Here is a 253039-nt window from a genome sequence, read left to right as displayed (position 1 = left end):
AACATAACAGGCGAATTAGCCCCCATACATGTTCACTCGGAAGGGAGGGTCACCACAGAAGTCATCCTTAGTCCCTACATGCCACGTCCATCGTCTCTACTTAATATTAAGAAACAAAATAAAATGAAGAATAAAGGATAATAAAATAGAAGGAAGAAATAATATTAATGACCCTACTGCTACTGTCCAGCCGTGTCATCACCCCTGGTGAGAAGAAAGCCGCTCTCCCGATGATGACACAACCAGCCCTATCCGTGGGGCCCTAAAGAAGACACCAACAACCTTACCAGATGAGTTTCTAATTTAGTAGAAAATACATGTTCAAACAACATCGTGTGCTTAAGTTACCGAATATAAATTATATTGAGTTATATATATATATATTTAAATTTGCAATCAAAATTTGGGATTTAAGGATCCCAACCACATTAAGAAATATTGCAATTAAAAACTCTGTATATAGGGTTTGTAATGTAACTTTGATATACATACCGTAAAAATGTCAAGCTAAAGAAAACACTACAGGAGTAATAAAGGGTTTAATATGTAAAACTGGAAATTTGACAACAAAACGATAGACGAATTACCTTGCAACACTACCTACATTTTTCCACAATCGCATATTTACCTATTCTTACTTACCACAGCACCTTCTCCCCAAATACCGGCATCTGGAGGCATAACAATTCAACATCGCTGGACACTGTTTACTTGTCAATGATCCTTCTATTTACACTCAGGAGTCTCACCAATTTGCACATCAGGCTTCCCTTCTCGAGTACTGATAACTTCAGTCATATGGTATCCTTGACTAATGAGACTGTTCCTGATACAGCCAACATAATATTCTTCCTAGAAATAAGGAAATTTTATTTTCAATATGCTTTTCATCGCACTGATGCAGATAAGTCTTATGGTGACGATAGGATAAGAAAGTGTTACAGCCCCAGCATTTACGAGGGTCGAGTCATAAGTCATGGCAACTATTTTTTTTCTCGTGAACAGGAGACAACATGGAAAATCTAAGATATGCATTTGGAAATACAGGGCATGTACTTATGCATAGTGCCTGAAGACAAATTCTGACTGCAGGAGATTCTCGTAGGAAAGTGACAGAACACAGGCCATTGGTAAACATTATTTTATTATGGTATAGATAGCAAATACACAAGACTATGTACAAAGGACAGGTCTACACTGGTTACAGACCTTCAAAATAATCACCCAAGGTTTATACTGTGCGTTGCCAGCGGTGGAACATGCGCTGAATTCCGCTATCATGCAACACCTCTCTCCGAAATGCTGTTATTATGTCCTCTTTGTTAGCAAAACATTGTCCACAGAATGGCTTCTAGACTTTTGGGATTAGATCACAGTCAAATGGGCTCAGATCAGGTGAATAAGGCAGGTATGGAAGAACCTCCCATTCCCACCATTGTAAGCGATGCTGAATGATGGTTGCTGTGTGGGTTGTCGCATTATCACGTACGATTATGGCATTGTCCAAAAGGCCTGGATGTTTGATTCACACTGCACAGCGCAGTTAGTACAATAAAAAGAAATTGTAATAAACTGCATTGACAGTGTGCTATTTTAATATACGATCGTTGCTCCTGTTTGTTGACTTCCATTTTGTGATGTTCTACCTCACACACTGAACTTAGGGGCATGCTTAGACCCACACTGCTGTTTACACACACCATCTAGTGGCATCATACGCAAGTACATACCTTACATTTCCAAATGCATATCTTAGATTGTCCGTGTTGTCTCCTGTTCGCAAGAAAAAAATTAGTTGCCATGACTTATGACTCGACCTACGTACCTCTAATAGTGTTAAAATTGGAAAACACAGAAAATCATCTTCAGTGCCGCCGACAGTGGGGTTTGAAGCCACTATCTCCCAAATATAAGCTGACAGGTACACAACTCAAACCACACAGCCACTTGCCCGGTCAAGAATTTTTTCTGGGCATTGAGATCAAATAACACTATGAAGGTTTTCATTAACATTTTGTGTCTTTGCAGCAGTATATTTTGCTAAAAGTTTCCCTGAGGCTAGCCTCTTGACATAGGTACAAATTTTGTTTCAGAGGCGGGTGAACGGCTGACTTTTATATTTCAGGAACCCCTTCTTTGGCCACCACTCTATTATATAAACACCATGATTACAGCTCTGGCGGAATATTTTTAATGTTGTGGCGTGATTGCTCGGTAGACAGCATGTCCCTTTATGCAGACTGGTAAACAGAGTCCTTTAAACTGATAACTAGTTTAAATATCATGGAATAATTTTATAACTTGAAAGAAGACATATTAACCTTTCAATAAGACGTACTTTTTTCTTTCCAAAATTACCAAAATATTTATTTTTATCTGCAGACTGTTGCCTTAATATGGAGAGATCCTTCACCTTGTGTTGTGTCATAACATCATGACTGCCCCAGAATAAAATAAGATACTGGCACCTGCAAATAACGAGGTTGTCGTCTAAATCATACTTAAAGATATCATTCATAAAAGCTGAACCCAAAAAACAACACTTGGAATGACCATAAAAAACATTCCTTACAGAACTTTTCATATTATTTAAGTTGACAATCTGTGCCTATTTTTAAATAGCTTATAAACCATATCAGTGGTATTCCTCTCACTCTAATGATCTGAAATTTTAGTAGCAATATATCATTATTATTATTATTATTATTATTATTATTATTATCATTCTAGACCTTCCCTGGCTATTTAAACTGCACACCTTCTCTATGGCCATCTGTGCCACCAGACTTGAACTTTTAAACTTCCAATAACTTTCTTCTGCGATGGTGAGATGGCTCTGCCATCTATTTAATACTGAGATTTGGTGGACTAAAACAAAATAATGGCCAGAGAAATTCTAGTTTTGGGATTTTATAAACATTTTTTGAGGATAGTTTTTTAACTGTACCGAAGTTGTTAACACTTTAACTGGTTCCTCCTCTATTGTAATCTACCTATCACATGCTTGTAAATAAATACGTTCTCTAGACAATCAAACCCACGGGTGTGTATGGAAATTCAGCCATTAACATATTATAGTTTAATTACAATGGGAATTTTCCACTATCCAACTATATAGGGAGGACACTTTAGGGTTGTCTTGTCCAAATTACTCCAGTGTTTGAGAGTGCAAATTGACGGAGGCAATGGGGGGGCTAGGGAGGCAGGGGCGCGGTCTGCTTGAAGAAGAGCCAGCAATATATGGTACTGGCAAAATTTACCTAAACATATGATCGTGCCTGCAGGTAGTTTGAGGGAAAGTTTTCAGCCATTCCTTAATGTAATATTTTATTTTGGTGGCTTAAATGTAGGACCTTCTGTGAAGTCTTCGGACTCTAGTTCTATTTCCTACTGGAATATGTAATGTAAGCAAATGCAAGTGACCCTCACTCATTTCCCATTCAAATTTTGTATTGGGTGACTAAAGGTTTCAGCCTCTACATTTTGAAAATCTTGTTTCAGCTTTAAATGTTCTTCCATTAATCTCCCTTTTTAGTATGGGATTAGCATCTGTGTCTTTGGACCTTTAGCCCACATAGGTTCTTGTTCTTCCAGAAATTTCTCTAAGAGTGCTGGTGTCTTGCCTACTTGCCTTTTGTTGATTGCCTGTTATGTGCAACCATTTTTTCTTAAGGCCTTGTAGCATGGGTAATGATGCTCCTGTTTATTTTTTAGGCTGAATGTGTCTTAATTTTGGTTCCCTTTCACAACAGTAATTAAACTTATTATGGCCTACTGTGGGGAAACTGTATATGAACACTTTTTATTTTTTTGCTAGTTGCTTTATGTCACACCGACACAGATAGGTCTTATGGCGACGATGGGATAGGAAGGGCCTAGGAGTTGGAAGGAAGAAGCCATGGCCTTAATTAAGGTACAGCTCCAACATTTGCCTGGTGTGAAAATGGGAAACCACAGAAAACCATCTTCAGGGCTGCTGACAGTGGGATTCGAACCCACTATCTCCCGGATGCAAGCTCACAGCCGCGTGTCCCTGACCACATGGCCAACTCGCCCGGTATATGAACACTTTAAAGTGGGGTCACCCCATTGTACTTTAGTGTGTCAAACTCTACTGATTGCCTGTTTTAGGCTAGACTCTCGTAATCTGGAGATGAGACTCCTATAAATTGAATCTATTCAGAGCAAACTTTCCAGGATGTACTTTGCAATCTTTGCTTGTCAGGAAAACTTACTGGGATAAAAACTGGAATGCCTAAAACCAAGGCTACATTCAAACTACAGGGTTATACACAGAAAGCTGATTACAACTGTGGTGCAATTCAAGATCTTGAGCATCTATTTCACTTTTTAAACCAGGGATGGAAATTTATTTTGCTTGAGAGTCTTGAGACAAATAGCTAAAATCTTGAGAATCTCATGAAGCATCAGAAGAGAAAGTGAATAGTGCTGCAATCTCTTGAGTGCATTTAAAAATTACAATGAAATGTTAGTGATAGAACTTCTTGCTCATAGCGCAGCATTTAGGTTATGTTAAAAGACTGCATTTTTTGGTTGACCTACCATGGAACATGCGGAAAAGTTTCTTTGACCTAATATTTAAGTTCATATGTACACAACTGCTTATTTACAGAAAGGTATGACATGGAACAAAACTTATTGTTGGGAGATCAGAAGAATGCACATGCCCGGTGAGGCACAGGGCAAAGTAGTTTTCACCAGCAGAGCCAGTGACGCAATGGTTACCATAGCAACTCCGCTACTACCCAGGCGACTTTATATTATCTTCTACTGGCAGCTCTTCCCTCTTGTCAGTTGTAATCCAGCAAATTGCAAAGTGTGAGTCAAAGTTTTCACGTAGCAGATAAGAGCAGATAAGAGTCAATGTGTCTGGGTAGAACAGGAAGTTTGTGCTTGCAGGCCACATTCCTCATTCTTGCATTCTTCGCATCTCTGCACAGTACCTTAAATGGTCTTCAAATACAAACACAATAAAAAGAGAATCAAAAAGGTTATTTCATTCCCAACCCTTGTAGAGTATTAGGTGAGCCAAAAGTAGTTTTTTAACCACAGAATAGTGAAGTATTAATTTTAAGGATGCAATATTTATTATGACATATGTCTAGTGCATACGTAATGGGAATTGCTAACAAGGGACATCTTTGACCTCCAACACTCGAAACCGCACGCAACCATGCTTAGAATAGCAAGCAATCATAAACAAAACAGTGGTGTGCAGCATTTCCATGCAAAATGTTGCATTCTACCTCAAGTAACATTTTAATAGAGAGAAACGAAGTAACAATATACCAATACCATAGGAGGGAAATTTTATGTATTTTAACGGCATCAGTGTATCATTGCATTTTCAATCAGCAGTACCAAAAACTCTCTGCTTAAAGTACCTATAATAGTGCAAAATACACATATACAGCAGTACCACACACCTGAAAGTGCTTATATTAGTCCTCAAAGTGCAGATGCGAGATTTCGGTGAAGTGGTTAAAACAAAGTGGGAGAGAACAATGTGCTCACCTCACTAAAGCCACGTTATCACATTCCAAATCACTTTTGCATTCACGCAGTCTAATATCAAAAGCCACACTAATTACATTTTCAAATGATGCTGGTATGACAATGTCATCACCTGGCTTTTGCCAAGCATATTGCAACATAGTAATTCATAGGTCCAGCAAATTGACTGTAAATCACAGAGAGAAGTTTCATGATGAAATAATGATCATGTACCTACACTTGTGGTTGTGGCACCTTGTAGTCTTACAAAATCAGTAACCTTTCTGATATAGAGTTTATATTGCCAAAAGAAGTAAACATCAAGAGGATGGCAATATTTTGTTGTTTTCGGTGGCAATATCTTCAGCGTAACAGCTTTGTTTGAAAAACTTGCATCTAGAAGGGTACGATCTCTATGACCTGCCTAGGAATCACACAACAATAGGCTCTTTTCATTTGTTACATGTCTGCCAAGGACTGAAGTTAGAAAACTTTTGATGTGTTCTTTAGTCATTTTTCCACTTTTGCTTGCCTCCACATGAATGTTTCGTGGACAGGTTGTTGCAAGTTTCTTTAAAATATATGGACCAAAAGTGCCTTGTGTCTCTTGAAAACAGATGTTTAACTTGTTTGCTAGTCTGCCTGCCAATGATAAAGTCACATCAATTGTGTAGCTGTAGGTAGAGCTATGTACAGACTGCAACACACTACCTGTAGTTTTCTCACCTCTGCAGGACAGTGTTCATGCTGAAGACATTTCATACTGGAATTGATTCTGGTCACTGTTCCAAACATTACCTTTCTCCACACCCTCCTATTTTATAAACATGTTCACTTCTTCCACAAATTGTTGTGCCTTCTGATGTATAATATTATCGTCTTCTATGTCCTTACGTGAGACAAATGTAGTATTATGCCTGGATGAAATGCAATATTCAGCCATGGAAGCTTTGAAATTGACCAAGCCAACCATTTTAGCCTTTTCTAGTGCCCACATCTGCAGATGCCAATAGTGAACTGTAGATCCATACCTCCTTGCACCATCAAATTGAGATATTACATACCCTTTTATAGTTTGTATTTGTGACAGTCTGTTTCCTTTCAAACGAGCACCTGCTCCCCGTTTCCTAAACACATAATTTGGAATTAATGTGCATTTGATTTACATTTGATGCACTTATAGTGCTTCATTGGTTTGCTATAGGAATTGAGGCCATAATTGTAATAGTCCTCATAAATGTTCTCTACTATAATTTATTAGCTTCATAAAACATCTCATAAAACCAATTTCAACAAGAGCAAATACAATTTTTAAAATATGTAGAAATCATGGGGCCAGGGAAAATGCCCTCTAACCCCCAAAACTGTACCATATGTACGTATCATAACCTTAAGTATTTTTTAGAATAGTGGCATTCCTGTTCATTTTAATGGCATTCTTGTTTAATTTTTATATAGTGCATTCCATAACTAATGCAACCAATTTTTTTCTGATGCAACTGTACACCGCAGCGTGTACCTGCTGGGCTAGGTGGAGGTGGTGTTAGCTTCAAACGCTCTTTGTCTTATTCGGTAGCAAGCTGCCGGAGAGTCAGGATGTGCGCTTCCGTCAAGCCCGTTTTGAGTTCATGTAATACGGCACAATGAATCGTTCTGTAGAGCAATGGTACGCTATCAAATTTTGCGTTAAACTTGGGAAGTCTGCCACCGAAACGTTTCCATTACTTCAGCAGGCCTTTGGGACTGATTGCTTGTCCAAATCACAAGTTCTCCAATGGCACAAGTCGTTCATGGAGGGCCGAGAGGAAATCACCGACAAACCTCGCAGTATATGTAATAGATAAGAAAAATGTTCCACCGATCAATACATTTATTGTGGATGAATTATTACACTAGTACCGGTTTTGACCTATCTTGGCCATCATCAGCTAGCACACAAATTTACAGTCATGGGATAAATTACAAAGAAGTTACTTAAGAGCATCCGGATGTCTGATAAAAAATGGAAGTAAAATATATTGCAGTATGTCGCGTTAAAATAGCTCTGATTAAAAGTAGTGATGGTAGGATAAACTAAAACCTATTGATTGAGCATGGACATGAGTACATAAACACATTAAAATATATATGCCACATCATAAGACACTAAAAATATATAGCACATTAAACACATTAAAACATGGTATAATTTAAAAACGTCTATTAAAATTTGAGTTCATGTTGCGTTGCATTCATTCTTAAATCCTCTTGTAGTTCTTGTGTTGATTAAGTTGAATATCGAGAATGTTCTATGGTTGATATACTTTGTATTGGTATGTTATAAGAACTCTTGTCAGTAAAATTTGAAAATTAAGTATATGTAGCAAGATAGGTTTTAATATCAGAGTAGTTGGTGGTGACACTTCTCTCGTCTATGCACGTTATATGGTCGTTATTGTTGTTGCTGTGGAGGTTGTGTACCGATATGTTTGGATATTTGTTGTGCTCTGCTGCGAGTACGTCTCTTGGGACCAGTTTGAAACACACCTTTCTCATGTTCAAATCTTCTTCAAAATGTAATAGATAAGATGTAATAGATAAGAATGTAATAGATACAAGAGGATTGAAGAATGAATGCAACGCAACATGAACTCAAATTTTAATAGACGTTTTTAAAATATACCATGTTTTAATGTGTTTAATGTGCTATATATTTTTAGTGTCTTATGATGTGGCATATATATTTTAATGTGTTTATGTACTCATGTCCATGCTCAATCAATAGGTTTTAGTTTATCCTACCATCACTACTTCTAATCAGAGCTATTTTAACGCAACATACTGCAATATATTTTACTTCCATTTTTTATCAGACATCCGGATGCTCTTAAGTAACTTCTTTGTAATTTATCCCATGACTGTAAATTTGTGTGCTAGCTGATGATGGCCAAGATAGGTCGAAACCAGTACTAGTGTAATAATTCATCCACAATAAATGTATTGATCAGTGGAACATTTTTCTTATCTATTACATTGAATCCAATCAATACGGAATGTGAAACTTATAAATAATAAAACCTCGCAGTAGGCGGCCATCAACCTCACTAGTCGGCAAAAATGTGATGCGTGTGCGCGATTGTTTGAATTCTGACAGACGGCTGAGCCTTCAATTGATAGCACAAACTCTAAACATGGCAAAAACAACCGTTTTCCGCATTGTGACCGAAGATTTGAACATGAGAAAGGTGTGTTCCAAACTGGTCCCAAAAGTGTTGACCGACGACATGCGAGTGCTTCGGTGCCGAGAAATGTTGGAAATGTGTGAAAATGATCCTAATTTTCTTAACTCGGTTATCACTGGTGATGAGTCATGGATTTTTGAGTACGACCCTGAGACAAAAAGGCAGAGTTTAGACTGGCACACCCCATTGTCGCCCCGTCCCAAGAAGGCACGCATGAGCAAGTCCAGGATCAAAACCATGCTCATTGTCTTCTTTGACGTCAGAGGCATTGTCCACCACGAATTCGTACCTACCGGGACTACAGTGAACTCAGCTTTCTACTTGGAAGTGCTCAAAAGACTGAAAAGGAGGGTCTCGCGCTGCCAAACCAACATCAAGGACACGTGGAAAGTTCATCACGACAATGCGCCAAGTCACAGCACCTTCATTGTCAACAACTTCCTGGCCAGGACCAACACCCCATTGGTTCTCCAGCCTCCCTACTGTCCTGACCTGGCTCGGATAAAGGAGTCATGAAAGGAAAACATTGGGACACGATTGAAAGAATTCAGGCGAATGTTACATTGGCTCTAAAGGACATTCCGGAAAAGGCCTTCCAGGCATGGAAACACCACCTCCAGAAGTGCATCGACACAAGAGGGTGCTATTTTGAAGATTTTTTATTATTTGTACGAATATATTCAATAAATGATTTTTTATGAATTTGGGCGCATTATTTATGGAACGCACCATGTATTTTAGTAGGATTTATTCTGTACAGTTGCTATTAAGCAGGTTCTTTAACAGCTGAAGATGACCTATTTACAGGTCAAAACTGGTACTGTCCTTTTATGTAAATAATATTGATACCATGTAAAATAAAGTATAAATTAGGTGGAGAACTCATCCTTCATACTTGTGTGAATGTTCTCTACTACGCGGTCATAAATATTTTTTATTACACTAGACGTCGTGTTTTTGGGTGGAGAGTGTTTGTACTCACTTTGACTTGACTGTTCCTGTTGCTCCTGGAGATTAATGTCGTGTACTGCTTGAAGAGCCACTTTCAGGTTCAGGTTCCTCCTGTCCTTCAAAATACGTATATCTATCCAGCGTAACATTGTGCATTTCTGTGTCATCGCCATTATAGTTCCGAATTATTATGTTATATAATATATCCGCAAACTCCATATCCTTGGCCCGGATGTCATTTCCATATTCAGCACGTTACAACTTGGTCCCTAATATTTGGACCACATGCGCAGGATTAACTCTCTTCATGATATCACTGAACTGTACACAGTTTACAAAGTAACTCATTTCCGAACACTCCAAGAGACAAATACGTACTGCAGGTATAACACTCACGCAACTGGAGCACAGGGTAGTGTAGCTATACTATGCACCGTCAAGTGGCGCTAGCAGGTAAGTGCGGAGTTTTGCATGGAAATGAAGCACACCACTGTTTTCTTTATGACTGCTTGTTATTCTAAGCATGATTTTGTGCAGTTCCGAGTGTTCGTGGTCAAAGGTATCCCTCGTAAGTATGCACTCCTGGCACAGAAGTCACCGAATCTAATCTGTGCTCTGTACTCACACAACAGATTCCCACTATCCTCTGTTTATTGAAAATAATATTTTATTACAGATTTTTACACATATCTATACAGGGGGTAAGTTTAACAATGAGTCATAAAATTGTGTTAGCATGAAGAATCAGGCCATGTGATCTTGCTGTCACTGAATTCTGAGATATTATGTAGGTGTTTACTGGAGTTGAGTTTTTGTTGTATTTCATAAACTAACAGTTTTTAAACACTTTCTCTTCGAAATATGAAAAAATTACTTAATCCACATACAAAACCTAAATACTTCTAGTGTTGGCACTTCTTTAAACTAGCATGACTTTGACAGTGGGCTTTAACACACTATTAAATTTCAGTACGGATGGGAAATACAAGTGCATTTAATGAGAATTGCAAGTACTTCTCAATCCTTGACCTATATAGTGATTAAAACAGATATTCCACACCCCAGAAAAAGTGTGTCCCACTGTTGCGAATGAATCCTTTACTTTCAAAACCAGACATCACAAAAGGAATATTCAATACTAGGCCTAAAAGATTGTGAAATATAACAAGTTCTAAATATGCTGGCACTGGGTTTGAGTAAGAGCTCTAGAATTTAAGATCACTATCCTAATAAAATGCACAGATCATAATTCAAAATGTTAAATACCATAAATTTCATATCTGAAAAGGAAATGAATACACATGGTTTTGAAACTAAACAACTCAAGTAGGCCTAGCTGTACCTGCACTAGCAGCCTGCTGAGGCAAGGTACAAAAACCATTTAGCAATGCCTGAGTCTCTTCATATATCTCATGGCTCTTCAAATGGCCAATCATGCCACTGCATTCACACCAAGATTTTTTTCTTATGGACTGCATGTGAAGTTGCAAACCTTCTTTTATTTTGTTTGTGCATTACTAACTGAAATTAGAAAGCCATGACCTAAACTGTTGTCCCACTGGGCAAGATGTCAACGGCCTGTAGTTCTCAGTGTGCCGCATAACCGTGCCGTAAGAAGGGTTCTTACGTTCCCGAGAGTTCCACAAGGCATTCTTTTGTGACAAAAGCAATGACAAGTTCTCGCGATTCTCTAGACATACGCTCTCAATTCCCACCCCTAGTGTAAACCCAACCGGAAGACTTCATTACAGAAATCATGGATGCTTCATAGTGAAGCGCTTTCAGCAGGTGACAATGGGATCATCAGTGTGAGCGTTCTCATGTTTTCTTAGGTCAGATGATCTTCGGAAACTCCTTCCACAAATAGAACATAAAAACGCCCTAAATTCAGCGTGCGTGAGGACGTGCCTCCTAAGGTCTGACGATCTCTTAAAAGCAAGTCCACAAGTGGAACAAGCGAAAGCCCTAATTTGGGAATGTATATATTGGTGTCGAATTAGGTTTGATAAATGTTTAAAACTTCTATCACATATCAAGCAAGAAAAGGACCTAGCTTCGGAGTGTGTGTTCTCGTGTCTTCTAAGGTCAGACGGTTTTCCAAAGCATTTTCCACAAGACGAACACGACAATGAGCCTGTTCTACTGTGCATATTCTCATGTCTCCTTAGATCTGCTAATCTCCTACAGGTGTACCCACAAAATGTACAAGATAAAGTACTACTATGGAAGTGTACATTATCGTGTAGTGTCCGCTTTGTAGCTGTTCTAAACGTCTCTCCACAGATAGAACAGGAGTATGGACTACTTTGACTGTGCGTGTACCGATGCTTCCTAAGATTCCCCGACCTCCTAAAACGAATTCCACAAACCGAGCATTGAAACGGTTTCGTTGCAGAGTGAATTAAAAGATGGTTCCTTAAAGTATCCTTTAGGGAAAATGTACCATTGCATATTTCACAACGAAACGGCTTTTCTCCTCTATGAGTTTCTAAATGGCGCTTCAATGTACCTTTTTGACTGAATGTCTTACCGCAACTAACACACACATGAGTAGTCCCTTCCGCTGATATTGCAGCTTTCTCCACACTGAAATACAGTAAATACTAACATTACTATTTCTCAGAAACTACAGGACAGAACCAAGTAGTTTACAAAAAATAAAAAAGGAGTCAATATGATAATGACACTATCTGAGTGCAACTTAATTATTCTATTGGCATCCTCTTTCAACACTCTTAGGAAACTAAAGGCTTGAACTTAAATACTATTAAAAAAGTTAAGTTGGTATTTAGAAATATGGCTGAAATTACTATACAGTTTCAAGCTCCATTAGCAGGGTTCCCCAATATGCATATGGCAACTGTTGTTGTTTGAGTCGTCAGTCCATAGACTGGTTTGATGCAGCTCTCCATCCTATCCTGTGCTAACCTTTTCATTTCTACGTAACTATTGCATCCTACATCTGCTCTAATCTGCTTGTCATATTCATACCTTGGTCTACCCCTACTGTTCTTACCACCTACACTTCCTTCAAAAACCAACTGAACAAGTCCTGGGTGTCTTAAGATGTGTCCTATCTTTCTATCTCTTCTTCTCGTCAAATTTAGCCAAATCGATCTCTCCCCAATTCGATTCAGTATCTCTTCATTCGTGATTCGATCTATCCATCTCACCTTCAGCATTCTTCTGTAACACCACATTTCAAAAGCTTCTATTCTCTTTCTTTCTCAGCTAGTTATCATCCATGTTTCACTTCCATACAATGCCACGCTCCACACGAAGGTCTTCAAAAACATCTTTCTAATTCCAATATCAATATTTGGAGTGAGCAAATTTCTTTTCTTAAGAACTTCCTTGCTTGTGCTAGTCTGCATTTTATGTCCTCCTTACTTCTGCCATCGTTAGTTATTTTACTACCCAAGTAACAATATTCATCTACTTCCTTTAAGACTTCATTTCCTAATCTAATATTTCCTGAATCACCTGCCTTCGTTCGACTGCACTCCATTACTTTTGTTTTGGACTTATTTATGTTCATCTTGTACTCCTTTCGCAAGACTTCATCCATACCATTCAGCAACTTCTTGAGATCTTCTGCAGTCTCAGATAAGCACTGTAATGGCAGGAGGGATAATGAAACCCTTTCCTGATTTCATATCAACCCATTTACAAAAGTAGATAAAAGTTCAGTGAGATCTGTCTGGATATAATCATTCAAGCAATGATTTTAACCGATTCTAGATTGTACATTAGATGTTAGGCCCCTTTAAATAACAAGTATCATCAACTCATTGTACATTACTTTTAAGAAGAAAGTGGGCTGTTGGATGCACCTTTATCACCATCAACTTACTTAGACTGGTATTCAAGAGCTACATTTTGATAGCAGAATGAATTGATGTATCCATCAGGATATTTAGGATAAATGCTATTATCTAAGCCTGTAGATTGCCATCAAATTTACAAACCCAGTACACGTCATAATAGATAATGAATCCTGTGTACCTTCAAAGTTGATCTGGCAGTATAAAAATGCAAGTTTTGTAAGAGTGCACCATGATTATATCTCTGAACACAAGCAAGAATTTCAAAACACTCATGGCTATGCCAACATAAAATAATAAACTGTAAACAACTCATTCTCCTTCCTAATTCTCCCTTGCAAGTGAACGCTGAATATTTCATCACTGGATTTACTACCTCAAGTAGATCAGCAAGAGGAAAAGTAACATTTTTCTCACTGATTCTGCTATGAATTATTAGATGTCATAGCTTAGAAATCTGCCTGTTATAATTGCTTAATCCACTGAATTGCTTTCACCTGCAGCTCATACATTCATATCATAAGGTAACCAGGATATAGTATATCAGTTTATTGATAAATAAATATTGCATTATTTGTCTTTGGCATTGTGATGCTTCATTGCACTGCTAAAGTACACAACATATGCCATACAACTGCAATCATACTCTTTGTAATAAAGAAGCCACAATTTTTAAAATGATCTCTCTGCTGTATATATTAAATCTGGAAGTTGGAATCATCATGATAAATTCCCTTTTTTGAGCTGACACCAGATGGAGTAAATATGGTTCTCCACTGTTCCTCATCCAACACAGTGTTCCAGTCCAGATTCCATTTTCCTATGTTGTTCTTCACAGAGTCTATTCATTTTAATCTTGATCTTCCTCGTCCTCTCTTCCTTGTCACCTGCTTTTCCAGTGCTTGTTTTGGCAGTGTTTCTTCTTTCACATTTTTGACATGTCAAAACCACCTCAATCCATGCTGCTCCAGTCTGTCATTTAGTGCTTGCACATTTAGCCCGTTTCTTATGTCTTCATTTCTCAATCTGTCCGTATGTGTCTTCTGTACCTTGCTCTACAGGAATCCATTCCAGCTGCTTGTACACTACTCCCATTTCTCTGAGTTGATGATGATGCTTGTTGTTTAAAGGGGCCTAACATCTAGATCATCGGCCCATTTCTCTGAATTACTGTCCAGGTTTTTTGCTGCATATGTTACTAAGTGTAAGTAATATCCCTTTATATTACATCTGTAGCCTTCATTGGTACATCTTTATATTAATCTAATGTACCTGGTTGTAAAAGGCACTCCACAGTTTTATCTTTCTACTAATTTCCATATTATTTGAAGTGTTCTACTATTTACAGTTCCTTGTCTCCAATTTTGATAGCTCCTTTTCCTTCTTTTCTTCCTCTAGTCATCACCACTGTCTTACCCCTCTCCACACTGATCCTCAATCTCCATTGTTTAATCCTTCTATTCATTATATTCAGCTGTTGTTGTACCTCTTCCTCATCTTCTCCCCAGATAACATCATCATAACATTATTCTTTTCCCTCTACAATGTTCCATTACAGCCTATACAATGTCATTCATCCCCATTATGAACAGTAAAGGTGACAAAATACCTTAGCTCATGGTCAATGCATGACCATTCTGTTCTACCCACTGTTGAATTCACACAGCTGTAACAGTTATCAGATTTCCATTGCTTTTATCATTGTTATTAGTTTCTTGCCAATTCCCCTGTGTGTCAGGCATTCCCAAACTTTTTAACTGGGGTTGCTTTTGTATGCCTTTTTAAAGTCTATAAAAGTCAGTACTATTTCCTTCCCATATTCCCAGCTCCCTTCCATGATCTGTCTCAGAATGAAAATGGCTTCTAATGTTGACCTCCCACATTTTTATCTAAACTGTTTGTCTTTTCCACCTTTCCTCTAAGTCTTCAATCCAATATCATGACAACATGGGAGATAATTCACATATGCTTATCTGCTTTCATAATTATTAGAATTATAACCCCCCTTTTCTCAACCCTCAGGCACTTTTTCTATCTCCATACACATGTTGGTCCCGGCATTCCTGCAGCATTGATCATTTCTATGACTACTTTATCTGTTCCCATCTTCATCTTTTTAAATGCACATTCCACCTCTGTTGGAATGGCCAACTGAATGCTGTATCACACATGTTGTAATAATAAACAGCAATGATTACTCTGGTAGTGGACTGTAGTTTGGTTATGCACGTGATTAGACCATAGGGCCAAGTCATTCACCAATATTACATGTAATAAAACTTTTATGTCAATTATTCATGATTAACGAAATGCACAAAAGCTATTTACACCTTAAAGAATAAAATGAAATATCTGGATGGCTGTCGATTGATTAAGTTTGAGACCATGCGGCTGTGAATGCATGTCTAGATGACATGTCGCCTGATCAAAACTGCCCTGTAGTTGCCAGAAACCAGATGCATTCTGGTCACTCAAACGAGACGCAGACAAAATTTACTAAGAGAACAAAACATTCTCCCCTCTGTTGACTGCACTCAATCAAGACAAAATACAGTTTCAATGAAAATAACACTAACATAAAAACATGAAAATGTCATCAGAATACAAATACATCAAAAATGTTGCACTTAAATGAAATTCAATCACTAATTACTTAATATACATAAAGTGAAACAAAACTGTACACTGGTGAGCAGGTTGATGCATTCACTTTTATTCACACCTGCACAATGAAAGTTTTTGAATTGTTCATCTTGTTAAATGACTGAACAAAATACAAAAGGAACTTTGTATACCAATCAGCTCACTGACACTGTAAGGAATCATACTGCCATTTTTAAAAAACACTACTTGATGGGAAGGGGACACAATTTCACTATTGGTCTCTTGAAATTTCCATAAACAGTTTTTATGGTGACTGCTCGCACAAGTCCATCGGAACCTGGGTGAAGTTCCTCAGCCACATCTAGTCTCCACTGAAGCAGGGGTAAATTGTCCTCCTTGATAATTATCACTGCTCCAAGTTGTATACTGGGTTGCTGGGAGGCCCACTTTGGCTTGTTTTGTAGTTGGGTTAAGTATTTCTTATGCCATCTGGTCCAAAAGTGTTGCACCATGTGCTGCAACTGTTTCCATGCTGAAAGTTTATTGCTAGGTACAAGAGTCAGGTAGGATTCAGGAATGGAATTTAAACTATTTCTGGTAAGAAAATTACCTGGAGTTAAGGACTGAGGGTCAGCAGGATCTGAAGATAGGACTGTAAGTGGACAAGAATGTAAACAGGCTTCAATTTGTGTGAGCACAGTACAAAGCTCTTCAAATATTAACAATGAGTTTCCAACAACTCGCTCCAAATGATATTTGACTGACTTGATGCCAGCTTCCCATAATCCTCCAAAATGGGGTGAACAAGGTGGAATCTAGTGCCAGTTGATATCCTTGTTTGCCAGATTGCTTACAACATCCTCTTGATTCTGTTATGATGCCATGAATTGGTGAAGATCTTTTAATTCTCTATCAGCTCCAATAAATGTATTAGCATTGTCACTGTAGATATCTGTGGGATTTCCTCATCTAGCTACGAAATTAAAAGAAATAAGTTTCATAATGATAGATCCGTATTGAACTGTGATTACAATAGAGTAAAATAATATATTATTGGTCCACCTTTTCAATACAAAATGAAAATTACATAGGGACTAGTTTCGACCTAGTAATAGGTCATCATCAGCCTGAAGTAAATTAAAGCGTAAATATCGAAGAAAACATAAACAATGTAAACACAAGTACAGTCTTTTTAAAGGTACATACCATGTGGGAAGTTGAGTAGAGATATATTAAAAATAATAACTCTTCCAATTGAGGAAGCCTCCTCGCGCAACAATTGCCTTGTTCCAAAAAATGAAGAGCCTTTCCAACATCCATGTATTTTGACGTCTTTCAATACCTTATAAAATACGACGTAATCTTCTTCGAATATACAACAGCTAAGAAGAAGCCAGCATTCAACCTACTATTCTTCTTTATTACATCATTTAGTGCACAGTGGTCTTTTATAATATACGGCGCACCGAACTTTACATAACATCCGCTCAGTGCTTCGTCAATTGGAAGAGTTATTATTTTTAATATATCTCTACTCAACTTCCCACATGGTATGTACCTTTAAAAAGACTGTACTTGTGTTTACATTGTTTATGTTTTCTTCGATATTTACGCTTTAATTTACTTCAGGCTGATGATGACCTATTACTAGGTCGAAACTAGTCCCTATGTAATTTTCATTTTGTATTGAAAAGGTGGAACAATAATATACTATTTTACTCTATTGTAGCTACGAAATGGCGAAGTGCGGCTAAAAAGGCATCTGTGGTAAGACTGTCGACTACTTCCAAATATACAGCCTTCGTTGTGAAGCAAACAAATAGTGTGATGTATGCCTTGATACGGACATTGCTTCTCTTGTTACTTGGGCGAAGTAGAATTGGACCACCATAATCAATGCCACAAACACTGAATGGACGTGCTGGTTGAACTCTATGCTCAGGATAGTTAGCCATGAGTTGATGACTAGTTACGCCTTTCAATTTGAAACATGTTATGCATTTGTGTAGTTGCTGCCTGGCTATGTTTCTGCAATTCAGAATCCTATAATGTTGATCAAGGGTTGCTAACAACAATTCTGGTCCCACATGAGCCTGTTGTAAGTGTTTGTGTTTGACAATTACAGTTGTCAGGTGATGTTTAGATGGTAATAAAATTTGGTGTTTTGTTGAGAATGGGAGTGACATGTTCTTCAATCTACCACCATCTCTAAGTACATGACATTAATGATGACTGAATTTCTTGAACTGACAAGGGTCCCATTCACTTATTGTTCGGCTGTTTGGAGTTGGAAGGGATCTGTTGCAATATGCCAAAACTCTGTAGTTTTGTCAGTGAAGAAAACCTTTTGATGATGTCATTGCCTTTAGTGACAAGTAATGTTGCTACTGTTCGCTGTTCCAATGTGGTGTAACAAATTTCATCGATGACTAGGGGCTGTGGCAGGTTGAGCTGAGGCGCTGACAACCATGATGGACCTGACCACCATAGTGTGGACTGTTGTAACTCTTGAACTTCAACTCCTCGAGAAATTAAATATGCAGGGTTTTGATGAGATGAAACATGATGCCAATCTTTCACATCAGTTAACTACTGAATTTCTGCCACTCAGTTGGTTACAAATGTTTTCCAACATGACAAAGGAGAAGCCAACCATGATAAAACAATGGTAGAATCTGTCCACAAATGAGCTTCATTCATTTCAAGATTTAACCCTTACAGGACAAGCTCACGATATATCGTCAGTGAAAATCCTTGCAAGAAAGACACAGCCGATATATCGTCAATGGCAACACTGGCTAAAAGGACCAGCTAACGATATTTTGTCAATGGAATAAAAGGATATTATGACGCTATATTAAGTGTCTTGAAGATCTTTTGGGACTGTTAGAATAAAGTTTGATTGAGTATGTGAGTCAAAGCACGAAATAAATACCAACAAGTACAGTGGAGCATATCTAATGCAGAGCACACCCTTGCACTCGCAGGCCCGCGCTACCCTTATCGCCGAGCTGTGCAGTCTGCTGTTGCCATTTCAACATAGACCACATGTTGCAGCAAGTAACATAGTGCACTCTTTTCAATTTTATTGTTTGTTTGCTTCCTTATTTACGGTATCTCCTTTCCAGAAATCTGATAAGTCTAACAAGCCATCGTCAGAGTTCTTGTCGAGTTCTGCCTACAATTCGCAACTTGTCATACGTTTACGAGGAACAGTCATTATTTACAAAGGTGATGGCTGTATCACTCGAAATGGAAAACAACACTCAAAATAATTATCCACTTGGAAAGAAGATACCATAAATAAGCAAACAAACAAACAAACAAATAATAAAACTGAGAAGAGTGCAAGAGGTTACTTGCCACCTAATGTCATTAGATTATTATTATTATTATTATTATTATTATTATTATTATTATTATTATTATTGATTTAAGCCCACTAAAGAGCGCTGATGACTAGTTCTTCCTCGATGCTCTTCTTCGTTCCCAATATCTATTGAGCCCTGCTGATAATTTCTCCTTTCTCTCCTGTGAAACGGGCTTCCGATTTCTAGGAACTCTAGGTGGTGGGGTCCAAGACTGTACCATAGCACAAAATTTGGAACGATCTTCTATATCAATGTCTGAAATCCCAGCCGAATCCAAGTCCCTCTGTACTTCATTAAGCCACGAGCTACCAGTCTTGTAGCTTTTAACCAAAGAAAAGATCTTCTTGGTAAGCCTGTTGCTGTCCATTATTATTATTATTATTATTATTATTATTATTATTATTATTATTATTATTATTATTAATCTTTAACCTTTATAGGACCTGCTGAAGAACTGTGTGTACCAAGTGCCAAGAAAGATGCCATGGTGTGTGCATTTTGAAACATATTTGTAAATAAGTTGTTGTAAGTGTAGAAAACAACTGGAAACATTTTAAAACATTATTGGGTCCATTTCAGTGTGTTATATTGTAGGTGTGTGTTGGTGTTAGAGGTCCTGGCTTTGTATCTACCAAGTGTAGGCAAGCAATGTGTGCTTCCTGCTGTGATGTTTGTTAAGACTTCAGATCAAGTTGACAATAACAATATTTTGTTAATTAATTTCAATACAAACTCAAATAAAATTTGTGATAATACGGAGAAAAAAGTATGGATTGTAAATAATACATTTGCCTTAGGTAGATTTTGCTTAGTTTAGAAGCTACATATACTTCATTTCTATATTTAAAAAATATTTTTTAGCATATATATAAAATATTGTTTACTTTGAAATATTAATTTTGTTCAAATTGCCTTCATTTACATCTCATAAGATTCTCAAGATTTTGAAAAAAGAATTGTGAAGAAAACTTTATTACAGACCAAGTTACAGTTCCCTGAATGGAGATATGAAAAATATGCCTCGAACACCTTGGTCTTTTTTGCCATACCACATGCTAAGCAGCTGGTTTTCTTAGGTACACCCTCCTTGAATATACCCAGTCCTAAAAGGGTTCTCATTGCCATAAGACCTATTTGTGTCGGTGCGACGTAAAACAACTAGCAAACAAAAAAGGGGAGGTTCAAATTGGAATGGATTTTAGAAGTAATCAAACCACCCATGCAGCTACAAACAATTAAAGACAAGGAGTGTAACCCATTTGACTGGAGCCACTCTGGATTTTGAGCACAACTTGACACTACTTTTTCCTTGCTGATTGACAGATCGAAGGTAGATGCAAGCTCTGCATGCTGTTTGAGAGGCATCTGAGAAACCATGCCCTTGAATGTTACAACACACAACTGCTCCTGAAAACAAGTCAATCCACCTGAATGTTTTCAATGTGTGTCAAATGGTTCTGAAACACCTTCCATTTTGCAGATAAGTCTTCAGGTAATGTTTGATCCCAATCAAGTTTGTGTAACCACAATTTCTGGAGAAACATTTTGTAGGTTATTACTAATGGTCTGATGAGTCCTAATGGATCAAAAATTGAAGCTACTGTTGATGTAGTGGTGTGTTTAGTAATGTTACTATTCCCTGGAGTGTGTTTGATTCTGTTTGCTACTAAGAATTTGTCTGACGTAGGACGCCATGACAATCCTAAAGCTTGTATAGTGTCCTCATTATCGAACAGGAAAGGTAAGTTAATTTCTCTGTCTTCAGGTGGAACAGCAGCAAGTATAGCTTGATGATTTGAGCACCATTTCCTGATGGGAAAACCACCTTTGTTGAGTAAGGCTATGAGTTCACTTTGCAATTGTAATGCTTCGGCGATGTTGGACACACCACGCAGGTCATCGTCAACATAAAAATCCCTTTGTAAAACCGTTGATGCCAATGGAAATGAAGTTGCGTCATCTTCTGCCAATTGTTTGAGGCACTGTGTTGTCAAATATAAAGCTGAAGCTGTGCCATATGTGACAGTCAATAGTTTGTAAGTCTTGATAACTGTTTCTGGTGATTCCCTCCAAAGAATTCTTTGCAACCGCTTGTCATTTTCATGAACCCAAACTCCTCTGTCCATTTTTGTGATATCTCCAGTAAATGCAATGTTGTGTGTCCTCAACCACAACACAATGGAATAAAGGTCTTGTTGTATAGTAGGCCCTACTAACAATGTATCATTAAGTTACACTCCAACAGTGGTTCTGGCTGATGCGTCAAAAATGATGTATTTGTGCTTTGTTTAAACACTGCATGGTGTGGCAAGTAATAATGTCCAGAATCATCTGTTACAAGTATGCCTACATTCTTCATGTGAGATAACTGTTCGTACTTGGAAATGAAGTTCGCATTCTGTTCATGCAATACTGGATTTTTCTTGAATTTTCCTTCCAGTCGCTGAAATCTTTATTGCCATATCATGAGAATTGCCCAAGGGTGAGAGAGTTTCTTTACAAGGTAACCTAACAATGAATCTTCCTTCAGGAGTGCATGTGGTGTTATCCTTAAAGTGATGTAAACACAGTTGTTCTTCCTGAGTTTTAGGTTTGGTGTGCAAGTCTTCTATTTCCCAAAATTTACCAAGTTGCATGTGAAGTTGATCTTCCTTTTTGACAAGAGAAGTGACTGTGTTGCATACGGGATGGCTGTTTGACTGAGGGCATTTGCGAGAAATTATCCAACCCAGATGAGAGTCCTGCAATACCGGGTAATCACCTGCATGTTTTTCTCATCTGCCTTTAAAATGTTAAAGTAACAGCTCTGCACCAATGATTAAATCTACCTTGCCTGGACTGTAGAACTTAGGATCTGTTAGTGTGATGTCACTAGGTAGGTTCCAAACCAAACCAAACCAAACCAAACCCCACGGCACTACAGCCCTTGAAGGGCCTTGGCCTACCAAGCAACCGCTGCTCAGCCCGAAGGCCTGCAGATTATGAGGTGTCGTGTGGTCAGCACGACGAATCCTCTAGGCCGTTATTCTTGGCTTTCTAGACCGGGGCCGCTACCTCACCATCAGATAGCTCCTCAATTCTAATCATGTAGGCTGAGTGAACCTCGAACCAGACTTCAGGTCCAGGTAAAAATCCCTGACCTGTCCAGGAATCAAACCTGGGACCTCCGGGTAAGAGGCAGGCATGCTACCCCTATACCACGGGGCCGGCCTAGGTAGGTTCCACGATTTGCAATCTAACTCCATGGAAGGCATTTGTCCTGCGATGGCAGGAACCACTAAATAATTTATGTTAGTGTTAAAAACTGATGCTGTGCACTGGAGGTGAATATCCACACTGGGTTTCAGAGTTTATGAAGAATTGTTAATGCGTACAATAGAAGTAGTGTCTTCTTTACATTTTAAATTTAGTCTGTTGACAGTGTCTGTAGTGATGAGATGAGTTTGACTCCCGCTGTCCAAGAGTCCTCAAACCTTACGAAATTTACCACTGTGATCCTTGATTTTGACAATAACTGTGGATAAAAACACATATGGTTTTTTCGATTACATGGATGTTCATTCTTGGCAGCTGTGTGAATGCTAGCAAATACCACCTTGTTGTTAGAAGCTGTTTTGTTTGTTATACTAGACGTGTGATTTTCAAGATGTAGTAATGTGTTGTGGGCCTTGTTGCATTTGCGACAGTGACTGGATGTACACTCTGACTTTTTTGTGATGATTTAAGACAATTTAAACAGAGTTTGTTGTTACAAGCATATTGAATGCGATTTGACACTGTTAACTTGAGAAATGCTTCACATGCAAAAAATCCTGGTGCATGACCTTGTTTACAATAAGAGCACTGATTATTAATGCATGCAATATGTGTATAGGACAACAGTTTTTTCTTGTGCGAGCTTTCTATACTACCACGCACCTTGACTTGGCTGACAGACGTTTGCATGCTTTCAAGGACTTGGCAGTGATGTTCACTATAAGATGTTAATTGTTTGAGGGAGGAATTTTTCTTAGTGTCTGCTTCTACTACCCAGTCCCTCCTGGTTTCATAATCAAGATGATCAACAATATGTTGTGACAATATTACTTCTTCAAGAGTATCTAATTTCAGTGCTTTAAGTGCTTTTAAGGCCCGGTTTCACAGTTTGAGTTTAAGCCGAAGCTTTAGTAAGCCACGCATGCCGCTTAAGCAAGGCTTACTCTTTGGTTTAAACACTACGAGTTTCACAGTAGGGGGACCATGTGCTGCTTTATTAAGCAGAACATCTCCGAAGTTGGTAATGCTTGCGCATGCGCAATGATTCAATTCTCATCTTTGTTTACATCCGTAGCCTATGATTGATTGACTTGTAGGTTATACATCGTTTATCAGCCAAGATAATTTAGAAAAATGAACGGAAAATGTGATTCCAATAATAGTAACAAAAATAAAGTTTAAAAAAGGTCACTCGCCCGTCCTGCTGACACGTATTACCACTACAGTCTAAAATGGCCATAACTTCTGAACCATTCATGCAAATAATGTCCTGACAAGGTTATTGTAATCCTTATAAAATACTGGAGGAGGTCAAACAATTTATTTCGATGAGGAATTCGAGGATAATATTGAAATATTTATTTAATTTTAAGGAGTTATATTTTTTTACCGCTGAGTATAGCATAAAATCGCTTCTAGAGGGCAAACGGTTGGAAATAGGTATATACCATCGCGGACTTTTTTGTAAAGGTTTATATGCTCTACAATTCACACACTTACACTCGGGGTCTATCGTTGATGGTTCACGCAGCGTAAGCCAAGAAAGCAAGTGACCGACCGACATTTTTGTCTCTTGAGCCTCGAAATATATTCAGAAATATAAGTTATTTAATGTTAATGTTATTGGTTTTACGTCCCACTAACTATGAATTTGAGCACCTTCACCACAGGACTGAGACAGGATCGAACCTGCCAAGTTGGGCTATAAGAGGGCCAGCGCTCTACCATTTGAACTGAACCCTTAGCTTAAACCTCAGTTTCATACAGCTTAAGGCAGTCACGGATAAGCTCAGCTTACCACTTGCACTCCCGACTGTGAAACTCGTCCAGAGTTTAAGCTCCCGCTTAAGCCCGATCCAAGGCTTAAGCGTATACTGTGAAACCGGGCCTAAGTAGCTTGAGAATGTGCCAATAAATTGCCCGAGATCTTCAGCGGTTTCATTCTCCACTGTTCCAATGATTAAGATTTCTCTAACATGCTTTTTCAGTATTACTCCTTTATTCGTCACAAATCTTGTATTCACTGTTTCATTCCTACAGTTTCTTATAATTACAAATAATCCCAACTCTTCTCCTTTTCTTCGGCTACTACTTTTTTTTTTTTTGCAAGCACTTCGCTTCCATGTATTAGGCTTTACTCTCTTCAGTCTATGTTTTCCATTCCTTTCAAGAATATTTTTTTTAATTTTTTGCTCTATTATTCTACCACGTTATCTCTTTCTCTCTTACCTTTCCTGGTGTTCTGCCACTGGTTTTCTCTGCACACCTTACAAATGCACACTTAAAATTATTTCATTCCTGTTCAACATACTAACATCCGTCCTTGATATCTGTTTTTTGTCATTCTTTCATGAACTCTTCCTGAGCATCCTTTTTCTTCAATGTCCAGACCCTAATCTTTCTCTTTTTTCTTGTAATTTTGCGACCTTCCTACGTTCATTTTTGCTACCATTGTTTTAGGGTCACCACCAAATGCTCTCTCAGGCATAACTGTAAAATCCAAATGATCTTTCCGAAGTCCTTTTTCCACTTATATGTAATCAATCAGTGTTTTCATTCCTCTGTCTACCCATTAACACCTGGTAATCCTCTGGCTATTCTTCTCCCTCAACCATGAGTTTCCTATTATTAGTTGGTTCGTCTAGCAGAAATCCATTAACATATCCCCTTTCATATTGTTGTTGCCATATCAATATGGCCCCAGAATCTCTTATCTTCTCAGTCTCTCTCTTCCCACTTGTGTTTTCATAACTCCCATTATAATGACTTCCTTGTCTTCTATGTATTGTATGTCTGTATTCTCTTCCTTATTCCAGTTTGTATGCCTTTGCTGGCAAGATGTAGTGTTTACAGCGCGCTATGTCTTCTGGTATGGGCTAGAATAAAATTGTTACTTTCACTGACCTGTCTCAGGCTCTTCCTTGGCTTTGACAATATGAAAGTGGCTGAGGTATGAGTGATGCTAATAATGCCATTCCTTATGCAGCCAGTCCCTGCTATGAATGGTGTGAAAATGTCGCTCATAGGGTCGGTTGGTGCAGGCAGACTGATGTGCAATAGTAACTTCCGGCTCGGTGAGGAAAGCAACGGGAAACTACCTCACTCATTTCCCTAGTACGCCTCTTCGGTGACACCGAGGCTATCTATGACAGCTAATGGTGAACCTGTTGAGGATCCAACCAGCCTTCGGGCTGAATACCCAACATACATATATACATGCATACATACATACATACATACATACATACATACATACATACACATTCCATTTTGTGAAGCATATACTTGGAACAGATCTTGTGTTCCTGTCTGAAAATGTATCCTTCCTATGATAATTCTCCCACTGGCCTTCTTTTCGTCCTCCACATATTCCAGTGCATCATTTCTTATGATCATTACTACTCCATTTAGTACATCTTGTCCTCCACTGTAAAACAGCCTGCACCCTTCCTTCAGTTTTCTTTCCCCTCCTCCTCTCCATTTTAATTCAGTAAGACAAAGGATGGCTATGTCCTCCTCTTTCATGAACTCTATCAGCTTTTCTGTCTTGTCTGTCATGGTTATGATTTTCACAGTCCCAATTTGAATACACTGTGATACAGGTCACCCACATCTCGCAGCTCCCTCATTAGCTGAAGAAAGAAGCATCGCCTTCACTAGATGCACTAGCATATTCCGAGGCTGCACCATATTTGCACTCAAAGGCATTTTATAGCTGCTGCCAGTGGGTGATAAGGCTACTCCTAACATGGAGTACAGAGGCCCTCTACAACTGCCACTAACCTAGGGATAGATGCTGCTTCAAGGGTTTCAGTGTCATTTCCTACAATGAGGGAACTATCACCCCACCTAAGAGAACTTATTGGACTAAAGCCACTGGTCCTTTGAAGGGGTTAAGTTATTTTTCACCCCCTGACACTCGGCAGATGCCTGTACGGTTTACTCTATTACTACAGCGGACTGAACCAGCCGGACTATAGGAAGTTGGAACATTCTTGTAGAATGAAGAGACACAACTCTCCCTGTCAATCAGATAGATTGCAACCAGCCTCAGTTGTCGAACACAAAAAACAACTGAAAGCTCTTAGTGTGTATCATGCAGTGGGTTATCATTATCACTCATTTTGAAGTTATTGCAATATAGGTGTAATAAGCTAATCGATTTTTATTTTAGTGGTAAGTTTTAACAATGGAGTGCACCTCTAGTAAGTATACAACTGACAGCAAGTGATTGCCTGCTTTATTTTAAGAAGCTCTGTACTTTTGCTCCTCATAATCACATCAATTTCAGAAAGAAAAAAAAACAGCATTCTTGTAAGTTTTTCTTCCATTTCTGGCACTGATACTCACAAGTGATTCTAGACCAGAATGCTCAATGGTGTTCAAAAGTTTTAACTTACATTTTCTTACATAATAGGAATCAGCTGAGGGATGTTCCAACATTAAACACTTTTATTAAATGAAGACCGGTTTTGACTCACTTGGAATCAAGTGAATGGTGGAACATCTCTCGACTGATTCCAATTATATACTGTAAGTCGAGTGTCAACAAGGAAATGAAAGTTATAAATTATGATTATATTTTCCTTTTTTTTTTTTTTTTTGCTAGGGGCTTTACGTCGCACCGACACAGATAGGTCTTATGGCGACGATATTTTCCTTTTTGGGTAGTTTATAAATGTATTCAAAAATTAGTTTTGGCAGACTGCTATTCTAACATAACTGTTATACATTTCCATAATGTACATGCAAGACTGCCACTATTGTTATTTTTTGATGGGAGCAGAATTTTTCATCAGCTTGTAGCCAAAGACCAGAGTAAAATGTAGCTTTCACCAGTGTCATAAATCTTTTATGGCTGTGAGAGTATAGAACCCGCTGAAGTACGAATGGTGCTCAGTATTGACATTCAGAGCACAAATAGTGTGTCCAGATGTTATATAAGGTGCTATTCATAATGCCGGTCCTGCTGCAATAGCAATTTCTCTACCAGTGAGGAAAGCAATGGCAAACAACCCCACTCTCATCATGCCTAGTAAGCTTCATTATGTTACCATCAGTTTTTATGGTTTCTCTACAAATGCATAATCTTTGGTAGTGCTATTTGAGGATCGAACCAGCATCTGGGTTGTTGGCTTACCAAATAGACAGAAAAACAAAGAATACATTTTATTTACAGAGATTCACTTACTCATGTACTGTGTCCTCCAGAGGGTCAAATCCATCATCCTGTGTTTCTTTCTTCACATCCTGTGAGAAAAAATTATTTATTATATTGACTTAACTTATGAACTGTCTACCAGAGCACTGCATACTCCAGCATGCGTTTCTTACTTCACATCCTGTGGGGGAAATGATTACATGTCATTAGGGCTCGGAAGTTGAGGAAAAATCTTTATTTTCACGAGTGTCCAAAGTTGAGGCCCAACATTATATATATATATATATATTCATTCTGGATCATTATAGGCCAGAAAACACACACCCCATGCACTACAACCTTGAATAGCCTTGGCTTACCAAGCAACCGCTGATTACAAAGACTTAATAACAATAAAAAATCTTCCACCTTTTTGATACTTATATTTGCATTTTAGCAAATCAATCATATAGAGTAAATGTTTCGTTCCTTTTTAGAACATCTTCAGCTGTTTTACATTGCTTAGGTGATTCACTAAGTATTTATATTTTTAAGAACATCCTAAACAGGTACCTTGTTTTTTCTTTAAATACTACATAAATTTAAAATAAATTAAAAACGTGGATGGTTGAATGGGGCAGTGAAATGAGAGGGAAATGAATCTACTTATAGTTAGCCTATTATTAAAAAATATTTCTATTCCTTTGAAAAGATGTAAAAAATGTTTCCAGCACCTTTATCACTAAAATATTCCGCTTGTCTTGTAAGATTAAAAAAATTTGAAAAAATATAACTTTCCTTTGTCTCTGTTCTGAATATTGCCAGGTATTCACTTCATTTACTCCCTCCAAGGTGGCTGCTATTTGTTTTAAATTTACAAAATGTCTCTTGAATTCGGTTAGTTCAGGAACCTTGAAACTGATTGGTGTTTTGATATTAATAAAGGAGCCTCCCCATAATCTGAAATGAAATAAAATGGGGTATTTGCTTTTTAAAAAACATGTCTACACAAGGAAACTTAATATATAAAAGAATGGTTTCATACCTTGTTGTTGTTGTTGTTGTTGTTGTTGTTGTTGTTGTTGTTGTTGTTGTTGTTGTTGTTGTTGTTGTTGTTGTTGTTGTTGTTGTTGTTGTTGTTGTTGTTGTTGTTGTTGTTGTTGTTGTTGTTAAAAGCCACTCCTACTGTGACCTTGGAGGAGCTATGGCTGAAGCAGCCTTCCGTCTTTTGTAGTAATGGTGTGTTTGTGTATGTTTGCATATATAAAAAAGGTGGAACTTTTTTTATTGTTATTAAGTCTTTGTAAATAGGATTTGATACAGGAAAGGAAGCTGATTTCTTGCAACTACTGATTAGCCGGAAGGCCTGCAGACTACGAGGTGATGTGTGGTCAGCATGACAAATCCTCTTGGGCCAATATTCTTGGCTTCCTAGACCGGGGGCCACTATCTCCCCATCAAATAGTTCTTCAGTTCTAATCATGTAGGCTGAGTGGACCTCGAACCAGCCCTCAGGTCCAAGTAAAAATCGCTGACCTGGCTGGGAATCGAACCCGGGGTCTCTAGGTAAGAGGTAGGCACACCACCCCTACACCACGGAGCCAGCTACACCAGAAAATTGTCTTTTTTTGTCTTTTTGGCATTTTCTGGCTTACTGGTCTTTTTTAAACCTTTTTTAGACCTTAATGGCACTTTTACAAATTCAAATTCTTGAACATTTTTTTCTCTAGTACCTAAATACATATATTTGAACCGTATCTAAAAATAGAGAAAATGAAATCAAAAGACAAAACTAGAGCTTGAAAAACACCAGGGATATTAAATTATGTGCAAGATAAGTGAAATATTGAAACGAGAAAATTTCGATCAGTGTTTTTGAAGAGGAAGATCTTACTTACTTACTTACTTACTTACTTACTTACTTACTTACTTACTTACTTACTTACTTACTTACTTACTTACTTCAGATATGAACCCCTAACACCCACTGATGTAGAGAGAAATTGTCTGAATACTGACGATCCTTTACACTTAAGAACCTGGAGATGATTATTGTGATATACTGCAAAGCCAACTACGGTAAGGTTTCTGAATTTCAATTTCTGTAACCATAGTGTCTGCATAAAAATCAGTCCTCAGTGATAAGAATCGAGGGCTTTGGAAAAGAAGTAGCAATCCAGAAAGGAGTGGGCAAGGTTGCAGTTTGTACCCCCTGCTTTTCAATGTTTACATAGAACAGGCAGTAAAGGAAATCAAAGACGAATTTGGAAAGGGAATCACAATCCAATGAAAGGAAATCAAAACCTTGAGATTTGCCGATGATATTGTTATTTTATCTGAGTGCAGAAGATCTCGAGAAGCTGCTGAATGGTATGGATGAAGTCTTGGGTAAGGAGTACAAGATGAAATTAATTAAGTCCAAAACAAAAGTAATGGAGTGCAGTTGAACAAAGGCAGGTGATGCAGGAAATAGTAAATTAGGAAATGAAGTCTTAAAGGAAGTAGATGAATATTGTTACTTGGGTAGTAAAATAACTAACGATGGCAGAAGTAAGGAGGACATAAAATGCAGATTCACACAAGCAAGGAAGAGCTTTCTTAAGAAAAATTTCCTCACTTCAAACATTGATATAGAAATTAGAAAGATGTTTTTGAAGACTTTCGTGTGGAGCATGGCATTGTATGGAAGTGAAACATGGACGATAACAAGCTCAAAGAGAAAGAGAATAGAAGCTTTTGAAATGTGGTGTTACAGAAGAATGCTGAAGGTGAGATGGATAGATCGAAACACAAATGAAGAGATACTGAATCAAATTGGCGAAAGGAGATCGATTTGGCTAAATTTGACGAGAAGAAGAGATAGAAAGATAGGACATACCTTAAGACACCCAGGACTTGTTCAGTTGGTTTTTGAAGGAAGTGTAGGTGGTAAGAATGGTAGGGGTAGACCAAGGTTTGAATATGACAAACAGATTAGAGCAGATGTTGGATGCAGTAGTTAAGTAGAAGTGAAAAGGTTAGCACAGGATAGGGTGGCATGGAAGCTGCATCAAACCAGTCTATGGAGTGATGACTCAAACAACACACAACCCTAGTGTAGTTAAGCCAAATATGATTCCATTTATACCAATTTCAATTTCTTTCTCCAGGATGTCCATTGCAGGTTCGCTGAGGTGGAAAAAATTTTTCATTCTAAATTCTGCAATTACTTTTTTAATGAACACAGAATTTTTTTCTTTAAATTATGTTGTTCTAAAATATATGATGTCTGAAATGAGAAATATTTAACTCATATTTTTGAACTGCAAGTTGCATACTACCAGAATTTTGCATTTGAAATATATATATATATATATATATGTATATTTCTTCATTAAATATGTAATTAATACTAAAATACTAAAATTAATACTAAAATTTGGATTGCATTTTTACATTTTTCCACTTTTTAGGTCCTTTTCTGTATATTTTTAGGTCTTTCTTAGGCAATTTATAGGTCGTCATCTTCCGAGCCCTACTTATTATATTGACTTATTCATGTAGTGTATCTACCAGAAAGGTTACATGCTTCATCCTGTGATTTTTTTTTAATTTTCTATTTGCTACCTGTTTTACATCTGACTGACTCCGATAGGGATCATGGCAACAATGCGATTGGACAGAGCTAAGACTGGGAAGGAAATGACCATGGCCTTAATTAAAGTTCTGTTTCCAAGATTTGCCTAGTATGAAAATGCGAAACGACTGAAAAGCTCTTCAGGGATACTGAGAGGGCGAGTTTCAACCCACTATCCCTTGAATATAAACTAACAAGTTACAAGAATCAAACTGCAAAAACAACTCACTCAGTCATGCTGTGTCTCTTTATTTGCATCCTGTGGAAAGAATATTATTTCACCTGTTCATGTAATGATTGTGCCTACCACAGAGTTGCATGTTTCTCCTCCTTAACATCTTGTGAGAAAAACATTATAGCCAAAACTGGTTAGGATGTTTTTGTGCGGACCAAAAAAGATGCAACATGCCAAAATATGAAAAACAACTACGCTGTTAAATTTAAGGTTAGGTTTGAACATAAAAATAATGATGACAAAACAAAGAAGCAACTGTTTATAATTATAATTAATGAAATAAACAAAGAAATAATACTACTCCAAGATAGAAAAGATCTCAGACACCATCCGGAAGAGGAGAGCCATGTTCTTTGGACACATCTACAGAATGGACCCGGGAATACTGACCAACCAGATAGTAAGGTTTTTTGAGACCAGGGAAACTGTGTTATGCTATCATCAGGAAGTGAAGAAGGGCCTGACAGAAACAGGAATACAAGGATCGGAAACAAGCAACAGGGAAATTTACAAGTCGAAAATAAAGAACACAAAGAGTTTACAAGAAAAAGTTAGTTTGCGGACCCCAACACCATGAATGGAAGAGAGAAGAAGGCTGCAGAGTGAAAGAATGAAGGATTACTGGGCGCAGATCAAAGCCCAGAAGAAGCTGAAATTGAATTAACGTTGTCCACAGTTGGCCAAAACGAAAGAAAAAAGGAAAGAGAAAAGAAAGAAAGAAAGAAGAAAGGAAAGAATGAAAGAAAGAAATAAGAAAGGAAAGAGAGAAATAATACATTTTAAGAACACCAACATAGTAAAACTTCAAGGAAAAACATTGTTAGAGACATGAACTAAGTTTGTTGCTTACAATTGTGTTTACCTATCATAGGAATGTCTAACAACTGAGTGATTTGCACACGTTTCATGTGTGGATTAGCATCCACTTTCTCAATAGGCTTTAATTTTTCATCATTTGTAAACTGTCTAGCCCATAACTGAATGTCCTGCAAACCACTATGTGTAAGTACAGTATACCTAATTTATGTACGTTGTTACTAAATTCATTTACGAACATAAAATTAGGTACTAACACGTTGGGTGTATACATACGTACAGTAGGCCTAATTTACGTACGTTGTTACACAATGCAATTATGAACGTGAAATTAAGCACCAACATGTCACACCAGCTACTGTTCCATGATACAAACAAATACACGGCCACATTAAAGACCGATTTTAGACTGATGCTCCCTGCAGCTGTAGACCGACATGCTAACATTGTGAAATTAAGTTCTCTACCAAATCCTAACCCAGATCAGTCGTTGCTGGCGCATCGTGTGCACAACATGGCCAGGGACGCTAATTTAAATGTTTTATGGTAGGAGTTACAAACACATTCAAGTGTTACGTAAATGTGCTATCCACGTTTCTTAACCATGTATTTAATAGGACATGAACTCAGACTTTGGAATAAGGATGTAAAAACCAGGAAACACGCTAGAGAGGGACGTCTTAACAAGTTTTGACTGTATTTGTTACATTCACTTCCTAACACGCTGCACAAATTCATAATGAAACTCGTAAAATTCTGAGGATGGTAACTTACATATAAAAACTGCTGGAGACTGAGGTCACCACCACAAAATCCTAAGGTACTATGGCATGTATCCACATGGGGTTAAAGATGTTTATCCTTACTTCAACACTGCTGTAAAAGGAGATGCAACCAGGCTAAGATTGTGAGGAATAACAAAATGTATCCTCTTCGTTTTATCATCTGTTTGCATCAACTTCAACATTGCTGCAAATACTGCGGTCACTGGTCGAAGACTCTGAGGACATGTATCCTCATTGTACTATCATCTGTTTGTGCTGTAAACCAGAAACTGAGCAAACTGGGTGATGTTCCTTATGGTCTTCATAAACTTCCACAACATAATCTGTAAGTTAACTGGACATTTTATTTTCAGTACTGTAAATTATAAATATTTCTAGACTGTTGTTGGAGAAACACATCTCACTTCCTGCTTTTACTGTGGTTATATCTAATGGATGGCAGTATCCTATGTGTTGTTTCTACAGGCAAAGGCATGTAGTTCCTAATTATGTTTTTGGAAAACACATACTTCCACTCATTTCAATTCAATAAATTTTAAACTTCATGACCACATCTCGCCATCTGCATATAATTACAATTCCAGAAACTATGTCCCAAAAATTCTGCTATTCTGATGACACTGTCATAGTTGTACAAACAAAAAAACAATTTTCAATATAAGGAACAAACCTTGATGCAGGTAACTGATTTCCATGCCAGTAACAAGTAAGCAAACCAAGAACTATTATATGTTAGGGCAAAAGATCAAAACTTAACACATATCCTAAATATCTCAGAGTAACTCTTGATCATGCTCTGCCATTCAAAAAGTCCTTAACCACTTCATATCATATGATGGATGAGCTATGGTCGCATTCAAAACCTCCGTCGGCAGCCCTTAAGATTGGTAAGACATAAGTAAAAATACGCTATCACACACAAGAATATTTAAATTGAATGCAAGCTGACAGCTACTTGCCCCAAAGTGCGCATCGACTTGCTCGGTGGCACCAGCAGCAGAAGTGAATTTGTAAATAATTATCACCTGGAACTTGTCAACAATGGACATGACTGAGAAAATTATAATGACCCTGAAAAAATTCCTTATTCATCCACCTAAATATGAAGAGAAAATGATAATGATGATGCCTGTTGTTTAAAGGGGCCTAACATCTAGGTCATCGGCCCCTAATGTTATGAAATGAGACAAAATGTAATGACAAACTGAAAGTCCAAAATCCTCCATTGACCAGAATTTAAAACGTGAGGACAAAGAATGAATGGATGGATATGAATTTAATACAATCAGTGGATCTGACCTGCAGTGTCTCACATTCACAGAAACTGGCGTAAAACAATAGCATTACTGACCAAGGGACTAGTTCTACAGCATAATACTGAATCGATGATGCTTGAAGTCTAAAGGTGTCCAAAATCCAACTCATCAGCCCCTCATAATGGTACTTATCGCTAGGAAAGTAGAACCATGGTATTTGTCATGCACAGTATTAATCAAAAGTAGCATAAACTTGCGGTATTCCAGACGTTATGGTACTTCTCACAAGTAATGATATTCACACATATAACACAGACCTATGGTGTTTTGCACATTGCGGCACCATTTATAGGCAACGCAAACCTATGGTGTTCATCACATAAGTGTACTAACCACAGAGACTCACACTATCTCTTTGTGTTCCTCATATAGTGAGTACTAATCACAGGCAAGCTGGCAACACACTCTGTTTCTACCAATCACAAACCTATTTTGTACCTAACATAGTGGTATTACGCGCAAGTAAAAGCGGCCCATGGTGTTCCCTGCATGGTGGTACTATTTACAAGTAGTATCATGGTTCTAATTTGATCATCACTTGATTGCCCCTTTTAGTCGCCTCTTATGACAGGCAGGGGATACCACGGGTGTATTCTTCATCTGAATTCCCCACCCAAAGGGGGTTGTGTGTTAGGTCCACGAAAGGTATTTTATTCCCTGAAGTCTGCCAGCAAGCTGGCTAGGACCCCCCTATCCGCCACCTGGAATGCGCCATGTGGGAGTTCCACCTCTCTCCCTGCCAATGAAGAGAAAAATAGTAATAATGACATAACTAGCTAAGAGCATACAAGGTCAAAAAGGTCATTACAATAAAGTCAGGACTACATTTATGAGTGGCAGATCTGACTAGGTAATGTGGAAGGACCCAACGAGGATAAGAGGAGGATGACAGAAACAGAGCAATGGATAGAGAAGTATGGGCAGAAGTTATCAAGGAGGATGAGGCTCTCCAAAGAGCTGGAGCACCACTGAGTAGTAACACAAAATATGGAGTTCCAGAAACCAATAACCAGTAAGAAAATCGCGTACAATATGAAGTTATAATCATTTATTACTGTGCAGCTTATGCTGTAACCAACCGCTTGTTGGGGTGTAGCGGTCAGGAAACACACAGTGATATTTTACCTCCTTCTGGCAAACTATCTAATACCTGAAGAGATAGTAAAAGATAAACAATAGCTACATTTACTTCCTCTTGTTGCAAACGTTTAAGACAATCACACAGTGGCAGAACTGAACATTCTCAAACAACAAGGATACCTAAAGCAAAATGGTTTTAAAACATGTTTCTATTAAGAATCATTACTTTTTGAAAGTGTATAATCACTGACAATACTGACATGTTCCAGGAATACACCAACTAGCGCAAAAGACACAGGAAACCTACCAGGTGAGTTACAGCATCAATTTTGTTCTATGCATGCTGATATCAGAAACTCCTCTGGCCTCGGCTCTGGAGAAAGGATGGGCTGACATATTTGCAACAATTTATTTTCATTCTTCTGACATCATTCCAACAGCAAATTGCCACAGAACAGAAATGTCAAAAAGGTAATAATAATAATAATAATAATAATAATAATAATAATAATAATAATAATAATAATAATAATAATAATAATAATTTATGGCCTAAGCTACATTATGTGGATGTACAGATTATTTTGATGAATATAATTTTTTTATTATTACTGCAAAAAATTAATCACCTCAATTTTATTTTCCTCTTTGACTAAGCTTACACCGGCCCCTTCCAGATACTTAACAGCAAAGACATGCTCCGGTTCAAACTTTACCTCAGCTAATTTATCAGGAGCTGGAAGCAGTAGATTTGAAACCTGAAAGAAAAAACAAAAAGTGAATCAAAAGGCGGTTAAAAATATACAACCTTGTACGGCAACTTGGGAAAGCCATCAACTCCATAAAGTAAAGAAACTGAAAATATTAATCTGACAATATTACTTGTAGTAAAAATGTATGTATAAAATACAGTCAAAATTATACATCTATAAAAATTAGACAATTTTTCAATAACTGGGGAAAAAATCAAGCATGTATAAACTGTGCAGCTACTAAGGCAATATACGAGAGCCTGTGTCATGCTGTTTATATCTTCTGCTACTAACCAGATACTGTCGTAACTCCATAACCTTGTCTATCAGATCCTAAACATCACAGATCGGTGGTGATGACATATGCCCACCTTATCTGAGCTTACTAACTTCTAATTTCTTTCAGCATTTATATTATAAATATTACAAATCTGTTACCCTTGGTGCTAGAATTTGTTTAGCTGGTTACATACCTGTACTGGTATTTAATTTTCTGGAAATGCATTGTTATACTGTTGTCTGTCCTTAATGCTAAAACAGTTTATTTTGCATAACTCAAACTGGAATAAAATGCTTTCATCACATTTCCAACATGCAGTACGACTCAGCTCACTTGATATGCACGAGACCATTTTGCATCTTCCAAACCATGCTAATAATATTCAGAAGGCCATGGATTCTCTAAATTCTAAGCACTGCCTGGGAATGGCTAGTTACTTAAATTCTTCTATCAAAACAAGTTATTCTTGGAGTAAATATTATGTCTGAACATTTCTGACATTCTCTACATACCAGCACAACAGCAAATCGTGATGTCAGAGAACATTTCTGACATGTGAGCTTAAAGGGTTAATAAATTATCATAAAAAGTACTGACAAGCTTATATTTCTTAGCTTTCTTTTTTTTTAATGTATGTATTAATCAGCCTGAAATTACATGTGACCACAAGGATCCGGAATTCCAGAACAAATTAACAATTTAATAGCCAAAAACAGTCATGAATAAAGGAAATAAAATACAAATATCAGAGCAGAAATTTGTAATTTGTGGTGCAATGATGTGTTGGCATGAGGTTGAATATGAACTATGCCTCAATGCAGATGAATCCCTTCAGTGTTGTGTGGGTAACAACATGGATGACATGATTCCCACTCTGTCATAGAAAAAACATAGTTGTGCCTCTGGCTATAATCATACGTCCCATGACTTCAAGATTCTGGCAGTGGTATCTGTGGAGATAGCATGACATACACCATAATTCTCCCCTTTGTCAATCTGCACTGGCTGTAACAACTTAATTTTTTTTATTTCTAATCGAAGTCAATTATATCTATTCTATGAGTGCTGCAAATACTGGAAGAAATACCATAAACATCTTCATGCTGGCCAAGTTGGAAAATGCTGTGATGCCTGACATTAATTACAGTTTCATTGTACAAGAAGTGACCTAAGATAGGAGAGAGGGTTTTAAATATCCTTACAAATTTTTATTATTATAATATTTTACCGTTACATTATGGCCCAAAATATACCAAAGTCATACATTTGAATTAATCTGAGTTTCATACAGCAGTAATCAGTACAAATTCAATACTTTAACAAAGTAACACAAGAAATCATCATCATCAACATCATCATATTCTAGATAGGAAACAGCTAAGTCAAGACATCTTTCCATACCTGTACTGCTGATTGGAAAACATTCCTTCTATTACATCTCCTGAAATGGAAAGCATTACATGTCTGATTTTTTTACTTCAGCTACTTGATCTCACAAAGCAGTGGATCTCCATACACTTGTTTTAATATACCCCATAAATACGCATCTGATGGTCAGGTCACGGGAATTTGCCAGAAATGGATCATATGATCAAAAGGAGATGATGTGGCTTTGTAAATATTCATGCAATACATGCGCTCTACACCCAGCTGTGTATACCCTTGCTCCTTCCTACTCGAACCACTGCTCCGTGAAACACAAATTTATTGCCTTACGCCATGCTCTGAGATCACGCACACAGGGTTCCACAATCAGCTAATGGCATGTATACCGGTTCAGAGTAAGATTCCCTTCCTCATCTTCGATGAAGTATGGCTCAATAACAACATCGCTCACTAGTTCAAACCATACAATAATTTTTACATGGTGTACAGAATTTTGAACAAGCTCAATGGGCCATTCAAAACCAAGGAAACATGATGTTTGTTGGTTTGTTTCCATTTTATTTCTTTTTCCTTTTTCTGCTAGTGGCTTTACATTGCACCGACACAGATAGGTCTTACGGCAATGATGAGATAGGAAAGGCCTAGGAGTTGGAAGGAAGCGGCTGTGGCCTTAATTAAGGTACAGCCCCAGCATTTGCCTGGTGTGAAAATGGGAAACCATAGAACACCATCTTCAGGGCTGCCGACAGTGGGATTCGAACCCACTATCTCTCGGATGCAAGCTCAAAGCCGCGCGCCCCTGACCGCACGGCCAACTCGCCCGGGGAAAAAATGTCAATATATGTATTTTCGTACACATTTGCAAGAGAGCAAGTATAGTATTGCACTGCTTGAAACTTAGTCCAGCTCTCTTAGCCTATGGATTAAAAAAACCCATGCGAATTAATAGGAACAATGGAATTTTTTTTTCATTACTTTCCCAATGGTTAGCAGCAGTGTGCCACACATGACTTATTCTTAGTCCCACATTCTCTACATGTTATTTGCACTCTTGTTTAATTTGCTTGGTGATTGTTGTGTATAAAAGCGGTATTTATTTCGAAGTGTGTCACTTTGGAGGATTTTGGAGGCGGTATTAATACGTATTTCTTCAATGGATAAGACTCCCAGAAAGCATAGTGCGATTATAGCATTATCTAAAATAATTCTATGACACAAAGAGAATTAGCTACTAAACTTGGTGTTGGTGTAGGTACTATAAATAGAATCATTCAGTGGTACAAACAAACTGGATCAATTTCACCGAAGAAAATGGGGAACTGTGGCAGGAAAACAAAACTATGCCAATAGATGACCATTTTCTTCTAAGAAGAAGTAAATTAAATCTGAGACTAACTGCTGTGGACTTGGCACATGAACTGGGGGAGAGGGAGTGAATCTGCATGTTTCTAATGTTTGCCGTAAACGTCTGGAAGGAAAGCCTGCAAACCTGTACAGAAACATCTTCTAAGAGGAGAAATGCGCAAGAACCGTCTTCTGTGGGCACGTGGTCATCAGGACTGGACAATGGAACACTAGAAGATGGTTCTTTTCTCTGATGAAAGTCTTTTTCAAGCACAGGGGCACAGGGTTCAATATCTGCGCCGAGCGAATAATGAGGCAACAACTTCACATATAATAAAATTCTTCCGGGCTGTTATGCCGTGGTCCACTCCTCTCGCTTCTGCCAGACGTTTCGACTACTGCTGCGGTAGTCATCTTCTGTGGCGTCGTGTAGATACACTCTCCTGTATCCCGCTGGCGACTGCAGTCACAGAAGATGACTACCGCAGCAGTAGTCGAAACGTCTGGGAGAAGCGAGAGGAGTGGACCACGGCATAACAGCCCGGAAGAATTTTATTATATTGACACTGGCCGTGAAAGCCTTCATACTTTAATAACTTCACATAATTTGCAACAGACCATAAAACACACTGTGCAGATGTTTCAGGGGGTGTTCTACACATGAAGGATTTGGACCCAGAGTACCATTTGAAGAGCCTCCGTGGCTCAGGCGGCAGCACGTCGGCCTCTCACCGCTGGATACCATGGTTCAAATCCCGGTCACTCCATGTGAGATTTGTGCTGGACAAAGCGGAAGTGGGACAGGTTTTTCTCAGGGTACTCCAGTTTTCCCTGTCATACTTCATTCCAGCAACACTCTCCATTCTCATTTCATAGCATCTATCAGTCATTAATAAATCACTTTGGGAGTGGCATGCCCATCATACTAATAGCCTATATTTGCTTCATTCATTACATCACTGACCTGGTCAATGACTGGAAAACAGGTTGTAGGTTTTCATTTTCAGTACCATTTGAAGGGAGGATGAAATCTGACCAGTACATCCAAATACTCCAAAGATGATTTGTTGCCGAACTGCAGAAGAGGTTTCCAGGTGGTGGTGGAAATTTTCAGCAAGACCTGGCTCCTTGCCATACTTCAAAGAAGATTTTTTTAAATTTCAGTGAGAACAACATTTGTGTTTCAGAGTGGCCATGACCCTGACATAAATTCCATAGAAAACTTGTGGGCTATTGGCAAAAGGAGACTCGCAAAACTTGACTGTTCCAACAAAGTATGCATGATAAAGTCTCTAATTAAAGTGTGGTTTCATGATGATGAACTGTAAAATGTGTGCTCAAAGCTTGTGAAATCAATGCCAAAAGACATGAAAGAACTTATAAAATACAAAGGAGGACATATTATCCATTAGAAGATATTTAAGGTTTAGTATTTACAAAAAAGCATAGGGCGTAAGAGTAGATAGCAATATACCCATACTCCTCACAAATAGAGGTATAGATGTGAGTAAAGTTATGTAACTAGCCAAACATTTTTGACTACAAAGGGTAAAATTTTAATAATTACAAAGTTATTAGAAATGATACTTACAGGTGGAGGATTTGCGGTTTCTTCAAGCCAAACTGGTTCCTCTTTGATGTCTATTTCCAAGTCCATTTCACACTGTACATGAAGTATTTAGAAAGGCTTGTACATCACTTCAAATGACCCTGCACTGAAACATGAGCCGGAAGGATGCATTTTATTGTTGTTATTATTGTTCTGGTTAAGAGCCCATACTCTAAACAACATAATTAATGACAATTCTCCAGATCTTCTTAATGTTTAGCATATACTTGATTGGAGTTTATACTTATTAATCACTGGATTAGGCATTTTTTTCCATTACCCACAGAGCATTGGTGTGGGCAACAATGGTCATGGGAGGGCACTGTCTCAAGAAGACCAGAGTACAGCTGCAGATGGGCCACTACGGAGAGGGAAGACCGCCATATTCACCGCATGGCTACAGTGGTTCATAATGCATCTACAGCAGCCATTCGAGCAACAGTTGGCACCTGGGTGACACAGTAAATTGTAACAAATCGATTGCTTGAGGGACATCTCTGAGCCAGATGTCCTGTAGCATTCATGCCACTAGCTCTGAATCACTGCCATCTGCAACTTCAGTGGTGTCAAGCTAGAGCTCACTGGAGGGTGGAGTGGAGATCTGGTGGGTTCTCAGATGAGAGCCGTTTCTGTTTTGGTGCTAGTGATGGCTGTAGGTTGGTAAGGAGGAGGCCAGATGAGCAAATGGGACCAAGTTGCCTGTGGTATAGACACACTGGACCTACACCAACAGCTATAGTCTGATGAGTAATTTCCTTTGACTCTTGTTCTTATCCCAAGAACCATGACAGCGGATTTCTATCTCAGGCTGGCGACTGAAATGGTAGTGATGCCATTCATTCGTAATATTCAAGGAAGTGTTTTCCAACAGGATAACACTCACCCTCATATCACTGTTTTCATCCAACATGCTCTACAGAGAGTCAACCAGTTGCCTTTGCCTATGAGACCACCACACCTTTCGCTCATCGGATGACAAACATGGCGGCATCCAATACCAGCATTAACCGTTGCTGATTTGACTGACCAAGTGCAACAGACATGGAACTCCATCCGATAAAATAAAATATGGCACCTATACGACACAATACATCTTCTTCTTCTTCTGTGAATCTGTCTTGAGACAGGTATCAACTAGACAGCCTCTATGATTCTCTGTCCTGAGCATCTTGCTTCAGTTGTTCATAGCCTCTCCCTTGTTTGACATCTGTTAACATTATTACAAGTGATGAAAATCATTTTTGTCCATATTGAAAGTTTCATAAAGTATATAGGAAAATATTTAATATTTATTTCTACCTATTCAATACAATACAAGATGTTGGCATTAAAGTTAAAACATTTTTCAAATGTGAAACATGTTTCGCCTCTTACTGTGAGGCATCTTCAGTCACTAATCAAAATCTTATTATTTTTTGTTTGGAAATGTAGTCTGACAAAAATTATTCTTATTCTTATTATTATTATTATTATTATTATTATTATTATTATTATTATTATTATTATTATTTGTTGTTGTTGTAAACGACAAATGTTCGAGACACCAACTTTATTGGCAATATGTTACGAGTTGTGGACATAGTATGAAATAAAAGAGACCATTTTTTCTAATGAAGAAAATCTTAGAAAAATAAAACAATTAACGGAATAAAACTGGTTATCCCGATATGTCAGATTCGCATCATACCAAACAAAAGAATATCACCATCACATTACAACAGGAACATCACTTCGAAACTAAATCGGATTAGCGAATAGAGTTTCTAACAAATTTATTGTATAACTATTGTGGTGCTCTTTTTCTGAGAATAGACTCTTTATCACTTATCGGTAAACTTAACTTACCTGGACCGTGGAAGATAGGTTAGAGAACCAGCATAGCACAGCTCCGACAAAGGCTTCATTAGCACGTACTGGAATAATGGAGACTAAAAATAAAATGTAAAAAAAATATATATATATTTTGGTGCCTGTTTGCAAGCAACCACTAACCAGTAGGTTACCAAAAATATCCCGTTACAGGCCGATTGCTTTAAGTTGCACGTGCGCGACACAAGAAAATTAATTTATTTCCTGCCACTTTCACTTTCTGCTGAACACACACTTCAAAAGGAATACATCCCGTAATTAATGCGTGGCAAATGAAAATGTCGGTGAATTTCACTTCCACACTTATAGTCGCGGTGTTATACGAATTGTGATACAGAGATATTTTAGAATGAACACTTGGAATATGTCGCTTTCAAGTCAGCTGGATCCCAATTCTTCCTAACTTTTGTCGAACATTTTTGGACTTAGCTAAGTACCTGCGTCGTCACTGATGTATACGAAATAGCAACTACATAAATTTAAAGGCTGATTATTATAATGGATCCGCCTTTGAGGTGGTTAAACCAAATACAGTGTTAAACTACAGGACTGTAAAGAAAGGAAAAAAATTCTATGACATTTCATTGACAAATGGACACAAGATTGTTACAGCCACGCCAGCGTGATCATCCCGTTCCATTTTCATACTTGTGAGTGGATCGCTAACCTATCTTTATGAATACGTACATCAATGTTGATACATTTCTAAATATTTTTGAATGGGATTTGATAGAATAATGATTTTCTTTCCAAGAACGAAATATGTAATTCTATTTTAATTAAGTTGTTTCATTTGCAGATACTACTTTAAAATGTATTAATTCAAAATTAAACAGACAGGAGAATCTAACAGTTATAAATAAACGTTTAAAAAAATGCTCCTCTTATACAGGAAAGAAAGAACGCCCTTTGCCCATTCAATGGTCGTGGACCCCATGAGGAATTACATGTTAAGGAGAGAAGATATTGTGTCTTTGCTCAACTAGCAGAAATGTATTACTCCTAGTGAGTGCACCATGAATGAAAATAGATCAAATGGCAGCCACGATTAGTGTGTATAACTGTGCAGTTATGATTTCATAAGACAAGTAGAAAATGTTGTTGAACTGTACAATAAGCTTTAGCCGCATGTGACTTCGATACATAAAATTTTAAATGATGCAGCTTCTATGTAGTAAATAAGATGTAACAATAAGGTACAGTCAAACTTTCAGAACACATTCTTCACATGTAGAAGAAAATATGTTGTACGGACATGGGTCCGAAAATGCTTTATTTCCATGTTAGAAATTGTTTTCCACAACTTTCATAGTACACTGATTATGGGAAACACACAGAAACAGAATAATAAAATAATGTTGTATGTTTCTACGTTCCACTAACTACTGTCACTGTTTTGAAGACGCCGAAGTGCCGGGATTTAGTCTCACAGGAGTTCTTTTACGTGCCAGTAAATCTACAGACACGAAGCTGACGTATTTGAGCACCTTCATATACCACCAGACTGAGCCAGGATCGAACCTGCCAAGTTGGAGTCAGAAGTCCGTTATTATTGATACGGGCACAAAGACTGTCTACACCTTGTGCCAGAACTGACCGTGGCAGTGGGTTGATGCATGTGGTTTGCTGGTAAATTAAATTAGAGATACCTGTCTAGTTGTGTCCCTCATCGACATGGATATTTGTACATGTATGTTCTTCAGTTGCAGGATAACTGATCAACATATAATATGATAAGAAACCCCTTTGATGGCAGACATCAACTCTCTGTGATACAGTGGTTGTTCTACACTGCTGTGCAAAACTTAAAACTAAAGTAACTTTCACATGTTGTGTCACTGTCAAGTAACGTAGCTCAATGAAACTTGAACCACACAATTATGAAGAACTGCTACAGTATTGTACAGTAGGCAACTGAAAGGAATATGCTATGAGATTGACAGAAGTGACTCTTTTATACAGAGAAAATAAATTACACGTAAGTCACTGCGACTTAAGCTGGACCCTTGGATATTATAAAAGAAGGAACGTGGTTCTTACAAGGGTATGTGATCACTACGGACAACGATGCATGCTCTGCAATATGTTCATATGCTGGCCACAAGACTGATAAGGAGTTCTTGTAGTAGGGCTTTCCATTCCTCGACCATAGCCATTGACAACTGCTGGATGGTCGTTGGTGCATGTGGACGTGCTGGAATACGTCTGCTTAACATGTTCCACATGTGCTTGATGGGATTTAAGTCGGAGAACAGGCAGGCTAGTCCATTCGCCGAATATCTCCTTGATCCAAGAGCTCCTCCACCTGCGCTGTTCGATGCGGTCGTGCATCTTCATCCATAAAAATTAAATCAGGACTGAATGCACCCCTGTTAAGATGCACACTTGGCAAAGGAGTACACTGTCACAATAATGTTGACCGGTGAATATACCCCGTTCAAAGATTTGGAGGTCGGTACCATAACAATTTGACCATCAAAATTATCATGTTCGTTAAAGTTCCTTGGTGCATTACATCATCCCACCTCTCTTCAGATGAGGGTATATCCAGAATCACTACTCAGACTGAATCTGCTGTCATCTGAGAAGAGCATTCGAACCTATTGCTTGTTGGTTCAGACCTGATGCTCTTGGCACCATCGCAAATGGTGCCGCTGATGTGCGGGTGTCAACAGAATACAATGTAATGGTCATCGGGCAAACAGACCACCCCCATGCAGTTACCGTGTCACTGTAGAACAAAAGATTGAGTGCCTTGCAGTCCTGTTAAATGTAGTTGCAATTGCCCATTGCACAGTGTAGCAATCATCTGCTGCTATAGTTGAATGTGGTCTGCCCGTCCTCTCCTTCGGGCAACAGTGCCTGTGGTTTGGAATGCTCTGCATGCATGTGAAACAATGCTGTGGGCAATACCAAACTCCTGGGCTACACTCGTCGCACTTCGTCCTTCCAGTTTCCCGATGAATCTTCCTCAGATGAAGTCATCCAGATGTTGTCTCCAGGCAATGTTGTAATGAATAACACCACAACACTGCTCCGTAATAGCTCACTGATTGACTCACACTGCCTTGTCCTGTTCCTTCAACTGCCTCGTTTTGTGGGGCCAGACCCATTTGGTGCTACAGTCGCGATGACCTTACACCAGGTTTTTATGGACGTGTGGGAGCCATTTGGTATTGTATCTCCATGGGGAGGACAGATTTTTGAAAACAGAGAATTCACTCCTCCTTTAGCTGGTTAGCAATTCCTATTTGCTAACATGGCGGGACCATGCAGTTGGTCTGCCACTGCTAAGCAGAGTCTTGGAGAGGAGTGCCAATCAAACTGATGAGCCCGAATGGCACGTCTGGGCAAAACTCTGCTAATGCACACGGCCTAACCACCCAAAATCTGGTTCTATTCCTGTGATCGTAAGATCTGCGGCCATGAAAGCCATTTTAGTATTGTATCTCCATGGGGGGAACAGATTTTTGAAAATAGAGAATTCACTTCTCTTTTAGCAGGTTAGCAATCCCTAATGGCTAACATGGCGGGACCATGCGGTTGGTCTGCCACTGCTAAGCAGAGTCTTGGAGGAGCGTGCTAATCCAAGTGATAAGCCCAAATGGCACGTCTGGGTGAAACTCTGCAAACCACACGGCCTAACCACCCAAAAGCTGGTTCTGTTCCTGTGATCGTAAGATCTGTTGCTGTGAAAGCCATTTTAGTATTGTATCTCCATGGGGGAGAACAGATTGTTGAAAACGGAGAAATCACTTCTTGTTTAGCAGGTTAGCAAACCCTATTTGCTAGCATGGCGGTACCATGTGACTGGCCTGCCACGGCTAAGCAGAGTCTTGGAGGGGCGTGCCAATCCAACTGATGAGCCCAAATGGCACATCTGGGTGAAACTCTGCAAACGCACATGTCCTAACCACCCAAAAGCTTATTTGGCAACATGTTACCACACTTTCATTCATCTCCACTGAGTAGTTGATGTGTTATGTTACTTTATCTATCTCATCCTTACGTTTTGCACAGCAGTGTATAATAATGATATAATCTATAAGAGTATATGTCTTCAAGATTCTAGGGACACAATTATTTGAGATCACTGGTCTTTTATTGTAGGTATTTGTTTACCGATAGAATCATACTAAAATTACTCCTGGGTAGGCTGCTTCTACCCTTGCAGTTATCACAAACAAGAAAGCAGTCCACATGTCTTATTGCAAAATGTTGACAGAGCTGTTGCATTAGGTGGATTTTGTAATATTACAAGTTCTTTTACGTCGCACTGACACAGATACGTCTTATGGCAATAATGGGACAGGAAAGGGCTAGTAGTAGGAAGAAAGCAGCCGTGGCCAGAATTGAGGTACAGCCCCAGCGTTTGCCTGGTGTGAAAATGGGGAAACCACAGAAAACATCCTCAGGGCTAGCGACAGTGGGGTTTGAACCCACTGTCTCCTGAATACTGGATACTGGCCGCACTTAAGCGACTGCAGCTATAGAGCTTGGTAAGGTATATTCAACATAATTTCTTTTTTCATTAGTGAAACCTACATGTGATAACATCAGTATTCTCTTGATACTGAAACAATTTGTTAGCATTGTCTAAATATGTACCTGTCCTGCAATGGGCAGTTATATTATGGTGGATATTATAAAGGCAGTTCAGTAGCAATTAATCATATTTCCAATATATTGTTGCATCCATTTTGTTATTACTTCCTTTTATTGTGAGTGTAGGAAGGAAATAAACAAGTTTTAAATCAGGATATGGAGTATATAGACGGATGGGAATGTGAGAAGCAACACATAATAGGATAAATACATTGACAGGTCCTTCTTAAAGTACATAATAATAATAATAATAATAATAATATTTTATGTACATTTATTTTAACATTACTGGCTTTTGAACAAGCAAGTTATAGATGGATAGGTGGAACATATACCGTAACATAGAATACCTGTTTGACGGCACCTCGGCTGATATCAACAGCACACAGATATAGATAACAATAAAATCAAGTTTACAATGGAAGTCAACTCACAAATAGAATAACCTTAATCTATACATCAAATTTTTTATATATAGAAGACAAGAGAATTCATCTCAATAATTAGGTTTCAGTAATATGTTAGCAGGACAACACAGCAAGATTTTAATAAGCCGCTTGTTAAGTAATTTATGTAGAAATAGTGTTTTATTGTAACTAATGTTTTTATAACTTATTTTCCACTGAAGATGACTCTAAAATGGGTCGAAGCACGTTTGGTTAATGCAGATATATCATCTTTATAGATGTAATATATTATGAAGTATTGAATAGGAGGATTGTTTGCATTTGAATTGATGTAATTGAAAAACCATCAATATGGAATGAAATTCATACTGTGCAAATTACTGATTTTAAGTCATCTTCACAAAGGTTCATATGTTTTTAACCCATTGAGTGGGTATGATGTCTTTAGACATTTTCGCGCTGGACTTCTATAGTGGGTATGACGGCATTAGTCGATCGTAAAATTTATCGCGTATTTATCTTGAGAGTGAAGGCATATGGCATTGCCATGGAATCTATTGCATTAGTTTATATGTTTTCCATGATATCACGCTGTGTATTGTTTTTAGAGCTGTCACAGCTTCATGTAATGCATTTGTTTTGGAGCCTTGCACAAAGTTCCTGAACAGCCATTTATGTCACAAAGCATGGCTTCCAATCGTAAAGTAGACTGACTTGATTGTGCAGGTATTTTCACAGTTTTAGAAGCGGAGAGTGATGATGAGTCGATTCATAATAATGAAGAGGACAGTGAAAGTGATCCTGAAAATGAAAGTGAAGTGAAGTTATTCCAGACTAACCAAGTGACGCGGACGAAGCTCAAAATGTAACTCGGACGGCTCACTTCATTGCAAATGGTGCCCCAAGACCAAGGTTTGCTTTTACAGGTGTCAATAAGATAAATATAGACTTTAGTGACGTGAAAAGGCTTTGTGTGTAACACCTTGTTTCCGCCTATATCAGACAGATAACGATCTACAAAACCTATAATCATCTGGATTTAGAACTGTAAATAATGTTAGAAACCCATTTGGATTCATAACAATGTAAATAATGTATATAACATTAAAATCCTGTTATTGAAGAAGAAGAATAATTACTATCGTGTTAGATTAAACTAATTGCATACACGTTTATGAAGGAAATATTTAAATATGACAAAGTGGATGAAAATGTACTCACGGCAGGTTGCGCATGTGGAGAATTTAGTTCCCTGTTAAGGGGTTAATATATATTTTATATATGTATTTTAGTCTATACGAGAATGATTATCCTTTACCATGCTTTGTCAGCTGATGATGGCTTGAAACAAGCCGAAACATGTACTGACCCATTGTAACTTATCATGGGTAACATAAGCATTGATTAGGTTGACCTTAATTAACATTTTATTTTGTCCTCTAATTGGTTTCCCCAGGAGTAACGAGCTTGCCAGTTACTGTGTTTGATTCCTGGCCAGATCAGGGATTTTTTACCTTGATTTGGGGGCTGGTTCAAGTTCACTGAACCTACATGAGGACAGTTGTCAGTGGGATAGTGGTCCCTGTCTCGAAAGCCAAAGATAATGGCCATGATGATTTGTCATGCTGACCACACATCATCTCTTAATCTGCAGGTTATCATAGCTATAGCACTATGGGATTTCAACTGGTTTGACCAAGGTTCCATATTTTCATCTTTCCTATCCAACCTCCCTTAGTCAACTCTCGTTCTATTCCAACCCAAGTGGTCTTACATATTCCTAGATCTAGTGAGTCTTGAGATTGGAACTCTACTTCTGATTAGTATTAAAAATGGGTAGTTGCCTGGTTGTTCTTCTCCTTAAAACAGTGCTCACAACCACCGCCACCAGCACTGCTACTTATGACTAGATTGAAATATACTCATTCTAACCTGCATCATATTTTTTGTCTTGTTTTAGATCTCAAAAACACATGAAAATGGAGGAGATGACGCATGTAAAATGTGAACAAGTATGGCTTAATGAATCTGAGCTGGTAAGTAATTCCTTCTATATGAGTACTAATTTTTCATTAAAATTGGCTTCATGAGTTGTAGTTGGTAAGTCCTAATTTTGCATTGAAATGTTATTCTTTGAAACTAAAACAATCCTGGGAGTTCCCCTCAGATAAAAATAGGTACCATTAAAAGGGGCAATTTCAGATATGTGTTACTTTTTTTTTTTTAATGTGAGCTTATACCATGGCTTCGGCCACATGGACATAATTTCCAAAATTTTAAAAATGGATTTCAAGCATGCTGGATAAGGTACAAATATATGACCCATATGTGTAGGATGGTTAGATAAAATGTTTGCACATGACTTAAGAAACATTTTAAATAGGAAGGGCATATTATGAGCATTATACATGGATAGACTTGGTGAAAGCTACTTAAAGGAGATTTTTAACTGGAAGAGAAGAGTGGAACAATGCAGTCTGATGGTATAATAACAATCTGTGATATCATGTGAGGATTTTTAAGCACACTCTATAAATCGTATTTTGCTAACTTGTTGGAACAGTGATGTGTAATAATTGCAACAAGGAAGAAAGAAAAAATGAATGCCTTTCAGTCTGTCTACTCCATGAGAAATGTAGCATTAATACGGTATACATGAGTATATTATTATCGCAATACATCCTTGTGAACAGTAATGTATGATTTTTCTTGCTCTACAAATACAAATAGATGTTCGGTGGTAGAGACGTTCTAACATTCACGGTACATCAGGAGTTTGCACTGTACATGTGTCCACAAGCAGGAGGATCTTCCTGCCTTCTGTTTCCATTCTTATGTCAATTTCTCAACCAATCTTCAAACAATTTCATTATCATCCACAGGTTCTTGTTACTTGCATTTGAAACACTACAACTTTGTGAATTTTCCTACTGTTAAAAGGCAGATAATCTCTCCCTCCCCTGCCATGATCAGGCATGAACTCTTTTAAAGTACCTGTCTTGTCAGCATAAAATATGACATTGGGAGGCATACTGGGATGTCACATGCTTCAAATGATTTCTTTTCCACTTGCAAACTCCCTGCTCCTGAACACTCTTACAGGTTCTATTTAGAATGAAAATTAAACTTAACTTATATATAAAAGTGGATACTATTTAATATACTGAACTGTTCATGTACACAAAAATAAACTTTAAATTTAAGGTTAACTTTGGAGCTTGCAAGATCCAAACTTCTACACTTCATGATATAGATGTTGATACCCATAGGGAATATGGGCTAGAGCAATATTGTTACTTTCATTGATCTGTCTCAGCTTTATCCTTGGCTTTGACAAGGTGAAATTGACTGAGGTATGAGTGATGCTAGTAATGCCATTCCTTATGCAGCCAGTCCCTGCTATGAATGGTATGAAAATGTTGCTCATAGGGTCAGTTGGTGCATGCATTTCAGTGGGCTTGGCAGACTGATATGTAATAGCAACTTCTGGCTCAGTGAGGAAAGCAACGGGAAACTACCTCACTCCTCATTTCCCTAGTACGCCTCTTCAGTGATGCCTAGGCCATTTATGACAGCTGATGGCGGAGCTGTTGAGGATCCAACCAGCCTTCGGGCTGAGGACTAAACATACATACACCCATAGGGAACCTGAAATATTTGTCCCATATTAGTAAATTTATAATACCAATATAGTTGGCTCATTATTGGACATTATAAATTTTCCAGCTAATTCATTCCTGGTTGCCAGGGAATAAACATCTGTATCATCGGATGGTATTGGCACTGCCGGTGATGCCAAGTGGCTTACATAGTGACCTCCATGGTAGGTGTGCTATTTACCAACTGGCGAGCCCAAATTAGCATACTGGGGCAATATGCTGGCATCCAGGAATGAGTTAGCTGGAAAATTTATAATGTCCAATATCGGAGTAACTATGTGGGTATTCTACACTTAAGTTTAAATGGAATGTAAGAAATCACTGCTATTCAGATGCTCATAGTTCCACATGCAATTTAACAGACTCAACCTTGGTTGTATGAAAAGAAAGATCATACTAAAATACAGTGTTAACTATCAATTTCTCATAAATTAAATTGTGAAGGAAAGTTTTAAAAAATTGTTTATGTTGGTGTACCTTACTTACATATCCTCCTGTCTGGCCACAAGCAGCCATTTTAAATCAGCTGTCAGCTATAGAGCATAAACCTGTGCAGATCTTCACTTCTCTTTTTTTTTCTCACCTACTGTAACGTATCACAAATTGTATTCATTTTCCCATATTTCATGAATTTTTATGATTTTTGGCATATTTCTATGCATTTCATCCTTCCATTTTTGCAATTCTGGACAAATTTGACAACAGGAACTAGAAAGCAGGGCATCATCCACCAATCAGTTGCATAGTAATAATCAGTAAATACATACCGATTGATGGTAATTATATTTCAAAATATCAAAATTGATTCCTTCGCTATCTACACCGTTTAGTGCCAGGGGCTTATATTGTATGTTCTGACTTGATCTGAATTCTTTAAACAGTCATTTATTAAAAAAATTAAGTTCCTAGGAGGGAACATTTTAATCTCATTGATTGTGATAAGCCTTTTCAGTCATGCCATTACCCAGCTTGGCTATGGGTGCATCAATTACTTATTTATTTTTGCGTTTATAAAGATATTTGGGTGTAAATTAGAATAAAATGCATTTCAATATTTTCTATTATCAAAAAGCTTCTGTGGCTCAAGCAGTAGCACATTGGCCTCTCACTGCTGGGTTCTGTCATTCAAATCCCTGTCACTGCATAGCCAAAATGCTTGGTTTACCTGCTGTTTGCTTCTATCATATGTAGAAACCCAATAGATGTTATGTCTGTTAATACGGCTGCACGCATGAATCAGTCTAAATGTTATAATTTGCTGTTTGACACTGTTCACAGGAAGATGGAATCAGTGAGAAACATGAGCCAATACCACAGGTGTGGGTTAAACAGGAGATCAAACAGGAGCTTCATGATCCTTCACAGGCCACTGATGAGCAGAAATTACAGGCAGACAACATGCCATATTCATCAGATGAGAGCATGGCAGAAAGTGAGGTGAGATTTTTCTTTGTTTGATATTTCTACTTAGGTTACAGATCATTTCCTGTCATAATATATTTAATCTTAAACCTAACAGAAGTGCTGGGAATATTAGCCATGTCAGCCACTTCTATGTGTCATGGCATACTGTCCGCTAGTTGCATGAACCGCTCTCGAGCATCGAGCCATTTCAAATTAGCACTGTACATTGCGCGAGCCGCTTATGAGCGTAAAACCTTCTCAGAAGCTTTTTGCCATCTATTGAGTGTTCATTGTACATCTTGCTGATCACAGAATTCAAGTGGGGAGGGTTGAATTGCCATCAGGATCTTCGCCTGTCAGGCCTGCAGCACACTGTTCTTACATCTAATAGGCAGTGGTATCAGCATAGTGTCTTACAGTGGTTGTTGAGATAAAAGCAAATAGAGGATTTTGCTGAAAAGTATATTGTGCATACATTGTTAGATTCAGAAGGCAGTGATGCTGATGGTGACAATTATTTTAGCAATCCGAGTGGTAGTAATGATGCCGAAGATGGCGGAGGTGGCAGTGACATTATAGACATACAAAAAGATTGGGCAGAGTTAGGAATAGTGTGAAAGTTTCTTATTTACTTCCAATACTGATTTGTATGTACAATTTGAGGATAACACTGAACTATAGACATTTTTTATCATCTGGATGCAGCGTTATGCAAAGGACAATACAGAACAAAGAAGAAGAACATTCAAATATTTCTCTTCTGATGAGCTAGCAGAATTGATAACATAGTGGGGGTGGGGGGAGTATGTGTATGTTTGACATTTTTTATGTTTAATGTTAACTTTGTTCTAGTGAGAAAGTGTTCATACTGGAGGAGGGGAAAATTACCAAAATTAATTACTCACTAGGTGAAAAATAAATATTCAATTAAGTGGTTAAGTAGAGCACTGTGATTGTGTGCTACGGTCAAAGTCGTGGCATGTTCTAGAAGAAACTGTGTATATCTAGGGTTTCCAGAAATATATTCTGAAATATATCAGACTCTACACTAAAGGGGCATTTTTTTTTTTTGCTAGGGGCTTTACGTCGCACTGACACAGATAGGTCTTATGGCGACGATGGGTTAGGAAAAGCCTAGGAGTTGGAAGGAAGTGGCCGTGGCCTTAATTAAGGTAAAGCCCCAGCATTTGCCTGGTGTGAAAATGGGAAACCACGGAAAACCATTTTCAGGGCTGCCGATAGTGGGATTCGAACCTACTATCTCCCGGATGCAAGCTCACAGCCGCGCGCCTCTACACGCACGGCCAACTCGCCCGGTAAAGGGGCAATTTAGGAGAAGATGTGGTCGAAAGTGATGATGCAATTGAGGATGATAAAAGGGGGACCTGAGGTGTTTGAGAAAGCATCTGTTACAGATCAGAGTTCTAAGGTAGTCATTCTCGTAGGATATCACTGGAGTTTCTTTTTCCACATCTTCTATCTGTCTTTCAATTCAGCAAACATTGATGAGCTATTTGATCAGGAGTTATTGAGAGGCACTTTTAGGAGCACAGGTGGGATTGTTATTGAGGTTCTTCAGCAACTTCCAACCCTTCTGACTATTCTGTTTCATTATTATGTATGTTATATTATGTAATATAATTTACTAAATATATTGTATTACATTATTTTTATATTCTGTTTTATGTTTAACTGTGACATCAGATTGCACCATGTATCTCTTCTGGAAGGTGATAGGGCAGGAGATTTTCACCTGTCTCAGTTGTTTCTTCATTGAATGGATTTTTTCAAACAATTATTTGTATCTCTCCAAGAGAGATTTCACTTCATTATCAAGCCCAGGAATGTAGATTGTTCTGCAGCCCTAAGGAATGTACCAACGTGAGATGAATTTTTACAATTTCAATAAAATTATGTCAACGGCCATCGCCGTGTTGAAACACCGGACGGGTCCTGTGAGATCTCCAAAGTTAAGCAACATTGGGCATGGTCAAGATTTGGATGGGTTGCCACGCACTGTTGGTGGGGAGTAAAGGAATGGAGCAGCAAAATGGAACTGGCCACCCTACTGCATGTAAACTCCGGCTCAGGCACACCTCTGCAGAGGTTTGGACCTGCCCTCGAGCAGAATACACCCTTATCTTAATAAAATTATCATAAGCCTCTGGAGATTGGACAATTTTTAGGACTTCCTTATCAATTTCTTGCGTAAACTTCTCCCATTCAGCTCGTTTGAAGTCTTTTAAACTGAACAGTGTCTGGTTTCACGACTGCTTCAACAGTACAGATAATGGGTTGGTGCTGTATACAAGGGATTGGCTCTCCAATGAACTTCTTTGTCTGCTGTGCAAGATGTTCACTAATAAAGATGTTATCTGGGTTATATCCATCACACCATCTTCCACTGTTGAAGGATGATGGCAACTTTGAGTCATAAATGAGTACTAAGCCGTCCGTTCAATCCAGTCTTCAAGATCCTCTCCATTTTTATCCGCCCCCCTATAACCCCAAGATGTGCTATGTCAGTTGAAGTCACCCATATCCAGTTTTTTGGTTTAGAGTGGGAGTTAGGTGGTTCCTTGAAGATGAAATTGATATTTGGAGGTTTGTATACTGATGTGATGGTGCATGATCGAATCTTCACAGTCAGGATCTCTACATAGTTTTCCAAAGTTGAACCTGTTGAAAGGATGTTTAACCCAAATTTAGTAAACACTGCACTGCCATATTTTTTACTTCGTCTTTCAGTGAAAAGTTCCAGTCCTTTTCCTTTTGGCCTTTGGTCATTTGGCCATCTGTAGGTCATTTGTACCAGTAAAATGTCAGACAATAAGACTTCTTTTCCAGGTGAAATCCCTTCAGTATTAATTGAAATTATCCCCTTAATTGCAGTGTATTATTTAAAATATTTATGGCTCATTTATTATTATACTAGCAGTCACAGACATTTTTGTTTTATTCAAACTATTACTTGTATTTTCATTTTGTTTTAATTTTTGAAAGACAGAGTTATCAAGTTCTACTTTTGTTTTGTATTGAGCTTAATATCGAAGTTACTGCAAAATGGAAGCCAGACCAAGGAAGAAACTCAAACTGTGATGAAAAGGATTGTGAACGCTGGATAGGATAGGAAAGCAGGAAAGTAGAGCAACAGTGAGAAACCTGTTGAGAATTCATTTGCAAATAACATTCTAAATGATTTGTGAAGGATGAGTCAGAGTAATAGATTATAAACTGGTGCAAGGTTTTTGGAAGTGAAAAGAATGGGCTATGTATTCAAAACAATAAACGTATATACTCAGAACATTGTGCATAATGCTTTTAACAAAATAGTGCATAAACAATAAAAATATACAACTTTGCACTATATAATTTTGAAACAGGTTTGCTGTAAGGGTTAATACCAACAACCAGGTAAAGCTTCTACTACTTTTTATCCATTATATTTTCATATAGTCATCCAATTATCCATCACAAGAAAAATATTTGTAATTTTTTGTTTATTTGTCTTATATTACAGAATGTGGAAAATGGAGGCGAAGGGATAGGCGAAGAGGAAACTGAATTACAGGATATAAAATCTGTGTGTGTTACTGTTCAGTAAGTAGAATATTTGTACATGTCTCAGGCCATACGGCAGTGTTTTGTAATTCATTGTAAGACCTCTGTCTAGTTTTTCTTTCTTCTGGTATCAGGCCCCAATAAATGGGAACTGTGAATGACTCGTCATTAAGGTACCACTGCCAATTGGTGCTTCTAATAAATATTGGAGAATGCTCAACATGGTAGGCTGATATAACAGCAAATCTAAATCTCATGAACAGAAAGCTGAAGGCAGCTGTCTGTCAACCTTAAGCAAGATACCATATTTCCGCGAATAATACCCACATATTTTTAAAAAAAATTGAGGAATGAAATTGGGATGCATGTTTTATTACAGTCAATATTGGCTTTTTTTTTTTTTTTTTTTTCGAAATCAGCCTTCCTAAAGTTGAGGTGAGCGGTTTATTCGGCGGCGGGGATTATTCATGTAGGTACGGTACTCTCACCTCTGTTATGGTAAAGCTCAGAGAAAGTTTCTTGCTCTTTCTTGATGGGGGGTCTCATTGCGGGGTTGACTTCACTACACCGTAAGAGAGTTGTTGTTGAGAAGGCTACACAAGTTAGTATTGAACTGGAGCAATAATGACACTTGGTGAGGAAAAAGAATAAGGAATTTTTGTTTGAATTGCTATTTAGGAAAAAGATGGACAATCATCAGTGCAGTTTGAAGAAACAGAAATTCACAGTTGACCACATCCTCTGCAGAAAATGGGAAGTAAAAGAGGAGTTAGAAGACCTAAAACAAGCAGAGGAAGACCTTAATAACTTGCTGGTATAACAGACTAAAGAAAATGACTATGAAAATTGGGTGTTGGAGTGTGAGAAAGAGAAGTATGTTTGAAAAATATCACTCAATCCTTTAATGCTACTTAATGCATTGACACGAACGAGGGTAGCAATTTATAAACGGTTTAGTGCTTTCAGATCAAGTACGTCAATTCCTCTCTCGGAGTAATTGAATTGTGTTTTTCTCCTTCTAGTTATGTTCTTTGTTTAATAGTATAAGAATAAGTGACTTATGAACAATCAGGTGACATGGTAAAAATTACATTTTATAATTTGGGAGGTTTACACTTTGGTGATATACACAGTGGACATCTGTTGGGTGTATTCACTAGCTGTTCCCATACAACATTAAAATTAATGCTAGGCTAATTAGCATACAGCTTTCTGATTTGTACGTGCTTAGGTGCATCATCTGTAGAACACTTTGCTATGCATAACACAGATTGATTACCCTACATTTTTGGTTTATTTGATAGAGGAGCACAGTCTTAGGGAAGCTATCTCGTGCACATTGAAGGAAATGATGGTTTTTTTTGTACAGGGATAGTTTGTATCAACTCTTATCTACAGTAAACTATGTTGTAAATTGCAAATTATACCTGTCCTTGATAGTTATAGAAAACTGTTAATTCATTTTTTCAAGGTCAGAATTAAAGAGCCCTTGTCAGAAGACAAACCCTGTAGACATGAATCAACTTTGATTTTAGAAAATTCAGGAAACTCAATCGTCAAAAGTTACCAGTGTTTCGCCCAGAATTCGGCATGGGCTCATCAGTTGGATACCGCACCTCTTCCAAGACACTGGCCGGCTAGCACGCCGTTAGCGACACCACTGCAAGCTATACATGTGATAAGCACAATGCAGTGCCGACGTACTAGGGGATAATTGCATCTCTACTTGCTATATTGCCCTCCCAGGCTATCATGACCAAAATATGGCTTTCCAGCTATCTTAATCGGAAGCCTTATTTTGGTCAACTTTGATTTTATGTTTCAACCTGGTAGATATGTTTAATTTTGCAGATTTTTTATTCAAATTTTAATTTAAAATTGTAGCACATAATAAAATTTTAAACATTTCATTAACATTGATAACATACTTCATGAAGTTGACTATTATTTGAAGGCAGAATGGAGGCAAATAGCACAGGTAGTTTTGAAAAGATAATATCAGAGTGAAATAGAACCAGTGATTATGATTATTAAAGAAAATGACCGGTGAAAATGTAAACATCATAGATCAATGGCCTTCTCCATTTTTAACATGATTTATCTCATTCTGTTTACCAGGGAGCAAGAAACATCAGCCTCTGATGCACAGGAACCACGAGAGACCACGGGGATGAAATATTGCTGCCGACAGAATATGATATTAGGTAAGAACTGTAATGTGTGCAAGAAGCCCAATGATATTCAAAATAAGATATACAAATGTGACATCTGTGATAAAGGATTTGCCAAAAAGTATCTACTTCGAACTCACATGACTGTCCATGGAGATAAGAATTTCCAGTGTGATCTTTGCCTTAAAATTTTTCTTTATCCAGGAAATCTAAATAAACATAAACATATTGTGCATTCTAGTGAGAGGAAATTCCTTTGCACTATCTGTGGCAAAGGTTTTAAAACAAGACATGAACAGCAGAGGCACAGTGCTGGTCACAGCGGCAAAAGTGACTATGTTTGTACTGTGTGTAATAAGTTCTTTATGAGCCGTTATAACCTTGCGACACACCTAGGGACTCATACCGGAGATAAGAGGTTTCAGTGTAATGTATGCTCAAAACGTTTCTCTCAGCGCACTGGTTTGGTGCATCATGAACGATTGCACACGGGCGAGAAACCGTATAAATGCGATTTCTGCGTGAAAGAATTTTATCATAAAATCAGTTTGGTAAATCATCAGAGATATCATACGGGAGAGAAACCGTACAAGTGTGATTTGTGCGAAAAGAAATTCTATCGTCGCCCGCAATTGGTACGTCATTTAAGTGAACACCCAAAGTAGTCGCAGAATAAGTGAAGTGGTACCCTGAAACAAGAATGTATCGGATAGTTGTGCAGAAAATCGAATGTTATGGCAGAATAAGTGAACTTGAAGGGGATGAGAATTCTGAATGGTAAGAAAAGGTTAATGTTTGGTAAAACATTGCAGGCAGAGTATGCAGTTGTAATAATTGTTCATTTGATCCCTGTCAATCAAATGATATCTCCATGGCTTAGGCAGCAGCGTGCCTATCTCTCACCACTCGGTTCCGTGGTTCAAATTGCAGTCACTCCAAGAGAGATTTGTGCTGGACAAAGCAGAGGCGGGACAGGTTTTAGTCCAGATACTATGATTTTCCCTGTCATCTTTCATTTCAGCAACTCTCTTCAGTATCATTTCATTTCATCTTATAGTTATTAATCATTGTCGCAGAGGCGTGCAACAAGCTTCGGCAGCCAGCACAGTTCCTATCCTTGCTGCTAGATGGCGGCTTCATTCTTTACATTCCTCACCTGGATGAAACTGGAAACATGCTGTGGATTTTCTTTTCCGATCACACAGTGGCCTGATATGTAGGTGTACCATTCATCACAGTTTGAACCATGCTAATGTCGTAGTCTGTGTTCACTGAATAGAGTCTTATGAGGAAATGTGTTTTTTCTTCATGCTGAGAGTAATCAGGATTTTTTTTAATGTGAAAAGGACTGAAGTATGGAGAGTGATTTGTATGAATATGAAAAAATTTTGAGTTCTTAAAAGGTGAAGGTAACAAAGTGATTGCCCAGAAAAACTTTATATTACAGGTGTTAGTAGGGCAAAGGGTTAATTTCCTCATCAAGAGAGTCACAGTAATTGCTGTCTAGCCCTGGAGTGATTGCAGGTAGTAATTCACAGAAAATGATCTGGACTTCTCTCAACTTGTGTTGTGATGCTGCAAGATGACTCTACATGCTTACGTAAATTGTTATGGAAATTTTGGGAGATAACGAACCATTCTTCCTACAGCTCCAATCTGGCACCCTGTGATTTCATTCTCTTAAGATTATTGAAAAACCACCTAGGTGGTAAGCAATTTAACGATGATAAAGTTGTTCAGCATGTTGCTGGGACTACACGCAGATTTCTTCCATGTACCATTGCAAAAAGCTAGTCACTATCTTGAATAATTGTGCAAATTAATGCTCGACTATTGGGTATCCTTTTGTCAACCTGTAAAATAAAGGTTTTGCTGTATGACCTCTTGTTACTTTATTTTTTACTTACCTTGTAACTGAATGCAGAAAAACTAGCCAGGTATAATGAAAATTATCCTCAAATAAACTTTGATACCACATATCAGTCATTCATTAAAGAAACATTTGTGCCAATTTGCAAAAATCTATCGGTACCATGAGAAAAGGTAACTGCTTGAATGTGCAGGAAAGGCTTAAGAGTATCTCTGTGAAACTGATAGTGTAAAAGTTCAGCAAAATATGAATAATTTATAACTGTTAGGTTCCTCAGTCTGGTGAAACTCATTTTGAGTAATAAATTTGTAAACTACCTAAAAAGAAAATTGAAATTCAGATATTACAAAGTATGAATAAAGTGTATAACATTCTATAATATAGTTAAGCTTAAAATTTATAACGTCATTTATAATGTAGTAATACTGGTAAAAATTAGAAATATTTGAATGAGTAACGTCCATATATGGTAGGTTCCTATATAGTGCCAGTAACAAACTTCCTCGGCATGTGCATCATAGTGAAATTAAAAACCATCCAGTTGCATAGGTTGCTAAACATCCAGGGAAGACTTAGAGTAGAAGCATGTTCTACATTTGTCTATGTAATACCGTATAAGTAATGTACCATTTCTGAGTTGAAGGAAATTTCTTTACACACCTGACCAGTTTATACAGTAGATTGCTTAACAGTATATGCATTAAGCAATTATTGTCCAGACAACATAATAAATAAACAATAATTTAAATCTTTTTCACTGCCCTTGTTGATAACAAAGCGTATATAGCCACCCAAAATCTATACTGGATGAACAATTGGTTAAAGAAAACAAACACAGGAAAAATAAAAAAAATTATTGTGGTGACGTGGAAACAGCACCCTGTTTCTGTTACCATTGTCACACTCCAAATAGTATCAATACCCAAGTATCCAATTGAATGTGTTGTATAGACAACAATGTAACATTTTACTGTTACTGAGTGAGTTCGCCATGCAGTTAGAGGTGCACAATTGTGAGCTCGCATCCGGGAGATAATGGGTCCCCCCAGTTAGCTGCCATGAAAATGGTTTTTCCATGGTTTCCTGTTTCATAGCAGGCAAATTCTGGGGCTGCACATTAATTAAGGGCACGGCCATTTCCTTCCTACTCCTGGCCCTTTCCTATACCATCGTTGTCATAAGAACTCTCTGTGCCTGTGCAATGTTATGCGAATTTCTAAAAAAATTCATTCATTTTACTATTAATATTTCATGACCTTACTTCAAATTTCACAGCGTTGGGCCTTTCCTTTTAAAAGTTAATGTTGTTTTCACAGCGTTGGGCCTTTCCTTTTAAAAGTTAATGTTGTTTCCATTCGCTTTTACAGTGAGGTATGAAACTGCCCATGGTAGCTGATATGTAGCTGTGAAAAGCATGGGCAAATCCTAATCCATCATCATTGGGAAGTCAAGAATACATTTTGATATAACAGTGTGGAAGGGACACTGTAGCCTGTTTCAGCAATACACTTCTATCTCTTCATTTGTGGGAGAATATCTTTATTTAAGACATTCAACTCTAATGGCTCTCCAGACATATTATTAAGAAAACAAGCTGTCAAGCTTTCATTTTAGATGAGCTGACTGCAGTTCATTGTCTACACTACGGTGTGGCTGGCATTACATTTCATTTACTCTACAGTACATTTGTAAACTCAAACATTCTACATTTTTCACACAAAGTGCAACAAGAATTCTAATGAATTAGATTTTAGGCCAGTCAGGATTCCACCTGAAAAAAATTTAAGGAGCAGAGAAACTTTTATTACAATATTATAGTCATATATCACCTAAAACTGTTCATTGTTAGACTTATTCTAATTTCATTGTGCCATATTGAGGGACTCTCTCATATAGCCTGCATCTATTTTTTCTTTTTTTTTACCAGTTATTTTACGTTGCACCGACACAGATAGGTCTAATGGTGACAATGGGACAGGAAAGGGCAAGGAGTGGGAAGGAAGCAGCCATGGCCTAAATTAGGGTCCAGCCCCAGTATTTCCCTAGTGTGAAAATGGGAAACCATTGAGAACCACCTTCAGGGCTGCCAGCAAAGGGGTTTGAACCCACTATCTCTTGAATAATGGATACTGGCCCCACTTAAGCGACTACAACTATCGAGCTTATATTAATTTAAGCCAACCTTATTTCTTTGCAACTGAAGATGGCCTAATGAGGTCGAAACATGTACTCTTATTTTAATCTGATGTTTTTGCAATTTTGAATTGTGAATAAATTTGAATGTATAGTTGGAACAATTATACTAGTTTTCTTCAACTTTTATAACATATTTGTCAATACAGACCCCAAAACGAAATTTATTTCATCCAGCAACATTTTTTTAGTTCCTGAAAGTAGCTTATTATCCACAGCAGTGTTGGAGGGAACAGTTCATTATTGCCAACCTAAAAATCTTTTCTCCAGTAAGCTATAGCTTCCTATAGAGTAAATTCACTTACCAATTTTAGAACAGGAACTTCCTTTCAGCACTATATCCTGTAAAGATGATGTGCTGATTTGAGATGCTGAGATTTCATATGAAGCCATGGTAATGATTTTTTTTTTAAATCACTGCAAAACTTGTTCATTGTTTCAATCCATGACTTGCTATGCGGTATATACCATAGTGGTAGACAGTTTTTCCAAAATTTGATTACCTGAAAGCCCTTTCAACATCAGCACTGGACCAAGGTAATCTTAATAGTGCGAGGGCTAATTTGGAAACTTCTAATATTTAATTTACATTGCACTGGCACAGATAGGTCTTATGGTGATGATGGAGTAGGAAAAGGCTAGCAGTAGCAAGGAAGCAACCATGGCCTTCATTAAGGTACAGCCCCAGCATTTGCCTAGTATGAAAATGGGAAACCATGGAAAACCATCTTCAAGGCTGGTTCAAACTTTCAATAAGCACACTGACAAAAAGGTAATAATAATAATAATAATAATAATAATAATAATAATAATAATAATAATAATAATAATAATAATCGTATGGCCTCAGCTATCATGGGAAGGCATTCTAATTTGATACCATGTGGCTCCTAGCTCATCACTTCGAGGATGGCTGAGGTGGGAATCGATCCCCTCTCTACGCAGTTGACCTCCCAAGGCTGAGTGGACCCCGTTGCAGCCCTTGTACCACTTTTGAAATTTTGTAGCAGGGCCAGAAATCGAATCGAACCTGAGCCTCTGGAAGTGGCAGCTAATCAAGCTAATTGGGTATTCTGTACCCCTAAATTTTCTTTCATTCAATAATCCTTTAGGCGGAGTTGTATTTGCCATATGATAGCAACATAACACATTCTTATCCGAGATAATCTGAACTTAAACATTTAAACACTGACAAATAAGAACCATTACTGTTGTGATGGTAAGGCCAACGTATGAAGTGTTGTTACCTGAGCAATGAACAGTTTACAATGTATTTACTCTCATGAATTTTTATTTAAAATTATTCTTCTCCTTGTTTTTGTTATTTGTTTTACGTTGCACTGGCGCAGATAGGTCTTGGCACCGTGTATGGCACAGACCACATGAAGCGATGGATCCCGCCTGCGATGGTGGAATAGGAAAGGGCTAGGAGTGGGAAGGAATCAGCCGTAGTTTTAATTAAGTTACAGCCTGATGTGAAATGGGAAACCACAGAAAACCATCATCAGGGCTGCCGACAGTGCAGTTCGAACCCACTATCTCCCGGATGCAAGCTCACAGCTGTGTGCCCCTAACTGCATGGCCAACTCGCCTGGTATTTATAATTCTAGTGCAAGGTATGAATGAATATATATAAAAACTAAAACATGTTTGAGTCAAAATATTTATGTGATCCATACAATGAATATAGAAAAAAGTAAGATTTTTATGATTTGTCCAGACCCCTTCCTGAGAGCAGCACTTGAAGAATTTTAAAACTCTAATTGAACAATGACGCTTAATCTCAAATTCTGCAATGTATCTAAATGCCATGATAATAAACGCGATTACTATTATTCCTCACAATTAAGGAACGTCAGTTGGACTATTCCATCTCTCCGCAGTTTCATTTCACGGCGTTACTTTGGCACGTATCAATGAAAATAGCCTTTAGGATTAATCATTTTAACAGTATTAGTCATTGTAACATACTTCTTTATTCCTTAAATGAAGATAAATCAGCAATCAAGAGTCAATATCAGAACGTCAGCTGGACTAATCCATCTCCCTGCAGTTTCATTTTACAACATTAGTTTGGAAGATATCAACGAAAGTAACCTTTAGGATGTCCAGGCCCGCGGTCTAGGAGGCAATGCGTCCGCCTGTCACCCGGCGGGCCTGGGTTCGATTCCCGGCTGGGTCAGGGTTTTTAGTATTGTAAATGATTAATATCCCTGGGTGCTTGTGCCATCCTCAACTTCGTTTTCTTACATTCAACACTCTACACTTCCACAATTCCAATTACACGCAGGTTCATGTCATATGTTGCAAGTAGGGGAAAAAGACCTCTATAGGTCGACGCCCCGAACAAATAGCATTTTATAGAAAAAACCTTTAGGATTAATCATTTTAACAGTATTAACCTATTAACGATAAATCGGCAATCAAAGTCAATATCTTTTCAATAAAAAGTATGCATTTCTACTGCAAACAGTTAGGTCACCTGTGCCATGTGTCGAGCTGTGTATCTACTCCGATTACAATGCATGGACCCGATTGTCAAGGCCGGTAAGCAGCTAGCTTGAGCGACGTGTCAAGTCGGCCATGGATCCTGTTGACCGTGCACTCAGCATTGTCGTTGGTGGTTGCACCGGAGTGTGGCGCTGTTGTCGCTTTGAACCACCAAAAACACGTGAACCAAGCAGTCAGCGACAGTAATAGCATGCGTGGTCATAATTTTAACGTGAAGATATGAGTTAGTGTTTGTCCAGTGCTTTCTGTGTGCAATCAACTAGTTTTCTGTTGTTTCGAGAAAATGTGTTATTGTTTCAATCCGGGTTGTTCATCGGGTTACGGAAGAAATATTAATGGTAGATGATTTTTTACACCACCAAAAGAAAATAAGCTGTTTACAAAGTAGGTGAAAGTTATTTTGTGAAAAGATAAGCAGTTATGCACTAGCCTTGCGTCTTGGGTGGTGTGCTAAGTCCCAACTGACGAGCCTAACTTAGCACATGAGGGCGAAACGCAGGCAACCAAGAATGAGTTAGCTGGATAATTTATAATGTCCAATAACGGACCATTATATTGGTATTATAAATCCACTCATTCAGGACAAATATTTTAGGTTCCCTATGGGAATCAACATCTACATCAAGATAAGCAGCTATCGGACAAAAGCAGAATCTGTGACTTGCATTTTTTGGAAGATTCAATAGTAAAGGAGGATTGTTTTGTAGTGAATGGTATAAAGGTGGGAATTCCTCGCATGAGGTGGAAGTTAAAACCAGGAGCAGTATTTTTCCAAATTTACCAAAATATCTATCCACTGAGGTAATTTTGCGAAAGGCACCCAGTAGGAAAAGTAAAGACAGCATCAAGATGACAAGAAACAAGAATCATAATGTGAGTGAAGCAGTGGTGGCGCAAGTAAGCGGGGAAGTTCAAGGTCAGCCTAGTTGTAGTCAAATTTAGGACCAATCTAGTTCTCTTGCTGATGCCTAACAGACAAATTGTCTCAGAGAATGCAACTACAGAAGGCAACTGTTAATTTATTTCAAGCTAAAAGTAGTCTTCCTCAGTCAGTGCATGGTTAGTGTGCTTGCCCTCGGTCATAGGGTTCTCGGGTTCGATTCCTGACGGGGTCGGAATTTTAACCATAAATGGTTAATTCCACTTGCACGGAGGCTGACGACTCCTATGGGTGCAAAATCCAAAGACCTGCATTTGGCGAGCCGAACTTGCCCTTGGACACTCAGCACTAAAAGCTTTGTGCCATTTCACATTTCATTATAGAAACTATCTTAAAGAAATGGTATGAGGCACAGGAGAGACTTCTTTTAGTGTGTTTACTATGTACAATAAATCTCTCCCCCCCCCCCCCTTCCTCTTCCCTCATTTGAGGAAACTGCAAAGGACTTAAGTTTAAATGTCCCTATGGTGTAAAACTGCAGTGCCATTTCTTCAGATTATTTTGAGGATGAAATGGACTAAATAACCTGTATGGGGTATTTATAATCGTTGAGGTTAAGCTAAGATACAATACCTCGCAATTAAGAATAGGCCTGTTTATTATTTAAACTATGGTTCATTTTCGGTTTGTGGTGATTCCAACCAGACAATATATATATATATATATATATATATATATATATATGAAGGAAGCACGCCATTCTGAGTTTGATAACATTTTTATTCCGGCCTTTATGTCGCAACTTTTCGTTTATATTATAACGTGTTTTTAACCGAACTGACTTTGTTCACATTATTATTATTATTATTATTATTATTATTATTATTATTATTATTATTATTATTATAAATCATCGTCATAATTTAAACTGAAGTTCGTCGCCATAAGACCTGTCTGTGTCGGTGCCGACGTAAAGCCACTAGAAAAAAGAAAAAAAACTGAAGTAAATAGGACGGTAATTTGATTTGCTTTGTTACCAGCAGTATACATTTACATTATGGAGTCGTCCGTATGATATGTTATTGGTTTGGTCACGTAGATTCTTTCTGAGTTGAAGTTAAAGAAATACTGATTATGAACTACAGAGTTGCGTGTGATAGTGTTTTGTGTAATACTGGCGGAATGGAATCGTCACCGTGAGCGTAGTAGCATGATGAAATCTCCACTAGTTTCTTTCCTAGGTGGCCGTAAACCCGTAACTAGTCGTTTGAAAAATACCTATTGTGTACTATGTTTTTGCATAATAATAGAAGCCAGATGCAATCTGCTGTTTAGTCCATACTTGGTCCATAAGTTTTCTTTATTGATCAATGAAATAGAACCGTGCATTGTTTTTCAACTATGCAATATGTGGCCTTGCGGAGAGAATATAGCGTGACAGCGTAGTGTGGGTAAACTGGATGTTATGACATTTATTTCTGTGGTTTAATACTCTATGAAGTAATTTAAATATTTAAATTACGATTGACTTCTTGTCTGTCAAAGTGGGTAGGTATTATTATTATTATTATTATTATTATTATTATTATTATTATTATTATTATTATACTGGCAAAAAAGGAAAAGCGAAACGCGACGTATTTCAGACAAAATTTAATGTCAGTCCATTTGAAACCGTGCATAAATTAAATGTTATGACATTACAATAATATGGCAATGTATCACAAGCTAATTAGCCCATTTTAGAAGTTTTAACGCAATAATTGATAAACATCATTGATCGTGACCATCGCAGCACCAGTATTGCCGTTTCCCGCCTTTGGACTAGAAACAACACAAATAGCTCTCTGAAGGTTTATTGCTGTGAATTCTCGTGCCATATATTTGTGTGGACATTATGGCTTGTCTACAACAGTTATTCTCGCTTCTAATTTAGGTCATAATGCGTCTTCTTTACCTAAAAATGCAGCAAGAACTGTGGCATTAGTGGAGGATGGGCGCAGTATAGACCTACGCTGTGTAGCCGACGTTATACACTGGTCTTGTTCTAACATGCAGAGAACTGTTAAAAGGTACAGAGAGGACAGTATCTACACCAGGAGCCCACATTCTGGTCGTCGGAGAAGCACCACTGAGCGCGATGATCACTTTCTCATAATGCAAGTTCTTGTTAAGCGAATGTAAAATCCAACAGGCGCATCATTATAGGACCTCTGCTTACATATGAGCACCGTGCCTCTCGAATGCAATTTTTCAACACCCATCGAAACTGGACTGTGGAGCTTAGTGCTGTTTGCGGATGAATACAGATTCTGTTTGAGAACACCAGATGGAAGGGAGAGAGTATGGAGAAGGTCCAGGAAACGATATTCAACTTGTACTTTCTCTGCAAGGACACCGTTCAATGGAGGCTCTGCGAAGGTCTAGGCTGGGATTACCACTGATGTGTGCACAGAGCGTGTTCATCAAGAAATGAAATCTGATAGCCCACCAATACATCAAGGAGATTTTATTGGATCATGTATTGCCTGTTGCACCCGTAATCGACGAAAACGTAATCATGATGCATAACTGTGCTCACCCACACATTTTCATTTGTGTACGTGAGTACCTGGATGAAGTTGGAATGGAGAGCATGGTGTGGTCTGCTCGTAGTCCCGGCCTAAGCCCAATAGAGCACGTCTGGGATATGCTTGGGAGATGTGCTATTAGCCGTTCACCTGACACACTGGCTCAACTTCGGGCTGCACTCCAGGCAAAGTGGGAGCTCATACTACAAGAGAACATTCTAGATTGCATCCTGAGCATGCCTGACCAAATCACAGCTGTACCTGTGGCTATAGGAGGTAATACCTGCTACTGAGGTAATAAAAATGTGTTGAAAATATGGACAAACAAGTTTTGACATTTCCAAATTTGGGTTGGTGGATTATTGTGATTGTCATGATCAGAAATGTTTCTCAGTTATTGAGCTGAAATTTTTCATAAGGGGCTATTTTATTTAAAATTCATTGCCATATTGTTGAAATGTTATAATATTTGATTTTTATCAGTTTCAAATGGACTGAAATTAAATTTTTTCGGAAATATGTAGTGTTTTGCTTTTTTTTTTTCCTTGTTACCGTATTTTTGTGGATCGCAGAGAGGTGAAAGAAGGTGCTGGTGGGAATGGGTCTATCTACTATATCAAAGATTAAGTTAAAACTTTAACATAGGTTATATTTCTTTTCCAATCACAAACTTAACAAATTTGTCACTTAATGAAATAACAGGGTTACAGGTACAAATAGCAGTTTAATTCAAGAAAGAAAACCCATGGGCTGAAGATTACAGTTACTGAGCTTCCAGCTCCAATTTTACCATTCGCAAATGTTGCGTTGATCAGATAAGGAGAGAGATCTCACAGTGTTCACGAGCACTTGGCTCCAGCAGTAACAATTTACGGCCTTCCAAAGGCACCCCTCAATATAACAATAAATCAGCAATCACAGACAAGAGCTTACATGCTCTCCAACATTAACCAAGGAGACTGCACTCCCAATTTCTTACAGCCCACTCAAGGCAACATTACACCAAAAATCTTACAAATTTCTGGCCTCTCTAGGCCCAACCTACAATTTACAATATTTTACACAGGGGTATCTATTACCCAAACTACTGGGCCTTCGTGGAAAGAAGAACAGGTTAAATTACTGGCCTGAACACAAAATGTAAGGAGGCGTACCGTTGCGCTCCTAGAAAGATAAGTATAAAACCCTAATTGGGCTCTCGGCCCGATGATGCAAAGACTAATCCCAAGCTACTGAGGTGACTAGAATGAAGGTTAATTTAATGCATTACAGAAAAGAAAAGTTACAAAATCGTAGTCACCTCAAAATTAATTGAAGGAGAACTTGAGAGGGTAGCGCATTCTCTATCCCCGATTTACAGTTAAAGTCTTTATGAAATTTCACATTTGCCAAAGGAAGTTTTACATTTTAGAAAAAAGTAGGTTACATAATTAGGAATTTGAACCTTCTCCCTCGTGTAAGTCTGCGGAGGTAGCTACAGAGAGATATGACTGGTGGCCATTACCTGGGCTGATGAACTGCCTGGCAAACTGTCTTAACACACACTCTCAGAAATTCGGCAATCAAAAGACAAGGTAGCCAGAAAAGCCTCAGCTTATATACCCGAGGGGATGGTTCGAGAGGGTTCTGGACTAAATCTGGACACACCCTCTCAATTTTATTGGTTAAGCCAGAAACCTACAAGAAGTCAGAGATTGGCTGAAAAATAATTACAGAAATGTTATTGGCCAGATTGAAATGCTGGCAGGATGAGAAGGACGTCTTGCAAACCTTGAAATATCAAAACAAATGAACATTAATTTAGTTAAGAAAACATAAGAACACAAAACTTCTTTAATTCACTAATTCTTTTACCTTGCACCAGAGTGCATTACCTCAGTTTTTGTTTGTAATGACATCTATGGAGAAAAGTTTAAACTTCTTGACATAAACTAAAACAAATAAATAGGCTACAGACAATTTAGGCAACTTCAAAATAACACATTGCCAGGGGTAGAAGAAAATAGAAATAATTCAGTAGCCAGCCCCTTTTTATCAGGAGCCAGCATATTTTTTGCAAATATGCATTATGAACACCACAGGTTAGACTACGAACAAGCTACGTATTATTTTTGAAATGTGGCCTTAAGTCATATAGTCTCAGTTCATATAAGAATGGAAATTTATATTTTAAAGAGATACTAACCCAAATAATCACCAGTCACCTTCAAGGTCAGCGTCTTTTAAAATTACACTACATGTGCCTGTTTGATTTCCCACCAGTAACATGCAACTTGCTTAACAATGCAAACCAACCTTCAAAATCAGTGTAGGGTCTGTTTTGTTTTGCAGTGGGCCTATGATAAGATGCCATGAACAATGCATTCATATGCTGTAAGATATTAGCATTCATTTCCTTGACGCACCTCACTAAAAGTGCACATTCGGGATTCTTCATGAAACTTTCAGCCTCCTGCCGGCCCCGCGGTGTAGTGGTAGCGTGCCTGCCTCTTACTCGGGGGTCCCGGGTTCGATTCCCGGCCAGGTTACGGATTTTGACCTGGATCTGAAGGCTGGTTCAAGGTCCACTCTCTCTACATGATTACAATTGAGGAGCTATCTGACGGTGAGATGGCGGCCCCGGTCAAGAAGGCCAAGGATAACGGCCGAGAGGATTCGTCGTGCTGACCGCACGACACCTCATAATCTGCAGGCCTCCGGGCTGAGCAGCGGTCGCTTGGTAGGCCAAGGCCCTTTGGGACTGTTACGCCATTTTTTCAGCCTCCTGACACTTCGAGTGAGGATAGGATTTTATAGGATAGTATGTTTTAAACATTTCCAGTTTAAACATTTCCTTCAGAATGTTTGTCGGGATTACTACGAAAGTTACCGCGTAATTTACACTTCGCAATTCCTTCTTCATAGCACAGCCACGGTAGTCATTCAAGCTACGATTCTCTGCATTGTGTATCATTCTCATACTTCTCTGAATCGGTAACATTCAGCTTGCTTAACAATGTAACCAAACCTTCAAAATCACTGTAGGGTCTGTTATTTTTTGCAATATGATAAGATGCCATGAACAATGCATTCATATGCTGTGACATATTAGCATTCATTTTCTTTACGCACTTCGCTGAAAGTGCTGAAATTTCCGTTTGCCTGAAAATTGAAATTTCGACGTATTTTTGATGTTTGACCTATCATTGTCTTGAACACCATAAATTTCACGCTGGTCATTGTCGTCCTGAAATCTACAGTCGGCACTTCCATTAAGTGTTTTCTCACATTCACTCCCTTCTGTATCACTTTGTGTTACATTTACGGGCCCTACGTACGAAGAAATCTGAAAGAGTACACTGTTTGTTACTCGCATCAGTCAATTTGTGCGGTTTTGTTCGTTTCAGTTTGCCAATTTTCTCCAGTATAGCACAGAAACGAGATATACACCAACGTTAAATGGCTTCAGAGTTCGCGGGCTTCGATGTCTGATGCTACGTTGCCAATTTTCCATACAGGCACAGGAATAAAAACAATCGTATTTATAAAGTGCAAACTGTTCAATACCAAAATGCTGTAATTAAATTAAAAGAATAAATATTGTTCGGTGAAAATACAAGAATTGATCAACACGTCATTCCGTATGTTCTAAATGCAAAGAATGAATTCCACGGGAATTTACAATATCAGCACTGCTTTGGCGGCAATAGTTGAGGAACGGCTAGTCACGGGAAGGATGGCGGTAAATTAGTGTTTGTGGAATTATTTAACGTAGTAGTTCTCTGAATTTCTCCACAACTCTGGTCTGATCTTTGTACTCGGCTACCGATAGCTGATCATCTGTAATAGAACTCGATGTATTACGATATGTTCACATGAAAGGATACTTGTTTGACGGGTTACAACGATATCTCCCATGACCGCTAGGCAGCTCCCGCGCAGAACTGAAACGTCCAGTTCCAAGGTACGAAGAGCAATTACAGAATTCAAGACTCTGCCAAAAGCACAGAAAATGCTTTTTGCACATATTAGAATAAATGTGAGCTACAGAAAAAACCGTGAAACACCACACGACTTGTTGCTTTGTAAAGTAATGGGAAAGTACATGTAAGGGAACTCCGGATTTCAAAAAATAAATTTTCCAAACCGAATTTGAAAATTCAGGCGCCAGGTAAAAATTTTCAGGCGCTATGGCGACTGGGCGCCCGGTATTTTTCGACCCCTGCACATTGCTCAATAATTCAATGGTGATATCATCTGGTCAATGTTCCAACTTCATTCATTAGTTGTTTCACATTTTGTTAGATAGGTAGAGTTCCTTAAGGCATTTCTTTTAAATGTGCGGAGTTGAGGTGTACCTACCGGTACATTCCTCATGAGTGTATTACAGTATTTTTGAATTAAGAGGGTAGATCTAGAATTATTTAACAAAATTGCTGATAACTAACGTCTTGAAATTTATAGATTCATCCATACTTCAGTAAGCATTAAAAGACTTATTTTAACACTTGCACCAATGAAGCATGATCAATAGTGTACTGTAAAGTGTTAGCAAGCTCTACGATGTAAACGGGTCAGCAAGTCGAGCAAGTAATGAGGAATTTTGGGCTGCCCTACTACCTGTCTTGCTTCTTGTATTATTAAGTCTCCAGGTGGCAGCGACAAACCAATGTGTGTCAGAGTTGACTCAGGCCTAGTGTCTTGTCTTTCCTACCATTCTTTAGTTATATTGAAGTTAGTATTCTTCAACTCTATTGGAGTTCTTATTGATATATTTCGAGGAAGTATACGATTCTTCAGATGGACGCGAGCAATGTTGCCATGCATTGGTAATTGAGGATTACTTCCTTGAACTCCCTGTGGAGAGCATTCTTACGTCGAAGACCTGCTGGGGAGATATGGCTGAGGATAGGTAGACAATATGTGGGGGTAGACCTTACTGTGCCAGTGATGAGACACATCGGCATGAGGATACTCAGCATCGGAAAACACAAGTTTTTGCATTGAAATCATTCATTAGCACTATCCTATAGTGTTGGCTACTGAATGTATGATTCGAAGCAGTGTATCGATTCATTCAAGTGTTCGAGTGAATCGATTCACAGGAACGGCGAGCTCACGACACATGATTCAGCTTACTCCCAGCGGACAGTGCTGAGTGGCGCACTCACTGGACGTTGACGGGGAGCCGAGCTTCCGCTGCAGGGAGACAGTGAATCATGGTACATCGAAAGAATTGTGAACGAGCGTGGCTCAGTGAGACACATGGTACACACTGCTCCTTATCGGCTCACTGGACACGCGGAGAACCGAGCTTCCGCTGCAGCGAGACAGTGAATCAGGGCACATCGAAAGAATCGTGAACGAGCGCGGCTCATTGAGACACATGATACACACGGCTCCTTATCGGCTCACTGGACACACGGAGAGCCGAGCTTCCGCTGCAGCGAGACATACAGTGAGCCATGGCACATCGAAAGAATCGTGAACGAGCGCGGCTCAGTGAGACACAAGATATAAACGGCTCCTTATCGGCTCACTGCAGTGAGACATACAGTGAGCCATGCTACACTGAAAGAATCGTATGCTATAATGGACTCTCGAGCTCAGCTCATTTGCATACCCATTTGCATTCACTGTCCTCTTCTTACAGGGAGGTTTAAATAATAGATGGATTTATTTGCAGTGTTAAAAAGGTAATCACAACATAATTCTGAAGAGCTAGTAAGTAGGTAAGCTATTAGGTTATACTATTTATTAGTTTAATAAATCTTAGTATTATAACTTAGTTGACATTTGACAATTAAACTCGACTCTAGCCTGCCCTATGACTGTGAGTCATGCTCATGACCACTCAAAAGTACCTGTTTCATATTGGGAAGAACGGCTCAGTATTCTCTCAGTTCATATGTCACATCGTTGCACAAGACTTCAATCATATGTGGACAGACGCAATAACAGTATGTTGAATCAGAAAACCAGCGGCCTACTGTACATCTCGGGTAGCCTATACAAAATATGACTATTTTAAAAAAATCCTCAGCTGATAGAAAAATACTTTTTTTTAAATGACTGAGCGAGTTGTCGTGCGGTTAATATCGCGTGGCTATGTACTTGCATTCGGGGGATGGTGGGTTCGAATCCTACCGTCGGCAGCCGTTAAGATGGTTTTTCCGTAGTTTCCCCATTTTCACACCAGGAAATGCTGGGACTGTACCTTAATTCAGGTCATGGCTGCTACCTTCTTAATCCTAACCTTTCCCACCCTGCGTCGCCGGAAACCTTCGATGTATTAGAGTAACTAGCATTTTTTCTAAAAAGGAGTTCATAGTATGAAGACCAGATGGCAGCTGCGAGCACTGAATGCTGTTGCTGCTGTCTTACCAGCACATACTACACAGATGCAGTAGGAGCGGTGACCAATGAGCCGTGAATCGGATCACTGTATCGATTCAGTAACGTGAACGGAATCAAATGAATCGATTCAGTAAAATGAATCGAATGTCCCATCACTACTATCCTATCCTTGCTGTCATGTCAGTGCTTCATAAAACTTGCCAACTTCCTTCTCATCTGCACTCTCATGTGGTAAATAGGCCGAGACAATTCTCGTCCTAATTCCTTGAACTACCAAATCTACCCCACATCATTTGCTCATTTACATACGTAACAGATACTGTGTTGCGTGCAGTAGTAGTACTGATGAACCGTTCTGCACCACACTCTACCTTCCCTTTTTAACACCCATCAAGAACCCTTTATAATCTTCTATCTCTTCCTCTTTATCTCCCCTTACCTGAATATCACTAACTCTTAAGTCATCCAGATGCATCCTCTTTGCTGACTCAGCCAGTTCTACTTTCTTTCTTCCTTAAGTCCCCTTAATATTGCTAGCTCCCCATCGAATTCCATTTCGTTCACCTGTTTGTTTCCAAGGAGTCCCTCGCCTGTCAAATGGAAGTGGGACTGCGTTACTCCCATAGGTCCAAGGCTTGCTTAAAACTTTCTGAGCTCATTAAATTCTCTGAAGCAGGTTGCTATCTTACACATAGTCCAAGTGAGGATCTCTCCTCTAACGGATTAGGGACCACAGGTGGATTGTATAGTCCTAGTCACCTGGGCACAAGGAGAGCCATGGCTCAGAATATGTCCGAGATGCTCACTCTCGTTTCATAGCAACTGGTATCCCAACTCGCAGGACCAATTACTAGGCCATTCAGCTTTTCCCATGGTTCACAAACTAGGACGTGACTTCACTAACCCATACCATGAACCATTCCTGCCTAAAAACAGGACACCAGAAGATAATGTATGACAGTAGCAATATAAGTTGGTGGCCACACTGCTAGTTTATTTATTTTGGTGCACTCGGTCTCAAAGTCTCCACTGATGGTACACCTCAGATGATGATGATGATAACAATAATAATAATAATAATATTTAGAGAATGTGGCCTCCAAAGAGGCCTGGAGCAGGTCTTTCAAGTTGACACCACATAGGAGACCTGCACGTCTATGAGGATGGGCCCCTACCTATGATGAATTCTAATGATGAAGACTGCACACTCACATCCAGCACCCAAGCTATTGGATTTAACCAATGAAGGTTAAAATCCCCAACCTGGCTTGGAATTGAACCCGGGAGCCTCTGGGCCAAAGGCCAGCACGCTAACCATTTAGCCATGGAGCCAGACAGTATAAAGTAAACTCATGCCCTCTTACCGAAGTGGTGCAGCTCTTTTCTGACACACTCCCATTGGAGGTGAGCTGCATGTACCATTTAAACCATGGTGTCTTAAGATTTGTCCTGTGGTTCTATCTCTTCTTCCCGTCAAATTTAATAAATCAATCTCCTCTCATCAATTCAACTCAGTATCTCTTTATTTGTGATTCTATCTACCCATCTTATCTTCAGCATTCTTCTGTAACATCATATTTCAAAAGCTTCTATTCTCTTTCTTTCTGAGCTAGTTATCGTCCATGTTTCACTTCCATACAATGTCGCGCTTTGGATGAAAGTCCTCAAGAGCATCTTTCTCATTTCTATATCAATATTCGAAGTGAGCAAATTTCTTTTCCTAAGAAAGGTCTTCCTTGCTTGTGCTAGTCAGCATTTTATGTCCTCCTTATTTCTGCCATCATTAGTTACTTTACTACCCAAGTAACAATTTTCATCTACTTCCCTTAAGACTTAATTTCCTAATCTAATATTTCCTGCATCACCTGACTCCATTCCTTGCACTCCATTACTTTTGTAATGGACTTATTTATTTTCATCTTGACTCTGTCCATGTCATTCAGCTACTTCTTCAGATCTTCTGCAGACTCAGATAAAATAACAATACCATCGGCATCTATGGTTTTGGTCTCCTTTCCCTGGATTGTGATTCCCTTTCCAAATTCCTTTTGATTTCCTTTACTGCCTGTTCTATATAAACATTGAAAAGTTGTGGAGACAAACTGCAGCTTTGCCTCACTCCTTTCTGGATGCTGATTCTTTTCCAAAGCCATCGATTCTTATCTCTGCAGACTGATTATTATATAGATTGTAGATAATTTTTCGTTTTCAGTATCTGATCCCAGTCCCCTTCAGCATCTCAAATCAACATTATTGAGTGCCTTTTCTAGATCTACGAACGCCATGTATATGGGCTTGTCCTTTCAAATTCTATCATCTAAGATCAGACATAAAGTCAGTATTGCTTCACGTGTTCCTAAATTTCATTTGAAGCCAAATTGGTCTTCTCCCAACTCAGTTTCAATTTGTTTTTCCATTCTTTTGTAAACAGTCCATGTTAAAATCTTGCAGGTATGGGATACTAAACTAATGGTGTTGTAGTTTTCACACTTGTCAGTGCCTGCTTTCTTGGGGGTAAAATTCAAATATTAAAAGAACTGTGGTTTGTTTACGCTGGAAACTGGGCACTGCATGTCAAGCCTTGCAATAGATTATTTGGAAGTAACAGTCTCCATTACAAGGGAAGGAATGCCAAAAATGAAAATCCACAGCCTATTTTCAGTCATTCAACCGGGTCACGAATGGAATGAATGAAGCCCGATATAGCGGCGAGGATAAGAACTGTGCCGGCTGCCGAAGCTTTTCGCACTCCTCTGGGGCACTGATTGATGACTGACAAATTAAATTTTATTGGAGAGTGTTGCTGGAATGAAAGATGACAGGGAAAACCTGACTACCCGGAGAAAAACCTGTCCCGCCTCCGCTTTGTCCAGCACAGATCTCACATGGAGTGACCAGGATTTGAACCACGAAATCCGGCGCGCTGCCGCCTGAACCACGGAGGTTCTACAAAGGAAGGAATGTCCGCTTTCTAATCTAATTTCTTGATATAAAATCGTGTGCCACCTTCTCCAGATCTAATGTATTAACAGTCTCCTTGTGTATATGCCAACCTCCACGTTTGAGTGAAAAGGGACTTAATATCTAGGAGGGGGCCGATGACCTTCAATGTTAGGCCCCTTGAAACAACAAGCATCAGTATCTAGGAGGAGATTTTTTTGAGGTAGGGGTGGGAAGAAAACGCCTTGCCCCCCCCCCACAAAGTCAGCGCCGCTGATCGCAGGGTTATATTGTTCTCTTTGTTCTGTAGAGAAGTCAGTGGATTCCGTACATTGACCAAGGGAGGTCGAATAGTATAGATAAAGTGGGGAGCCTGGCACAAGTAAGTGTAAGCAATACTGGACTCAGCTAAATGCCCCATGGCTTCCATCCCACGTTCTCAAGTTAAGAGCTCATGAGTAATACTTTCTGGTCAGTTTCAATTTAGAAAATTACTGTACTCACGCAATCCTCTTTGATCCCGTACGCCTGTATTTGAGTAGGAAAACTATGCCCTTTATTATCCTCCTTGTCGTCCAGTTTCCAAGATGTGTAGGCCCTAAATAAAGAATGTTTGAAATCAGTCTTCTTTTCTGTTGCCTGTAAACACTTCAGCCTGAACTTTTGTTTCAACCTTACTCTTTGATGCAAGAAATCATTTCTCTCCAGAACTATATTTACTTTTCATTGTAAAACAGCTTATGGCTACGTCGCCAGTCTCGCAAGATAGTTTGAATGTCGGCCGTCCAAAAGGATGGCGAAGACGAAGAAGGACACTTTGCGGTCGAAGAGAAGCATTATCTAGCAGACTCAAAACACAGAGATACAGAATGAAAAAAGGTAAGAGACACGACATGGTTCATTATAATTCTTTACAAATGTATAATTAACGGTTATCCAATCACACGTTGCCCCACACTATTGACACACCGAATGTTAGCTATATGTTAAAATTTGAATTCCAAGTTTCTGTTTGCTCTTTTAATGGTAAAGTATGTCTTTCCTTGTGAGACCTAGTGTTTACAGTACATTATGTCTTCTGGTATGGGCTAGAGCAATTTGTTACTTTCATCACTGCCTTCATGATGCACAGGCCGTACTGTAGCTCCGATGATGTCACGCAAAGAGGCTAACTGTTTCCTCCGTCCGACCCGTGCAATGCAAATACTTAATACTGTACGTGTGTACCTCGTAATTCTGAAATATTCACAAACGTTGTGTTAATATACCAGGTGAGATCATTAACACTTCTAAGTCAGGTCTATGTAATTTTAGGAGAAGTAGGTTTGAAGTGCGATCTACACGGTCAAAGCTTGAGTGTTTTACTCGTCAGTGTACCCAACAAATAATTATTATGCATTAATACAAATACGGAGACAATAAACGTACATAGACTTTACCTCCATAACTCTAGATGGCCATAAATACAGTAGCTTTCATGTTTTGTTTGTTTTCTTGACACTTCTGGCACTATCCTTCGAAGACTTTCATGAGACCCTTTCTTCCACACAAACATTCGTATCATTTTTATCTTTAGGAATAGCCCACATTTTCTCAAATATTAATGCACTGATCAGCAGGACCTGTTAGTCACTTCCCACATTCACGGAAATTGCCGAGGAATAATTCCGTAATCATTGCTTAAGTATTAATTACCTAATTGTTAAGGTGCATTGCTTTTAATATCTGAATGTTATCTACCAGCAATAGTTTAATGTTAACATTTTGAAATATATGCATAAAATTGCTAAAATCATTTAACAGAAGGTTTTGTTTTTCCTTACATTAATTTTGAGGAGAAAAGGCAGCGCGTACTGAACATCATTAACCCAAGAAGTAATCATATGTAGGTTCGATTGGTTACTGTCCACTTGTACGCTTGTTCTATATCAACAATGAAACGCCCTGAAGTAAATCTGTGTAACAGGAAAGTCAAAAGCAGAATTCATCATCAGCTCGGGAAAATAAGTGAAACATACAGTACTCCTTTATTCTTTGTAAGGGGTACATTTTCGGTTGGGATTTTCGTTTTTTCATAAAGGTAACCCGCCCTCATACGAAGAAAATGAAAATATTAGTGTATGTTTACTTGTATAATTTTATTTTCGCCGTGGTACACACAAGTTCTTAGCATTGTGGCAACTGCGAACTTTCACACGCTGTATTTAAATTCACAACACATTATATTTCCACAAAAACATGTTACACGATGGCAATTAAACAAATAAATTTCACGACAAGTATTACGTCCCTTGAATTTATATTATTCACCACATGAAGATACCATACCTAACCTAACCTATGAGGTCTCATTATCTTAATAATAACTAAAATTTACTTAAATCCTGATGTGATAAATTTAAAGAAAAAACTGTATTATCCTTAAATATAAAGTTATGTCTTTCAACAGTCGCAGTCATCCACAGAATTCTCCCAATGCTTATGATTTACATTCACAAGTAGAATTTCTAACATTCGCTTAGCTCGCCTCAATTGATCAGCTGATTGGCTTGGCGCGCTTTCTACAGTACGGTTTGTATATTACGAAGCCAGTGCTTTCATTGACCTGTCTCAGTCTTATCCTTTGCTTTGACAATATGAAAGTGACTGAGGCTTGAGCGATGCTAGTAATATCATTCCTTATGCAGCCAGACCCTGGTATGGTGTTGCTGTTAGGGTCGGTTGGTTCATTCATTTCAGTGAGCTTGGCAGATTGATTTCGTAGCAACTTTTGGCTCAGTGAAGAAAGCAACAGGAAACTACCTCACTCCTCCTTTCCCTAGTACGCCTCTTCAGTGATGTATAGGCCATGTATGACAGCTAATGGTGGAGCTGTTGGGGTTCCAACCAGCCTTTGGGCTGAGGACTGAACATGCATATAGTTGGGACACGCAACTGATCTCTAGCTGGCAGCAAAGAAAACGGCATGCGTTTGATACCCTAGCCCCTCGCTTGCCCAGCAGGGGAGGGTTAATGATGGCAGTGGACTTCAAAATGCAAGTTCTCATTCCCCAACAAAAATCCTCACAGTTCTACTGCGAAATGAACCTCTTACAGAAAAGAGAAGTTCATGAAACACGACACGGATAGCAGGCATGACAGATTTGTGATTCACCTAGCAGACGGTGGCGACGACGAATAGAGCTAGGGAAAATACAGCATTTTATTTTTAATAGTAGCTAAGTTAGTTGGCTATTTTATGTCCAAGCTACACATTCCGATGGTTATTATTATTAATCCGGCACCATGGCTAAATGGATAGCGTGCTGGCCTTTTGTCCAAGCTGCATTAGTTAAAAAGGGACGTAAAACTCGTATTATTATTATTATTATTATTATTATTATTATTATTATTATTATTATTATTATTATTATTATTATTATTATTATTATTATTCCTGTCCCTAGTACGCGATATACTTTTTTCCTTTCTTTACTGAAAGCGAGACACTGATGTTAGCAGCATAAAAGTAATATTTACTCAATGTGGGTGGGGGGACGCAGACGAAGAATACACCCTGAGTTTCCCCTGCCTGTCGTAAGAGGCGACCAAGGGATGATTGTATTAGAACCATGAAACTACTTGTGATTAGAATCATCACACGGGGAATAACATGGATCGTCTTTACTTGCGAGTAGTACCACTATGTTAGGTACACAACAGGTTTGTGATTAGTAGCAGCAGAGAGTGCCTTCACTGTGGATTTCCAGTACCTGTGATTAGTACCACTATGTGAGCGACACTGTGGGTCTGCGTTTCCTGTGATTAGTACCCACTATGTGAGAAATACCACGGGAATACCGGCGCCCCTGATTAGTACATCTATGTGAGGAACAGCATTGGTTTGCGGTGCCTATGAGTTGGCGCCTATGTGAGGAACAACATTGGTTTGTGTTGCCTATGAGTGGCACCATTATGTGAGAAACAATGTAGGTTGTGTAACCTGTGCAATGTAAGATACTTGTGAGTAGTACCATAATGTGTGGAACACCGCAGTCTATGCTACTTTTGATTAGTACCGCAATATGACAAATACCATGGTTCTACTTTTCTAGTGATAAGTAGCATTTTGAGTGGCCGTTGACCTGGATTTTGTACCCCTTTAGACATCAAGCATCATCATTTCAAGAGTGTGCCTTAGAAGCAGTCCCTTGGTCAGCAGTGGTATTGGTTTAAGTTTCTGGGAAGGTGGGGGGCATTGTGGGTCGGATTCACTGATTGTCTTTAAATCATATTCATCCATGCATTCTTCATCATCACATTTTGAATTCTGGTCAGAGGATGATTTTGGACTTTTAAATTGTCGTTACATTTCGACTCATTTTGTTCCATTAGTGGCCAATGACCTAGATGTTAGGCCCCTTTAAACAACAAGCATCATCATAATCTAAAAATAATATTTTTATAGGCCTACTTTGATATGAATTTAAGTTTAGTATCCTGGGAGACCTGCTTCTTTCTTTCTTTCTTTCTTTCTTTCTTTCTTTCTTTCTTCTAATAACTGCAACCACCGTATGTGTTATGCACGAAACAAAATATTCTGTGATATTGGTTTGTGTTGTGGTTCATGATCAGGTTTTTATATTTTGTCTTAAGAATAAATTAAATGCTAACTTGTTTAAATAATCAACGCAAAATATGATGACCATGCTCTTGACAGCGCTCACTTGCCTGTTAAATGACACGCGTCCCTTGTGTCCAGAGGAAAGAAACCGACTGACAACCCTCAACCTCATCACTAGGGCGGGCCACGTTTTGGTATCAGAAGCTGCAGCTTGGAGATATGTTCTCCGTCCCAACTTTATATTCAGTCTAAAGTGCCTGCTGAAGACATTCATGCCTAGGGTAACCAGACGTCCTCTTTTATCCAGACATGACCTCCTGTTATGACCATTGTCCAGGGTGCGGGTGTATTATTAAAAAATAAAACGTCCTGCTTATTTTAGGGTAATCTGGTTTACAAGTATTCTTCACTACGCGACGCCGCACTAGCGGCGATTGGGAAGAAAAATTGGTGGGGGGGGGCACAAAAATTTATGGAAAACCAAAAGACCCGGGTCCAAGGGATATAGTGGGTGGGGAGTGTAGACATCAAAAATGAAGAAAAAAAATACTATAAAATGTTTTTTGATACTCTCTGAGCAAATTTTGATTGAAACATAAAGGTTGACAGTTTACCAACGTAAGTGTGGTAATAATCTCACTATACAATAAAACTTTCACCAAAGGAACAATAGTTATGCATGTATTACAATTAAATAGAAGTACGGTGTGTTCATACAGTTTAAAATTAATTTAGTATTTGACTACACTCTAACAAGGTAACAGATAGAACTACACAGACACATTGAGTAAGACTGCCAGACTGACGAACGCGCGTGACAAACGGGTGACCTTGGCAAAAATATACCCCTGCTACCCTTCGCTGCAGAATACTACTACTACTAAAACGTTTTCATTCGTCCCCTGAAGGGGGAGGCGGGCCTCTTAGACAGTGACGCCGTCTCTCAGGCCGGAAGATTTGTTACGATGAAGGAGATGCTCGGAGAAGGTGAGGCGGTTGGCGGCCGTTGCCTATACTAGGAACTGTCCCGGCATTCGCCTTAGTTCAGGAGAATGGAAAACAATGGAAAACCATTCTCAGGACAGCCGACGGTTGGCGGCAACCGTGAGGTCCAGCCCTGTCCCGGCCCCCAAATGCAGAGGCGGTAGAGCCGTGGCCACCCCTCCTCTGCTCTGTTGGCCGATCAGAGTGCAGAGCTGTTGGGTCACGGACCAGACGTGGCCACTTTTGGTCCGAGACCTACTCTGTACCTACTGACCTCCCAGAACCTGCTACACATTACTCCGCGGATCTCCGCCATTTGCTGTGGCGCTGTAGAATTCGGTTAGCAGCGACGAATGACAGTTTGCATTGTAAGCATGTTTCCGGTAAGTATTTTCCTTAATAATTTAATATTTAAAAGAAAAAAATAGCTGAAAAGAACAGGGTTTATATATTTTTTTAAATAATTCCCAGTCTCAGGCGGCTAAAATGGAATAAAAATTTAATCATTTCTCTACAAAGTGGGGGGGGGGGGCAACTGCCTCCCCTAATCGCCACTACTGCGCAATGGCATTATCGATATTGTATCGATATATATAGAAATGTGATTCATCTATGCATGACTTGCTCTCTCAGTAATACCCCGTCAGAACACTGTTACGACTCAGTGTTGCCAGGTCCTAAGTTCAAATTCCCCTAGATCACATCTAAAATAATCCCTCAAATAATAATAATAGCACTGCCAGTTATTCACTAAAAGAATAAATCACTCCACAGAATTATTCACACATTACAGATATCGCCTTACTTTGTTAACACAGTACGCAAATAGCCTTACAACTGCATGGACTGCAGTCACAGTGAAAACTGCATCGTGTTATGTTATATGACTGCAATGTTCCTCCTATACATGACGTCAGATACAGTAGAGACAATACGCGACACTCTGTGAGATATCGAGGGACAGCTAATACAGCTCTCTCTAGAGGATTGACCTGAGAACTGCTGATTCTGTCATAAGAGCACGTGTATTTGTGTGTGAAGTTTTTGGTGTTATTTATGCGTTTTCAGTGAGTTGACATAATTAAATAGTAGCGTGTGTCATTCCTTGATATCTCCTCTCAACATGAGGGAAAAGGTATGTGCTGTGTTTGGCTGCAGTAACTATGAAGTAGAGATGAATGCGTGGTCTTTCTTCCGTTTCCCTCGTGACAAGAAAATGTAAGTTATGTTATGTTTGCATATATATTCTTCCAGTGACAATGAGATTTTCATAGTAATTCATAATCTGCCCTACTCGACCCATATTTTAACTGGCTTAAAATATAATACGCGTATTTTATTGTGTAGTGCAGCAGTTAACCTTCAATACGGATGTATTGTTGTAGGTGTGATCTGTGGGTTTGATTTAATTCAGGAAAATACATATGCATATGAGTGTGGCTGGTTGTGTTCCAAGTTACCCTGTTTGGAATGCCGTAATGTGTTGTCAAGCACTGAAGAAAATATGGGTGATTTAAGAAATGTACGTAGTTTGTTGAAACAATATGATGATGCAAATTTGCTTTACCCTAATGTAATGGCATTATAGCAAGTATTGCTTATAGGGAAAGTTTGAATGTTTTTGAGGCTAAATTTATAGATTTTCTTTCTGTTAGTAGGCTTCAGGTTAAAAGGAAAATTATCCAGCTCTTAAATGTAAATTCATTGAATCATGTTTGTAAGGAATGTGCCGATATTTTTGTTGACAAGTGTTTTAATATGATGATACAATTCTTTTAGATGAGAAAAAAGAAAAATCTAGCCGTGAACGTTCGGGCGGGAATTCTAAAGCTAAAAAAGCAATCCATAAATGAAAGATCAAGCCCTTCCACAGCAGTCCATTTCACATCTTGATTATATGTCTAATTTCAGTCTCTAAATAATAACCTGTTCAATAATTCTTCATTCATTTATCCAGAATTGCTTTAGCAACTTTGAAGTTAATATCTTAGTAACACTTTCTTTCTAGACGTAATTTATTTATTCATTTCCGTATATACATTTCCATTGATATTTGAATTTAGCGCAAATTTTCAGGTCAAGCCACTTGGAGCACCACTTGCGACTTGTCTCCCATTTTAACAAGGCTAAATCCGGAAGTGTCGCGTATTGTCTCTACTGTATTTGATGACGTTGACAACTAATGGCGTTTACTCTACAAGCGGACCAATTAACTATGTACGAGACTCAAAGTGCATGTTTTTCCTTGACATCTACCAAAAAAAAAAGCTCCTGCGGTTACTGAGAAGAAGGAAGGTCAGAGAGAGAAGGCAAGAGAGGCCTATACAACGCGTGTCTCCAATGTTTTGATATATCGGTAGATTGTAATTCGTATTATTTAAAAAAAATGCAATAGATTTTATATAAATACACCTATCCACTGGTAGGCAATAAACATGTAAAAAAAAAAAAAAAAAAAAAAAAAACAGGTGAGTTGGTCATGCGGTAAAGGACGCACAGCTGTGAGCTTGCATCCGGGGGATAGTGGGTTCGAATCCCACTGTCTGCAACCCTGAAGATGGTTTTTTGTGGTTTCCCTTTTTCACACCAGGCAAATGCTGGGGCTGTACCTTAATTAAGGCCACGGCCGCTTCCTTCCATCTCCTAGGTCTTTCCTATCCCATCATTGCCATAAGACCTATCTGTGTCGGTGTGACGTAAAGCCACTAGCAAAAGAAGAAAAAGAGGTAAAAGAAACGAGAAGAAGGAATTCCAAGGCACGTGAAAGAATTGTACCTTAAGAGCTGCTAGAAGAGAAAAATCATGACATTGCATGATTAACTGCAATACCTGAGACAGGCAGGCTGGCCAACAGCAGAAAAAAACTCAAGATAAAACCAATACAATAGCGGAACCAAGCATGCTATTGCAATGAAATAAATAGTTATGTCTCCTCCCCACCCCCACCCCCCTAGCCACTAGAAATTTACCAAAAAATAATTTTCCCCCTAAAACTCTGCCTGACTCTTCTATGTATAGCCCCAACTTTCCCCCTGGGACGATTAAATCCATTGAGAGGTAAAACCCGTAAGTTGGCAACACTGTGCTACGTTAATGTGTGACAGCTGACAACATGACAAGCGATAACGGAGATTTGAAAGAAGCCTGTTTTAAATGGATGGTGCTGTAAAGTCACACTAATTATTGTGATGTAAAAAAATTTATTCTGTATTTACAAGCCAACAATGGGATGTCACGATGTCAAAATCACCGATTTTGTTCAAATTTCGTAGGTCGGTAGTACTAAACCACAAAAACATACTGGCAAAGCAGTAGCGCGCAACTCTCAAAAAATTCCGAGAAAAGCGATTTTGAAAATGTCGAGAAAAGTTATGAAACGTTTAGCATGCCAGATACCGTCAAGCGAGAGACTGTGGCGCGGTGGTCGAGCAAATAAACAGTTGAAAAGGGCCACGGCTTACTTCGAGCACCTTCTTTGTATAAATCGCTTACTGGACCCCGGCAACTCTGTAGAGATTGCAGGAGAGCCCTAACTAAAAAAACCAAACTCCATGGCACTACAGCCCTTGAAGAGCCTTGGCCTACCAAGCGACCGCTGCTCAGCCCGATTACGAGGTGTCGTGTAGTCAGCACGACGAATCCCCTCGGCCGTTATTCTTGGCTTTCTAGACCGTGGCCGCTATCTCACCGTCAGTTAGCTCCTCAATTCTAATCACGTAGGCTGACTGAACCTCGAACCAGCCCTCAGGTACAGGTAAAAATCCCTGACCTGGCCGGGAATCGAACCCGGGGCCTCCGGGTAAGAGGCAGGCACGCTACCCCTACACCACGGAGAGGCCTAACTACTGGGGGAAAATTTTTCAAAATCTATTTTGACAGTAATAGAAGAAAATAAACCTCTCGTAACTTTTTTCGATATTTTCAAAATCGCTTTTATCGAAAATGTTTGAGAGTTGCGCGCTACTACTTTGCCAGTGTGTTTTTGTGATGTAGTACTACCAACCTACAAAGTTTGAATAAAATCGGCGATGCGGACATCGTAACCTCCCCTAGTAAGTCTAAATCCTTTGAAACTGATTAGGTGAATATATATATATATCACTTCTGCAATTTCAAATAATTCCAGAATGAGAGTAAAAATTACTCTGAATGTATCAAGTTACCTTGTAGTCAGAAAAGGGCGCAGAGTATTTCAGTTCACGTCGTTCAGTTGATTGTAATTCAGAGCTATTAACACGTAAAAAATATTTTTACTGGGCGAGTTGGCCCTGCGGTTAGGAGCGCGCAGCTGTGAGCTTGCATCCAGGAGATAGTGGGTTCGAACCCCACTTTCGGCAGCCCTGAAGATGATTTTCCGTGGTTTCCCATTTTCACACCAGACACATGCTAGGGCTGTACCTTAATTAAGGCCACGGCCGCTTCCTTCCCATTTCTACGCCTTTTTCATCCCATCGTCGCCATAAGACCTATCTGTGTCGGTGCGACGTAAAGCAAAATAGCAACAATTTTTTCTTTTTTGCAATACCAGAACACAATGCAAATATAGAAAGAGTACTTGCATTGATCTCAGCACAATGGACTGATAATAGGAGCCGTTTCAAAGTAGAATCATGTGAAAATGCTCTTAATCTATATAAATAAAATCGTAACGACATGTCTGTACATTGACTATTTTGGCAAAATTTCCGTACAGTTATCCGTTTCAGGTGTAATAATGACCATCTGCATACTTTTTTTAGCTTTGGTGTCTGTTTGTTTGAGTACTTGTAAATTGAAAACTACTGGATATATTTCTACCAAATTTGATATTTATAATACACCTGTCCTTGCGTAGGTTTTAGGGCCAATATTATTTCTGAATACCTAAATTGACTGGGGGTGTATCCCAAACCGAAACCATAATTTTGCACCCCCACAAAATATGCACATCCAAAATTAATGGAAATCTACCATCTTTTATGGAAATCAATTTCTGAAACTTTTTTCTCGTGTGCATCATGTGCATAAGAGGATTAATAAGGTAGATATCATAAACGGACGGTTTTTGAGCACAAGTCCAAACGGACTTTGCTGAGATACGAGAAAATATCATAGGACCAGCCATTTAGACTCTAAATACTGCGTCTTACGGTAGAATCCGTTTGTTAATACGGCATACCGTTTAGCAGCAGTTAATCTGTAAATGAAGGTCTGCAATATTGTAAATATGCATATACGTTCGGATGTCGATCTGTAGCCACAGGAAAGGGAGTGTCTGCTATTGCAATCAGTACTCCTCACATCGACTTTGACTGGCAGTAGGAATGGGGTCCTTCTCCAACTCAGGTGTTACAGTCATTAGTAAGGAGGGCCTACCATTGTAATGAATAATTCCCTTCTCGATTTGATTTGCAGAACCTGATTGTGGCTGTAGGTAAGGGTGCCCGCCATTATAAACAAATGTGAAAATCCACAGCCTGTTTCCAGTCATTCGACTGGGTCAGGAATGGAATGAATGAAGCCCCCATCTAGCGGCAAGGATAGGAATCGTGCCGGCTGCCGAAGCCTGTCGCACTCCTCTGGGGCAATGATTAATGACTGACAGATGAAATGAAATGATATTGGAGAGTGTTGCTGGAATGAAAGATGACAGGGAAAACCGGAGTACCCGGAGAAAATCCTGTCCCGCCTCCGCTTTGTCCAGCACAAATCTCACATGGAGTGACCGGGATTTGAACCATGGAACCCAGCGGTGAGAGGCCGGCGCGCTGCCGCCTGAGGCACGGAGGCTGGCATTAGGCATAGTGGCATGCTATTTTAATGGAAACTCACCAACTCGGTGTGACTGGAAGAGGGGCCTGTCATTATAATGATAACAGCACAACTCAGTTTTGACTGGCAGTAGGGAAGTTGTCTGCCATTATATTAAAAGCTTCTCAACTGTAATCTGTCTGGAAATAGGAAAGGGGGCCAGCCATTGTAACGAACACTCCCCAAATCGATTATGACCGCGCAGTAGGCAGTGGGGCCTGCCATTATAATGTAAACTTCCCAACTAGCTTGTGAATGGCAGTAGGCAAGTGAGCCTGTCGTTATCATCACAACTCCGTAACTCACACTTTACATTGGAAACAACGTATGGGTACCTGCCCATTCAGTTTCTCGGATAAAGCTAAGAAACATGCAGTTTTAAAAAATCTTATTCACTGCATGCATCGAACAGTAATTTACTTCGATATCCGTATACAATGTAAAATACCATAGCGAAGCACGGGTACATTTGCTAGTCTCTATATGTAAAATAACATGTCCTGACTGACTGACTGACTGACTCATCATCGCGGAGCTAAAACTACCGGACATCAAGAAATGAAATTTTGGGGATACATTTATATTACAATGTAGGTGCTCATTACGGGAGGGTTTTTGGATATTCCGTCGTCATCATCATCATCATCATCTGTTTACCCTCCAGGTTCGGCTTTTCCCTCGGACTCAGCGAGGGATCCCACCTCTACCGCCTCAAGGGCAGTGTCCCGGAGCTTCAGACTCTTGGTCGGGGGATACAACTGGGGAGAATGACCAGTACCTCGCCCAGGCGGCCTCACCTGCTATGCTGAACAGGGGCCTTGTGGAGGGATGGGAAGATTGGAAGGGATAGGCAAGGAAGAGGGAAGGAAGCGGCCGTGGCCTTAAGTTAGGTACAGCCCTAGCATGTGCCTGGTGTGAAAATGGGAAACCACGGAAAATCATCTTCAGGGCTGCCGAAAGTGGGGTTCGAACCCACTGGAGAAGAAGTGGGAAACCACGGAAAACCACTTCCAGGATGGCTGAGGTGGGAATCGAACCCACCTCTACTCAGTTGACCTCCCGAGGCTGAGTGGACCTCGTTCCAGCCCTCGTACCACTTTTCAAATTTCGCGGCAGAGCCGGGAATCGAACCCGGACCTCCGGGGGTGGCAGCTAATCGTGCTAACTACTACACCACAGAGGCGGACATATATTCCGTCGTCAAGGGGGTTAATTTTTAAAATGAGTGTATCTATATCTCAGAAACTTAACAGTTTAAAGAGGTGAAAATTGGTATTTGTAATCTCCTTTAAAAATAAAGAAACACGTATTATTTGTTTCTGAAAAATCTACTTGGGGGGGGGGGGCGTGAACAGGAGTGACAAAGGGGTGAATTTTTAAAATGTGTATATCTCAAAAACGTAACATGTTACAGACGTGAAATTTGGTATTTGGAATCTCTTGTAAAAGTAAAGGAACATGCATAATTTGTTTCTGAAAATCCACTTAAGGGGATGTGTTCAAGGGGGTAATTTTTTTAAATGAGCATATCTACAGTATATCTCCAAAACATAACATATTAGAGACGTTTAAATTGGTATTAAGAATATCCTGTAAAAGTAAAGGAAAACACACAATTTTTTTCTGGAAATTCACTTAAGGCGATGTGTTAAAAGGAGTAAATTTTAAAATTAGCATATTTGCAGTATATCTCAAAAACTTAACGTGAAAATTTGTATTTTTATTGTTTTTAAAAAGTAAAGTAGGCTAATATATATTTTTGTTTTTCGAAAAAACACTTGGGGGGGGGGTAAAAAAGGACTGAAAAGGGGGTAAATTATTTTTAATAGGATACTGGTATCCTAAAAACTGAAGATGTTACAGACATGAAAATTTGTATTTGGAATCTTCTTTAAAAATGAAAGAACACGTATTTTTTTCTTCGGAAAATTCACTTAAGGGGGTGGGGTGGATGAAAAGAAGTGAAGAAAGTGTTGAATTCTTGTTTATGAGGATACTTAAATATATTAATTACTGAAGATGTTACAGACGTGAACATTGGTATTTAGAATCTCCTTTGAAAATAAAGAAATACGTACTCTTTTGTTTTAAAAAGAACAGTTAAGGGGATATTTTTTTCTGGCACCGTCTGCCTTTTTAAATAGTTGTGTCCTCTTTTTATCTGTTTGCATCTGTTTACCCTATTCATGCCAGACGAACATACAGATTGAACAAACAAACAAACGAATCAGTAAACATATTGAGATGATTCATAGTTTTGTGTAATAATTTGTCTCCTTTGGTTCGAAAATCATTCCACAGTGCCATCAATTTAAAAGGGCCCGGTGTGGAACAGAGAGCTTAGCAGAAAGCGATAAGCTCGGAATGCAAGGTCAGTCTAGTACAAGAAAGTGGAGAAGCGTGTACAGTGCTGTTCAGTCGTGTGTGTGAAACTGAAGAACTATGGTGCGATTTACTACAGAACAAAGAATTTTCATTTGTTGCCACTTCTTAAAACACGAATCCGCTGCTCAGTGTCGTAGAGCATTTCGAAAACACTATCCTGGCGTTGATCCTCCTAACAGACGTACAGTTCGTAAAATAGTGTACAAATTCAAAACTACAGGATCGGTATTAGACCGGAAAAAAGATAGAAGACGACAAGTTCTAACACAAGACAAGATTGACGATATTCGTAGTCAATTAGAACTTTCGCCTCGGAAGTCTCTTTCGAAGTTAGCACAGGAAGCAGGAATCAGCTATGGATCAGCACAGAAAGCGACAAAATTACTTGAAAGTTCTTTGAAAGGTAAGACTATTTAATTTACTAAATAAACGATACTGAGATAGCTTTGTACGCTTTATGTTAATGCATGAGAATGTGTGTGCGTCGGCCTGCGGTCTCTGAGGCAAAGGGACTGGAATGTCTGCACTCAGCAGGCACGCGAGCGGCGCGTGCAAGCACGAACTTCCTGTTCTGCCCAGACAGATCGACTCTTATCTGCTACACGAAAACATTGACTCACACTTTGCAGTTTGCTGGATTACAACTGACAAGAGTGAAGAGCTGCCAGTAGAAGATCATATAAAGTCGCCTGGGTAGTAGCGGAGTTGTTATGGTAACTAGGGCTCTCTAAAGACTAGGTATGCTCGCCCGCCATTATGGTTCATTCCTGCACTACGTTGGTAAGGCAGTAGACCGCCCCAGCCTTACATATCCCTCTTCTTTACTGTTCTCGACGCTAGAAAATAATGCTAAAATAACATACTGAAAAAATACTCATTCTCAGTATTACTCAAACGATTACTCAACATAAATATTAGTATATTTTGTATATTATTGTGTGAGTTTTACTCGAGACGGTGATTGTTAAAGCTAGGTCGTTGATAATTAGCCTTTTAATAAACAAACAAAACAGGCATGTACTCACACTGGAGAAATAATAGAACAAACAGCTTACTAATAAATCGTTTTAAAAAATTATATTATTGATAAGTAGATAGGTTGTTCGTAAGCTATGCACCGCGCTACCGTCTTATGAAATGAGGGACACCATGGTATTGATATAGGCTACTGCCATTCTTAAATCGTGAAATTTGACGAGGTAATTGGTCAGTGTCGAAGATATATAAATTGTGATAGAAGTGAAATTGATTGAGCGCTATATTCAATGTTGTCTAAATAATAAGAAAAATATTCTTCGAACAAATATAACGCTGAAATGTGATGTACGAAGACGAACACATCTTTTTTTTTTTTTTTTTTTTTTGCTAGGGGCTTTACGTCGCACCGACACAGATAGGTCTTATGGCGACGATGGGATAGGAAAGGCCTAGGAGTTGGAAGGAATCGGCCGTGGCCTTAATTAAGGTACAGCCCCAGCATTTGCCTGGTGTGAAAATGGGAAACCACGGAAAACCATCTTCAGGGCTGCCGATAGTGGGATTCGAACCTACTATCTCCCGGATGCAAGCTCACAGCCGCGCGCCTCTACGCGCACGGCCAACTCGCCCGGTACGAACACATCTAAGTAACTGGGATTCTGTAAGTTTTTTTCTTCTAAAATTTAGCCCCTTTTCTTATTTACCAGTATTTAAAAAACATTCTATGTGCAAAATAAACTTAATTTTTGGTCAGTGTTTCTTTTTACAAATTGCTTTACTTCGCACCGTCACAGATAGGTCTTATGGCGACGATGGGACAGGAAAGGGCTAGGAGTGGGAAGGAAGCAGCCGTGTCCTTAATTAAGGTGTGAAAATGGGAAACCACGGAAATCCATCTTCAGGGATGCCGACAGTGGGGTTCGAACTCACTATCTCCCGAATACCGGATACTGGCCACACTTAAGTGACTGCAGCTATCGAGCTCGGTTTTGGTGAGTGATATGATATGATATGATATGATATGATATGATATGATATGATATGATATGATATGATATGATATGATATGATATGATATGATATGATATGATATGATACTTTATTATTTTTCTCTAGATCTACAGTAACAAATACCCATTTGATCCGTTAAAGAATGCTATAACTTAAATCCCATCAGCTTATGCAGTTGTAATGAACAGAGGATTTTAGTTTGTTCAACCGAGCATTTAAAACAAATGTTATGTTATTATAAATTACATTCGGGAAGAAAATAGGAATAGAGTACTCCTATAGCTGAATCTTCTCTACCAACCTGATAGTCACTGATAGTCAATTACCAGTGACTTGTAAGGGGAGTGACCCACGAGCTGTGGGGAATATTGAAATATTTTGACTTTGGCAAAGTTACAGAACTTTTTTTTACAGATTCCTCTGCTTTGAGGAGAAGTAGTATGATTTCTCAACACTACTCACCTTATTAAACTTCAAAGGGTTGCAACATTGGTTAACTTGCTCAGGTAGTACATTTACAAAAAATTATGATATTTAAGTAATATTTTACAAATTTACTGTATCCTTTTATTACAGTATTTCTTCTTCTCCTTTATCTGTTTAACCTCCGGGGTCGGTTTTCCCTCGGACTCAGAGAGGGATCCCACCTCTACCACCTCAAGGGCAGTGTCTTGGAGCTTCATACTCTGGGTCGGGAGATACAACTGGGGAGAATGACCAGTACCTCGCCCAGGTGGCCTCACCTGCTATGTTGAACAGGGGCCTTGTGGGGGGGGGGGGGGGGGTGGAAAAATTGGAAGGGATAGACAAGGAAAAGGGAAGGATGAGGCCCTGGCCTTAAGTTAGGTACCATCCCGGCATTTGCCTGGAGGAGAAGTGGGAAACCACGGAAAATCACTTCCAGGATGGCTGAGGTGAGAATCGAACCCACCTCTACTCAGTTGACCTCCCGAGGCTGAGTGGACCCGTTCCAGCCCTCGTACCACTTTTCAAATTTCGTGGTAGAGCCGGGAATCGAACCCGGGCTTCCAAGGTAGGCAGCTAATCACACTAACCACTACACAACAGAGGCGGACTATTACAGTATTTACAAAACAATAACATTCCATTCCTTGCTTACATCTTTCTCTTCTTTTCGGAAGCAGTTCCATACATTTTACCTCGTTTCCGTACTTTTTTTTTAAAGTCCACAACAGTATAGGATCGAATTTTGAAGAAGTGTTTAAACAGTTTTTTCTTTTAAATGATAGCATGTTGGAGAACATGTACTGGTACATTCATCTTTCAAAATTTTCTCCGCTACAAGATTTGCACCATTTACAATTTCATAACTTCAAAATTTGGTTTCTTTAGACCACCCCAATTTAAAAAAAAAGATATGAATGTTTCAGAGCTTGAGTCAGAAATATCATAGGTTAAAAACCTGTCTGCATACAGGCCCACCACAGATCTTGGTTTACAAAAATGCACTTGTACTACCACCAACGTTAAACAAATTATTTCTGTCATATGAAGTTAGTTTTGACAGATATTGTAACTGTAGTGTTTGGATGTTGAACTCCTGTTGCCGGACTTTCGGGGGCAGAACTGAATATTGAATGATCAACGTGACTGAATTAAGGGGTGTAGTAGTGTCAGGTGGTGGTGGTGATTATTGTTTTAAGAGGAGGTACAACTAGGCAACCATCCTCTATATAACACCAATCACAGAGAGAAAACGGAAGGGGTCCGACACTTCGAAAAATGAAGATATCGGCCAAAGGAAGACAAGGGCAACGAAGGGCGTGAAAATGAATGACTCCCTAGCCCTTGCAAACCTAATAGCGTCGGGGTCGGAAAAGAACGAGAGTTGACCAAGGGAGATCGAATAGGATAGATGAAAGTGAGGAGCCTGGCACAAGTAAGTGGAAGCAATGCCAGGACTCAGCTAAGGGCCCCATGGTCGCCAACCCACGCTCCAAAGTTCAGAGTCCCTGGGGCTGTAGTAGTGTCAGTGGGAGCTAGATGCAAGTTTAAGTCAGCAGTTGAAGTAGAAGGTGTAGTAGAGGCAGTGGAGGCATAATGCAGATCAGAAGGAAATCTAAACAACCTGTATCCCGCAATAGAGATATTACTACAATTAGGTGCAGAACAACCCACCATTATGTAATAAACATACACACAAATATAGCCCTATTCTGTCCCTGCACGCGGTGATTAAAGCAATACATTCAATGTGACGAAACGAGCGCTCATAGGAGAAACTAGAGTTTAATCTCATGGTCCATTGCGCTTGTATGAACCAAAATGGCGGCTAAGCATACCCATCTTATAGAGCCTTAATGGTAACCATTGCGTCACTGGCTCTGCTGGTGAAAACCCCTTCGCCCCGTGCCTCATCGGGCATGTGCATTCTTCTGATCTCCCAACAATATAGCTGCAAGCGAGCCCGAATGTACAGTACCACACCACCGTTTGGCAGAGAAATAAAGTGAACTCTTCTTCATTTTGTGGGCATGATAGCTGATTGGTATCGTCTCGGTCTTCTCACTCAAGCAACTTTTAGAGGTTCGAATCCCAGTCTTTTTAAAATAAAAAGGCACGCTCCAGTGATTTAGATTACAAGTTAAACCGGAGGCCCTGTGCTCCTATTACATTATCAATTAATCACCACTGATCTGCATTAAGGGTTGTCGCGCAGGTAGCAGATTCCCTATTAGTTGGTTACCTTGTCTTTTCTTAAATAAATTCAAAGAAGTTGGACATTTAACGAAATTATTATTATTATTATTATTATTATTATTATTATTATTATTATTATTATTATTATTATGTGGTTCATGTTTGTGGGTTACTGTAGTCACGTCCTAGTTCGTGAACCATGGGCAACGGCTGAGTGGCCTAGTAAGTGGTCCTGAGAGTCGGGATACCAGTTGCTATGGAATGGGAGTGGGCATCTCGGACATATTCTGAGTCCTGGCCCTCCTTGTGCTCACACGACTAGGACTATACAATCCACCGGTGGTCCATAACCCGTTAGAGGAGAGATCCTCACTTGGACTATGTGTAAGTAGGGTAGCATCCTGCTTCATGAATCTACTGAGCTCAGAACATTTTAAGCAAGCCTCGGACCTATGGGAGTAATGGAGTCCCACTCCCATTTGACAGGCGAGGAACTCCTTGGAAACAACTTGGCGAACGAAATGGAATTCGATGGGGAGCTATCAATATTAATGGGGCTTATGGAAGAAAGAAGGTAGAACTGGCTGAGTCAGCAAAGAGGATGCATCTGGATGTGCTAGGAGTAAGTAATATTCGGGTAAGGGGAGATAACGAGGAAGAGATAGGAGATTATAAAGTGTACTTGACGGGTGTTAGAAAGGGAAGGGCAGAGTCTGGGGTAGGGCTCTTTATCAGGAATACCATTGCACGCAACATAGTTTCTGTTAGGCACGTAAATGAGCGAATGATGTGGGTAGATTTGTCATTTGGAGGAATTAGGAATAGAATTGTGTCCGTGTATTCACCATGTGAGAGTGCGGATGAGGATGAAGTTGACAAGTTTTATGAAGCATTGAGTGACATCGTGGTCAGAGTCAACAGCAAGGATAGAATAGTGCTAATGGGCGATTTCAATGCGAGAGTTGGGAATAGAACTGAAGGATACGAAAGGGTGATTGGTAAATGTGGGGAAGATATGGAAGCTAATGGGAATGGGAAGCGTTTGCTGGACTTCTGTGCTAGTATGGGTTTAGCTGTTACGAATACATTCTTCAAGCATAAGGCTATTCACCGCTACACATGGGAGGCTAGGGGTACCAGATCCATAATAGACTATATCTTAACAGACTTCGAATTCAGGAAATCTGTTAGGAATGTACGAGTTTTCCGCGGATTTTTCGATGATACAGACCACTATCTGATCTGTAGTGAACTAAGTATATCTAGGCCTAGGGTAGAGAAAGTAAAATCTGTCTGCAAATGAATAAGGGTAGAAAATCTCCAGGACGAGAACATTAGACAGAAGTACATGGATATGATTACTGAGAAGTTTCGAACAGTAGACAGTAAGCAGGTTCAGGATATAGAAAGTGAATGGATGGCATACAGGGATGCTGTAGTAGAAACAGCAAGGGAATGCCTAGGAACAACTGTGTGTAAAGATGGGTAAAGGCGATCATCTTGGTGGAATGATGAAGTGAGAGCAGCTTGTAAACGTAAAAAGAAGGGTTATCAGAAATGGCTCCAAACAAGGGCCGAGGCAGACAGGGAGTTGTACGTAGATGAAAGAAACAGAGCGAAACAAATAGTTGTTGAATCCAAAAAGAAGTCCTGGGAAGATTTTGGTAACAACCTGGAAAGGCTAGGTCAAGCAGCAGGGAAACCTTTCTGGACAGTAATAAAGAATCTTAGGAAGGGAGGGAAAAAGGAAATGAACAGTGTTTTGAGTAATTCAGGTGAACTCATAATAGATCCCAGGGAATTACTGGAGAGGTGGAGGGAATACTTTGAACATCTTCTCAATGTAAAAGAAAATCATCCTGGTGGTGTTGTGAACAGCCAAGCTCATGGGGAGGAGGAAAATGATGTTGGTGAAATTATGCTTGAGGAAGTGGAAAGGATAGTAAATAAACTCCATTGTCATAAGGCAGCAGGAATAGATTAAATTAGACCTGAAATGGTGAAGTATAGTGGGAAGGCAGGGATGAAATGGCTTCATAGCATAGTAAAATTAGCATGGAGTGTTGGTAAGGTACCTTCAGATTGGGCAAAAGCAGTAATTGCACCTATCTATAAGCAAGGGAACAGGAAGGATTGCAACAACTATCGAGGTATCTCATTGATTAGTATACCGGGCAAAGTATTCACTGGCATCTTGGAAGGGAGGGTGCGATCAGTCGTTGAGAGGAAGCTGGATGAAAACCAGTGTGGTTTCAGACCACAGAGAGGCTGTCAGGATCAGATTTGCAGTATGCGCCAGGTAATTGAAAAATGCTACGAGAGGAATAGGCAGTTGTGTTTATGTTTCGTAGATCTAGAGAAAGCATATGACAGGATACCGAGGGAAAAGATGTTCGCCATACTGGGGGACTATGGAGTTAAAGGCAGATTATTAAAATCAATCAAAGGCATTTATGTTGACAATTGGGCTTCAGTGAGAATTGGTGGTAGAATGAGTTCTTGGTTCAGGGTACTTACGGGGGTTAGACAAGGTTGTAATCTTTCACCTTTGCTGTTCATAGTTTACATGGATCATCTGCTGAAAGGTATAAAATGGCAGGGAGGGATTCAGTTAGGTGGAAATGTAGTAAGCAGTCTGGCCTATGCTGACGATTTGGTCTTAATGGCAGATTGTGCCGAAAGCCTACAGTCTAATATCTTGGAACTAGAAAATAGGTGCAATGAGTATGGTATGAAAATTAGCCTCTCAAAGACTAAATTGATGTCAGTAGGTAAGAAAGTCAACAGAATTGAATGTCAGATCGGTGATACAAAGCTAGAACAGGTCGATAATTTCAAGTATTTAGGTTGTGTGTTCTCCCAGGATGGTAATATAATAAGTGAGATTGAATCAAGGTGTCGTAAAGCTAATGCAGTGAGCTCGCAGCTGCGATCAACAGTATTCTGTAAGAAGGAAGTCAGCTCCCAGACGAAGCTATCGTTACATCGGTCTGTTTTCAGACCAACTTTGCTTTACGGGAGCGAAAGCTGGGTGGAGTCAGGAAGTTAGAAGTAACCGACATGAAAGTAGCAAGAATGATTGCTGGGACAAACAGGTGGGAACAATGGCAGGAGGGTACTTGGAATGAGGAGATAAAGGCTAATTTAGGAATGAACTCGATGGATGAAGCTGTACGCATATACCGGCTTCGGTGGTGGGGTCATGTGAGGCGAATGGAGGAGGATAGGTTACCTAGGAGAATAATGGACTCTGCTATGGAGGGTAAAAGAAGTAGAGGTAGACCAAGACGACGATGGTTAGACTCGGTTTCTAACGATTTAAAGATAAGAGGTATAGAACTAAATGAAGCCACAACACTAGTTGCAAATCGAGGTTTGTGGCGACATTTAGTAAATTCACAGAGGCTTGCAGACTGAACGCTGAAAGGCATATCAGTCTATAATGATAATGTATATATGTATTATTATTATTATTATTATTATTATTATTATTATTATTATTATTATTATTATTATTACTGTATTATTATTATTATTATTATTATTATTATTATTATTATTATTATTATTATTATTCCGCCGGGCTGAGTGGCTCAGGCGGTTGAGGCGCTGACCTTCCGACTCCCAACTTGGCAGGTTTGAACCTGGCTCAGTTCGAGGGTATTTGAAGGTGCTCAAAAACGTCAGCCTCGTATCAGTAGATTTACTGGCACGTAAAAGATCTCCTGCGGGACTAAATTCCGGCACCTCGGCGTCTCCGAAAGTCGTAAAAGTAGTTAGTGGAACGTAAAGCCAATATTATTATTATTATTATTATTATTATTATTATTATTATTATTATTCCTAGAAACGAATATTTATCTTCTTGAATTTAAACTACTTTTTAAATCACCAAACCCCGTGCAGCAACACCCCCGAAGGGCGATGGCCTGCCAAGCAACTGCTGCTCAGCCTGCAGATTGTGAGGTGTTGTGTGGTCAGCACAACAAACTCTCTCGGCCGTTATTCTTGGCTTTCTAGATCGGGACCGTGATCTCACCGTCAGATAGCTCCTCTCACATAGGCTGAGTGGACTTCAAACCAGCTCTCAGATCCAGGTAAAAGAGCCTGATGTGACCAGGAATTGAACCTGTGGGCTCCAGGTAAGAGGTAGGCACGATCTTTTAAAAACGCCACTCAAACTTATTCGTCTACTAATGTAATTCCATTCAGTCTCTCCACTGACAGCTCAAAAGATGCCACTTAGTCGAACAGCTCGTCTCTTTACTCTTTCCAGCCCAAATTATTGTAACACTATCCTTTTATTGGAAATCACCCAGAAGAAATCGTGCTGCTATCCTTTGGATTTTTTTCCAACTCTCAAATCAGTTCATCCTCGTGAGGGTTCCCTATACTGAAACCATACTCTAATTAAGGGGGTGAGTTGCAATATCTGCCATGTGACCTTAAAATTTTAAGAAAAATGAGGAAAACGTGTAACTTCCATACTATTATACTTACAAAGTTCAAATTTAGTGAATTAATTGCCAATCGTCATCTGTATAAGTATCCAGAATATTCAAAGATCTGAAGCCATTGTTGACAAGAATTTTGTGTACTTTATTTGCACATTGTCAGTTTTGAAACTCAAATTGAAGGGAACAGTAAAAACATGTGTTATAGGATTTTTTAGAGCGAGTACTACTTTCATAATTAATAACAATATGCTTTATTCTATCCTCAAGAGTTAACAATGAAAAAACGTAAGTAGTTTTTCAAGTTTAAGCATTAAGGTAATGGTCCTCTCCATCTTGGCTGTCACCTTACTCAGACTCACAACTACAGCTCAAAAAAAAATAAAAATTTATGATTGCTCTAACACCTTAAAGCAAGGCAGCGAGAGTGGTGTGACCTGACGCGAAGCATTATGATTGGTGCATACACGTTGCAGGTTTTGCAAGCGGAAAAATGAAATAGTTCTGTTCACATTGCGGGATTTGAAACTCACCCTAATATTCAAAGCCTTATATTACAGCACACGATTGACTTAAGCAAGATTACTTTTCAGCACATGGTAGAGTTTGATATTAATGACTGGATGGCATGCATAACTCAATTTGACTGAAAATGTCACGTGGTGGGTTTTGAAACACGCTCCCTCAATTGTGGTCTTACTACAAATACGACATATCCTCATAACCAAATGAAGAAAGGTGTAAGTAATAATTACTTACAGTAATTAACAACAGGTATGTTTCACGCACTTAATGCATGCATTCATCAGTCTGGCTGTCTTTTCTAGTGTCTGTAAGTTCGTTAGTGTGTAGTCAAATCATACATGATTTTTATTGTATAATCACGCCGTACTACTATTTAATTGTAATTGTATTTTAATTGCATGGGTGCCCATATGACAGTTTGTAGGGGGTGGGGGGGAAGACCTGGGGGTATGTAGTATTTTTAATATTTTGGAAGATGAATAGCGACTTGTATTCCACGGTATAATAACACCCACGGTATCCCCTGCCTGATGGTGGAGGGTGGTACTACCACCTCTACGTAATACTGACTTTTAAATAATTTTCTCAAAAGAAAAACACCTGACTACATTAGATGTTTTCCTTTCCCTGAGAGCTAGGGTGGGGGGCTGCAGCACTTATGTTTGAAGACTGTCAACCTTTACCTCTCTGACAAAATTCACTCAGAGAGTGTCAAAAATACCATTTTGTAGCTATATTTTTCAATTGTTTGGCCGATCAGCGCCATAGTCTAAAACTCCCGAGTACCATCTTCCTCATTGTATGAAATGATGAGCAGTCAGAAGACCTTGTCATTCGTTTTATGTGGGATAGTGACCTGTTTAATTCTGTTTACTGGTAAACGTGAAGTTTCCATTTGTTTTTATAGTATTTTTGAAACATAATTTGAATTAAATACTGTACAGTATATGAATTAATTTCAAAGGCAGTGCCTTATTCCATTTTAATAAAGTTTAATGCACAATTAAATCATTTTGTAAGAAAATAAGTCGCATAAGAGATCCACCGATTATTTTAAATTTAGAAAATTTTACTTTTACATTTCTTTAAATCTCGTACCGTTAAGAAGGTGATATAGACGTTAATTCCCATAGGGAACCTGAAATATTTGTCCTAAATGAGTAAATTTATAATACCAATATAAATGGTCCGTTATTGGACCTTATAAATTTTCCAGCTAACTCATTCGTGGTTGCCAGCATTTTGCACCAGTGTGGTAAGTTAGGTTCATCAGTTGGTAAATAGCACACCATCCAAGACGCATGGCTAGTGCATACCATGGAGGCCACTGCATAGGCTACTAGGAGCCACCGGCAGTGCCAATGCACTATGAGAGACTTTGTCTCATTACCAAAAATTGATGCCTGCCTGGCCATCAGATGATATAGATGTTGATTCCCATAGGGAACCTGAAATATTTGTCCCAAATGAGTGAATTTATAATACAGTAGAATCCCGTTTATCTGAAATAAAGGGGTTGATACATTTTTTCAGATGATTCATAGTAAATATTTTTGGAAATTAAATGTCGAAATAAAAGTGCATAAACTCTGTTAAGCAAAGGTGCATACTGTATATTATCATTAAATATTTAGATAATATCACTCATTGTATAAAATCAGTGATTTTCTTGGTGTTGTGCAGCTATGTCGCGCCACTGTTTAGTCAAGAAGTAAGTATAAATAACCACCTAATCAATACTTTATTAATGCCTCAGGCAAAATTGAATAAAGTATCGATTAGGTGGTTATTTATACTTACTTCTTGATTAAACATCGATACGGTCATGAAATGGACAACTTGTAATACTGTTTAGTCAACCATACATCAGCTGGTGTAGATTCATTGCTTTGTTCAACAAGGCGCAAAGCAATCTGAAATAATGAAACAGTTTTTTTGTTGCTACTGAACTGAGTACTGTATACAGTATTTTTATTACAGTACTGTAATTAAAACGTGTGGTAGTGTATTTTAATATCAATCTTACCTCCATTGCATTAAATCCATCGTCTGCATAATCTTCATGATGATTATTATTAATTTTTAAAAATATTTTTATTATTAATACAACTTCCCCCATGAGGATGCTGCTACGAGGACAAAGTATGTCAACTACACAGTATTTTGTCTTCTAAGTTACTGGTGAGTTTGCTAGTGTGCCAGCCACCACAAGGCTCAGGAATAAATTTTCAATGAATTTGGGATATGGCATGATGTATGGTTCTTCAAATGTTATATAGATGATTGCGGAGTATGGTTACTGAACCTCGTATTGCGGCGATAGTGATGTCGTGAAGTCATGTCCAGTTGAGACCGAGAGAATCCCATAGCTCTACAAGAAATTTAGGAATTGAGTAACAATAGTAATAATAATAATAATAATAATGCAGTAATAATAATTCCTGCTTGTTCAAGAAAAAATGTATCATGGAATGAACTAGAGGGTTAGAAACTGTTTCGTTTTATGCTACACTTGCATTCTGGCATAAGTCATAATATAAAAATTGGGTTTGCCTTGTAGCTCTCAGCACATATAGCAAGAGAATTACTAATATCGGTGGCTAAGAACGAGAGGGTAAAAACAAAATATTAAAATACAATTTTGCAAGAGCAATTCGGTTAAGCCGGGTTTCGGTTATGCGGGGTTCTACTGTACCAATATAAATGGTCCGTTATTGGACATTATAAATTTTCCAGCTAACTCATTCCTGGTTGCCAGCATTTTGCCCCAGTGTGCTAAGTTGAGCTCATCAGCTGGTAAATAGCACACCCAGCAAGACACGTGGCTGCATGTGGAGATTGTCCTTCCCCTTTTCTGATTTTGTGTTTATCCTTGTTTCCGCTTTCCGTTGCTCCCTCCTTACACACTGACCTACCTTTAAGTTTGTCCTATTCTATGTCCCTTTTCTTGTTCCTCCTATCCATATACACCGAGTGGCCAAAAGTAATGGGATGACACTGAATGCGATGTTAATTACGAATGGCTCCTCCACGAGCCCTCAAAATGGTAGCAGTACTGCAAGGCATTGACTCTGCAATGTGTTGGAATCATTCTGGACAGATCTGGACCCACCCATCTTGCACTGCTACACACAATTGGTCTTGTGTAGTTGGTGCGGAGTTCATGGAGCAGTGACATGATGCTTTGTACTACTGAAACATGGTATCTCCATCAGGGTACTCTAGGAGCAGAAAGGGATGCAGATGGTCTGAAAGAATGTTCACATAACATGCACCTGTTAGCGCTACCTGCACCCAGACAAAGGGGTCTAATTGCGACCATGAGAACGCCGCCCAGACCAGAACTGAGCCATCTCCCGCCTGGACAAAACCTTGTTGACACGCAGGATCCATAGCTTCATGGGGCATACACACTCACGCACCCATCAACTCGATGCAACTGGAACCGGGATTCATCAGACCATACCACACGTCGCCACTGTTCCATGGTCCATTGCCAGTATTCACAGGCCCATGCACGTCGTTGAGCTCAGTGACTATATATCAGCAAAGGGACAGGAGTTGGTCGTTGACTAGTGAAGTCTATGCGGTGCAGTTGCCTCTTTATAGTCCTGGTAGAACCAAATAAAATAATAAGTGAGTTATTCCACCTTTTCAATACAAATTAAATAGTGTGTATTAATTAAACATTTAATGGGACTAGTTTCAGCCTGTTTAAAGGTCATCTTCAGCCGTATCATGTGTAGAACGAAGTATTTGAAACACAGTTGTTTTAAAGATGGTCTTAAAACCTATAAGTTTGACAGTATGAAAAATTGTTTATAGAATTTCCTGAAAACACATTTGTTGTAAGAAAATAGTTCACTTAGCTGTAGGAGTATACAAGAAGAAGAAGTCTTAAAATATTCTTTGTAGTATTCAAGAACGTAGATACAATTCATAGTCTTGATGAGATGTGGAAATGGGCATATATGCATAGTGTTGTTGTGGTGGAGGAGGAGATGTCTTATGATATTCTTCTTATCACTGCAAAGCGTAGATACACTTTAAAATCGTTCATAATCTTGACTAGATGTAGAATTGAGCATATAAGCAAAGTCTCATGAAATGATTAATTAATAAACACTACTTAATTTGTGGTGGAATAACTCACTTATTATTTTACTTGGTTTAATCAAAGTTCAATACGGACCCATAAAATGAAATTCATTTCTCTAGATTCCTGGTAGAAATGGGTTCCTGACTCCCAACATTCAACTGGGTGGTGACCTGACTCACAGTAACCTGTCGAGTGCTCAGTATGTTTCTGCGAAGGCGATGTAATGTCGGTTTTTAAACACCTGGTCTTCCCATGTTGCGGTTTACGAGGGGGGGGACACACGACACATTCTCTGTGCGATAGTGAAGATCCACCCTCGACACTGTTCATTTCAGAAACCCGAATTAGTGTGTAGTCTCCGCAATGCTATTTATATGATCCTCCTTTTAAATACAAAACAACCACCTATATTAGATGGGACTTATCTATACATGTTTCGGCCTAATCTAAAGACCATCCTCAGTAGAAGTCAAATTATTACATTATACAAACAAATTAAAAATACTGATGAAGTGGAATTAAAATACAATGATCATGAAAGACAAAGTAGAAACATGTTTAGGTAAAAGTTCCTCTCATCTGAAAAATCATTTAATTGACATAAAACTTGCTGAATTTTTAGCTACAGCTGTGAGACTTTTTAACACTACTATATCCCCTATAGTATCTTATTTATTAGAACTTATCTGACCGAGCTCGATAGCTGCAGTCGCTTAAGTGCGGCCAGTATCCAGTATTCGGGAGATAGTAGGTTCGAACCCACTGTCGGCAGCCTTGATAATGGTTTTCCGTGGTTTCCCATTTTCACATCAGGCAAATGCTGGGGCTGTACCTTAAGTAAGGCCATGGCCGCTTCCTTCCCACTCCTGGCCCTTCCCTGTCCCATCGTCACCATAAGACCTATCTGTGTCGGTGCGATGTAAAGCAACTAGAAAAAAAAAAAGGGGGAACTTATCTGGGAACGTTGTAAACTTAGGGACTTTATAAAAATAGGTGTCAAAGCATGCATCCTTAAGAATGCACTGAGAGTGGGAAAATCAGTACCTACAAGTATATAATGTAGATGGTTGTTTTGTATTGAAAGGGAGGATCATACAAATACGTTTTATTTGTAAAGTGATCACTGTCAATACGGAGTGAGATTTATAACATGCAGTTTGTAGACTTGGCAAATCTAGTACAATAGGTGACACAAGGGATTAAATGTTCAAATTTCTGTAGTTTTATGAAGGAAAGAGGGAGGGAGTGATTAGCCCAGCCACCATTTATTAGATCTTAAAAAATTTTAGTAATAATAAGCAGCAAATGGAGAAAATTTTATGAAACTTCAGGTTGTTGATTTGAATCGTATTGCATTGCCTCTCTGTGCCACCGGACATTCTAATATTCCCTCCCCCTATTTCTCATAAATATATACCCTGAATTGTTTGTGTTGTATTTCTTCTTCTTCCTAGCATTATTTCTGCACTGTGGCATTCCGAAAACTAAGGTTCATCCTCACCAACAAGGATGTTCCAATTAACCTGAAGACCAAGGTTTATAATACGTGCGTGCTGCCAGTTACAACTTACGGTCTGGAAACGATGACTCTGACGAAGGAAAGTGCTCGTAAGCTTCAGCGAACACAACGAGCCATGGAGCGACAGATGCTAGGGATCAGCCTTAGGGATAAGATCCGTTCAGAGGACATCAGGAGAAGAACTAATGTAACAGACATCCTAGAGATAGTAGCAAGACTAAAATGGCAATGGGTAGGACACGTAGCTCGACAAGACTACAACAGGTGGACCTCTAGGATTGTTCACTAGAGACCATGGGGACACAAGAGAGGCATTGGAAGACCCCTGAAGAGATGGCTCGACGACATAAAGCTGTTGGCTGGAACACGCTGGTTCCAAGTGGCTCAAGACCGAAGACGATGGAAGCACATGGAAGAGGCCTATATCCAGCAGTGGATTGAAATAGGCTAGAAAAGAAGAAGAAGAAGACGGGGTCCACTTGTCAGCACATCTGTCTTCATTTGGCCTGATGCAAGGCATCCTCATGGGTGACGCCCACATACCTGTGTCCTCCCTCGTACAATCCATTCACCACTTCTTGGGTCTACCACGTGGTCTCCATCCACCAGGGTCAAGGCTGTCCCTGTCACTGATTTGTTATTGCTGCATACCACATGTTCCATCCATGTAAGCCTGTCTTCTCCCAGTTTCACTTTGAATAGCGCAACTCCCATCCTTCGTTGAACCTCATTGTCCATGGCATAGTTAAATCGCGTTAGTCAAAGACACTACTAGAGCATTTGCATTTCCATCAAGTACAAAACCTGCTCGTATTTCACTGTTGGTGGCCTACATTGTGACCCATAAAGTGTGACTGGGCACACTACAGTTCTGTAGATCTTCGATTTAAGACATTGATCACACCAGACCCCAGTCACTTGGCGCCACTTCATCTAGTGTTTACACGTGCAACTGTCACCATCACTGCATGTAGAATTGTTCAACTTTCTTCAGATCTTCTTCACTAATACTGATAGTTCCATCGGTTTAGCATCCACATTCCATATATGACATCTTCTTGGTATTCAGGTGAAGTCCAAATTGGTTGAGCTGATCATTCCATTGTCGAGTTTTCCCTTCGGGGTTCTCACATTGTGCATTTGCCAAGTAGGTGTCACTGCCATAGAGGATTGTCCATGGATGATTTGAGGTCAGGTGTTACTGTACTCATGTTACTGTATGAACAATAGGAGTAAAAGATCCTTGATGTCCTCCGACATTGATGGCAAAAGGAGATCTACCCACTGCGTAGCTGACCCTACTGGAAACATTGTCATATAATAGTTGGATCAACTGGAGGTATGCTTCAGGGACATTGTAGGATCATAGGTTGTGCCAGATGAGCTCTTGAGGGACATGATCATAGGCCTTTTCCAGATTGAGCAATGCCATGTGGACAGGTATGGGCTTTCCCCGTTGTCTCTCCAAAAGCAACCGAGCTGCATGAATGGCACACCCTTTGCCAAAACCATATTTGTTTGATGTAATAAAAACTATCTTGAGGAGCCTGCAATCCATAAACCGTTCAAATATCTTCATGGTGTGAGATTAAAGTCAGATCGACCAGTATTGTGAACATTCGGTGACGTTGGTCACCCTAGCCTTTCCAAACTGGCAGTATGATACTGGTTGTCAAAACTGTCAGGACTGCTGCTTCATCAATGATTCGGTTGAAGAGGGCACTGGGAATCTTAGCACCTTGACGACCAAGAATCTTCCACACGTCGTCTGGGATGTCATCAGGGCAGCTGTCTTCCCATTCTTCATCTTCATCATTGCTTCTTCTATCTCCTCTGTGGTAACTGGCAGCACAGGTCCAGAGGTTGGATCATCACTCTGGATTGGAGGGTGGTCAGATTCCTCTATTTTTTCCTCTGAGCATGCCCAGTTCATCATATACACGATTGTAGTAAGCAGCCTGACTGTCGCAACTGCTCGTTTGGCAACTGATTTTTGTACCTTGTAATGCTAAGATTCCATTGGTATGGAATTGCAGCCAAGCTCTTCATATCTTCTTCTTCTTCTTTTCTTCTTCACCGCAGCCATTTGCACTGCCTTATTCCACCACCATACTTGCCTATTGATGACTTGTTTCCCTGCTTTTGTCTTCCTAAGCATGACAATTGCTGCAGAGTGAATTTGTCCGACGAATTTGCAGCATACATAATACTTCATTGTGAACAATGATACACCTGAAGTTTAGCATTGCTTTGTTGTTGTTGTTGTTTCTGCTGGGAAAACCATGAATGCATGGACAATTCAGAAAAAAATAAATAAATAAAGGAATTGTGTATTGGGCAAAGTATGTTAATGATACTTCTGTTATACAGGTATACAGATGGAGATTCACTGTTACATTTTCATAATTCCATAGATCCATCACAAAATTCACAAAGCAATTAGAAGCCAATAATTCATTAAATTACCTAGGCCGTACAGTCACTAGAAATAAGGATAATGTTTACTTCAGTATTTTTAGAAAACCTATTTTTACCATAAACACCATAAGACAGGGTTCCCAGCACCCAACCGCAAGAAAGCTAATTTTTATAGATTGATAGAGCTTTGAAAATGCCCCTTTCCACCAATGATTTACAAAATAGAAATTAATATTAGCTGACAAAAATGGTTATAGCAAAAATTATGTTAACAAAATCTATATATATAAAATAAGAGTTTTGTCTGTACATTGCTCAGAATTTGAAAATAATGGTATTTCTGTATCGGTCATGTCCATAGTAACAAGAAAATGCACTTTTTACTTTTCCGTAATTTCTGTCTGTCTGTCTGTCTGTCTGTCTGTCTGTCTGTCTGTCTGTCTGTCTGTCTGTCTGTCTGTCTGCTGTATGTATGTACACGCATCACGAGAAAACGGCTGAAGAGAATTTAATGAAAATCGGAATGTAAAGTCGGAGGATGAGCCTCTACAATCTAGGCTATAAATCATTTTGCTCACGCTGAGAGAAATGGTAGTTTAGGGGAAGGCCTAAAATTGAATTCTCAACTATTTATGTTATTAGTGGTCTAATGAAAATCGGTATGTGAAGTCGGGGGATGAGCCTCTACAATCTAGGCTATAAATCATTTTACTCACGCTGAGTGAAATGGTAGTTTAGGGGAAGGCCTAAAATTGAATTCTCAACTATTTATGTTATTAATGGTTATATTTTAAAGAAAATGGGTATGCGAAGTTGGAGAATAAGTTGCTACAATCTAGGCTATCAATAATTGTATTCACGCTGAGAAAAATGGTAGTTTAGAGGAAGGCCTAAAATATAATTCTCAAATATTTTTGTTATTAGTAGTCCTATCTTGATGAAAGTCAGTATGCAAAGTCACGAAATAAGTCGCTATAGTCTAGGCTGTAAATTATTTTATTCACGCTGAGTGAAATGGTAGTTTAGGGGAAGGCCTAAAATGTAATTCCCAAATATTTCTTATTAGAGGTGTAATTGATGAATCCTACATAACGAGGGTTATATAGTGTTAAATTTCCTATTATTCATGTCTTATACATTGTTACTGTACTGGCTATGATCACAAAGATATTCATGAATTTGAATTTTTGTTACTAAGTCCATATCAGCACCGAGTAACGAGAAAATGGGTAAACAGTATTTAATGAAAATCGGTATGTAAAGTCGGAGAATAAGAAACTACAGTTTATGGTATAAAATATTTTAAAAATCACCGAGTCGAAAGAAAACTAAATGTGAAGGCCTACAATATAGAAAGCTCATAAACATTGATCAACAATAACATTACATTGACCATTGTTTGTCGTGATGTGCTTTGTGTCTTCTGTTGCCCCGCATCTCCGGTAGATAGGATTACTGCTGCGAACAGACTATTTTTTATTTGCTTTACGTCGCACCGACATAGATAGGTTTTATGGCGACAATGGGATAGGAAAGGGCTAGGAGTGCCTTAGGCCTTAATTAAGGTACAGGCCCAGCATTTGACTGGTGTGAAAGTGGGAAACCATGGAATACCATCTTCAGCGCTGCCGACAATGGGGTTCGAATCCACTATCTCTCGGATGCAAGCTCACAGCTGCGCACTGCTAACCACACGGTCAACTCGCCCAGTCGTACAGAGTGTAACAGCCTGCCTGAATATTGATGGGAAGTAGCTGGGGAGTTAGATAACTTTCTTCTTTAGCATGTCATTCCCCAGGTTTATAAATTTTCTGATACTACTGTTACGTAACACACTGGATCATCATAGCATTTGGGCTATTCAGTCCCTACTCTGAGGCACTGACTGGAATGAACAGTGTGCATATTTAGCGGAATAATGGCAGATGAGTGTTAATGGCAATCTGCGGCCTGGTCATCCCAGCTCTGGAACTTTGGACTATTAGATTGGCACCGCAATCTAACCGCAACACTGTTCGTTAAAAGTGGCTTTCCATTTGATCGACTATTTTATATGATAGCATTGCATTTAATCGCTGCATTCATACTTACGTTTTTGTAATGACCTATGTTGATTTCAGGTTAGGAAAACCACAAAGTCAGTCTTTCTGAGAATCCCGTTGCGAAGCACGGGTACATCAGCTAGTGATTAATAAAAATCAAACCTCACACCAATATAGTGAGTAAGAAAAGAGAAAAATACTGTGATATTTACTACATATAATTTAAATAACATATACCAGATTACTAATGTTTTTAAAAAGCAAAAATTTGATATAGCTTACAAATTTAGACACCAACTCTTAAGTTTGTTTGTTTTTTGTTTTTTTTACAATTCTCACACCGTTAACACATCACCACTGATTTGTCTTTGTTTTGTTTTTTAACAATTTGCTTTACGTTGCACTGACACAGATAGGTCTTATGGCAATGATGGGCTAGGAGTGGGAAGGAAGCAGACGTCGCCTTAATTAAAGTACAGCCCGGCATTTGCTTGGTGCGCACAGATGACCAAGATTAGGACTGACGGTAGTAGGGTTCGAACCCACTATCTCCCGAATATAATAGTCTGCATATTTAGGGGTGTCGCCCAGATGGCATATTTCCAATCAGTTGTTTACCTAGTTCTTTTCTTAGATGACTTCAAAGCAGTTTGAAATTTTTTAGAACCTCTCTCTTGGAAAACAGTTCCAATCCCTAAATCCTGTTCTTATGAAAGGATATGTACCCAACTGCTTTAAATTGATGTATGGGATATTCCACCAAAACACCTATTTTTTAAAAAAATACTCTCGTAGTTTAGCTGGAAAATATATTCCCAAATTTTCATGGTCAGATTTAGTCGACAATGTGTCAAAAATTATAATTTTGTTTGACATGCACAATGCTGTGCCCCATTGTGCATTCATCATGACAGAATTGTAACTATATTGTTCACTTGAACATGGGGAAATTCGAAACGGTTTGTTTTTATCAAAAAATGTCAATAAAATCACATACAAATATGTGTAACTTATTCAATACATATTAAATTACATATTGCCTAATCTGGTCAGGTTTATTAACAGGTTTTATAATAAGAATATGTTGCTGCTGAAAGGCCAAAGAAAGATAATAACTTCTACAGAACACTCATTGCATCTTACTATAATGTGTTAATGGCATTGTTCTTTTTGTGCACATTGTTAGGTGATATCTGTCACTTTCTTGATTACAAAGCTTACATATACAATTTTCGCTGGAATTGTGATACGATTTGGCGCATATATTTTGCGATGAAAGCCGTGACTGGCATATCGGCTCACGACATGTCTGATTTCCTTCATCCAGTTTCTCTCTAACATGGCGCTTGTAGCGTAGAAGTTTAGATCTTCTCTAGTCTACTCTTAGCCAATCCTCTCCACATGTTTTACATATTGTTCAACAGATGGCAGTAACAATTGGCTCCTCAGGTCTTCAACATTAAAGGTGTTCTTAGCTAGTATATAAACCATTCCTGTAGGTACTGATTTCAACATTAAAGGTGTTCTTAGCTAGTATATAAACCATTCCTGTAGGTACTGATTTTCCCACTCTCAGTGCATTCTTAAGGAAGCGTGCTTTGTCACCTTCTATTTTTGCAAAGTCCCTAAGTTTAAGGTATTCTTTATGGTTGGAATTGCTCTGGTAGCTGCTGCAGTTCTTTCTTGGGTATGGTATGTAAATGACATTGTAGTACTTGCAGGGTAATTCCAAGATATCTAAAGTAGTTGACGATTTTCAGAGGTTCTCCATTGAGAGTAAGAGAATCTCTGCCTGAGATTTTTCCTCCCATTCAAAATGTCATTTGGACTGTCGGGCAATTTTTCTTTACCCACTTCTCCAACTCTCTTAAAGCACCTTGTAGGTCTTTTCTATTGGGTGACCCCAGCACCATGTCATCTGCATATAAGATAAGTTTAGTATCCTCTTGTGTTCTGAAGGATGTCTGTAATATCGGATCTAGCAATGTTAAACAATAGAGGGCTCATTGGATCTCCCTGCAGGATTCCATTTGTTTGTTCAAAAGACTCAGATACATTGATTGTTTCCTCAGTCTGCACAAAATTAACTGATAAAATGTTTTCTATTGTTCTAACAAGTGGATATGTTGATCCAATCTTTGTAATCAATATTTCCCTGTTTAGTAAATAAAATGCCTTCGTGCAGTCAATAAACACAGCAAAGCATTTTCTGTTTGGGTGCCTCAGAGCTTCTTCTGTTTTCTCCATTAAGTATTTGACGGCTAGCATTGTGTTCCTACCACGTACAAAACCAAACTGGCATTCAGGAATATTAGCTAAAGTCTCCAGTTTTGATGCTAGTATTTTTGAGTATATCTTGAAGATATTACTTTCCAGTGCAATTCCCCTGTATGAGTTTGGGTCGCCTGTATCCCCTTTCCCTTTGTTTAGTATCCTGATGGATGATTTTCTGTATTGTTCTAGATCTGAAGCATTCGTTCAGCAATTTTGTCCGTACTGGTATCATTATCTCTTGCGACTGATTTAGGTGTTCCATGTGTATATGGTCCGGACCGGAAGCCCTTTTGTTTTTTTACTTATCGTCTCTGCAATTTCTGTGGGTTTTATTTTCATTATTTGTACCAATTGTTGTATTGAGGACCTTTCGTCAATTTTGGTTCAGTACTTTTTTGAAGTGTCTCTCCCATCTGTCCATTGGTATTTCTTCAGTGCCAAAAGTTTCTTATAGTCCGTCCAGTGTGTTGCGTATTCTTGTAACTCTCTTTCCGAGTCCCTGGTCCTTGCCTCATGTAGAAACCTTAGGGTTTCTTTTCTCTTGTTGTAGCATTCGCCGTCGACCCATGGCTGTGATTTTCTCTCCTTTGCTGGTATAATTGCCTCCCTTATCAGATCTGTAGCGATTTGGATTGCTTCGTTTAGATTCTTTCTTGTATTAGGTGTTCTGCTAATGTAAGTGCTTCCCTTTTCTGTAGTTTTTTTGAGTGTGCAGTCTTCGTGATATATTTTTTTCTTTCTGTCCGATCCGGCTCCATGGCTAAATGGTTAGCGTGCTGGCTTTGGTCACAGGGGTCCCGGGTTCGATTCCCGGCAGGATCGGGAATTTTAACCATCATTAGTTAATTTCGCTGGCACGACGGCTGGGTGTATGTGTTGTCTTCATCATCATTTCATCCTCATCACGACACGCACGTCGCCTACGGGTTGTCACCTCGAAAGACCTGCACCTGGCGAGTCAAACATGTCCTCGGACACTCCCGGCGCTAAAAGCCATTTCATTTCTTTTTGTCCATATACTTACTGGGTATGGATTTCATTGTTGTGATGTCGGTCGCAACTGTTACGTGTTTCCTTATCGGTGATGAACCTGAGTTCCAGAAACTTTCCTGCTTCTGTACCGGTGAGTGAAGTCCCATGTAGAAGACAAGGTTATAGTATTTGAACCGCTTACTGCAAAGTATGTTCTCTCTTATTTATTAGGCTGAACCCTGAAACCTTCCACTGATATCATTTCAGGGATCAGCTTTGATATGTGGTTTTGTTGTTACATTCAAGAAGGCTGTGACAACATGGCTTCGTGCGCATATCGTACTTCCGTTGTAAACAAAGTGCTACATGTGTTAAAATGCCCAGGAGTAGTCTCAGAGTTTTTAAAAAGGTGAAGAAAGAACGTTATTTACGATTTTACAAGAAACATATAAATGTCGCGTGTAACGAATCTACTAATATCTCAGGTAATCCATCTGAAATATTGTGGTAGTGCATCAAGGTAGAAACTTTGAAATTATACATCTTCTGATGACATCACTAAGTTTAATACAACTATAGTAGTCGATAGAGATTTATGAATTTGGGTAGTGTAATATTTTCTTTTGTACATCATTATAGTTTTTTTATTAGTGCGAAACTTTTACAAACTAGTTCGCAAAAGACAGGTTAAGAATGCAACATGGGGCAGTTCGCTTGATTTTAATAGCCCGCTACACACGGGTGCCAACATAGGAACTTCGTTCAAACTAGGCACAATCAGGCTACAGTAAAATGATAGCTTCTAATAAATTGACGTTTTGGGGGATTTTGCCTCTATCTGGCGGTTGTGAGCAGAAACATCCAGCCAATTCCAAGCTACCATTCATATTGATTTACAATTTACATGTATTCTATGTCGGTTGAGCGCGATCACGAAACCTAGTTGACCTAGTTCTTGTTGCCAATATTGTGTACTTGTGTATATACATTCACCACGTGGTAGCTACCTCGCTCGGCTTGCCTGGTATTCGGTACATTTCGTGATCTTTTGCATTTTCGGGCGATGCTCAGTGGTTTCGCGAACTGGCAACTGTACAAGCAAGGTGTGTAGAATAGCTGAGCCGTCTTAAATATTATAAGGCCACATCAGTCAAGCACACCCTTGCTACTTTTGAAAGATTGCTGCCTCCCTTTATATATGAACAATTCGTTAGTCTTGTCTTTTGACAGATACCCAAGCGACATGGTCACGCCCAAGGTATTTAGAATAGATTAATATCACGGCAGATGCGCAGTAGCAAAGCGGAGTTGTGACGTCACGGGGGACCCTCACAGAGAAGCTGGCCAGAACGAGTTAGAGGTAGTTTGGATCTCTCTTTGGTTTGGATAAGAATCGCTGTGCACGCGGAAGCTAGTAATACACGACAGTAGCATATCTGTGGTATGTGATAAAACTTTAAAAGCCGTAATAGCGTACATATTTCAGTATGGTTTGTTGCGCCATTGCAGGCTGCACAAATCATAGCAGGCACGCAAAGGAACGGAACTTACACTTTCATTCATTTCCTAAAGCCACTGACCTAAAACAACGGTGGATCCATGCGTGTAAAAGACGTGATTCGTTTTCAACAATTAATGCGAGGGTTTGTTCCGAACATTTTGGAGATGATGATTATCAACGAGATTTGAAATCAGAGTTACTTCAGTTAATTCCCAGAAAAAAACTGAAATCAAACGCTGTTCCACATAAGAAATTGCCATGTGCTAAAGGTAAGGATTATTATTATTATTATTATTATTATTATTATTATTATTATTATTATTATTATTATTATTATTATTATTATTATTATTATAACAGTGCAAGAAGTTAGAAGTAATGAAACGAGTTACAAAGAAGGAAATGGGCAGTCCAATGTAGCAGATTTATTCGATTTATTTCGCTACCCGGTATTTCAACTTCCGAACAGACTTTAAGCGAAGAATCGTTTTCCAAAAATGTTAAACAGCTTGAACTACAAAATAATTAATTGGCGGAAGAAAATAAGGTTCTCCTTAAATTAGGAGCAGCAAATGTTCAAGTCTGTAATAATTAGAACCCCTTGTTATTGTTGTCATTGTACGTGAACCTTTTCTTGAGCCTTAGTTCCCATTCAGCACTATGAAGTTCAGGGCTCAAGAAAAGGTTCGCGTACTATACGTGTTAGAAACATGAACATAACTTATGGAATGGCCATTCCACTGCGATCCCAGAATTAGCATTATTACAACAGAAACGCTACCAGATTGACATTGTATTTGATGTCATATTATTACTCAAATGTAATAGTGGAATATGGAATACCTTTTCCGAGGTGGGGTTAAAATACCAATAATCTTATATGTAACTTGCGGGTAAATACAGATTCGCTCACAGCTGTAACTCATTCCAGGACAAGGCGTTGAGATGTCTGGGTTTCGATGACGTCATCAGTGGCCAAACGTGTTCGAGAGACCTGCGCGTGATTACTACCTCATACCACCTCACACTCTATGGTAGCTATATTTTGCTGTAGAAGTAAAGTACGGCAGGTTCTATCCTGGTTCAGTCCGGTGGTATTTGAAGGTGCTCAAAAACGTCAGCCTCTCGTCGGTAGATTTGCGAGCACGTAAAAGAACTCCTGCGGGACTAAATTTCGGCACCTCGGCATCTCCAAAAACCGTAAAAATAGTTAGCGAGACGTAAAATTATTATTATTATTATTATTATTATTATTATTATTATTATTATAAGTAGAACCGTGATGAGCATAGGACCCACGAGAGTTGGAGTCTGACATTTGAGCGTTGAAAACAATAACTACGAATTGCGCTGCTTTGCCCTGCACATTCTTGCACGCTATTGACTAATTGGGAGGAAATAGGACCTTCGAACTATCGGCCGAATAGTGGAATGTTTTCAGGCTAAAGTATTTGCATATCGCAAGCATTCAATCGTTCTATGAGATAACGTTCGAATGTTTGTAATCGAAACGCTCCGGAAAATGTGGATCATAGTAATTTTACGATTTATTTAAACAAATATAATTGACCCGTAATTATAAATCACTGTTACCGACACTCATTGGAACAAAATAAATGTTATATTCGGGACTTACAAACTCATTCAGAGAACCCCTTTATAGTCCCCTCCACTCCACATTTCGAATAGGAATCTGTACTACCAAGAGATCCGAGGTTCGTATCCTGTCTCTGACAGTGGTTTTTTCATGGGTCTTTGTACACTCGCTGGTACAATACCTAGGGGACATAGGTCTAACCCAATTCTGCACTGAAATGATTACAGTATAATCACACCATCAAAGATGTGGTAGATGCGACTTTTCCTTGGAGGGGGATACAAGGTAATAAATAAAATGATAAAACGCAGTTTAAACCTATGTTGATTGCAAATTAATACTATTTTTATTATTATTATTCCATAAAAATAATGTATCTGTTCATAATAATGAGTACAAGCACATCATGGGAGAGGGATATATCCATCTTATCTACGCCACTGACTAGTCAACCATTCTCTATTACCAGTAATCAGAGGGGGGGAAAATGGAAGGGGTGCAACATTTCCAAAAGCAAAGGTATCGGCCAAAGAAAGACAATGACCACGAAGGGTGTGAAAATGAAAGACTCCCTAGGCCTCAAATGCTCTTATACCCTCTGGGTCAGAAAAGAACGCGTTGATCAAGGAAGGTCAGATAGGATAGATGAATTTGAAGAGCCTTGCACAAGCCAGTGAAAAGAATGCCAGGACCCATTAAGAGAGTTACGGGCGCGCAGCTGTGAGGTTGCATGCGGGAGATAGAGGGGTTCGAATCCCACTATAGGCAGCCCTCAAGATAGTTTTCTGTGGTTTCCCATTTTCACACCAAACAAATAGCAAAAAATAAAAGAAAAAAGCAACTAAGAGCCCTGTGGTTGTCAACCCACCCTCTCAAGTTACGAACCCCTGGAGCTACACTATCGGAAAGCCCACAGTTACACAGGTTATCGGACAATTTACACACTCATCCATACACAGGACCATTTGTTTTATGTTGGTGTCTATAAATGTCCCTAGTATGAACCAGTATCTTACAAATGGCCTTTTTACTTGGTGCTAACTGAACAGAAATAATGGAGGGACGACAGTGAGGCTATGTCCCTGAATGAACAATAATAACTAAAACTTACATTGCTGTAGGATATAAATAGCCAAACACACTACTGTTTTCCAGATTATTGTTGTAGTTATGCCTTAAGTATACAGTAAAAACAAAGATCATATAATAAAATGCTGAAAGCCCTCTATAGCTACCAGAGATATATGAAGTGATTATAAACTGGTAGTTTCATTCGTTTATACCCGGTGTGGTTTAAATTCTCTTCCAGGAATGTGAATTAAGTGGATTTCTCCTTTTGAGACCCTCTAGACAGTATTTTTGCTTACTCCCATGGCATTAAAGTGCGTTCCTGAAATTAGTTGAGTGGTGTTAGTGGAGATCCTGTTACCTGAATACTGTCTGCTTCCATTTCAATGAAATCCCACACTGAGAATCATTTCCCTTCCTTGCCTTCAGTCACACTTCAGCCAGTTAAATTTTTCGGCATTTCTTTCAGCTTGGAAGTCGTCGCTAACATTAGCAATATCATACATGCAAACTACTTCATTTTAGACTTATGCCTTTCAGCTTTGAATCTGCAAACCTCTGTGAATTTACTAATTGCCACCACAATCCTCTAGCTCTGTGGCCTTGTTTAGTTCTATATCTCTTTAAAATAGTTAGAAAACGAGTTAAACATCGTCATCTTGGTCTCCCTCTTCTCCTCTTACCCTCCATAAAAGAGTCCTTTATTCTCGTGGGTTTTCTATCCTCCTCGATTCTCCTCAATGACCCCACCACCGAAGCTGGTTTATGTGTACAGCTTCATCCATAGAGTTCATTCCTAACTCAGACTTTATTTCCTCATTCCGAGTACTCTCCTGCCATTGTTCCCACCGGTTTGTTCCAGCAATCATTCTCACTACTTTCACTCCCGTAAAACAAAGTTGGTCTGAAAACAGACCGATGTATAGTTTCATCTGGGAGCTGACTTTCTTCTTGCAGAATCCTATTGATCGCAACTGCGAGCTCACTGCATTAGCTTTACTGCATCTTGATTCAATCTCACTTACTATATTATCATCCTTGGAGAACACACATTCTAAATACTTGAAATTATCTACCTGTTCCGGCTTTGCATCTCCCCAACATTAATACAAGCAAAGAAAATAAGACCACACTGATTGTTAATGAATGATGAAGCACTTCAAACGAACATCATAGTTCCACTATAAGACCACTAAAAACTACAAATGAACACAAGTAGGAAAATTGTACAACTAATCACTGATTAACTTACAAAAATAAACTAACAACAAAAATAATATTTGGAAAACAAACATTTCAACACAAAGCAGCACAAATTGCACAGCTAACACAGTAACACTCTGAATAATTTCACAAAAGTGACTGAGAGCAAGCCAACCCACATGGCGATAGCATCCTTGAAATGTGACATCGCTGTGGTCATTGCCATGGCAACAGACTATTTTCGAGCAGCTTTAATCAACTTTTTCTCACTGGTGGCAGTGGCACTCATCATCAGACTCCAGCTCTCTCGTGGGCCTTAGTATAGGGACAAGAATATGACAGAATGTAAGATACATCCAGATAGTGACAAGAACGTGATACAATATGAGATTCGTCCAGGTACTGACAAGACCATTGGTCGTGGAAAGCATAAAGAATGGATCTCTCCTCCCATCTACTTTAGATATTGTTTTTCGTAATTAAAAAATTCATTTTCACCTTCAAAAACGCGTGCAGGCTAGTAAAGTATGACCTCTTCTTCTGGAGCATCTGCTAACTGTGGCAAAAAGTCATCAAAACTCTGATAGTGAAGACAATTTCAGTGTAATACGAGGCTAATCCCAAAAATAAGGTCTCCTATTCATTTTATAAATACAGATCTCTGTTCGTGTGGCTGTTGGTCACAATATTGTGAAGAGTGTTTCCCGCGCTTACATATAAACATGCACACACCGCGCTGAGGCACTCAGTCTTGGCTTGGCAGCCGTTGAGAATGGAGCTCCTGTTTGATGTTACCGCCAAGTGCGAAGTGCGCACAGGTATTTGGTTTTTGAACGCAAAAGGTACTGAACCAATTGAAATCCATCACCTATTGACAGAAGTGTATCATGAGTCTTGCATGGATGTCAAAAATGTTCGTAAGTGGTGTACTGAGTTTGCAGCCAGTCGGACTGAAATTCACGACAAAGGAACGGGAGACCGTCACTTTCCGTCTAGACAATCATGAAGGTTGAGCAAATTATGCGTAAAGATCGGCTGATCACCCTGGATGATCTCTGCACTTCGGTTCCTGAGGTTTCCCGAAGCGCCATTCACAACTTCCTGAACAGCATGGCAGCGAGCTGGTATGACATGGGCATACAAAAACTGTCAGAGCATCTACAAAACTGTATTGACCAAAATGGTGATTATATGGAAAAATAGCTAAATGTTCAAGCTGTAAAATGATGTAAACTATTGTAGAATTAAACAGGTCTATGCATTTATAACAAAAAAATAGGAGACATTTTTGGGATTACCTTTGTATGTACGCTCATCTGTTCTGTGCAAATTGTTGGCCAGATGTACCATTTCTTATGTCTAACTTACATGATAAGTTGTTTGAAAAAATTTGAGGTTATGCTATGCAATGAGATGCACTGGATTGGAAAGGGAAGGTACAAATTCGTTCTTACACACTGACAGGCTTGGAAATGACAAATGAACAACATATTGCTGCTTCTGCATTTTCAGCCGAATGGCTCGTCAAACATTCCAGGCAAGACAACTGGATGAAGAGGAAGAATACACTTATAGCTTACTTTAGTTATTTCTTGTAGATAACCGCATGTCAGATTTTCTTTCCTTATTTCCTGTAAATTAGGCCTACATTTCTTAATATATTAGGAACATTTTTTCCTTAACTTTTAGGGCTATTTTGCTGATATTACAGTTAATTTAGATACTTCAGTTCACAATTCTTTGAAACACCATTTTACCATATAGCCTACATTTTGAAACCAGATATGAATTCAAATAGATATGTAAAATCGTAATGACATTTTGTAAAATTGATTTTTTTTTAAACTAAGACATTTAAACAAATTTTGTTTAGAGTTCTTTATTTGCATTCATATAGTCATTGTAAAAAAATCATACTCAAAGCAGTGACGGTTTATGAGAAAATGTTCCATATGTTATTGCAGAATTTTCAATTTGCATAAATGGGGAAACTATACATATTTTACTTTTGCCATTGTAGGACACATTCATCTAGCACATGAATCAATGGATAGCATGCTGGCCTTTGGTCACAAAGGTCCCAGGTTCGATTCCTGGCAGGCAGGGTCAGGAATTTTAATTATAATTAGTTAATTCCACTGGCATGGGGACTGGGTGTATGTGTAGTCTTCATCATCATTTCATCCCCATCAAGACGTGCAGGTCGCCTACGGGAGTCAAATCAAAAGACCTGCATCTGGGGAGCTGAACTTGTTCTCAGACACTCCTGGTACTAAAAGTTATACACTCTTTCATTTCATCTAACACATGTTAATGTGCATGACTAGTTATCTGTAAACTGGGCTAAATTATGACCGTATATATTTTACGCTGTATTATTGCATACTATTATTATTACTTAACACTGATGAAAACTGTTGTATTAAAGAAAGTTGATAGTGTAAAAGATATCCCTCAACAGCAAGTATGACGACATTAAATAAATAATAATATTGCCTGGAAAGACAGACTGAATGGAGCTATATGTTCATTAACAATGAGCTGAAGATGAGCAAAACAAAGACCTTAGAAGTGATCATGAACAGGGAACTCAAACCTCCTTTTTTGGAAGGAACCAAATTAGAATCAGTTTCTTATTTCAAGTACAAGCAGGAAATACTCAGCAGAACACCGAAAGCATGAAACATTTGCAGTTAAGTCAGATACTTACTCGTGGATTGTATCTTCATCATCATCATCATACGTTGTTCTGCCATTCAGCAGGTCCAATTATGGCTGTGACCTCTATCTCTCTCGATCTTGTGCCCTTTTCTTCACTTCTGCATAATCTTCCTTTCTTTTTCTAATCTTCTCTAATAACTGATATCGTCTCCTTCCTCTTCCTTGTTTTCCTTTTATCATCCCTTCAATTGCTACTCGTAGTAAGGTGTTGTGTCTTAGATTATGCCCTATCCAGTTTTTCTTCCTATTTTGGATTACGGACATCATGCTCCTCACTTCTCCTACTCTCTTCAGAACTTCCTCATTTGATATTTTATCTTCCCACTTTACACCTTCAATTCTTTGCCAAATCCACATCTCAAATGCCTCTATTCTTCTCTGTTCTTCCTTCCTTAATGTCCATGTTTCAGCGCCATATAGAGCTATACTCCATATGTAACACCTTGCAAGCCTCTTCCTCAAATCTTTCTCTAGCGGGCCACAAAACAGTTTTTTCTTCTTGTTGAAGCTTTCCTTGGCTAAGGCAATTCGAGCTTCTATATCTGTTATAGAGTGAAGGTCTTCAGTCACAATACTTCCAAGATACTTAAACTTATTCACCTGTTCAATATTTTCTCCCCCTAAATACCACTAAAAGCAAAAACAAGTATGTACCACACCTACTGTGTACCATTTCTCACATATTGTTTACAGGCGTGTATTCTACCAAACAATGGCTATAGCAGAACTCTGGAAACAGAAATAAGATTCAGTAAACTATGAATCAAACTACTTGAAAAGACAAAATCAGGATTGAAGTAAATAGAAATGGAACTGGTCATTGTGGTGGCAGTGGTGATTATTGTTTTAAGAGGCAGTACAACTAAGCAACCATCCTCTATATAACACTAATCAGAGAAAGAAAATGGAAGGGATCCCGACACTTCCAAAAATGAAGGTATTGGCCAAAGAAAGACAAGGGCCAGGAAGGGTATGTAAATGAAAGACTCCCTAGCCCTCGGAAACCTAATAGCGTTGGGGTCGGAAAAGAATAAGAGTTGACCAAGGGAGGTCGGATAGGATAGATGAAAGTGAGGAGCCTGGCACTAGTAAGTGGAAGCAATGCCAGGGCTCAGCTGAGGGGCCCGTGGTCGCCAACCCACGCTCCCTAGTTAAGAACCCCTGGGGCTCCTTTTAGTCACCTCTTACAACAGGCAGGGGATTCCATGGGTGTTATTCTACTGCCCCCACCCACAGGGTTGTGAGGTCCATATTACCAGTGTAATAAAGAAGTGTATGCTGTAGTGAACGGCAAAAGTCCTACTAGAAAATTCTTCGATCTTACTGTCCAAGGAAACGGACCAAAGGGAAGGTCAAGTAAATGCTGGATAGAGACAGTAAAATCAGATGTGGAGGAGAGAGGTCTCAGATGGGAAGATGTCTTGGAAGAGAAGATGAATGAAGACAGGAGATGATGAGCACTTGTAAACCACACCTGGGAAAATGGTCATAAGTATTGCCTGACTGAGATAAACAGCACACATGCATGCATACATACATACATACATACATACATACATACATACATACATACATACATACATACATACATATAAACAATGAAAGTCTGAATATTACTATAAAAAACAAGAATAAATTAAGCAATCTTACCTCAAATATGTTTCCCCCTGTGGGTGAGGGCAGCAGAATAACACCCACGGTATCCCCTGCCTGTCGTAAGAGACCCATGGGCTCTGAACTTTGGAGCTGAATCCTGGCATTGCTTCCACTTACTTGTGCTAGGTTCCTCCCTTTCGTCTATGCTATCTGATCTCGATTGGTCAACTCTTGTTCTTTTCCGACTCCGACGGTATTAGAGCACTTGAGGGGCCTAGGGAGTCTTTCATTTTCACGCCACCCCCTGTGGGTGGGGGATGCAGACGAAGAATTCACACACGGTATCCCCTGCCTGTCGTAAGAGGTGACTAAATGGGGCGACCAAGAGATGATCAAATTAAAACCATGAGACTACTTGTAATTAGTACCATCACGCAGGGAACACCATGGGTCTACCCACTATGTGAGGAACACCACGGGATAGTGCGGGTCCCTTTGGTTAGTCCACTTATGTGAGGAACACCATAGGTTTGTATTGCCTGTAAATAGCACCGCAGTGTGCAAAACACAATAGGTCTGTGTTACATGTGCGAATTTCATTACCTGTGAATAGTACCATAATGTGTGGAATACCACGAGTCTTTGTTACTTTTGATTAGTACCGCAATGTGACAAGTAGCATGGTTCTATTATCCTAGCGATAAGTACCATTATGAGAGGCCGATGACCTGGATTTTGGACCCGTTTCACTACAGCATCATCAATTCAGTATTATGCTTTAGCAGCAGTCCCTTGGTCAGTAATACTATTATTTAACACTAGTTTCTGGGAATTTGCGGCATTGCGAGTCGGATCCACTGATTGTTTTAACTTCATATCCATCCATTCATTCTTTGTCCTCATGTTTTCAAATCTGGTCAGTGGAGAATTATGGATTTTTAAATTGTCATAATATTTTGTCTCATTTCGTATCATTCGGGGCCGATGACCTAGGTGTTAGGCCCCTTTAAACAACAAGCATCATCATCATTTTCACACCCTTCATGGCCCTTGTCTTCTTTTGGCCGATACCGTCATTTTTCAAAGTGTCGCGTCCCTTCCATTCCTTCTGTCTGATTAGTGTTATATAGAGAACGGTTGCTTAGTTTTACTGCCTCTTAAAACAATAACCACCACCATTTCAGATATGTTGTCACCAATCTCAAAGGAAACAACTGACAAAATATGTGAATTCACACAGACTTTTAAAAAAAGTTTTTAAAAAAATTTATGATAACATCTTAAATCGCTCTTTCAAAATACCGGTATAGTGAGTTGCAACCAGTAGCAGTCGGGAGACGATCCTTCCAATAGTAGCTCTGGTATTTGTCACATTGTTCTGTAGGATACTGTAGCACACATGGCAGTTGTAGGTCTGAAATAGTTTTAAGAGCAGGCCAGGCAGAAGTGAAGTAAATAAAGGAGTCTTTGATGGTTATGAATTTCATGTTTTTGGTCCGTATTGAACAATATATAAGTAATAATAATAATAATAATAACTTAAATGTTTCCACCTTTTCAATACAATATATTCACAAAATTACAAAATTATACGGTACTAGTTTCGACCCCTAGGGGTCGTGAGAGTCGTGAGTTGACTAGTATTATTAGTCAACGTCGACAATGCCTTTGAATGTCAGCGAGGTCGATCACATTCATTATAAATGGTAGAGTGTGTAAATATTGGTAGTGGACAAAATAACACGCCCTAATTAACTCATAACAACGGATGAATCGGTGAAAGGGTTCTCTTTGTAACCGAAGGTCATTGCACATATTAATATAGAAGTTTTCGAGGGACATACTAAAACTGTCTAATAGTGGGGTTTTTTTGCTATAACTGACTTTTAGTGTAAATAAGTATGCCTTAATAACTACTGCTGGTGTTTCTTTCTCAGTCAATTTTTTAATTTTGCATTCTTGAGCGATTTCCCTTCTTTTATTTTCTTTTATTCGCCTGTATGGCTGCATGCGCATATGATATTTCTCTCACTTCTTAAAGACAGTAGTGTAGGAACTTGATTTGGGCACACTTTGCTCTCGCCTATTACATTTTCATATTCCCTATCTGACATTCATTTCCACCAGGCAGTTGGCCGTGTGGTTAGGGGCGCTCAGCTGTGTGAGTTTGCATCCGGGAGATAGTGGGTTCAAACCCCACTGTTGGCAGCCCAGAAGAAGGTTTCCCGTGGTTTCCCATTTTCACATCAGGCAAATACTGGGGCTGTTCCTTAATTAAGGCCACGGATGCTTCCTTCCCACTTTTAGGCCTTTTCTATCCCTCACTGTAAGATCTGTCTGTGTTGGTGCAACATAACACAAATTGTAAAAACAAAAAAATCAAAAAAAATTCTTTCTGGTTTCTTCTCAGCTGACATTACTTTATACCTTTCAGTAAATGATCCATAATATACTATGATCAGGGAAGGGAGAAATCTTGTCCAAACCCTGTAATTACACTGAACCAGGAAGTCAGTTCTCACTGTGACCAGATTGTTAGAATACACCTTATATCAAGGGGGTGCCACATTCGCTTTCACGCGGTTGTCGTGGCAAAATTTGTCCTGTGACGTTGTTCATGTCATAAGCAGCGGTGGTAATGAGTGATCTGAGCTCAACTGTTCAGGTGATTGTCATATTGCATATAATAAATTTCATTATTAAACCTCTGCATTGACATAATACTCAAATCAAATTGAGAAGAGTCCACCTTTTCAGTACATTGTATAATCTTTTTAGAAGAAATACCATTTCTTTTATTCTAAATTAAAAGAACCTGTTTCTTCCCGTATGTGGAGATTGTCCTTTTGTACCCCCTGTAGGTGGGGGACGCAGACGAAGTATACACCCATGGTATCCCCAGCCTGCCATAAGAGGCAACTAGAAGGGGCGACCAAGAGATGATGAAATTAGAACCTTGAGAATACTTGTGATCAGTACCATTATGTGCAGAACACTATGGGTCAACGTTACTTGTGACTAGTACCATCTTTTGAGGAAAACCATGGGACTACATTACATAGAAGCAGTACCATTATGTGAGAAACACTACGGGTCTGGGCGTTGTTTGTGATAATGGTCATTGTGTGTATTCCACCGACCGGTTCCACTGTATGCAGAATGGGTCTACCGTTACCCATGAGTAGTACCACTTTATGAGAAACACCACGGGCTTGGCCGGCGCCCGTGATTAGTAGCACTGTGTGAGAAAACCAAGGGTCCGCATTGCCTGAGAGTAGTAGTTCCACTATGTAAACAACACCAAGGGTCTGCGTTGCTTGTGAGTAGTACCCTTATGTGCGAAACACCAGAGGTTTGTGTTACCTGTGAGTGGTGCCATTGTGTGTGACATACCATGGGTCTACATTGCCTATGCTTGTTGTTGTTGTTGTTGTTGTTGTTGTTGTTTGAGTCATCAGTCCCTAGACTGGTTTGATGCAGCCTTCCATGCCACCCTATCCTGTGCTAACCTTTACATTTCTATGTAACTACTGCATCCTACATCTGCTCTAATCTGCTCGTCATATTCATTCCTTGGTCTACCCCTACCGTTCCTACCACCTACACTTCCTTCAAAAACCAACTGAACAAGTCCGGGGTGTCTGAAGATGTGTCCTATCATTCCATCTCTTCTTCTCGTCAAATTTAGCCAAATCGATCTCCTCTCGCCAATTCGATTCAGTATCTCTTCATTTGTGATTCGATCTATCCATCTCACCTTCAGTATTCTTCTGTAACACCACATTTCAGAAGCTTCTATTCTCTTTCTTTCTGAGCTAGTTATCGTCCATGTTTCACTTCCATACAATGCCACACTCCACACGAAAGTCTTCAAAAACATCTTTCTAATTCCTATATCAATGTTTGAAGTGAGCAAATTGCTTAGTACCACTATATGAGCAACACCAGTGGTCTGTGCTGCTTGTGAGTAGTACCCTTATGTGCGAAACACTACAGATTTGTGTTACCTTTGAGTGGTGCTGTTGTGTGTGATATACCATGGGTCTACATTACTTATGATTAGTACCATTATAGGAGGAAAACCATGGTTCTGCTGTACCAGTGAGCAGGCCAGTGACCTGGATTTTGGACCCCTTTAGATAATGAGTACCATTCCAGTAATGAAGGCATTGTGAATTGGATCCAGTGATTGTTTTATTTCACGATCATATTTTTCATCATCATTCGTTTCAGATTCTAGTCGTTTGATACATTTTGATGTATTAACTTTAGTTTTGTTACCTTTAGGGGCTCTTTTAAACAATCATCATCATCATCATGTTTTTATGTTTGTCGTCATCTCCTTTTCTTGTTCCTATATTTCTATACATATGACGTGATTTAACCCTTGTTCGTTCCTTTCCAATACTGTTTAGGTGATTACGTGCATGAATACAGTGTGTGAGTGAAGGTTGAATGCGTGCTGTCATTTAAGGCAAGGAGTAGGTAAAATGAGGAAAAGCGGGAACAAGTGCAGTGTTGCTGAGTGTAAAAATGTCTCTTTTAGAACTGAGAACATAATATACCATTCCTTCCCGAAAAACATTGAGATACAAGCAAAATGGATATTACATTGTAAGAGAGGTAATAAAATCAACCCTAAGAGTGCAAGAATTTGTTCTGCACATTTCCTCCCATGCGACTATGAACGAGACTTGAAAAATGAACTTCTGGGCTTGCCATTAAAAAGGAAATTGAAGGCTGATGCTGTACCCTCCCAAAATATTCCTAACTGGCATGGGAAATACATCAAGGCTGCAAGGTCAAGAAATGATAATCAGGTAACTAAATTTGTGCTATTTGATTTTCTGTACAAAAAGATATATGAAATTATTGTGAATAGGCTATATTTCCATATTTATACTACAAATATGAGTATGTATTTTTTTTAAATTTATACCCAGGAACCAATATATTAGGTTCTGAAAATAAATTATTCTTATTTCTAGGCAATGTCAGAACGGAACTGTCCTAAAAAGAGCCTTGTCTACAATTGCAGATCTGTCTACCAAGAAACAAAAACCTGTGCATCAGAAGTAAACTGTTGTAAGTCACAAATGCATAATTTTACAGGATAGAAAGAAAACTCAATGCGTGATTCATAATTGTTTCAGAAAACACTCTTTTATTTTTGTAATTGAGGAGTTGGAAAAAAATATGGGCAAGTTTGCTGTGCGGTTAGGGGTGCGCAGCTGTAAGCTTGCATCTGGGAGATAGTGGGTTCGAGCACCACTGTCAGCAGCCCTGAAGATGGTTTTCCATGGTTTCCCATTTTCACACCAGGCGGCTGTACCTTAATTAAGGCCATGGCCGCTTCCTTCCCACTCCTAGCCCTTTCCAATCCCATCGTCACCATTAAGACCTATCTGTTTTGGTGCGACATAAAACAAAATTGTAAAAAAAAAAAAATCAAAAAGTGAAATTTCCACCTTAAGAAAGTTGAGGGAAAACACAAGAAACATAGAATAAAAGTCACATAGAACATACCCATGTTTGGGTATGGTACAACTGGTCAGGAAATTAAATTCTTTTTCTTTGCGTTTTTCTACATAAAGTTGATTCATTCTTGTTAGGTTGAGTTTGTTTCTCATATATTTCTTGCTGCATGTTTATGGGTGGAGCTACTTTCAGCGTTGGAAAAGATTATATATGGTGGCACACGGTTTCATGTACATGATCTGGATCTGAAGGCTTACCTGTTAGCTAGTGTATTGTGACCTCGTTTATCAGGTTTGACTACACCGTTACATAACTTGTTCTCCAATGCAGTTTTAACAAATACATCTGAAATATTTTATGTGTTTGAAAATAATCTCTTGCATACAGGAAATGACTTTATGTTTGGATTTCAAAGCAATATTGCATTCCATTTCAGTGCCTCCTCTTCTACTTCCATGCATCACGTTCTCAGTTTCTTTTTCCACTGGCTGCACTTTTACATTTACTTTTTTTTTTTAATCTGTCTTTCCTTATTTATGTCATTGTGTTAATTCCAAAGGATTTGTAGATTTCTTTGCATTGTTTTTCAGATAAGTTTATTTACAGCATAATTTTGCTGGTACTAACCTGTTCTTGGGAGTATCCATCCATAGTTTATCTGCCATCTGGTTACTTTTCTCCTCTTGATATATCTCTCTAGCTCTCACGGCAGAGAGCCCTCGTCTTTACACACACAAATGTGTGAACTTCCCCTCTTTGTTTTAGTTGATCTTTAGAAGTGTTCTGTGATCTTCACTGTTTCTACCTCTAGCCTGCCTTCGATTACATCCCTTAACAAGCCTTCATGTTGCAGCATGTGTCCAATGATGGCGAGTCATCTTATATGCAGTTGCCCAAGAATTACTCTTCTTCTTTTTTTTCAACTTGATTGAGTACTTCTGCATTTGAGATCTGATCCGTCTAGGGAATCGTACGAAGCTCCTCCAACAGTACATCTCAAACGCACCTAAATACAACCTGTCAGCTTGGGGTTGTTTCACATTTAACTACCACAGAACTCTACTGATCGAGCAAATACTTTAATGAACAAATGTGCAGTTGATTAGCATTTTCTGGTATTTGTAGAACACTGGACAGGTCAGATTAGATTACATCATTATTTTATATTTTTCCTGGTGATATAATGCTGCATTTACTCAGATACTTTCTCGGCAAACCATGGATAGGGAAGGGCAAGGACCGGGAAGGAAGTGGCTGCAGCAATAATAATCAAACAGCTAACTCGCTCAGAAGGTCGGGTCAGAATTCACAAGAAAATATTATTCAAAGTTATAATTAAATACACCTGGGAACTTCAAAGAGGCAGGATGTGAATGTTTTGTATGACATACCATTATGAATGTTCTGTCTTCACAGATAATTTCACACACTTTTGTAATCATGTGATGATATAGATATTGATTCCCATAGGGAACCTGGAATAGTAAATTCATAATTCCAGTATGAAGGTCCATTATGGGAAATTATAATTTTCCATCAAAAATTAACTTACCAGAAGGACCAAATGAAATAATAAGTGAGTTATTCCATCTTTTCAATACAAATTAAATAGTGTGTATTAATTAAACATTTAATGGGACTAGTTTCGACCTTTGTAAAGGTTCAGCCGTATCGCGTGTAGAACAAAATATTTGAAACATAGTTGTTTTAAAGATGGTCTTAAAACCTATAAGTTTGACACTATAAAAAATTGTTTATAGAATTTCCTGAAAACACATTTGTTGTAAGAAATTAGCTCACTTAGCTGTAGGAATATACGAGAAGAAGAAGTCTTAAAATATTCTTCGTAGTATTCAAGAATGTAGATACAATTCAAAATTCACAGTTTTGATGAGATGTGGAAATAGGCATGTTTGCATAATGTTGTGGCTTGAGGAGAGGAAGTCTTATGATATTCTTCTTATCACTGCGAAGCGTAGATACACTTTAAAATCATTCATAATCTCGATGAGATGTAGAATTGAGCATATGTGCAAATGTATTGCCTTAATAAAATGTGAGTAAAATGTAGTAAAATGAGAAGTTAACAGGAAAGAGACCACGAGGAAGACCGTGAAAGAGGTGGACAGATTCAGTGTGGGAGTGCATAGAGAAGAGGGGAGGAAAACCTGAAGATGTACTTTTAAAAAAAGGAGAAGAGTGGTGGAGAGACAGGCAGCGATGGAGATCCTTGATTCACAACCCGACCCGGGAAGCTGGAAACGGGAAATGAAGATGATGAAACCACACTCCACACAAAACACTTTGCAAACATCTTTCTTAAATCACAAGGTTTTGTCTTAGATTCAAAAGCCCTCTCACCTTTCAACAGCGCACTAGCCCCTAGCGTCTTGCAAAGTTGTAGCAATCTGACTGATTAGCCCACTGCTATACTGGGACGAAACGTTGGAAATTTCACGATTGAAAAGGCCTAAAAAGCCTTCCAGCTAACTCATTCTTGATTACCAGCGTTTCACCCTAGTATGCCAAGGGGTGGTTACAATTGAGGAGCTACGTGAATGTGAGATAACAGCGCCAGTCCAGAAAGTCCCGAGAGGATTCGTTGTGCCAACCACATGACACCTCATAATCTGAAGGCCTTGGCTAAACAGCGATCGGTTGCTTCATTGGCCAGGGTCGTTTGGGGCTGTTCCTCCATGGGGTTCGGTTTGGTTTTAAAAGTTCCGAGCTCCATATGTTATAACCTACGTTATAAAGAAACAAATTCTCTGCTCTCCAACGCAAGGAAGGGTCGAAGTTAAGTATGTCTTGTCTTGGTGCTTTTCTTCTTGTCATATTCAATGAATGCTGAGCAAGAACAAGAGTGATTTAGGGCCTCCAAGACCTTAACATATTAAAGCCGGAATTTTGGATTTCTATTCTGTGTGTTCTTTATTTCAGAGCAGTATTTCTACACCTTACTTATGTACCATATTCATGTGAATTATCAGCTCTCTGTGTCTAACCATTTCCATGGTATATGCCATGTTCATATTTATTCATGTATTTATTCACAAAGCACAAGATACAGCTACTCTGAGCACATTTCATTTGTACTGTCAACAGACTAATTAATGCATGTAAACTTTCATAATAAAATATAACAAACATAACATGCTATGTAGGACTGGGAACAACTCTAAGGTTTTAGTTTGATCATCTTAATAGATGACAAGCACATTCTACAAAACTGTATAATATATGAGAACACTTTCTTGAACAGTACACTGTTACATGAAACCACAACATTTCAAATGTAAGAATCATAAGAGAAAGCAATTGTTTGTTACCGAAACTTCATTTTTTTTTTTCTTCTTAGTATTAATGTATTCTATGATGGGGAACAAAGCAAGGAATGCAGAGTTAAATGTCGCATTTCGCGCACTTTGTTCGTACGGTGCTAGAAATGTTTATTCCAGCGCATCTATGACAATTATAAGATGCTACAAGATGATCACTTTCATTTCTCTTAAGTGTTGGACCCCTTCTGTTTTTTCCCTCTGTCTACTGTTAATAGGGGATGGTTTACTTGATAGTTGTACGTCCTGTTAAAACAATAATCAGTACCACCACTCTAAAATATAAATAGAAAACAATGTTGTTATGCCCAGTTTGGTGATTTATTATACACTAGCTGATATACCCGTGCTTCGCTACGGAATTCTACATTGTACACAGAATTGTAGGTTAGGTAGAGTACACGTTGTGAGCAAGACTGTATTAAATTGCACAGCTCTTAACGTTACCCTAGAAACGCGACGGGGAAATCACCAAACTTCTTTTCTCATATGACGACTGCGTTAGTGAATTTTCATTGTAATGGTAGGCCAGCTTGCCTACCATCAGTCACAATCAGGTTGGGAAATTACATTGTAATGGCAGACACTCACTCTCCACCTGCCTTTTTACATCCTCAGAAAGATTGTCTTAGTAGTATTCCCAACTGAAATGAACACAGGGCATTACAATGACGTCAGTGGGAATGGCGCAAGTAAAAGCAATGATTTCACATTTAATACTCGATCAAATGAAAACCACACATTTTCTCACTTTTAATGAACAGTACTATGCTGCCGATCTAACAGTCCAAAGTAGAGTAGGGATCGAATAGGTGGAATACTATGATGAACCAGTGAGTTACGTACAGCAGTACGGTATCAGAAAATGTATGAACCAGAGGAATGACATGCTAAAGAAGAAAGTTTTCCAACTCCCCAACTATTTCCTGCCAATATTCAGTCAGGCTGTTATACTCGGAGGGCCGGCCCTGTGGTGTAGGGGTAGCGTGCCTGCCTCTTACCCGGAGGCCCCAGGCTCGATTCCCGGCCAGGTCAGGGATTTCTACCTGGACCTGAGGGCTGGTTCGAGGTCCACTCAGCCTACGTGATAAGAATTGAGGAGCTATATGATGGTGAGATAGTGAACCCGGTCAAGAAAGCCAAGAATAATGGCCGAGAGGATTCGTCGGGCGGAGCAGCGGTCGCTTGGGAGGCCAAGGCCCTTCTGTAGTGCCATGGAGTTTGGTTTGGTTTGGTTTGTTGTACTCGGTACGCAGCAGTAATCCCATCTATCGTAGTTGAGCGGCAGCAAAGAGACAAAGAACATCACCACAAACAATGGTCAATGTAATGTTATTGTTGATCAATGTTATGCGCTTTCAATATTGTAGGACTCTTATCATAGTCGGTACGGTAAAATTGAATAAAACATAAATGGTCGGATATTGTATTCTCTATAACTTTTGCTAAGTAGCACGTTTCGATAGGACCAATAACATGGGTACCGGTACTTAAAAATTAAATTTTAGGCACCTTCCCCTAAACTACAATTTCATTCAGGGCGAATAAAATTGTTTATAACTTAGACTGTAGTTTCTTATTCCCCGTTCATTAAATTCCGTTCTCCAATTTTCTCGTGGTTCGGCGTTGATATGGACTTGGCAACAAAAATACAAATTCCTCAATATCTGTATTATCAAAGCTGGTACGGTAACAATGTGTGACATAAATGATCGGAAATTTAATTCTATATAACTTTAGTCATGTAGTATTTATCGATAGGACCACTAATAATATAAATATTCGAGAAATAAATTTCAGGCCTTCCCCTAAACTACCATTTCACTCAGCGTGAGTAAAATAATTTATAGCCTAGATTGTAGCGGCTAATTCCCGGACTTCACATACCAATTTTCATTCAATTCTCTTCAGCCGTTTTCTCGTGATGCGTGTACATACATACAGACAGACAGACAGAAATTACGGAAAAGTAAAAAGTGCGTTCCCTTGTTACTGTGGACATGACCGACACAGAAATACCATTCTTTTCAAATTCTGAACAATGTACAGACAAAACTCTTTATTTTATATATATAGATTCCCCTCAAGCATTCAGAATGCGGTATACTGTTCTTCTTCTTCTTCTTCTTGCGTTCCGGCCTTCTAAGGACCACGTTACAATTTCAATTGTTCCTCCTTAGTTGTTCTTTCCTTTTCTTCCAGTATTCTTTCATTGTTTCACTATGTTTCTTTTTCCTGTCTTCAGTCCACTTTGTGCCTGTTTTCTTTTCCTTCCTCCCTTTGAATCCTTCCATTTGTAAGACTTTCTTCCGAAAAATCTTTCTTTCCAATAATTCTTCTTCTCGTATGTTGTTCCTGCTGTTATTAATAGGCTATTCCTTGTCTGTATCGATATCTGGTGAAAATTTACATCTCCTATTTTCAAGATAATTTACAGTACTGATAGTCAAGTAGCGAGAGAGTGGACTGCGGGTCATGAGAAACGCTTCTGCAGAGCCAGGGGCATAACATTAGGGCCTGCAGGACCTGCGATGCAGGCAGGCCCAGGTCTTTAAAGGGCCCTGCAGACTCCTTGCAGTGAGTACGCAAACTGGAAATAGCCTACCAAACATCCCGCACAATCTACAACAAAAAATGCCTTTCCCAAAACACCAAGATACATCACTATGAAACAGTTCTGAAGCCAGTAGTTCTATATGCAGCCGGAACCCTGTCTCTAAATGCCAACAAAGGACTCCTTGAAGAACTGGAGAAAAAAGAACGCAAAATTGTGAGAGGAATCTTGGGATCAAAGTACAGAAATGGAATCCACCAAAAGAGATCCAACGAGGAAGTCTACAGTAAAATAGAGAAAATTACTGATACAATCAGAAAAAGACGTGCACGATTTTACGGTCATCTGAAAAGAATGGACGGAAGAAAGTTAACTAAAGAAATCTTTCACTTTTTTATTCAAACACCAAAACCACAATTCCCTGGTTTAGAAATATCAAAGAAGACCTGCAAATGCTACATATCTCAGCTGAAGACGCCCTTAACAGAGATCTCTTCCGCAAGAAAATATTGATGAACGGGTTAAACCGAGACGAGCAACCGAAGAGAAGACACGGTGCCCCTTGGACAGAGGAGTGTAAGCAGGCCCACTCACAAAGAATGAGGGAAATTTGGGCTCTAAAGAAGGCCAAGTTCAGTGTCAAATGCAACAAGACTTAACGTGGTCCTTGATGGCCCCAGCGAATTATATATATACAGTATATCTAGTCTAATGTCACGCTGTATGGAAAGGATCTGGGCAGTTTGGTAAGATTTCAGAAATAGTTTGTTTTACAGTTGGTACATAGAGGAATTATCACCTGGTTGCATCTAGCAGCAGGTACTGTGTTCAGTATAACACAGCACAGGTGTAGAGAATGCTTGCCCTTCTAGTATCTCGCATCACTGCGACACGCTCCTCACAAAAGACCGTACCATATTATTTAAAAATAATTACAGCAATAAAAATTACCACCAAAATATAATATTTTAATTATGAAATGATACTTTTTTGATGTACCTATAGTGCACCTGAGATCGTACTTTGCACAAATTGTGCAAAACAGTTAACTTTGTCACACGCTTGTTCGACAACAGTGTATGATGACAGTAATGCAACAACAATTCAGTCAACTCGGTTTCGAACGAGCTTTCCTTGCGAGAATTTAATAATAGGCTTACCAGTTGTACGGTTTGACATTTTTCAAACTTTATTTGAATAGTATTTGATTTAATTTTCTTCGTGTATTTTTCTGTCTCTTGTAATCGAATAAATTATTATAACCGAGACTTCGGTATCGTTTAAAGAATATAGTTCCGTAATTAACTGTACGTGGTTTCATTTTTCAGTAAGTACGAATTTCTAGATGGTTCATGGTTGGCACTTCAGCAGTGAAATAAAGCTTATTACTGTAACGAATAATACCTTCGTTCGTATAACTTGAGAATATATTGCATTACTTCTACCAGCTTTAATTACAGTTATATTAAGTTATTCATAGATTTTATATGAAGAGGCCAGAATTTTTATTTGGGCAGGGGGACCCGTATTACATTCGTTACATCATTAATAGGTCGGTTGACGAGAGAATTTCATTACAGTTAATCGCCGTGTTATTTTGAAAACTATCATACATCATAGTTTCCCTACTCCCTAGAAAATGTATCAGTTTGTACATATCCACAACATAACTGCCATGTTTTGCTCTGTACGGGGGGCGTGGCCATTGGCTTCAAGCGATAGTCACAGTGGACAGCTCGTCGGTGGTCACGGCAGCTTCCTGTATCAAATACAGTAGAGACAATACGCGACACTCAGCAAGATATCGAGGGACAGCTATTAGAGCTCTCTCTAGCGGGTAGACCTGAGAACTACTGATTCTGTCATAAGAGCACGTGTATTTGTGTATGAGTAAGTTGACATAATTAAATAGTAGCGTGTGTCATTCCTTGATATCTCCTCTCAACATGAAGGGGAAAGGTGTGTGCTGTGTTTGGCTGCAGTAACTATGAAGAATGCGTGGTCTTTCTTTCGCTACCCTCGTGACAAGAAAATGTAAGTAATATTGTGTTTGCATATATATTCTTCCAGTGACAGAGAGATTTTGATAGTACTTCATAATCTTCTGACCTGCTTGACTGGCTTAAAATATAATACGCATATTTTATTGTATAGTGCAGCAGTTAACCTTCAATACCGATGTGTTGTTATTGGTGTGATCTGTGGGTTTTGAAATGTCACAGAAGTTTTGCATAAGGTGTACAAGAAAGAAGGGACGTTGCACTTATATAAGAATTATAAGATCTGTTCAGATCATTTCCAGGTCAGCGACTTTAAAAATCCTCAACTGTACAGCCAAGGGTATGTTACATTTTTACTCTAATTGTACGTAAATATTCCTCAAAGCGTAACTATCGACAACATTTTCATACTTTTCTTTCTTTTATCCCTCTTCTCAGATTAAAGCCGGAATTTTATAGATTTTCTTTCTGTTAGTAGGCTTCATGTTAAGAGGAAAATTGTCCAGCTTTTAAATGTTAATTCATTGCATCATGTGTGTAAGGAATGTGCCGAAATTTTTCTTGACAAGTGTCTTAATGTGATGATAAAATGTTTTTTAAATGAGAAAAAAAGACAAATCTAACTGTTAAAGTTCAGGCAGGAATGTGTAAAATGTGCAAAAAAAGTAATGCATAAATGAAAGCTCAAGCCATTTCATAGCAGTCCATTTCACATCTTGTTTATATGTCTAATTTCAGTCTTTAAATAATAACCTTTTAAATAATTCTTCATTCATTTGCCCAGAATTGCTTTAGCAACTTCGAAGTTAATATCTCAATAACACTTTCTTTCTAGACGTAATATATTTATCCATTTTCGTATATGCATTTTCATTGATATTTGAATTTAGCGCGACTTTTCAGGTCAAGTCACAAGGAGCGCCACCGTCGAAGTACCGAGCTCGATAGCTGCAGTCGCTTAAGTGCGGCTAGTATCCAGTATTCGGGAGATAGTAGGTTCGAACCCCACTGTCGGCAGCCCTGAAGATGGTTTTCCGTGGTTTCCCACTTTCACACCAGGCAAATGCTGAGGCTGTACCTTAATTAAGGCCACGGCCGCTTTCTTCACACTCCTAGCCCTTCCCTATCCCATCGTCGCCATAAGACCTATCTGTGTCGGTGCGACGTAAAGCAACTAGCAAAAAAAAAAAAATCCGTAAGTGTCGCGTATTGTCTCTACTGTATTTGCCTCTGCGTTGTGCTACTACCTAGCGTTGGATATTGGCACTATTACTACGTACTACGTGATATATACAAGTACTTCAAATGTTTGAAAATAAATAAATACATATCTCAGACGATCGATGTGAGGAAATTTTGCATGTAGATTTTATTTTCTTATCTCACGAGAGATACTAGTTGCCTGTACAATACCATTGGATGAACTAATTCTATTTCTGTAATATTTGTTATGACTAGATAATCGTACCGCATGGCTACCTTTGTTTACAAACAAGTAATCGAGAGATAGTATACCTTTTTTTTTTTAAGTTATTGATTGTGGTTGTGAAGTGTCTTGTGACTGGTATTGCTTTCTGTGTGTGTATCGCTTATAGTGATTAAAAATGTATTTAATCAGTTCTCGCTGGCGTAAGCCGAAATGCAGGAGCAAAAGATAAAGCAAAAGAGGTTTGAAACTTGCAACTGTTAGGTGGAAATCTTCAGGTAAGGGAGTTGGTATTTCAGACCCCACAGGGTAATAATCTTCCCGAAACTCTGGCCAGCGCAGGAACCGCTGTTTAACGTTCATTTGTCACTGGGGTGGTGCTTCAAGCCTTCGAGCATACAAATAGATAGAGGCAAAGAGAATGGATAGAGGGGTCGCTGCCAGCAGAACGTGGCGCCAAGAAACAAATCAGCTGATGTTGGATCCCTATCTTAAACCACTGCCTGCTCATTCCATATTCAAATGTGCAACACGACTCACAAACAATCTGCCGCTAGATCGCAGCACCAGACGTACCCAGTTATCGCGTGAATACAGCTAGATAAGCATACAAGCAAAATTTAAAATCTGACAGTAACAGAAAAAGTAAATTGTTCTCATAAAGTGGTGATCTAGAGAGTGATAGCTTCAGGACTTTTCAAGAAAGAGATTTCGACGAACAAGAAAACCTGCAAACTTTGTCTGTATGGTACTTTCCTACATTACTAAGTAGAGGTTTCACGAATTTGGCCACCACAGTTTCTGGCACAAGTTCCTGGTGCTTATTGTTACTAAAACACTTTAAAATCTTACAGTGGCACAAAGAGGGTAGAACGTAGTTTTTTATAGTCTGGAGCAGACTTGCAGATTTCTTGCAGTACGGTAGAGCTGCCTCAACAAATGTCTGTAGCCCCATAATTAGGCCAATATATCGTTGCTAGGGATAGCGCAGGCCTCCTCTATCAGACTGTCTGATTAAGTTCATCAATGGGGATACATTAACTGAGGTGGAAACGTTACTCAAGCACGTGCTGCATTGCTTTTTCTTCGATTACACGCACTAAATAACCACACACAAATGCATGGGAAGCAGTTTCCAAAGTGACACACACTGACTCAGGGGGCTCACGAACATCTTCCAGTAAATCAAGTACATACTCAGCGGGCATCACTGGTTCTGTTTCGTCAAGTCCGGGAGAGGATACTGAGGCAGAACATTTTGAATTTTGCTTGTGGATAACGTTAGCACCATCGGTGGACATTAAAATACCGGATTCCAGAATTCGCTTTATGGAAATCTGAGTAGCCCGGGAGTCAGTCATGTCATTGCACCCTTCTCCCATTCTTATAGAACTAAACATGGCTTCAACTGGATCTCCTGAAAAAGCCCGTCATGGAATGAAATACCACAACATTCTGGTTTCCCTTTCTTTGATTTGTAGAAAGGCACGCAGCAGCACACCATTTTCACTGTAAACAAATACAGTACTACCTATTTCCCGCTATTTCATTCCGACAGTTCAGGAGCCGGTTGGTGCTGCCACCTGCTGTGGATATTTGTAAACGGAGTGTTTCATTTAGTGCCATGTTAAAATGTTGTAATGAGCAGGCAGTATAAGCAGCCATCGGATGCAGATCGAGCAGGCAGTGCTCAAACATTGCGCGGGCCATCGACATAAGCGGGGCCGCCGGGGATATTTCAAGGATTCATTGTCGACAAACCAGGCTTTTTCTATGCTATTTTAATGTGATACAAACATAAAAAACACGCATTTTCGTTGAAGTGATAGGTGAAGTACACTAGTCTGAAAGAATATAGCAAAAATGGTCATATCTTGCTCTGCTTACAATTGCAGTCAGAGAAAAGGCCAGTAAGATATCTTTTCACGGGTAAAGATTAAAATCTGTAACTGAAAAGACACTGTCTTGATTTCATACAGTATCTAGGCTGCCAAGGAAAACGAGTATAAGTCAGGAAATGACTTGTACATATAGTTTAGTTCTGAATTATAACTATCGTGGACTTATCTTACTTTACGACAATACGGGCTTTATAATGAAGTTTATTTTATGTAATGATTATGCCAACCAGGCAAACAAAGCTAACACCTACTTGAATTTTAAGATTAAGCTATCAAAAATAGGCAAGGACATTGCTTTTTTGAAGAAATGTTTACATAGTGGACTCATTCCAAATTTCTTGAAGTTCAATCAAAATAAGAACAACAGTTCTTATTGGCACAGAAAAACCCAGTCTAGGTCTAATTCATTATGGATTAGAAATGAAATTAAGTTTCTACACAGGAAAAAATCTTTACTTAACACAAAGTTATATGAAGCACATCTGTTTGCTTCGTCCTCCCTAACCCCTTTAGAATGGGATTCTTTTCAGAAATTCGCTTTTACGAAGATAGAGAATGTAATTGTCAAAAAACAGGCCACTTTAGACAAAAAATACAACACTCTCTTGCGTAATAATAGTCACAATAATAACTTCCTTCCATACAATAGGCACATCAACGAATCCGACCCGAGAGACGTGAAGTTCCATGACCCAGTTATAAATCTTTCTGATACTCAACTTAGCGCTTCGGATATCAAAATTTTAGAGAAGGGACCTAAATTCAATTGGCCTACTGCCTTTAAATTGAAAGATGCCATTGCTATCACTGCTGAAACTGAAAACGCCATACAAAAACTACCAATTGAGAGCCAAACAGAAATTAGACTCAATATTCGTAAAAAACTTTCTAATTTAATTGAAGTCAACAAATCTACAGCTCCTTTATTTCCCAAAAAAGCCATAGACTCGTTAAAAAAGAAGATTAACGAAAATGATCTAATAGTCACGAAAGCGGACAAAGGCAATGCCACAGTTATTATGAACAAAGAAACTTACGTGCAAAAAACTGAAACCTTCTTCTCCTATAATTCGTTTAAACTGATAAAAAAAAAGATCCTACCAACAATATTCAAAAGAACTTAAAACAATTATTGAAACAAACGTCCTTCATTCTCACTGAACATGATTCTCAAAAACTCATTAATATGAATCCCAGTATCCCCACAGCTAAAGCATTACCTAAAGTCCACAAAATAGATATTCCCATAAGACCCATAGTTAACTACAGGAACAGCCCGACTTACAAAACTTCCAAATTTATTCATAACTTCTTGAAGAAATACTACAAATTTGAAAATCCCAACTCCATCAAGAATTCTATAGAATTTTGTAATTTGACTAAAAACCTAGAATTACAGCCACAACAAAAAATGTACTCATTTGACATAAAAAAAACATGTATTCCAATATACCGGTCAAGAAAACTTTAAAGATCATCAAGGACAATTTTCTAAAACACAGAAAACTAAGCAGACAAGAAATAGAAGAATTTTTAAATATTTTAGAATTTGTAACTTCCAACAACTATTTCACTTTTAATGGAAAAATTTATAAGCAGGGTAGTCTTCCTATGGGTTCCCTGGCTTCAGGAATAATGGCAGAAATTTATTTAGACCACTTGGAAAATTCCAAAATTCTCAACAAAATTAAAGGTATCGTATTCTGGACACGCTTTGTTGATGATACATTTACTTTAATAGATCATAACGTCTCCAACGGCGATATCGTTCTTGAACAGTTGAATGCAGTCGATCCATGGATCAAGTTTACTTCCGAAGCGGAAGTCAATAATTCATTAAACTTCTTAGATGTTACTATTAACAACAGCTCTAACAAATTCTCTTATACCATATTCAGGAAGCCCACCCAAACTATTAATACTATTCGGCAAGACTCAATGCATCCGGAATCTCAAAAAAGAGCAACATTTTATAGTTTAATCCACAGAGCTTTTCACGTCCCTTTATCTAATGTTAATCGTAAAAAAGAACTTGACTTTATCCGCTTAATAGCGAGTAAAAATGGATTTAGCAGGCATTTCATTGACAGGATAATCAATAAAGTTACTAACAAATCCAGTTCAACTTTGCTTAGAGAAACAAAAAGAAAAACGGACAAATACGCCACCTTCACTTATACAAATAGTAAGATTTACGATATCACCAATACCCTCAAGAAGCATAAGATCAATATTGCTTTTAAAACAGTCAACAATAATACTAATCTTTTTTACAACCAATATAAAATTAACAACACTATGAATAAATATAATAGGTCAGGCGTATATAAGTTAAAGTGCAACCAATGTTCCGCGAGCTACATTGGGCAAACCAGAAGAGGCTTTTCAGTCAGATATAAGGAACATATCAGTGCCGCTAAACACAGAAGGTACTCCGCCATGAGCACTCACATGACAGAGTCCAATCATTCCTTCACTTCCATAGAACAGGACTTAAAAATTCTTTATTTTCATAATAAAAGCACTTTACTCAGTGTTTTAGAAAATAGATATAGAATATAGAAATAGAATATAGATCATAAATGCAATCCCATTCACAATTTGAATGAAATTTCAGAAACAGCGAACATAATTTTCGAGGCATTGCTCAATAGTTCTTACTTTGACAAACCCACTAACAAGCATCCACGTGACAGCTCCCTGCCTACTAATCCCAACCTTCCCCTAAATTCCCCTCGTACCGGCTCCCTTCACACACGACCTCCATAGCTCGCTCTTAGTCAGCCACAGTCATCCACACTGAACCAGTCGCTGTCGGACAGACGAGAACGTAAGTAATCAGATGTGCCGCACTTCTTATTCTCATTCTTTCATTATTTTACATCTCAAGACACAAAAACTTGCCTATTTCAATACTAACAACAGCCATTATTTTTGTTCTAGAGCCCTCTACTGTACATTCCACATTACGTTATCACGTTCAAATATTCCACCTAACTTCTCAACAAGAAATGTCAACATACCAATAAGACAGCTTTAACATCCGCTCGCTGGATTTCTCACACGTTGTTGTACTACTGGAATGAACATTGTGCAATTCATCATCAAGCCTTCACGACATAATAGAATATTATATGTTAACACAGCACAAAAAAAAAGAAAGGACGAATTTTAACGCAAAGTTTTTACTGAATCATCCCATGTGGACAATTTTAATTTTAATATCAGCGGTATTCTCAAGTGCTGTACTCAGAAAAGTTCTGAATTCTTCACCATTTTAAATGACATATTCAGTCATCCGAATTATTTTAATGTGTTACTTTGTCCTTGTCATTGTCGCTTTTTCTCAAAGGTGTTTATGGCTGATGATGTCTACACGTTAGACGAAACATGTCCCAATATATTTAAAAATTTATGTAAATAATTAGTTAATAAAGAATCTTGGTATTTTAAAGGTGGAACATTTGACTCAACCTTCAACGTAGACTTATCTTACTTTAAACTTTTTTGACATACTCGTTTTTCCTGTAGAATACATTTATTTATGGACCTTGCAGCACAGCCGTAAGTCGCACACCATCACTACGCGGCTGAGTCGGATGTTCGAAGATAGAAAGTTAGAATTCCGGTGCTGACTGGCCATCCTTAGGGCTGGTTTACACGGGTAGAGTAGCGAGGCGAGTAGAGTAGAGTAGTAGCACCATGTCAAGACACAAGCATATCGTAACGAAGAGTTTAAAGACATTTGCATTTACGGCCCAGGTGTAGAGATTAAGTTTCAAGACCTGACATTGTACTGTAAACAATAATGCAAGATGTTAGTGAAGCATTAGAAGAAGCAAATGAGGAAAGAAGGGAATGGGTAAGAGGCTGGCTTAGGAGAGATACACTCGGGGCATCAACATTAATTCTGAGAGAACTTGCGACAGAGTATAAAGAAGAATACAGAAAGTGTATGAAATCAAAGCCTGATAACTTTCAGACACAGATGCTATAACACCGCAAATTCAAAGACACAACACAGTGATGAGAAATGCAATAACACTGAGATTTAAGCTTGAGGTGACTCTGAAGTTCTTGGTCAATGATAATAGCCATCAGTACACTCTCTCTCTCTCTCTGTGTGTGTGTGTGCGTGTGTGTTTTTTTTATTTATTTTTTTTATTTATTTATTTATATATAACCTAGATGTTAGGTTGTTCTATGTGTGTTCATGCATGATAGTGGCTGATAACCTAGATGTTAGGCCCTGTGAAACAATAATTATCATCATGCCCAAATGTACATCCGTAAACTAAATGTGAAGGTCTGTGAATAAGTGTGATGATGGTGACAGCTGTTTTATAGTAACAGAACCTCGAGGTTATCACCTGTATTAAGTATTGGTAATTTCAGACTTTCTTCGACCGTAATTATTATAAGACATCAATACGGAATAAAAAATGAAATTTATCAATCAAGAAAGTAATTATTATAGGTGCAGTGGGGACGATTGTGTTATTATCGGTCACGTTTCTTGATTTATAAGGCTTAACCAGCATAAAATGGGCACTATTAGAAATGCAGGTTATTGGTATGTTTTGTTGAGTTTATTATTTACAGCACTGTGAAAATATTTTAAAAACTATTTCAGACGAATAATACAGAGATAAATTAAACTTGTAAAATTAGGAGAACTAAAATAGGTTAACAACATGTGAGACCTATTCACGTCACCGCATCGCTTAACTGATACATAAACACATCAGAATATCACACATATAAAATTATACTTAACATTTTTCATACAAAAAGGAATGGAAATATTCCTAGGGAATTGCATGTGTCACCATCTTCAATAGTTTAAATCAATTAATCATAAGGAGCATGCTTAAATCGGGATTTAAAAACACTCCACAGTGCTCTTCTTATGTAAGACCGCCTTGTTTTGCCATACATCAGCTGATCGCTCAGGGCTTGATATTGGTGATATGTATAGCAAAACAAGGCGGTCTTATTCTCTTTGGGCGGTCTTCCTTGAAAAGCATTACAGAGTGTTTTTAAATCCCGATTTAAGTGTGCTCTTTATGATTAATTGATTGAAACTATTGACTATGGTAATAAATACAATTCCCAGGAACTTTTCCTTTTTTTTTTTTTTTTTTTTTTTTTTTTTTTTTTAATGAAAAGTGAAGTGTTAAGTATCATACGTATGTGTGATATTTCGATGTGTTACATATCAGTTAAGCGATATGCTGGCATGAATAGGCCTTATGCGGTTAAGCGGTTTTAGTTACTTGTCTTCTTATTTCATAAGTTGAATTTTTTTCTGTAATATTTGTCTAAAATAGTCATTTTAAAATATTTTTACAGTTCTGGAAATAATAAACTCGACAAAACATACCAGTAACCTGCATTTCTAATAATGCTATTATTTTGTTGGTTATACATTAAAAAAACGTAGCATATAATCACGCAATCGGCCCCATTATATCTGGAACGTCAAAGAAGATGTGATAACCTCAAGGTTCTGCCCCTAAAAACAGCTATCACCACCATCTCACTTATTCACAGACCTTCGCATTTAGTTTATAGATGTACCATACAGTTATGCATGTTGAAAATTGTTTTACAGGGCCTAACATGTAGGTTACCAGCCACTACAATGCATGAACACGTACGTAACAACCTAACATCTAGGTTATAAGCCACTATCATAATATGATATGATATATTACAATATAATAATATTGTATATTATACAAATACGCACACACACCCCAAGTTGTTCAACTTCTAAATGCTCAGGCTATATCAAACTATAAATGAGTTAATGAAGTCCAGTCAGATGTACCATTCACAAAACTATCCTTAAGAATGTAACACAATTTACAATATGATGACTGGGCAAGCTAGCTGTGTGGTTAGTGGTGCGCAGCTGTGAACTTGCAACTGGTGATAGAGGGTTCGAACCCCACTGTCGACAGCTCTGAAGGTGGTTTTCCGTTGTTTCCCATTTTCACATCAGGCAAATGCTGGGGCTGTACCTTAATTAAGGCCACAGCCACTTCCTTCTCACTCCTAGGCCTTTCCTGTCCCATCGTCGCCGTAAGACCTATCTCTGTCGGTGCGACGTAAAACAAATTGGAAAACAAAGTACAGTATGATGAAAGACAGGAAGCCATGTAAGCTACAACTCACCAAACAGCCAGTCAATAAATGTATGATACAATGCAGGAAGCAAATGTTTACATGTAAGTCACACACCATTCTTCTTCAGGAATGTGAAAACCTGAGAACTGCTTGTCATGACAATATATATATATGTGTTCTTTTTTTAATGCTATTTGTTCAGGCCGTCGGCCTATGAAGATCTTTTGCCCTTACTTGAGGAACCTGCGTGTATTATGTAAATGGCGGAAGTGTAAATTGTTCAACGTGAGAAAAGGAATGTTAAGGACAACACAAACACCCAGTCCCCAGCCCAGGGAATATTAATCATTTACAATTAAAAACCCCCTGACCCGGCCGGAAATCGAACCCGGGGTCGCCGGGTGACAGGCGGACGCGTTGCCCCCTACACCGCGGGGTCGAACGTCGTGACAATATTGTCTCACAAGAGTCCTTTAACGTGCCAATGAATCTCCCGACACGAGGCTGAAGTATTCGACTACCGTCAAATACCACCAGACTGAACTAGGATCGAACCTGCCAAGTGGGATTCAGAACACCCGCGCTTTACCGTTTTCAGCTCGGCCCTCTTACATGTTGGTATTTCATTTTGAGGGGCTTGGGACATATTGGCCATCATCCCCGTATAGTTAGGTGTTCGTTGAATTTGTCTGATAACCTAGTGTGTGTAGCTTTGAGGATCTAGGATTAGGGTATGTGCCCCGGGACTTCAAACATGGTACCATCTCGGCATTTTTCTGGCAGGAGTGTGAAAAAACCCGGAGAAAACCACTCTCAGGATGGCTACTGTCAGGACCAGGATTCGAACCTTCTATCTCCGGACATCCGGCTCAGCCGCACAGCCATAGTGCGCGAGTTACGGCTATGCTGTGAGGTCCAGAATTAAATTTAGCAAATGTTCAAAGTAAGATAAGTCCACGATGTGAGTTCTGGTGCCGGGCTGAATAGCTCAGACGATTGAGGCGCTGGCCTACTGACCCCAACTTGGCAGGTTCGATCCTGGCTCAGTCCGGTGGTATTTGAAGGTGCTCAAATACGTCAGCCTCGTGTCAGTAGATTTACTGGCACGTAAAAGAACTCCTGCGGGACAAAATTCCGGTACCTCGGCGTCTCCGAAAACCGTAAAAGTGGTTAGTGGGACGTAAAAACAATAGCATCATCATGTGAGTGCTGGAAGAGATTTCGGTCTTTGGTCTAGCAACGAGAGGTCACCGCATCACCGATTTTGTTCAGACTTCGTAGATTGGTAGTACATCAGGTTTACCATGCCAGGTACTATCAAGCGAGAGACTGTGGCACGGTGGTCGAGTGTTTAAGGTTCCCCGCTTCAGGCTTTCTCTCTGACATTTCCTGGTCCTCTTTTTCCTCGTGTTGCGAATGAGAGCAGCAGTTAGTCACTGTCTGACCGCGTTGTGTAGTGTAACGGTTGTGTGCGATGTAACCAGACGTGCTGATCATAAGTTCGATCGACATGGAGATCTCGCATGTTGAATTATATTCGAACGAAAGTGTTTTTAAATGTGAAGCTACGCAAAGTGCAAACGAGTTCCCGGGAGAGCAAGCAACAAATAAACAATTGAAAGGGGCCTTGGCTTACGTCGAACACCTTCTTTATATAAATCGCTTACTGAATCCCAGAGACTCTGTAGAGATTACAGAAGAGGCTGAGTTATTAGGAAAGAAAATTTTTAAATCTATTTTGACAATAATAGAAGAAAATAGATTTGTAATAGATGAAGAAGTATTCACCTGCGATGGCAGTGACGACCAAGGTGCTCTCGAAGAAAAGAGTGATTCTACAGACGAAGACTACGAGCCGGAAGGAAAAAAAATGAAGTTTATGGAATATATTCCTCTAGATTACAAGTTACATGTTGTAAACATGGCTAGAGCGCACCCTAAATGGAGTTTGCAGACATTACACAAAAGAGGCTGCTCTCGGCTGAAGCGAATACGCGATTTGGCAATATGGGAAGAAGATGTGAAAAAGGGCGGAACATCGAGGGACAAATGTAAAACTATCAACGAATGGACTTACGATCGCTTTAAAGAGGCACGTGAGAACAAACAACAGCGAGTCACGACGCTTAATTTGCGAGAGTGGGCACTAGCTGCGGCGGCCCAGTTTAAAGGATTTGAATTCAAGGCTTCAAATTCATGGGTTAAGAAATTCAAAAAGAAATACAAAATCCGCCAAAGAAAAATTACCAGATACACTTCCGGAAATGACTCCGCAAATGTGGAAGACGTTTTGGCTTCTGCAGCGAACTTTCGGACGCAGGCTCGCGCATGGATCCCAAGTTTTGACAATACACACGTCATAAATACCGATCAAACAGGTAACATTTATACATAAATACACAAGTTCACTCTAACCGTACAATATAGCAAATTATTTATATTTCAGGCTGTCAATATCAGTCTACAATTGACAGAACATTGTATATCGAAGGTTCGAAGGCTGTGTTCGTCAACCAAAAAAGCACGAACAAAGTCAGTCATTCACACACGGCCCGATACATTCTTGCATTGTCGGGAGAGTTGTTCCTCTCTAGTTTTTGTTTGTTTGCAAAAGCCCAAAGGCTCTTTCGGACCTGTTGTTCAAAAATCAGTTGACGAGTTCCTCAAAAAATACCTTAATGTAGTCATTTTCCGCTTCAACTTCCTGCTCCAATGTTTAAGAACATGTTGTTATAGCCATAGTATGCCGCAAAATTGACTGATACACGAGAAATTTTCCTAAATGTTAACCAAGTATGTTTCCCACAAGATCTCTTGAAGAATCCACGCAATTGTGAAAATTCCGCATTTATCTTATGCGAGACGCCGCGCTCCATTGTGTTTCTCTTATTTTTACAAGTCTCACCGTGGATCATGCACAGACACTTAAAAAGCACTTGTAAATGGAAGTTACTGTTTTATTTTAACAGTGAACAATTTATGATGTTCAAAATTGAGTTTGATACTAGCAGTGTGAGCTATTTTATAGTCTAGCATTATGTTATATATTTTGAAAACTTGACATTTGCCTTTTCGGTCCAAACCATAAAAGAAATGTGAGACTTCAATTATTACGCGCCCCCTCCCCTCAAAAAGTAATTATCTGACAGATTTTTAAAATAATTCATTCAGTTGTAGCTTGCAATAATCAAAATAATATGGCGGGGCACTGCGAAACTCATAAAGGACGAAGGAAAAAAGGGAGGAAAGGGTGGGGGGGTGTAAAAAGCTGGTAACAGCGTGACTCGAGCTCGCCAGCTTCATAACTGAAGTGGAGAGCCTTGACCACCATGCCACAGTATCTCGCTTGATGATGCTAAACCTCTCATAACTTTTTTCGAGGTTTTCAAAATTGCTTTTTTAAAAAAAAAAAATTGGGAGTTGCGCGCTACTTCTTTGCCAGTGTGTTTTTGTGATGTAGTACTACCAACCTACGACGTTTGAACAAAATCGGTGATGCAGACATCGTGACCTCCCATTGTCATCATCATCATTTCCCTTTATCCAGCTGTAGCTGGGTAGGGGCAAATATGGTTCCTCTCCACTTTCTTCGGTCTTTCCACCACTCCTCCTCCAACACTGTGTCCCAGTCCAGGTTTCTTTCTATAATGCTGCGTTGGATGGTATCCTTCCATCTCAATCGTGGTCGCCCACGGCCTCTCCTTCCTTGGATTTGCATTTCCATCACCTTTTTTGGCATTCTTTCGTCGCTCATTCACTTTATGTGCCCAAACCATCTTAGTCGGCTCTTCTCTATTCTATCATTCATTTTTTCCACTCCAATTTCTTCCCGGATTTTCTCATTCCTTATTTTGTCTCTTCTACTCTTCTGTATCATACTCCTCAAGAATTTCATTTCGGCTGCCTGTATTCGACTCTCATCCTTCTTTGTCATTGTCCAAGTTTCTGCTCCGTAAGTTGTTATGGGTACGTAATACATCTTGAACATAGTATCCTTTGCTTCCATTGGCACATCTTTGTCCCATAACATATTTCTTACACTATGATAGAAACAACTTCCAGCTTGAATCCTTTTACTAATCTCAGCATCCAGTCGAGCATTCTCCATTAATTCACTCCCCAGGCATTTAAACGTTTCCACTACTTCCAGGGACTTGTCTGCAAGTCTAATCTGACCTTTCCCTTCTTTCTCCCTTCTAGTCATAACAAGAGTTTTACTCTTTTCTACACTTATTTTCAATCCACATTCTTCAATCTTCCCATTCACCACATTCAACTGTTCTTGAACCTTCCTGTCGTCTTCTCCCCAAATCACAATATCATCTGCAAATAACATCGTGTTCATTTCTCTTCCTCCCATTGTATGTAGTATAAGTCAGAACTACAACATTTCATTTTGTCCAAATGGTACAAGTAAATATGTTAATATCCATATAGGGGAGAAGAGTACAAGTCATTTTGTGACTTATCCTCGCTTTCCCTGGCAGCCTAGCGGTATGCAAACATGCCAGTGTCTTTTCAGTTACAGATTTTAATCCTTACCTGTGAAGATATATCTTACTTCCCTTTTCAAATCTCTGACTGCAGTATTGTAAGCAGCAAAATATATGACCACTTTTACTATATTCCTTCAAATTGGCGTACTTAACTTATTTACGAAAATACGTGTGTTTACGTGTTTGTAATATATTACAGTTATATAGAAAAATCCTTGTATGTCGACAATGATTACTTAAAATTTCCTGCTTACGTCAACAGCCCAAGTTTATTCACCTTGGGTGCACAACATCAGCTGATTTGTATCCTGGCACCGTGTTCTGCCGGCACTGCCCTTTCTATCTATGTGTATACACGAAGGGGTGGGGATGTAAGTAGATTCATGGCGACTGGTACCAACTTAACTTAGTTCCTACTTCCTTGTACGAACTTTGGATGCACTGTTTAATTTATTCATGGTTAGTCTCTATGGTCATAAATAAATTGCTATGGTAATCAACAAGTTACTGTTAAACATTGATGTTGTTTTACCTTTTACAAGAACACAGGGGCTATAACAACAAAAATATGTACACTAGGAAAATCAGTTCGTCACTTGGTACGGTATATGCCCTGTCCAGAGACAGCTGTTGACCATCTCGGACTTCAACAAGCATCATCAGTCACTTCGCGGAGCAGGGGAGGAGAATGGATATTATCTACAAGCAATCAGCTAAGGTATCATTATCATTAGGGATCAGAATTTGCCTATTTTATTCCTGTGTGCACAAGCATAGGCTTTTAAAATATAAATCAATTTTAGGCTCTTTTTAGATATAATCTGTGGGTTTAATTTTGCCTATAAATTCCTATTTAAGGTTCATGCCTATTTGGAGAATAATTGCCTATTTAAAGCCTTTTGACTGTGCATTATATTGTAGCTAGCGCGGTCGAAATTCTTGGCGGGGGGGTGGTTAACATGCGTTAACCCCACATGACTGAAGTTGAGTTCTCAAATACGCCTTGTGAAGGAGTACGAGTCCACGCTAACTCCAGTCTAAAATATAATCAAAGATATGAGATGTTTCCTGTGCCAATTCATTAAAATCATGGTTGTGGGTGTGTAAAGAGCATTATGTCCATCAGGTTGTGATTAAAACAATTTTCACCACTCTAAAGAGTATTTTATGCGTGCTTTATTGAGCATTATCTGATCTCTCTCTCCATAGGAGTTTGTGTCTGTATGATTTCTTACAATGATACATGTCAAGGCAGAAGTCAGAGTGAAAATGAGACAAAGTCTCTCATAGTGTATTGTCACTGTCGGTAGCTCGAAGTAGCCTACGCAGTTGTCTCCACTGTATGCACTAGCCATGCGTCTTGCTAGGTGTGCTATTTACCAACTGATGAGCCCAGTTTACTACACGCTGGCAACCAGGAATGAGTTAGCTGGAAAACTTATAATGTCCAGTAAGGGACAAACTACATTGGTATTATAAATTTACTCATTCGGGACAAATATTTCAGGTTCCCTATGGGAATCAACATCTATATGAAAGGAGGGGAAGAACCAGTATACTTACACCACCAAAGACATACGGTGCAGCTTTACCAATCTCTTTCTCGAAGAATAAGGACTTGCTTTATTTACTGAAGTTTGTGTCTAATGTTTTCCATCCCTTCTATCAGGTGCTCACTACAAGTGTAACTGTCCAAGAGCTGTATCCAGACGCAGTTTCAGAAGACGAGTGGTGCAGACTAAATGTTTACCTCAAATAAAATCATGTTGTTTGAGTCATCAGTCCATAGACTGGTTTGATGAAGCCCTCCGTGCCACCCTATCCTGTGATAACCTTTTCAGTTCTATGTAACTACTGCATCCTACAACTGCTTGTCATGTTCATACCTTGGTCTACCCCTACTGTTCGTACCACCTCCCAAAAAACCCAAACCCCATGGCACAACAGCCCCAAAGGGCCTTGGCCTACCAAGCGACCGCTGTTCAGCCCGAAGGCCTGCAGATTGCGAGATGTCTTGTGGTCAGCACGACAAGTCCTCTCAGCCGTTATTCTTGGCTTTCTAGACCGCGTCTTACCACCTACACTTCCTTCAAAAACTAACTGAACAAGTAGTGGATGTCTTAAGATGTGACCTATCATTCTATCTCTTCTTCTAATCAAATTTAGCCAAATTGATCTCCTCTCACCAATTCAATTCAGTATCTCTTAATTTGTGATTCGATCTATCCATCTCACCTTCAGCATTCTTCTGTAACACCACATTTCAAAAGCTTCTATTTTCTTTCTTTCTTTCTATCTTTCTTTCTTTCTTTCTTTCTTTCTTTCTTTCTTTCTGAGCTAGTCATCGCCCATGTCTCACTTCCAAGACAACGCCACGCTCCAGATGAAAGTCTTCAAAAACATCTTTCTGATTCCTATATCACTGCTCGAAGTGAACAAATTTCTTTTCTTATGAAAACTCTTCCTTGATTGTGTTAGTCTGCATTTTATGTCGTCCTTACTTCTGCCATCGTTAGTAATTTTACTACCCAAGTAATAGCATTGATCTACTTCCTTTAACACTTCATTTCCTAATTTAATATTACGTGTATCACCTGCCTTTGTTTGACTGCACTCCATTAATTTGTTTTGGATTTACTTATTTTCATCTTGTACTCCTTATCCAATACTCCGTCCATACCATTTAGCAACTCTCAAGACCTTCTGCAGTTTCAGATAAAATAACAATATCATTGGCAAATTTCAAGGTTTTGATTTCCTCTCCTTGGATTGTGATTGCCTTTCCAATTCCTCTTTGATTTATTTTACTGCCTGTTCTATGTAAACATTGAAAAGGAGGAGGAGGGGCAAACTGCAGCCTTGCCTCACTCCATTCTGGATTGTCACTTCTTTTTCAAAGCCCTTGATTCTTATCACTCTTCTTATTGTAAGTGGGGTAAACAGATGTTAAGATATGAGAAAATAATTGGCGGAACACATGAAGCAATCCCGACTTTACGTCTTATCTTAGAGGATCGAATTAAGAAGGACAAGCCCACGTACATGGCGTTCGTAGATGTAAAAAAAATCATTCGATAATGCTGATTGGACCAAGCTATTTGAGATTTTGAAGGTGATTGGGATCAGATACTGAGATCGAAGAATTATCTATAATCTGTATAAAAGTGAAAATGGACACAAATTGTTCCTTGTTTGTTCTAATGGAAATTCCCCAATTTCACCCTACCACCTGCGAACACAATATGTGAGAACTCTGTTGTATATACCCATATCCCCTAAAATCATACACTGTTGTAAAATACGGGAGCTCTGTAAAAAACAACATAAAAAACCTTATGTCACTGGCTTAAACTGAACAAAGTGTATACTATTACTAAAATACGTCTGTCCCCTAAATTACAGATATTATCAATTCCAATCAATTTGTGTCCATTTTCTTTTGAAGTAACTTGAGGTGTACTCTTTTTCTTCTAAAATTAAATGAGTAAAGGTGTGTATTTTTTTATGAAACAACCAAGATGTATTGTAGTACACTGACTTAAGTGTACAGTAATTTGCCTCTTTTTTAATTTACATACATACATACATTATCATTATAGACTGTTATGCCTTTCAGCGTTCAGTCTGCAAGCCTCTGAGAATTTACTAAACGTCGCCACAATCCTCGATTTGCAACTAGTGTTGTGGCCTCATTTAGTTCTATACCTCTTATCTTTAAATCGTTAGAAACCGAGTCTAACCATCGTCGTCTTGGTCTCCCTCTACTTCTCTTACCCTCCATAACAGAGTCCATTATTCTCCTAGGTAACCTATCCTCCTCCATTCGCCTCACATGACCCCACCACCGAAGCCGGTTTATGAGTACAGCTTCATCCATCGAGTTCATTCCTAAATGAGCCTTTATCTCCTCATTCCAAGTACCCTCCTGCCATTGTTCCCACCTGTTTGTACCAGCAATCATCCTTGCTACTTTCATGTCTGTTACTTCTAACTTATGAATAAGATATCCTGAGTCCACCCAACTTTTGCTCCCGTAAAGCAAAGTTGGTCTGAAAACAGACCGATGTAAAGATAGTTTCGTCTGGGAGCTGACTTCCTTCTTACAGAATACTGCTGATCGCAACTGCGAGCTCACTGCATTAGCTTTACTACACCTTGATTCAATCTCACTTACTATATTACCATCCTGGGAAAACACACAACCTAAATACTTGAAATTATCGACCTGTTCCAGCTTTGTATCACCAATCTGACATTCAATTCTGTTGAATTTCTTACCTACTGGCATCAACTTATTCTTTGAAAGGCTAATTTTCATACCATACTCATTGCACCTATTTTCAAGTTCCAAGATATTAGACTGCAGGCTTTCGGCACAGTCTGCCATTAAGACCAAGTCGTCAGCATAGGCCAAACTGCTTACTACATTTCCACCTAACTGAATTCCTCCCTGACATTTTATACCTTTCAGCAGATGATCCATATATACTACGAACAGCAAAGGTGAAAGATTACAGCCTTGTCTAACTCCTGTAAGTACCCTGAACCAAGAACTCATTCTACCATCAATTCTCACTGAAGCCCAATTGTCAACATAAATGCCTTTGATTGATTTTAATAATCTACCTTTAATTCCATAGTCCCCCAGTATGGCGAACATCTTTTCCCTCGGTACCCTGTCATATGCTTTCTCTAGATCTACGAAACATAAACACAACTGCCTATTCCTCTCGTAGCATTTTTCAATTACCTGGCGCATACTGATAATCTGATCCTGACAGCCTCTCTGTGGTCTGAAACCAAACTGGTTTTCATCCAACTTCCTCTCAACGACTGATCGCACCCTCCCTTCCAAGATGCCAGTGAATACTTTGCCTGGTATACTAATCAATGAGATACCTCGATAGTTGTTGCAATCCTTCCTGTTCCCTTGCTTATAGATAGGTGCAATTACTGCTTTTGCCCAATCTGAAGGTACCTTACCAACACTCCATGCTAATTTTACTACGCTATGAAGCCATTTCATCCCTGCCTTCCCACTATACTTCACCATTTCAGGTCTAATTTCATCTATTCCTGCTGCCTTATGACAATGGAGTTTATTTACTATCCTTTCCAATTCCTCAAGGATAATTTCACCAACATCATTTTCCTCCTCCCCATGAGCTTGGCTGTTTGCAACATCACCATGATGATTTCCTTTTACATTGAGAAGATGTTCAAAATATTCCCTCCACCTCTCCAGTGATTCCCTGGGATCTATTATAAGTTCACCTGAATTACTCAAAACACGTTTCATTTCCTTTTTCCCTCCCTTCCTAAGATTCTTTATTACTGTCCAGAAAGGTTTCCCTGCTGCTTGAACTAGCCTTTCCAGGTTATTACCAAAATCTTCCCATGACTTCTTTTTGGATTCAACAACTATTTGTTTCGCTCTGTTTCTTTCGTCTACGTACCAATCCCTGTCTTCCTTGGCCCTTGTTTGGAGCCATTTCTGATAAGCCTTCTTTTTACATTTACAGGCTGCTCTCACTTCACCATTCCACCAAGATGTTCGCCTTTTCCCATCTTTACACACAGTTGTTCCTAGGCACTCCCTTGCTGTTCCTATTACAGCATCCCTGTGTGTCACCCATTCACTTTCTATATCCTGAATCTGCTTACTGTCTACTGTTCGAAACTTCTCACTAATCATATCCATGTACTTCTGTCTAATTTCCTCGTCCTGGAGACTTTCTACCCTTATTCGTTTGCAGACAGATTTCACTTTCTCTACCCTAGGCCTAGAGATACTTAGTTCACTACAGATCAGATAGTGGTCTGTACCATCGAAAAATCCGCGGAAAACTCGTACATTCCTAACAGATTTCCTGAATTCAAAGTCTGTTAAGATATAGTCTATTATGGATCTGGTACCCCTAGCCTCCCATGTGTAGCGGTGAATAGCCTTATGCTTGAAGAATGTATTCGTAACAGCTAAACCCATACTAGCACAGAAGTCCAGCAAACGCTTCCCATTCCCATTAGCTTCCATATCTTCCCCCCATTTACCAATCACCCTTTCGTATCTTTCAGTTCTATTCCCAACTCTCGCATTGAAATCGCCCATTAGCACTATTCTATCCTTGCTGTTGACCCTGACCACGATGTCACTCAATGCTTCATAAAACTTGTCAACTTCATCCTCATCTGCACCCTCACATGGTGAATACATGGACACAATTCTTGTCCTAATTCCTCCCACTGACAAATCTACCCACATCATTCGCTCATTTATGTGCCTAACAGAAACTATGTTGCGTGCAATGGTATTCCTGATAAAGAGCCCTACCCCAGACTCTGCCCTTCCTTTTCTAACACCCGTCAAGTACACTTTATAATCTCCTATCTCTTCCTCATTATCTCCCCTTACCCGAATATCACTTACTCCTAGCACATCCAGATGCATCCTCTTTGCTGACTCAGCCAGTTCTACCTTCTTTCTTCCATAAGCCCCATTAATATTGATAGCTCCCCATCGAATTCCATTTCGTTCGCCAAGTTGTTTCCAAGGAATCCCTCGCCTGTCAAATGGGAGTGGGACTCCATTACTCCCATAGGTCCGAGGCTTGCTTAAAGTGTTCTGAGCTCGGTAAATTCATGAAGCAGGATGCTGCCCTACTTGCACATAATCCAAGTGAGGATCTCTCCTCTAACGGGTTATGGACCACCGGTGAATTGTATAGTCCTAGCCGCCTGAGAACAAGGAGGGCCACGACTCAGAATATGTCCGAGATGCCCACTCCCATTCCATAGCAACTGGTATCCCGACTCTCAGGACCACTTACTAGGCCACTCAGCCGTTGCCCATGGTTCACGAACTAGGACGTGACTACAGTAACCCACAACCATGAACCACTTTTAAGTACAAGTCTAATTTAATTTTACGTACATAGAGTCTTCTATTTTTCGATCATCAAACAATTTTAAAATGTTTGTAAATATAATCCTGTTGCTATTGCATTTTCATTGTTTTGAATTGTACCCTAGAAAGAAAACACATAGGCTAAAATTAAACATTTGCAATAATAATAATAATAATAATAATAAGCATAATATTGATGCAACAAGCATCATTAAACTAAGGTAGATGCACCTGTGCAAATGCTGGGGCTGTACCTTAATTAAGGCTATGGCTGCTTCCTTCCCACACTTCTAGCCCTTTCCTGTCCCATCGTTGCCATAAGACCTAATTGTGTCGGTGTGGCGTACAGCAGCTTGTAAGAAGAAAAAAAATAATGCTCCTATGCCTGACCCTGTACCTATTGCTGACAGCCTAACTTAAAATATATAAAAATGACGGTATCTCCACCCATACTTAATTTCTTTTTGCATCAGTTTGTAGTTTAAATGTTTCTCTTTGGAAGAAAAAATTAGTTGGCAGTAATGAGGTATGATCTAGATAAGTCCTTTGTATGTAGGGGAGCACCAGCAAACAAAGTTTAAAGGGAACCTTAGCATTTTTCATAAGGAGGTTAGTGCAAGTAAAGAAGGTATTATATTTTGTTTATTGGGTCCTGAAAATTAAATCCATGTTTGATAGTATGTTTAATGAATGTGTATGAATTGTATATGTTGGCTGAAGTGAAAGGTATAAATTATCACATAAATTGTGGAGGGTCAGTCATTGGTACACCATAGTGTCAGCTTAGGGTGAAAAAGTTATTTTGGTCTGTTTCAAATGAGAAACATTCAGTGGTGGCCATGATCGTTAAGGCATCAAGTCTATACGGTCTGACACAGTGGTTAGCCGGTTCGAGTTCTGCTGGTCAACACCTTCAGAATGTTGGCCAGCAGAGTAGGAGAGGTGATGGTATACAATTTCTAAACCCCAGATTCCGTGTCAAACCCCTGGATTAAATTCCAAACATCTCTGCAGTGCTCATATGGAGTGAGGGCATATGACTCTGTTGATGGTGATTCATTTGTCGGATGGAGACATGAAGCCTTGAGCAGACCCCGTGGTGATATTCGACCGGAGTAGGCTATGTGCTGGCTCTGGCTTTCACCTTCTCTCTTCCTACTATTGTTTATCTTTTTTTTTACAAGTTGCTTTATGTCCCACCGACACAGATAGGTCTTACGGCGATGATGGGACAGGAAAGGGCTAGGAGTGGGGAGGAAGCAGCCGTGGCCTTAATTAAGGTACAGCCCCAGCATTTGCCTGGTGTGAAAATGGGAAATCACGGAAAACCATCTTCAGGGCTGCCGACAGTGGGGTTCGAACCCACTATCTCCCGAATACTGGCTACTGACCGCATTTAAGCGACTGCAGCTATCAGGCTTGGTGCCATTCATTTTATCTCAATAACTACTCAGATGATTTTGACACCAGGAAGGGCATCCGGTCGTAAAAACTCGCTGCAAAAATTCATCTCTCTTCATACCCGGTCCCGTAGAGAAACAGGGCAAAGGTTGGACATACCTACATATACTAGCTAGATATGCTGTTTCTTTTTATGCGGTTCTCCTATAAAGTAACCTGAAGCTGACCCCATCTCTCAGGTGTAGGCAGCTGATATAAACCATAACTCAAAGCTGATACAAGGTATGTATATGTATATTTTAAAAATTTTGTCACACCTATCTTTCAAGTGATGATACAAAATAGACCCTCAACAAAGTTAATTCCTAAAGTACCGGTACCCACAGATGATGTATAGTTTCCAAATCGCCTGTGTATTTGATTACTACACAATGGTGCAGCTATATTAGGGACCAAGACAGGAAATGTACGTTTTTTCGATCTTTTAAGTTTTGTGAGTTATCACCTGTCTGTCTGTCTGTCTGTCTGTCTGTTATATCATCAGCCCAGAGGCTGGTTGGAGCCTCGAATAGCAGTATGAGAGGTTATAAGGAAACCGCCAAAATCGATGGCAGTGTCAAAATGAAGCGTACTAAGCAAGAAGAGAATTGAAATAGTTTGCCATTGTTTTCCTCACCAGGCCTGACAGTGCTGTTGTAACGAGAATTGTTCTAGCTCGTTGAGCACGACTGACGCTACGAGTAACACATTTCTTAACACTCGGATGCACTCGACTTGCCGGGCCGACGATTGAGGCGCTGGCTTCCTCAACTTGGCAGGTTCGATCCTGGCTCCGTCCGGTGGTATTTGAAGATGCTCAGATACGTCAGTCTCGTGTCGGTAGATTTACTGGCACGTAAAAGAACTCCTGGGGGCCTACATCCCGGCACCTCAGCGTCTCCGAAAACCGTAACATTAGTTAGTGGGACGTAAAACCAATAACATTTATTATTATTCACTCGAGGCGCCCATACCTCAGCTGCTTCCACGTTGTCACAGACATGGATGAGACTGGGACTTAAGTGGAAGCTACAATTTGCTCTGTCGTTTGCCAACAGACGGATGAAGAGAGAAAAAAAGAAAAGAAAAGACTGTATCTATCAGAAAAGGCAACAAGCAGGAGTGTTCATGTTCGAGGAATAACTACTCGCGATTATTATGTTTTTCGCTGTCGTACAAAATATCTACGGAAATATTTGTTCTATCTAAAATATGTAGGCCTACATAACAAAAATGATTGAAACTCAAGACTTTCATGTCAGATACGTATTAACCGTGCGAACTACAATAATGCTGATTAACGAATAGAAAAGGAAGTACCGTCACTTCGTTTCTTCTTCTTTTCCTGCCGCTTTCTCCGCGGGTGCGAAGTGCGTCATACATGTGGTGGATTTGGCCCTGTTTTGCGGCCGGATCCCCATCCCGACGCCAACCCTATATGGAGGGACGTAATCACTAATGCGTGTTTCTGTGGCGGTTGGTAGTGTGGTATGTTGTCTGAATATGAAGAGGAAAGCCAGAAGAATTAATCAGAAGCGATTAAAATCCCTGACCCGGCCTGGAATTGAACCGGCCACCCGCTGAACTGAAGGCCAGTACGCTCACCATTCAGCCAACGAGTCGGACACATCCACTTCTTTTATGTTCCCTTAAAAAATATTATAGCCGATTTCATGCGTCGAGCCACGGCCGACTCGTTGCGTCGCTCTAGCTAGCTTGGTCGAGCGTAGCGAAGATCCTGTTGACCTTGATATTGCAATGTTCATCCTGCCCAATTCTGCCGCTGTACGGCGTGACATTCGCTCCCCGATTCACTTCACACCGTTAACACTGTTATCTGTGTCCTTTATATTGTATTTTTCCACACGTTTTTGTTTATAAGGTAGTGTTCTTGGCAAGTTATGTCGTCTTATTGAATGATTACTTGGAATAGACAATCGTCATGAATTTATCTGCGAAATGTGGCTTTGATTAAGTAAGGTCTTGTAAATGAGGTTAGGTAATGCACAGTATGTACACAACATGGCATTTTCTTTTCAACTATTTAATTGCTCTATAAAGCAATGTTTGTCAGGCCTGTCGTTTGTCAGTGTTAACATATGGGATTGAAAATGCCTTGCTGTTTTGTGCCAGGGTGCAGGTCAGGATATAGAGATTGTAAGGAGGCAAGGAGATATTTTAAACCACCTAAAGATAAAGAGTTATTCATGAAATGGAAAAAAGCAATACAAAGAAAAGACAGGGAGCTTACAGAAAAATCTTCAATCTGTCATATTCACTTTTCTGAAGATGTAATTGTTAAAACTGATAAATTTATTATAGAAAACAAGGAAATAGAACTCCCTAGAATTAACTGGCACTTAAAACCAAATTCAGTCCCGAATATTTTTCCACATTTGCCCAAACGTTCGTCTGCTTCTTTAAAGCAAATTAATTCTAGGAAAAGAAAAACTTTGCATATGATTTTAAGTGAAACATCCTCTGCTGATAATACAAGAGGTAAGAATAGCTGTAATCAAGAAAATAATGGTTTATTCTTTAATTGTTGAATCATGCCTTTATTTACATAACGAACAAGAGTATTTAGGATAAAACTTCGCTGATAGCATTGGAAATAAGAGGTTAGGAATTCAACATCTCAGAGTGTCACACAATGTTTACAAGACTGCCTACTTAGGTCAAGATAGTGACAAGTCCATCAGATCAGGGGTGTTTACTCTCAGGTTAGAGTCCTGATGCGATCTACTGGCCTGTAATATCCACTGTGATGGTATTGGCTGGTGGCAAGAACATGAGAGAACATGATTCAAAATGCTTATTTAAAACATGATTAACTAAATTATCTGTGAATTTCACTTCTTGGTTAATTCTTATAGTAATATCGCAAATACTGGAATTACATCTGGCACTCGTTAGGGCATGTCACTTTCAAACTTCACAATTTCATTATTTGTACAGAATGTAGCAGTGGGCCATATGTGATGCGAGCTCTCAGAAACTGCCCTCCAGCCAACAGGATCATTGGAAAGGGTCACCTTTCAGAGATTTACGTAGTGACAGTTTTAATTTTTCTAAGTAAGGATACTTCCGGGGACGAGTTGGTGGGTCCCTAGCATGCATAAAGAAAAGGTCTCATCTCAGCAACTTTAGGTATTGTTTCACTTTTTGTGTGTGTATGTGTGTGTAGTTCTCTTTCCTAAAAATCCAACCCCTCCCCCGCTAGTAAAGTTAACTGTATTTATTCACTCAAAGAAATAAGGAAAGCGCATGGTATTATATCATCGCTTAAGAAACAGTACCATGCTAGCGGCAATAACATAACTTTACAGGAGGTGATGAACAAAAGTATTCTTCATTGCTATTTTATGGATTAGAAAGATAATTTTCACATTTTTAGTATCAAATAATTGATTTAAATGTGTTAGGATATCAATGGGGTTTACTTTCTTTTTTTTTTTTCTGCTAGTGAGGTCAGTCACGCAGTTCATGAATACAAATATAACAAGATACGCTGTATTGTAGCATCCCACTAACTACGTTTTCTGTTTTCGGAGGTGCTGGAATTTAGTCGCGCAGGAGTTCTTTTTCATGTCAGTGAATCTACCGACTCGAGGTTGATGTATCTGAATCTGCCAAGTTGGGGTCAGAAGGCCAGCGTCTCAACCGTCTGAGCCACTCAGCCTGGCACTGTATTGTTATTACATGCATTTTCATATAGCTTGTTAGGCTCTTATGCTTTTCAGTGTTCAGTCTGCAAGCCTCTGTGAATTGATTAAATGCTGCCACAATCCTCTATTTGTAACTAGCTCCGTGGCCTCTTTTTGTTCCGTACCTCTTATCTTTAAATTATTATAAACCGAGTCTGTCACTAACAGAAAAAACAGTACGTCCGGGAGGAGTGTGAAATGGACTCAGGAGCGAAAAGACATTCACAGTGCAAGAATGAAGGAGTACTGGTCAAAGAAGAAAGCTGCTAGAGATAAGAACCATGTGGTCCATAGCAGGCCCAAACGGAACTTTAAAAAAAAACGAGTCCATCCATCGTCACCATGTTCTCCCTCTTCTTCTCTTACCCTCCATGAGAGAGTCCATTATTCTCCTAGGTAACCTATCCTCTTCCATTTTCCTCACTGACTCTTTTCCCCCATGGGTGGGGGAGGTAGAAAAACACCTGTGGTATCCCCTGCCTGTCGTAAAAGAGGCTCCAGCGGATCTCATGTTGGGAGTCTGAGCTGAGTCCTGGCATTGCTTCCACTTACTTGTGCCAGGCTCCTCGCTTGTTTCTATCCTATCCGACCTCTCTTGGTCAACTCTTGTTCTTTTCCGACCCTGACGGCATTAGGTCTCGAGGCCTAGGGAGTCTTTAATTTTCACTCCCTTCATAGCCCTTGTCTTCCTTTGGCTGATACCTTCATTTTTGAAAGTGTCAGACCCCTGCAATTCTTTGTCTCTGATTAATGTTATATATGGAGGATGGTAGCCGAGTTGTACTTTCTCTTAAAACGATAATCACCACCAACTCACTGACTCTCTACATGACACAAGATGATGCACAGTGTACTGTATTTCTGTTTTTAAAACGAATATTCTGGTAAGAGATATCATATTGCACATAATTTTCTGTTAGAAACTACTGAGCCCATATAAATATGCACTAAAAATAATATATTGAATAAATTACGAACAGAAGGAATCTTAAATCACATCTGAGTTACCATAAATCAAAGTCTCAAGTTCAAATGAAATAGCATCTTGAGCTATCTGGTTCGTGGGTTGATCAGATCTGTTGCCACTTTTCTACTTGCTTGCACATGTCTGTGCTATTCGGTGTGAATAGCAGAGCAAACTACCTCTCGACTGATCTGGTTGATAAAGATGTCTCAGTGTAATGACTCTGCGTACTTCGTGACGTCTGAAGCATGCCCACTATTCTTGAATCTAGTGGCATATTCTGAGGGCTACCGAGGCTATCAGTGAAGCACAAACCTCAAATGAGAACGATGGAGAGCAAAGCATCGGAGAAAGATATTGCATTCCAGACTCTGCGTCCCTCTCCCCTTGACCCACCTCGTGTGGCTTGCTGATGTATGATCGATAGGTGCGGGGACCGGGGGGATAGGTGTGCTAGGCTTTGGTCTATCAGATCGCCACTGCTAACTAACAGCATGCGTTCCTCATCGTATATACTTCCTCACCTTATACTCATAGATAACAGAGTGCTGACATTTCACTCCCGTTACTTCTACATCCTTGTAGGAAGACACTACAGGACTGCTGCTGTTATAAAGAGTAATATAGTTTTCTTTTTATAGGTAGATCTGCTAAAATGAAATGCAATCTTTCAGGTGTATTGTTCTCTTTTGTTGGTTGGAATCAAACCCGTGATAATGGATCGGACACCACCACTGATCTCCTGAGGAAGCTGTAAAATTCGAAATTTTTATTTAATAATAATAATAATAATAATAATAATAATAATAATAATAACAATAATGTTGCTTGGCATCTGTATAGGTTTGGTGGTAACCTAATGAGGATGAAATGAATGACAAAGACGTCATAAACACAAAGTCCCCAAGCCAGGGGAATTAACAGTACGAGGGGGTTGATTCTGAGAACTGAACTGGGGCCATCGGACCAAAGGCAAGCATTCTTACCATTTAACCATAAAGCCGGACTTTAATTTGCTAAACCTTAGGCTACCATCTCCACTGATCAGGTTTTGAGTATTGACAGTAGCAGAGGCCAGGACGGTTGCTTCTGAAACAGCCTTGACAATGCAGCAGGCTACTCCGTTGGCTATTGGCTGCAGCTCAAAACTCTTAAAAGGCTTGGCATTCACTAAATCAACTATTGAAAAGGGGTAACCTAAGTCAAGTGGTAGCCCACATCTTGGACTCAGCGTATGCTACCACTTGAATCTCGTAAGGAAGACGTCAAGAAGTTCTAAGGAATTCTTGATTCAGTGTAGTCACAGTGGTTAGACAAGGCTGTAATCTCTCACCTTTGTTGTTCATACTACACACATGATGATGCTTGGAGGTTTTTAATTAAATGAAATTGTGTATGGCTTTTTGTACCAGGACGTGTCCAAGGACTGTGGCTCGCCAGGTGCAGGTCTTTTGATTTGACGCTCGTAGGAGACCCGTGCGTCCTGATGAGGACGAAATGATGAAGACAACACATACACCCAGTCCCCATGCAAGGGGAATTAACCAATTATGTTTAAAATTCCCAACCCTGCCGGGAGTCGAACCCGGGACCCCTGTGACCACAGGCCAGCATGCAAACCATTTAGCCATGGAGCCGGACTTTGTTTTTAATGATCTTATACAGATGGAGGAGTGGAAGTAAACAAGGACAGGGGGCTGGTTGCAGGTAGAGACTTGTGGAAGTAATTAGTTTATTCATGAGGCTTGCAGACTGAACTCTGAAAGGTTTAACAGTCTATAATGAGGGTGAATGTAATTTATAAGAACATGATTTTACAATTGTCTTCATTTCACTTTTTATAATTCATCCTTAACCTCCAATTTCTTCTTGATTGTAGGGTTGATTTAACCCATCTAAAAGACCAAATGAGAAAAGTTGAGATTTCTGCACATGGTAAGGGAATCCTATCATTATTGCTAATAATAAACTACAGAAGAATGGATTGACCTGGTAAAGTGGAAGAATTACTGCCCACACTCACCAACCTTAGTAGCATTATTAGGAACTAGAATTTAAGCAAATTCTAGTTGCAATTCCTTGCGGAGGAGAGATGTGTTCATTGTAATGTCCTGGAACCCACCATCCCGACCCAAAAACTACATTTACTTTTATAACCTAAGGAAGTGGAGCACTTGCCATTGTCCATTGCTAAACTACAAACTGGCATTCCTAGTGGTCAGCGTAAAGTCGCATGTGACGTCATTCACGTCAGTCATAATAACTAGATGGTATTACCATCCCCAGCAGAATAAAAATGCAAAGAAACAGGACATATAATGGAAACAATGCTATATACAGGATAGGAATAATTTTATACCAAACTTAATGCAGAGGAGCATATAGTGCTGCAGTGGTGATAAGGAATTCGTGTGCTCTCTGTTCTAGGGGGAAGGATCTTTTGAACAGGGATTCGGCAAAATATTCCACAAAGTGGTGTTCCCTCTTGCTGTACCCTGTAACAGAATAGCTGCTGTGCGACTCTTTTTGTGCTTGTCCCCGAATTACTGCTCTTCTCCACCCCTACCCTAACCAATCCAGATCAGTGATCTTGTCCAGGCCAGTAGTGTTTCCATAGGAATCTAGGGGCCTGATGCCACTTTGTGGTGGCTCTCTCCTGGGGGGTTACGCCTCCAGACCCCCTTTGCTTGGCCCAAATCAATGGTCTTGTCAATCCCTAGCCTAACTACTTCTTAACTAGAGAGGTTGACCGCCCTGACCACGCCCTCCACAAGAAAGCAGCGAAAAGTAAACAAAAGACAGTCACTCCGCACAGAGTCGAGGTACTAATATTAGTGTTACAAGGACAGTAGTAATGATGGTGAAGCGTTTTAGTGTTGTAAACTTTTGAATGCAATGATAAACAGTCTCAGAAGAGTTCATTGTAATTTTGGGTTCTTATGATTATGAACATAGGTAGGAATTCCCTCTACTTAGTAAAGGATGCATTGCCTTACTTCTTGAAGTCTGCTTTCAGTGAGATACAGATTAGAAATATGTATTAAGAGTTCAAAGTTGAAGGTGTAAATTAGCAAGATTCCTGTTATAAGAATTACATTTTTTGTCACATTTATGAATAAGAAATTTTCTATTGGTTTAATAATTAATTAATTCATTATATAAGAGTATTCTCACAGTTCTCCCAGCACCCAAAGAGCTGCGCGTCACTTTTAGCAGGGGACGCCCTAACCTTTTCCGAGGCACCATATTTGCTTTATCCATATAGGCTATTGTTTCGATGGGCTCGCCACACCCAAAGGCATACCTACTGCCAGATTCAAACTTAGGCCTAATAAGAAGACAGATGCCTTTTGTAGCTGCTCCTCTGGAGTACAGACGTTACAGGTTTGCACCTTCCACCATCTCCACCGTACTGAAGTTCATCTTCTCCGCTGTAGATGCCATTGAGGACTTCACCCATAACCCAGGGCAGGGGCCCTCCATATTTATGACCCCTGGAGAGAGGGTGTCCCAGTATTTTAAAGCCCCCAGGAATTGGGCTACCTGTTGGTCTGCGGGTTGTGTTTGGTATTTCAACTAGCCGTACATACTGTAGGAGCCACCTATCCGCTACTTGGGGATGCGCTCTGTAGGGGTCAGGTTCCCCTGGTTAACTTTCGGAAGTTAACCTCGCCCACAAAGGCTGAGGTTATTTGCAGAGTACTTGCTGGAGCTGTAGGCCTGCAGTGGACATATCGAGTTCTCAGGATTATTACCAATAAAAATGGTCAGTTATTGGACATTCTCAGGATTGTCTGGGAGGTCCCTGAGGATTGGCAAAAAAGAATAATCATCCCAATTTTCAAGAAAGGCAATAAGAAAGTATTGAAGAACTACAGGGGAATTACTCTAATATCCCATGTTTTTAAGATAATGGAGAGGATACTGGAAAGTAGGATAAGGTTGAGGGTTGAAAATCAGTTTGATTTCAGAAGTGGAAGGTCAACAATAGAGCCCATTATCATTATGAGACAACTAATGGAAAGCAATGGGAGTGTGGGAATGATATGGAGACGACATTCATTGACATTGAAAAGGCAAAAAATAACACCTCCGATAGATAGAATTACTGCTGCGTACCGAGTATTTTTTAAAAATTTACTTTACGTCGCACCGACATAGTTAGGTCTTACGGCGACGATGGGTTAGGAAAGGGTTATGAGTGTGAAGGAAACGGCCTTGGCCTTAATTAAGGTATTGCCCCGGCATTTGCCTGGTGTGAAAAAGGGAACCCACAGAATAACATCTTCAAGGCTGCCGACAGTGGGGTTCGAATCCTCTATCTCCCGGATGCAAGCTCACAGCTGCTTGCCCCTAACCACGCGGCCAACTCGCCCAGTCGTACGTGTGTAACAGTCTGCCTAAATATTGGCGGGAAGTAGCTGGGGAGTTAGGTAACTTTCTTCTTTAGCGTGCCATTTCTCTGTTTCATAAATTTTCCGATACTACTGGTACGTAACACACTGGTTCATCATAGCATTCGAGCTATTCAATCCCTACTCTGAGGCAGTGATTGGAATGAGAAGTGTGCAAATTTAACGGAATAATGGCAGAGAAGTGTTCACGGCTGTCTGCGGCCTGGTCTTTCCAGCTCTGGAACTTTGGACTGTTAGATCGGCACCATAGTACTGTTCGTTAAAAGTGAGAAAATGCGCAGTTTTTCATTTGATCGAGTATTTTATATGGTAAACATTGCTTTTAATTGCTATATTCCTACTGATGTTTTTGCAATAACCTATACTGACTTAAGTTAGGAAAACCACAGTCTTTCTGAGAATCCCGTAGCGAAGCATGGGTACATCAGCTAGTAACTTATAAATCTCATTTTTGTCCCGAATTGGTATCAACTCAACCTAACATTAGTTATGCTGTACTATTGCCAAAAAAAAAAAGTCTATTCACATACCTTTACTAGAAATTTTGACGCAAATGTTTACTTGTTAATTTAATGGATAATCAATTGAATATAGCAACAGAATCTCCTAAGATCTTATTTTATTTTAATTTTTCTCTGAATCCCTGAAAATCCCTCAACACATGAATGTTTTCTGAATGGTCATTTTGCTACCACTTATGGAATTCTTTTTGTCTTCCTTTCTATGTTTGTTTATGATTTCATAATGTTTCTTATTGATTTTCTGTATAGTATAATATCCTTATACTATTTGCACTGAGGTGGGGTTATAGTGTTAAAAGAGGACTGATCTCTGAGTTAATCTTAATATGAGGATTCATTTTCAGTTCTATTTCTCTTGTTAATCTGAAATAAGGGATTGCCCTTCGCACTTAACGTATGCTCAGTCTTTTCCTAGATTCTCTTCCATGGTGACTTCTGTGGATTAGTAACTAAGACTCTCTTATTTTCCTGGCAAAAATAATGCAGTACTAGAAAATGAAAAAAAAAAAAAAAAGGGCTATCATTCTCCTTGGTTGCATGGTCAGCATCGTGGCCTAGTGTTTATAGGGCCCTGGGTTCGATTGTTATTTCCTCTGGCTCGGGGAGTCGGTATTCATTCTAATGCACTCTTCTTCTACACACAGCTGATCACACTACCAGCCACCATTAAAACACGTAGGCTACTAGTAAATATATCCCTTCAACAGGAAAGGCATCTGGCTGTAAAATTAGTCCAAACCCACATGGCCAACCCCACAAAATTGAGAAAAGCTCAAGAAAGAAAATAAAGATGAGTTAAAGAGCTAATTTCAGTGCCTCATGCCATGTACACTCAGAGAAGTACTTCAGCAATCAAAAGGGGTGAAGGAAAGGAAACAAGTAAATAAATCAAATTGCGGGAAAACCAACATTAATACACTACAGTACAAATGTTGTAGGTTTTATGTATATATTATTATAAGTATGGCGTAGATTTCTATGACCTAAAAATGTATGAAATATATTATGTATTTATGACCTAAAACACATTAATATATGACGTATAAAATTCAAAACATAACTTAATGAATAGCCTCTATATTACATACAAAAGCACTTTTATTATGATTGCTACAGGCTGCAATTAATGTAGAGTGAAAATAGTTTTAATTCTTCAAAAATCCTTAACCTAAAAATTAACTATAATGCTGAATAGTTACACTGCATACTCATAGGCAATGATGGACTCTGTGGAAGACATGAACACTTAAGTTACTTTTACTGTTCAATATTCAGTCAGTTTTATGTTATACACAAAATATGTGGTATTTGAATTAAGCTTTTGTATCTGATCTAGTCTCCATAGTCAGGGTAGTTGCGATTAATGACCACATGCATCTTAAGGTTGTTGAATGAGAATCCTCTCCTCATGTCACTGATTGTCTTTTAGAAAGAAAAGCTTTTGACATGACATGATGTAACGGGAGCATACTTGAATAGAGTTAAATCACTTGGACAAAATTCCTGGAAATCTGCAGACAAATAACTGCAGAATTGCCTGTGCTTCGGTGAAAACAATAGTCTGGTTTCCAGGAATTGACCCAACCAGCAAACAATAGCTCTTACTTGCTAGAAACATTCCAGACATTACTTTTCAATGGTTCTTCAGTAGAAGTATATTCCAGTCTATTCTGAAAGATAATTTCTAGAGCTTACTCTTTCTTAAAAAACAAAATTCAAATATGTCGTTATGAAATTTTGTTAAAAATATGTCACCAAACTTTAAAAAAGCCTAAATATTCATTTATATGCCCAATGAAACCTGTTTAGTTTTAATTATCATGCTTGGAAATGTATTGAAATTACAAGACTTCATGATATAATGTTAAGGAGAAAGTATGACTTGTCATAGAAATCCACCCCCTAATTATTATTATTTTTTTATTATTAGAAAAGATTCGCACAATGTGCAAAGAAAATCATTTTATTCTCATTTTCATCGAGGCAGAATTTAGTCAGTGACACTAATCTTTCCAGCATGACATTGCGTGGTACCTCTCACAGCTTTTCCTACACAATTTGCATTAACACTGTAATTCGTTTGGTTCATGGTACTTGGCTCTGCTGCATATCCGGCGGTAAAATCCATGAACAGCAAATCGCGTCATTACATGTCTACGTTCATATCCAGGCTTTTTCCATTTGCTGTTTAACATAGCGTCTGTCAGCGGAGAGATGGCGTGGAATGACATTAGTAGATGAATAAGTTTGAATGGCGTTAATAAAAGTAGGAAAGATCACAATATGAAGATAAAGTTGGAATTCAGGAGGACAAACTGGGGCAAATATTCATTTACAGGAAGGGGAGTTAGGGATTGGAATAACTTACCAAGGGAGATGTTCAATAAATTTCCAATTTCTTTGAAATCATTTAGGAAAAGGCTAGGAAAGCAACAGATAGGGAATCTGCCCTAAATGCAGATCAGTATTGATTGATTGAACTCCAGCCATATTTCTCTGAAGGTCTATGAGCAAATTCTGGTATGCCAGTGTAGAGAGTAGTTGCAGTTGTAAGGGGGTAGGGGTATGGGTTAGAACGCGAGGGGTTGGGGCACAGTTCAAACCCTACGTGGAATAAGATTCAAATCACGCGCCTGTAGCTTCAGTTCAGGCCTGCTCCGATAGGTGGTGGCCGTGTGCATTCGCGGTGTTATGCTTATTCTCCTTGCTGTTATGGCCCGGTCCTGGTAGGCCCATTTGTTTTGCATGCGGTTTGGTTAGGTCACTGCCATTGTTTATCAGCGACTTTCAGATGTTCTGACTTTATTCTGTCTCTTACGTGGTCACGCCGGCCAAATCGTGCGTGACTGCATTTATTTCTCGCCTTGCTATTAAAATGGTGCGAAAGTGTTGTGTACCGGGCTGTAACAGTAATTATGCCTTAAATGGTGTGATACGCGAGTATGTACAATGTTTTAGTTTCCCGAAAGAGCAGTTATTACTCAAACAATGGGTGCAAAATATCCCTCGAAAATACTGGACTCCTTCAGAATCAGCTGTTGTGTGTATTAAACATTTTGACCCAGACTGCTTAGAACTAGAAGTCTCGTATAAGAATACCGATGGTGAAGTAAAGACGTTCCATCATGATAGACCGAAATTAAAAGCTGGTTCCTTGCCCACGATTTTTGATAGGTTGCGTGCTTATCTGTTGGAGAAGACTGCCGTAAAACAAAACAAAAAACACACAGGACATACCAGTGGAATTAAAAGAATTACAATTCGAGAGCAATGGATCTCCAAATCCAAGGCATCGAAAAATGACATTAACTGGAAGAAGAGAACTTTTACGGAAAAAGTTACGAAGGAAGATACTCCAGGGAATCATTCATATTACAGGTAACTGTTCGCGGCAGTTTTTGTTTCTCGACCGAGTTCTTGCGTCGCTCCAGCTAATTCCTTTATCAACGGCCTTGAATCTAAATGTTGCATGTGAGGTCTAGCATTAACCTGTAATTGGAAAGTTTCTCCGTAATGCCGTTGGGGCACTGAACGCCAACGCTGCTGACACGCTGTGTTGTGTGCACAGTAATTTTCGTATTTGAGATGTATTTTGTTGTTGCTTATGCGTTCATTGTAAGGTGTTGGTTATTGCGAGTTGATAGTTGTGCGCTAGTCGTTTTTTGTGTGTAGTGTAGTAATTTGTTTTTCTTTTAACTGTGTTTGCAAATTTTCGAATATGTGATGTGTGCCTTGTAACCTGCCTTTCTTTGTACCAAACTTGGAACAGGAAAAAAGGAGCAAAGGGACCCGTACCATTTCATGAATTTCCTGCAAACAAAGCGCACGTGGCTTGAGAGATTTCTGGCGGATAACTTCGTCCTAAACAGTAATTCTCCTTTATGCGCTAATTCGATTTTTTAAATTACTGTATGTAGTTTAGGTAGTTACTTGGTTTCCTTAAACGAACTTTACAAATATTCGATCATGTATTGTTGTGTGCCTTTCTGTACTTCGGACAGGAAAAGGAGTAGAGGGTTACTATCATTTCACCAATTTCCTGTAGACCAGGACCAATCTGAAGAGTGGCTCAGTGCGATTTCTCGCGCCAACTTTGTACCAAATAGTAATTCTCCTTCTTCTGTTGTTTGTAGCCTTCATTTCAAAGACGACGATTATTATTTTCCATTAGAAAGCAAACTTAGGAGACTAAAAAAAGGTGTTGTTCCATCATTGTTCCCCAAGTATCCCAGTTACAGTGTGATTAAAGCCATGAATCCCCGAAGAAAAATTCCTAAAATAGTACCAGCTGCACCTGAAAAACGCGAAAGAGTTGAAGCTGCTTATGATTTTCAGTATCCTGGTGCAAGCTGTTCAACATCCAATAATGAAGGTAGGGCCTACAGGCAATTTTCTGTCAGAGATTTTGTTTTTATATAAAGCTAGGCTAGTGCAAAATGTTTTAAGTCATCAGTCCGTAGACTGGATTGATAGAGACTCCGTGGCACCCTATCCTGTGCTAACCTTTCCATTTGTATGTAACGACTACATCCGCTATAATCTGCTTGTCATCTGTAGATAGCAGTATCTTCATCTCTTTATCTCCATAGGCTTCCTTTGTTTCCTTCACAATTTTGTCCTTTACCATAATAAACCACTCCCATCTTAGTCGAGTGTTATTCCTAAACCATTCTGTCTTTCCAACTGGGGTCAGTACTCGCTAAGTTGTTGTACATTGCTTGAACCATTTCTAACATTTCTCTTCAGAGTCTTTTTAACCATGGTTTCCCAAACCTCTGTGGGGACAGGGGTGTTTAGCAAAAGTCTCTCTCGAGGGGACTGGGAGCCTTGTTTCATCTTCGTTTGGATAGGTTAGGGTCCGGCAGCGCATTCTACATTAGTGGTGAAAGACAAAATCAATCACTTATGCTGGATTTTCATAGCAAAAATACTGTTCTGTATGCAATATTGTTTCCTGTATGGCTTTTTTATACTTGTGTTTTTATTTTGCGTGGGTTGGTAACCAACTCTGAGAGAGTTGATTCCTGGGAATTAAGTCATTTCCCATTATGTATGTTGGGTATTCAGCCCGAAGGCTGGTCTGATCCTCCACAGTTCCACCAAAGGCTATCATAGACAGCCTAGGCGTCACTGAAGAGGCATACTAGGGAAATGAGGAGTGAGGTAGTTTCCCGTTGTTTTCCCATTACATGTCTGGCAATAGCAGTTCAAGTAGGTGCTCAACCAATGGACAATAATGGACCAATTATATTGGTAGGGGCCTATTTTAAAATTACTCATTGGGGTCATATTTCAGGTTCCCTTGGGGAATTGATTCCTATAACGTGCAACATTTATTTCTGTTATAAATGTAAATGTGCTTCTGGGGGCAGGTTGGTGGATCCCTGGCTTTTGCAATGGACATATCTCTGCTTTAAAAGCAATTCCAGATTACATTTCAATATTTTAATCTTCCTTATACTGTAATGATATTAAGGCTGTTCAGTGCAAGATGAAATTCTACTGAATACATATCCTAAGAACCTACTGTCATGAAATGATCTACCTGTTCCAAGCTTTTATATCTCCAACCTGACGTTCAGTCCTACTGACATCTCGTTAGCCTTTAAATGCTAAGTTTTATATCATACTCATATCTTTTCAAGCTCCAAGATATTGGAGTGCAAGCTCTTAGCATGGTTTACCATTAAGGGCAAGTAGTCGGTCTAGGCCAAACTGCTTACTACATTTTATTTTGCTAGTTTCCCACCTGTCATTTTATGCCTTTCAGTAAATGATCCCTGTTTACTGTGAACAGCTAAGATGATCGGTTACAGCCTTATATAACTACACAAGAACCTCATTTATCCAGACTAAATGGAACTGGAGGTAATCTGGATTATCAAAAATCCAGATAATCCCGAAACAAACTAATGAATGTAAGCTACTGATCTATACAAATCTCTGACTAACAAGAAAAAGAAACCACTTTTTTGGCACATGAACTCAATACAGTACTTGCTGTTCTCTCTTCTGTTTACTAAAATGTTTCCTTTCTTCTGAATTTGTCTAACATTTGAGAGCAGCACAATCGTGTAAACGTTTACCAACATCACAATTGATGAACATTATTAAGTATCCACATTGATGCTATTTAATTAAAATCGAGAACCTTCCACATTTCAGTGGACTTATTATATTGTCAAAGAATGCCAGTTGTTTATAAGAACATGTTTCGTTTCTTAATACGAGACATCATCAGTTTAGTAATACATAAAATTGACAAAAGACATTAATTAAAACATATAATGAATTGATAAAAAGCCTTTTTTAAAGGCATGTTTTTATGTATTTCTAAGCTGAGGATGTCTCATATTAAGAGACAGAACCTGTCCTTATAATCAAGCGTCATTCTTTGACAACATAATAAATGCATTGACAGCTGTAAGGTTTTTGATTTTAATTCATTTCACCAGTTTGCTGGAGTCGTTTCCATCTGACATTCTAGGTAAACCATTCATTTTTCCAGTTGTGCTGGTGCCTCCACATGAGGCATTAACTTCTTCCCCTAAAATGCCACTCGCTTTCATTTTCAATTCACCCTCACTGCCCCCTCTGTATCACAGGCAGCGATAATTTCGTCATCGGTCGTCATGCCACAAGTAATTAAATCTCTTTTTGGCACTTCTTCCAGTCCGACAAAGTTGTTGAAGTCCCTACACCATATTTTTCAGCTATGTTTTTTCAGCAGTTCTCCTTTGTGTATTCTGTTTAGTGCCTAGAAGATTTTGCCTATCAAAATAACCACTATCGTTAACTTCAATGCCAATCACTCACGCACACTCAGAACTTGGGAACAAAAGAAGAATGCATTGCATCTTATCAATGTGAGGAACAGATCCACATTGACCTTGGTAACGGTAGCTTGAAGCATTGAGACTGGCGATCTCTATGATACTTGAGGTGCGAACATAACAACTGTATATTTTCATCTGTATAGTACAATGTTTTTCAAAGGGCATGCATATTTTTTGTAAAAAAGAAATACAAAAATAATCATTCAGTAAATAAAAAAGCAATCTGGATAAACCACAAATCTGGACTAAAGAGGACTGAATAAACAAGGTTCTTATGTACTTTCTTTACTCTCACTGCGACCTGCCTGTCATAATTGCTTTTTAGTATTGATATGTCTCATATTTTAGCTCATGCAACTGTATTTTTTTCTAGGTCCTAATGGAACCAGCAGAATGGTGGAGAGGGTGACTGTCACGTGTGAGCCGCCAGATTACTCTCAAGAAAGTTTGAGAGTGGTAAGTGGTTTGCTCCATAGCTATTATTGAAATTTAATATGATTAGAATTAGTTATGTAAATGAGCTAGAAAAACAATGCTGTATGACAAATTTTCTAAAGAGAAATCAAGCCATAGGTCTATGTAGAAAGGCGAGACCATGAATAGGAACACACAGTATGATTAACACAATGACAGGGCATTGTAGAAAAAGGGAGCAGTAGAAAGGGAAGATAATAATGTTTTTATTTATTCTGGCAAAGTTAGGGATATAGGCCTACTCCCTTTCTTACACTTAACCAGTCTTAACCTAGAACACTGTTAATGATAATTACTGATGACAATAATATGATAACAATATTAACAGTAATAGTATTAATGAAAGTAATCACACGTAAAAAACAAATATCGTCTATATAATACACATCATACGTAGAGTACATTAAAATATATTAATAATGAGTACTATTACTACTACTTAAGAGAAAGTTTAGAAAATGTATACATTTCTACAGTATACTGAGATATTGCCTTAAATTGAGAGTTGAAGAGAAGGATTAGGAAGAAGAAGAACAAGAATATATGTGAAAGGAAGAGGGAAATAATGATGAAGAGGCGATAGGAGTAGATGTTTTCAGGTCATAACTTGATGATTCATGCATGTTTACCTAGTATTTTGACACAGGCATGTTTAAAAGCTGACCTGCTGGACATTCTTCTGACGTCCACTGGTAAGAGATTCCATTGTTGGGCAGCGGTAACAGTGAATGATTTCATGTAGATTGCTGTTCTGTGTACAGGCAGGGATAAACACAGGGTGTTGCAGGATTGGGTATTTTTGTTATGATCTGTGGAGAGGAGCTTGATGCGATCATGGCGATAGGCTGTTTGAGAACTTTTAAGAATATTATGCAAAAGGCAAAGTGTATGAAGTGTGCGTTGCTCTAGCAGGCGAAGCCACCCGAGCCGTGTGTAAGACGGTGTGACATGGTCAGCGTAAAGAAGTCCGCAGATAAATCTTACACAAGCATTCTGAGCACACTGTGATTTCCTTCCCCATTCTACTCCTAGGTTGTTGTAAACTATATTGCAATAATCAGAATGAGGTAATGCGAGTCATTCAACAAGAATTTTCTTTAGTTTAAAAGGGAAAGTGAATTTGAATTTAGTGTATTGTTCCGTATATTTTTCTACACACAGATATAGTTTGGGCAGACCAGGACAGATGTTCGTCAAATGTTATACCAAGATTTCTTACATTTTGGCTATACTGTATGGGAGTACCATGTATGGACAACTATGGTAACGTTGTTCGATTGAGTTTGCAAAGTGCTGTAATTTAGGGAAACCAATAATTATTGGCTGGGATTTTGATGGGTGTAATTTTAATCCATAATTTTTGGCCCGTATATCTATGGTCATCAAGTCTTCATTCAGGTAAAGTGTTTCTGAGTGTATTTTATTTATTAAATAGAAAGCGCACAATGTGCGTGGTACATATTAATGCAATTCTACTATTACTACAAAGTTGCCTTATTGAGATAGTCCTTTTATTACACACTAGAGTGTGATATCTATCACACTGTCCCCCACACCATTTACACTTGCAATCAGAGGTTGGGTTGTGGAATTTTATATTTGTACACAGCTTGAAGTGAAATCCATGTACTGCAAAGCGGGTAATCGTATGCATGTTCAGTTCTTGTGGCTGTTACCACATCATAAGTCGCAATAGTGAAAGTGCTTTTCCATTCATTAGATGTCATAGCTTCTGTGGAGTGACGTAGAATTCTATAGGAATATTCCTCTTCTTTTCATACAGAGTCTGTAATAGTGCAAAGCTTTGCTGTGTACACGGTAATGCAATTTCTTATCTCAATTCCTCGATGAAGAACAGTTCCCGTGCCATCTCATATACCAATCTTATCTGGGAATATTTTGAGACACTTAGGACTCTCATTATGTGTTCTGTTTTAGGAACCATTGTTATTGCCCTGCAGAGGGTATCAATTACTTCTTCCTCTTGAAGTTCTGGTTGAAAATAAACCCCCATGAAGATTCCACGTATTGTCCTCAATTCTAATACATTGCTAGTCTTGTAAATTATAGAAAATTGTGCCATTCTTGGACTCAAAAATAGGATATGCCCCCTCGAGGACGACCTGCATTACCTTGTTCCGCGGAACTGTGTATGGCATAGAGGTTGAGCGCTGGCCAGTCAGATGTCAGAAAGGTTTCCGTCAAGGTTATTACATCATATCTATTAAATGGGTCCGTAGGAACATTTTTTGCAGCATTTCTTAAGCCTTCAATATTCCATGTCATACATTTTATTTGTGCTGCGTTTTTGTTTACTAATTTTAGTCCCTGAATAGTTGTGTGTATTGGGTCTGGATTGAACATGGATACCGTTGTCTTGTAAGCGACGAAAATTATAGCGTCGAACAGTCACTCGTTCAGGCCAAAACTCAGGTTTGTTGACTTGTTGAAGGTCATTTAATGAGAAACCAATCTTGAATGCAACATTTGTTCTCTTGGTTTCTGACTTTTCACATTTTACATCATCAATCCCATTATCTCTAAGGTATGATATCAAGTAGTTGTCTCATGCAACTTTCCAACATAAAGCCATGCCATACTATTCCCTGCTTTCAGTGAGCATAATTCTTTTGGTCTTGTCCCCTTTGTGGCTTTTCAGGTTTGCTGTGTATATATATCTGTATTCGTCTGCGTGTAAGTGGTATTTACAGTGTTCTAATCTGGAAGCTGTGCCATTTATATACAAAGAGAAAAGTAGGGGTCCCAATACAGATACTTGTTCTATTCCTAATGTCAACAGTACGCAAATTTGAATATTCATTGTTGTTGTTAAGTAAACACTGCCGGCGGCTGGTGGGATAGGAACTGATCCACTGGGGTTGCACTCGCGGAGAAATTTAAACTATTTCATTTGGATATAAGTATGTCTCTGTCAACAGTAAAGTCCAGTAATGCTAGAACTGTTGCTTGTTTGTTGTCCATAGCTTGCCTTATGTCATCAGTCAAATTTGTGTTAATGCACTGCAAGTGCTGTGTCTCTGTCTAAAGCCGGACTGGTGGATGTCGAGGAAATTGTGTTGAGTAAGATAGTTGGTAATTTGCTTGTGAACTATGAATTCTAACATTTTTGACAATGTGCATAAGATGTTAATCGGCCGATAGTCACCGATGTCCTTTGCCAGTCTTGTTTTCGGAAATGGGCAAACTATGGCCATTTTCCATATTTGCTGACAAGTCCCCTGTTGTAGTGAATAATTAAAGATATTCACCAATGAAAAATGACGTGGTGGACAAACTTGAAAACATGTTTTGTGGTTATCCTATGTCACTAATCTTTTACTACCAGTATTCATCTTTATCATATATTTCTTCCCATTTCCTGCATTTGTTGACTTTCTTATCCAGCAATGCCTGTGGGTGGGAGCGGTAGAATAACACTCACGGTATCCCGTGCCTGTTGTAAGAGACAACTAAAAGGGTCTCCAGGGGCTCTGAACTTTTTAGCAAGGGTTGGCGATCACGGGGCCCTTAGCTGAATCCAGGCATAGTTTCCATTTACTTGCCATCTATCCTATTCGACCTCCCTTGGTCAACTCTTGTTCTGTTCCAACCCCGATGGTATTAGAGCACTTGAGGTCTACGGAGTCTTTCGTTTTCACGCCCTTCATGGCCCTACCCTATCTTTGGCCGATACCTGCATTTCTGAAGTGGTGGATCCCTTCCATTTTTTTCTCTCTGATAAGTGTTACATAGGGGATGGTTACCTATGTAGTTCTATTACTTCTTATGCTAAATTTCCCACGTCACGGCTGAAGATCTGTTAACCCTTTCACTCCGGTCAACTGTTGTAGCAGTTGGGTAGTAGTTGTGCCGTGTACCCAGTGGACTGCTGTAGCAGTCGTGCTGGAGCCATGCCTCATAGCCGGTCGACTGCTGTAGAAGTCGCGTGTCTTTCGGTTGTTTCCTGTTTCACTATGATAGACTGCTGGAGAAGTTCGGCCTTGGAGGTCTTTCGTGACTGTCTTTGGAGTCCATAGTTAACACATTGCTGACCGGATGCTTGAGCTTGTCACATACCCTGTGGACCGGACATTTTTCTACTAAGCATACTAGGGTGCACTTGATTATAAAAATGTAAATAAATATTAAACCAGTCAATATTTTATCTTTAAAGTTGCTATGGGTACTCTCCAATGCCCCTAGTAGGTAGTGGATCTGCCTTTACAAAACCATCTTCAGCGTCAATTCCTAACACATCATTACTGTTTACATCGTTGTCGTCGTCAGAATCACTTGAATAAATAAGTACGCTAGGTAAATTACGGCATGTAGAGGCTTGAATATCACTTCCACTATCACTCTCACATTCAGTTTCCACTAATTCATTAGACTAACGATCATCGGTATATAATTCTTATAAAATATCGGCGTCAGCTAACACCGTATTCCGCGGGCGCTCCATCTTGTCATTGACTGAACCGGCAGAAAGAAAGTCGACGTTTCGAAACTAAATCAAACAATAAAAGAGGCCGTGAATAAAAGAAAAGTGGCAGATATACATCTACGATTTATTCTACTCAATGTGCACGTCCGAAATAGTTCAATAATATGGTCAAGAGATGTCACAGGATGACCGAAAACAATGTCGTGAATAAAACCGAGATTTCTCGGGGCCCGTCACCTACCGCTGGCGAGCGTACTACGAGATTTCTCGGGGCCCATCACCCATGTGTTAAGGCCCCCTCTAGGGACACCAAGACCTTGACGTCGGTGTGGGGGCTCGTGTGCTTGTCGATCCCGAGGGCTGTGCCAGCTCAGGGTTACCCATGCTGGATTGGTCTTGGTGTAGGGCCAGACTAACAAGGTGTCCCCCGAGTTGCCCGAGAGGTGTTTGTGCTCTTTAGATTTCATAACTGTTTCTATCCTTCTATTTTCACATTTTTAAATTTCATTCCTCTTCCTGTCTAGCCAATCTCTTTGCCTCGGGTAGAATAGGTTAGTATGGAGGTTTCATCCTCACTCAATCGCAAGTTTCGGGTCGTGGCGAGGTGTTTCATGGCTACTGGGAGAGTAGTTCTTAGCGGCCCACTCCAACCACAAGTTTCGGGTCTTGGCGAGGTGATGCATGGCTACCGGGGGAGTAGTTCCTAGCGACCCCCCTCCAGAAACCGGGCGCCCTCTAGAGTATATAGCCTTGCCTTCGGTATATCAGGGCTCTGCCGAAGGTCGACTTTTTATATCCTACTCTTGGGACTATGCATGGGTTTTGAGTTTGTTTTTAATTCATCGAAGGCTGCAGGCCTTAAAACTGCGTCTTTTAATTGTACCACAAAGAAGCGTAAACGTTTTAACCGAGCCGATGATTTGTTAAATGGGGAAACTGTTGTAACCAAGGTTGAAATTTACAAAACACAACTTTTATTGCTTCACTTTATGGTATTTACACAAATAACTGAAATTTATTTTGAAGCAAAAAGGAATATTGAATCTTGAGAAAAGTTTGTCTTTATACAATATGTACAGGTTTACAATCTTTATATACACTCCTATCTTGAAAAGATAGTCTTTGTGAATTGACACGTTGATAGTCGAGAACTATCTGGCACACTAACATAAATGTCTTTGAGAGTCTTTGTTTGTTGAAGTGCCTGAATTCCTAAAAAGCAAGTTCAATTGATTGAAGAAATTCCACCTAGCGAAACTAAGGGAGCTTGCATAACCTAGGGAATGAAAATGGCTTGTAAAAGAATTACGGAACATAGGCAGTGGAAACAGGTAAGGGAGCGGTGACCAGAGGTGAAACCTCGTACTGCCAGAAATTCAGTCCACCTGGTCGAAGCACATTTTCAAGAGGAGTAGCCTCCGTGCTCGACGTAGGGTGTATTCTGGAGCTGGACACCGGGGCAAGTGGGCAAGTGAGCAGGCAGGGAGCTCCTATTTATAGTACACTCGATGGTCAGGCACGCGCACTGAGGGCTGCGCGTCGAAGCTAGCAGAATGATACACAGGCGCGCGTGCAGCTGGCTGGCGGAGCGAGAAGGGAGCGCCGGACATACAACACCCTCCCCTCCTAAATACGCCGGTACGGCGTGAAACGGCGGCGGCGCTGGCGGCGACTGCAATGCTGGGACGGAGCTGCTGATTTGTCTGTTGTATTGTCCGGAGCTGGAACTGGGCGGAGTGGCGCTGTCTCGTCCTGAAAGGAACCCATTGTTAGTAAATGATCTAAAGCTCGTTCAGCAATAGATTTATCTGGTTTATCAATAGCATCAATAGCTGGACAGGGGCGGTAGCGCAGACGTATCTGATCTTGATGGCGGCAGATACGTTTCTCCGTAGTCTGTATCTCGTATAGACGATGACCCAAAGATCTGCAGATGACTCCAGGTATCCAGAGTGGGTTGGATTTGAATGTCCTGGTGTAGACCTTGTCGTTGAGGGAGAACTTCGTTGGTGAGGTCTTATGCTGGGCCGGAAGAGGCTGTAACAGAGAAAGTAAAGTTCTGTGAGGTCGTCCATGGAGCTTCTGTGCAGGAGTGATATTATCAGCGCCGGGTAGAGTTCTGTAGTTGTTTAAGAGTTGGAGCAAGGCTTGGTCTTTAGTTAAGCCTGAAGAGACAGCTTTCTTCATACTTCTTTTAAATGTTTGTACGAAGCGTTCAGCTTCACCATTAGATTGAGGGTGGAAAGGTGGTGCTAGGATATGACGAATGCCATTATGTGTACAAAAGTTCTGAAAAGCAGTAGCTGTAAATTGAGGTCCGTTGTCTGAAATGAGTACTTGCGGTAAACCTTCTGTAGTAAAGATTTTCTGGAGAGCACGAATGGTAGCTTCGGTTGTAGTAGTCGAATGCATATCCACGACATATGGAAAGTTTGACAGTGAATCGATGACTATTAACCACATGGAATTGAGGAAAGGACCTGCGAAATCGATGTGAACTCGTTCCCATGGAGTAGTAGCAGGAGGCCATGAAGCAAGATCAGAAGACGGGGCGTTCTGATTCGTTTGACATTGCTCACAATGACGTATTAGCTTTTCGATGGCGGCATCAATACCGGGCCAGTAGCAGTGTTGACGGGCGAGTTGCTTTGTTCTGGAGATACCCCAATGGCTTTGGTGTAATAATTCGAGAACTTGTTTCTGTAGGCTAAGTGGGATAACCACTCGGAAGATGGTGCCTGCTTCTAGTAATACAACTCCGGCACGAGTCGTGAGACGATGCTGCATACGATGATAAGGTGCCAGGGGGGCAGGAAGTGTGCTATGAAGAGGCCAACCGTTGCGGATGTAAGTACGTACAGTAGCAAGTGTACTGTCCTTATCCGTAGCTTTAGCTATGCAGGTAGCATCAATAGGAAAACTGGATACAGTATCTTCAAGTTCTATGTCCAACTGAAGACATTCAGATTCTTGAGAATCGAAGGCAGTATCAGGACCAACGGGTAAGCGGGAGAGGGCATCAGCATTACAATGCTGGGATGTGGCTCGATATACAATCTGATAGGAATAATCAGAAAGGAACATGGACCATCTTTGAAGCTTTCTGAGGGAATTCTCTGGGATCTTATTACCAGGATGGAATAAGTGTACGAGAGGCTTATGATCGTTAAATAACTGGAGGTTCAACCTATTCAATACTCAAAAGAAAGAAACGTAGCAATCACATTTCTATTTAAATGGGACCGGTTTCGACCTTAGTCTAGGTCATCATCAGCCATAAAAAACATGTAAAATGCTTAAGAATGTTGGAGGTCAGTTTTTCACTGTTAGGCACAAAGACATGACATCACATTCTGTTTTGCACAAAGTCACAACATTAACAAACAACTTGCGAAGATCAAAAAGGCTTGAATTCGCAGACGAACAGATCTGTAGATGAAAGCCGCCAGCTCCCGGTGACTACGTGGCACACTCAAGGTCACGCGCTGCGGCCAAACACCAAAGCAGAGTGGAGAACGTTTCGAAGGTCCAGAACCTGTCACGGCTGCGGGAAGCCAAGTACGTATATAAAAATGTACGATGCCAATTAGTATAACCGAACGAGCACCCGTACTCCAGCTAAGATCTTGGTAAACAGTTGATTTGAAAAAACAATTGTAGAGAGAAAAAAATGTAGTAAAAAGCGCAATATCGGAAAACAAATGAAAACTTATATGCACAGTGCGCTATTTAAAAAAAAAAAAAAAAAAAACTACCCCTCCTTCATTTCCCTATCTTATCTTTCCTCATTACCATCTAACTTCAATTTCTTTTATTCTTTCTCTTATTTCACTATCACTCTTCCTCGTTTAATTTATTCTCCTCTTTCAAAAATTTTTGTCTTGCGCCAACTTCGACTACTTCAATCATAACCTAATTTTTTTTTTTTTTTTTTTTTTTTTTTTTTTAAATAGCGCACTGTGCATATAAGTTTTCATTTGTTTTCCGATATTGCGCTTTTTACTACATTTTTTTCTCTCTACAATTGTTTTTTCAAATCAACTGTTTACCAAGATCTTAGCTGGAGTACGGGTGCTCGTTCGGTTATACTAATTGGCATCGTACATTTTTATATACGTACTTGGCTTCCCGCAGCCGTGACAGGTTCTGGACCTTCGAAACGTTCTCCACTCTGCTTTGGTGTTTGGCCGCAGCGCGTGACCTTGAGTGTGCCACGTAGTCACCGGGAGCTGGCGGCTTTCATCTACAGATCTGTTCGTCTGCGAATTCAAGCCTTTTTGATCTTCGCAAGTTGTTTGTTAATGTTGTGACTTTGTGCAAAACAGAATGTGATGTCATGTCTTTGTGCCTAACAGTGAAAAACTGACCTCCAACATTCTTAAACATTTTACATGTTTTTTATGGCTGATGATGACCTAGACTAAGGTCGAAACCGGTCCCATTTAAATAGAAATGTGATTGCTACGTTTCTTTCTTTTGAGTATTGAATAGGTTGAACCTCCAGTTATTTAATTTTTAACATCAATAATTTCAATACGGAACAATGAAATTTTTATCTTTAAAGGCTTATGATCGGTAATGATCAGGAAATGGTTGCCATAGAGATATTCATTGAAACGGCGAATACCAAAGATGATGGCTAAAGCTTCTTTCTCTATCTGTGAGTATCGACGTTGATGGTCATTAAGTGTTTTCGAAGCGAAGGCGATGGGGCGTTCTTGTCCATGACGATCCTTCTGGGAGAGAACGGCACCGACACCGTAGTCTGAAGCGTCAGTAGCTAGCGTGATGATCTTGTCGGGCTGAAAATGAGTGAGTTGTATAGCTTGAATTAAGGCGTTGTTGATTGTTTTCCATGCCTGTTGGCATTGCGGAGTCCACTGAAACTTAACACCTTTTTTACGTAGAGCGTTTAATGGAGCTGCCACTGTAGCGAAACGTGGAATGAACTTATTATAATAGTTCGCTTTGCCTATGAAGGACTGAAGCTGCTTGAGGTTCTGAGGTGCTGGCATGTTTACTATCGCTGAGACATTCTGTGTACTAGGACGAATTCCATTCTTATCAAGTATATGTCCGAGGTAGTGAACTTGAGGCTGAAAGAAGGTACATTTAGCGAGATTTGCTCGTAGGCCATTGTCTTGCAATTTCTGGAGAAGAAGGCGGAGATTGGTTAGATGTTCCTGATGATCTTTTCCAGTAACAATAATATCATCCAGGTAGTTAGCACAACCGGGAATGGAGGCGGTTAGTTGAGCCAAATAGCGCTGAAAAATAGCCGCTGAGGATGAAACACCGAATGGGAGCCGCTGGAGCTGGAGCAGTCCGAGAGGAGTGTTGAGTGTGAGAAATTTCTTAGATTCTTCGTCTAAAAGTAGCTGGAGATATGCTTCTTTAAGATCAACTCGAGAGAAGAATTGTCCACCAGAGAGACGACGGAATAAGTCTTCAGGACGTGGAATAGGAAAGATATCTGTGTCGAGTTGTGCGTTGACTGTAGATCGAAAATCGCCACAAAGTCGAACATTACCATCAGGTTTCTTGATTACCACGAGTGGAGTAGCCCATTGACTAGAAGTAACTGGTACAACAATTCCAGTTTGTATCCATCTTTCTAATTCTTTCGTGACCTGATCTTGAAGTGCTAGGGGTACTGGACGAGCTTTGAGGAAGCGAGGCTTAGCTCCGGATTTCAGCTGTATGTGAGCTGTATAGTCTTTTGCTGTTCCGAGCTGAGAGTCGAAGACTTCAGGAAACTGCGCTAGGAGAGCGGTAACGTCAGAAGTAGGATGCAATGTAGATACGACGTTAATGTTGTCATGTATCTGGAAACCAAATAAATTAAATAGATCCATGCCCATAATGTTTGATGCAGTGTAGTTGTTAACTACGAGAAGAGGAATGGCCTTCTGAATTCCTTTATAACTAGCCTGAAGCTTGATTTGACCTTTGATGTCAATTTTCTTCTTGTTAAATGTCACAAGCTGGATGTCAGCTGGAGAGCATGAAGGTGAACCTAAGTCGTGGTAGGTAGTCAGGTTAATAATAGAGACAGGTGATCCAGTGTCTAATTGAAAATCGACAGATCGATCAGAGAATGAGAGAGGAATGATGATTTTGTGAGAATCCTTTGTGGGAAGAATAAGATTGATCTGATCAACTTCCATGTCTTGGCGGGGCTGTATATGCTTCCGGAGTTTCGAGGTGCTTTTAGAATTGGGCTTCCGTGTAGCATTACGAGAGGGAACCTGGCGAGAATGCTTGGTGGAGAGCGCCTTATCCGTACGGTTCACTGTAGCAGAGGACTTGCGGGCCTGAGGCGAGACTTGTGCAACTTCGTGTGGAGAAGCTATGGCTGCAGCAGTCTTGGTAGTAAGCTCATAAACCGTAGCAATACGCTGGACGTCTTCTAAAGAAGGGTTACTCTGCTTGACAGCGTCAAAACGTATTTTGTCTTCAGGAGTATGTAAAATGATCATGTCCCGAATGAGAGAATCAGTGTAGGATGAACCACAACCGTCCTTGGAGCAGATGAACTGGCAGGGTTTAGCTAGACCACGCAATTCAGTTATCCATTCAGTATGTGTCTGATGGGGTTGCTTTCTGCTCTGAAAAAATTTATAGCGAGCAGCCACTATGTGAGGAGCTTTGGCATAGTGTTCCGTGAGACGGGCCACGAGCTGCGTGAAGGGTACCTCAGATACGTGTTCTTCCGGACTTAATTTACGTAGTAATTCACACGTAGCATTGCCAACCGAACTAAGAAATAGTGCGCGGCGGCGTTGATCATCTGTGACAGAATAGCAGATGAAATGCTGTTGTAAACGGGCTAAATAAACTGACCATTCTTCCTTAGCCGGATCAAAAGCAGAGAACGGAGGAATAGCTGATGGCTGTGTAGAGACAGAAATAGCTTGAATAGCCTGAATTAATGCTGCCTGTTGTTGTTGCATAAACTGTTGTTGTTGCTGCTGTAAGGCTTGGAAGACCGTAGCGAGTTGTTCCGCAGTAGCCATTGCGAGATGCGTGCAAGAAAGAGTAAGGTAAGCTGTGTGTCAGAACTGGTTGGAGTGTCGTTGTTGTTTAGCACGTCGCCGTAGAGTTGACAACTGGGCCTGTTGAAGTGTAGTGTCGTGTTTACCTCGTTGCTATAGAGTTGTGTTGTAACCAAGGTTGAAATTTACAAAACACAACTTTTATTGCTTCACTTTATGGTATTTACACAAATAACTGAAATTTATTTTGAAGCAAAAAGGAATATTGAATCTTGAGAAAAGTTTGTCTTTATACAATATGTACAGGTTTACAATCTTTATATACACTCCTATCTTGAAAAGATAGTCTTTGTGAATTGACACGTTGATAGTCGAGAACTATCTGGCACACTAACATAAATGTCTTTGAGAGTCTTTGTTTGTTGAAGTGCCTGAATTCCTAAAAAGCAAGTTCAATTGATTGAAGAAATTCCACCTAGCGAAACTAAGGGAGCTTGCATAACCTAGGGAATGAAAATGGCTTGTAAAAGAATTACGGAACATAGGCAGTGGAAACAGGTAAGGGAGCGGTGACCAGAGGTGAAACCTCGTACTGCCAGAAATTCAGTCCACCTGGTCGAAGCACATTTTCAAGAGGAGTAGCCTCCGTGCTCGACGTAGGGTGTATTCTGGAGCTGGACACCGGGGCAAGTGGGCAAGTGAGCAGGCAGGGAGCTCCTATTTATAGTACACTCGATGGTCAGGCACGCGCACTGAGGGCTGCGCGTCGAAGCTAGCAGAATGATACACAGGCGCGCGTGCAGCTGGCTGGCGGAGCGAGAAGGGAGCGCCGGACATACAACAGAAACGTCTGAGGAAAATCTGCCTTGATTCCTGGTTGCCTCCAGAGTCGATGGACAGAGCTTCCTTCCAAGAAAATCAGTTTCTAATTAGTAATGCTGTGGAGGATATTGTTGGTGGAGAGGTTGATGAGATGCGGAAGCTGTGAGACGGCTCCGTACTTAATCAAGACCACTATGGTTGTACAGAGTAAGAGGTTGCTGGAAGCTACAATGTTCGGACCAGTACCTGTTAAGGTGGAAAAGCACAAGTCCCTGAACTCCATTAAAGGGGTCATGTTTCATAGGGACTTAGTCAGAGCCTCTGATGATCTCATCCGAATCCTTGCACGTCAGGGAATTTCCGACATCAAGAGGATCAAGAGGGGTGTCGAAGCCAATCTTCACGACACAGGTGCTTTCATACTCACTTCTGACAAACAAACACTGCCCGAACGAATTAAAGTTTCAATGTATATGTTGAGAGTTCAACATTACATTTCAGCACCTACGCGCTGTTACAACTGCCAACGGTTTGGTCACACATCGCCGCGCTGCCAAGGCTCAGTAACATGTGGGGAATATGGAAAATGGGCACATACCGGTGTAGAATGCACACCACCACCCGTGTATCTAAACTGCACAGGTGAGCAAATCCCTTGATCTAAGAATTGTCCTATATTCAATGAAGAAAAGAAGATCCAGGAGATTAAGACACTGAATAAACTATATATATATTTATTGAACGAATCAACGACTTCCCGCAATTACGGGTTGCCACAATGGACAAAGTAAAGCATATCAGGATAGAGAAAGTTTTTATCATATAGAAATATAGTGATAATAAGGATTTCTTAGATTATGGAGGTCCGAACAGGTGAGATTTCAGGATTTGTACTGATCCACGTATGGTGGTGGTAACTATTCTTTCAATGCTGTTGATGGGCAGGTCGAACTTTTTCCAGAATTCTACGAACAAGGCAGGTATTGTGCCACGAGCACCAATCATTAGGCCGATAATCTCTACTTCATTCAGCTGGTATTTATTTTTGTAGAACGGAATGGTGGGCGCGTAGATGTTCTGTTTTTCAAGATGAACTTCAGTAGACTGGCCGACATGGTGCTCGAATCGGATAGTCGGATCGATAATGAAGCCTTTCGTGTCGTTATCTTTAAAGGCAATTATGTCAATTCGTCTTGTGCTCCCTGTCGTAGACAAACCGTGGACTTCTTCATATACACGGAAGTTTTTGCTACGGAGTTCTTCTGCAATCAGTGATCTTATCTTGTGGTGACGTGAGCTTCTCAGTACTTCGCCGTAGGGGCAAGAACCCAGGACGTGAGCCAGTGTTTCTTTCTCTCTGGCGCATCTGCGACAGAGGTTTCTGTCCTGAGTTCTGCCCGGGATAGTTCGTACTGCAGAAACATTCGATGTCATCTTGATTGCCTCTCGCCATTCGCTACAAGAAAGTCCCTGGTGATGCCTAATCCAATTATTGGCCGGTGTGTACTCTTTATACAACTCTACACCGATCCCCTTCTGAGGCAAAGAGCACCAAGTTGCCATTTCACGACTTCTTAGTTCTTGGCGGATTTTTCTTGGATTTGGAAGGTCACTGCCTTTATTGGAGAATCGGTTAATATCTGTGATGTTGAGGGCCTGTAGACAATGCGTCGTTTCGGATGTCAGATCATGCATCTTTAAAACGTAGCTATTGCTGGCTCGGCGAAGAGCGTTGCATGCGCTTATTTGTTGCAGGTGTACTTCCCAGGTTGCTTTGAAAAGTCCGAGGCCTTTGAATCTTAAATCAGAATACAGAGAACTATCGGGTGTATCCGTGGGTAATTGCAAAATTTCCTTTAGGGAGCTCTTTACCATGGCCCCTCCGGAATTCTCAGTCTCCTTTGCTGAGAAGGATGCGAAAGTACCAATAACACCAATAAGTTTTGTAGCAACTGCTCCCGAAAAACCATCATCTGGCAAGCAGACAGTTTGTCACAGCACCAATAACCAAGAAAAGGAAGAACATTCCACCAAAAACTATTATAGAAATAGGAGAGTTCACAGTCTATTATAAGTCAAAAGAGAGACGAACCGAACGGGGCAGATACCTGGGTGGGATAATGGTGATGGTTAGGGAGGATTTGCAAGCTAGAATAATTCAGATAGAAACAGATATGGAGGAAATGATGTGGGTCAGAATAAAGATGTATGATGAAAATGAGTCAGACTTATGTATTGGTTTTGTCTACAACCCTCCTGAAACCTCGCCATTTGCGAAAAGAGTTTTCTTTGATGAGTTGGCATTAGAAATCAATAGAGTACAGAATATTTTTGAGGATACAGGCATTCTAATAACGGGGGATTTCAATGCGAGGGTTGCAGACCAGAAGCCGGTATACGACAAGGAGACAGAAGCTGTTTATGTAAAAAAGAGAGTGAGCCAGGATAAGGGTTGTAATAAAAATGGAGAAAAGTTGCTAGAGCTATGTGGTACGATAGAACTATATATATTTTGAATGGATGGTGGCATCGCGACGAATTAGGGAACCTGACATACATAATGGAAACAGGGGGTAGTAGCATAGACTTGGCGTTATGCTCCAGGAATGCGTTGCCTGTGATTAAAAGTATGGAGGTTAAGGAATGGGGTGAGTCGCATCATCTCCCAATTATTGTCAGAATAAAGGTTAGAGAGGGTAAGACACCAACAAGCAATATGATAAAATACAAAGAAACGATAGTCACTAAATATAGGTGGAGAGAGGAGCTAAAAAACGAGTTTATGAATTATTATGATGGAGAAATAGGACAGATAGTGAAAGCTGGAATAGATTCAATGATCGAAATATAACCAAACGAGTACAGCAGTTAAAATAATTGAAAATTCTGTAAAGATGGCAGGGGAGAAGATGAGGATAAAGGAGGGGCAGAATATAATAGGAAAAGGCTGGTACAATGACGAATGCAGGCATAAAAAGTATGAAGTGATGAAAGCATTGAAGGAGTTTCGGAAGCATGGATGAGAAAACCATAGGATGGGATTCTGTAACTTGAGAAGAGAATGTAGGGAATTACTGTATGCAACTAAGTCTGAATGGCAGGAGCAGAGAGTTGTCGAATTAAATAGCAATGCAAAACAGAATGATAGTAGAAAAGTATGGAGTACAATTAATAGGATTTGTGGAATACGGAAGCTGCCGCGGCAGACGGTAATAAGTCAGGCTATCTGGGTGGAGCACTATAAGAAACTATTAGAGGCTGAAGATAGGTGGAGACCGAGATTAAACGATACCGGTATATCGGTAGGGCTAGGGTGTACTGTGCCGGCATTAGACAAGGAAATATCGAAAGAAGAAATAAGGGAGGTACTAGGGAAAGCCAGGAAAGGCAAATCAGGAGCGATTTCGGGTATCACTAACGAATTTTAGAAGCAGCTGGCGCAGAATAAGGATATCGTAGAAAGTATGGCGAAACGTATTTAACAAAATATTTGAAGGAGGTGAGTTCCCAAAATCTTGGCAAGAGGGAGTGATCTGCCCAATCTATAAGAAGAAGGGAGATAAAAATAACCCTAACAACTACAGGGGTATAACGTTGCTAGATACATTAAGTAAAATATATACAGGTGTGTTAGCAAAAAGGATAATGAAGTGGGCAGAGGGGGAATCGATTCTGGAGAGGCTGCAAGCAGGTTTTAGAGAAAGGATGAGGACAACAGATAATATTTTTGTAGTGAAAACAATAATAGATAAGTATGTAAAAAAGAAAGGAGGAAAAGTATACATTACTACTATTGATTTGGAGAAAGCATTTGATTCTGTGAGCAGAGGGGCAGTCATGGCCAAGATGAGAGGGATAGGGGTGTCCCAGAAGATGATAACAGCAGTTGAAAATATATATTCAGAAGTAAGGTGCGCAATAAAAACTAAGGAGGGCGTAGTATTTGGAGAAATATTCTCTAATGTAGGATTAAAACAGGGTTGTAAATTGTCACCAGTACTGTTTCTACTCTTTATAAATGATATCTTTCAATCGAAAGGCTTCGAGGCAGGGGTTTACCCAAGTCTTGAGAACCGAGATATTCCGGGCCTCATTTTTGCTGACGACATCCTTCTGCTCACTTTGACACCCAATAGTATGCAAGGTAGTATAAATGTGGTGGTAAATTACTGTCAACATACCTGACAACTTTCCCGATTTAGGCGGGAGACTCCCGATTTTCGACAGATTTTCCCGCCTCCCGATTATTCTGTTATTTCTCCCGATTTTAGCTTATTTTTTGGTGAACTTCATTTGTTTTCAAATCCCGCCATTTCAGCGTTTTTTACGCCAGTCCTTCGTTCATTGGCCGCTTTCAAACGAAATATCGACGTTTATTCATGCGAGAAATGTGCGCGAATGTGCGATGTTTATTGAAACCTATATATCGCGACGCGTATATCGATTGTCAATCTCTCGTTCTCGCGTGGAATGTTCGCGTTCGTTCACATCAATCTAGTCATTCCATTCTCTTTGGTCGATTCTAGACTAGTCGCTAGATATTGAGTTTTCTTAGTAATTTAGTGACAGATTTTCAATGATAACGGCTGGTGACTTTTCTAGAGATTTTTTTATGAGCCATTTGGGGATAATTCTGACTAATTTTAATTTATCTCTCTCTGTTTGAAATAGTAGCTTAGGGGAAGGTGCCAAAAATTTAATTTTTAATTACTTACCTTACTGGTCATATTGAAAAGTACTACATAACAAAAGTTATAAAGAATACAATTTCCGATTATTTGTGTCTTATTCAGTTTTACAGTACCAACTATAATAATATTGGTGGTGATGCTGGTTAAATTGTGAAGATGATTATAAAAATGAGAAAAAAAGTCATGAAGGAGCAATCGCTTAAATAACACAAGAGGTTGTCATGAAAGAAAGGACTCACTTGACATTAGATGATCTAATATCACAGATTCGGAAGAAAACTAAATGTGAAGGCCTCCAATATAGAAAGCTCATGAAATCTATCAACAATAACATTACATTGACCATTGTTTGTTGTGATGTGGTTTGTGTATTCTGCTGCCATGTATCTCTGATAGATGGGATTACTGCTGCGTATCGAGTATAACAGCCTGCCTGAATATTGGCGGGAAGTAGCTGGGGAGTGGGCAGTTAGATCTCTCTTCTTTAGCCTGCCATTCCTCTAGTTCATAAATTTTCTGATACTACTGGTACGTAACACACTGGATCATCGTAGTATTCCAGCTATTCGATCCCTACTTCGAGGCAGTGATTGGAATGAACAGTGTGCACACTTAAACGGAATAATTACACAGGAGTATTCGTGGCTGTATGCAGCCTGGTCATTCTAGCTCTGAAACTTTGAACTGTTAGATCAACACTGTAGTACTTTCCGCTAAATGTGTGTGTGCTGTTTTCATTTTATTGAATATTTCATATGACAGCATTGTTTTAATCGCGATATTCATACTGGCATCATTGTAATGACCTATGTTGACTTCAGTCAGGAAAACTATAAGGACAGTCTTTCTGAGAATTCCGTAGTGAAGCACGGGTAGATCAGCTAGTTATTTGATCCAAATAGCATTGCGCTTCGCATAATCACGCAGGCGCTTGATGCAATACTATATTAACCTTTGCTAAGTAATGGCATCTAAGAACATGACTAACACATGTGGAGCATGAGTTCATACTATTTTCAGTAGGCTTATCAGAGACCGATCATCTCACTCACGTACTTCCTGTGAGCTAATACAGATGTGTAATTTTTAGCCTTGTAGTCTCGTATAGCAACAGTCGGGCTTTGAGACAATAAGTGTTATAAATATACCGTAGTACTGTATTTCGCAAAACATGTAGAATAAGCAGTTTTGACCAGTTGTATCTCCTGATTTCTCCTGATTTTTCCTGATTTTCATATCAAAATCTCCTGATTTTTGGTTTTGTAAAGTTGGCAGGTATGCAGAATAGAACTTAAAAATCAATGTACAGAAAACCAAGGTAATGGTGTGCAAAAAAGGACATAAATTATCAAAGAATGAAAAATGGTGGATGGGCGAGACGAGGTTAGAAGTTGTCAATAAAGTAGAATACTTGGGTATGATTTTAAGTGGAAACGGAAAGTGGTCAGAGCAAATAAAAAGATCAAAGCTAAAAGGCATGAGTGCACTGTCAGCCATTAGCATACTGGAGAAGAAGATGCCCAACACAGACTACAGAATGCATAAAAATGTTTTTAATGCAGTAGTTAAATCTAGAGTGTTGTACGGAGTGGAAATTTGGGGAGTTGAAGAAAAGGTTGACTCACTTGATACAATTACGAGTAGATTTGGGAAAATAATTATGGGTCTACCCAGCTGTACAGCTAATTGTGGAGTGAGAATGATGTTCAAAGATATAAGTCTGCGAGTGGACATTATTAAAAGGATAATAAAGTATTGGTTGAGAATGAAGTTGCGAGAAGGGGGCGAAATTTTACAGATAGCATATCAACACCAAATGAAACATCAGAACCAAGGATACTGGGTGGATGGGGTACGGAATATTTTAGAAACGATTGGAATGGGATGTTACTGGGAAAAAGAATGTATAGAGAAGTGGAAAATATGTAAAAAAAAAAAAAAAAAAAATTAAAAAAAAAATAGTTCTAAGAATTAAGGATATTGAAAAACAAGACATTGATGCACAATGTAGAAGTAAGAAGTCATTAGAAGAATTTTGTAATATATATGGGAGAATGAGAATAAATGTAGAGTTTATAACAAAAAGGAGAATGAGGGGTATAATATGGTGGTTAATGGGGATACATAAAAATAAAGCATATAGAAGGAACAGGGATGAAAGTAAATGTTTAATATGCTCTGAAGAGATGGGATGGGCACACCTTATAAAAGATTGCCATATGACAAAGGAAATACGAGAAAAATTCATAGACGATGAGGATGTAAAGAAAATTCAGAACGAAAATCAGTTGTATACAATTGTATAGAATTGCAAAATTATTTAACATTATTAGGGGAAGGTGGAGCAGGAAATTGAAGGAAGGAAAGGATGTTATACATGTCAGCCAGGAACCGAATTGTGCCTAAGGTAACCTAGACAATATAACTCCGTTGAAGTCTAGAGCCATTAGCTATATAGGCTTAAGGGATAGCATGGAACTACCTTGTTACAGTAGTTCTACTAGTTTCATGTATTGTCGAGTAATAATTTCCATTTTCTCTCTTTTCTTAACACCCTGCAAAGGCAATATTATCTTTGAAAATCCAAAAAGATATCACTATAAATAGATGTTTTGGTTTTTTTCTGCCATAATGCTATATATGAATGGAACTCCAACATTCAGTTTATAGTATTCTTTCTCTGTTCAATTTCTATGCACCTGCTTTGTATGAATATTCATCGCATGTACCAATTATTAACACTATTCACAATAGTTATTTAAGTTACTCCTTCTAATTTTGTATACTGCGTGTATCACAAATTATGAAATTATGAAACGATTACAATAAATAATACCCTCTCCCTAATCTATGATTTTCGAGATTAAGGGAGACGGGTATCTTGAATCTTGAAAAGGAAGAACAAATCTCAACAAAGGCATTGGTAAACAAGTTATTGCCAAAAATGTCTGGAAAGGGGCACTTCTCAGGCACCTTCGGCTGGAAAGTCCTCTAGTTTAAGTGCGGGAGGAATGACTTCCCCAAATGTGGCTGGAAAACCTTTTTCCAGCCTTCCTACCAAAGCACAGGTCGAGGAGGAGGAGAAAGGGAAGCCACAGCGCTCCCCTAAGAAGTTGGAGAAAAGGTCTTCTCCAACCCCATCGGTGATCACAGCATCCCCGAAGAAGACCGGCAAACAATCTGCCGGTTGTCATTCAAAGAATAAGGAAATGGCGGGTAAGAATGAGAGGCCCCGACGGTCTCTATATGATCCCTTTCTGGGGAACTCGGTTCTCCCAGGAAGAAGGCCCACCGTTCAAAGTCAGAGAACTCACCATTTACGGCGGGCTCCGTCTCCAAGTCACCCCATGCTGAGGACACAACGGAGCCTGAAGCCATTGTTATTGTAGATGGTAAAGATGACATAACGGACACCGACAAAGACGGCGGAAATTGGCAGGTAGCTGACCGAAAGAAGGGCAAGCAATTGTACTAATTTCCTAATGCTACCTATACACACAATGGCACTATTGCAGTGGAACTGCAGTAGTTATCACTGTTGCTTAGCTGAGTTACGTCAGTTGATATCCGTCTATGCGGCCTCCATAGTCTGCCTACAGGAATCTCGTTTGAGACACCTTCAGCACTTTGTGCTCAGCTAGATGCAGTTGCCAGTAATGAAAACGGTGTGCAACGTGTACATTCCACCGGACTACGATCTTGAAATGCATTCACTACAAGATTTAATCGCTCCGTTGCCTATTGGGAGACGTGAACGCCCGTAACACACTATGGGGTTCCCCGTCTTCCTGTGCTAGAGGGAGGTTGCTCGAGCGACTGATCAATCTGTTTGATCTTTGCGTGCTTAATACACGGGAACCGACACTTTCAGCAGCGCACATGGCACATTCCCACACCTAGATGTCACTTTGTGCAGCCGTGCGCTAGTTCCCCTGCTACGGTGGCAAGTACACGACGACCTCTGTGATAGTGACCACTTCCCGATAATTCTATCTATCTTGAATCATAGACAGTCTGAAGTACCCAAGCGCTGGTTACTTCGGCGGGCAATTTGGCCAGAATTTTCTAAATGCGCAGTGATGACCAATGATATGCTGGAGTCTGTTGACGACCACATTTCTTCAGTTACTACTGGAAATCTGGCTGTTGCAGAGGAAACAATTCCTTCCTTGTCCGGTCTTCATCGCTGGAAACAGATCCCATGGTGGACGGACGAAATTGCAACAGCCATACATGATCGTCGACGAGCTTTTAAGCATTATCGTCAGAATCCTACGATGGCCAGTCATATTACATTTAAGCGTCTGCGCACGAAGGCCCGTTTCTTGATTTGGGAAAGTAAGAAGGCTACGTGGGAAAAGTATGTGTCTTCTGTGACGGCACATACTCCGTCATCACAAGTGTGGACAAAACTCTCCCGTATTGTCGGAGTACAGAATGTGCCCTTAGTCCCCAGTATGTCCATTAATGGAGATATTATTACGATTCCTTCAGTCATTGCAGGCCACATCATGTCACATTTTGCAGATACGACCAGCTCTGGAAGATACGACCCTGCATTTCTACCAATTAAGCGCGAAGTAGAGGCACACCATCTCTCCTTCGTCTCTAGTGGTTCACATCCCTACAGCGTGCCTTTCACGGAGTGGGAGTTGTGGAGTGCACTCATGCTATGCACAGACACGGCTCCTGGACCGAACAAAATCCACAATCAAATGCTGAAACATTTGAGTGACAGATGTCTCTAGGGTATCCTCACCCTATTCAACAGAACATGGAGTGAGGGTGTGTTTCCATCTCAGTGGCGCGTGGGAATTGTGATACCAATTCCCAAGCCAGGTAAAGTTCCAAAACTTGTGGATGGTTATAGGCCAATATGCCTTACGAATGGCCTCTGTAAGCTATTTGAAAGGATGGTTAACTGGCGTCTTGTGTGGGCCATTGAAAAGGTGGGTCTCTTGTCAGACTGGAGAGCGCCATTCAGGAGGCCTTTCTCCAGAAGGAACACCTAGTCGCCATGTTTTTTGACCTGGAGAAAGTTTACAATACTACCTGGCGATGGGATTCTCTCCACACTACACCAGTGGGGATTTCGGGGAAATTTGCCAACGTTTATTGAGAACTTTATGTCCCTCCCGCTCTTTCGAGTCCGAGTAGGGAATGCATTTTCTCAATATTACGTTCAGGAAAATGGAGTATCTCAGGGATCGGTACTGAGTGTCACGCTGTTCGCAATCACCATCAACGGCATAGTTGCCGCTGCTGGGCCCGCAGTCGTTCCATCGCGGTATGTAGACGATTTAGCTCTATATTACAGCTCTGGAAGGGTGTTGTATGCTGAGAGACAGCTACAGCAAGCTATTAACCAAGTCGACAGATGGGCCCTGCAACATGGTTTTCGATTTTCAGCGGCGAAAACCTCAGTTGTACACTTCTGTCGACGTTGGCTTGTGCATCCCGAACCAGAGCTCTGCTTGCGAAACAGTGTCTTACCAGCAGTAGACACCTGCAGATTCCTGGGTCTCCATCTTGATAAGAGACTAATGTGGCAGCCCCGCATCCGTCAGTTGGAGGTTGCCTGCATGAAGAGACTTAACATGCTTAAGTTTCTCAGCGGCACTTCATTGGGGGGGGGGCTAACCGTGTAGTGCTGCTGCGTGTTTACATGGCAGCGGTCCTCTCTCGAATTGACTATGGAAGTGCGGCTTATAGCTCAGCATCAAAATCTACACTGAGCCTTTTAGTCAGTATTCACCATAATGAAGTTAGGCTGGCAATGGGAGCCTTCTGTACTAGTCCCATTCCCAGCCTACTCGCTGAAGCGGGAGTTCCCCCTTTACGGATAAGGAGGTAGCAGTTACTCCTCTGGTTATTGTTAGGAGAGGGTGCTTTCATAATACTTCCTCTTAACCCATTGCCATGCAGTTATTTTCCTTGAAAAATGTACCTTGGAATGCAATTATTTTTCGTACATTTTGTGTTATGGATGCTAAAATGGTTACAACAGCATACTGCATCAATCTAACAACATATTGTGTTAGAGTTTAACTTACCACAATTAACTGAAGTCTTTTAAGGTATGGCACGCCTGAAACATCCATCCAGGTGGAGGGCAACGTTGCATTTGTTGCACTCGAAGGAAGATTCCTTCCGGATTCCACGCTCAAAACGGACTTTACATCTCCTTGATGGTGCTATTTTACTTGCTGTAGGAGCAATCTTTTCAGGAAAATGACCCCAGTGCCTTCCCTGTAGTCTCATTGGTGTACTACCTTGAGATGGATGTCCTGTAGTGGCGTTATCAGGAAGGGTGACATCTTCCAGAATTTGCTCTGCCATGTTGACTCGGAATGATAAACTCATTCTCTTTTTTCTCGTGCTCAGCATTTCATGAATGTAGCTAGAATTCAGCAATGTCAATCCAGCAAGTAGAAGTACAATTTCTTGTGCCCTTTTTACATATCTGCACATAAGAGGGTAAGATGCTATTCGCTGGTCAAACGAATCCACACCAACCTTTCCTGAATTGTAGTCCACTACAATGTTTGGCTTTAGTTCCTTTTTACCTTGGCCATACTTCTTTTCAACCTCTACGAAGTGTGGTGTAGCATGTACTGTTGACATGTGCACAGTCTTCTTGTTGATCCATTTTATAGCTAAGATACTATTGGACGAGGCGAATGTGAGTTTGCCTTACTTCAAACTTGTGGACTTGAAGGTGGATAGGATGAACTTTCTGTTTGGTCGCATTGTCCAATTCCATTAGTGTCCCTTTCCAACAGTAGCCTGAATAATGTAGGAGAACTATACCAATTGTCCATGTATATTGTTCTCGAAACACCAAGTAATTCTTCACAGAGTTCAAGCACTCTTTTCACTTGTTAGCAGTTGGATTCCATCCGCTGCTCTACCCAATAGTGGTTTTCTCTTCCTGTTGTTAGCAGTTGGATTCCATCCCCTGCCCCACCAATAGTGGTTTTCTCTTCCTGTTGTTAGCAGCTGGATTCCGTCCCTTGCCCCACCCACATCCTGGTTTTCTCTTCCTGTATAAATCATAAAGTTTCAATAATATGCACTCTTAGGATCACATGCTTTGTACATTTTCAGTCCAAATCGTGCTCTTTTTGAAGGATTCTATTGGACATAACCTAATCTACCTCGGATCTTTGTGAGGCTTTCATCACTTTACAAAGGTAAAATTAAGTGTATCCTCCTAATTCAATACATCATATAATTCCATCATTAGATGGAGTAATCAAATTCATACATGTTTTGGCTTGTTTGAGCCATTTTCACTATTTAAAAAAAACGGAGGGGTTGAACTAATTTACATAATACAAGCTAAAAAATGTGCCAAAAAACATAATGAGGGAACAAATGAAAAAACAAACGAGAGACATGACGGAAATAAAAACAACCCAGTATACAATTACATCGTGTGGAGCAAAAACCAACTCACTGCGTTAAAATTCAGTGAAAACAGGGGTTAATACAAAACATAATTGAATCTAAAAACTGTGTTACCTGAGAAGAAAAGAAATGAAAACAAATGATAACAGATGGAAACGAGCAATAAGTGCACGTAGCGAGGTTGCGGACCTCTTAGTTTACAAAATTTGGTTTTATAACCGTTCAAAACAGGATGAAATCACTGTGTCGAAAACTCAGGTCGAAAGTCTATCTTTGTAGAAACATCATCAGTAACTACTTTTTCACCAGGAGTGTAAACTTCCTGAAGTCTGTCCAAGAGAAGTTCAATTACTGGTCTTAGTTTTCTCAATTTATCCCTTTATTTTTTATGAATCTGTGGCAAGGTGTAGATATCTTGATATTGCTGCAAATCTTCTGTAGGGCATTGTTTCTCCAAATAGAGGGGACTCCACAACCCTTCTTTTAGAACAATAACTTTGCTTTGTTGATTTCTTTGACTGTGACATCAATATACAAAGAGCAAAGTGTGCTTTTAGCTCATCTGCAGTGACTAGAAACCATTGAGCTTCGTCATACGACGTCTTTTTCATTCGGTCGTTTTCAATAGAATCAATGATTTTTATTTGCATAGGCATTTGTTTACTTGCAAATTCCATCCCAAAAAGTGTCAAAAGGAGCTGACTCAAAACGTCATATTCTGTAGCATTATCACTCAGACACCTCCTGACTATAGTATTTAGCTTCCCAACAACTGCACATGCATTGCCTTTCGGAACATTACTGGCCAAATTCCAGTTCCAGTTGTTCGATGTGTTGAGGTTACGTACGTAGTTATTTTCATCCTTACTTTCACGAGCGGAGTCACAGTTCCCAGACGCACTGCCATTGCTAAAACTACTGTCAGATAATTCTGAGTTATCTTCATCACCATCAAGAAGAAATCGCAGAATTCTTTCCTCTTCTTCCTCGTGATGTTTACACATCTTGCTCCATAGCATTCATTTCATGAACAAGATGACCAACTTTAGACGCAAGATATACTTTGACAAAATGGCCTTCGGATAATAACATTGGCATATAAACACGCTAGCACTATCTAGGAACGTAATTCTAAAGTACAGCATCACAATTGTAAGAAATCGATAGGCAGACGTATTTCCCACTTGAGTACACAGTGACAGTTGTACTCGTCATTGCATGTTATTGTATGCGGAACTCTCGACAGCTGTACCCGTGATTGTAGCGGAATGGGTTTAAAACATTAATCATTACCTCCACCGCTTGTCTGCATGGTGTTGCTGTCTATAGGATATTTGTTAAAGCTTTTGTGTCAATCCTGCCTACGGACAGAACAATAGCACATAACATTTCAAGTTTTTATTGCACTTGTAAGGTATCATATGACTCGCCCTTATGGATAGATCATATTTTGTCATGTTATGCAATGCTGTTCACAGGGACAAGAGTCTAAAGATGAAGAAGCATTGCCCCAAGTGTGCATTAAGGAAGAGGTGGTGGTGAAAGAAGAGGTGCAAGATCCATTAGAATACTTGGAACAATTTAGTGAAGAGCAAGCATCATGGTCTGAGAATAATCTTTCTTCAAGGGAAGATTTAATGGTGAGAAATTATTATTATTATTATTATTATTATTATTATTATTATTATTATTATTATTATTATTATTATTATTATCCTCTTCTAGCTGTTTAAACCCATGTTACCTGTTTTTTGTTGTTGGTTTTTTTTCCTTTGCTTTGTGTCGCACCGACACAGATATGTCTTATGGCAACGATGGGATAGGAAAGGCTTAGGAATGGGAAGGAAGCGGCTGTGGCCTTAATTAAGGTACAGCCCCAGCATTTGCCTGGTGTGAAAATGGGAAACCACGGAAAACCATCTTCAGGGCTGCCGACAGTGGGGTTCAAACGCACTATCTCCCAATTACTGGATACTGGCCGCACTTAAGCGACTGCAGCTATCGAGCTCTGTACCTGTTCTTTTGAGACCATGTCTGTTCATTTTACCTGAAGACCTTGCAAATCTTTTACTCGAGATATTAAAACCAAAGGTATTTTCTTTCTTTAAAATTCCTAGTTGATTGTAAGTATTTTTGAAATCTCTAGGTGAATTTGGTCTTTTGAAGTCGTACATATTATTACAAATAAAACAGTCTGTTTTATCGCTAAAATTTATTCAGGATGACCCCACATATACACACAATTCTATGCAACCATGAATGACCACACTCATTGTTTCCTATTTACACAGCAGGTTTTGCGGCTCGTTGGTATTATCTGACACGGTTGTAATCCTTATTCACAAGCCTGCTCGCATGCCCTGCTCCGTCACACACACAGCGGCATGCAGGGGTTTGAACACAGGGCTGCTGACCCCCCACAGCACCCAATGATTGTTCCATGATTCAACTCCAGAAAAAGTCCAGAAATTCACACAAACACAGTTTGCTACGTAGCACTGACTACAAAACAGCAGCAGCTCAACAGTGCTAACCAACAATATCCATTAACACTGTTTTAATTACACTCACAACTGCTGTCTTCACAGTAGTACACACACGGCAACCAGCATATCTGCCATCAAGTTCCAACCGCTCTGTCCACATCTGTACACGTACAGCACTCCAGTCAGTACTCCAAGGCAGTACACGCTCCGTACTCTGCTCGGATTCTCTGACACCAATAGGAAATAGGTGGCAGCCAACATTAGTGTTGCCCCAGCCCGACTATTGAACTTCAACGCTGGCTGATGGAACACCCAACCCACACTCGACCCTCAGCAACTACATCTTCCCCTCGTTCACGGCAGCCTATTTTTTATATCTCGATGATGGGTTACTAGAATATTGAGAGCTCAGCTAGATAGGGAATGTTTCTGTTTCATGTTACAGAATGTGGTGGGTAAAACTAGGCAAAGAGTGCAATACAAGGAGAGGCTAGCCATGCCCTCAGGCTGGGAGTTCCCAGTTAACTCGCTAGCCCTTTCCAGGAAGTACCAAAGGTGGCTATAACATTGTTGGCACGTAACTATACTTTGGGTGTGGAGAGACAGGTATTGGGTCCATGTTGTCACAAGTTCTGCAGTCTTTGTCTTGCACCTTGAAGGAGAAATCAATAGCTAAAAGTGAATTAAGTTGTTCTGGTACCATTTTATTCCCTCTCTCATTTGTTTTTGTTTTAATACTGCTTTAAGTTGCACCGACACAGATGGGTCTTATGGCAACAATGGAATAGGAAACGGCTAGACGTGGGAAGGAAGCGGGCATGGCCTCAAAGTACAGCCTCAGCATTTGCCTAGTGTAAAAATGGAAAACCACCTTAAGGGCTGCCAACAGTGGAGTACTTTTAGTTTTGATGTCTCTCAGCACAAAAAGGAATCATTCTGTTTCTGCATTTGAATGAGGAACAGCATGAACTGGATTTGCAAGTGAGGAGTACAAATGAACTAAGCTGACGGCTGTTACAAATTTGGAACATCTTATGTCATTTATTAAATCGCATTAATATTCATTGTTATGAATGTAATTTTAAAGTATATTTTTACGTAAATCAAGCATCGTTGGCAAAATATGAATGCAGTTTGTTAACCCACTTAGCTCATTTGATGGGACATTTATGCGGGCATTGGCCAAGCCTTCAACTCAAATGATGGGACACTCACGCTCCACACCAATTCATTTGTACTAGCTTATATTTTTATCACCTCTGCAAGGGTTTTTCTTTTACAAACTTCTATAAATAAAACATTAATGTGGCCTGTTAACAGCTCTCCTTCTAAGAACTTTCTCTGTAATTTATTGCCCATTTTAGCCACTGAAAGCACAAGCATTTCGTCAGGTTAGGTTTTCCGGCAAAACTAATGCAAAATTATAAGAAATACTAAAAAATAACTGGAAAAAAAAGCTTAGTAGCTGAATGACATACAGTATGTTTCTTATCACAAGACACTATCAGATCACTTTTATTGTAAATACAGTGAAACTCTGTTAAGAAGTTTTTCAAGGGACTGCAAAAAAAAAACTTCTTAAGCAGGAAACTTCTTAAAAGGGGTAATGCCCAAAAACTTATTCTGTACTTTGAAATACATGTGAAACACACAGCCAACAGATTCCTCGTTTGTGAACAATACCGAAATAGGCCGATATATAAGAGCTGCTTACAGAAAGCCACAATATAAAAATTTGATTATCATGACAATATTTTTAGAGATAAAGTAAAATAATTGAACATACCATATTATAAATATATTTGATAAGAGAAGGGAACATATTAAGTTATATAAAAACGTTGCAAGGTTTGATTATTTTAGCAGGCAGAACCATGTCCTTCCACACTTCCCTTCCCTGCGAACTTACACTCTCTGCTTCGCAACAAATTGTTTTGTAAGCGAAAACCAAAAACCCCATGGCACTACAGCCCTTGAAGGGCCTTGGCCTACCAAGCGACCGCTGCTCAGCCCGAAGGCCTGCAGATTACGAGGTGCCGTGTGGTCAGCACGACAAATCCTCTCGGCCGTTATTCTTGGCTTTCTAGACCGGGGCCGATATCTCACCGTCAGATAGTTTCTCAATTCTAATCACGTAGGCTGAGTGGACCTCGAACCAGGTCCAGGTTAAAATCCCAGTCCTGGCCGGGAATCGAACCCGGGGCCTCCGTGTAAGAGGCAGGCACGCTACCCCTACACCACGGGGCCGGCTTTGTAAACGATGCCGGCTCGATTTTTAAAGCGTTCCAGCCACCCGCTCGACGCGGTAAAAGGTACCCTTAATTTGCATGAGGCTTTCTCCTGCACAATAGTCCCACTGAAAGGGCTGTTTAAACCATATTAGCAGAACTTGTTCTATTTCATCGTACTTTTCAGATTTAACTTCCTTACAATTTGCTGAAGTATTCCCTGCAGAAGCAGAGATCTCTTCTTTCTTCGCTATAATATCGTTCAAAGTAGACGGCGGCATCCCCAGCTCCTTTGCCAAAGCAACACGAGAAAGTGTAGATGACGCCACTTTCCTTATAATCTCCACTTTGTCTTTTATTGTTAGTGCCTTTCGCTTGATCTCTTTCCTCTGAGTTGCGCTCATTTTCACTTTTTAAAAAAAGCTTGTACGTTGATATTACAAGTAACTTCACCTACTCCTATTCATACTAATTATGACGCTACACTATGCTTGGCAATCCGTAGCTTAGGCTTACAAGAAGCAAAGACAAGACGTGTACTAGTTTGTTAGCATGTGCTTTCTATCTTCCTCACACCCCTGACACCTGCTTCAAGGATAACGGCAGCAAATGGGAAATCTAGCAACTTACTCTTAAGAGATTCTTAGAACCCTGGCCTAAATCGCCCCTGCATTCCTACTGGTTGTCACGGCAACGGGCGTAGTTTCTGGCTGTTTCACAAGTACCGCATGGCCAAGCCAGTATTGAGTTTATTTTCCCGCTTCAATCCTCTTCATGCTATAGGTAATGAAGAAAAGAAACACAGGTTCGAAGTTGGTAGAAATTAGTGCATGGAAATGTATCCGGGGTATTACGTGGGAGAGATAAAGGTGCAGTAGCAACGCTAGCACATCTAAACTTAACCCTGGAATGGTATGATGCTTAAAACTTACATCATTGGTATGATGTCATATTTTTTACGATCTTGAGAAAAAACACTTATTTTGGTAAAATGGAAATGAAAAATCAAACCTTATGTAACATATTTTAATTTTACACACTTTTAAAAGATGAAAATACATTGAATATAAAAGAAAATTTTATTGAGGAACAATGTCAAGCATTGTCTAGTCGTCGACGTCACCTAGCAGTTAAGTCCGTCTGAAAAGTTGAAAAAAAATTGAAATTAGTATATTTAATTTTAAAAAATAAATTGTATGTTTAAACAGAGGGCTAAATGATCTAAAAGTTTTGGTAATAGCTCAAAATAAATCTTACTTGCAATGATATGATGTCTTGATGATGCTGCAGTTGATTCAGGCGCTGCAGATTTTGCAGATATCACAGCGGTGCTCCGCGCAGACCGCAGTGTCGCACTTGCTGCAGTAGTTGGCTGTCATTCTTCGCTTTTCAGCTGGGCACAATTTACAAGTTGTTCTCTTCTTATCCATCCTAGGAAGAGCTGGATCTGCTGCTTCTTTTCGGCCAAGAACACTGAAGACCATACTTCTTAGCTTCCTCGGAAGATTTCTGATACCAATATAAATGGTCCGTTATTGGACATTATAAATTTTCCAGCTAACTCATTCCTGGTTGCCAGCGTTTCGCCCTTGTGTGCCAGGCTGGGCTCATCAGTTGGTACCTAGCACACCTACCAAGACGCATGGCTAGTGCATACCGTGGAGGCCACTGCGTAGGCCAATTGTAGCCACCGGCAGTGCCAATGCACTATGAGACACTCTGTCTCACTACTAAAAATTGATGCCTGCTTGGCCATCAGATAATACAGATGTTGATTCCCATAGGGAATCTGTAATATTTGTTCCGAATGAGTAAATTTATAATACCAATATAAATGGTCCGTTATTGGACATTATAAATTTTCCAGCTAACTCATTCCTGGTTGCCAGCGTTTCGCCCTTGTGTGCCAGGCTGGGCTCATCAGTTGGTACCTAGCACACCTACCAAGACGCATGGCTAGTGCATACCGTGGAGGCCACTGCGTAGGCCAATTGTAGCCACCGGCAGTGCCAATGCACTATGAGACACTCTGTCTCACTACTAAAAATTGATGCCTGCTTGGCCATCAGATAATACAGATGTTGATTCCCATAGGGAATCTGTAATATTTGTTCCGAATGAGTAAATTTATAATACCAATATAAATGGTCCGTTATTGGACATTATAAATTTTCCAGCTAACTCATTCCTGGTTGCCAGCGTTTCGCCCTTGTGTGCCAGGCTGGGCTCATCAGTTGGTACCTAGCACACCTACCAAGACGCATGGCTAGTGCATACCGTGGAGGCCACTGCGTAGGCCAATTGTAGCCACCGGCAGTGCCAATGCACTATGAGACACTCTGTCTCACTACTAAAAATTGATGCCTGCTTGGCCATCAGATAATACAGATGTTGATTTATATTGGTATTATAAATTTACTCATTCGGAACAAATATTACAGATTCCCTATGGGAATCAACATCTGTATTATCTGATGGCCAAGCAGGCATCAATTTTTAGTAGTGAGACAGAGTGTCTCATAGTGCATAGGCACTGCCGGTGGCTACAATTGGCCTACGCAGTGGCCTCCACGGTATGCACTAGCCATGCGTCTTGGTAGGTGTGCTAGGTACCAACTGATGAGCCCAACCTGGCACACAAGGGCGAAACGCTGGCAACCAGGAATGAGTTAGCTGGAAAATTTATAATGTCCAATAACGGACCATTTATATTGGTATTATAAATTTACTCATTCGGAACAAATATTACAGATTCCCTATGGGAATCAACATCTGTATTATCTGATGGCCAAGCAGGCATCAATTTTTAGTAGTGAGACAGAGTGTCTCATAGTGCATTGGCACTGCCGGTGGCTACAATTGGCCTACGCAGTGGCCTCCACGGTATGCACTAGCCATGCGTCTTGGTAGGTGTGCTAGGTACCAACTGATGAGCCCAGCCTGGCACACAAGGGCGAAACGCTGGCAACCAGGAATGAGTTAGCTGGAAAATTTATAATGTCCAATAACGGACCATTTATATTGGTATTATAAATTTACTCATTCGGAACAAATATTACAGATTCCCTATGGGAATCAACATCTGTATTATCTGATGGCCAAGCAGGCATCAATTTTTAGTAGTGAGACAGAGTGTCTCATAGTGCATTGGCACTGCCGGTGGCTACAATTGGCCTACGCAGTGGCCTCCACGGTATGCACTAGCCATGCGTCTTGGTAGGTGTGCTAGGTACCAACTGATGAGCCCAGCCTGGCACACAAGGGCGAAACGCTGGCAACCAGGAATGAGTTAGCTGGAAAATTTATAATGTCCAATAACGGACCATTTATATTGGTATTATAAATTTACTCATTCGGAACAAATATTACAGATTCCCTATGGGAATCAACATCTGTATTATCTGATGGCCAAGCAGGCATCAATTTTTAGTAGTGAGACAGAGTGTCTCATAGTGCATTGGCACTGCCGGTGGCTACAATTGGCCTACGCAGTGGCCTCCACGGTATGCACTAGCCATGCGTCTTGGTAGGTGTGCTAGGTACCAACTGATGAGCCCAGCCTGGCACACAAGGGCGAAACGCTGGCAACCAGGAATGAGTTAGCTGGAAAATTTATAATGTCCAATAACGGACCATTTATATTGGTATTATAAATTTACTCATTCGGAACAAATATTACAGATTCCCTATGGGAATCAACATCTGTATTATCTGATGGCCAAGCAGGCATCAATTTTTAGTAGTGAGACAGAGTGTCTCATAGTGCATTGGCACTGCCGGTGGCTACAATTGGCCTACGCAGTGGCCTCCACGGTATGCACTAGCCATGCGTCTTGGTAGGTGTGCTAGGTACCAACTGATGAGCCCAGCCTGGCACACAAGGGCGAAACGCTGGCAACCAGGAATGAGTTAGCTGGAAAATTTATAATGTCCAATAACGGACCATTTATATTGGTATTATAAATTTACTCATTCGGAACAAATATTACAGATTCCCTATGGGAATCAACATCTGTATTATCTGATGGCCAAGCAGGCATCAATTTTTAGTAGTGAGACAGAGTGTCTCATAGTGCATTGGCACTGCCGGTGGCTACAATTGGCCTACGCAGTGGCCTCCACGGTATGCACTAGCCATGCGTCTTGGTAGGTGTGCTAGGTACCAACTGATGAGCCCAGCCTGGCACACAAGGGCGAAACGCTGGCAACCAGGAATGAGTTAGCTGGAAAATTTATAATGTCCAATAACGGACCATTTATATTGGTATTATAAATTTACTCATTCGGAACAAATATTACAGATTCCCTATGGGAATCAACATCTGTATTATCTGATGGCCAAGCAGGCATCAATTTTTAGTAGTGAGACAGAGTGTCTCATAGTGCATTGGCACTGCCGGTGGCTACAATTGGCCTACGCAGTGGCCTCCACGGTATGCACTAGCCATGCGTCTTGGTAGGTGTGCTAGGTACCAACTGATGAGCCCAGCCTGGCACACAAGGGCGAAACGCTGGCAACCAGGAATGAGTTAGCTGGAAAATTTATAATGTCCAATAACGGACCATTTATATTGGTATTATAAATTTACTCATTCGGAACAAATATTACAGATTCCCTATGGGAATCAACATCTGTATTATCTGATGGCCAAGCAGGCATCAATTTTTAGTAGTGAGACAGAGTGTCTCATAGTGCATTGGCACTGCCGGTGGCTACAATTGGCCTACGCAGTGGCCTCCACGGTATGCACTAGCCATGCGTCTTGGTAGGTGTGCTAGGTACCAACTGATGAGCCCAGCCTGGCACACAAGGGCGAAACGCTGGCAACCAGGAATGAGTTAGCTGGAAAATTTATAATGTCCAATAACGGACCATTTATATTGGTATTATAAATTTACTCATTCGGAACAAATATTACAGATTCCCTATGGGAATCAACATCTGTATTATCTGATGGCCAAGCAGGCATCAATTTTTAGTAGTGAGACAGAGTGTCTCATAGTGCATTGGCACTGCCGGTGGCTACAATTGGCCTACGCAGTGGCCTCCACGGTATGCACTAGCCATGCGTCTTGGTAGGTGTGCTAGGTACCAACTGATGAGCCCAGCCTGGCACACAAGGGCGAAACGCTGGCAACCAGGAATGAGTTAGCTGGAAAATTTATAATGTCCAATAACGGACCATTTATATTGGTATTATAAATTTACTCATTCGGAACAAATATTACAGATTCCCTATGGGAATCAACATCTGTATTATCTGATGGCCAAGCAGGCATCAATTTTTAGTAGTGAGACAGAGTGTCTCATAGTGCATTGGCACTGCCGGTGGCTACAATTGGCCTACGCAGTGGCCTCCACGGTATGCACTAGCCATGCGTCTTGGTAGGTGTGCTAGGTACCAACTGATGAGCCCAGCCTGGCACACAAGGGCGAAACGCTGGCAACCAGGAATGAGTTAGCTGGAAAATTTATAATGTCCAATAACGGACCATTTATATTGGTATTATAAATTTACTCATTCGGAACAAATATTACAGATTCCCTATGGGAATCAACATCTGTATTATCTGATGGCCAAGCAGGCATCAATTTTTAGTAGTGAGACAGAGTGTCTCATAGTGCATTGGCACTGCCGGTGGCTACAATTGGCCTACGCAGTGGCCTCCACGGTATGCACTAGCCATGCGTCTTGGTAGGTGTGCTAGGTACCAACTGATGAGCCCAGCCTGGCACACAAGGGCGAAACGCTGGCAACCAGGAATGAGTTAGCTGGAAAATTTATAATGTCCAATAACGGACCATTTATATTGGTATTATAAATTTACTCATTCGGAACAAATATTACAGATTCCCTATGGGAATCAACATCTGTATTATCTGATGGCCAAGCAGGCATCAATTTTTAGTAGTGAGACAGAGTGTCTCATAGTGCATTGGCACTGCCGGTGGCTACAATTGGCCTACGCAGTGGCCTCCACGGTATGCACTAGCCATGCGTCTTGGTAGGTGTGCTAGGTACCAACTGATGAGCCCAGCCTGGCACACAAGGGCGAAACGCTGGCAACCAGGAATGAGTTAGCTGGAAAATTTATAATGTCCAATAACGGACCATTTATATTGGTATTATAAATTTACTCATTCGGAACAAATATTACAGATTCCCTATGGGAATCAACATCTGTATTATCTGATGGCCAAGCAGGCATCAATTTTTAGTAGTGAGACAGAGTGTCTCATAGTGCATTGGCACTGCCGGTGGCTACAATTGGCCTACGCAGTGGCCTCCACGGTATGCACTAGCCATGCGTCTTGGTAGGTGTGCTAGGTACCAACTGATGAGCCCAGCCTGGCACACAAGGGCGAAACGCTGGCAACCAGGAATGAGTTAGCTGGAAAATTTATAATGTCCAATAACGGACCATTTATATTGGTATTATAAATTTACTCATTCGGAACAAATATTACAGATTCCCTATGGGAATCAACATCTGTATTATCTGATGGCCAAGCAGGCATCAATTTTTAGTAGTGAGACAGAGTGTCTCATAGTGCATTGGCACTGCCGGTGGCTACAATTGGCCTACGCAGTGGCCTCCACGGTATGCACTAGCCATGCGTCTTGGTAGGTGTGCTAGGTACCAACTGATGAGCCCAGCCTGGCACACAAGGGCGAAACGCTGGCAACCAGGAATGAGTTAGCTGGAAAATTTATAATGTCCAATAACGGACCATTTATATTGGTATTATAAATTTACTCATTCGGAACAAATATTACAGATTCCCTATGGGAATCAACATCTGTATTATAGATTTCTGATAGTCAAGCGCTGTTCTAGCCATGGAAAAACCAACTGTTGATACAACTGATTCAAATAAGCTGATCTTGTCATGGTTTGTTCTTTTCTAGAACTCAAGACCCTGTTCAAAATAATAAGTGAGTTAACTCCTCCGATGTCGATCAAGTCATAAAAAATGCAGAGTGGCCATCTTTTTGTTTTCCTTGCACTAGATCTGACTGAAACCATTTGGTCAAGAGTATCTACTCCTCCTTTGGTCTGGTTGTAATGGTCAATCATAACTGCTTTGCCATCTTGATTCACTCCCTTGTCTTGGTGCATTGTGGAAATAAGGCAAACTACCTTGTTCTTCTTAGCCTTGTGCGATAGAAGTGTTGTCGTGTTGCTGAACAGGTATTTTGCATCACCAATGTCCCTGTTCTTCGTTGATCTCATACTCAAAGGTATTTCTGGTTTGTTTAGGCGGATCGTTCCTAAAAGTGTCAGCTTGTAAGGAGCCTTGAGCAATTCATCAGCCAACGGAACGGTTGTGAACCAGTTATCCATTGTTATGTTGCGGTTCGATCCATGAAATGGAGCCGTTAACTTTTTCACATAGTAGTGGGAAAGAGGGCCTTCGACAGTTGTGTTTTGTTTCCCTAAGTATGGCTCAGCAACTAACATATACTTAGAACCAGCATCACAAACCATAACAATTTTTAGCCCATATTTAGCTGGCTTTTTAGGCATATACATTTTGAATGGACATCTGCCTCTAAATGCAAGCAGCTGTTCATCAATGGTGAGATACGGGCCAGCCTCGTAGTTGTCTATGCATGATTTCATGAAAGCTTCCCAAAGGTCCCTTATAGGTGCGAAGCGATCCGTCGCTACTCTCTCAGCTCGGGTAGTTTTGTCATCGAATCTGAGACAATCTAATAAAAACTGGAATCGCTTTTCACTAAAGCAAACTCTGTAAACATTACCACTTACAGAAGGATCAAACATTATTGCTGTATTTAGGCTATTGTCCTTGTGGAGAGCAGAGAATATTAGAATTCCCAAGAGTGCCTTTATCTCTGTGGGAGAGGTTTGACTGTTTGAAAACTGGATTGTTTTGTAGTTGGCTTGCTTTCTCACTATTTCTTCATTTGTATGAGTAACGATTGAGTTCACCATAGTGTCAGTAAAGAACAACTGAAACGCACCTAAAGGGGTTAGAACATCCTTACCGCTGCCTTTAGGCCGTTGTCGGATATTCACAATATTTCTAGGGGTATTTCTTGTACTTACGGTTGGAGGATTTTCAGTCCAGGAATAACCGTTTTTTCCTTTGATTACTTTTGTCGTTCGTTGTGGAGTCGAGCTTGCAGATCCTGAAGAACCAATAATAGTAGTAGTAGCAGCAGCAGTAGTATTACTACTATCAGGTCTTGATTCATCAGATAGAGTTGTAACCGATTTTGTCCCACAACTACCAGAGGGACGAGGGGTGTCAGGAACTTGTGTAGTAGTGCTGTGTGGGCCAACCACTCCTGATGTGTACATTGAATTCTTTTCATTTGATGAATGACCACGACGTTTTCTCTTCAATTGTTCACGAAATTCATCATCTGAGGATTCATCTGAGGTTGAAGGTATATAGTCGTCACTCCCAGAGTATGCTAAAATGTTATTTTCTGACTCACTTCCGCTATCTCCTTCATCTTCATCGGTATCAAAACTATCATCATTTAAAAGTTTGTCAATCTCCGATGGTGGCAAAGCCATTTATAAAAACACTAGTAGTCTAAAAAACAGCGTAAAACTTGACAAAAACAAATAAAAAGATATACTTAATATAGCCTATGGTACTAATTTTCAACACACTAAGTCAACAACAACAACGACGAATATTTGATCTAACAATTAAACTTAAATTGAAACACAACACTATGCAAAATAGTTACACCATCGGTATGATATCGTAACATTCACGAACTGACGCCAAAAGCTCTAAAACAAGAGCTTCCAGCACGACGGTTGCACGTGCACTGACCTTGTGAGTTAAGTGGGGAAAGACATTGGGAGGGCCGGAAAAGTCCGCGCAGAAACCTGTTCTGTGCAATCAAATTTGTGTTACGTTTCGTAAAAATTACGACATCATACCATTCCAGGGTTAAACAGTTTCTTTCCCCGCGAGAATTTTATTTGATGTCTCCTCATCCTTGTGCTACGTTCTAATAATGCGATGTAATAATTACGAGTGACACGATAATACAATGTTTAGCTCGTATAAAGGTAAAATTAAAAATAACTTTCAATTTTATGCCAACACGTGGTATTGCAGTGCCTATGTGTGCCTCCCTCAACACCCAGTTGGCTATCAACATTCGTTCAACTTCGTAAACGATCGGGATCTTTCGGTCGGCTGTTTGGCGGCATGTGTACCAGCTGGCTGCTGGCAAATCGGCTGTTTCCTGCATAGAGTCGCGAAGTTGTTTTTATTCACCTCACTAGTAATAGACACGGAAAATCTTATCAGTTTAGTTCAAAAACGTAATTTCCTCTACGGCAAGGCCCACAAGTATTATTGCAACAACGTAAAACAGAATGCCTGGAAGGAAATAAGCAAGGGAATGAAAAATCAGACAGGTTAGAATATTCAGTTTTGTGGTAGGTTAACAGTAATGTTGTGGGCAAATGCACTTTACGGTTTTTAATTAATGTTTAGGCCACCTCGATTAATGACTTCACCCTGTCGCGGCCCGCAAATTACTGCATTAAAGTTTTATCAAATCATTCATTGCGTACTTTGTTTCTTACGTAGAATCCCGTTCGATTTTATTCCGCTAGATGGAACGGTGGAGTGGAAATTTTGACTGATGGGTTCGATTCGATTCCACAAGTCGAGAGTGATCATCTGCTGTCCGTGTTGTCATAGCGTGACGTCATATGGCCGTGGCAGGCCCGCACATGTTCCGTGACACCAGACACACACCGCGAGCGCACGCACGGTCTAACACAGGGTGCAACTTGCGCGGAGACTGGAGGGTTCTAACCACGGGCTGCTTTGAGCGGACGTTTTCTATCTCAAGGGGCTCTAAAATCTGAACTGTTTAAACGGGAAATATATTTACAACAGAACACTTTAAACGGGAAAAATATACATATGTCTTAATGCAACTGATCAAGGGACCAGGAATATCACACTTCTTAGGCGGGAAAACTTCTTAACAGAGTTTCACTGTATATCTTTTTTTTTTTTTTTTTTTTTTTTTGTATGTTATTAGGAATGGGCAATTATCGACAAGAGCAAAAACATTTTATGTTGAAATTTTGTGTTCCAAGCAAGTGGCTGTGCAGTTTGGGTCACACAGCTGTCGACTTGCATTCAAAAGATAGTGGGTTTGAGCCCCATTGTCGGCAACTCTGAAGATGGTTTTCCATGGTTTCTTATTTTCACACTAGTAACGTAATTAAGGCCACATTCGCTTCCTTCCCACTCCTAGCCATTTCCCATGCTATTGTCACCATGAGACCTATCTGTGTTTCTGTGACGTAAAATAATTAAAAATGAATCTGTTTTCAGTATCTTAAAATGTGTGGAAATGTTCCTTGAATTTACCGTATTGGACTCCATCTATTGTATACATCCTCTCCTCACATCTGTTACGCCTGGACTGTCACACCAGGTCGTTGATCTCACTGGTAACTTTCCACATGCTGTGCAACAGTGACATCACCAGTTTTTGTGGAAATGCAGTTCTAGTCCATTTGTTGTTTGTACTTTCCAAAATACTTTTTCTATAAATAGTTAACAATGTCTTATTATGCATTAGTGAATTAATAAAAGCTGATGTTCAACCCCATGACGCCAACCTCCATGCATGGCATAGACCCCTGAAAGCCTAACCTCATTTTGTTCTAGCTTGTAAACTTTTAAAGTTGTCGAGATGGTAATGGTATATCTGCCTTCTCTGTATATATGAATCAGCCCAAATCAGTGTTTCTTTCGCAAAGTGTTTGAAAGAGTCTGACCTCTTTCTGGTTAAGACCTTTCCCTGCCAAGCTAAAATGCTGTAGTACTGCTAAAACTGCCAACCTTAGTTAAGGCAAAATGTCTTAGGGAAAATTTTGTACTCGCCTCACTGTTTGAAGCTATATAGATTTTTTATTTTTTTTTTTTTTTTTTTTTTTTTTTTTTTTTTTTATATCCATGTATATGTGCTGCGATTTACTTTGTTGGCGCTTATACTTTTATATAAAATATTAATGAGTTATTAATTTCCACTTTCTGTAATTAATTTTGCTAATTTGAATTAGTATTTGGCATAGAAATAATTATTTCACATACAAGTTAATGTCATTGTTAGAATCACAAAACTGTGTTTTCTTTTAATGAAAAAGTTTTAAATCTCTAAATGTCCAAAAGATTTTAGTTTTCGAAATTTAAAATTGAGGTTAGGTTCATCGTCATGGTGACTTACATTTCGCTAGTTAACATTAAGATCATTGTCATCTTCACTTTCAACAGTAGTAGTAGTAGTAGTAGTTTGAGAAGGGATAACATCATTAGGCCTAATATATCTGTCACATGAGCTTTTAATTTTTCTCTCACTGTTTTCATCACTAGAAGATGCACCACTGTCACTTCCTAACAACATACCCTGAATGTATTTTTAAGAAAAGTGTTCCAAATAGTATTTTACCATCCTGCCGTACACAAATTCGCAGTATAATACGCAAAAACACGATAAAAGCAATACCTCGCGATAACACACTTGCCGCTGTGCCGAACCAAGCCTGCCTTGGTGATGCACTTCCTTCATTCCTACTTCTCCTTGACTGTCGTTGTGGCTATTAGCGATAACATTACCCGAATGTGACGTGAAACTTATAGCTTCTCATTGAAGATGGCGCTCTAGCCATCTGTGTTTATACACAGTCTCTTTGACACAGTCTGTCTCTCGCTCTCCGAGTGTTAAGTTGGTCAGCTCCTGATGCCAACAATGGACGGATCAAACGTGATAAGCAGACTGGAATTCAAAATGTGCTTCTTAATCTGCGAATTGCTATTATCGTGGGTTTACTTGTTTCAAGGCTCGGTTCTCTGCTTGAAGTTATTATTTTGATTGCTGCTCCCAGGTATTCATTCATTTTATTTCATTTTCATGCCAGTTACAAAAACTGTTCTGTGTGATTGTATTTCGGTAGTCTTTTATCACCTGTCTTTGCAGACTCTTAATTACTTCATTTTATGTGTGTGTTTTAATTTTTCCTTTCTTTGTGTGCACATGCGTGGCAACGGAGAGTGGTATTTACCTATCTGTTTGTTTGGGCCTGTGTGTGTTTTGAGACCATGCATTTTGTTTACTCATCATTCGGAATGGCTGAGCATTGGTGTATTGTGTGATTTGACGCTGCGGGATTTAATCCATGTTTGTCCACGTGAGGCAATTTGGATGGCTCGTGTAGTGGGTCGACGAGTGTTGTGATTGCTACGATTATATTTGGATCAGCCTTGCCTATATTTTGCGGCGGTCCAGCATTGTATCTGCGGTGTTCGAACCATGCTCGTGAGCCCATGATATCCTTCGCTATCCTGTGCGATAGTATACGTCGCGTGCCTTTACACTCTGGCCTGATCTGGGTCGATTTTATATTGGGTCTCTCTTCTTGTTCATGTGTGTGTGTGTGTGTGCGCGCGCGCGTGCGCGAGCCTGTGCTGTCTGCTGGTGTACGGTCTATAGTACTCTCCCTATCTCGTAATTTTAATTTTTCTTTATTTCATTTTATTTTTCGTTTTAGTTGGCCGGTTTGGGCCATGTGTAGTGTGCTATTTTATATTTCTAGGCCGTTATTTGGTCCATTGTTGGCGATTAGTTTTTGTTTTTTGTAACTCTGGCAACATCTTCTTCTCCTGCACTTCTGCTCCTTTTGGGAGGCTGTGCTTTGCTTTTGTTAGGACGCGCTGGCATCGAATGGACGCTCGCTTGGAGCGCGGATGCAAACTGTTACATGTGCGCGGCCCGTATTACCGCAACTGTATTATTTCTTTTGTGGTTCCATTTTCTGATTCCTTCGATGATATGTTTCACATCACATTATTTTCCTCAAACAAAATTGTAAATTCTATGTAGTCATACGTAGGTGTGTAGTGCGATCGTGTGTACTGTCGGCGTGTTACACGAAACTTACTATGTCATTGAACGGGATACTACTTGATGTTTCAATTTTCTACAGTTATGTAAGTAACTTTTAATGCAGCCTCACATTTCTGTTTTCATTCTAATATTATGTGTGTTTATAATAAACCCCAGTTTCCTTGATCCATTCTTTTATTCATGGGGGTTACGGGTGCATGCCTTTCTGTCCTTTCGCTTCCCTTTGTCTACGCACGGATCCAGCTCCGAGCTGTTTTAGCTCGTTCCAGTCCATCCACGGCAATTTACGAAGAGAGGTAAGCGAGGTAAGTATCTGCGCGTATATAGCGTGTACTGTGTTGATGTGTAATGGTAGCAGGGTATGGGGGAGGTGCACCGCACAAAGTTTGTGGCGCACGTGACATGGCCAGTGTGTGCTAACCTCTCAAAGAAATAGAAAATAAGAATGTTATATCACTGCCTTCGTAATGTCCAGGCCGTACTGTACCTCTGATGACGTCACGCTTTGGGGGGGACTTGAAGGCGATACGCATACGCTCCGCTTGAATAACACACTCGTTTAAATTACTTAAAGAACTGTTAACACCTTATAAAACCAAAACCTATCCTCAAATATTTGTTAATTCTGACATACAATGCATATCCTTCTACGTAACGTTCTATTTCTTGCATGTATGCGTTCGTTTGCGTGAGTACAGCCTAACACTTTGAGACATGTTCTTGCGATTTTATCCATTTTCTGGTCTACTGGAGCATTCACATCATACACACTGACAGAAAACATACAGCCAATTACCATTACTATTTATTTATTACAAATATAAATTATTTCTGTACCTCACTGTTTCCACTCCATGAGCATTGCAGCTTTATTGGACCTCTTGCAGGAAGTTACACCAGTATGGAGTAGGTCTGCTCTCTTTGAAGCACTTTGTTGAATACACAAGTCGGTGTAAATTTTGGAAAGGTTATTTAAAAATATATTCACCCAAATATATACTGTATATGCCTACACTGTCCGGCCAGGTCTTCCAATTTTTTCCCGCAGTTACAAATGACTAGGGAATCTGCCAACAGCATTGACTCCAAAGCCAAGGATTTTTTGACACACTTAGGATTGTCTGAATTTAGAAATACCATCTTATATGTATCTGACTCTAACACACAAAATACTTTGTACACCTCATTTCCAAGTTCTATTGACATACTCTGGATACTTTAAGCCCCCTCGATTTAGGAAATTCAGATATTCAGGTAATTCATAAATAAGATCTGAATCTGTCAGAAGATAAGATTTACGTAAATCACACTGCTGTTTGATACTCATAAATTATTATTATTATTATTATTATTATTATTATTATTATTATTATTATTATTATTATTTTGCTATTTGCTTTTCGTCGCACCGACACAGATAGGTCTTACAGCAACAATGGGACAGGAAAGGTCTAGGAATGGCAAGCGGCCGTGACCTTAATTAAGGTAGAGCCCCAGCATTTGCCTGGCGTGAAAATGGGAAATCACGGAAAACCATCTTCAGGGCTGCCGACATTGGGGTTCGAACCCACTGTCTCCCGAATACTGGCCGCACTTAAACGACTGCAGCTATCGAGCTCGGTGATACTCATAAGTATGACTTGCATGTTAAAATACGCCGAATTCAGATAAGCCGTAGGTCTGATTACATAAAAATATAGGGCCTACCTAATGTTACCCATGTTTATGACATAATAAAAAAATTTAACTCACCATCTGGACGGGACACTCTTATTTCTCTCAGGATGTGATTTTCAGGGAAAGTGCTTGATACACACAACTGTGTTGTGATTAACTATTAAAAACTCCCTGGGAATAGCCTTCTTCCATAACTTAACTCGTTCTTCATCAGAAGGAAACACAAATACTGGAGTGTACTCTCCTTGTTTATAATTGGCTTTGCAGCCAGGCACACAGCAACTCGTAGGCATGGTGATTTCCCTCACTGATCATCTTAATTCAAGTATATACAATTCGTGGTTAGTAATAAAACACAGAATGCACTAACTCAATTAATTTTACACTATAAATATAACTTTACACAAATGAACTACAACACTGAAGAACCATCTTCTTAACCTATAGCTGCACATAAATACATGCTCACACTAAGTTTTCTTCACTAATTAACGACTTTCCACTTAATAATGCAGTCGATGACGACTCATTCTCACATATATCTGAGTGAACATGCGGCCACCGGTAAAAATTTGAATAAAACTGCGAAAATCTATGTTTAACTCTACTAACTCATGTGCTAAACTTCCCCCCTAACGATCAGCTGATTGCTTTCCCGCGCTCGTAACTACATTTTAGGTCTTCCCCTAAAATACCATTTCACTCAGCGTGAATAAAATTATATATGGCGTATATTATAGACTTATTCCCCGACTTCAGAGAGAGGCTTCAGAGGTGCATCGAACAGGACGGTCAGCATTTGGATGACATTATTTTCAAAACCTAGTGTGACGCAAATGGCAAACACTACTCTTTCCAACTGTTCCATGGCCAGCCCGTTCCCCTGACCTCGCCCTGTATGATTTCTCTCACTGGGGATATTTGAAATATCGCGTCTTCCGACGTAATCCGCGAACACTACATGACCTGAAAGCTGCCATCCGTGAAGAAATCGAGGCAATACTACACGACATGCTCAAGCGAGTCATGCGGAACTTCAGGGAGAGGCTTCAGGGGTGCATCGAACAGGACGGTCAGCATTTGGATGACATTATTTTCAAAACCTAGTGTGACGCAAATGGCAAACACTACTCTTTCCAACTGTGCAATAAATCTTTAAATGGCTTGTTGCGTTGCCGAGTTATTTACGTCTGAAATTCGTCAGGTATTTCTGCTGCATCCTATATATTGTAGGCCTTCACATTTAGTTTTCTTTCAACTTTTCTTGTGACTTGGCGCTGATATGGACTTCATAACAAAAATCCAAAAATCATGAATATCTCTGTGATCGTAGCCGGTACAGTAACAATGTATAAGACATAAATGATCGGAAATTTAAAGTTATGTAGTATTTATCGATACGACCACTATTAACATAACTATTTCAGAATTAAATGTTGGCCTTCCCCTAAACTAACATTTCACTCAGCATGAATAAAATTATTTATGGCCTAGATTATAGAGACTTATTCTCCGATTTTCCATACTGATTTTTATGAAGATAGGACCACTAAAAACATAAATATTTGAGAACTACATTTTAGGTCTTCCCCTAAACTACCATTTCACTCAGCATGAATAAAATTATATATGGCGTAGATTATAGACTTATTCCCCGACTTTGCATACCGATTTTCATTAAGATAGAGCCATCGTAAAACTGCTGTGATCCAATGCCATAAAGGCCGGTTTTATTGTTCATTCAGATGCAACGCAACAGGTGACTCATGGATGCATATTGGCTGATCCATGGTATCTCTAACAACAAGTAAACAAGTCGCTGATCATGAAACACTTTAACATTCTAATACGCTTCTAATTGATTTCATTTACTTTTTACAGATAATTAGCAAGTATCATAGACCGAAAAAGAACCACCTACAACAACAGCTTTCATAACCCCAGCAGCACATTCATCTTCAATCTGTATATTTAACAAGACAATATAAGTTTATAGTGATTGGACTTTAGCAAATATCTTACAGTGGCCAATAGTGCCCCATCTGAACTTGGCATGTATATTGAAATGTACCATTGTCTTATGTTGCATATAATGTATTTTACACAGTATATATTTGAAGAGGTCATTCAATACAGGTTTTAATCACCTGGCATTTCATTTCTCAACGCAATCTCAAATTCAGAGTCACATTATTTATTTTGACAAAGTTTATATAAAGTATATTACCCCATTTGAACTTGACACGTACGCATGAAAAAAGAACAATACTTCATATGAATTTCACAAAACTTACAAGATTGTCTTATACCTTTTAACTTTTATATATTGAAGTGTGCTATTGTCTTCTTTGCATGAAATGTATTTTAAATAGCATATAATTGAAGGAGTCATTCAACACAGGTTTCAATTACCTAGCTTACTGTTATTTCAAACGCATTTCACTTTGTTATCGTAATTTCAAATTCGGATTCACATTACTCATTTTGACAAAGTTTAAGCCTAATAAAAAGTATAGGCCTACTGTATAAGCACATGCAGCTACATTTAAGCATATTTAGTCAACTAAAAACAACGCAATATGAAAGTCTTTTTAAAGAACTATTACTAGTAAAACTTGAACGTTAATGCAAGGTCAGGTGTAAACAACAAATTTTATCATGTGTTATAATTCTTTTAATGTGTTAAAGATAGATATCTTTTTAATATTTTTTTAATATTCTTGATCCTCTAAACTTAGACTAAGAAGCAGAATTTCACTTCTAGACATACTACCTAATATCTATCAAATATGACATGTTTATTTGTAAGATACAATTGTTAAAACATGTATTCTAATGTGTATGTAAGTGACAGCTGAGGATGACTTGTAAAAAGTCGAAACCGGTCCTGTTTTAAAAAAACCTTAATAAATTTAGTATTGATAAGGTGGATCTCTTTCTTTCTATGACATACATAAGTTAGTCTGCCTCGAGAAGAACAGCGTGCAAGCAATGCCAATCAATAAAATAAAGATGGCTGTTGTCTTTAGCACTAAATTAGCTTCACAATTAAATCAAGAATCTCCTAGCAGGAAGATAGCATGAGACGGACAACACTACTATTTACGTAGAACATATTCTTGCATCCTGATTTTTATTAAATGACATTACGGAAGTCATAATTTTCGTGATCGGCATTAGTAAGCAAAATAAATACAAATTAGGTGAAGTACCCATCTCCATGTAATGGCATATTGGCAAAAAAAAAATCCTTTGCTTTGTATGCTGCTTGTTGTTGCTGGTGCAAGAAGAGCTTCTGCTGCAGTTACCACTTGCATCTTCCCAGAGCAAATCATCTTCACTTCTGTGTAACATATTAGATATTCCCATGTTCTTGAAACTGTTTTCAGTTGTCTACGAATAAATTGTTATGAGATATAACATTGCCATTGTTGCACAACGGTATCACATATTCCAAAAGTTCTACTTGCAGAGACCTGTTTTCAGAACGCAAAACACTGTATGACACTAGTTGGTAGCTTGAAGTGTGTTTTTCTGTTTTTGCCAGTACCATACACTGTACCTGGATTCCGAAAACATATGGCTCACTGGTCTATTCCCAAAAATCTTGGTGTAATTGATTTTCATACCACAATTTTATATAATGCAGTATTACTTCCATACTTACTCATTATGAGTTAACAGCAATTACGACATAACAGAATAGAGAGGCTGCTACTTGTGACCTACATTTCACAACACTCCGGAAACTGCACAGTAAATGCTCAAGAAAATGGTTGCATCAAGTATGCAAAAAGAAATATTTTTCCCCACCTTGAACTAATGGAACAGGGTGCGTAAGTTATGCGATGGCGTGTTTTGCGCAAGGAAGTACGGTAATAAGAAAAAATATTAACAAAAAACACGTGTGCTATCTGACAAGTGCACTTTTATTAAAGAAATATTATGTTTTTGTATATCACACAACAAGAAATGTTGTGAAGTATAGACATATAGTTGATATAAACTGTAGTTCAACAATCCCATTATTCCCATTTTGCTGTTATGCTAGTGTTGTGTCTGCAGAATCTCATTTACATGATGTGGGAAAATCAAAATTTTGTCTGTTCTCAAGGGTACTTCTGTTGCAAACCTACATAGGAAGATCATGTTATATTCTGTTACATTTTTCTTTTTACAGGAAGGTGATTCACGTGCAGTATGTGAAGCAATACCTCAGGTATGGGTGAAGGAGGAGATAGAGGTGAAAGAAGAGGTTCAAGACCCATTAGATTACGTGGAGGAAACTAGTGAAGACCAACGATCATGCTCTTGAGTTCAGAAGATGATCTAATGGTGAGAATTTTGGAGTTACTTTGTACTTTTATACTCGTATGTCGTTTGCTTTTCCAATTCTGTGTGTTCATATGAATTCTCTTGAATCTCCTCATCCCAGCTGAATGTCACATCCTTTGAAAGTGGATTTCATTCTCTGTTTCAGAATGAAGTGTGTAGGGGCCAAAAGGTGTTTGAACGAGGATTTAGAGTGAATAGTTGTTTGGTGTTTCACCAAAAAAAGGTTCAAAATTGATGATGAATGTATGTCTAACCTTTGTCTTGTTTCTCTGCGGGCCCAACTGTGAAGTGAGATGAGACTTTGTAGCAAGTTTTTATGACTGGGTGCCTTCCCGACATTAACCTCATCAGAGGAGTTGATTAGATGAAATGAATGATGAGATATACGATAGTAGAACGGGGTAGGGTGAAACCCGGTGCCAGAACATAGCCTACTCGTGTCAGATAGCACCAAGGCTTTACGTCCCCATCCAATGGACAAATCACCATCAACAGCGTCATATGCCCTCATTCCATATGAGCACTGTGGAGAGAGGTTTGAAATTGAATCCAGTGCTTTTGGCATGTAATCTAGTGATTCGAAATTGTATACCTCCACCTTCTCTACCCTGCTTTTGAAATTTTTTTCAACCAGTAGAACTCGAACCGACTATCACGGTGTCAGACCCTATAGACTTCACGCCTTAACGGTCGTGACTACCGAGGAAATAAATTGCCATAGTGCAGCATCGTGTCTTGTTTGCCCAAGTTCTTTGACATGGATATCCCATGGCACATGTGCAGTAGTGAGTTAGTTCTTGCTAAGCCTTTACTGCCATTAATCAGATTTGTCACTAACCATCAGTGTGTAGGGGTTATTCTTCTTACAAGCTGTGGATCCCATCATTGATGGGTTAGTTTCTTACAATTGCCATAGTACTGTCATCAAATGAGATGAGTAGCAGGAGTAAAGACAACACTTCAACTAAGAGTCGGTCAGTGTAATGGAATGGTTCTAGAGGCTCTGGAGCATGTGTTTCAACATGTAAAAGCTAAGTTTTCTGGAGAACCATAAGTTACAGGGAAAATGCATGTGACTTTTGTTTGGTAGAAAACTGAATTTTAAGTATGCCTACTGGGCTTCATTTTGTCATAGGACTAACCACATACTTATTAATTTGGATTTTCAGTGGATAATACTTGTGCTACTTTAGTAAATACCTTTTTATATATAAACTAGCTAGATACCCGTGCTTCGCTACGGTATGATACTGAAATTTATAATTGAATGCTTAACGTTGCATATATAATCCGCCGAAATTCACGATCTAATTCGTTTTCTGAGAGAATCCGCCAAAATTCGCAACCTGACTCATTTTCTCAGAGATTATGGCAAAGTTCCTCCAATTTTTCAATCTTTCCTTCCAGCAATCGATTTTGTACTTCCCGGGCTAGCTCCAGGTATTCTGCCCATTCAGTTGGGTCCCTAAATCTTTGATAACTTTTCCTATAAGCATTCTTAATATGGATCAGATCCTTGAGGAGATCCGGCGTGGTGTCGTCTTGGGTGCCTTGGCGGTACTAAACCTGTGGCTGGAATGCATTCGTAGTCATTACCCTGCCAGGACACGTTTCCAGCGCGGTCCGCATATTTTGACGACGGTCCAGAACATTATTAATATTATTAGGGTGGGTGATATTAGTTGAATTTAGGTTGTTGTTGTTGTTGTTGTTGTTATTATTATTATTATTATTATTATTATTATTATTATTATTATTATTATTATTATTATTATTGATGTTCTGGACCCCGCAGGAAGATGCAAGACAGCTACTTGGCGGTAAATTACATCTGCTGACATTGTTATTCCCGACAATGTGAGAAGCACCATTGTCGCACGTAGGCAAGTGCGCGGGATTTCGGGCAATATGAATTATATACTTCCATGCATTGTTGACCTTATTATAGAGGTGAACAATCACACACGGTCAATATCATTTCAGTATATTTCAAATGTGTGTAAACTTTTATTTATATGCCAGGAGAATCTACTGTAATCTAACTTTCAGTTCTCCAAAGGAAAATATTCCTCTTGCAAACGAAGTCAGAAAGGATTAAAAATGATCGGTTTATGATCAGAATCAAGTACATTTATGAACACTAAAATCAGTTGGTCTCAACTCCTTTTTCACCCCACTGCCATTAAGTTGATTCCCCCTCCCACTCAGACACACACACACAAAAAAGAAGGCGTGTTTCTTTATGTTTAAAGGAGATTCCAAATAGCAATATTCATGTCTGTTACCTTCAGTTTTGAGATATAAGTATCCCATAAAAATAATTCACTTTTTTCACTTCCTTTCACACTCCTCCCGCCGATATGTGAATTTTCCGGAAAAAGTACTTGTTTCTTTATTAGTGAAGGATCTTCTAAATACCAATTATCGCGACTGTAACATCTTCAGTTTTTGAGATATATGTCCTCATAAAAGGAACTCAACTCTTTTTCACCCCCGCCCCCCAAGATGATTTCCCCTCAAATGCTTTTTTCTTTGTTTTTAAATGATATCCAAATACCAGTTTTCACGTCTGTAACAACTTTAGTTTTTATTAGATGTAAATATTCTCATACAATTAATTTTTCAATTCCACCTCTCCCCCAATTGGATTTTCCAAAATCAAATGAATACGTGTTTCTTTACTTTTAAAGCAGATTCCAAATACCAATTTTCACGTCTGCAGTGTCTTTCGTTTTTTGAGTATCTTCTTGCAAATAAATCACTTACTTCTTCAATTCTGCCCCCCGCCCCTTTAAGTGCATTTACAAAATCAGAAAATGGGTATTTCTTTATTTTTAAAGGAGATTCCAAATACCAAATTTCCCGTCAGTAACATCTACAGTTTTTGAGATATCAGTATCCTAAAAAAAAAATTCAACCACATTTTCAGTCATTTTTACCCTCCACCCAAGTGAATTTTCTGAAAACAAAAAATACATGTTTCTTTATTTTTAATACAGATTTAAAATACCATTCTTCACTTCTGTAACATTAAGTTTTTGAGATATACTGTTGACGTGCTCATTTTAAAATTTCACCCCCTTTTTAGTTCCCCTTAAGTGGTCTTTCCAAAAACAAAAAAAATATTTATTTTTAAAGAAGATTCTAAATACCAATTTTTACATCTGTAAACTTTTAAAGTTTTGTGATACATTCATTTTAAAAATTCACCCCTCTTTTCACCCCCTTAGTGACGGAATATCCAAAACTCCTCGCTTAGCGAGCACCTACATTGTAATATAAATGTATCCTCAAAATTTAATTTCTTTATGTCCAGTAGTTTTGGCTCAATGATGATGAATCAGTCAATCACGACATGTTCCTTTATATGTATAGATGTATTTTGAAGAAAGTTAATTTGAAAAGCCAGAATGTGAACTAATAACAACAGTAATGTTGTGCAACCGTTGGGGATGCCCAGTGCATATCTTTTGAGTTGACGTCTTGTAGGCGAGCACAATAATAACAAAAAATTGTCAGAAATGGTCCACCTTTTCAGTACTATATTACATAACATTTACATTAAATTTTTAGTCTGGGAACTAGTTTCTGCCTTGGCTGGCCATCATCAGTCCTATACAAATGTATACAAACACATCTAATAACTAAAACAAATGTACAGACATACACAAATGACGTTAAAAGGTAAAGGCATCTAGATATCCCTGAAATGAACAATGTGCACAACACGTAAAATATAAAATGGAATTGAAATAGTGAGATCTATGCGTTGCCTCATGTTGAAAACATTTCAGTACTAATGATTTCGTTAACACTTCCTTGAGTAATTATCTTGAAAAGGCTGATAACATACAGACGAAACTATTCACAAATTTGTGTGATGTCATCAGAGCTGCAGTAAGGCTTGTACCTGCTTTGAAGCAGAATCGTTGTTGTACTCTGACAAATTACATTGGGGGCCTTGTATACAAGGCTTTTTTTTTTTTTCTTTTTCATTTTCTTCATCTCAAAAAGCCAAGGGGGGTCTAATACACAATTAAATACGATATCTGGTTCCGACTCTGTAACTTGATTCTGTATATATTGCTTCGCTCGTGCTGTTTAGTCTTTGACTCGGAAAACAAATGCAGTCATTAATGAATAAAGCTAGTGTTATGCCGTTGCTGACTGGAGTTCGTCACATGTATTACACCTAATTTGTTGGATCCTCCATTTGCTATATATATATATATATTGCGTGCACGAAAAGCAAGTTATTTTTATAGTTCATCTTCGGTTGTCACCACTCCGAAATTATTCTCAGATATATTATATCATTAATTCGTGAAATTCACATACTGATAATGCTGCAAGCAGGCATTTGGAAGAAAGGTTTTTTTATTGCTTTTATATTTTAAGTACAGTATTATTGTATTTTTATCATTTATAATATTCTTCTTCTGCTGGAGTAGTCTCCTTGCAAAAGGTTGGCAACCATTTCCTGTTTTGTATTTCCCATATTGGAGTTGCAGTATTGTGGATGTTGAACACTGTCAGAGGTTCCACGTCCAGGATATTCTTCTCCGCCTACATCCACGTTTCCCTTGTAATAATTCTCAGTTTTTCCCATAATTTTACAGGTCATTTAAAAAGAAATGGGGTATAAAATCCAGGCCCTGATAATGATCTAAAAATTATTTCCTACCCCTCCAGATGAAAAATAATGTATTTTTAATTTGTCTTGTTTTTGTGGCTTTTAGATCCGTTTGAGTCTAGGAAAGAATTATGTCAAAAGCAAACATGTCTTTGGACTCTCCTGGCACTAAAAACCTTAAAATAGATTCTATTAATCCTTCCTCTCTATGTTTGTTTCAGAGAATGAGAACCTTCAGATGAAGTATGATAATCTGCGGGCAGTAAATGATCATCTAGCTAAACAGTGAAAGTTGACCATGCAGATGAGAGAAGATTTTCTTCAAGAAGCAATATAAAATTGAGTCTTCCTTGGAGCCAAATATAAGTGTTTATTTACCCACAAACACAATCTAACTAAACATGTAACGACTTGTTTTGGGGGGAAAATATCAGTATGTTTGAAATATTTTGCTTGCTCTAGAACATTGAAATTACACACAGGAGAGAAAACTATTTTGTTGTGAATTTTTCCCAAAGAAATATGCCTACTAAAATCAGCACCAAATGTACAATTTGCATGAAAGAATTAACAACACAGCAAAATGTGAATTGTCATGTTAGGTTACATTCATAATATCGAGGTATGCATTGTTCCTACTGCTTCAAGAGATGTTCCCTTCTGTTTCTTCAGAAAAAACATACACAATAGTCCTGGGATTTCTGTGCTCTCTACAATAAGCCGCAAACTGTGCTCAACTGCAGTGATACATTCAGTCCGATTGATCACATTTTGGAAACTGTTATTTTATTTTTTACTTTTTTTAGCATTGCACTAAGGTTTTTCGTGCGCTCTTAAGGTTTATCATTATGCCATATTTTTTCATCAGTTGTATAACATGGGGTTTATCAAGTTCAGAACCCAGTTTGTATATAATGTAAATATAGAAATTGTGTTTTAATTTATTAAGTGCCCAAGTGCCTATTAAAGAATAATTTATTATAAATAAATTGAACTCGAGGTAATATATAAAAAGATAGGAACCTGGAAGGATACGTCATCATTCCCTGTCAGAAAATTTGTTCACTTCTGTTTCTTCAGAAAACACACGCACAATAGTCCTGGGATTTCTGTATTCTTTACAAGCCCAAGCTATGCTAGACTATAGTGAGACATTCAAATCGATCACATTTTGCAATTTTTTTTTAGCATAATATTAAGTCGGAGGTGTGGGCGATAACTTAACAATCATCTTGGATTGGGTTATGGATCGTCGATCCCCGTCTCCACTTGTCTTTCTGTAATTATTCATGAAACACATCTTGAAAGTTTTTTATTTCTTTGAATGATAACCAATAGGAGAGGTGTTAGCACACTCGCTTGTTTCATCCCCGTTCCAACTTCAAATTCTTATCTCTCTCCCACAGTGGTTTAATTTGTTCCTCCAATATTCCTTTGTCTACTTTATGGTCTTTTCACGTGCCCTTACCATGTCATTCTTGATAGTTCTACTCTCTCTCCCACTCTGCAGACATGTACTGCTTCTCGTTTTACCATATTTCTTAATCGGTACTGTCTTTTCTTGACCACCAAACTACTTAAGAATATCATCTTGCTTTCTTGGATTTTACTTCCCTCTGCTTTGGTCATTACACAAGTTTCAGCTTCATACGTCAAAATTGGAAGAAAGTATTTCTTGTACATGATTTCCTTGCATCACATAGACTTCCTTACTCTATAACAGTCCTGTCACACTCTGGTTCAACCCTCCAGCTAACTGCACTCTTCTGCTTATCTCCCATATCATATAACTCCCAAGGTACTGAAATGTTCTCTCTACCTCTGATGGTTCCGTCTGGACTGTTGAACCATCTCTTCCATTCCTTGATTGTCGTGTAAGAATGACGGTTTTGCTTTTTACCTTTTTAATTTTCATGCCACATGCTTCAGTCACTTCACTCCGTATGTTTGCCTGTTCTTGAACTTCCTCTTCACATTCACCTAACGCCACAATATCATCAAAACAATGCTCTTTAGTGTTCCTGCCTCAGTCCTCGTTTTGATTTCTTTGATTATTTCATCCATGATAAGGTTCATTGATAAAATGATATTGTTCATCCATTAATCCTTCAGTCATTTCAAAGGGCGATCACTAGTTCTATTGGAATTTATACATTTTATTTTTGCCCTGACTCCACTCTTCTATCAGTTCACCTGCAAACTTGTCTATTATTTCTGTTTCTCTTCCTTCACTATTTTGTCTTCATAGTTATTCTTTTTTTTTTTCGGGCCGATGACCTTCGATGTTAGGCCCCTTTAAACAACAAGCATCATCATCAGTTATTGTTTTCACTCCTATCTTTATCCTACTTCCAGTATTTTTTCCTTTTCTCTCTCCTAAGAAAGGAAGCGGCAAACTTTCACGACATCTTTGATGAAGAATGGTAGAAAGATGGGCAGAAATGGAGATCAATAATACGTAACCCAATCCCACATGAAACTGGGCAAGAGAAGCGATGATGATCATGATCCCTTTCATGTTCCTATCTTTTTGTGTACTACTACTAGTTTTCTTTCATTCCACCACAGTGTTCCTTGTGCTTTCTTCTTACTGCTAAGCTTTCCAGAGATCTCTTCAGCTGTTTCTCCAAATGTATATAGATTTTACCGCTTAGTCCTGTTTCCTGATATGTGGTCTGGGACTATCAGCTTGCATTCAGGAGATAGTGGGTTTGAATACAACTGTCTGACAGCCCTGAAGATGGTTTCCTGTGGCCCATTTTCACACCAGGCAATTGCTGGGGCTGTACCTTAGTTAAGGCGATATCGCTTCCTTCCCTTCCTAGCCATTTCCTATCCCATTGTCTGCACAAGATCTATCGGCGTCGGTGCAATGTAGAGCAAATTGTAAAAATAAAAAAAATAGAATGTGTTCCTCAGTTGAGGAGCTAATGAAGGTGAAATCAATCATGGTGAATTAAATTGAGTAAGGTGGTAGAAGAAATTGGCTGTGGCCCATGAGTGTCATTGGCATTTGCTTGAAAGTTAAAATGGGAAACCACAGATAACTATTCTCAGGACAGCTGGTGGTGGCGTTCGAACCTACTCATCTTCTGATTGCAGAGCTTAGCTCGGTTCAACTGTTTCTACAAGTACTTCTTTAAATCAGAAAGAGAATGTGATGGACTAAATACTGAGGGAAAAGAGGCAACAAACATGAAGACACAAAAGTAGAATCAGTTCCTCTTCATACAGTACAGTCTTGATGTAAACAGTCTTTCTCCTTGTCTCTCTCATTTCTACATTTTTCTCACCCCTCAACGAACTTTTTTGCTTCCCAGCTTCAACACCCGTTAAGTGACCGCCTTGAGATATCTTCAGTACTGAGCAAGATGGTTACGCGGTACAGGTCACATAGCTGTGAGCTTGCATTCAGGAGATAGTGGATTCAAACCCCATTGTTGTTAGCCCTGAAGATGATTTTCCATGGTTTCCCATTTTCATTCTGTAGCTTAATGAAGACCATGGCCTCTTCTTTCCCAGTCCTATTACTTTCCTATTTCATCATTGCCAAAAGACCTAACAGGGTCAATGCAACGTAAAACTAATCTTCAGTCTTGATGTGGGAAGTACAGGCTAAGAATAAACCAGATAAACACATGAAAAGAGAAGAAGCAAAAAGTTAAAAATGAATATAGATAGTAAAAGAATAGGAAATTGTATTCATCTTTATATTTTTGTTTCTTTTCCCTTCCTGTGTGTATCTACCTTTGTTCTTGTCCTGCAGAGGCTGAAGATCTGTCAAGGTGGGCTCAGTCTGGTGGTATTTGAAGGTGCTCAAATAATTGTCAGTAGATTTATAAAAATTCACATCACATTTCCAAAAATCGCATAAATAGGTAGTGGGACATAAAACCAATAATATTATCATTGTTATCATCAATCCTACTTCTCCTCATCTCCCGTTGAGCTCGTTTTTGCATTCTAGCTTCATTAGAAGGGCGGGCTTCAATGCAGACTGAGCCGGGATCGAACTCGCCAACTTGAACTCAGAAGGCCAGCACTGTGCAGTCTGACCCACTCAGTTCACCTTGATGAGAATATGTATGTATTGTCTTCTTGCGTTTTCCTGTTAGTACTTTTCTCCTCTTTATGTTGCTCCTTTTCGAACTGAACTATCATCGTGTTTATCCTATCATATTCCTGTCTTTCTATATATTATTTGATTTATTTACCGAGCTCAATAGCTGCAGTTGCTTAAGTGAAGCCAGTATCCAGTAATCGGCAGATAGTAGGTTTGAGCCCCACTGTCGGCAGCCCAGAAGATGGTTTTCCATGATTTCCCATTTGCACACCAGGCAAATGCTGGGGCTATACCTTAATTAAGGCCACGGCCGCTTCCTTCCAGTTCCTAGGCCTTTCCTATCCCATTGTCGCCATAAGACACATCTGTGTCGGTGTAACGTAAAGCAAATAGAAAGAAAAAAAAATTATTTATTACTTGTTTGTTCCTTTCCATTATTTAACTAGAGGTGGTGAATGCCTTATGATGAGTGTGTGCTAGCTTATCAGCCTAGCGATAGGAACGCAAGACAGCTTGCAAAATGTACATAATACGTTCCATAATTTATTAAATTTGCCCATTAACTATGACTCCACGTGAAGCCATATGGATAAGACAAGCATTGCATTTCCTGTTGATCTGCTGACTGCCTCTGAGAAGGACGTCTACTTCCTCTGATATAGTACAGAACTTTCACATTAATTCCTTGAAAATGCACAAGTGATGTTTATGGGTTCCAGAAATTAATGAGCGTATTATGTATCCTGATTACTTCCCTGTAACGCTAAACAGTTAAGTTACGACACTCCTTATAGCAAAATAGTGAAATGCCTTAGTGTGCAGGTTTTCTCTGCTTAACACACTCTCTTTCCTTATCCCGGGCAGAAACATCTTAACGACCGAGCTCGATAGCTGCAGTCGCTTAAGTGCGGCCAGTGTCCAGTATTCGGGAGATAGTAGGTTCAAACCCCACTGTCGGCAGCCCTGAAAATGGTTTTCCGTGGTTTCCCATTTTCACACCAGGCAAATGCTGGGGCTGTACCTTAATTAAGGCCACGGCCGCTTCCTTCCCACCCCTAGCCCTTTCCTGTCCCATCGTCGCCATAAGACCTATCTGTGTCAGTGCGACGTAAAGCAACTAGCAAAAAAAAAAAAAAAAAAAAAATCTTAAAGTTTTACTGATATTTTTATAGACCTAATAATACCAAGGCATTTCACCGTTTCGCTATAGGGAGTGTCATAACTGTCCAAAAAAGGTATGTAAGCACTTGATATGTTTTTTTGACATGCTTGTATGTACGGTTACAGTGAATGGTGTAGGCTATCTACCATTTCTAAAGATGAGACTAGAGTTTTAAAAAGCGTGAAGAGGACAAGAGAAGAAATATGATAAAACTTTTCCAGTGGGGCTTATTAAATAACAGTATACATTAAAAAATATATGAAAGGTGTATAAAACACAAGACAGATATGGAAACATTTGCACTGGGGCCCATAAAAGTACAGTAAAACCTCGTTAGTTCAAAGTCGTTGGGACTCAAAAATTGGACTTCGAATGATGTAATTTCGAATTAACCGCCAATTCGCAATTCAGAAGTACCAACCGTTCCATTTTACAAAATATTCTAAGGCCCATTACTGCATGCAGTTAACCTTGATTCACAGTTTAAACCATGCCATTTAAAAAAAAAAACTATTTCCTAAACGTATCCAAGGAGGTGCATTTACAGTATTCAAATAATGCACTTGGATAACTCCCTCACCAACATAACCTCACGCAACGAAAGAAGAAAAAAAAAAAAGCTTGTTTCGAAGACGAGGAGAAATCCATGCTGGCTCCCATGTGCAAGTACTTTATTCATTGGATTACTGTACTGTATGCATTTTTAGATGCCTTGTACCTACACAGAAAGTACCCGATGCCCTTAAAACGTGTTTAATCAAACTTTCATATGACTATCCTTGTACGATTTCCCGCCATGGCACTTCTCTCGTACTTCAGATATGTAAACACTTGCCGCGTCACAAAGTATTTTAAGACTCATTAATGCATGCAATCCCCTTGATTCACAGTTTAAACCTTTCAAATGCCATGGAAAAAACTATTTCTGAAATGTATCCAACAAGGTGCATTTACAATGTTCAAATAATGCACTTGGATAAATCACTGACAAACATAACCTTACGCAACGAAGGAAAAAGAAATCACACAATTCAAGGACGAGGATAAATTATGCTGGTTCCCGTGTGCAAATGCATTATTTTTTGGATTACAGTACTATTTGTATTTTTAGATGCGTTGTACTTCCACGGAAAGTCCCGATGCCCTTAAAACATTGTGGCTTTTCGAACTTTCCTATGACGAGGGGATAAAGTTTCTCACTTCCGTGTGCATTGCAACTTTGCAACACATTGCAATGACTCCTGCCCTTGTACGATTCTCCGCCTGGCACTTTCTCCTTTAAAATTATAAGACCGCTTGGGCTCGTCATTAAAAGAAAGCAATGCAGTTTCATCGGCAATAACAATATTGTTCGGTGCCTATGAATTGATTATATGAGCCACGTTTTTTTCGTAAACTGTCGCCATCGCCAGTGTTCCGCGGATTCTGTCTTTCCGCACACTGCCTGCTGCGTGATGTTAAGGCGTTCCTTAAAAGGTTGAATACAAAAGAATTCAGATTTCATTCAACTTAGCAATTATGAAGCGCACTGTAAGACCCCACCGAAGTGAGTGTAAGTGCCGAAAGCTACCCCTCCACGTCCGGAACGCGTTTTATCATGATGCGGATAAATTTTGTATTTAAATTACTCTGTAACATACTATTGTTTTAAAATATATAGGCAGATTCGAATTAAAAGTCTGAATTTCGGTAATGGGTTCGATATTGGATTTCGAAGTACGGAATTATCCGTATTTCGAATTAAACAATTTAAATAACATGCAAAACTGTATCTGATGTTTCCGGGAACAAGAGCTGCTTCGAATTAGGCTGGATTTTGAATTATCCAGGTTCTACTGTATCAACATATTGCAGGCAACACTCCTTCTAAAACAAATGTTAGCTTTATATTTTGGACCATTGTTTTCTGGTCACACTCTTCGACCATGAGTTATTTAGAGGTTAAATTCGGCCATGTGTGAGAGAATGGCTTTGCTGTCATCTCAAATGTGACAATACGTGAGCAACCCAAGTCGTAACTCGAAGGTGTGAGTTTTTCAACGTGTCACAGCTGCAAGATGAATGCCTGCCCACTACATGGATTTTAATTTTGTCTTCATTAATAAGCGATTTCATGACATTTTCAGTATCCATAACTGGGCTACCACAAGGAAAATATGCACTACACGATTATATTCCTTATCCATAGGTAGACTATCATGCGATAAATATTTGCTACCCTTACCGTATTGGTCAGCACAATTACTGTAATTTCTAACTTCTGAATGAATTGTGAAATACAAGCACAAACAGGCATATTGGGTTATTCAGCAATATCACTGAAAACCGGCAAGCAAATGGCTAACGGCTTGCTCCCCAAGAATGTAATTTACCCTGTAATGTTCAGGAATTCAAAGCCTTTTGCTGTTTGCACAAATTTTCCTGACCGGCTTCATGTGGCAATGGCCCATCTGTGTTGGAAGTCGTGTTCCTTTCACATGGGATGACAAAGAACATTTTCAGGGCTAGGAAAACTGTGATTGTACTTGGCGGTAATAGCAAAAATTTGTGGCACGATAAACGAGGTATTTTAATACAGTTTTAATATGACGTGAATCAGGACTTTGAATTTATGATGTGCTAGACAAGAAAACATTTTAATGAGGAATGCACTAAAAAGGTTTCGCTGTATATGTACACCCCCTCACTCTCGAGAAAAATAAGAAAATTATAGCAACTGGTGTGAATGTCTGAATTGTACAGTCGCTGGCACTATTTCCATTAAAACACTGTGCTTCTTCTGACTTCTATGAACATGTGGCACCAAGCAGAAAACAGGAAGCACTGTGCTGCCACGTGTACTCATTAACAATGTTCAGGAAGGAACTGGTTATTCTATCATTTATCACAAACGTTTCCATAAACACCAGAAAACATACTTTCCACACATACTGAAGTTCAGGTTAATGCCTGGACAAAAGTACAGGGTTATTATAAACGATAGAAGTGATTTCGTAAATTCACTGTAGCTATATTATTTTACATATTGTCACAAAACTCCACAGTCGTAGAGAAACTCAGAAATATTTTTTTTGATGCTGCCATGCTTCACATTTTTGCTATGAGATCATAGAACTGAGCAGTTAGTCAAGATGAGCCACACGCCAAGAAAGCTTATATTGTGCTCGAGTTTCATTCAAATCAGTTTGTTGTAACAGTGCAAAGACACTTAAGAACAAAGTTCAACTAAGATCCACCAACTGCCAACTCAATTTGACAATAGCGTGCACAGTTTACAGCTTCTGGATGCCTCTGGAAGGGTCAGTCTACAGAGACTGATGAAATGGTTGAGTGCGTGCGGGCAAGATTTACACGTAGCCCACAGATGTCGGTGGTGGTGGTGATTATTGTTTTAAGAGGAAGTACAACTGGGCAACCATTCTCTATACAACACTAATCAGAGAGAAAAATTGTGTGGGGAGGGATCTGACACTTCGAAGAATGAAGGTATTGGCCTAAGAAGGGCAAAGGGCATGAAAATGAAAGACTCCCTAGGCCTTGGGTGCTTTAATACCATCCCCCTGTGGGTGGGGTTGGTAGAGAAACACACACGGTATCCCCTGCCTGTCGTAAGAGGTGACTGAAAAGGGCTCTGAAATTTGGAGCATGGGTTGGCGACCACGGGGCCCTTAGCTGAGACCTGACATTGCTTCCACTTTCTTGTGTCAGGCTCCTCACTTTCATCTGTCCTATCCGACCTCCCTTGGTCAACTCTTGTTCTTTTCCGACCCCAACGGTATTACGTATGGAGGCCTAGGGCGTTTTTCATTTTCACGCCCTTCGTGGTCCTTGTCTTCCTTTGATACCTTTATTTTTCCACGTGTCGGATCCCTTCCATTTTCCCCTCTGATTAATGTTATATAGAGGATGGTTGCCTAGTTGTATTTCCTCTTAAAACAATAACCACCACCACCTGCCCTAATACCGTTGGGGTTGGAAAAGAACAAGAGTTGACCAAGGGTGGTCAGATAGGATAAATGAAAGTGGGGAGCCAGGCACAAGTAAGTGGAAGCAGTGCCAGCACTCAGCTAAGAGCCTCATGGTCTCCAACCCACACTCCAAAGTTTAGGGCCCCTTTTAGTCATCTCTTATGACAGGCAGGACATTCTATGAGTGTTATTCTACCACCTCCGCTCACAGGGGAAAAACCACATATCGACGAACAGAGCAAGCCAAACTTTCCACAACCGACCGTTTGGAAGATCGTATGGAAACTAATGAAGCAGAAGCCTTACTGCTTGTAATTCCTACAAGCCCTGACCCCCAATGACAAAGTTCATGCCCTTTGTGGCCCTCGTTTTTTTTTCTTTCTGATACCTTCATTTTTTTAAAGTGTCAGATCACTTCCATTTTTCTCTCTGATTAGTGTTATATAGAGGATGGTTGCCTAGTTGTATTTCTCGTAAAACAATAATCACCACCATTTCTCCCGACCTAACCCCATGTTTTTTTTTTTTTTTGTTTTTTTTTTCTTTTTTTTTTTTTTTCCTCCTTAGGGTTATGTGAAAGATTAATTGTTTACACCTCCCCTACTAGAACTGTGAGCTTGCATCAGCAGCGCTTTTGAACAGATTTATAGGGACTTGCTGCTCCGAGTGTGGGTAGAACTTAATTGTCGACTTAAATCTGCTGAATCAGGGGGGTATATGGAACACTTGTAATATGTCAAGAAAACTTATTGTTTTTTTTATGTCTGCAAAGTTTTGTAATAATATGTCAAACAATGTAGCTACAGCAAATATGTGAAATTGCTTCAATCATTTAGAATAACCCTTTAGATAGTCAAGCTAGCAGGTAAAACAGCAATACACTTTTAACTGGCTGGGAAAATACTGACAATCTCATGATGGCTCCTCAATACTTAGAACCTGCCCTCTTGAATCTGGGAAGTAGAATAGAACTTATTGAGAGCTGGGAGGAAACAGATGTAGGAATATTGATGAGTGAGGCTATTTGAAAATAGCAGTTTGTGAATATGAAATTGTCCTTGTCCGTTTATTTTCATCTCTTTTTTTAATCACTCCTTCCAATTCTGATCTGCTGTGTTTATCTTATTATGTGTTTTTGCTCTGTAAGTCTTTGGCTTAGAGGTCGGTTGGATCCCAAAACGCCACCACCATAGTTCATGCGGTGATAGGGAAACTGCAAACACCAATTGTGGCCCCATAAGGAGGCGTACAGTGCATGATGAGGAGTGATGGAGTTAACTGTTGCTTTTCTTGCTGGGCTAGGAAGTGTTATTGCAGCATGACCAGCCTTACAAGTAGCACCTTGCATGACTTTCAGATGCTCTAGTCATACATACTCAGCACTATGTATACTTTGACAGCTTCCATACTGTCACAGCCATAAATGAAAGTAAGACTTTGGTGGAAACTCCACTTTGCTCCAGCCTATTCCAAGAACGGATTATTTATCATTCTATATACCAGGTGAGTCAGCTGCACCTGACTTTCTGTGTTGGTAGGCATCTCAACGAACGTTACTGGTGGTGTGATAGTCGATTATCCTTTGCCGTACACTAAGCAACGGTTTCCCTTAACCACTTACTACAGCATCACATTTGCAAAAACATGTATGTGACAGGTATTTACACAATGCATCTGTCATACGGTTACGTAAAAATACCAATTACAAGTTTTCAGGATGGTATGAAATGAATGCTAAAAGCGATAGCACACTGATAGAAAATATGTGCATTTGTGAAGCGGAAGTAGTTGTACATCTAGTATGCTTCTGGTAAATTGCTGGCTGGAGTCACCGTGGTGTCAGCTTAAGTGGGGTGCTGGTAATGCAACTGCGGTTGGTTGGAGAGTTCGAATTCCACTTGATCCTGATAATTTTATTCTCATTTTGTACTTTGAGTATCGTCCACAAGGCCAATGTATCCAGATACTCTCACGTCATGGGTTATTTATTTATTGGTTGTCGTCTGTGCTTCCTGTGTATTCTGTCTTAACTCTAGATGAGGAGCATGTCAACATACTCATCTGTTGAATACACAGCAAAGAAATTACCAGAACTGCTAGGCTACAGCAAGTGTCAGGTCCGTATACATTGAACATGCATGCTGTTAGTTGGCCGTGCGGTTAGGGGCGCGCAGCTGTGAACATGCACTTGGGGGATAGTGGGTTCAAACCCCACTTTCGGCAACCCTGAAGATGGTTTTCCATGGTTTCCTATTTTCACACCAGGCAAATTCTGAGCCCGTACCTTAATTAAGGCCACACTGCTGCCTTCTCACTACTAACTCTTTCCTATCCCATCGTCGCCATAAGACCTATCTGTGTCATTGCGATGTAGAGCAAATAGCTATTGGTTGAATGTGACATGAATGGCCTTGTATTTGATCCTTTAAAGCTTAACATGTGAATAATTCAGAATTTGTGCGATTCTAACACACCAACGGTACATGCATCAGGATGCCTTTGCTTAGTCCATGGCGCATGATGTCAGTTGCCTCAAACTTATCAAAAAGCATTACCCGGTGTGAAACTATTTTCTCTTCATATGGTTATGACCATATTTAAGAGTTGTAGTTAGAATGTGAAGGACAGGGCATATACGTCACTGGTAACCTCAATTAGAGTGTGGGACCCTCACCAGGATTATTCAAGAATTGGGAAAGGTCAATAGGAAAAGCAGTATGATTGCTGACAAAAGGGTACTGTGTGAAAATGTTGCAAACTTTGGGCTGAGAAGACAAGCGTGCTCGATTAAACGGTATGTTCTCATCTGTATATAAGGATAATATCTTTTGTTTATTTCCACCTATTCAATACATTACAAGAAGTTGGCATTTACTTTAAAACATTATTCAGATGAGACATGTTTCTCATCTGAATAATGTTTTAAAGTAAATGCCAACTTCTTGTAATGTATTGAATAGGTGGAAATAAACAAAAGATATTATCCTTATATACAGTTTATGAAACTTTCAATACGGACGAAAAATGATTTTCATCACTTGTAATGTTCTCATCTGTCGGTGGACTTATGATTCGACCCTCATAGTAACCTATTTTTAATCCCATAATCCCTCAGTCCTCAACCTTCATGCTCTTAATCATTGGCAATTGAACATAACACCAAACCAGGGGCGATTTCTCCGAGCATGCTATGCTTGCTGCGCAAGCGCAATATTTTTCTTAAGCAGGCGAGTTAAAAAAATTACAATATGTACCGTATCTGTAATAGATCTGCATTATACAAATCGCATGTTGCATATATCTTGGCGAGTCCAGCGAGGCTTGCTCGTGTCTTAAGAGCTTCAGCGGAGCTGTCGACACAGCGAGAAATGTATGCGCGCGCAGGTTTCTTCTCTCCAAGGCCGGTTGCAAGCTGTTACGTTTGTAATGTGTAGTTGGAAGCTCTGGTCTGAGAGCTACAGAGCTAGTGTGTTGTGTCAGTGAGTAGTGTACTTTAAGTTCCTGATCATCTATTCTGAATGATTTGACGTGCTGCAATGGGTTCCGAACCGTGCATTATTGACAGCTTGTTATCAAATCCATTTTCTCGGAGGAATATCCAAGAGAAAACAGACATTATTAAGAATGGCAGGCCCTGTCCGGCGCTGCCAGATTTAAAGACACAGCACAGGGAGAAAAATAGAGAATATGTTCGTTCGTTCTCTGTATCTCAATATAATAATACGCACTGGTTGACAGGGTCCAAGAAACTGAATAGACTGTTTTGCTGGCCGTGTTTACTATTTTCTGCTGATAACGGTGTATGGTGTAAAAGTGGCTTTGACAATTTGAACACCCTGACACTGTCCATTACAAGACATGAGAAAATTGCAAACCATATGAAGTGTTTCTTGCAGTTAAATAGCTTTGGGCGTACAAGGATCGACCACCAGCTGGATGAACAGAAACGCATCAGTGACCAACTTCATAATGAAAAGGTAAAGAAAAATCGTGACATACTTAAACGACTGATCGATGCAGTGTGTTTTTTAGCAAAACAGGAACTACTATTTCGCGGACATGACGAGTCTGCAACTTCCGTAAACAGAGGGAATTACATCGAACTTCTACAAATGATAAGTGAATATGATCCTCTTCTGGCAGCTCATCTGAAAGACTCCACCATTTTTAGAGGGACGTCGTCTGCAATCCAAAATGATTTAATAGCAGAAATAAGTTCAGTAATTGTGAGAAGAATAAAGGAGGAGCTCAAACAAGCAACTTTTGTGGCAATAATGTTGGACGAAACGTCCGATATTATTAATAAGTCACAACTCTCTACTTTACTCCGTTTTGTAGATGAAAGTGGTGAAATTCAAGAGAGGTTTCTTGGTTTTGCTGACGTTAGTAAAGACCGCACTGCTGGAGCCCTCTTAAATCATGTTCGTGCTATTTTAAAAGAGTTCAGTTGTGAGGAAAAGATTGTGGCTCAAACATATGACGGAGCTGCTGTCTTAGCCGGTCATGTGAATGGGCTTAATAAACTACTTCAAGACCAGTATCCATATGCGACATTTGTGCATTGTTATAGCCACCTATTGAATTTAACACTACAGCAGTCTGCTTCAAAAATCAAAGAATGTACAATTTTCTTCCAAACAATGTCAGGACTTGCTGCTTTTTTTTCAAAGTCTACAAAGAGAACAGCTGCTCTTCGAGATTTTGTTCAGAAGAAGTTGCCAACAGTAACACCAACGAGGTGGAATTTTGCTTCACGTCTTATTAATACTGTGAAGGAATATTATGATACGCTGGTGAAATTCTTTCAACATGTACAGGATACTTCAGACGACTGGGATGAAGACACTACATTGAAGGCACAAGGATTTTTGTTCTTCTTACTTAAGTTCAACACTAGATTTCTGCTGGCAGTGTTCTCCAAGATTTTTTCATTCTCCGATACTGTGTTCAATATTTTACAAACAAAAAGTCTGGATATTCAGTACTGTGGCAAGAAGGTTGAGGAGCTCTTTTTAAATATCCAGTCTATGAGAGATGAAGATTTTGATAGTTTGTATGGACATGTTGATACTGAAATTGATGTTTATGGAGGACAGCCGTGCTCTAAAAATCGAAGAATTAGTGATGAACAAGAAAAATCAAATTACAAACGTCTATTCAATGAAATTATTGACAATGTACTTGTCCAAATAGGAGAGCGTTTTAAATGCATAAAGAAATTTGTGTTCTTCTCGCTGTTGGATTGTGATTTGTTTGAGAAGCACAGAAATAGGTTTCCAGACAGTGATGTTATTGCCCTAGAAAAGACCTATGGGTCATTTTTCGACATTGTTCGCTTAAAAACCGAATTAAGTGTGTATGTATTCATCTTCTGATTTTAAAGAGAAAAGTGTTTCAGACTTAATGCAGTTTATGCATACTAATAAATTGTACATGGGTATGCCAGAAATTTTCAAGCTCATCAAACTTGTAGCAACAATTCCTGCTACTACATCCTCTGCAGAACGTTCTTTCTCAACACTGAGATGCATTAATACATATTGCAGATCGACTCAAGGTCAGGAGAGGCTATCATCATTAGCTACGTTGTCGATTGAAAAAGGATTGCTTGCGAAAATTAGATTACAGTCCTCTTTCTATGATGAAGTTATTGATGGTTTTGTAAAGAGAAGCCGCAGAGTAGATTTTGTTTTCAAGTAGGAAGATCTAATAAATAGTTGCAATTTTTCTGTGTACATAGTTTGACGTTTACTTGTTTAAATTATATAATCACTGGCTTGTCATAATTTGTTAATAATTATAAAATGTGTCTGATTGTTATTCTTTCGGCCATTCTTGAAGGTGTGACGTAACCAGTTTGAATGCATGTTCATGTAACCGATGATTAAAATGTTCATGTGATTTAGCGATTATTGGGTTTATACATTTTATTCATTCAGAACTATGCATGTCCCACCCCACCAACTTGCTCGAATGGAAGAGCAAGCCTGACTTTCATGACCAGCATTCGCCCCTGCACCAAACCCATAACACTACCTCTTGCATTTGTTATGTATGTGAAGTTTCCCGTTACTACAAATCTCTAACAGTGTTTCATCATTTTTGTTACATCCCTTAATTTACTTCCTTTTGAATATACAGTATATGTCCTAATTGTAAAGTACCCATGGAAATGGAACTGTAAAATCAATCAATTACAGTATGGTAAGTGAAGTCTTATCTGATGCTGTAATGATTAAAAGGGGAGTCTCCTAGGGCAGTATTATTGGACCTTTATATTTTCTTATATATACTGTATATCATATGAGTACAGAACTTGAATCACAGATTTGTGGATGATGTTATATATATATATATATAATCCCATAATCCCTCAGTCCTCAACCTTCATGCTCTTAATCATTGGCAATTGAACATAACACCAAACCCATAACACTACCTCTTGCATTTGTTATGTATGTGAAGTTTCCCATTACCACAAATCTCTAACAGTATATATATATATATCTAACGTCAGATTTAGAAATGAACTCTCGAAGCCATTTGACATTAATACTGGACTTCAGCAGGGAGATCCCCCTGTGGGTGGGGGCGGTTGAATAACACGCACGGTATACCCTGCCTGTCGTAAGAGGCGACTAAAAGGGGCCCCAAGGGCTCTGAACTTTGGAGCGTGGGTTGGCGATCACGGGGTCCTCAGCTGAGTCCTGGCATTGCTTCCACTTACTTGTGCCAGGCTCCTCACTTTCATCTATCCTATTCGACCTCCCTTGGTCAACTCTTGTTTTTTCTGACCCCGACGCTATTAGGTTTGCGAAGGCTAGGAAGTCTTTCATTTTCACGCCCTTCGTGGCCCTTGTCTTCCTTTGGCCGATCTTCATTTCTCGAAGTGTCGGAACCCTTCAATTTTTTCTCTCTGATTAGTGTTAAATAGAGGATGGTTGCCCAGTTGTACTTCCTCTTAAAACAATAATCACCACCAATCACCACCTTCGGCAGGGAGATGGACTCTCACCATTATTGTTTAATTGTGTGTTGGAAAAAATCATGTGGGAATGGAATAAGATGTGTCAACCTAACGTCAAGATTGGCAGAAAAATAAGACTCAATTGTTTAGCATTCGCTGACGATCCTGCACTACTTGCTAATGATATGGAAGAAGCTAAATTGCAAATAGAAGAACTTGATAACATAGCAAGAAAACTTGTATTGCAAATTTCATATGAAAAAACAGAAATAATGCCAACCTTCCCTGTTATAGCACCAACCATTTACCTTAGCCAATACCAAACAAATTAAAATTGTGAATAAGTTTAAATATCTTGGTGAATTTATAACTTGGAACACCAATGAAAAATCATCAATGGAAAGCAGAACATTTAAGTTAAAAAAAAAAGCACAACGAATTACATGGCCAACGTACAAGAAAAAATCTCTTTCAATAAATGCTAAACTTCAATATTACTGTTCCATCATTAAACCTGAAGCGACTTATGCTTGTGAAACACTATTTAAATTGAACACCAAAGCAACAACTGATACACTGCAAAAGGTTGTCAGAAGGATACTCAGAACAATCATTAATAAAAAACATCAGGTGGATGGACAATGGAGATTATTGCCTAATGCAGTGGTTTATAGGGAAAGTGAATCTATAATAGGTACGATGAGAAAAAGAAGAATTGCCTTTTTCTGTCATCTTTCTAGATTAAATGATAATAGGATAATAAAACAACTATTTAATTACTTTTGGAAAAGTAAAACAAAAAAATAATTGGTTTAAAGAAGTTCAGAATGATTTAAAAGAGCTGAATATTACAATGAAGCAAATTGAAAATAGAGAAGAAAAAAGGATTCTCAAGAACAACCAAATAAGATTGTCTTTAAAAACTGTTCAACACAAACAATATGTCATATCTGATGAAGAAAGGACAGCAGGTCAGCCAGAATGAAGAGGTTTTGGGAAAGGAAGAAGAAGATGCAAGCTAAATCTTCAGTTAATTCTTCGTTAACGTAAAAGCATTTGGGTTTGATTTAAGTGCTCCAATGTGGGCGTAAACTATGTAAATAAATAAATAAAAGAACATGTTCTGACTGACTGATTTATCATCGCCGAGCCAAAACTACTGGACATAATGAAATGAAATTTTGAGGGGGCATTTATATTACAATGTAGGTGCTCGCTAAGGGAGGATTTTTTTGATATTCCTACGAAAAGGGGTGAAAAGAGGGGTGAATTTTAAAAATGCAGGTATCTATATCTCAAAACTTTAAAAGTTTACACATGTGAAAATTGGTATTTAAAATCTCCTTTAAAAATAAACAGTACCGGTTTTTTTTTTTTTTGAAAATCCCACTAGGAGGGGTGAAAAAGGGGTTGAATGCATTTAATGAGGATACTTATATCTCAGAAACTGAAGATATTACAGACCTGAAAATTGGTATTTGAAATCTCCTTTAAAAATAAAGAAACATGTATTTTTTTGTTTTCGGAAAATCCAATTAATGGGGTTAAACAGGAGTTACAAATGGGGTGAATTTTTGGAAAGATTATCTTACAGTATATCTCAGAAATGTAAAATGTTACAGACATAAAAATTGGTACTTGGAATCTCCTATAACAGTAAAGAAACATAGGTGATTTGTTTTCGGAAACTCCACTTAAGGGGAACTAAAGAGGGGGTGAAATTTTAAAATGAGCATGTCTACAGTATATCTCAAAACCGTACCACATTGCAGAAGAGAATAATTGTATTTTTGTCTCTATTAAAATAAAGAAACGCATATTTTTTGTTTTTGGAAAAACCACTGAAAATGGGCAAGGTGGGACCGCAGCCCCTCCCTAGCTCTCAGGGAGAGGCAAACATTTAATGTAGTCAGGTGTTTTTCTTTTCAAGAAAATGATTTCAATTCAGTATTACGTAGAAGCAGTAGTACCGCTCCCCACCAATGGGCAGGGGATAATAGCATGGGTTATTCCACCGCAGAATACAAGTCCCCATTTATCTTCCAAAATTTGAAAAATACTACGTACCCCCAGATACGCCCCCCCCCCCCTACAAGCTGTCATATGGGTGCCCATGAAAATGGGGTTGAATTATTTTTATTAGGATACTGATTTCTCAAAAACTGAAGATGTTACAGTCGTGAAATTTGGTATTTGGAATCTCCTTTAAAAATAAAGAAATACGTATTTTTTGCTTTCGGATATCTACTTAAAAGGGGGTAGGTGTAGAATTGAAAAATTATTTGTATGAAGATACTATTATCTCAAAAACGAAAGATTTTGCAGACGTGAAAATTGGTATTTCGAATCTGCTTTGAATGCAAAGAAACACGTATTCCTTTTATTTCGGAAAATCCAATGAAGGGGGGGGTGAAGGATTTGAAAAATTAATTGAATTAATTTTATAAGGATACTTACGTCTAATAAAAACTAAAGTTGTTACAGACGTGAAAATTGGTATTTGGATCTTCTTTAAAAACAAAGAAAAACGCATTTTTGGGAGAATGTCATCTTAGGGGGCGGGGGTGGAAAGGAGTTGAATTCCTTTTATGACACATATCTCAAAAACTGAAGATGTTAAGTCGTGATAATTGGTATTTAAAATATCCTTTACTAATAAAGAAACAAGTATTTTTACCGGAAAATTCACATAATGGGGGGCGGGGTTAGTGTGAAAGGAAGTGAAAAAAGTTATTTCTTTTTATGGGGTAACTTATATCTCAAAACTGAAGGTAACAGACGCGAACATTGGTATTTGGAATCTCCTTTGAGCAGAAAGAAACACGCATTCTTTCTTTGGGGGCGAATCAACTTAACGGCGGTGGGGTGTGAAAGGAGTTGAGACCAATTGATTTTACTGTTCATAACGTACTTGCTTCTGATCATAAACCGATAATTTTTAATCTTTCCTGAGTTCATTTTCAAGAACCATAGTTTCCTTTGAAGAACTTAAAGTTAGATTACAGTAGATTCTCCTGGCATATAAATAAAAATGTTAACACATTTGAAATAAACGATAGGAATGAAACTGACCGTGCAATTGTTCACCTCTATGATAGGGTCAATAATGCACGGAACATTCGTATCGCCAGAAATCCCGCCTACGGGCGACAATGGTGCTTCTCACATTGTCAGCAATGACAACGGCAGCAGATGTAATTTACCGCCAAGTAGCGATCTTGCTGCGGCGTCCAGAACATCAATAATAATAATAATAACAACCTAAATTCAACTAATATCACCCACCTAATAATAATAATTTTCTGGACCGTCGTCAAAATGTGCGAACCGCGCTGGGAACGGGTCCTTGGTCCTCGCAGCGCTGGCCGTGTAACGACTACGAATGCAGTCCGGCCGCGGCTTCAGTATCTCCATGGCATCCAAGACGACATCACGCCGGGTCTCTTCAATGATTTGTCCATATAAAAAATGCTTATAGGAAAAGGTTGCAAAGATTTAGGGACCCAACTGACCGGGCGGAATACCTGGAGGCAGCTCGGGAAGTACGAAATCGATTGGCTGGAAAGAAAGATTGAAGAATGGGAGGAACTTTGCAGTCAGATCGCGAATTTTGGCGGATTATACATAAAATGTCAAGCATTCAATTATAAATTTCATTATAATACCGTAGCGAAGCACGGGTATCTTGCTAGTACTGTATAGAGGTAGTAAATGGCCGGCCGAGTTGGCCGTGCGGTTAGCGGCGCATAGCTGTGAGGTTTACATCCGGGAGACAGTGGATTCGAACCTCACTGTCCGCAGCCCTGAAGATGGTTTTCCGTGGTTTCCTATTTTCACACCAGGCAAATGCTGAGGCTGTACCTTAATTAAGGCCACGGCAGCTTTCTTCCAATTCCTAAGCCTTTCCGATCCCCCTATTTGTAATACCAATATAGTTGATCCGTTATTGGACATTATAAATTTTCCAGCTAACTCATTCCTGGTTGCCAGCGTTTCGCCCCAGTGTTGGGCTCATCAGTTGGTAGTAAAGAATTTTGACCCAGACAAAACCTCTACCAAATACAGTCTCTACTGTATTTGCCTCTACCTCATGAACATGATTGGCGGGAAAAGGGTTCCATAGCAGAGTGACCAATATAAATTCAAATTGTATAAAATGTTCTACTGATCGGGGTGGTGGCAATTATTGGGATCGGCCCCATTGTTCGAAGTGGGTTGAGAACGTGCGTAATAGAATTAGCTCGTATTGAAAAAATAATACCGAAATCTACAAGGCTAAAGAAATAATTCCCCCTTTTTAAAACTCACTCAAAAATGTTTCACATCTGATCACTAAACTAAGCTTTCACATTTAGGTTATGTCAAAAAATAATATTTGACAATATTTAATCGCCCAGAAATGTGTATTAACTACGGAAACCAAAACCAAATACAGCTAAAACTAACCTGTAAACATGAAAGCATCGATATAGGTTACCTTCTGTTTACGTTATAATTGGTTGTGGCTGTACTCATACTCTTTGTACACAGCGTGAACAGCTGATTGGGTACTCCATGAAAGCGTTGAATTTAAAGTGATATTTAAGAAGTTATACTTTCTATTGTGACAAGTAAGACATTTTATAGAATTAATATTAAAATGCCATCGAGTGATGAAGAGATACCTCTCATAGGTAAGGTCTTGCATCATAAGATTTTCTTCGATAGGGTCCTTGATTAGGAATAGTGGAAATGTATTTTGATTTGAATTATCGAAGTATTCGGTGTGTTAATGGGCCATTTTCTCCTCGTTTGTTCATTTCTAGTGTTATCTGTTTTTTATAGAAATGCCTTTTGGTATCTGCCCTCAGAACTGTGAATATTTTGCAACGTACTTTAGATACCTGTCAAACGGATGGGTACGATAGTTACTAGGCTACTCGGGTATTAATCCGGAGTAAGATTATAAAATAAACAGAGAATGGTATTTAAGACAGTACATTTCATTAATTTTAAGTCGTTAGAACTAGAAAAATCACGAAGGACTAATTTTAAGAAGTAGGCCTAAATAATCACGGATGTACCTACCTTACTGCATCGGCCTAACCTCTTTGTGGTTATTTAGAATATATTAGGACTACTTTCCCCATAGATGTGGGTTAGTTCTCCTAATTCCTCTTGAGCGACTTTCAGACATGTCTGTTATCCATAGGTGAAAAACAACAGACAAGTGACAAATCAAGTAGGTCTACTGGTAATATACTGAATGTTTGGAACATGAAAATATACACATAATAAGATAAGCGCAATGACATGTCAATATGGGAAGGAAGAGGAGACAGGGAGAAACTTGTAAACACAAATAGGACAATCTCCACATCATTTTCATGTTCCTATCTTTACACTTATGAGACGACTGGATTTGTTTTGTTTGTTCCTTTCTGTTATTTATATTGACACTTTGGGGTTCTTTTCTCCTACTATGCTTGTGCTATCTTCCTAGTCTTGTACTACCTGTATTCAATCTCACGAGGCTGTGTAGCCCAGATGGAAGAACGCTGGCCTTCTGAGCAAGTTTGATTCTGATTGAGGTAAGTAGGTGGGAAGAAAGAGAGTTTAAAAAAGGTGGTAATTTCCCACGGTACCAACAACATATGGCAAGCAGTAATGGACACTAACATAGTTGGGGATGTGTGGGATCCGGTTATGACAGCCCAGGAGATGTTTAAAGGAGCGGAGATTATCAGTAGAAACCTGTGTAGATGGTATACAGACTGGAGAGTGATGATGGATTTAGGCCTAAATGAGTCTGTTGACTGGGTATGCAGGAAACTGGGTGTGAGATATGTAGTTAGTCATGGGTGGGTGCTCATAAGGTCTTAATTTCAACTGCAAAAGTATGTGTAAGTTAGGGGGTTTCCTTAACGTTATAGGTTGGTAGATTTAGGGAAATGCGGTGGACTAAGGAGTGGTGATGAGAGTATAAGGTGTTGGAATTCAAGTAAGGATGACCTAAATTGTTAGTGTTAAACTGTAGAAGTGTTGTAAAGAAAGGCATAGAATTAAGTAATTTAATAGATATGTATATTTACCAGATAATGTAATAGGAGTTGAATAATGACTGAGAAGTGATATTAGGCTATACATGCAGAAATTTTCTCACTTAATTGGAGTGTTATTTGTAGAGACAGGAGGGGGAATATTCATACTGGTGAAAGAAAAGTTTGTAAGCTAAAAAAAAGGATAAGAAACTTGAAATTTTAGGTGAAAGGCTCGTCTCTAAAGATAATAGACAGTTGGATATTTTTGGGACATACAGAAATGAAAGGGGTGATGTTCACACTGATGTAGAATTATTTGATTAGATATTGAGCTATGTGGGGAACAGATAAATTAAAGAAAATAATCGTAAGACCTCGGCTACCATGTGAAGACATTTGAATTTGATGCCATCTGGCTGTCTGCTCATCAGTTTGAATATTCTATTTTACTCTATGCCTACTAGATTGTAGACAGAGTAAACAGAATCTCTCTTGGGTGTTTGTGGCTGAGATTTAATTATTTTGTCAGGTAAACACCAAGTGTGTCACCAGAGATCATTTATATGTCAACATACGATATGGAGTGTCCAATGGACTTTTTTCCTGCCTTTGTCGGGTTTGAACCCGCTATCTTGGGATCCAGAGGCGGACACTCTGCCACTGATCCACAGAGGGAGCTACAGCACAGAATGGAACATCATAGTAGCATGTGATCTTGGTTTACTAAATGTTAGTTAGGAAGGTAATGTGAATGACAAAGCATGACCAACAAATGTTAAATTAATTAATTTGGGAAGGACAGCTGAATCAGAAAGTGATGGAACCAACTAGAGGAATTTTTATTTATTAAATTCGCCTTTGTGAAAAGCAAATGATCATAAATATGCCTTTCAGTTAGATGTGTGACCGATGTTACCTAGCAACCGTGCAGACTGTGATGTGAAGTATTGATGGATGGCCATGACACACAGATCCATGGTCTATGCAACTTTCAAGGTACTGTTGCTAGGTAACACATTATATGGCACTATTTTGTTTCACTAATTTTCATATTACTCCCAGCTCTAGGACATATTTATGTCATAATACTCTAGACATGGTGCTGATAAAACTACATGAGCTCGATAGAGAAATTGAAGTGATAGGTTGT

At 39.3% G+C, this 253039-nt stretch overlaps 3 protein-coding genes across 9 annotated transcripts; 2 read left to right on the top strand and 1 right to left on the bottom strand.

The window, feature by feature from the left end:
* Positions 1-16400: 16400 nt before the first annotated feature.
* On the bottom strand, positions 16401-43135 carry LOC136884707 (uncharacterized). Its single transcript, XM_067156989.2, has 5 exons — positions 42945-43135; positions 41082-41205; positions 36358-36486; positions 27932-27990; positions 16401-16635 (listed from the first exon to the last, which is right to left on the bottom strand). The coding sequence occupies exons 2-5, from the start codon at positions 41145-41147 to the stop codon at positions 16584-16586; spliced, it is 306 nt and encodes a 101-aa protein (XP_067013090.1). The 5' UTR covers positions 41148-41205; positions 42945-43135; the 3' UTR covers positions 16401-16583.
* A 139-nt stretch (positions 43136-43274) lies between these two features.
* Positions 43275-60551, top strand: LOC136884737 (zinc finger protein 227). The gene is made up of 5 exons (XM_068230091.1): positions 43275-43618; positions 49941-50016; positions 52918-53076; positions 56564-56643; positions 58723-60551. Exons 1-5 carry the CDS (start codon positions 43560-43562, stop codon positions 59438-59440), a joined length of 1092 nt encoding a protein of 363 aa, XP_068086192.1. The 5' UTR covers positions 43275-43559; the 3' UTR covers positions 59441-60551.
* Positions 60552-67187: 6636 nt separating this feature from the next.
* On the top strand, positions 67188-230692 carry LOC136884672 (THAP domain-containing protein 1 B). 7 transcript variants are annotated; one of them, XM_068230121.1, is made up of 6 exons: positions 67188-67244; positions 91754-92240; positions 176962-177044; positions 202903-203064; positions 224922-225076; positions 229931-230692. In XM_068230121.1, the coding sequence occupies exons 2-5, from the start codon at positions 91895-91897 to the stop codon at positions 225054-225056; spliced, it is 726 nt and encodes a 241-aa protein (XP_068086222.1). In that variant the 5' UTR covers positions 67188-67244; positions 91754-91894; the 3' UTR covers positions 225057-225076; positions 229931-230692. The 7 variants fall into 7 exon arrangements, with proteins under 7 accessions (XP_068086222.1, XP_067013035.2, XP_067013034.2 ...); XM_067156931.2 differs by lacking the exons at positions 67188-67244; positions 91754-92240 and adding exons at positions 128864-129296; positions 129465-129561; XM_067156934.2 differs by lacking the exons at positions 67188-67244; positions 91754-92240 and adding an exon at positions 78930-78954.
* The last annotated feature ends 22347 nt before the right edge of the window (positions 230693-253039 follow it).

This window comes from Anabrus simplex, chromosome 13 (assembly GCF_040414725.1).
Source record: "Anabrus simplex isolate iqAnaSimp1 chromosome 13, ASM4041472v1, whole genome shotgun sequence".
Classification (NCBI taxonomy): Eukaryota; Metazoa; Arthropoda; class Insecta; order Orthoptera; family Tettigoniidae; genus Anabrus; species Anabrus simplex.
Note: the sequence above shows the minus strand (reverse complement) of the source record. Positions and strands in the feature narration are given on the sequence as shown.

Excerpts from the sequence above, each read along its gene's own strand:
- LOC136884707 (XM_067156989.2), bottom strand. The coding sequence starts at position 41,147 with ATGGACTTGGAAATAGACATCAAAGAGGAACCAGTTTGGCTTGAAGAA. Across the intron at positions 36,487-41,081 it reads AAACCGCAAATCCTCCACCT|GTTTCAAATCTACTGCTTCC; the intron begins GTAAGTATCATT and ends TTTTTCTTTCAG. Across the intron at positions 16,636-27,931 it reads CTGGAGGACACAGTACATGA|TTGCAGCACATGGTGCAACA; the intron begins GTAAGTGAATCT and ends GCATGGAAACAG.
- LOC136884737 (XM_068230091.1), top strand. The coding sequence starts at position 43,560 with ATGGACACAAGATTGTTACAGCCACGCCAGCGTGATCATCCCGTTCCA. Across the intron at positions 43,619-49,940 it reads CCCGTTCCATTTTCATACTT|ATCTCAAAAACACATGAAAA; the intron begins GTGAGTGGATCG and ends GTCTTGTTTTAG. Across the intron at positions 50,017-52,917 it reads GGCTTAATGAATCTGAGCTG|GAAGATGGAATCAGTGAGAA; the intron begins GTAAGTAATTCC and ends CACTGTTCACAG.
- LOC136884672 (XM_067156931.2), top strand. The coding sequence starts at position 128,967 with ATGAGGAAAAGCGGGAACAAGTGCAGTGTTGCTGAGTGTAAAAATGTC. Across the intron at positions 129,297-129,464 it reads GGTCAAGAAATGATAATCAG|GCAATGTCAGAACGGAACTG; the intron begins GTAACTAAATTT and ends TCTTATTTCTAG. Across the intron at positions 177,045-202,902 it reads CTCAAGAAAGTTTGAGAGTG|GGACAAGAGTCTAAAGATGA; the intron begins GTAAGTGGTTTG and ends TGCTGTTCACAG.